Raw genomic sequence first — 288,358 nt, 5'->3', positions numbered from 1 at the left:
TATGGCCTGAATGGAGCATATTCCTTTCAAGTAGAGTTTTCACCTGATTTATATGGGAACTACACAATGCTGTTAGCTTTGTTTATGATTGGCTGTATGCATTCTTTTGTTTCGGATTTCAATTTCTGCTTCTTCTCTGATGTTCACAGATCCAAAAGGTCATCCGACATCACAGTGCTAAGCAATAGGTCAGACGCTCACCATTCTGCAAATCTAAGCTCATAACAACATAATACTTTCTCTGGAAGTGATGTAGCTTCTGAAGTTCCTATTCATATTTTGTGCAAGCTGAGAAATAAACACACTACTTTTATGCATTGTGTGGATGTTGTTAGTGTCACTGCAGACTAAGAACACCATTTCAGAATAAAGTCTTTCTTTCTAAGATATCATGATTTCCTATAGCAGAGTGCAGTATTCTCAGTTTTATGAAGTAAAACAGGCATATAGTCTCTTATAGTCTTACAGTTAGTAAACAGGCATATAGTCTTTCTTGGAGAATAAGAGAATTGAATAGCACAGATGCAAGACATTCTGTGCCAGTTGTTCTGAGTGCCAAAGAGTGGTCCCTAGGCACATTTAATTCACTAAAATAGGCAGAGTCACTGAAACCAACCTAAATGTTCCTCCATTATTTTAAGAAATTCAACGTGAGTTCCACGCACGCCTCTAATATCCAAACCTACAGATGAAACATGCCTGTACTTACATTTTCATGATATCAGAAATGACCCTGTACTTATTTCATATTTGATTCCAGGCTGGCAGATCTAAAGATTTAGTACAAATCTGATAAAAAATTAATAGTAGACCACTTCTATTTGTCAACCTCCTCTAACAATACCATGTACAACCCAAGCTATACTTGTTTATCATGCTTAGTAAAAGACATTTGCAAAATGTAGATGTACAGTCTTGCAAACTATTGAATGAGGCGATCATGATGTAACTATTCTTTCAGAGGTAAGAAAACTCTGTTGGAGTCAATATCTTTTGGCAGGTGCTATAGAGAAAAGGAGAAGGAAAAAGAAGAAGATTAGAGAGAAAGATTAAGCTATAATCAGTGCAAAAGTTTCTATAATAGAAAATCCAGCCACTGCTTTGCATGGTTCTATTCTATCTGAGTTGTTCAAGTCAACATTAAACAATATAAGATTAAGCACTTGTCAGGCGAACTAATGAGTTTTGGATTGATTTCTGTCTTCCGCAATGCTACTAGCATTTTTGACAGGTATGATTTATAGGGCATTCTTTGGGCCTGTTCATGAGAAGAGCTGTTTATTTTGGTTGATGGACAGGGTTTCTAATATTCCCAGTGGAGTGTGCAGATGGCAGGAAGGACAGTAATCTTTGAGACCATCTCTCAATGTCTAGGGTATGTCTCTTATAAATTTGTAATCAAGATCTCAAGAAACTAATGTGGGCAGGCTGCCTCTGAAATTGTTTTTGCGACCTTTGGCCAATGTAATGCTCCCTGAAAAATGTATGTCTGGTACTTTTGCTGTTTAGTAAATGGAGCTTGTATAGGCAATCAAGGAACTACACTTTCCTTTTTAACTGATGTGACATATATACACAGATGCAGAGTTTTACACATTTACAGTTCTATTCCCTCCGGCTTAGTAACAGAGTATTTTTGTACATTTTATGTCTATGGATATTTAGTGCACTAGTAGACGACAGAAAAAAGCAACCAGGCAGTCTGTGTTGGAAACTTAATGAAATCTCCAAGGCATGAACATAATCAATGAAAGTAACTGAACCACTGAATAATTTTCATTCTCGTCAGCTGTTCTTTCCATTGTTTGTTATTTTTTTCTATTTGTCTTGTTTATAAATAGATTGTACAGTCTTGGAGAGACTGGAATGTAGGCCAGGTCTAAACTGATATAGTTGCATTGACTGAAAAAGCTGATCCAAGATAGAGAGGATGTGAACCTTTATATTATCATTTTCTTAATTATAAATTCTAATTAATGAGTTCTAAAATGGTGTGAAATCACATGGAATAAAATTTATATGAATATTTCCTGAAAACATAAAGGACTGATTATGGTTAGAATTTAATCTTCCAACATAGACTACTTTCCTATCTTTCTGATGGTAAATGATAACATCATGCTAAGATGATTCCATGGTTAGAATTTAATGTCAGTCCTACACAGCTCATTTTTTTGAAGATTTGGCTTACTAACGTTAGGATCCTAATACCAGGTTTGATTTTCAGAGATGCCAAGAATTTAAAGTCATATTTAACCTTAGGCTTATAAGTTTGAAGCCTTTGATCTATTCTATTATTCAAGTCCTTTCAATCCCATTAAACCCAATGATAGGGCTTTCCTTGTTTATTTTCTTTTTTCTCAGCTGTGTGTACCTCTTAAAACAAATCCTAATTTTTCAAGAAGACCACTCTATCCTTGTACTATTTGGCATATAAGATGGTGATTTTTCCTCCAGAACAACTATAAACCTTGAACCCAGACTGAGCAACAAGAGTGATAGCAGAGCCAACAGCCAGGTCAGTGGAGGAAACCTCAGCAAAGGCAGTGAGGACTGCCAAAGCTGCAGAAGCAGCCACACTTGCATAAGTGACACACATAGCAGCAACATAACATTTTCCAAAACACGAAGCTAAGTGGGACTGATTTAATACAAAGACAACATCTTCTATCATGCAATAGATAGAGCATATAGAATAATCCAAGCTAAAGAGCACAGGACTGGAATAGACCTTGTTGACTTGTAGGCACTGACATCAAAACATCCCTTTTATACATTTTTTGTATATGCTTGACTTGGTGCCAGAGTTGTCACTTTGCTTAAATAGCATGCTTTACTTTTCTTATCCTCAATATCTGAAACAGTATAAGAGTAATTTTGCCTCCTCTTGGCCTCAGCTAAACAATGCAACCCTTTTTCACAGGATTTTACAACGTAAGAATCGCTTTGCTCTCACTCCAGGGAGATACTGGGTCTCTGCTGATGCTCCAAGCCATTGAATTAATTAGTGAGGCATCAAATCTGTGCTAATACATTCCTCCTTGCTGCCGCACAGATAATCTTAGAGTCGCTGCCTCATTATCTGTGAGCCTCTGGTTGGTTTGGAGCTAGGTACAGCAGGAGTTTAGCATTGCCTGTGAATACAGTGTACACATAAGTGTCAGTCTCCTCATTTGTGAATGATCCAATCTCCCTCCTCTAAAGGTTCATCCTTAAATGTGTTCCAACATTTTTTACTTCTTTTTTTAAAACCTGGATGGCAAAACTATATATACTATTCCTGCTGAGTTCTCATCGCAACTTTTTGTGGAGAAATTAATGAATCCTTACCTCTCCTGAAAATACCTCATCGAGCAATCTCATCTACTTTTCCCATGGCTGCATCCTGTTGAACACACTCCTCCTATGATTGACGAGGATATCCTGATCTTGCTTCCCTTAAGATGTTACTAAGTGATGGCCTAACAGTTTATACATGAATTTCTTGCTATGTTCCCTCAGCTCATGCCTTCCACTTTGAACTAAGGAATTTAACCAAGCTATTTCTTCCCATATTGTATCTACTTGGTCCTCTGTGCTATTCATGATTTTCTCCTTCATGCTATCAGTAAATTTCATAAGCATTCTCTCATTCTTTGTGCCAAAATTACTGGGGTTTTTTTTTGAAAAAAGAAGCATGCATGAACCCAGCCTCCATCAATAAGCTATTTCTAGCCTCATACTACCTCTCTTAATACAGCTAGTTTCCTCTTTAAAGTTCTTGAAGGTATCCCCATTTCTTGCTCTTTAATGACAAATATCCTATGTGGCAACAACTAAATATTTTGTTAACGTTTTGCTCAACTAGACTGACCAATATTTTTTAAGAAAAACATTCCTTTTATTGGAGAAAGATACCCCGTTTCACTCTGGAAAACATGTTTATTTTTTTCTCACCTTTCCCTTATTTTTATATTTTAATTTTCCCTTCCTTGGAAATTCCTGAAGTAGTGTATACTATTGAGATCAAACTGAAGAGACTGAAGTCTAGCAGATAATCTGTTTTCCCTTTGTAAAATATGGGTACTGTGTTTGTTATTTTCCAGTCATATGCGATAACACTTCACTTGATTCAAACCCTTGCTCCTAGCTCTGTAATTTTAGGTGAGTTCATTTAGAGCTATAAGAGACTGTGCATTACACCCACTATGAGCATTAAACTCATCGGACTTTGACTCTGTCTTGGTTTAGGTCAATTCATGGTGCATATCATTACTACCACTGGGAATTCTGACCTTACTATCAAAACAATTGAAAACAAAGGAAAATACACATCCAATTTTAGGGCGAGACCTGGGTGGACTATGGCCCTTCAGAGACAGATACAGGTAAGCACTGTGTAAACTGTATTTTTTAAAAAAAAACTATTTTATGAATAAAGACCACTCTGAGCTTTTCATCCGCACCTTGATTAAGCTGCATTGCCTAGGCAGAAAGTTACCCTTGCTTTTCTGCTCAGAGGTAAGGTGCTCATTGTAGCTTTTTCCCAGGTCCAGATTGCTTCAATTCCAATTTTTTGCAGTTCTTTTGGCTGGAACACTGGAAAATTAAAGGATTTAATTTTCCATGCACTCACCAGTGTCGTCACCCATGTGCTCACAGGAGGATACACCAGCTACCTAGAACTGCATTCCCTCTATGCCAGCAGCAGGATAAGGCAGATGTTTTTTGCCCCTTGCTCCCCTTGTGCCTGCATTGGCCTAGCCATAGCTTAAACCACAGTAAGCAAACTCCTTGGATATAACTTGTTTGCTGCAAGTTCCTGCCAAAGTTCAGAGAGTTACTTCAGGACTCAGAATGAAAACTCAGATTGCGCTGCAATTTTATTGACTCCTGCAGTCAATAAATCTCCCCTCCCTCAAATGAGTGAGTGAGCTCAGCACACAATCCATTTCTCACCACTGTTTTTCTTCAGTTTGATCTGTTAAGAGCAAAAGCTATTTTGCTTCATATTTGGCCCCCGCAGGTTAAAAGGACAGATGAATTTGGATGAAATAGTACAACTGTCACCTACTGGTTTCAAATGAGGGTCTTGGAAAGGATTACCTGAGACTTGAGGTGGCAGATGGCTTTTTTCTCATACTGCACATCAAAAATTAATTTGAGGAAGAAAAAAAAAAAGACCTCTTGAAGAAAAAATAACAACTTTGATGGGATATTGTAGGTAATCTAAAGTTCACTTTCTATCCTCAAAAACCTGCTATTCACACCCGATGGCAAATTAATCAATCCCTGACTATTATGGATTATTATTACTTCTGTGTATATGACAATAAAACCTTATGGGCACAGACTGTTGTCTTCTCATTTCCCATCTGTGGCTTGTGTCAGCTAGCTGTACTAGTGACCTATTCTATGATCATGGCCATTCTCTGTTTGTATTGCAATTTCCTAACTTGTGCACTGAAAATAATGACAACTTTCTTTCCAAGGACATATGAAGATCTGATGATGAATAATGGTCCCTGCATCTAATTCAAAGTCCACTGAAGTTGCTGAGAGTCTTTCCATTGAGTTCAACGCGCTTTCAATCAGGTGCTATAAAGGGCAAATCATTCTATTACGGAACAATTCTCACGATTAATTTAGCCTCATTTATGAGGCAGCAAATCATTTAGCAATCATCCTTAATTTCTGCAAACAGATTTGTTTATTCATTTATTCATCATTCATTTTTCATTCCATAATTTTCAGCCTTTGGCAGGTTCCCAGTAAAATTATTCAGTGCTTATTGCCCAGCATTCACTTCTGTGATTGCCCATCTGAATCATATGGAGAGGGTTTTGATCTGCATGGTGGAACAACTGACAGAGAAGAATAGTAAATTGGGGTGATTTTTTTTTTCTTTTCACTTTTTCCGAGTGATGAACCCCATAAAAGTTTTATGAGATGCAGACCCCTGGAGAAATTTCATTTACATAAATTACTCTGTGCAAAGTCCTCATGTGTTTTGCTTTGTGACCTTTCCTGAATGTTTTGGAATTAGACACTGGGCTACGTAGGCTATGTCTGTAATGGTAAATTCAATGTTTCTGGGACTGTTCTTTGACAGTGAGGCCAACCAGCAAGGAATAGCCCCCGTTCTCACTGCTAACATTTCTTACCATCCAAACTGGAGTGGCTGTATCCAAAATGTCTCCTGGGATTGGTGCCTTTCCCATGCTAACTTCCAAGCTATTCCCTGGAACTGTTGGGAAGAGTGGAAGTTGGTCTAGGCTAAAAATGACAGAAGGAACATCTACTACAAATAAACAGTTTAAACGATCAAATTCCAGGGTTTGGGAATATTCTTTGACAAACAGCCTCTGAGGCCAGCAGAGCACAGGCTTAAAGCCATGGCTTTAGATGAATAAACAGTTCTACTGAAAATCAGAAAGGGGTATTGGGTTTGTGTGACTTTACACATGTAATTTGGTCAGCTAATGTCATCTTCAGTCTCAGATTCTGGTTATATTTAGTGAAGAGAAACAAATGCCTCCAGAGATTCATTTGGAGAACTTTCACAATGTGAAAAAGTCTGGTGCATTTAAATAGTTGTAAACTGTGGATAATTTGATCATAAGTAACATGGAAAAAATTTGCAATTCCTTTAATATATTAAAATATCTCTCATTTGTGTTTTCTTTTTTTTTCTTTTTAATCTATCTATTTCTAATTGCTGATTTTATAAAATAAAGTGATTTTGAAAAGTTTGAAAATGACACCTTACGTGATTTGAGCACATAAAATGAAGACATAAGAAAAAAAGAAAATATTATGGCAAGGATAGGGAAGCATTGGAACAGTTTGCCTGGTGAAGCTATGAAATCTCCAGCAAGGGAGGATTTTAAGAACAGAATAAACAAAGATCTATCTGAAAGGCACAGCCTGAACTGATACAATTCTGAAGCAGAGGAATGGACTAGAAGACCTGTTGAGGCCCTGATTATCTTATTATCTGGAAGTCTAGGGTTTTATATTATAGATTCATGGTAGTTAAGAACTTGCAACAATTATATTCACCCTATTGGTGAATATATACTTAATCCTAGTTTGTCAAAATTCAAAATGTCACTGATTATTTTAGTAGCCATTTTGAAAAATGTAATTCTTTCAAATAGAATTGTTAAAAAATTATATGTCTATCTCCAGTTGTTTTATATTGAGATCTAAAAGCAGATGAAAGGAACATTTTGTCTACAGGTGCTATTATCATCTTATTTTACATATATAATATATATGTAGGGAAACAGAGGCAGTGAAAGTAAAAAGGCTATTTTTGATATCTCTATAAATCTCATAGAATCAAGGTTTAACCCATCATTTCAAGCACAATTACCTGTGTGTACTTGAGTTTGATACTGATAACTTGAGTCAGTAAGTTACTCTGGATACAGTTTGTGAACCTGGTTTTAACTATGTCCATGGATATATTGAAAATAAAATATTTGGACATCCTGATATCAACACTGGAAAATAAGACCTGTGGATCTAACAAATATATACAATGTGTATTTACTGCCATAAACGAAATCCCTTTCAAGGAGAGCTTAAATATCTACTCCTAGACTTTGTGATTCAGCATCAAAGGCTCAGAGCTTTGACCCTGATTATCTCACATTTTAACCAGAAGACACACTACCTCTCACATTTGATTAATTCAGTAACATGTCACCTCAGTCTTAGCTCCTATCTTCCAATTTAAACTCTCTGCAGTGTAATCTATTAAAACCATTATTTTCTACTGGAGTAAAAGCCTTCATTGTTATTAGTTTTTGGGGCTCTGCAGAGTGCAAAAGAAAAAGGCCTTCACGTGACCTCCAAGAGGCAAAGTCTCGTTGGATTTGCCACCTGCTCCATTGATGGCCAATGGTCCAACTTTTAAGGTGCTCAGAATATATTTTGGTAGTGAGTATAGTTTTAGCAGAAATTTAATCAACTTACCCCTGTTAAATATTTATCCAATTACGTGAGTGACAAGCGAAAAAATGAATGAATCCCTTTTAACGTAATATAAAATAGCACATAGCAGAAGAGAATTTTATCATTAAATATATAATGAGATCATGAACACCTCCAAAGGGGTGAGTTAATCAAATAAGGCCATAATATGACAAGCAGCCTGTCAGAAGAAATTCTACTTGCTCCTGTATGCGAGCTGCATTTGAGTTAATAATTGAGTCATGTAACCATTCCACCAACCTTGTTAGAGGATGTCACACTCAGGCTCGGTGATGAAGTAGGACAAAAGTAGATTTCATGAAAGGGGAATTCCAAGCGCTGATATTGATACTGGGTGTAATTACGGAAATTGCTGACAGTTACAGATACAGAGCCTTCCCCAGGCACATACTCTACGTTGTCCTCCATCCTCCAAAATAATTTAAAAAAAAACGGTATAGATATGCATATATTCGAAGAATTAGCCTTATAGAGAGAGTAGTCTGAAGCATGTGGCAGAGGAGACTCAAGATCTGTGTTTTTCTTTTGAAAAGGAAGAGTCTAAGGCCATATCCTTAGCTGGTCCAAAATATTACAGCTCCATTGACTTCAGCCGGGCTCTGATGATTTACACAGGCTAATGCTCTGTCTCACAGTATGCAATCTTTTCCCATTAATGTTTACCTGCTGTGCCATAATGACTACAAAACGCCTGACAATAGCTAGACAGTGGGTGTGCTGTGACTGCCACTTACTACACGAACCATAATCATGCTACTGGTACCTTGCGCTTCCTCCATTTATTTGTCATATCCATCTGTTGTCCCTCCTACATAGACTAAGAGTAGACGCTGTCTACAAATGCAGTTCTCATCCTACACTGGGGCTGGAGACAGTATTGCAACAGGAATAAATAAAACTTAACTCCTGATTTCAAATAGCAACAATACAATAACGTAGAAGCTCAGTCCCTGCAGGAGCTGAAGGGACTTGGAATAGCTTGTCTACAAATTATCACTTACGAAGTATAAGGTACTAAAAGATCAAAGGATTAGCTTGTGATTATACTATTGGCAGATCTTCCAGCTGTAAAGAAAAAAAATGATGAAGAAATTCATAGAATTTTTAAGCATTATTTCACCACAGGTACTAAATGATACCAAGTCTAAAGCTATAGAAAAGCTGTCATAATAAAACCTGAATCCTGGCAAAATTCATTAAAATTCATATTTTGAGGACTCCCTGAAAAGGAACCAAACAACTGCTGAAACAGTTTGCTAGCTTTGGATAAGTTTGTATTTTGACAAATTCAAGTATTCAAAACGCAGCTCACGTGGAAGGAACTCCCATGGATTAAAGTTTAAAACTGTGTTCACCTGCCTACAGTGACCTATTTTACTGACCACCACCTTGGTATCTTGGTATCTTGGTATAAGAGTAGAAAACATGAGATTGTCACCTTCTGAAACCTTACTCATTTGAAACACTGTTTTATCTAAAAACAATCATTTTCCAGGAACTGCAATGTAACAGCTGTGTTGTATCTGAATTGGCTTAAAGAAGAAAATACTATTGTAGCAGTAGGCTGAAATAACACCAGTGACCATAACATATATATATATAAATCAATGTTCTACATTGGATTTCAGGTGATCCGTATACAAGTGGACTGTCTTTACCACTTATCCTGTGATTCTACCACAGAGTCATAATTCACTATTTCCCTGGTTTACACTGAGCCTTGCAACATTTTATTTCTGAATCTGTCAATTCAGAACAGCTGTGCTTCAATCCCACCATCCTTTCTTTATATCTGGGCACAGTACCTTTGATATAAAGAGAGTCACTTTTATGGGCCACTGCTCTGCCTGGTGCAATGGGCCACTCACCTTGGGTAGAGAAGCAGGCGCTGCTCATCCCAAACAATATCGTAACGGCCCGACCTCCCTGGGTAGTTAACGAAGAGTGCTCGTAGGATGTCTGTAATGCTCTCCCCAAAGGGGACGGCTCATGCCATCAGTCATATGGAGCTAACAGCTGCTCAGCATTTCTGCTTCAACTCTTTGCTAATTTTGAATTGCGACACTTTGCTGATTTTATTTCATTAGCGGAATATACATTAAACCGACGTGGGGGGTTGTTTAAGTAGCTGCCATGTGCAAATAGGTCTTTTGTATCCTTCAGGAAAAGCAAACAGCTTTGCAGAGGAATATTAAGCAGCACCCAGCAAAATCATATAACAGATGAAATGATGGACTTGAGGGAGAAGCTGACGCATTTAAATGCATCTCCTGTGGCTTGGCATACAGGATGCTAAAAGACTGAACAGGCTTCTACAATTTCAGGCTAGAAAAGATCCCAGAAAGAAGCAGCAGTTTAAGCCTCAGAAACTGGCTGGGTTATCCTAGGGTCCTGAAAGCTTGGGTATGGGAGGTAGATGCAAACCATGTAGAAAAAAAAAAAACCTACAGAAAACCATAAACAATAACAAAAATATAGAAAATAATCTCTGTCTCAAAGACCTTGCAATCTAAAACAACAGTCTAAGAAAGCATTGCTGTCCCTGATTTTTAGACAGGGTTCTAAATTGCTGTGAAAAGTTGGATGGGTCTTGTATTAATTTTGGGGGTTCCTAAAACAGGACTTAAGAGTTTAAAGACAAGTCCAGACCAGCATTGCTTAGATTCTTCTAAGGCAGCTCCCATCAAATCTTTACCCAGTCTAAATCCCATCTCCCCAAGCTGCTGAGGCATTTCACATCCCACAGGCATTGGATAAAGACAGAAAACATGTTGAGCAGCAATCAGAAGCTGCCAGGGGGAGGCAGGGGGGAAACTCAGCATCCAGTTGCTCAGGCTGGTTCCCAGGTCTCGTTGTCCAAGCAACTCAGAATGCGATTTTTAGTCTCAGCTGAGTTCAATTCAGGCCTCCTGATGTAGGTATCTACATGTTGGTTATATTTCTAAGCTCTTATTTTAGTCAGTGAAGAGCGAAAAGACAGTACCAGTGTAATTTAGGGCTCAAATCAGCTGATTAGCTAATAGGTGATGGAAATTTTTGGTGGAGAATGGTTCAGCTGTATCAGTTGTCAGGCTCTGCTGACTGCACTGATGAGCTCTGTAACGGCATCTCCAACACCTAGCACAGAAGTGAGCCCTCTGTATGCAGACACCTAATTGGAGGCATTTCAACCAAAAATATGAATTCTACTGACTGTTTTTTTCTTTCTAAATGGAGGTAACTTTTGCATGTAGACTTCTCCAGGCTAAGTGGACCAGTGGAGCAGATTTTGGGAATGATTCTCTTAAAACCACTGGGCCCCCTTGGTTGTCTGAGCTGTGCCCACAGGAAAGTGTTAGCCTTAAGGCTAAAGTAGAAACACTGTTTGTTCACCACGAACGGGACCAAATCACACAGATTCTCCTACGAGGATACTCATCAGATTATTGCCCAAACCTCCCGTGGAACTGCTACAAGCACATCCTATTTCAGTCACACACGGAGACGTCGGTCGCTAGTGAAGCTGTCTGTGAACTTGCACATTCAGGAGGCGTTCTGGCAGAGTATGACAGCACGCAGACGCAGAGGTCTAAACAGCAGAGCTATAAATAAAGCAGGACCCTGTTTCCAAGAAACACTAACACCTACACAGCTCGCTGTCTGTAATTTAACATAGTAGTAAAAGACCAAAGTTTTCTGTACTCATGTCCAGACTAGGCGGGGACACAGAGAGAATACTACTGGAAGAATCAAAGTGAGAAGCAACTCCCATGACCAAATAAATAAATAAAAAGGGAATAGAAAGAAGAGAGAATATGTGGGTAAGGGAGATTTTAATTAATTATCATAGGACAGACCTGTAGAAGAGTCGCTGTCTATAACACAATAATTTCTAGTGTCACGCTCTAGAAATATAATTCAGTATTTTTAGCATTCTTCCTTTGCAGTCAACATATAAGAGACAAGACACTCCAGTCACGTTTTCTGAAAGTTCAGGTGGTGCCATATGTCAGAGCTCTGATTTTTTGCCTGAACTTTAGTTACGTGAACTGTAATTTTTGTACATGGTTTCTGTATTTCAACCCTTCTTAGCTTGCTTATTTGTTTATTTCCTTGCAAGCACAAACATCTTAAGAGGCAAACTTTTCAGAGAGATCTGAAAAGAGGACTTTGAAACTCACACTGTCTGAGCTGTTTTGGGCTGCGTGCTTCTACCTGATAGTTCTCAATGTTGTAAAGCTACAGCGATGGGGGAGATACGAGGATGCACCTTTTCTGTATCATTACCTTCTAGTTCCTGAGTGGCAACAGATCAGCTCTGTCGTTTCAATTATGTTGCTACCAGCAAAGAGATTTTTTTTTCACTGTGTCGTAAGTATTTGGAGAAGCAAGATCACAACTCTGGTCTTGATGTCGTCGTGTTGCTTTGAAGAGTTGTGGTAGGTAGTGCTACAGTAACAGAATTGCAGTGCCATAGGTATAATAGTGTCTGAATCATACCTCTGCGTAAGTATTTATCATCTTGCTCAGTAACTGATTGCAGAGACAGATTTTGCATAAATTCTTATCACCTATGGAGGAATTCATTTTGTTTTGTTTTTTATAAGTGTTTTTGTATGTTAATTACCAGTAAATTGGTGTATCCTGTTGCCTTCTGTAATTATTTCATAAGAGTAAAACAGCTGCCTGAGTTCTAGGAAAGGAAAATTCCAGGACTTTTCTGGGACTTTGGAGTTCTTTCATGGGAAGAGGAAATACAATGCCTATCTTTAAAAGGTTCAGAGAATTGGAACAGATTAGCTTAAGTCACATTCACAGAAAAATACTGGAATAAATAACTCAAAAATTTGCAAGCACCTAGAGGATAATAAGAGAAGAGTAACAGCCAGCTTAGATTCATCAAAAACAAATCATGTCAGACTAATCTAATTTCTACTGTGACAAGGTAACTGGCTTTGTGCATAAGGGAGAAACAGGAAATGTCATATACTTTGACTTTAGCAAAGCTTTGGCACTGTCTTACATGAAGGATTTTCTTACACAAAGGATTTATAAACAAGTTTGAGAAACATTATCTAGGTGAAACTCCACAGTGAGGGATTAGACAGCTACTGTCAAAGTGGAAGGCTATATCGAGTGGGTTTCTCAGGATTTTGTCCAAGGTCTGCTACTGTCCATAATTTCATTAAATGATTCGGATGAAAGAACAGGAAGCATGCTTATTAAAGCTGCAGATAGCACCAAGGTGAGAGCATCTGCAAACACGGTGGAGAGGATTAGAATTCAAAGCAAGTCTAGATAATGCCTTGAAAAAGCACAGCACAGTCAGTAAGGGCAAAAGTAAAGTAAACACTTAAAAATAGAGAACTTTACAAAATACCAAAGGAGATTGCTAGCCTGGCAGCAGAGTTGCAGATTAGGATTTGATAAATACAGTGGATCATAGCTGAACAAGAGTCAGAAATTTTGTGCTAATGCATAAAAGGCACAATAATTTGGAAGACTGGGGACTATTTGTAAAAGATTCTCAAAAGAGAATGCAACTGATTTGGTCAGATATAAAAAAAACACGAGCTATCTTAGTCTTGAGAAGAGAAGAGTGAGGGAAAATGTGAAAATCATCTTCAGAGGTAAAAGGCAACTATATAGGGAAAGGAATACAGCTCTGTTCTGTGTCTACTGTTATTAGGACAAGGAGTAATAAACCAAAGAAGATTAAGATCATCACAAAAGGTTTTCATCACTGGAGATTTTTGAGGAAAGATTGCACTAGCATCTGTCAAGAGTGACATAGTTGACCCTGACTTTATGAAAGGTGATGGACTACATGACCTCTTGATATCTCTTCCAGCCATGTTTTCTTTGATTTCTCCAAGGAAAATAGGGTTTCTTTCTTCAACAGATACACCTATCCCTTGCCAAAGTACAAATACACTGGAAGTCATAAATGCATCTCTTTAGGATTCACAAAAAACCCAGGAGCAACTGCTTTAAAGCGAAACACTCTATGAGAGAGGAACGTCATTACACACGTATCTGAGAATTGTGAATGGAAACAGAGTATCTCAAATTAAACATTTCTATGTGGAAACTGTTGCTTTTTATGACAAAAGTATTAGGCAAGTACATCATGTAAACCCGACCAATTTGATTTGATTAACCTCATAAAGTCACCAAATGTATCACATTTACGGATCTCTTTTTGCAAGACCCTGACATGTGAGAATAGGGCGAGGGAGAATTAGTGTTCTTCTCTCCAATAATCCTGACAGATGCAATAATGACTCAGAAGCGAAAGAGTTCATATATTACTTCTTAACTTTATATATTACTTCTTAACTGTAGTGTTCTCCCAGGGGAGTTACTCTGCTGTTATAAAGATCTTCTCTGTTCTCAAGCCCCTTGTTGGAATATATATACAAACTGTTAAAGCAAAATTGTTTTCTGTGTAGGACAAGCATATCAAACAAAACCTTCCAGGGAAACTTCCAGAGGACTTTTGCTATGCGGAGCTGATTTGCTTTCATGGTTTTCACTTTGAAATGAAGGAGGAGCAAATTGCTAGTGGCCTATCTGCCAGAAATCCTGTTCGGAAGAATGTAATACACAGCCACAGATCTGACTATAACTTCCCAAAGCATGCTCATTACCCCCCAACTAGTGAGAATTTTTCCAAACCTACTGCACCAACAGGGTCTGATGCCCCCCAACTCCTAGGGTCAAAGAATACCACTATAAAAGCAAGCACCTCTTGATCAACAATTTGGATGGATTGAAGAGTGGAAGGAAGAGACTGGGAAATTGTTCTTTTCTCTTACTACAGCTCACTTTTAGCCAAATTCCCAAGAGCAGACAAAGAAGCCCACAACAAGCTATATCCTCACAAAAGCGGTGGTAGTGCGGCAGTGTCAAGAAAGCCATTCAATTCCATTTTATGGCGTGTTTGTGTGATAGGGTAGATTGAGATGCACAGCTTTATCAAATCCAAATGATCCCATTCTTTGAATGTGCTGGAATATATTCTGGAGTATCCTGAAATATCACTATATTGCCCTGCACTTGCACTCCTGCCTAGGCATTGCTGTTGGCCATTGCTGCCCACAGTGAGGGGATCAGGCAATATAAGCAAAACTGAATGTCCTCCTCTGCTCCTTCCTTACCCCAAGTTGTTGAGTAGTGTTGGAAACAACTCATCCTTTTAATTCTAACCTGATAAGACCGTATCTTACGGACACTACCTCAACTACTAACATACCAGTATGTTCCTATGTAAAATTTCTGATTTCCACGTTGTGGTCATGTGGTAAATGGTAATACAGGATAGGATTCACCTGCCCTAACAACAGGCATTTACTAGTTACACACCTCACTCCAGCCTCTCACTAGGTTCCTCATATAGTCACTGGAAAAAAGAGGTACCTCCAGTGGCTGATTCATCTAGCCTGCCAAAGAGATCCATCTTAGGGGGAGATGAATCCCTCCCTGGAAATGTCTATTTATTTCTCTAAAGTACAGATGGAGTCTAGAGCAACTAGCTCAGACTCAGATACCTAACCTATGGCAATGTATCCTTCCAGGAGTTTGAGACATTCAAGGCAAAGAGAAGCTGAATCTGTATTGATTAATGTGTACAGCTCATTTCAGAGCATAAAGCAAAGAGTGCCTGATGGACATAGAATTGCATTTACAAAATTGAAAATATTGCAATTTAATGATAAATAAATAATCCTAAATAATTTGAGGAAATCACCTCACAGCCTTCTAGAAAATTAGTACACTTCCACTTTAAATATCCAGGACACATTCAAATACAAGAGAAGCTAGAGTAATCAAATAATAGCAGAAACAAAATTCCAATAAAATTATGCTTAAGAATCCCCATATCGCCTGCATTAAATATTTAAATATGTTGGTAGTTTTTCAGAATCCAAACAGTCCTTCAAAGAATTGGAATTTTATTGCTGCTACTTTTTAACCAGTGTGTCAGTTCAATAGAGAAGATTCCCCTAGATGCCCATTGCAGCTCTGTCCTGGGGATTAATTAAAATTTGATGAGGCATTCTTATGGCAATCAGGCTTTCAAAAATGAATTTTAAGGACGCGCTGGAACCATAATTGTATTTGGGCTAAATAGGTATATGAAATCTATGCAAAATGCAAAGATTACGCATATGATAGTTCCATATGGTCAGATTCACCTCTTGGTTGTGCCTGAGTGAATCTTTGACTCCACTGCAATGATTAACTAAACTCAGTATTCCATGGCATAAGTCAGGATAGGATTCTTCCTTGCCTTAAATCTCATCCTTTCACTTGCTTTAATATTGTGCTTAGGATATATGCAGCAGCAGAATTTGTCCCAGAGAGATTCAGTGTTCTGGGAAAAGATGTTAACAAATTTGGTGGGGTCTTTGGGGAGTTGTAAGATGGTTCCCACATGAGGGATTTACATGGGTTCATCGTCACAGCCAGCATAAGACCCTTCTGTGTTGCTATTGCCAGAGGACTATGATTCCCAATAACAGTGTTTTGGATGTGGTGAAACATGCTCAAGCTCGGTGTGAATGCAACTGCAGCAGCTTAAGTACAGTCACTTTAATTTAGTGCAGGTATGAGCACCTCCTTGCTGCTTTTATGGTAAAATGAACACCTTGGAGGTTAATTTTTGGTCAGGGAGATGATATTAATTCCTTTTGGTCCCAGAAGCATAAGACCCTGAAACAGCAGGGCTTGAGGGAGCCCAAGCTCTATTAAACATACTAGTTTTGTTCTTTTTTTTACTTCCATATGATATTGTTCCATCAAAGGAAATTGTTTCAGATAGAAGAGTGGTTCTGTTGGAAGTGCTGGTAGGATTTGAGGTGGAACTTCTGCTCGAGCCCGACCTCAGTATAGAAATGTCAATTGGTCACTAAATTTTACAACAACAACAAAGTGGTTTTAAAGAGTTGTTTCTTCATCTCCTCAGTTTAGCCACACAGACAGCTGAGTCTGCATGACGGGCAGGGCAGAAGCTTTCACCAAGGCAAAGAGGAGAAAGGAGAGGTGGAAATAGGTGACAAGGGGCAATACTAACCTCGTAAAGTGGATCAGCTATCAGTGGTGACAGCAGTCAGTACAGCAGGGCTGATGTGAGGAGTTTCCTACTCTGGCCTCTCCTGATGCTTCAGAGATGACAAATGTGATGTAACTTTCAGATAATTGTCCTCTAGTTAAAACAAGAAAACCTTCCTTGGGCAGGAAGGAAAATGAGTGGTGAGGCTAGGAAAGATACTGGACTTCCTTTAAATGGTGATTAAAGGGTAGCTTGATAATTGTAGTAGTAAGTGTATAAGAAAAGCTGCACTGGCTCAGGCCAAATGCCCATCTAGCATGCTACCTTGTTTCTGACAGCAGCCAAAAGTAGATGGACAGCAGAAATAAAGAATATATCTCCCCAAAATGCTCTTCCAGCTGCCTATGATTTGCTGCTCAGCTACTCCCTGAGCAAAGATGTTGTCTTGACAGTCCTAGAATGATACGGCTTCCATCACTAAATTTCCCCAATCACTTTTAAATGTATGTAAGCTTTAAACATCCACATCGTCCATGGCAAAAAGGTGCAAAGCTTAGCCACAGTAAACTAGATACTATTGAACAGCCCCATGCTATAGTACCTAATAATCAGAAAGTCAACATTTTAAATTGGGAGGCAGGATATATAAAGTCAGCTTCACATACCATTGGTTTTTGAACAGATATTAGAACAAAGATAATTCACTCTTCAGAAAATTCATTGAAAAAGCTCTGTGAATACCTAGCATTTTGTAATTGGTACTATTTTAAAGTACAGTACTTTGAAGGTCACCCTGAGCTTCACATCTAGGCTCTAGCTCTAACTACTTCAAAAGCTAGTAGGAGCTGGAGGAGAGGAACCAAGTGCAGGACAGACATATCTTTTGGAGGAGGAAACCAAGGTTAGATATGGGCCATCCCTCTTACATTGTAAACTCTGGTCTACTGACAACTGGAACTGAAAGCATCCATTTATTTCAGTTAAATCACCAAAAAGATATAAGAAAAGGTAATAACATACAGATACTGCTGACCCAAGACCCATTCATTTTGGCAACATAAAAGCAAGAGGCTTAAAATTTATTAGTCTTTGATTCCTGGCACTTTAAGAGTCCCTGAAACATTCACTCTTAGGAGCATGAAGTTGTCGATGGCTGATCTATGTCTCGTCAATTCTGAATCTGAAATAATGAGGTAAATCAGTTACACTTAGGTTGGCTGGAATTTTTTTTTTTTCTCCTCTCCTTTGGAATCAATTATCAAAGTAACTCTGAAACAGCTAATGTGATATACAGTCTTTCCAATCAGCAGATTTTCTAGGAGCATCAATCAGTCAAATGTCTCAAGCTCTGAGACAGAGCTTAACTCTCTCTAAATGAATAAAAAGAAACCATCTGGAAGACACTTTCCTCTTGAGTAAGAAGTAAAGACGTGCTGACTGTTAGCTGGTGTCATTGCAGAGCACTTGGGAAGTGCCAAGGGTGGTGGAGGCGGTTTTGTTTATTCACCTGTGTACCTGTACAGCTTAACTTGAACTTCCTTTGGAGTGCCATCTCCCAGGAATTTCTCCTTACTGGATTGCAATCCTGCCCAAGGAGCAGAGGAGGCATGGAGTGGAGGACTTGGTGTGGAGAGGTTGCTCCACAGCACATCCCAGCTCCATCCACCACTGAGCCGGAGCCTCGGGAAGCTGTTGCAGGAGCCTGCTTGCTTCCCTTACTGGAGCAGGGCAGGTCAAGCTGGCGTAGCGGGGACAAGACAGGAACCAGGAGGAAACACAGCAAGAAGTGACATGAATAACAACCACGCAGAAGGTAAAATCTAGCTTCTAGATATGAAAACGGCAGATGTAGGTAGACAGGTATGGGCTGTTCACTTGCCAGTTCATCAAGAAATAGAACCGCATCAATGAGAAAAACTTTCTGCAAAGCAGTTTCTCATGTCTCTCGACCGTGGAATGCAACAGCAGCTGAGAAACTGCCAGCATCCCCTCCCAAGGAAAACGGGGACTGAGCAAAAGCTTTTGCAGCAGGGTTCCCCGAAGAAAGTGAAAATGTACTGAACGTCCACCATGTATTACCATACTGTTTGGTTTTCTTTCCCTAATATGCATGTGCACGTTTTTGCAGACACTTTTCTCAGGCACTTTCTAGGATTAAAAAAAATTGTTCTCTATCAAAACATGCCAGAAATGAATTCTCACTCACACAGCTCTAGCAAGGAGCTAATTTTGCTTTGAGTGAGCATGTTAAACTAAAAATTAATCGCCACTGCATGCAAAGCAGGGGAAAAGAGGTGAGACTTTCACTGTAAAAGCTCCTGAAGGTAACATAAAATGGACAAATGTTCCTATTAGACTTACCACACTTGGAAGATTTCAGAGAGTCAGCATAGATTGATTTCCTCTTGGCACTTAGCCTGGACTTTTAGATGGACATTAAAAAGGAACTGCAATTGAGATGGTTTCTTAAAAAAAGAAAAAGAAAGAAAGAAAGAAAAAGTATATGATTGTAGGTGGCTCTCTTTCTAAATGAGTTGACTGAGCAGTTTTATCAGACTGTTGTCCGTATGCATAGAAGCTTCTCATATGAAATGTGACATTCCAGCTAGCTTTCCTTTGTATTTGATATTTTCCTCTTTTTTACGTGGACTACAGCAGGCATTATTTAACATCAGGTTCTATGTTTGACCTATCTTTTATTTTTCATTTATAATACTAACACAAAATCCACCCACAGTAGGAAGGACAGAATTAGTCCAAATTGCCTCCTTAAAAGTGAGAGTAATCAATGTTCTCTCTGAGTTCATCCCTATCTGGGGAGTACGATGTAGACAGGATGCTATAAAGTTCTATTTGAACATATTCCACTGGCCTAAATGACGCATAAGTTTTATAAAACCTCCCAAGTGTCAGTCAGGCTGGTGACTGAGGTCAGGAAGACCTGACTCATTGTGTTACAGCCCAGTCGAATCCAGGGAGACCCAGATTTCCAATTTGCCATTGAATCTCAGCAAACCCCAAAGGCTTTTGCTGATCCTCAGCTCCATCACAAACTGCAGTCAGAAGAACATGTACTTTTTTTCAAAATACATTCTTCCTATCCTCTTTTTCTTTTCTTCTTAGAGGAGTAACACAGGAGGTTGAAAAGTATATATACTTTTTTCCTAGATCACCGTTTAGCTAATTTTCTAGACATGAATCCCCAGTCATTAGAGAGCTTTTTCTGGGGGAGATACCTTGTTTTTCGTTGAAGGGTTTCCTCACTGCCACTACCACTCCCTGTAACCCAGGACTAAAGACTGAGTCTCCTTATACAGTTTCCAGCACATCGATGCACCATTAGAAACTCTGACCTAACCAAGATCCTTTTTGGTGTTTTAGAAGGGATGCCCACATTTGCTTATACCCATAGCTTCTTGATTATCACTATCATCGAACTTATTCTACCAAGAATTCAGCCATACTGCAACTTGCAGGCAGGATGTTTAACCAACATCCCTTTCTCTGGGGTTATAAATGAAACGTCATTTCTCCTCACACAAAACTATAACTAAAGTCAGCAAACTGTCAGCTGTGGCAGCTTGTGCTTGGTCTGTATAATTGAGTTTGATTAAGAGTTTTGTTGCTATCACTGGTTTTATTCTCTCCCCGTGTAAACATTTTACATCTTCTCATTGTTAAATATTGTTTTGCTTTGTTTATTTGGTAGAGCTGCCACAGAAGACAAACATTCAAATCTAGAATTAATGAACATTGATGTCATTGTATTCAAAGGAACATAAGGCTGGGAGGGGGGAAAAGAGACATTTTAATTATTGGAATGTTTGGTGGGAGTTTATTTTACAAACACTATCATTATGTTGACAGCAATTTGCCAGTATGTTCCACTAGGCTGTTGTTACTTCCTGGAATGGGAGAACGGAGCACAGAAGTTCTTATTTTTGTCATTGCTGGCATTCGTTCTTCAGGTCAAAAGCAGACTTAGCTGCATACAAACAACAGAAAAACTGAGTCACTGTTCCTGGTGTCTCAACACCATTTGGAGAATGCAACTTGAGTGGAAAGAGCCCAAATCATCAGAAGAGGGCTGTTTTATCAACAGTTCACTTACAAGCAAACTTACTGTCCCAGGAGCACAGAAAGGATCCCACACAAAATAGAAGCAGTTCTTAAAAAAAAAAAAAAAAAAAGAAATCTGAATTTTTATAATGGAAAAAAATGGCCATCTGCGGTTTTTTTTTTGGAAGAAGGCCATTTTCCCTAAGTGAAATCTTCAAAATAAGTTAAAATTTTTTCCAAGGGGGTACCCAGCTTACAAATTTTTTGTTTTTTTCCCCATCAGAAACTAAAAGGTCTCTAATAAATCTGGATGAAAAAGAAAAAAAAAATCCAGCCTTTATGTTTCCTGTCAAAAATCCTTGACAGTTGTTTTCAAATTAATTACTCTCCAGCAATGTCTGTGCCCGGGTCACCACAGTCTCTATTCCACCTTCCTGAATTCAGGCCAAGTCTTGCTGCTAAACACTGCACTGGAGCTACAGGAATTATTTGCATAAACTAAGAACTATCCAAAATCCCCATCTCTCTTTGTGCTTGATAAAAGCCAGGTATACTATCACGCCAAGGAAATAAACCTGTACGAATTAACTCACGTAGTATCATGGCTGAGTAAATGTCATGATTACCTTTGTGGCAGTTTTACTACACCCAAGTTGGGGTAATACCTTCTCCTTAATGAGGCACCCACTGCACAACCAAACCAGAGTAAATAGTGAAGGCGTCTTCAATCAGCTGAAGTTTGTTCTCATATCAGTACACTGCAGACACATCTGGTTAGCTCCCCATTAGCGTTAATCAAGCACGCTGCTTGTGCATCATCTGGGAGTTAGACCTTAGCCTGTACTTTTTGTACCGTTCAGAATCTGTGATCTAATTTCTTATGCTGAGTAACACTTCACAGACTGGTCTAAATTGATCTGCAGTTATAATGCTTAGACCACTGTAATTGATATATGATTAATCAATGGCTATGCGTAATTCATCAATGTCACATTTATGAACTGCATGCTAATTAATTTGTTCTAAGTCTTGACATCTGAAGCATTTTGAGAGTTCACTTCTTGCTTATTATTTGTTTTTTTAAACTAGTGCCAGGCAAATCCCGGCGAGTGTGGTCTGACTTAGGTGTGACAACTAAGATTGCACAAAAGGAAATCCCCACAGAACGGGTGATGACAGGGAAGAACGATTTGATGATGTTTTTTTCTTTGATACAGCTACTATTTGCATTAGTAACAAGCCAGATCTGGTGCTTTTTGAAGGGAAAGAGCTGCTCCGGGCACTGCCAGGGCCAAGCCAGCAGCCGGCAGCGGGATTCGGCACGGCAACGCCTGCTCTCCCGCCCCTCCGCCACCTCGCCAGCAGCAACCTGGGCAGATGTTTCCTTCCTTCCTTCCCTGCCTCCCGTAACTGTGACATCTATCTGATTTCATTCACTGAACTCCATGAAAAGCCATTGTTTCGCTAAAATAATAATCCTTCCCTTGGAGCTCTTGAGATATCATACCTGGCTGCTTATGCGTGCAGCTCCTCCGAGCCCAAGGATTGTCACCACCCAAATGCATGGGGCTTGCTGGGACGAGCCCGTTAACAGCATGCGGCAAAACCCCCAGCAAACTTGCTGTTATTGATCTGGGCACGCATGCAGCAGCTTTGCCAGCTCGCGCTCTGCTCCTGGAGCCAGCGGACTAAATCCCCTGTAAGGAGAGGAGGAAAAGTGACATCAGAGAGGGACAGGGACGAGATGATTTTCTTTTTTTTTTTTTTTTTGCAGTAGCATTGCTAGTGCTGCAAAAATGCCCCCCGCCTTCTGCCTCCTCGACTTGCAGCATGTAAGTGGAATAAATGGTACTGGGAAGAAGCTGCTACTTTTGCAGTATATTGCCTTGTTCCCTTCCCGCATTTATTTTAAAAGGAGCATACATCATCAGATAACATTTATTTGGAGTGGAAAATAAAGCCCAGTAGTAAATCCTGTTTGGACTCCAAAATCCTCCAAACAACAGCCTGAAAGAGCCAATTTTTTTTTTCTTTGCAAATGTTACATATCACAAACTCTTGCACATATGCACATGCTCATAGCATTTTTTTTAAACTGCTTGCACCTTCGATGAATTTAGTGCTCACCACACTTCTGTATTGTTCCTGAGACAACAATTCAGTGCCCTGGCATTGGATTTACAATAATGCATGAATACAATTTAATTGCTTTGTTGACTGTCTAGAAGGCAACAGGAAGGAAAATAATAATAAAAAAAGAGAATGTTTAGAGGGAAAAAAAAAAGAGCAGGGGTGGGAGAAAGAGAGCAAATTAATCTGGATTTCTCTCTGGAGAGGAGAAATTGATCTTATTTGTATCCTAATCACTATGCACTGCACTGTATGTCGCTGGGATAAATATTTAAAAAATACAGGTGTCAGCCTTTGCTGCGTGAGTGGGAAGTGCAATGTTTGCCACCCGCAGCACGCGGATGACATTGCCGGCCCCTCTCCACCACGTTTGGGTCCCCGAGCTGGGTATCAGGTTATGTTTGACCGTAGGATTGAGTTTCAAGCATAGAGGACTGGAAAGATAACGCTTCATCTCTCCGTATGGGTAAATGGGTGGTGTAAGCACCATGGACTCAAAACAGTTAGATGAAAAGACACTAATTGCATGGGACAAACTGGCCACTTAGGTCAGAAATTCAGCATTGTCAGAAGAGGCATTTTAAACGTGGGGAAGCCTAACGAATTGTAAAATGGAGCTTGATAAATGAAAATTGAGATCATAACACTCCTCTGCAATAGAGGAATCTGAATCACATGGCCCAGGAGGCTCTTTCCAACTCTGTGCTTCTAATAAGCTGCTCACACTGGTTGGAGTCTTTTACCATGCGCTTCCTCTCCGGGCTTTACTTTGTTCCTCTTATTCAGGCTTGCATTTTTTTCACTCTGCTGGTTGCCTAGACGATAAAAAGTGGTGGGGGGAGATTGTAACTCCATTTTAAAGAGCGGAGCTGGCGCAGGAGAAAATTAAGTGCCCTTGATTGTCAAAATTTACATAGACAGTTTACAGTAAAAGCCTAAAATAGAACCCAGATTTCCTGAAGCCAACTTCAGGTCTCTAACGAACAACACTTTGCATCCGAATAATGATTTTTATTCGTCTTTAATGAGCTGCTGGATTAACTTGGACAAATACTACAGTTAAATTCCGGTTGAGCATGTAGAAGCAAAGCATTTAGGTTACACTTACAGGACTAAGGATGGTGTCTCAGAAGAGTACCTCGACGATGAGTTTGAGGATAGCTAAAACACTGGAACATGAGCTCAGAGCATGACGTTGTAGCTAAGAGACTACTGGACATCCTGGGTGCTATATCAAGGACTATTGTCTCATTAAATCTGGGACACAAAGGCAATGTGATCCCATATTGCTTTCTATACAGCACAGGTTAGGATTAGTCCTCTACAGAATACACACAGAAATTTTGACAGATGAGAGGAAAATCCGGAAAAAATTGCAAGAGTGATCTGCAGCTGGGTAAGCATGCCCTATGGTGAGGGACCAAGGAAATTCCACTTCTTAGACTTACCCAAGGAAAGGTTAAGTTTTGGTTTGATCAGTCTGAAAGAACCTGCAAAAGGAAAAGATAACTGACAGTCAGCTCTTTAATCGAGGAAAGGGGAAACATAATGAGCTTCAATGGCTCACAGTCAAAGATGAATTCAAACTACAAATTGCTTCACTTTTTTAACACTGGAAGTTATAAACCACTGGGACGTTTTATCTTAGAGCATGATGGATTCGCTATTGCTTAAAGTCTTAAATCAAGACTAAATGCTTTTATAAATAGATATCTAGCAGCTTAACCAGATGTTATACACTTGACAAAGTAATAACTAGGTGAAATTGCTTTGTGTGTTCTCTGCGGGAAGCCGCACACTATCCTCACAATGGTCTCCTTCTGTATTAGTTTCATGTATTAGTATTATAAACGTGCTTTGGTAGCACCAAGACCTGCAGGCAAATATCCTACTTAGGTTTTGTGACAGGTGCGGGCCAGTAGCTTGTGCAGAGAGAAAAACTTTTCAGCCGTCTTCTTCTAGTTTACCCAACAGTGGGAAGTGGGCACTCGTCTTGCACTAGAGGTTACCTACCTACATACCTCAAATCCGATCAGGTCCCACCGCATCCACACACCATAGAAATCTTAGCTTAATTTAGTAAAATCAGGCTCTTACTGCTAAGCTGTTGGCTTGCAATCCTGTACAGTGATTGAGGGTAGAGGAGCATAACAGGAGCCCAGAGCAACAGTTAGACACATCTTTTGTCACTTAACTATAAACTTGAGAATTAAGATTACAATCCATTTGCTGGAGAGAGACTTTTATGTTTAACTAAAGTTTCAGCAAGGCTGCTTTCTTATGTTTAGATAACTGCACCAAGGGCTCTGCATTTCATTGAAAGGGTGATAAGTATTTTTCTCTCCATCTTAATTAAATTTAAATTCCAATTATAAGATGGCAGATACTACATTTTTTGTTCTGGCTGAGATCTCTCGTGATGTTTACATCCCACCTTTGGGGAGCCTGTTATGCCTGCTGGTTCCTCTCTGGGAAAGATATAAATAGCGTGCACATGTGGGATATTTCTGAATCTACTTTATCTGTATGGATAATGCTAGAAATGTATGGAGTACTTAGCCTGTGCACGGAGGTCTGAAGTGGGATTTCATTTCACGGAGAACTTCTGAGTGTCTTCCATGCTGTGCTGAATTTCTCTGTGAAGGTCTCATGGGCAAGAAGAACTGGCCAGAATCCTTTTGCTAATGCGGTTTTTATGAACTAGAGAAAATATGTTGAAAAAAGTGTGTGGAGGGATGGGGGGATACAGGTGAAATGGGTACCTATGTGGAGCAGGGGAGAGACATATATCACTCTAAAATCCAAATTGCCTCAGGAAATCTCAGTTCTAGCATGGACTCGCAGTGGCTATAGCTATTCCTGTTTAGGCCTCAGTTTCTCTTATTGTTCCCTCCTTATACTCCCCCCCAAAATCATTTTCCAGTAGATAACAAAACATATTTCACAGTGTTTCCTTTTTTTCTCCCCTTAAAAAATTAATCATTCCCTTGCTTGCCAGCTCCATGGCTAAAGGTAAGTGGGCCAAGAGCGTTTCACCGAGGCAGTTCCCACCACTGTACTATTTCTTTTTTCCGAAATATATTTGGTCTGTGTCAGATACAAATAGCATTTCTAACATTTGGAAAATCTCTACCAGCTGTACGTTTGAAGATGGAACAAGCAGGTTACTTGGCCATCTCCTTGTCACCTAGTGCCATCTCAGCCTTTCAGCCTGATAAGTCAATGAGGGCTACGCTGGGTCAATATAAAATTTTTCTGTCCTGCTGAATTCACTAGCAGCTATTCAGATGCTGTGAAGTTTTCTTGGAGAGGCCCATTTTCTCACTTCCACATCATGTTAGGTAGTTTAGATATTTAGGTAGATATTTAGCTATGTAGGTGGATATTTAGGTTAGGTAGTTAGATATTTATAGCACATTTTCTCGGCTGCTTTGTCATAAACATCCTCTCTCAGCTGAATGAAGTGATGACTTTGCAAGTCATGCAAGGTCTCAACAGACATTTCTTTTTTAAAACTCTTTAAAAAGTTCTTCGTAAGGAAATATCTTTGGATCCATGATAGTTTTTTGGCCTGTTCTCTGATTCTCTTTCAAAGATATCAACACCTTTTGAAGTGTCCAGAGGAAAACACATTTAATTGTTTTAATTTACCAAAAAGAGTATGCGTCTTTGTCTCTCTTCCTGACACACACTCATACCAACATCCATTTTATCGCTGCCTATGACTTCTTGGGCTCTGAGCTTCTGTTACCATGCAAAACACAGACTGATCTTGACTTCTTCTTCCAAAAAGAAGAGAAGCTCTGTAAAGAGGTGTATATTTCATTAGCCTAGCAGATATAAATGGAAAAATGGACAAACTTTCAGACATGCACCTCCTACATCCCCAGGAAGATAATATTGAAAAGAATATCTGTGATACCTCTCTGTCTACAGGAGTGCAAAACGTTTGATCTTGGTATGTTATTAAATGACTACTTAAAACAGAAAACAAGGAAATTGTGGCTTCTTTGAGTTCTCCATGGTCTGCATTTTTACACTTCGCTTCTTTTTATTCATCTTCCTTTTACATAAGCAAACTCAGCCTTTCTAATCACACCTCTTTATGAGACGATTTTTGCTTTATTTTGCTCTTCTCCATGAAGCTAATCATTTTGGTATGAGGAGACAGAGTTCCTAGCCTTAAGGCAAATTCTGTTTCCTCAGCATGCCTTACAAATTTTGCACATAAACATTTCCACAGCAGGAATTTATTTCACCTAAAAAAGCCCCTCAAATTGCTCAAAGATTAATGAAACGTGCAGTGAGCTTTATGTAGCCTTGTACACGTTGTTGATGAATTTATTTATTTATTGGGGAATACCATTTTAAAGGCTTTTAGAAGCCACAATATCTTTCTTCACGAAAGCGAACTTTCATTTTTCACAGATGCTTTGTTTTTATTGTCTTTATAGCAATTTAATTGGCAAAATAACAGCACCACAAACAGAATGAGTGAAATGCCCTCCTCTGGCTTTTTTCTGATTTCTTTTTTCCTTTCTTTTTTTCTTTCCTGTTATTGACCTTTAGAATCCAATTGCTATAGTGTTTTGCTTCAGATCTCTGGTAAAGATCATAAATTTGGGGGAAGGAGCAAAAGTTATATAGCAAGTCCCATAAAATGGTCTATAATCTCTGGAATTGGTGTTAACCTTACGAATCTATTTCAATTCATCACGTTGGATTGAGAAGTCTCTAATCATTGCCTTAAATATCTTGATGTCCCTCTTTACCACGTTCATTGTCTCCTGGCTTGGTGGCATGGGAACACTATTACATTGCCCTCTCATGCCTGGATAATTTAAAAATGTTAATGTTACAGAATATGTTGAACAAATAAGCTGTGCTAAATGGCACAGAGGAACAAATCTTCAAATGCTGCAGACGCTGCTTTGCCACTGACCGGCTGTGAAACATCACTAAATTTGGCAATGCCTTTGAATCCTGATATGGGTTTGGTTTGTGCCCTCAAAGCCTCAAGTATAAAAGCTGCAGCATAAGGATATCTATAAATAAATCTCCCTGGTTTGGTGAAAGGAAAGAAGATCTGGGAAGGGACAGAGCAGGGCATGTAGGTTCTGCAGCTTCTACTCCCCTCTAGGCGATCATCAGGGCTTGAATCAAAGAGCTTCAAACCAAATTTCTGACAAAAACACAAAAGATGTCCTTCTGGGGTCTGCTACGGTTGTGCTCCTTCTCCTGCTTTTAGTGAGCAAAATAAAATAAAAACATAAACAATTATAATTACAGGCCAGAGCTTTGGCCTGGAAGTGAAACCTAGAAATCTGGTTTCCAGCCTGCTCAGTCATTTCTGAATGGAAAAAAAACTCTCCCCCAAAAAGCAAAGAAACCCCACTCACTACCTTTGCTTTAATTCTTTGGCTTTCCAAAATATGCATTAGGCAGGAAGTCATCTGGAGCTATACAACAAAGGACCTGCAGCATTGAGGTGATCTAAATTCCCAGATGTCTACAGAGATTTGTTGTCCAGCCAAGCTCTGAATATCATTATTCCCCCTCAGAGGAGGTGTCTACAACCATTGGACATGCAACTAATGTAAAACATTTAGCAGGTTCATCCAGGAAAAGGTGGCAGAATACCTGATGCTTCAAACTGATGGGGAACAAAAAATGCTGCCCACCTTCTTGGACAGTGCTCTAGTTGCCCAATTAGGTGACAGCCTGAGCTAGGACATTTCCTACCCCTCCAGGGGAAAGTATGCTAATGTTACAAAAAAAGAGGGGAAAAGAGTGACAGTGTGTAGGATATAGTCATTAGAGCATCTGAGTGGCACTAAGCAGGAAAGGAAAAACCTGCCAAAAATGCAAGACTCCTGTATTTAGCTTATTTGGCCAGAAGGGCCTATGCTTATTCCAGTAAAAATATGATTCAAATGATGCAACACAAAGCTTTTGTTTGGTTCATATTTAACACAAGGCATATAAGACAATCAAGGGACCATATGCTGTGAAAAAGGGGATATGAACAGCAGCTGTGGATTTGTGGCACTGCCTGAAGGAACAGACTATGCAGAATTTCACTGTTTCACCCAAGGAAATGGCCGATGCCTTAGTTCCACCCCAAATTCCAGAGGGGAGAGGAGTGAAAGAAGCTTTGTCATTGATTTTTATGGTAACATGTTTGGTCGGTGAATGTGTTCATGCTTCTGGCTTCAATTTTCTGTGCTTTGCTGTTGACAAAAGGCAGCTCGGTGTTCAATGACCACCGAAGGTCAACAGAGACTGAGTGGATAACTCCCCCGAAAACCTCCCACTGCCACTTCCTCCTCACCACCGTTTAACCAAAGGAAATCTATGCACTCATAAATAAATACATGAAAAATATCTTCTAGATTTGTATTCGCTGATATCCCACAAAAAAAAAAAAAAGATTTTGAAAAATAATACATGCCATGAACTTGTGTCCAGTTTAGCACAGCTGTGCTTGTTTGAAGTGATCAACTTTTAGAGTAAGAATGGTCAAGGTCACTGCAGACTCAGCCACTTTCATTTTATGATGTAGATTAAGTGTTTTGCATCTCTGCTTCCATAGTAAATAAAAAATACTGTAGTTAAATATATGACTCTCATCTTTAGAGCCGAAGGTCATGTAGGACTCGGGACGAATACAGAGGCGATGGAAACCTGCTTTTCACAGCACTGGACTAAAATTAAGGATTCATCTTTAATATTTACTTGTCTATGCTTACTACATATATTTCTCTAAGCTTTGATAATTTCCTTTGATACTGAATCCTGAGAAACAGGCTTTGTTTCACACATCTGAATATTTCAGGTTTCAGGGTCAGAAAATTAAAGAATCTACAGTGTAAAATATTATGCTGTTTAACTAACTATGCCCTGTGAGCATTTTCCTCAGAAATAAAAAGGAGTTAGAAAGAAAGGCTCAAATAAATGCTAAGGTTTCACTTTACAGCAGCAAGAAGGAGTTTTATATTATGTTAAATTGTCTGTGCTGCTGATGCCAAGAAAAAGTACGTTAGGTTTTGAATGAAATTATTGGATTACTGGATATTTGGATAATTTTGTGTGGAAAAATGCAATGCAGTTGGCTTTATTAATAGTAATTACGGCTTTCATATAGCACCTTTTGTGCAAAATTTTCAAAGCATTTTGCAAGCACTAAGACTTCAGTTGTACCATTAAAGAACTGCACTAATTATTAAGCTTTGTAAAATTGCATCTTGGTGGGAAGTCCAGGATGAAGTGTACTTCAGAAAGGACTATCTTTCCTGAAAGATTTATGTGTGGCAGGGAAATTTTCAAATTGCTAGTGCCTGAAAGAGTAACAGGATATCACAGACTCCTTCACTAACCACTAGAAAAGTCCTTCAGACAAGAGAAAAATAAACAGTAAAAACCTAACCCTGTGAAAATAATTGAGTCTTAGTATTGGCTTTTTTTACTGGTTTATACAGTGATCTAATACAAAGTTTTAAGGCCTAAAGAGATCATTAGGATTTGTCTTGCCCTCTTGTGTAACACACAATTCTCCCTGCAGTTCTTGAACTCGGCCAAAGAAAAGTGACCTCCAGGAATTACATCAGTTTACTCCAACTAAGGAGCTGTCCCTGTGACTCCACATATCATGACTCTCATTTGATAGACAGTTACGCACTGAGCATTATGCCTGATCTCCTGTATAGGTCAAAGACCTTCATTCCATATTTTTTAACAGTAAGTCCAGTTTCTGGTTGAACCTGAGTTTTACTTTACAGAAAAACTCTTACTATACCTTATACACTTGTGGCCAGAGAATTCAACCAGGATTTGAGAAAGCAAGATTTAACTCCTGCTTTTGCCTGATTGCAGCAGGAATTTGAAATTGCATCTTCCATTTCCATGCAAATTTTATTCTGGAGTGTTAACAAGTGAGAGGAGGGTCAGAGTGTGTTTATATAGTCTGGTGATCAGGGCAGTCACCTGGGGATGTGAATTCCCCTTTCTACTAAGAATGTTTAGCTATTTTATACAAAATATTTTATATAAAATGCTTAGCTTTTTATACTATTTCACATAAAATGTAATATCTTTGACGGAATAATTCATTCAGCATGTCATATGCCAGCGATCTCAGCATGCAGCTGTGAGTTCAGATCTCTGGTTCAGATCAGATAGACAGCAACTTGATCTTAAGTAGTTTGTGTATAGGGCCAGTATCAAAAATGCAAGCTTCCTGGGGGATTTCCCAGCATATGCTTCTTATCTTCAGGCAGAATAGTGCAGAGTTTGAGGATGATGCATTTTTGAATTAGTAATCTGCATCCTTTTATACCCATTTCCTTATTGCTTAAGTCAAGAAGTAACTTCTGAAACCTGTTAAGAAATCCTAGAGAATAAAATGGTGGTTAGATGTTTGATACGTATTTTCTAAAAGAAAACCAGAGAGATTTACTGGCAGGAATTTAGTATCTCTTAACACATTCTCTTATTTGGGAGCTGTAAGTACTGAGTTACTCAAAGAACGAAAGAGGTTATACAGACCCTGAGCCAAGCGGGGAGTCCAGGCAAGCCACAGGATTTCACTATCCAGATCTCACCCATCCGCTAGTGGGGAGGGAGGGAAGAGAGGGGGAAGATTTGCTGTGACACAAGAAGTGAGTATATATAGTCTCCAGACTGTAAAGTGATCACTATTTAGTTTGTATCGCTTCCCATTCTCATTATGTTCTTTGTCAAGAGAATAGATTTATGTGCTGCCATTTTCTGCACTCATTACGGTGTTTGTCAAGTTAATGAATAGTCTGAGGATTCGGATTTCCAATACTCAGAGGTGAATTATGGCAGGTGCATTAAAATAACTCTTCCTCTTGCTGGGATTCTGCATCCCATACCAAGAGACACTTGCAGACATTTCGCATGCGAGATATCTGGGAGCGGTGGCAGGACAACCAGTTGCACCAAAAAGTCATGACTAGGTCAGACAGTAGAAACTCACGCTTCCTTGGTATGCTACACTTTAAACTTCCAGCACATTTTCATGACAAAGCAGGAAACAAAATGGCATGAAATTAATTGGCAACACTTTATTACAAGTGACAAATGGTTATTAATTTCTTTGATATTCCTTACAAAAACATTAATCATGGCAAGCTCTTTTGGTCTTCGTGTGATTGTTAATATGTGATTCCAGAGGAATTCTGGTGTAATTTAGCATTAATTAATGTCCACTTACTGCAAAGTGTTACCGTATTAATCTATTTTCTGTGACTAAGGAAACAAAAGAAATAAAACGGAGTTAAACCCGTTTTACTGAGCTCTGAACATTTTACTCATGTAGCCGGCAATGACCTACATTGCATAGTAAGCTAAAAGCAAAAATAAATATGTATCATACTCTTTCAGTGGTGTCAGAGGTCAAGGTTGAGTCAATAAAGAGAATACCAAGAGCAGAGCAGAAGCAAGACATGCAAACTTTGCTTTCTAGAGAAGTGGCTCATGCAAAGCTCAGATGTACACCAATAAAATTCTCACAATAAATACTTCCATCTGACTTTTTGTATAAAATACCTAAAACCAAGCCACTGGCACAGTTGGTGGAGATCTAAGATGTCCCCTGAAAAGATCATGCTCTCTCAACAGCAGCGATACGGCTGTCAGTCTCACAGTGACTGTTGCTGTTCCTGCGCAGGGCAATACAACAACGCTCGGTGAGAGGCGATCCACAGCTGTAGGCACCAGCAATGCAAAGCACAAGGCAAAACAGATAATATTAATTGTGTTTTATTCTCAGTAAATTGAAGAAAAGAGAACTGAATGATGGTTTCAAAAGCTCTTAAAGCTCTTTAGAAATTTTCAGTGTAGAATATTGTGGCCAGAGTTGCATAGGTTATTTCTGCATTTTCTGTGAAGAACACTCCACCAAACCAGACAGGTTTCCTATATCCTTCCATTGACCACTGCCTGCAAACACCACAACCTGGTTAGACTAGTCTAAACACTATCTGAGCTGGCAAAACTCAGGCTTGATGGATCCCAACACCAAACGACACTAGGTTAGTTTATGTGCTGCTTGCTTGAGAATTGGCTACCTATTTTAGTGGTCTTCTCTGAATCTATCCTTTCTTTCTGCTTTCAGCTGCAAGCAGATGAGGATATACCTGTGTCTCAGCATGTTTAAAGGTGCCCTCTTGCCTCTAGAGCAGATGGAAGAGACGCTGCTCTTCCACTGCACGGTAGCAATGGTCAAAAGGCTACCGCAAGCCAGGTCTTCAATAGGTGACTGTATCAAGTATAGAGCCTTCTTGTTTCTCCTTACGTAAAAAAATGTAAGTATCTACGGAATGCCATCAAGGAAATGTTGACAGTAGGGTAGTCCAAAAATGCTGTTAAATATGTGTGTCACCTAAATATGTGACTACCCATCACAGAGCTACTCTTGCTACTCTCTGCTTTCCAGGCACTTCCTTCTTGCATATATTTGAACATACATCTCCCAGAAACATTATTGTTATTACAGCCTGCTCCCTTAAACACCACCTCCAGCATTAAAGCAGATCATACTTCAGACAGTATTTTGGCATTTTCTAACAGAGAGAACAGAGAATGTATAAAAAATAACAGCATAATTAAGGGCTTTGGAGCTTTCTTGTGTTTGGTGAGACAACTGTTTTGCCTGATCTTAGTATATTTCTTGCTAATAATTAGTCTTCGCCTCCTCTTTCCCCAGCTACTAACTTCTGTGGGAGACAAGGCAGGCAGACCAAAAATAAAACTAAGATCTGATCACTAGAAAGGGAGCAGCTGAGCCAGTTGTAGGCACAGTCTGATGCTCTGAGCATCTCTGCCTGTAAAGAGCTCTACTAACCGGGCACACAGCCACCAGTTTAGAGTGCCTGCTGTTCGAATAGTGGATGACTTTTCATCAAGTGGTTTCCACCTCTCACCTGCCTGTTTCAGCACAGCCTTTTGGCTTTTTCTGCTCTTGCTGTTACGGGAAGGAGTGTGTGCATGTGTGTGTGCATGTGTGTGTGATCTTTTCTGCTCCTAGCTCACTCCCCACCCTCTTCTCTAGTGTCAGGAAAATCAGCCAGGCCAGATCTAGGGTTTCTTATTTCTGCTGATCATCCAAGATGAAACGCTTTGTCCTGATCCTCAAGGTACCCAAGTTTTATTTTGCCTGCATTGCTCAGAAGCCCTGGGAGGAAAAGGGAGATGCTAGTATTTAGGTTAGCCCCAGGGTGAATAATTACTACATGGAAAGAAATGAAAGATTATTTATTAATTCTTATCTCTTCAAACATTTATTGCCTTTTAATTCAGACTGAATGTCAGGATTTTTTTTTTCTTCTAGAGATGACAGTGACAAATGCACTCCTGAGATGTGATCTAGCAGACTGCAGGATTGTTATCAAAGTAAAAGCTTATTAAATGAGCCATTTCAAACCAGAGACACACTACCAGTGTAGGTCTGGGGGATAATCCATGACTGCTAGCATTTTTTCTTTGCTGGAACCCATAGCTGACCAAAAGGGCAAGAAATATTCAATAGCTACTGTGAATGGTCCCTTGCATTGAGAACCAGTCACTCTTAAGCGGTCCTGTACTTCCCTTTCTGGGACTGTTAAGGCACCAAGCACCCACAAGTAAGGAGATGTCAAGATTAGAGAGTATTGGGTCTTGTTTTAAAGAGGGACAGGAGCATCTCCGTCCTTTTCTGGTGCCTGAATGGTTTCTTATTTGAAAAGAAATGAAGGAAACTCTTGAAGGCCATCTCTGCAATGAAAATCAGAATGAGTTTAAACAGAAATGATAAGGCAAACTGTGGAGCCCATAAAGTGGAAGTGCATGCAGCTATGTGCCGTCCTACCAGATCTCCACCCCAAAGGCCACCTCTAGAAAAGTGTGAAGCACTCTGGATGTACTGGACTTACAGTTTGTGCACTGGGATGGATAAAGACTGCATTTATAATAAATCCAATGGTTTACTATTCTTATTCTGTGAGGTAAGTCTCTGTGTGCAGCAGGTCTGGAACACATCTGGAAAACATGAAGCTCAGTCAATTCAGTAAGGCAGTACACTTAGGCCATTTGATCAAGACAGTTGCACAGTTGGCAGCCACCAGAGTGATTCAGTCACCTGATATCCAGGCATTGTGAAAAAATTTCGCATTTTCCTCCTAAACAAAAGGAAAAATAAAAAAGATGCTCCCTTCTTTTTCCTTCATAAATCTATTCTATTTTATTCTATTCCCTATGCTGCTTTTGAGGTTTGGAACATTTTAGACTCACCGTGGAAGATATTAGAAGTAACTTATTAGCTCTTATGAGAAGTATCAAATCTTGGGGAAGGAGATCAGGACTAGGAAAGTTAGTATTCATATAACTAGTGGTATGCCAAAGAACTTGTGTGGGACTGACATTTTCTCAAAATTCAAAATTATTCTAATCCTTATATTTTGTTCTGTTGTTTTTTACAAGCAAGAATTAACAGTAAATTTCAAAATTTAGAACTATGTCTCTAGAATTGGAGGCTAGGAGCTCAGTTCTTATTTACTAATGGTAATGTATTCATTTTCAAGCAGAAAAAAAGATGTTTGTTTCTTGCAGACTGTTACGCAGTCTAACACTATTTTAGGGAGTATAAAAGATGGCAATGCGGTTGGATGATTTGGGAAAAAAAAACACATGTCGAACCCATATTATAAATAACCTTTTGCTTTTCAAATGGGAAAATAACTTGTCTTTACAAGACTGAAGTGACTAAGACCATTTATATGGTTTAATATCTGCTATACTGTTTAATATCTTCATTAATGACCTGGATGAAGAGACAGAGTGCACCCTCAGCAAGTTTGCTGATGATACAAAACTGGGAGGAGTGGCTGATACATCAGAGGGCTGTGCTGCCCTTCAGAGGGACCTCGACGAGCTGGAGAGATGAGCAGAGAGGAACCTCATGAAGTTCAACAAAGGAAAGTGCAGGGTCCTGCACCTAGAGAGGAATAACCCCATGCACCAGTACAGCCTCGGGGCTGACCTGCTGGAGAGCAGCTCTGAGCAGAAGGACCTGGGGGTCCTGGTGGACAACAGGTTGACTATGAGCCACCAATGTGCCCTTGTGGCCAAGAAGGCCAATGGCATTCTTGGGTGCATTAGGAAGAGCATTGCCAGCAGGTTGAGGGAGGCGATCCTTCCCCTCAACTCAGCCTGGTGAGGCCACACCTGGGGTGCTGGGTCCAGTTCTGCGCTCCCCAGTACAAGAGAGACATGGAGCTACTGGAGCAAGTCCAGCAAAGGGCCATAAAGATGGTCAAGAGACAGGGACATCTCTCATATAAGGAGAGGCTGAGAGAGCTGGGCGTGTTTAGCCTGGAGAAGAAAAGGCTCAGTGTGTGTATGTGTGTGTGGGGGGGGGAGGTGAAGAGAAGACAGAGCCAGACTCTTGTTAGTAGTGCCAAGTAACAAGACAAGAGGCAATGGGCACAAATTGAATCACAGGAATTTCTGTCTGGACATGAAAAAACAAAACAAAACAAAAAAACCCCACCTTCTTTACTGTGAGGGTGGCTGAGCACTGGAGCAGGTTACCCAGAGAGGCTGTGGTTTCTCCATCCTTGGAGGTATTCAAAAGCCATTTGGATAGGGTCCTGGGTAACCTTCTGTAGGTGGCCCTGCTCTGAGCAGGGTTGGACCACCAGATGACCTCCAGAAGTCCTTTCCAACCTCAACCATTCTGTGATTCTGTGAAGACTCAGCTTCACATCAAAGACAGACAGCTTCTGAGGTGAGATACAGGCAAGATGCTGAGGAGTGAGGGAGCAAGATGTGCAAATCGTCTAAATTGGGAATTTCTAAAGAAGCAAATAAACATATTATACCACAATGAGCAAGGGGAAAGAAGATGGAGTTGGTCCACTGTTGTAAACCTAGGGTAAAACTCTGGAAGATTTACCTCCAGAAAAACTGATGGCTACTCTTGCACTTTTGTTCCTTTTCAAAAGGTTAAAGAAAGAGACATTGCACACTTAAAAGAAAGTCATATGAAGATATATCACAAAAGTCAGATTTTTGTCAACTCTTTTCTAATTTTTTTTAATAAACTCCTTACAATGCTTTGTTAATGGAATTTGTTTCTCTGTGTGTGCAAGTATGCACACAAACACATGTGAGTATGCATACGTATCTGATTAATTCAGAACAAATGGAAGGATTTTAAAAAAAATGAAATAATTTCCTTTTCTGTCGACTTCCAAGTTGCATTTGTGCTTTGACATTGGCAAGCCTCTAAGGCTAGAGCTCAGAAACTGACAGAAATCTTTATCTTTAGTACACTTTTAAGGTGGATATATTACAGGAAGAATTTTTGTTTTATATGAAATAAAATATTAATCCCAGCTACAAGGCTCTTTCATCACTCAAGGGTCCCATTGTCAACTGGTGTACCCCAGCTAAATTGAAGAGCATTATATAATGACCTCAATAACCAACTCAATAAGAAATAAAGAATGAAAAATAATGTGAATGATGCCAAGACTAAGAGTTCACTTTCTAACCTCTGATGAGATTGTGTTACTATTTACTTCAAGTGCTTTACACTTCTACAGTGCCTTGCATTTGTCAGTGGGTGCAGACTGTATAATGATATCATTATTATATTTAGACAGTTGACTGGGTTTAAGACATTTATGTTTTTTTTCTTTAGCAGAGATGGAGATAGTATGCTTGGCTATGGATATCTCTCACCCTAATTCTGCCATCACATCATCTTTTCTCACTTCACTTCCCCACAACTACATGTATTCTCAACAGATGAGAGCTTTCATTTTACACAGCCATGAAGCAGAGTCTGCGAGACTGCATTTTATTTCTTTGTGTATCCCCAGCTCCTACACCACGGTTAAAGAGCGCCTTTCAGTCTTTAAAACATTTGTCCTCTTAACACCCCTGTTGGGCCAAGGAATTATATTATTTCCTTTAAACACAGGGGAAATGGTGGTATGGAGAGATAAAGTGACTTTTCCCAGAAAGTCTGCAACAGAGCAGAGAAATGAAGCAGAATTTTCAAATAATAATAATAATCACAAAAAGTTTTTCTATTCACTAAGCAATTATATGATAGATTAGGATCATTTGTTTGTTTTCTCCACTAAAATAATCTTCTATCTTTCAGATAATACTGGACATTATTCCTAATTATTTACTGTTTTCTATTTTTTAGAGTAACAAGTGCAATAGAGATCTTGTTTTACATCTAGTCAGAGGAGACATGATTTTGAATTATTTTCTAAAACTAGCCTCCTAATGCAATTAGGTGATGCTTCAGAGAGAAAGCTATCAACTCTGTAGTTGTGCGATTACTGCATATTAAAATTCCAATATCCAGACCTTTAGAAAAATACTAATGCCAATTAGGTAATATGCTGATGATCTTTGTGATGATATAAGGTAGCTGACTTATTTCCTTAGACTTCTAACACCATTTCATAAAGAACTTAGATCTAAATTACAGTTCAGGCTGATAGATAAAATTCATTCTCTTCCTCCTCTCCCTCCATTAAATGGCATTATACTGAGCCTAATTTGAAAGGATTTAACTAATTCAACCACTTGCTTCCCAAGACCCCTTCCAGAATCAAAAAAAAATCAAAAACCAAAAAAAGATACTAGAGCTGGATAGAATTAAAAATTTGGCCACAGTAAGTTAAAGGATCTCTGAACTGAATGAAAAAAAATATCCTATTGACTACATGGACTAGGTTTAAGAGATTCAGTGACATCAGACCATGTGAACAAGTGCCATCAGAATTGCTTGGGATTATACAGTCCTCCAGGACTGAAGTCCATGGCTCCCCAGAACCAGCATGCACACCCGAATTCTCAGCTGCAGCACTACAGCGCTGCAAGATTCTTCAACATGAAATTCCAATGACAAATTTCTCAAACTCCATTTTATATCCAGTAAGATATCCCGCCTCTTCTTCCACCTACTGAGAATCTTTCTACAATCTCCCTATTCAGGTGGCTAGAAAGTCTTCTCAGATGTTCAGCTCACATATTTACTCATCTCTCACTCATATCCTTGAGCCAACGTTATCTTCTAGCTTGATTAGCTCTTCTCCTTTCTTGATGTTTGGTCGCCCAGGAAAACCGTAACAGAAATCATATCCTCTCCCAGCTTTTGTTCTGGGGCGAAGCAAGCTCTTTTAGAAGGGGTTCATTCCTTATGAAATAGGTGAGTGGATTTTTCTGTTTCTCTCTCAAACATGTGGTCTCACCATTACCTTGTCCAACAGTGTTATCACTTGTCTATCTCTGATGAAAATACTTTGTGTCACCCATCCTGAAATAACATTCATCTTTTTCATGGTCTTATCATATCTGTGGCTCTCAATCACTTTATGGTCTGTTAAAACAGCCATAACTGAGTTTTTTCCAACTGATGACCCCATGTTCACAGCAAAAATTCTTATTATTCATCCTCTTGCACTTCAATAGTACATTCTCTATTTATCTCCTATCACTTGTTTCAGACTTATTTCATCTCTCTCAAATACAGATGGCCAAAATATACACATAACTCTTACTGAGGTGTCTTGCTGCCTTGTACAATATGTCCTTAATATTTCCCATCTCTACTTACACTGCAGGATTATACTGGCATTTTTCATGGTCCTTCCACATTGCTGGTTAATAATCTTCCCCTTTGTTCTCCCTGGTTGTCTCCAACTGAGACTTCAGGTTGCGGCAGAAGCTCTTGTTATCAATCTAGCAATTCATAACCTTCCTCTTTGTACCAGCACATGAACACTGCAATTGCATTTCTATTCCTCCTGTCCTCAATAACATCTTGTGTCTTTCCTGTGGGATATTCATGTCAGTCCTACTTCCCAGGTCAAGACTATCTAAGAAAATATTAATTACAATTTGTTGCAAGAGAAATCCCACTAGAAACATCTCCTTGATCATATCAGTACTGCCTATTGTTATCTGCCTATTTATCAGTTCTTTGTCAACAGAACAATTCTTATGCTTGCCCCCATGGTCTCCCACCTTAACCAAGAATTTCCTGTGATATATGGTATCAAAATGCTATAGCAAAATCCAGATCTGCTAAAGTTCTTTTCTGGAGAGACTGCATGGAATTCCTCTTTGCCATTTGCCACTTACTTCCAGAGCACGGATGATTCTCTCCTTCAAGTAAACATTACACCTTATTAAAATCAGACTAATTGGTCTCATTTCCTGGACTGCATTTCCTATTTCCTAAGTGTATTTTATAGGTTGACTGTCTTCTTCATACATACAGGAACATTCTCAAGTTTGATAGAATTTTAAACAAACCTTTTTACCTCCTTAAAGGTAAATTTCTTAAAGGAAAAAAATTTCTAAAGGCTTCTCAATATTTTTGCCCTTTATATTGCAGGGCACCCTTTTCTTTAGAGATTTCCGAGGTAAACTCACACCTTTAGGTGTCCATGTATATGAGCTGCTGTGTTCAAGAAGGACTGAACCAATAGAAATGTTTCTACGAATCTGGAAACCTAATATAAAAATTTATTGAAGAGAGACGACAATCCAGCCAGTTTCAAAGGGCTCTTTGAATGGAGATGGGGCAGCTAGTGCATCCATCACACAAGAGGGGTTGCTGCTAACATGCCCCTGGGATCTTCGATTTAGGCGGGCTGAATCCCAGCACATCCTACTGCAAGAACAGACCAGAACGTGCCTGCAAGAGTGATTCCTGGGGTATGTCGAGCTATGGAAATAAAATTTTATGCAGAAACTAACTCTAATGGGATGTGAATCATTAAGCAGCTGCTGGATGCATTTAAGGCAACCAGCCTGTTTTCTTATGTCAGAGAGGTCTCACTAACTCATCTGCATCCCAACAGGGCACAACCATAGGCATTAAACTAAAGCTTGGACCAGATATCGGACGAGGCACTTCCTTGTGGGCAACGTACCCTCCCCAGGGAACTGATAGATGCTCAGCTCCCTCCTGCAGCCCCTGTAATTTCTTCCTCAGTTTCACCATTTCCTGGCTTTATTCATTCCCTTTCCATGTTTGGCTAGTGTTTGTACAGATCTGGATTGCCCAGTCGTAAAAAGAGCCAGATATACTGTTATAGCAATCTCATGGGACTACAACTAATAAATAGGGTGAGCAAAGCCTAATTTAGACATGTCTCATTAAAATTAATAACACCATTGAATGCAGGAAAGATCATTCAGTGTGGCCAGGGAAATTGAGCGTAATTTTTATGCTAAACAACTGTAAGACAGAAATATTTTTCCTCTCTCAAGTAATATATAGTGTATAATACAAAGTACCTCTATAAAACCTCACATTATACCCTATGAATTACAGCAAACACGTTTGTGTTGTTCAAACTGGATTAAAGAGGGTTCTGGCAAAATCTTGTCTATCTCCAGCTAAATCATAAATTCAATTCCCACACAATTTTTTTTTCTCCTTTTCAGATCAGCCTTGTCTTGTTTAATTTTTGCTGTTGATTTACATAGAACACTCCTAGAGCACAGAGACTAAGTAAAGGAAATAAAGTAATTCATATTAAGGAAAAATACATAGAGTTACAGAGGAAAGTTGTGTTTTCTGGCTAGGGACTGGCAAAGTTCAACCCCTAGGATTTAGCATTTGGCAAAGTTGGGAAGATATTATTTTTTTGCCAGACAGCAGCTTTTACAGGTTAAATCACCCTTCCTGTCAATGCTGGTTATGCCTCCTGCTTCCCAAAGCAACAGGGAGACCATATTTCCCGGGTGGTGCTAATGCACATTTAGAAACCCAAACCACCAGACGGCTTCATTAAAAAAGTAAAAGACATAGATGTATGCCAAAAATATTCAAGGAGATATAGATATCCAACTAGAGGGGAGAAACCCCATTCATGCCCCATAGGAAGGGAAAGGTTTCCACATAAACTTTCCATATAATAGTCATCAGAGAATCCCCATATCTGCACCCTTCTGAGACTCAATACTGTAAGAAACAGGGATTTGATATTTTGTCCCCAGATTAATTACTACTCCTCATTTTCAGCCCAAACTACACCCAGGTACAGATCTCAGCTGAGAACAAACCTCCAGGAACCCCCTTCTCAAGGGTGAAGAAAAGACTGACCCTTATAGGAAAAGGGGATCAGGTGTTTCACTATGCAGCCAAACACTTTCATTCTCACAGCAGCAGTTCCTAGCCCAGCTGGGTTTAAATCCTCTTTTTGCTCTAAGCTTTGCCTTGGGGCTTCAACAGGTGAGGGCTGAATTGCAGTGAGGCAAGCAGAGATGTTACAGCTCAGGTGGGAGCAGAAAACAGAAGCAAATGCAGCTGTGCCTCAGCCACCCGGCTTGCAGACCTGCCTCCTACCATAAACCTGTCTGCAGCAATTATTTAAGATTTATGCCCAGGTAAGAGAGGCATGCTACGTGCACCAACTGTACTGCTGCACGAGAAGGGATTTTGCATGGTAAAGCAGGATATGGGGCTGGGAGGAATGATACTTTCCTCGTTCAGGAAGAATTTTGCAAAGCGTGTGCTGCCAGACCTCTGTCCGTCCCTCCTTTTCACCTCCATGAAAGCAGATGTGATCACTTCCTTCCTCACAAGGGGTAGCATGAATACAAGAAACCCCACGAATACTAGGATAGCACAGCAATGGGGGCCAGTCTAAGAGCATTAGATAAATACTATATGCTGGAGAACAGATGTTAACCTCATTTACTTGAGAAGTAACTTCCCCAGTAAAAACAAACTTCTGGCAAGGTTGAGTTTGGCCAACTCATTTTGATAGAGAGATGAGCTTATCCTGTGTCAACATGGCTTTGGGGGTATGACCTTCAAGGCGCAGGTAATCTCCAGCAGACTTTAGAGCAAATCTCAGGAGATTCTCTTTTTAAGATAGAAAACAAACATCTGTAGTTTTCCACTGCAGCTACTACAGGTCCTGGACTGAGCAGCAGCACAGCTAATCTCAGCTCTACTGCACAGGTATTAGGCTGCATTTAACACTGACAGTCTGTCTCTCTGCTGACAAAGGAGGATTGAAATATTTGTTCTAGTTGTCTATTCTCTTAAGGCTTGATTTTGAGGTCTGACAGATAGGACCTGGGGATAATTTTGCAGCAATTCATAGAGACGAAAGGAGTAGTGGCGGGGGGGAGACACAACTTTCTCTACCTCCAAAAATCAGGTGAAAGCCCAGGCAATTGTAAATACTCAGATCTATTTAGTTCTATTATTTAATGGCCGGTCAGAGCCACTAGGTCTCATTCTTTTTTCTAATGGGAAGATACCCACAGGGAAATTACTACTAACGAGTGGCAGACCCTTCACTAGTCCCCGAAAAATGTATTTGCAGCCAATCATAGCTTTAATTAAGGATCTGACCCTGCTCCTAATGCAGACAGTGGCAAAACACCTATTCGCTGCAGAGAACAGGAATACAGCCCATTTGAACCCAGAAGCAAGTTGCTTGCAAGCATACCACAATTTCCATCAGTCATTGAAGGCAAGGCTGCAAGGGACCTTGAGGGGTTGACTGGTCTGTCTCTCTACTCAAAAGCATGTAAACTATTCCTAAACTGCTCCTGACAGATGCTTGTCTAAGCTATCCTTATAACCCCCTACAGTGCCAGAGGTTCCTCTGTCTCCTGAGGCAATCTCGCGCCATGCTTATCCACCCTTAACCTTAAAAAAGTTTGGTTCTTACTTTTTTTCTTCCCCTGTTTGACCTAGATGTCCTCTGCTGCAGTTTTACCTATCAGCGGATCCTTGCTCTGGGCCTCGTTCTCTCAAGTCCCATGCTGCCACTTAAGCTAGCGCAAAGAAGATAGAAAGATAAACACTTCTGCGGTTTGGTGGTGTTTTAGACTCACACTGGACCAACTTAGACCTTCAGATGGGATGTGGGTCACCTTGGCTGGACCTTTTGCAAAGATTTGCAGAAAGCCTTTGAGTTCTCTGTCTCTGGTAACATGAAGCTGTTTTGATTTGACTCACCATGTCCCAGGAACATTGCTCGATGAAGATAATTGTAGCTTCAGGAGGGCTGACTTGCTGGTGTTAAACCTCCCAACGAGCTTTAAGAACAAAAAGCAGCTGGAATAATCTGCTCAAAAGAGGCACATTTTGAATACATTATTTATGCCAGCCTGCAGGGGGGAAATCGTTGTTATTCTCAGTTAAACACCATTTGGCGACCCAGGACTCCTCCCATTACCTGCTGAGCCAAGTTAGCATGTTGCAAAATGCAAAATAAAACTTAATTTATTATGATTAAGCACCATGTGACAAGTAAACAGTCCCAGCACAGCAGCGTCCAGAACGACTTTCTTCCTGAAAGCCCTGTCTTCCCTCATCTAATACTAACACTTGTTTGTCTCCTTGATGACTTTCTTCCCTTTACATTGTTTGACTCCATGTGGGAATAATTACATATGTTTTTTCCTCCTCTTAGACTTGCTTTCCCATGCTCTAGCCTTTGCTTGTTTAACTACTGAATACATTTTGTTACCTGAAAAATAATAAGAGGAATAAAATAAAAAAACAGAAAAATCCCACCACAAACCTAAAACTCCATGTGAGTTTATTACAAAAGTAAAGGAGCTTAACTTGATGGTGATAGGGCTAAAATTCAGCTATAAGGAGCTCTGGCTGCTGCTGCAGAGAGGTGTAGGGAGGAAGTCCACTCACGAGCCCTTATTCCTGAAGCAGCAGGGACTTGTATCACGAGGCCATCCTGCACTGCTCTCAGCCAGCGCTGCAGAGATGCCAATTTGCTCTTTCTAATTTATTCCTGGCTCACTGATACCCAAAGCGAATTTATAGACAATTGCATAAAGTTGAGTTCATTTCAGTTGATTAGAAACAACAGTTTGAATACACGTTTATTCTGTGTTTTACCCACACTCTCATTCTTTCTGGACCACGTCTGCCTCTTTATTGAACTCCAGTTTTCTCTCTGTTTCAATGTGGTTCATAAACTCCCACAACTAAACGATTCTTCTTGTATATGACTAGTAGAGATAGTTTTGAACTTGATCAAAAGCCCTGTAAGGGCAGTCAACAAGAGTCCTGTTGTTTTCAAGGGACTTCAGGTCAAACAAACCAAGTCATGATCCTGATCAAGGTTTAAGTATTCATCTTCATTAGATCTTAGCAAATTTCAAATGGCAATAAACAGTAAGTTTCTTTTAGTTGGGGCACAAGCAGATTTAACAGTTGTTCAAATCATTGCACAGTTCAAGGTGGAATAAGAGGTGGAATAAAACAAATGTTTTATTTAAAGTATAAGTCACATCTAATCTTAGACCTTCAAAGTAAACAGGAAACAATGTGACTATGCTTGTGTGCCACCCACATGGTAGACCCCCAACATGTTTTCCTTCTTTAAAGCCCCAGGTTATGCAAGAAGGAGAGCGAGAACCAGCTGCAATACTGTCTTCTGAAGTGACCTGCAAAGGGCTCACTTCTCTTCTAACTTTTTTCTTACTTTGATCCAGCAGATTTCCCAAGATCTAACTTCATAAAAGCTTGGCCTTTTCATTTTTAATAGTTTTTTTATTTCTTTGTTTTAAACAGCAAAACTGAAGATTAGAAAAAAATTATCGTTGACAAAGGAGCTATAAAACATCTTACCTTTCCTAGATGAAAACGTTTTTGATTGCTTGCTTATGTGTTTTCGCTTCTCTGTTCAACACACTATATGCTTAGCACATAATCCCTCTCAAATGTTGACCATGTAAGCCAACGGGATGCCTTTTACAACCTTAAGCTAACTGAGATATGATTAGGACTAGTATTTTTTAGGGTTGCCTCTGGAAGATCCTTGGGGCTTGTGTATCTGTGGGAGTGAGACACAGAGATTTATATAACACCAGTTGGTATGCTGCAGCACATGTATGCTTTACTACCGGGAGCACGAGAAGTTCCTTTCACTGAAAATAAATCAATCTGCTTTTAGATAGAGGTTGAAAATGGGTCAGAAAGGAAACCAAAATCTGTGGTTAAGGATTCACCGTTCAAGCCCTGTTTTTGTGCTGTATGGCCAAATTTCAGCTTTGAAACTGGGTACCACAGCTATGTTGTTAGCCATTCAGCAATTGCACAGGAAAATGTATTTGTCTGTCCACTAATAACTTACTCAAATTGTGCCAAAAGGGAAGGGGAGGCTGCAGGGAAGGAAGGGTGAAACAAGACTTTTTCTTTTTATGACTCCAATTCATATCAATCAAAGACAAAAGGAAACAATTCCAATATCTTATTTTAATGCTTTCGTTTATCTTGGAGTTTAGTCGCCATAAAAAAGCGTATGTTTAAAATGTCCTTTAGGGAGTTACAGTCCCATAAACTCTTGTAACCAAGTGACATGTGATAATGAAACTACCTCTAAAAGTACAGCAAAATGAGATTTTTTTTTTTTATTGTAATCATCAAATAGTTTGCCTCAAGGTATTGATTGAATTATACATATACCTGATGTGCTGTCTGAAGAGAAGGGAAGGGAAGGGAAGGGAAGGGAAGGAAAAAGAAAATCACTTGTGAAGATAAGTCTTAATGAGAGAGGATAATTCTAACAGTAGCTTGTTAGAGAGGTATTATAAAAAGGAAAGGGAAATGTTAATTTAACTCATTCTACAAAAATAATTACTGCATGCATATGGTTGTGTATTTATTACTTATCTTTCACAGATTAAATATTATAAAAAGGGTAATTTTAAAAATCATAAAATAAGATGCATGTTAACTTTAAAACTGCATTTCCAGTTGCACATTCATCCAAGCAGATAGAGCCATCCATCTAAGCAACAAAGTTATTTGTAAGCCCTTTGGGATGAGGCTTGTCACCAACTCAATGCTTTTGAAAAGTTTATTACAATGAAGACAGATTTAATAATTTCTTTTCTATTATCCAGACTCCTACTTGTGAATTAAAACTGAAATTTCAAAGACCACAAAGCTACTGAACTCACAGTAATCTGCAGTTTTTGCCCCAAACTTCATTGAACTCCTTCATACAAATTCATTTGTGTATGTTTTACTCTTTATTTCACTTGTCTGCATATTTATTCTTTCTCATGTTCAGACACCACAATTATCCATGGAAAAAGGGCATTTCTGCACATAATTGGCCAATCTGTTGTATGCAGATACTTTCTTTCCATATATAGCTACAGCAATTGTGGGGTTACCTCTATGATTATAGCTTGGAAAATGAGTTTAATAACAGTCTAATATAAACAGACAAAAACTTAGCCTACTTCGTTATAGTTAATTTTTTGTGGAATTTAATTATCATTGTCATCCAAAGGCAAGACCAACTGCCCTATTTTACTATGGAGCTGTGCAGTTTTCTCACCTCCTGTCCAAAACCAGAGGAAACTGGTTGCTGAACTTCTTACAAGCAACCACAAGAAAATCTAGGCTAATAACTACAGGTCATAGTATTTAATTGAAGTCATCTTTGACTTTGCTAGCTAAAGCATATCTATGGAAAGGCCCATGGGCTTGTTTGGGAGACACTGGTGAGGAAGGACTCTTCCCTTCTCAAAGTGCTTTGTGCCGGTGGTTAATTGTTTGAATTTGCCAGCACCTCATCCTCTCACCACTTCTTTAGTTTCATGTTAATCCTTCACTAATGAGTATTTGCCCCAAAACTCTTTGCAGCACTTCATGACTTTTTCATGGATGTCGTGAAGTTTTGATGGGCAATGACGGTACCAACCATGTGATGCAAAATGCATAAAAATGAGACACCTCACAACACCCTTGAGCTGTGAAAAGTTTTTCTTCATTAACCACTTTGAAGGGAAAAAAAAAAGGTTTCTTATGCTTAGCTATGTTTGCATGCTCTCCGCAACTTTCTATAGATCCTCTGCATAGCCGAATGCAGGGTCTGACAGCCATGAACAGGTTAAAGGCACCTGTTGAGCAGGGATTTTTTTCTGTTCATGTTCCAGCAGCGACATTTAGCAGGGCTTTACTATGCGTTCCAAGAACCTGGGACACAGCAAAGTGACAGCTTGCCTCAGGCACTCAGCACCTGTCACCAGCGCTGGGCTGATCAACATTACTCTTGCCCTTCATGTCAGAGAGGATTTTTTTTCTGTGATCAAGCGTGAAACTTTCCTCAAGTTCGAAAGCAGTTAATTCAACAGCACGGATTAAAGGAAGACACAGGTGATAGGAAAGGAGCGGAAGAGGAATGTCATTTGCTCTGAAAAACAGCCAGCAGCAGGAACAATTTCAAAGGCTTCGAGATCCCTCTTGCCCCATCATTGAGCTCCATGGTGATGGGAGGTGAGGGTTTTTGTTTTTTGTTTTTTTTCAGGATACCAGTTTGTATGTAGATGTGAGAGCAGTGAGGCTGCATGGGTAATCGCATCTCATCCTTGTGCTCATGCCCACTCCCTGCTGATGTCATCAATTTATTTTAATTTTCAAAGTGAGATAAAATAATGTTAAAAAAATTGGTAAATGAGTAAAAGAAGTGAAACAGCTGCTCTGAAGGACAAAGTCTGTACTTTCACTTGTGTTTACTTCACTGGCCTGTAGTTTTTGGTACATCTCCACTTACATCTACATTGATAAAATGAACAGGGCCAGGCAACAATTTCAGATGGCAGAACTTGATTATCTCTACAGTTAATCTTTTAATTAAAACTATTAATACAGTTGCCATGAGTTTGACCTGGATTAGCTAACTAATAACAGCTGAATGTGTTTCAGGAGACATCATGGCCGAGGACCATTCCTGGTAAGCAAGTTTGGATGTGGCCACTCTGTCTTGAGCAGTAAGACACTGTATTAATGCAAGTGCTGGCTGTCCCGTGATAGTTGTTGTCAGTCTCAGAGGATGGCTTGTGTATTAGTGCAGATGAGGTAGTTTTGAGACACAAGACCTCATACCTCAAAGTCTTCAGTGCCCATCAGATCTCCAGTGACAAATCTCACATGGACTGTGAAGACCTCATATCTACTTAAATAACTCTATGTAATTAATTTTCTTCTCTCAACCTAGATATCAAGTCCTTGTTCTGAGTTAAGGCCTGGGGGCTATAAGTAGCAGAAAAGCTGGATGCATGGGAGTGCAGGGTTGGTGGGTTTAGTTCCTGGGAACATGTGCCAAAATGGCAGAGTTCATCAGTACTCTCCCTGACATTTAGCGAAAAGGCATTGAACTGCATAGATTTTTAACAGAGTATTTTGGGCTCAGCCAACTGGTACGTGCCACCATTTTATCAGAACATCTTGACAGGCTTTATGCTGCATGTACCTCTTTTCATAGAAGTCACTTTCTCTTTTTACCGCTTTAATCAGCTTTGATGTTCTAGCCAAGCTGAGTGAATAGCTCAAACTGGACTGGCTATACATTGAACTGATTCACATCAGTTGGTTGTGGAATATCTGTCATGGCTTATAATACTCTTATATGCATCTATCTGCAGACTGTTCTGAGATAAATACATGTGCAGAGATGTACACACATGCGTGCGCATATAGTTTCTTTCATATTTTATAACCTTGGATTGACTGCAAATATTTTCCCATAGCTTCCAAAGATTCTTTTGCCCATAAAAAAATTATTTACAATACCAAAAAGACTGATGATAATCATACAGTATCAGTTTCTCAAACTGTCACAAATGTATTTCTACAGAAACACTTTTCTGTAAACTAGCTGAAAGACTGTCTAATAAGTATTGGGTATTTCTGGGTGAATTATTTTAAACTTCAAATGTGGGGAGGAAGGAGAGTAAAGAAAGAAAAATAGTGACCATTTTCTCTAATTGGATCCTTCACTGACTTATAATGAAAGAGTATTTCACATTTCACAGTGTTTGAAAGCTAGAAAAATGTAACTTGCGAATGTAACAGACTGTGATTTGCTATTCTTAAGCTTAAAATATTAAAGAACTATATATTATAGAGATCCATCTCAACTTAAATGAGTCAGAATGCCATTGACTAGCACTTTTCTTGAAGCAAGGACCGGTACACAAGAGAGCTAATTCAGTTCTTCCTTCTTTTTATCTAAGCAAAAAATTTCTTCCTTTTGGAGGGAAGATAGAATAAGCAGTTCCTAATCTGGAAGTCTTCTCCAGTGAGATGTTTCCGTGCCTGGAAGCTGTGAGATGAAGTCATTTCATACTAACACATGCTCCTAAGGTATGCTTGAGCCTCGGGTGTTGTGGAGCACCGCGTTGATGGTGCATCCAGCTCAAAGGCTGCATCCAAACATAACCATTAGGGCTAGGATATCCACAGGGTCCAGATGTCTAAGAAGATAAAGTTACCAGTGGACAACACAAAAGGGAAGGAATTAGTAAACTGAACCTGAAAAGTTTTTTGGTCTAACTGCTGGCACCTCTAGTCTGAGAGAATAAAGCCAATTCTTATTGTGTGAGGTTCAGAAATTATGGTGACAAGTACGACTTAAGCATTTATGCAATTTTTTCAGGGTAACAGCTAAGTTTACCGTGCCCAAAATTTTGATTATTGAGAGTGGAGAGGAAAACTCTTTTTCTGTGATGATGGACAGTAGCTTTCAAACCAAATTGCGGACTCCCTGTAAAACAAACTTTAGCTTCGCTAACTTTATTTTCCTGAGTGCAGAAAGAAAAAAAAAAGGCTTTAATTGCAGCCAATATGGCATTTTCCTTTATTGTGCACAAGTGACAAACCCAGAGAACACAGAGGGCTGTAAAGCAGGTAGTTATCTACTTTTCCCAGAGGGGTTAGAGAAAATATCTTACTCAGTACATGACTCTCTTGAGGCAGGAATACACTCACTTGCCAAAAGAACATAAGTTAAAGATTTTTAAGAGATTTTTATTTCAGTTTTTTAGTGCCTTGCTATTAGCCCAGGGATTTCAATGCAAAAACTCCAGCAGCTGCAAGAATCAGGAGCTGAATTCCTATTACTTTTCCATTTATTAAACAGTGGATTTGGAGGCACTACCAAACCGACAGCAAATGTATTTCTAGTTTATTATATAGACAGGAGTCCGGTATCTTCATTCCCTGCTTAAAAACAGGCAGATTTTGTTTATCTGACCAACCAGTGCAGTGCTGGGTGAGTGAAGAACAGAAAGCTGCATCAGCAGCTGGAAAACAGGAATTTCCTAAGAAAAAAGGTGGGCTAAGGTGGTCTTAACCCTTCAAGGACTGTCTTTAGCTGGTACTGCTGTGCTAGCCTGTATTTGGCTTTCGGGCCAAGCCAGCCTTGGAAGGTGCACCTCCACTTCACCTTCTGAGTTTGTGCCACTGAGGGGAAAGAAAAACAAGGGTTAAAGATCCAGAGAGAGAAACAGTAAGAAAAATATATGATGACCCTCTAAAAAAAAAAGCACCTGCAGATTGGGCTGTGGGTAAGATGCCCAAATTCCAGCTGCAACCTAAGCACAAGTCTGCTTTTTCTTATTGCACCCCATCTGAGCTATTCTGCTCCTCTCAGCTCAAGGAGCTCCTTTTATTTACCCGAAATATTAGTGGGTAAGGGTGATTTTCATTACTAAAGAAAATTCCAGCTGAAACAGCCATATGCTGGCTTGTAAGCAGTGCCCGGCACAAACTGGAAGAATACACCTAGCTATTGTGCTAAGGCATTGACATATGGAGTTGAGTGAGGCTCTTTACCCAAAACGGTATTTAAACTTTCAATCTTCAAGCAGAGACTCCAGGCTGCATCTCATTTTGCTTCTTTCTTTTCTAATTTGTAACCAATACTTGATTTAGTAAATGCCAGAATTCAACTCTGAGGATGAATAAAAAAGCCTCAGGAAACTAGTGACCTCCTTAAATAAAAGAATACAATAACTTTACTAGATTTAACATTTCAGGGATCTATAAAGATTGGATTGGAAAGATTTTTTTTTTTTTTTTCTCCTTTCTGGAGGGGAAAAAATGAAAGCACCTGGACCACACAGCTAATAGCTAGATATTATATGCAGTGATAGAAGGTATTGCCTCTTTCATTGAAAGTCAGAAATAGGCAGGTAGCACAAAGACTTTTGAAATATCTCTCATAGAGGGTGAAAGGAATATTTGCTTCCCTAGAGGAGGTTCCTCTTTAAACAGAGCTGAGAATTTTAAAGTAAATATAAAATCTGTCCCAGATGTTTTTCCTCCTGACTTATGCTCACTTTCAGCTCCCGCTTGCAGAAAGTTTTAAAGCATTACCAGTGCCAATTATCTTCTTGAATTGTTTTCTCTCAAGCTGACGTTACTTCCTTCCAAACGGCGAGTGGGGGGCGATTCTCCCAGCACAAATCAGTCCTTGGGAGCACACAGACTGAAACGGCTTTGAGGACAAAACGTGGCCCCACCTTATGAGGAATTTTTGCAAAACTTCCTACAGCCAATCAGTCAGGTCATTCAGTTGGCTAAATCCTCTATGTTCGGTCCTCCGATAAAACAAGATTATGGCAAAGCTCTAAAACAGGGAGTCTTTCAAAAGGATTTCGTCAGCCTAATTTAGATTACATCACTAAAAGGCCAGGATCTGTCCCAACTGAGTTTAACCATGTTAAAATGAAGTATCTCACATAGACAGTCCTCTCAGTTTCCTTTATAATTATCAGCAATTCATACGGATAATAGAAACTCCAGAGGGTAACGAATTCCTTCCCGGAATAATTCAGAAATAGGTGCAATGAATTGTCCTCTGGAGCAACTGGCTCTACCAACCATCAATAAAGGGAATCCACGTGATTAACATGACTCGTTGCTGTTACTTTTCAAGAAGGTGGTTAAATAAGCCAATTGCATTCTTTTGGCACGTTACTTAAAATATGCTTAAAATGCAGGTGGGACTAAATGCTTCTTCAGAAACTTACTGGTACTGAACATGAAAAAAATCGAGTTTGAGATTTTGAAATGATTTCCAAGCCTGACTGACAAGATGAAAGTACAAATCCTAAAAGCCATAAACTGACCATGCCAAATTTAATTTGGAACTTCTGAATGGGAATTTTTCTTTTTTTCTAAGTTTGAAATCACATATTTTACTTTGATTTTGATCACTTGATTTTAAACTTTTAAATTCTGATGAACAAAAGGTGATTTCAACACTAAAAATTGTACATTTTTCTTCCTTTCATGTTGTCAGAAATATATGTCAATTATTCAAAAAATATGACTGATAAAATCATTCAAAACAGAATAGTTTTATCAATTTATATTTCAAAGAATATTAACTTTCTGCTGAAAATGTTTTATTAAGAAGTTCCTGAAGATACCTACCTGGTACATCAATTTAAGTAATACAGTGCATTTGGAACAGATGAGATCTCATCAGTCTATTGAGGCTAACTCCTATTTGTAAGATTGTTTTAAAATTTGATGATGAGAAGTTTTTGTTTATCAAAGGACAGCTGGAGGGGACAGGTGATGATCATTCCTATTTTTGAACACCCCATTATCCTTGATCCATAATGCAGACCTCATTACACCATGCAGGCGATGGCAGGCTAGATTCCTCAAGAAATGCTATGAACGTAGCTAAGTGTTCTCATCACTGAAACATGGTTCGTAAAATCCAAAGACTAAAGAAAGAGTTTTTAAAAAGTAGCAAGGTAAAATGTTTTGCAGAAATGCTTCTTAATCCGGAAAGGTTCCCACTAAAGGCAATGGGAAAACATGTGCAGGACCATCAGCTCAGGCCCTAAAGCAAGGCCATTCTCAATAGCATTGCACATCTGAGTAAACTTACTCAGATGCTCTAAGCATCTGCAAGGTTGTTGTGCAGCCTTGTGCAAAGGTATCAGCCAAACTCCATGGAGAAGAAACTTCCCCTGGGGTGAAACATAGCAGTTGTTTAAAAACTACACGACAAAGTGAAGGGAAAAAAACCACAAACATACCAAACAAAACACCTGAGGGAGAGCAGGAAGTCACACCAGCATTAGAAGAGCTGGAATACAGCCAGACTATGAGTTTTTGTTCCTCATGCAAAGTGATCTGTTGCATGAAACGATGCAAATATGACTTACTTATGTTAATCCTACAGAAGCAAAATAGAACACCAAAGCACTTCAGTTTAAATAGTTCCCTACCTAATACCATTTAAAAATTCCTATGCAATACTGTGCATGCACGAGAGGTGCATTAGTAAAGAAGCTAGAGAAAAGAGAGAGCGAAAAAAAAAGGAAGTCTGAGCAATGACAAAGCTTTGAATTATCTTGGGAGCTACTCAGAAAAGAGATTTTTCTGCTGGGGACAGGAAATGAAAGCTGTCTCTCTTGGATTCACTTGAGACAGTGAAACGGTTTTGCCTCTAGTCTAAGGCAGAACCTGAAACCGGTTCATGACTCCACTTCAAAGTCCAACTTCACACATCCTTTGAGTCAATGAAATATTTTTCTCCCAAACCAAAAAAGCAATCCCATCTATTCAAGGAAAGCAAAACCGTGGTATTTATATTCTTACCCCCATATATCCCCATTCATTTCAAGGAAATCTGTAATTAATGATATGTAGTACTTTCCATCTTCAAAGCCAAATACTTGGCAGAAGAGGTCAGTATCAACAGTTCCACTTTACAAACAGGAAGAACTCCACTTTCATTGATGTTATGTTAATATGGCTCTACTGTACATTTATATTACTGCTATTCCCAAGATGTGAAGCACACCTTTGGACCAAGAACTCGCCTTGCTACAGACAAATCGCAAATTTCTAGCAGGGCATTGTTAGGAAAGGAAAAATGAAGTCTTACAGTGTGTTCAAAGCTATTACCTTTGGTGCTTAATTTTATGTAATATTACTATTGTCCATGAATTTGAGGAACACAAATCATCCAGAGCACCTACTTCCACGCCTACAAGAACTTTCATGGGCAACCAATAGAGAGGAGCTTTTGCAGTTTCTAATTTAGATGAAGCTCTCCCTGTGTGCTCAACAAGTAATAAACTACCCGTTCCTTGCTGCCTCACAGAAGCTGGCCTGCTTTTCACCTCTTTTCTTATTAACACCTTTCTCTGCTGAGAAGGCACCAGCTACCTTTTTTCCTTGGACTGACTGATGTTATAAAGTTAAACCCAGAGCACTTGCCCTTAACCTGCAGGCACCTTTGACACTTGCTGCTCTTTCAGGCTGTGTGAAAGGCTTGCAGACCTGAAAGCGTGCCTACCTTCTTTTTTTTTGTTTGCTTGTTTGAAATACAACATTTGCCCCAATAAAGCCTCCTCAGCAATGCACTGCTAACTCAGACCGAGGACGTCAGCACTGGAGAGCCCTTTCACCCTGAGAGCTTGCGGGGGTGACTGCGGATGTGCACGCAGACACATAGAGCCGGGCTGACACTGAACTAACTTCTGGCACTGTGGAACTGAAGATACAAAAATTACTCAGGGCCTTGATGGCAGATGGGTTTCCCACTCCTACCGCCACCATCAAAGAAGAACATCAAGAGCTGCGAGGAGGGGATTGAGCCCTGCAGCTGCAGCAGATGGATCAGTGAGACCCTCTCCACCTGGCTAGGTAGGCAAGAGGCAGAAACTGGCTTTTTGGGAACCTTTAGAAACAACATGCTGCCACCGTTATCCATAATCTGTGCATCAGTATACATTGTACCGGTTGCCTCTGCTGTTCTTTGGAGATGTAGCTTACATTGCAAAAGACACTATTGTTTACTGTGATTGCTTATTTAACCATATGTCATGCCCGTAAATTCACACTTTTTTGGCTCAAGCTGTGCAGCCAAGCCCTGATTCCTCTGCTTTGAAAATTGCACAAGGAGCATCCATTGCGAGACTTAAAACTTAGCTTACCTCTTTCAAGACATTGGTACCAAAGTTGATGAGTATAAACACATAAAAGTCGTGGTTTCTACAGCCAGCAAAGTTTTGACAAAACCCTAAAAAAGTATGGATTCTGGTTTTATCAAAATACACAACAGTTTATAACAGACTGTTTAAACTTTCTTTTTGATCACAAAATACATTTTTATTTAAAACTATTTAAATTTTTAAAAAGATACCAGCAGTCTGGTTATAATAATCTGGTTTATCCAAATTTTCCTCTATGAATGCTGCCTCTAAAGAAAGCTATTTTATTACTTTTTATTAGAATTTGTCATTATAAATCATCTATATTACCACAGTGCCCAAAGTTGTAAATGAAAATGATAATTAGTTTGACTACTATGCACCTTTGCATGTGCTTTACCCCTAACCCGAAGGGGTTTCCAAACAAGAAGACGCTTAATTCTTTATACTCATTCGTTGTTTTGTCTCTTTACTTTTATCTATGGTAGATAAGAACTGAACTGAGACTTTCCAGTTCATTACACATATGGGAATGAAAAATCCCCAAATCTCTCCGAAACTGGTTCAAGCGAAACAGTCATTACCATGAACACACAGACGGAGACTGCAATATGTGCGTGAGGATGTCAAGGGAATAGTTTTCCTCTGTCTTCCTTTGACCTTATAAATATCTCAATAAATATGACAACTCGGCAGCCATGTGAGCAGATACTGATGGATATCCCTAGCACTCAGACAATGTTTTCTCTTTTCTGAATCCCTCTATTATTTAGCATACAGCGCACAGCTCCAAGCAAGTGTTCTCATAGCAAATCAGAGTTGGTTTCGGTTGCCACCTCTTCAAAATCTCCCCAAAGGCAGGATGGTTATGGAAGAGGGAACAGGCAACAGGATGGGGTGGGATAAGGATAGCACCGTGACTCAGTTTCCCCACTGTGAAACTGGAATATTTCTTTTGAGAGCAGGCTCATTTTGCACTTCTTACTGATAGTTAAGAGGTGAAATTGGTATCTGGGCTCTGTGACCAATCCTTTGGGTGATCTTCAGCAAGTTATGTAGGCAAGCTGGAATGGGGAGCTCTGCAACATTTCGCCTAACTCAGCAAAGGGGTGGCCAGGCCTGGAGTTTCCCAGTGAGACAAAAACATATGCTAATTTTGAAATATGCTGAGGAATTAAATCCCCCCTCCTCCCCAATTTTCTGTCAACTGCATTGTGCATCCCAGTCTGCAGGGCAGGGGAGCCAGTGGGGCAGAAGAGCAGACAGAGCAACGCTAGGAAATTGGTTTAGGAGGCAGCTCCAGCTCATGACAGGTTGAACAAACAAGGAATGAACCTCAGAAAGCTGATGTCAAGGGGGCCCTAAGCTCCCTCTAACCACAGGATGTTTAAGGTTTTTGATATTCTTTGCCCTGTGCAGGAATACATTGCCTCTTAAGGCATTAGCAGGTAAATCTCTTCATTATACAACATTAGCAGGGAAATGATGTCTGTGTTGTCAGACTTACTGGAACATGGTGTGCACTGAATGCCTGCTCCTGCCTTCAAGATTTGCAGTCGCCTTCCCAGAAAAGCCATACAGGGAATACCAGAGGTAAGAAGGAGCTTACTAAAACACATGCTGAGACAGAGACCATCCTTTTGCTTTGTGCGTTTCCTGCAGACATACAGCTGTGCATTGGCAGCACATATATTGCACATACATTGGCAATCCTAGTAGGGGAGAGAAATATAATTTTTAGCTGTTTTGTCCAGCTAGTCTTACCTTATCAAGGAAATTTGTCTCATTCCAGGATATGTAATGCTCGGTTACGGGGCTAAATCACCCCAAACCATTAAGTGTCTACTATGTAGTTCTGATTGTTAGGCGCTGCATTTACTAGCCTAACCTTGACCTCTAATTTTTACACAACTGAAAATAGTTGATATTAATCCCATGAAGAGAGTTTACACTCTGAATAGACCTGACGGGCAAAGGAAGTATTATTTGCAGTGACTGATGGGAAACTGAGGAACTGGTGACGAAGGCCAGATCAGCCAAAGGTGCAAGCGTCTGGGTCTCAGCCTGAGCAGGGCTGGGCTCTCAGCTTTCAAGCCACTTTGGCGTCATTTGTAAGATGGAGGCAGTGCTAGCTAGTGTGTCTGAAACCTACAGATGAAAAGCAGGATCCGAAGATGAAATATTAGTATGAATGAGGAAGCAAGCTTTCTAACCCTCCTCCTGGGGGGAAAAAAAATCCAGAAAAGAAAATACTGCTTTATGATGCATTATTTTGCAGAAGGCAATATTCTTTCTTAGTCCTCACAGTTTATGTCCACATCAGCAAGTTGTGCAGACCGATAAAGTGTGGCAAACATACAGACCAGAAGAGGTGGTGCTGAGGACGTGACATTCACATTATATATATTTCAGGGTGAAGTCCCAAGTAAATTCAGAATAAAGAGCCAGGGAACATCCTTTAGGAAAAGCAGCATTTAAAACAGAGCTCAAGACATCCATACGCTTGCCAGCTATGGGCTTCGCTACCAATGGTGAGTGCTGCTATATCCTAACATATGAACACTCCCTACTGGGGTGTTTGCTCTGACACGTCAACACCTCTAGGCCATATAGATGCGACATATGGATGCACAGACATGCTAGACACAAAATGCTATCTTTGGACACTCTTCCTGTTTCCACAGTAACCTTACAGGAACAGCTAGCAGTCAATAGAGAAAATCAAAGGCAGAGATAAATCTTAATATTAGGTTAGGGAGGAACAGGCCTTGAATACTGAGCAACTGATACATGGCATAATACAATTTAGGGCGGCTATTATGCTAAGCCAAGGCAGGAGCGCATAGGCATATGATGCGGCATTTACAACACATATTTGCTGCTGGTTAAGCAGGAGTGCAGATGAGAGACCAGGTATAGAGATCTTTATGCTCACAGGCTGTTTAATGGCTTAAGCCCTGCTAAATAAAGTTGAGCTTTGCTTCACACATGGCACTTCCATACACCCATCCAAGAAGTAACACTGGGTCGGATATAAACAGATACCCCACTATTATCAGCAGATTTTGCAAGCTAAGGGTAGTTTGGGGAGGACAACGATAATGAGAAAAGACCAATCAAATATGTTAGTTCAAGACTGACAAACAGCATGAATTGACATAGTGCCACATGAATGACAAATGCCACACTAGTTGAGTCTTTTTTTCGGTGGCTGTCACTACGCTGCTGTGTATTTCACAAAGAGTTTGTTTCTCCCAAAACTGTTTCACTCCAGAGAGCGGCTTAAGAACAGTCAGATGAATCACCTAGTGAAAATTGAAAACTGCTTTTTCTATTAGTCACTCCAGGGATCGTGCTCCAAGTGAGGAGCCTCAGCAGCTCTAACCCATTCTCCTCCAGACCTCCAAACCGTTTTGGATCCACATTGCAGTGAGTACATGGTCTGTGGGTACTCGATGCTTGGTTTAAAACACTTGGTCTGAGAAGCACTAAAATTGCAGTTGCAGTAACCTGGAGAATCAGGTGTATGGCAACCCTGCTCCCAATATTTACCTCAATATTGTTCAGTACGGTTTTGAAACCAGCTAAGGTTTTATGCTGCTGGTATTAGCCTAAAGATCTAAATGTTAGCTTGTGTGTGCTAGCATGAATATAGGGGACAATAGCACAGACATAAGTGCCACTCTGTAAGAAAACTGGTGCTTTGTTAGAACATTAAAAAGTACTATTCCTGGGACAAAAGCCTATCTAACTTGACTCATAGTGACATGCCAAATTGGAAACCTAAGACTAAATATATATTCCTGCTGTTTGTTATTTTAAAATCCTATTTGTCTCTTTAATACTTTTTCTCCCTGACACCAAATAAAATAATGTTGTTTTAAGATGGATGTTGATCACTACATCACTGCTCTCAGTGGAGGAAATGCATGTTCCTGAAACCCAGTAGGACACAATGTCACTCAGCTGGACTCATTAGCATGGCAATAGTTTCACATTTACATGTCTGCTCAACTTCTAGACCAATGCTAGCTCCCATTTGCCAGTTCAGAGCACAGTATGTGTCTGTCTGCAGTTGGCAATGTAGACATGCCCTTAAAATCCAGACCGTTCTTCAAGGAGTAAGTGAAATGGGCAGCTGCAGAGAGGCAAAGGCACATTTGTCATACAAAGGACAAGTAACTCCATAGGAAATCTCTTGATCTGTTACAGATGGCCTTGGAAAGCTGCTATCAGCACCCAAACTGCAGAAACATGTAGGTGTCCAGGGTTCAGCTTCTGAACTTTTTTTCAACTAGAATTTAATTGCCTGAGTATGTATAGAATTCATGTCATTTAGTTCCTTCCTGTCATGACCACCCAAGGTAGGAAAAAGGCCAGCAAGAGACTCAAAAAAATAATATCTTCGTCTTTTCATGCTTAAATCCTCTGAAAAACCTTGCAGATGGACTCAGAACACACCTCCAGCATGCAGCAATCACCGAGCTGACCTGCTGGGGGAATTAATGTGTCTGATGGGAGTACCGTCTCCCAGACTGAGCCCCAAAGCCATGCTCTGCACGCTAGGAGGGAAGAGAACTGAGCTCCCACACCTTTCTCCGCTTGATGTTTGAGTTTATGAATTCTGCCGCGAAGCTGGGCACACAATGTCTATGTGTCTTTGTGGGATTTGCCCTTCATTTCCCATGTTTGCTGTGGGGATTACAGAATTGTTTTACTTCTGGAGTCTATTGTAGGAGTAGCATGTTACCAACTACAGGTCACTTGGACTGACAGCAAAAGGGCCAGGGAAACCACCAGATTCAGGAGAGCCCTTCAGAGTATGCAGAGGGGCTTTGCTGAATGAGTCAATACCATAGTCTCTGGTTTTAAAGAGAGGCTCCAAGCAAAATTTGGCCTTGTTTTACCCAGGAAAAATGAGCAACCCATAATTTTAGCAGCATTTTTACAGGTCTCCCTAGTCTTTCTAAGAAAATATGTGAAGGAGTAACTTCACAACTAAAGGGCACTCTCCAATAGACTACACAATGGTGAGTGGTGTTGCTAAATGACTGATGGCACGTCTGCTCTTTGCAACACAGATAAGTGGGGATGCAGTTGAAAGTACAGACGTTTTGCAATAAAAGAGTTGAATGGGCTTTCATCTTTTCAATCAATCCAAGGCTGCATTTTATGAAGGAATATACATTCCCTCTTTGACCTTATTAAAAGCAGGGAGGTCATTGTGTAAGAAGATAATTAATTTTCAAGGGTTTTTATTTAACTTTTCTTTTTTGGTAGAGGAAGTGTCCAAAGTGTGTAATTACCAAACATTAAAACAATAAAATATTGACCTTAATTTTTCCCTTTATCTATTTCTACCCAGTTCCAACACTTGAAGCAATAATTGTGGCTAACAATCAATGGGTTCCTAATGAGAGCAGCTCACACTACAACCACAATAATTATCTTCTGAAAAAATCAATAGGGAAGGAAATGTGAAAACAATTTGATATAAGGTGTGACTTCCTCTATTTCTGTTTATATGTATATACAAGATCCCCCTCCCCCTGCATCTTTTCCCACCTCAGAGGCAGGAAAGATGTCTCCATCTTGGAAGATAATCACATAATTAAGATGCATGAGATGTGCCTGCCTCTGACACGTGAAATAAAAATATAATGAAGGAAACAATACAAGAATGTATAAAGGGCCTTATTACCCTCAGCAATAACATTTTCTGCCATGAACAATATTCTTAATCAAAAAATAGTCCTTCATAATAATCATGCTGCATACAATGATATTCACAATAGAGCCAGGGTGGAATGGCTGAGGAGGTATCAAAAGAAAAAATAATTTTGCTGTGAAATATCTAGATTACATTCTGAACCTCTTACTGCTGTGGATATTTCTGCTGGGAATGGATCATCACTGTTGATCCAGTTTTCACTGGAAAATAATTTAATGAAAGTGGTGTGAATACAATATTTCAGCTTTCCTAGTTCCATGGATATAGATTATTTCCAGTGATTCCAAGGAGCTAGTGTATAGAATAGAGAAGCTTTGAGCCTGTTTCAATATGTCATGAACAAGTCCAGCAACAGAATACGTCCATGTTTTTGATTAGGGATAAAAGTGGCTTAACGCTACCTTTGCCATATGCATCCTGTTGACCTTTACTCATCCACCATCTCAGCAAAGAAGTTTGTTTTTTAATTTGAGGTTGAATGTACAAGATTTGCTGCAGTTAACACCCAAAATATTTAAAGTTTTAAAGATTTTGACTAGGCTGGGCTTGAGAAAACAACCCTGCTTTCTAAATGATGAGACTGCTGCATGCAAACTTCCAGGCTTGATGTGAAAGCTGTAGGTATAAGCAAAGACATCTTCACAAGCAGCTACATAAATAATGCAGGTTATGATGCCATCCAAAGCCAGCTCAGATTGGTCCCCTTCAACTTTGCCAGGCAAAAACTAACACACGAAGAAGTATCATTGGAAAAGAATTCAATCAGAGATTTCCATCGAGCTAAAATATAGGGTGATGGTGGGAAATTGCAACTCGTTCACCACCCAGACAGGTAAAGCAGGAATAGAAACATTCATTCAGCCAACCTGAATGCCCTCCCACTTTTACCACTCACACTCTGCTTTAGCGTCAGGATGTCTCAGGCTTTAAATGAAATGTCAAATATAATTTGGCTCTGGATACACAAGATATATGATTGCCCTTGGAGAAACCTGATAACTCAGCGCACTCTGTGTCAAATGTGTATCTACCTGATAGCTCACTCCATAAAAAACTCTAGCCTGCTTTCCCTCAACTGTATAAAATAGTGAGACTCCAAACAGGCTTGCCTGCAATTTACACAAATAGGTCCATTTTGAATAAAAACCTTCATATCAGAAAGGAGAAATGGCTTATTGAAAGTTGACTCCAAGTTAAATTTCCAAATGGCACCGACACACATTATATTAGCATTCAGTGACTCCAAGGCAGTTATCACACCAGCGCTGGACAGCTCAGCATCAGGTGAGGAATTAAGCGAAATGACACATTTGGATTTCTTCAAAGACTCAGTTTGGAAACTTTCATTGGGAAGCATGCTGTATTTTTAGAGAGGTTTTAAGTGCTTGGAAACCAAGCAGGGCAGAAAACACAGAGGGAATATTTATCATTATTTATGGCTTCAAAGTTCCTTACTACTTCTAATGCATCCAAATTTTTGCTGAGACAATGGAAAGATTAGCTGAACCCATTTGCAATCCCTTTGGTTTAGATGAACTTTTAAAATCAGGTATTTTCTATGCACACAAAAAAACAAATAGATGTGATTTAAAAATTGATTTTTTTTTTTAAAAAAAAAGAGTCTATTTAGCTATGCTGTGAGTCTGTACTTGCTATATTCACGTGGTACTAGAAAAGATTTATTACCAGTGAATCTTCTCTACACTTCTACCAGTTGGTTGCAATAATCACCCAGAAAATATGATTTCACTCTGATTATTTTGTATTTTATTGTGCTTGTGATCTTTTATGCAGCCTGTAGTCAAGACTGGAATGCATCATTCCTATTCCACTATTAGCATGCAAAATACACTAGGAAAGAAGCGCGATACTTTGCACATTGCCATTTAGACTTTGCCATTTTTGAAAAGCCACAGTGGTAAAATGTAGACACAGTGACAGATACTGCACAGAAGGACATAAATAGATATGCAATATACTTGTCAGTCACAGAACATGACAAATATCTCATATATCCAAATAAAAACTCGTAAGGTAAGCTGACTTACCTTTTCAGAGATAACATTACATCTGTGATATTTTGTGCTTTTTTCCCCAAGAGCAGTGGGTAATAAGTTTGACTCCAGTATCTAAAAAAATCCCTTATTCTCTCAGTTAATTCAGTAGCACCAAAACAGCATGGAGTCATGCTTGAGTCTACAAGGAGATTCAGTTAAAACAGCATTTTATTCTCATTTTCTTCCCTTTCTTGAACCAAGTAAGTATTTGCCACCTATTTGTCATCCTTGTTTCTAACAGGACTGACAAAGAACTAGAATGCCTCTCCTGAAATTCATCCATTTTACTTCAGCCTTGTATCTCTCTTTACTTCCAACGCATTCAATTGTCTTTAACTTCCTTGGTTCTCTCTTCCCGAATTCTTCCAGCTCCTCATCTCCAATCAAACATCTCATGAGCATCTTGTTTTGAAGAATGATATTCATCTTCTCAAAGGTCAATCTTCTGGGCTCCCTGGCCCACCTCATTCCTGCTCTTCCAGGCCTGTTGCATTCTTCAAAGTAGCAGCTACCAGAAGCTGAAAGGATTCAAACAGGGGATTTTAATCTCCATGTTTGACTTTAAACTTGGGGATGAAATATACTTCATCTACGTTCACCTAGATTCTTAGGTCTCAAAACACATCAGAAAAATTCAGTTCACCTCAAGACAGAGGGAATGACCAAAAAAATAGTAATAAAATCATAAATACCATGCATTATGCCAAATTTCTTTGAAAATTTAATAGCTAAAATCAGACTAAACATACACTTGTAGGAAAGAAACACCTCTAGATCCCTAAGGTCACTTGAGATCCCTTAATTTTGACTCTTTTGGCAGAAAAGTATAACGCAGAAAGTATAACACTCCAACTATGTGTGTTCCTAGGGCATTTACATTCACATCTCACTATAAAAGAATGATCAGTCACTTAAATGGAGAAGGTTTTTCTTTTCTCTGAATGTTGCACTATACTCAAAATCTGGGGTAAATCTGTGGCCAGTTTCCTTCAATATTGGCCTCTGAAGCTGTCATTCACAATAGCATGCATTTTTTAATTATTTGGATCTATCTGTTCATTTATTTTCAGGATAACCAGTGCTCTGTACACTTCTTCCATGAAATAACAGTATCAATACAGAGACAAACAAGAACAAGCTGGCACTGCAGAAGCTCAGTCTATGCCCTCCTCAAAATCTTTAACAGAAAAGATGGGAAGAAAAACAGATGGCTTTGCAACATGACCAGAAGGTTAACAAAGCCTGGCCTTTTCCAATGAGCTATAAGATTATTGTTGCTTTTCCCTCTAGACCAATATTGATCACATGTTCCAGTTTCATTCAGATATTGAATTTGTTTTATTGGGCAAACAGCTGCAGTCGCTATTTCCTGTCCCTTAGCAAATATTATTTCAAACTTCTTTTGAGCTCATATTACACAAATACCACTCTGCTGCACTCACAACAGTTTTGCCACCATGTGACATCGGTCCAGGATTATGTAACTGGTCCAAACACAAACCGACATACCAGTTGTACTAAAACATGCCTTTCCAGAGGCTTTCTTGATATGTTAATGGATAGCCCAGTGGTTCTCCACTTGTGGGCAGCATACCACTGGTGGTCCAGCAGGTCAGGTAAGCTACTGTCACTGGGTGAGATGTGCTGTCTTCATAATATTTTCAAATAAAAGTCAGGAGTTAAAGTATATGGTTGCCCCCAAAACCAGAACACAGTAACCATTGAAATGAGAGGGTTAATAGTCATCAATCACCTCAAAAGACTGGGGGAAATTGGAGTTGATGATTCTCTTTCATTAACAGCCTTAATCTGCTTTATTTTTTAAATTATAACTTTTCTCAGAAATATATGGTGTGTGAATACAGACCTTTTGAGCACAACTTCACTGGACTTCCTTTAGCTAGTCTTCTCCAGCCTGTTTCCTGGGGTGTTCTGTCAATCTTGTTTGAGGAAGCTGCAAAGAGCAGACACAGAAGAGAATGGGCATGAAGTCAGAAACACGTACAGTCCTAGGTAAACTAATGCGACAGAACTGAAGACATAGAACTCCAGTCATTTCCATTTACATAAAGAATAGTGTGGGAAGAAAGATCACTGGCATTTAGTGTGTGGTTGCTGCAGTACTTTGGAATTTGGAGATGAACAGGAAGCAGCTGAGAAGTGATACTATGCAGAAAGTACAGAGATCTTTTGAAAATCATATTTTTTAGTGGTTTGAGATGTTTAGATTTCAACTTTTGCTTTAAAATTGTAATATAAAGCAAGATGCATAATTTTGAACAGTTGCTTCAAAAACATGCTCAAAACATTTCATCCTACAAATGTCAAAAAAGGAGATGGATGCCAAAATATTTCCAGAGCCCCATCCCTTCACCCAGCTCTTTCCTCGGGTTTTCACCAAAACAATGTTCTCCTAATGTAAGGAAACATTTTGATTCTAGTGGACCTGTGTTTTTACGGCAGAAAATGTTCTGCTAATTTTTCAACTGTGATTACTAGGAAGAATGTTTCAGGAAGCTTTAATATCCCAAACAAACTAATAATCTTTTGAGGTTGGTTGATCAAAACTATTCTGCACAAATCTAGTCCCGTGAAATACCCAGACTATTTCAAAAATGTGAAAAGACAAAGCATATGGTTTACCGTCCGTTCCACTGATTGTGTTCTCATATTGATATAGTTGGATTTTTTTTTCCCCCAAACATGGAAGTTATTAAACTATTTTTAAAAAATATAAGGTGGGTTTTTTGAAATTAAAATATCCTTGGTATTTTAGAAAACAGAACCTTTTGGTTTTAAAATTAAACAAAAAATCTGATTTTCTTTTGTAGAAAATACTCCATATCAAAAGTTTCCATAGGAATTTATATCTATGTATTTAGATAGATACAAAAAAATCATTTCCCAACCAGCCCCAACTCTGTGATCATTTTGTGTGTCCACAAGGTAATTAAGCCCAACTCCACAGTCACTTTGGCTATTACTGACTATGCTTGGTTCTTCATGGTTATGTATACTAATCCTATAAATCTTCTTTAATTCCAGGTATGAGGTTTCTCCAAATGCCTCCTAATCTTACCTTGGCTGTGCAATTTGTCTGGGATGCATTTGATCAAACACAGGATATCCCCTAGCAAAAAATCCCACCTTTCTTTATCCTGATTTCTGGTATTTCTTAGCATTTTACCATCTGTAAGTAGAGACAAACTCTGAAGTCTCCCTCAGAATAGTTCCTAGAAGGATTACACTCTGCCAATAAGAAGCAGAAACTGAAAATTTTGTTAAACTGTATAATATAGGCTGAAAAAGCACATGAAAAGCTTATACTAACTGCATTGCTGGCAGAAAGCTATACTTACCAAAGGAGCCCAAAGGAAAATGAAACAAAGAACTACAGAAGTAATCAGCAGTTCTAATTTATTTGCAGATACATACTGAAATTACAAAGCTTTACGTCTTCGTATGCAAGAGGACAGACTTAAAGAAATCTCTGCTTTCCCATTTTCCTCCAGCTTCCTTGCATCTGTAGAAACGCACGTGCAGATGAACAAAGCTTTCATATTCAGAGCCACCCGCTCAATGTGAGACTCATAAAATCTGGCAGATATAAAAATGAAGGAACGATCCATTACACTGATACATGACTGAAGACATGCAAACAGGGAACAGACCAACTAGGTTAAGTATTGGTATAAATTAAACAGAAAGCACATTTGCTCTAGCACTGGCCTTTCAAATTGAGAGTGATGGCATGATTAAATAATTGAACTGTCTCACCTTGCACAGTCAGACAGAATTCCAATATGAATAATTATTCCAAAATGGATATTAACACAAATTAAGCTCTTCAGCAGCTACATAAAGCAGTCTGGAACCTGACTTTTTGCTGCCTTGTAGAGTACAGTGGGATCAAGATCAACAGGTTGTTTTTCTTTGGTGTTGCAAGTGTGTCAATTACTTTATTCACCTATTTTTTTGTATGCCTGGGGGACGGGGGGAGGGGGAAAGTGAGGACAAGGTTTGGTTATTGCTCATGTCAAGTAGTGCTGCAAATAAGATGCCATTAAATAGCTCTTCTCCTAAAGATTAATTTCCAGGCTCACCCAGCATATCATTTCAAGCCCAAGCATCAGCTCATTTGGGTTGAAGCCTCTTTCCCGAAGTCCCTGCCATGTGACAGACGAATGTCTGGGCATTGTGCATGACACATAAGCAACACCTGGACACACCATCCAAAGCCATCGCTTAGCTTGACACATCCCCATCTCGTAACCACACAGACTTCATGATGTTCACGTGCATATGTAGTCATAAGAGTCACAGCACAGGGCTTGACCTAAGGCAGTCTATGACTGAAATCTTACTTGGTGTAACTTGTCCTTAAAAACCTCCAGTGAAAGAACTTCTGTCAAGAATTCATTGCCTGAGGTTTCACCTCCCTCAGGTTTTGAAGTGCAGATCTTTTTTGCTGAGAATTAAGCTGACTTCCTCCTCTCCTACAGCATTTTGGTGTTCAAATGTGCACTTCAAAGAGTTTCAATCTGTGACTACAGGGAGGCAAGAGCTACTTTTCCATCTCCATTACCATCACTGTGTTTTTGACTTTCACTGGCCTTACTGAGCCCAGTTCTCCCAGTCTTCTGACCTTACTGGTCTACAGTTGTAACCCTTCTTCCTAATTTTTACGTTGACTGCTTTTCCTTCATAGCAAATAAAAGCATATTCAGCCATCCTTCCCTGCCTCATGGGCAAAGCAAAGAACCATCCTCCTCCTCTAGCTATCTCCTTACTTCTCTTCCTCTTTAAACTCAAAAACACTATTTACAGTCATTCAAGCTTCTCTCCATCAGGGAGCTCCTCTGATATTATTGCTATAGTTCTTTCTCTATAATGAATGCTTCTTTGCTGTTGCTTTAATGACCCCTGCCTGAACAAATACAAGTAACAATTTTCCCACTCCAATCTCTTTCTCAACTCTGCAGCTTGGTTTTCATTTAGATTTTTTTATTGTTTTCCTTTTTGGAGTTTTCTGGTAGTTTTTCTTCTAATCAGTCCATCAGAGGTTCTTCTTTCTCATCCCTCCCTCTCTCCAGATGGTCCAACAGAAATCTGGACTTGATCTTCCCTTGAACCAGGTTAATCCGATTTCTTACAATTTTAGCTCCTTTTCCATTTTTATATCCACCTGGGTCTTGGTCCCCAGAAATCTGAAAAAAAATGAATTCTATGTGACTTATTTGTTGAAGAGAAGTAACCTATGTTACTTTATGGTTAGTTTAGTTGTTTGTTTATACAAGTGGGGAATATGCTGGAAAGCTGTAGCTTTCTCTGAACTACCTTATAAATATTTCCAGGATAGTTCAGTACACTGAAAAAATAAAACACTGTGGAAGAACCACCTTTTCCTTCCTTATTTGAATTTCATTATTCCAAACCAAAGAAGTATACTTTCACTCAGTTTCCCCACAGCTAAATTTCTCCTAAAGAAGAAGAGGTGTAGACCCTCACGTTCATGTCTTTTGCACTTAGACCAGAGACTGTATCACTGGAAGCAATCTTGCATGAATAGAGGGATGGGGCTAGGTAGTCTCACAGTTATCTTTCATCTCTAATATCTTGGAATTTGGATGCTTTGTGTGTTCTTCCTTTCTTTGTGATATCTGTGCCACTTCCCTGGGGACATAGCTGTTAACAGTCCAGTCTGGTAGCAGTGCAAAGCAAAAACAAGATGTTTTGGGAGTGCCTTGGCAACAAGTCCACAAGAACAAAGATTTAGCTTACTGCAGCAGTGGCCTAATGTGGCAAATATCCACCTTTCTTTAAAGAAAAGGCATTTGAACTCCACAGAGGTGGTGACACTTGAAACTGGAATCACGCAGGCAACCACTGTTCCATGGCCCTGTCTTCATAAATGCCAATTATTTTCAAGGTTTGACATGGCAGTGAAAAAGCTTTTCACATTTTGATCAGAATTATTGTTAAGCAGAGAATCCTTTATGCTTTGTGTCATCTCTTACAGACCCAACGGGCAAGAACAACGCATTTGTCGCTGGCAGTGATGGTGAATATCCTACAAAAAGAAAACGTTTGGTAAGAGCTTCTTTATTTACCTTACAGTTAACTTAAGGGTTTACACTGGGGTAAGGAAGAAAGGAACAAGAGGGGACCTGAAAGATCTGGCATCATTTCCTTTCTCTCTATCTGCTGCTTAACTGGTATGGGAACAAATCCTCAAATGTGAGGATTTGAGGAACTAACCGCCTTTGATAACCTAGATCTTAGTTTTTGAAGCTCCATCTATGTTGCAGATAAGTGTACACTAGAGAACAGTCCAAATCAGCAGACAAATTTAAAATTTTCCCTCCATTTGCACCAGGTGGTCATCCAAAAACTAACACTAGCATCCATGTAGCAGTAGACATGGAGGACAGCTGGCAAATTAGGCCTCAGGGCTACTTTTGAAACAGTAAGGGTCTAACCTTCTGCATTAATTAATATTAAGAAGACAAGAGCAGTTCCTTATCGAGGATTTTTGCCAAGATTCCTCCTTAGAGGCTGAAATCCACCTAAGTACTACAGCTTGGTTTATGACACAAAGAAAAGTACATTCAATGTTTCAAAATCTTTTGTCTTTAACAATAAGATGCTAATGACTTCGCAGACTACTAATTATTTTTAATAGATTGATTCTAATCTCTATGAGATTCATTTCAAGATAAGACACCTATATACAGATGCTCACAGGTCAATGGAGGTCTAGTCAGTACAGTCAGTGGAATTTGATCTATTCAGCCAACTAGCCACTGGGGGCAGGGTTTAGTTATGTACATGTAGGCATCTGGTGTAATTTAAGAGACTCTAGCATGTGGGAAACATTCGTGGGAAACCTTTGGGTGGCCTTTCCCTTTTTGAGCAGCACTTGGAAGCCAGATGAGCAACACATGAAGACATCTCAGATAGCTCTGGACACCTATGTGTGAATAACTGAGCCCTAGATCTCCACTGACCATAAGAGTTACTACATGTGGAAACCTACACGTGCTTTAGCTTTTCTGAATCTGGAGCTAACTCTCATGCCACATGGCTCATTGAAGTTGATCAAGTAAAGACAGGACTATGGCTAAGCTACTAAGATTGCAGAAACTTGCCATCCGTTTCCCAGTTTATGGGATGTCTTATAAGATATAAAAACAGCTTAGTTTCTTTGGCTATGTCTGTGCGGTTTTGGGGAGCTGCGCTTGAGTTTGAATCAAAATCTCAGGGCTAGCTTTCTTAAGCTCACTGCATCCATGCTCTCTGCAGAGGCAGAGCAAAAGCACAAGCCAGTCTTCTCCTTTGTCTGAGGTTCCTTCTAGTTTACTCGCTCTCCGTTCAAAGCAGAACATGCATAAAACCGAGGGACTCCAGACAATCTGAGAGCTCATACTGAATTCAGGATCAAGCCTAAGAAAACACAGTTATCTAGGTATCACCACTGTTTTTCAGTTTCTCATCCATAAAGTAGAGATCCTGATGCCTTTTTTTTTTTTTCTTTAATTCTAACATTGTAATCTTTGTGAGGCTGTCTCAGCTTCTCACTATGTGTCCATATAACATCAAGTGAACGGAGCCACAAGGACTATTATAATTCTTCCTCCTCCTGTCTTATAGATCAATCAAGCTCACGAATGCTACTAGCTCCATAGTGAGCTTTTCTTTGTGCTTTGACATACAGTATCTTTAAATCCCTGCTTTTCTGGTTTATTACTTAGCTGATTCCTCCGTGGTGACTGCTGCCTCTTCTCAGGCCAAAGAGCAGTCTTTAACAGGCAGTCACCTTTTATGCAGCAGATGTGTCCAAACAGCTGGAACTCCCTTCTCATTTCCACATCAGTGACTCTCTTTCTCTTAATACGTTTTTTTGCTCATTGTCTCTTCTCTGATACACTTTTGCCAGCTGACCACATGAAGCTGATGGTAACATTTCATTTCAAAGGGCAGACATCTTTGTGTGCCAGTTTTTTCGAAGGTCTGTGTTTCTACCATATGCAATACAATGGGGTACATCCATATTTCAAGCTGCTTTGTATTTCTCTGCGTGCATGTGTGTATAGAAAGATCACCTTGTCTCTGTAGTGCAGAGACAAACAAAATACAGCAAATAAATAACAGTCTATAGATGTTATTCATATTGTGAGCTTGTTGCAGAAAAACACTTCTATTTTTCATATTTGTTAAAATCAGGAAAGAGAAGTAAGATAGCATAGTATTTCACACTTACCTAGTATCTCATTCTGTTACTAATGCTTCAGTTACTGAATTCGATTCAGTGCATAATCAGGTCCTATCCAAGTCAGGGTTGGGGCACCAGTCACTTAAGGAGGGCACAGCTGGTTAATTGTGCCTTCCAGCTGTATCTAAAATCACAGAAGGCGTTATCTATTTGCTTGTATTAGCACAGCAATGAACTCCTAGTTGTTCTTTGAAGAGTTCTGCAGACATCAGAATTAACTATCAGCTGTTTTAATAGGCTAGATGGAAGCTGACTGTGTTTCCTCCTAAAGAAAGCAATAACAAGAGTAGTATTTTTGCCCTTAGTAGCTTATGCATGCAGCAGAAATGAAATAGCTGGGCATATTAATTTGTCTGCACACTTCTTAACACACAGTAATGATATCCTGTGTAGAAAAAAAATAAGCCAAAGCTGTGCTAGCATTTGTTTCAGCTGAATAAACTCTAAGAATATTACAATATTCCCAACTAAAACATAAAAAAAGTCAAAACCCAAGGAACAAGGGGGGGAAAAAAAAAGCCCTTTCAACATAATAACAATATGAACAACATGACCAGTTACAGCAGGAGTTGAAGAAAGCCTAAAGCATAAAAAACGTAAGCATAATCCCTTGTATTTGTGGTACAATGGGACTTTTTGATGGGTTTTCACAGTAATGCCAAGTATATCAGAAATTGGTTGTATTGTAAAACTCTGGCCCTTCAGAAAACAACACTGATAGGCACCTTTAATCTACTAAGGCACGCTACAGCATTCTTCACTCACCGGTGCCTTGGTCTGAGTTAAACCTGCATTAGCAGCTATGCTTCCTCTGTGATCCTAGGTAGGGAAGTAATAACAAGTACAGTAGAATTTGGGCTTTTGCCTGTGCTTTTTGACTTTTTGTGCCATTAGCAGCTACACTTTCTGATTTTTTTGAGTTAATGTTAAATGAAAAATAGGATATTCAAGTCACTGCATTTTCCATGAACTTAGAGCATTTAAAAATAACCCAGCTTTGATATCCAAGATTAAAGTGTGAGTGCTGGCAACAAACTAGTTACGTAGATCACAGTTCAGAGCTTCAGTCTGCCATTAGGAGACCTTACTCATGCAAGTATTCTTAGAGATGTCAATATAATGGATCATCTTGTTTAAAGGTTACTGTACTGTCAGTGAAAAGATATTCATTTGGATAGTAGGAACACAAATATTATTTTGAATTATAATTTTAAGAGCCTCTTTTTGTTCCAGCTACAAATGAAACTGTAATAGTTCATGCAGAAGATAACAGAAATCTACTTAAACTCTTCGACTCCTCCATAATATTATTCAAAGGAAGTGTAAATGGGGACAGATCCTAAGCTTGTTAAAAAGAAAAAAGTTTCACTGAGTACTGAGTGGAATGCCATTTTGCACCCAAAATTAGCATCTAACCTATGCTGAGAAATAGCCATGTTGCTTCAGCCTGTTGGCTCTCTTCTTGCTAACCTATCTGCAAAGATAGGTCCAAGTCATAAATGAGAATCTGATTCAGAATATTCAACCACAAATACCATAGCCCTCTTCCCATTTACCCCTTCATTTTATGCTGTGGTAAGGATTACATAGCTCACCTGGGATGTCTTGTATCGATACAATAATGTGAAACAGGAATCTTTATCCTGTCCTTTACATGGAATTAAGCTAACTGAGTTTAATGTATAGCTTTTGCGGTGATAGGACTAGAAGGGAAGAATCCAACCCATTTAATGGAAATAGAGCATAAAGGTTAAATTCTTGCTAAGTGAAACCTCCCTTTTGCTTCAGAAAGGCTAAGATTTCACCCTATGTTGTTAAGGGACTGAGAGAAGAGAGATGAAAACATGCCATGACTTATGACATGGGAAGAACCTCACAGGTCACTTTTGTTCTCCTTCACATAGTGAAATCTCCATTCTCTTAAGATACTTTGATTCATTTTAGAGCTGCTTTTAGCTGCAGTCACAGCCTGAGAATGCTTCAGAAGATAACAAAGTTGGTAATGTTCAAAAACTGAATGTAGCATGTGAGAGACACCATTGTACACACAAGGACGCAAGGATGTATGGTATGGTCTTCTCAAAGGATCATCGTGCCCATCAAGTCAAGAGCATGCATTTTTGCTAAAAATCTCCAAGGACCTATTTTTAACTTAACTTGTCTACAAGCCCTGCTTCTTCTCTCCCACAGTCTCCTAGAGCTTCCTTCCTGTTTGAAGGTTTCCAAGTACTATTCTTCCTTCTGGTCTACCAGTTAGCAAACAACTGAGCAAATCTGAACTTGACATTTTTCCAAGGAGGTTTTTTAGTGAGATTTCCACTCACTGACTGCTTTAGCCTAACTCCAATTCCCTCAGGTCAAAACCATTGTTTACTCCAATGGTGTGAGATCACCTCTTGCTTCTGGCAGCCATCTACATTCTTCTGAGGATTGCAACAACATAGCTCCAGCTGTAGCCATTCCCCTTGAATTTATCAAGCCTGCAGAACATTATGTAGCATGCATCCCATTAAACCTGTAAGACTTTAGCCACTGACACTTGACAAATCATTAGGTCCTGTTCTATACAGAGAGTCAAAGGATGCTGGATGGTTAATCAGCTCTCTGTTTAAACATGCTGAATATATTTAAACAGCAGTTAATGGAGAGCCAGCTTTTCTCACAGTCAGATGGTGAGCTGTGTGGCTTAATATTACTCATGTCTCTGGGATGTGTGTTACATTGTCAGTGAAGGAACCATATTGACTTTAAACATTGAAAGTCATTACTCCCATTAATGTTGGTTTGCATTTTGATTCTTAATATGGAAATGTAACTTTAGCAATTTTCACATCTATTGTAACATTCTGATACAGAAGGTGCAGAAAAATAACAATTTTCTATTATTCATTATTACCTTCTCAGATCTTCACATACACATTCTTATCCTATATTTCTTTCAACTCTTAACTGCTTCAGTATGCACAACACTTAGTTAGTCCTTCCGTGCCAAACATATTCCCTCTTCTTTTTTTGTTATTGAATTTGTAGCCAATCTAGTCACTCCTCCTAGATTCTTCCCCTGCAAATACTCACATACACCTGAAAGCCCATTACTGAAATCAGCTGTAGTATCAGCCCAAACTGCTTCTTTCCTCATTTATATGCCTTAGAGTTTCAGCCTGTAAAATAAACCAGAGATCGACCATGGTATTAACTTATTTTTGACTCACAAAGTTCCACTGTTGTGAAAAAAGTATCTATTTGCTAGATCATTGCACTATGTTTTTTCCCTAGTGATTTGCAGATGAATGGAGAGTGAATTAATGTAAAACAAAACAGATAATCATGAGAAAAGGAAATCACACACACAGTAAAAACCCTCCTACAAGGCAAAAATTCTTATTGACATTAGCAGAAGTAGGTAAGGATTATGATTACAGTACAAAACTTTGGTAAATAATACTAATAATACCCTCTAAATAATTCAAAAACTTGGACTAAATGGTTAACCAATATCAGTGATAGTCTGTACTTCTGTAGTACATGTTAGCTCAGAAATGCACAATTCTCCTTTAAAATGTCTTGAAAAGTGTATTTGGATTAATGGAAGAACTATTAGATTCCTAAAAGTAAACAGCTTCCAGTTATAATTCTGAAATGTGAAATGATATCCTTCATTCAAGATGGAGTCTTTCATGCCTGTCATTTTGAGCTTATGCCTACTTGAATTCTCTTGTAGGAGTCCTAAAACAGAGAAACTCTACTTGGGCTTCCTACAGCAATAAATTACTATTAATTTTTTAAAGAAAACTTGGAACTAGAATTAAAACATTATTGAAAGAAAGTTTCAGAAACACACAGAGAGCTTGCTTATCAATTCCCCTGAATTAAGGAGAATTTTATTACTGATTGCAATGAAAGCACCCTGTCATCAGAGAGCTATTCTGAAGTTATTCAATTCAAGAAAAGTATTTCACATCTATGATGCACAGTAATCAGAAGCGTGTAAACACAGTAAATCAGAAGAGCGATACCCTGGAGCTGAATATCAATAAAATTATTAAGCAATTAACAAAATAAATATTGCACTTTTTTTTCAGCTCTGATATTTCTCTTTTTAAACTATAAACAAAAAATGATTGAGGGCAAATAAGATGGATGCTGTTCATAACATTTAGAGTATGCTTACAGCCTCAGGATATCCCCCAGTTGAGTTTGCAACTTGCAGTTTCTAAGTCTGCTGGTGCAATCCTTGGATCCAGCAGTGGATATTTTTTCCTATGGCAGGGCTGCCTTTTAATGCTGCGGACACAGTTTCCTAATCTGATGGGGTGGTAGGTGCCCTTGCGTTAGCCCTGTAATGAGCCACTCACATTACAGCAGCACCGCTGTTCAAAGCCCTGCAAATTGTGACCCAGATCATACTCATTTGGGGGTTAATTAGCTGTTACTGCCGCTTGCTTCTGTCACTCCTGCTGGTCCTCATCAGTTTTTCTAACTTTTGGTGACACCTGGAGTCATGCTTTGCCTAGGCTGCTTATAGAGGAGACCCGAGCTCACCTTCTGATGGTTCGGTAGATCTGGGCCATTTGGCTTTGAGCTGTATCAGATCTTTCCATTTGAGTCCCAAAGGTTCTGCAGTGGGAGAGAAAAGAAAAAAATGGTCACAGACAAAAGATTTTGTAATTAAGAATCTATTTTGAAGGTCTACTCATTTAGGCCCTGATCCTACCAACTGAATTATTCAAAGGACCCCTGTTATATTTGCTTTATCTATCTATCTATCTATCTATGTACCTATTTGCAGGCAAATCACAATTTTTCCAAGGTTAGTGCAGTCACAGCTAGAGCTGGTGAGGCAGGAGGAACTACTTTACATAGGTTATTACTAGTGTCTAACATGGTAGACTCTCCAGAAATCTCAGCCAACAAAAGATACTTTCTTCACTTAAATACAGTTTGAAGGATTCAAAGTTTGGGGATTACAGAACAGACCAGATGATTTAAATTCCTCTCCCTTCTTAAATTTAGGCTACCAAAATAAAATATTATAAATAAAGATTATATTAAAACATAAATGGCCAAAAGGTGCAAATAAGAATGAAGATGAGGAATGAGGAGGAAACTTTGCTGTTCACCTATCATTCACGAGCTTTATTTTTCCATTTCATTTCAGTATCAAAACTTAATAATCTGGGAAATCCCACTTTCTGTTTATAGCTGTTTTCCCTTCCACCTTGACTAACAATAAGTTCAGCTAACAATAAGGCCAGCAATATTTGTGTATTTGAATACACACGGAAATAAAAATTGGATCAAGAATTATACTATTTTTTGATTAATGTGTTCTTGTTTTTTCCTCCTGAATGAATATTAATTTCTCAGCATATGCCCTGTAAAATAACTGATGTTTGACTGGAAATTCTTATTTATATTCACATCTGTGAATGGAACTTAACTCTGCCCTCAGACATGTTGATAATTGCTCTAACTGGTGTTTTATTTTTCTGCTTTCTTCATAGCTATTAGCCTTTTCAGAGAATATTTAACTAAATTTTACCAAGGTAACTTTCTCTTAAAGGGTTCGCAAATGTGTAATCTGCGATCAGCATTGCTTCTGCAATGTGGTGGAGCATATGCATATATTCACAGAGAAGATTTGGATGTATAGGAATGATCCTGATGCATAGGAAGATCAGAGTCCAATGCCCTGAGACGGCTGGGGAGGGAGGAGGAAGCTGGGCAGGTCTAAGGACGATGTAAGACTCAGGAGGGTCTCTTCTGTCCCTTGATAAATCCACTCCTGCGAAAGGCTGTGGAAGAGAGAATAACAGGTAGGAAATAGTCACAAATAATGAGGAGTGGATAAAGAGGGAAAGAGTTATATAACTCCTGTTCGGTCAGATCAGACTGACAAATAAGAGGGACCTGTGCTGTCACTGAAATATGATGGGGCAAGTGAGTGTGCATGCATATCGACTGTTCTTCTTGCTTGCAGTGAGATGAGTGCGAGGCCTCCAAGAGTTCATGGCTCCTGTCAAGTCTGGCTTGGCAGCTTCTTCGGTGTGGCCTTATCAGAACAATCTCTCACTTAACACAGGAAAACTGGAGTTGAAAATCTCTCTCTGAAAATTGCCGATGTTTCTTCTCCACAACTGCAATAGAACCTCACAGTGGTCAACAGCTGCATTTTCAAAATTGATAGATATAGGGCATTTGGCAAGAGAATGAAAATGGATTTTTTTAAGCCTTTATTTTTTGCCATTAAAAATGTTTGGGTTTTTTTTTTTAAAGAAGGTTAATCCCCATTTCCCTGTCCTCCATCTGTACAGCACATAGTAAGCAGCAGGAAAGAAGTAAGTAGTTAAGGTGTTCACCACTGGGTTAGAAAACTTATCTGATCTTGGGTAAGCCACTGTGATCACACGGTGAAATGGATTATAGTGCAGAAATCCTTGAACTAGTAGAAAAAAATAAGTACATCCACACAACAGCTATGTAAGTATAAGGCTTAGCAGCTTGGGCATAGTGCCACAGAAGTATGGGTAGACTGTGGCTCAAGCAGTTCATATCCAGCAAGCCAAAATGTATCTGGCCTACACTGGGAACAATACACATACTATTTGTGCCTTCCTGGCACAAAAAAAAATAGGAAACATCAACTCTTTTCCGCTTTATATCCGTAGTGCAGAAGGAGCCATTCAGATATTATAGGTAGGGGTAAAGTATCTGTGTACTTTAGTCAAGGTTTAGTGTGATTAGCATTTATCAAAAGAACAAAGAAAAGTTAAAAGCACTTCCAAGGTTTTTAAAGGGACCCAAACATCGAAGTCAGTAACTCCAAAATGTGGCATGATTGGCTTCTTTCACTGGACTGGGCCACATATTTGGAGGAGGGGAATAACTGACAGAAGTAATAAGTTGTCCTCATATGGATATACCTAGATAAAAATGAGACATTTTTTTCTGACAGCAGATGACGAGGCTCAGGAACTTGAGCTTCCAGGCCCTGGAAATCAATATTGTCTGGGAGACACATACGATTCTCATGTTTCCTCCAAAGCTGAACGTTTAATCTCATTTCTTCAAGCTGTCTTTTCCCCGCCATTCCTCTCGGGTAGTTAACCTGATCTACCAGGGCTTCAGCTTCTCATCCCACCGCCGTAGCTTTGTGCAAACAGCTCCAGTTCCCTCTCAGCTGCACTCTAGATCCTCAGGAGATACGTTTCCTATCAAATTTCTTTTCCCAGACTTCCTAGTTCCCATTCTCCCAAGTGTAGGTGAACCAATTATTGTTCATTAAGTACAGGAGCAACCCTTACGATATTTCACTCCAACCTTTGTGCTGTATAGCTGCCCTGCCTATACTCAGTTTGGAGCAGATATGAGTGCAGATCTACAAGCACAGGCACCAAACTAAATCCACTGGCCTAATTAGTGATCTCATCAGGCTGTGGCTGCAAAGGGCGAAATAAGCTCTTCTTTCACCCAGCACTATTATTTGAGACAGCATGGAGAAATGCTACAGCTGACTGTGAAAAGCTTAAACTTTGGGATAAAGAACTGTGATCCAGAGGGCTGTTGAGCCCAGTCTTCCAGAAAGACAAATCAACCGCACAGTACATATTAAATCACTGAAGGATGCTCAGTTTTCAGGATGCTTACCCTTGTTCCTTGCCACACTCCACTGAATTTAATAAATACCACCCTCTGCATATCTCTCAAAGAACAAAATAAGATCTGAATACCAAAGTCCATTAGGCAAGGCCAAATGGATGGGGTCCGAAACACAAAGCAGCTGCTTTGCTTTATTCTTCTACCACCAGGTGCAACAAAGAAAGCATAAGAAAAAAAGTCTGTGCAGAAGATTATTTGCCAGAGGACAGACTAAAAAGTTGTTACTGAAACCTATGTTATTACCTGGCCTTCTGATATTAAAGGCCTGGTTTTGCTATGACTTCTGCTTCCCAGCTAAATGAAGCTAACTCTGCTGCCACCCCAAACCAAGTCCCTGCAATAGAGCAATTTCTCAGTCTCCTGCTAGGAAGGGACTTTTGATGGAAACTCTCTGGACTGTCATGTCTACTAGCATGTAAGTTCTGAGTTTCCTAATGCTCCTTGCATAAAGTTTTCCCCCAACATCTCTTACCCTTAAATTTCACCTGTTAGGAGTAATGGATTTGCACAGTGGGTTTCCAAAGAAAATCTTATAATGCTACAGACAATGGAGGACATTTTAATTCCTAGACAAGTTCAAAAAGAAGATATCAGTCTAGACAAGCAGTCACTCCTTGTGGATACAGACTTTTCCTCAGGACTATTTCTTTTTCCTTTTTCTTTTAATCAATAAATAGACTTTGAAATTTTCTACAAGACGTCATATTGAAAGTTAGAGAGGTGTTTTCTGGCTGTCAGCTACAGCACCGCGAGGGAAGACAGAGTGGCTCACGTGCAACCAGAAATGACTGAGTGGTAGGCTGAGAGACACTGATGTGGCCACCTTTTCCAGATACACAATTCACGGAACAGAAATAATACCCAACTCGGTCATCAATATCCCTGGCAATGGATATTGACCCTGTATCAACCCCATTATAGTTTTATTCTTCCATGAAAACAACAGAAAATGAAGTTAGTGAAATGACATAAATGGAAAGGCTCATAAAATTGAATCCGAATGAAACTTGTGCTTCTTGCACCGGATCCCCATGCTGTCATAGTAAATGGAGCATGGAAAACCAGGCGGTGATGAAAACTTTGTCCTTTTATTTCAACATGTGAAGAAAGGAGTGTTTTACTATTGACACTTTAGTTAATTAACTTTTTGTAGGATGACATCCAAACATTTTTTAAGTCTTTGTACGTACTGTTATTCCCATGCTGTAGTGGACTGAAGAGAGACAAGTCTCAGACCTCTCTGAAGTCATGCCATAAATTCTACAGAAAAGGCATCCAACACAGCCCAACATCAGATGTGTACAGATTGAATTGCACGACTGGATCTATATTAATCTCCCTAATCTCCTTAGTAAGCTCCCCCAGCATCCTGCAAGGTACTCACTGTGCAGCATGGACTCACACAGACCTGTGGTTTAGCATGCTCAGATTGACTGAGGCTTTCATGTGCTTACAGAGTGCTACCTGTTGAACCTTGATTTAAAGGGGTGGCAAAGAAAAAGTAAATAAGCCATGAATAACATTTCCAGTGTTCTGGGAGATGCTACCACTTTAATGATCCAGCAGCTGGAACAAATGATTGCTCACTCATAACATACATATTGCAGTTGTCATAGAAACGCACTTAGCAACAAAGAATCCTTGACCTTTTCCCCATCTGTTTTGAATCTTCACAAAGGCACATTAATTTCTATATATTGATTTTTCCTTTCTTTTTTTTTTTCTTTTTTCTTTTTTTTTTTTTTTGTTCCCAAGAGGGAAATGCCACATTTTGTGTGGCTCCTGGATACCAGCAGAAGTATTCCAGCCGTCCAACCGGCGTATTGCAGTGGTGCTACCCCTCCTCACTCCTGCTGGGAGTGGGGCACCAGCTATTTCCTGACAGTAAGATAACAGGAAATTAGGCCACACAATTGGGAACTCCACCTCAACCTGTCAGCTTCAAAAACAATTTGTTTCAGTTTGGGGCAAGCAAGGGAAGCTCGCAGTGCTCTGTGCTTTTGAACATAACCATACAGGGAATGCACAGTTGCAGTCTTTAATTAAATCAGGACATCCCCTTCAAATGGATGCAGACCATGGAAACAAGATTGCATTATCAAAGGCCAACTCGTATACAACAACACCATTGTGAGATGAAAAAAGCCCTGCTATAAAGGGCATTGCTAAATTCCCAAAAGAAACAGAAAAGGATTAATTTAATCCAGAGGCAGAGTAATGATGAAATCACTGCATGTTCTGAAAGAACATAGTTTTTAGATAAAGCTCAGCTGATCTAATCTAGGATTAGATCCTTGGGGTTTGAGTTTTTTTAAACTTGTATGACACCATATTTACCACCTGGGATAAGTAGAATAAACTTAAACACAAATAAATTTAAGCTAAAGATAAGAAAAGAGGAAAATAAAATTTTTAGGAAATATTTCAGTCATTTTTAAAAGATTCTGGTTTTTGTATTACATTTTCTTATTTTGCACCTTCAAATGGATGATGTTTACAGTTGGATATTTTTTTCTTTGCTTCATTCTCTTCTCTTCTCTTCTCTTCTCTTCTCTTCTCTCTCTTTTCTCTTCTCTAGATATAAAGGAGATACATAGCTTGTGATAAGAGCTCTGAAGACCTGACATGAGATCAAGGAACAACAAACTGTGTTTTTAGAACTGAAATTCCTTAATTCTAAGCTTAATGTTGTTTGACTGCAGTTTAGCTAAAAGCAGATATTGGTGTGTGTTTGGGTCTAATGATCCTCAATATCTACCATTGAATTGTCAATTGCAAACTTCTTAAAGAGAAGAGCCAAAGATGGCAACAAGAAGTGCAAGACAAAAAGAGAAGCAAGAAAAAAAGAGACAAAACACACACTCAACCGAGGTGCCTTCAATAGTGCCAACAAAATGGTGCTTGAACTTTCCAGGAAAGATAGAGACATGGAGGGGCAAGTCCATATTTGTCAAATACCTGGAAACGTTGCATACCTGTTTTTTCCAAAGTTCTTAGTGACATCGGAAATTCGGTTGGCGAAGGAAGGATCAGGAGGGACTGGCCAGGGCATGTTACATTCTAAATCTTGTTTATGGGCAAACAGGAAACACACCATATATATAGCAACAAGAATTTACTGTTAGGATAACTGAAATCTTAGCACTATAAACCAAGAAAGATTATTAGTTCAGATTTAATTATTACAGAAAGAGAAATAAAATCCTATGCAGAAGTTTCAATAACAATAATAATATAGTTAAGATTGCTATACACACACCTCTCAGTTTTTACCCTTTATCCTGCTCTCATGCTCATCCTTCTTCTGCTCCTCAGGGTCCCAAGGTTGGCGTATTTTTCTGGCAGTGGAAATGCGGGGTGTCGTGACGAGTTGTCAGCATCTGGAGTCCTTCACTGGGAGGAATAAGATGTTCATCTTGATGGTGTCTTCCTCAATCTAGGATCCACTTGGGGTCATTTTTATACATTTGCTTACATGCTTTTACACCTTGCTCTTTCTTCATTGGTCTTCAGCTCCATAGCACATCTGAATTTGCTATGTATGGTGCCTTTTACAAATGTTAGATACAATTTCTTTCTTCAGTTTGTTACACCTGAAACAAGTTTTGTCCAGCTCTAGGTGTGCATTTCTTTAACTGACCATTGGTGAGCTGTTTATAGCTGTGGGGTCTGAAGTGCCAGCCTGTGCCCCATCTATTATCACTCCATGCCTGTACTCCTTTATGCCGCATCTGGTGTCTCTGCTTCTCAAGGCCTCTGCTGTCTTATCTGGCCCGTATTTCTCTATAGTGCATTATCATCTTTGAGTCATAAAACGTGGTGGTACCATACAAAGACAAACAAAAGTAAAACAAATTAGCCATAGCTACTTGGTCAGTTGGAAAAATTGCTGTTACAGCTAAACCAACTAAAACAAAGCTGCAGGCAGATCAGGAAAACTTCAGACAGACAAACCTCAGTCCTGAGGCCTTGCAAACTCAGTATAAAGCCTGTGGCCTGCTATTGGCAATGGCAATACGGTATTAGAGGACTACAGGGTTTCAGATGCTCGTTACATTCAGATCTTTCAGGTGGCTGCTTGGTGTGTCTTCCTCATGCACTCAGAGATAAACTGGTCACCAGATTTATAGCACAAAATAAAGTTTTCTTACAGCAGAAAGTTTTCTTGGAGCTATATATATATATATGTATATATATATGTAAAGTCTTTCCTATAAACTTTCTTTTCCTTAGAAATTTTTTCTTTCCTAAAGAAATTAAAGTTTGTCCTTTGCTAAAACTGGCAACAAATCCTTTCCCCTTTCCTCCCCTCCTTCCCTTTTTCTTTCCTTTCTTCTTTCCCTTGGGATATGTTCCACTCCCTGTTATCAGCTAAGAATTTAAACTGGAAAACTCCATAGTGTTACAGCCTCCTGACATGCTATCTTATAGCTGGAGTAAGGTTTCTGAGATTTTTACTATAAATCCCAAGTGTGCTGAGAATTATCTGCATGCATGCATGCGTGAGGTATGTGAGAAGAGATGTTCAGTAGATAACTCTGGACTACCCTTCCACTGCATGATTGCTTGAAATTTTGTGTTCCCTCCTTCTGTTCCTATAGTCTATGTTTATAGGCTTACATGAGCTACATATGGGATGGTATCCTAATAATTGCAATCTACCTTTTCCAACTGGAAAGCAAGCAAAACAGTGGAAAGAATATTGTGACCGTGTAGAGAGAAAAGTGATGGATTTCCAGAGCTGCTGATTGCTGATTTTTATACAAGTTGGTTTGTGTTCAGCATTCTTTAAATATTTATTTTTGTGTCTAAATGGAGACTTAGGAATCATAATTTACGTTCCCATTTAAAGATAATCTTAGCTGTATATCTATAAATCAGTACCTAGATGTTGACTTAGGGCAGCGTTTTCTAAAGAACATTGAACTTGCAATCAGAATCCCGAAAAATACCTACATCATTTGCTTTGTGTAGAGCTGGCTTCAGGCTTAATTCCTTTTGGGAATACAGGTCTGAGTCCTCTTGAATATTTTCTTTCCCAAAGAGTGACAAAGAGTCTATATGTAAGGTATTGTGTTAAACAGCACCCTTGCTAGAGAGTTATGAGTTATTTTTCTTAGAAACGTTAATAAAAACAAAATCAAACAAAGCCCTTTCCCATCTAGGAGTCTCACAGACATTTCCTAAATTTTGGCAAAAATATGATTAGGGAAACATTTCATCCAAACCCCAAATATTTGTACTGGGAAATGCAATTTTTCTAGTACGTCACGATGCCCAGAGTCAGGTCAGGTCATGTCGAGAAGGAGTCCAAATCATTCTTTAAATATTATTTAAGTGCCCAGTATACTGTCTAGTATCCTGAGATATATAGAGAAGTTGCAGACAACCATCACCCGTGACTCCTGACGCAGCTTGGTCTGTGATAGATACCACATTCCTCACTCCTGAACAGGGCAAGAGAAAAACTTCAGGCACCAAGGAACTAGTGAAAACTTAAGTTCTTAGGGAGATGGAGCATCTCCAGACTTAAGCAGCTGCCACACATGACTGTTAAGTGCACAAAGCTTTCTGTACAACTAGCACTTATGATTTTGCCCAACATTACACAAAAAGTCAGCATCAAAAGGGACTTCAGCTGAATTATCCAAGTCCTAGCCTAGTCCGTGCTTTCTTGAAGCTCAGATCAGTCCAGACAATTAAACAAGATGACATGGATTTTTGTATTTCTTCAGTTTTACAGGGCTTTTAATCTTGTTGGTATTTCCACTGATGACAAGAAAGACAGATAGAGTGACTGCACATACTCCTGTTTATAAGGATTTAATAGAAACCCTCAGCATAAAAATCACTGAGCAGCATCTTGATATTGGAACAGTAATATTTTAAACTCCATTAAACTTGACTGAAATCACAGCACACATCCTCACATAAACCTTCCAGTAAACTCCAAATGGTGAGGCAAATTCCTCTCAAGAATGGCTGGGACATAGCGGCATGGTTTTGGAGAGGCCGTCTCACAGTTAATAAAGCCGTTCAGCCTGAAAGACGTAGTTTTTCTGGGAGTGACTTGCCTCTATAATTCTTCTTCCTTAACAAAGCAGGGATGGGACTAGTGCTGAGAGAAATTAAGTCATCAAACAATCCATCACCTTTCTCTGCCTTAGACTCACGAGAAGCAACAATCCCCTTAAAATATGTCACTGTTTTACTCAATCCCCAAATTTTCTTCCCCCTACCTCCCTTAATAGGTCCTATGCCCCTGTAGGCAATAATCCCTTTTAGTTTGGAGAGCATTCAGGGAAAGTTGCTCTCGTTGTCTTCTCCTGGTGGGGTTCACAGCAGGGTCAATGGGCTAATCCTTCTTCCTTGATGGCCTTAGGAGTAACCAGCTCAGTGTGCTCCAGTTTCACTGATCACTGGGGTTCCTTCACTCACTGTTTCTCTGATCCTCTGCAGATTGGTGTTTACCATCACTATTCAAATACCGTCACAGTGTTCGCCCCATTGCAGATAACGTATGGAAAGTGTCTGGGGCGGAAGGAGAATATACATAGCATGGGCAGTGAATTCATTCATTTTGCAAATATGAAAGGCCAGCCTAGTGTTCAGAGACAGGAGCGAGTCATATCTACTGTCTGCCACCCTCCCATGCACTATTCAACCTAATAGCCCCCCAGCCCCACACTCCCAGTGGGGTCAGCAGAGATACCTCAGAACAAAGGTTTTTGTTCTGTTCATCAAAATTTGGTCCAGGCTTGAGCGGCAAAAGGTAATTCATTCATTTGAGATCTCAGTATCAAATAATTGCATTTAAAATGCTTGCTATAATCCTCAGGGAATGAAACATGTGCCTTGGACGAATGGTCCTAGAGCTCTTGTGTGTTTCTAAGTGCTAGTGGGGGTTTAGGGAAAGGTAATATATTTTTTTAAACTCGCCTATAACGAACTGGCCTATCTATAACAATGGAAAAATAGTCAAGCTTCCCAACACACAAGCTCTGCTTTTGGTTTGAAAGAGAAGCAGCAACTGTCAGTGGTAAATTCATGTTGAGAGCAATTGCTCTGAGTTGAACTTGGTGTGTTAATTAGTTAAATTATACGAGAGGAAAAAGTTGCTGGTATCTGTAAAGCAAAAGTAAGTGTTTGCAGGGAAAAAGGTGATGAGGTGATTATCTCCTATGGGGAAAGCAGAACAAGGTGATTTATCACCTCTGGGAAAGGTAGGAGGCAGCAAGGGAAAGGAGGAGGAAACTGTAGCATACCTTAAGCCAGTCTCTGTCCTGAGTCCATGATTTTTAGTAACAAGTGCAGTTATGAATTCCAGTTCACAGGCTCATCTCTTGAGGGATTCAGGGTGTCTTTTTGGAGGGGTGAGGGGACGAGTAGCTTTCCTTTGAAATTCAGGACCGAGAGGCCAGAGTGAGAAATCCTCTGTTCCTGGTGAACTGGTATTTCTGTCCTTTTTCAACCACCCTTAGAAGCCTGTGCTGGTGTGTAATGGCTATCTAGTTCTGCGTGCACAGTTTCCAGACGTGCTTTGCATGGGAGGACGTACACTTATGAAAGTGTAATACAAGTAAAACTTACAAGTTTCAAAGGCTGTTTGCGGATATCATTTATCATGATGGCTGTGAAAATATGTTGGCAAACTTTTACTTCCACTACTCAGGAACAGCCTGGCTTCATCCAGCATCTGACGATTCATGAAGAATTTGCTTTTGATACAGAGCTTTGAGAAGCTGGTGAATACTTTGTAAAGACTACAGAAATCTAGGAAAATACATGGCAAAACATTTATTTCTTCTCTGTGTGTATTGGAGACAGTTACCACACTAAGCACAATAGATCAGAGAATAGACTGTTGTTGATCCTAAGAAATGATCTATACCATCTATGTATATTATCAACGCATGCAAACACATACGGGTGTACATACCATTTTGTTATGCTAATGACTGCCATCAAGTGGCTTTGAGAGGCAAACACAATCAAGCCAAAACTTCCTGTAAGCACTCTTCCTACCCAAACAGATGAGGTGATCAAGTGTCTTTATGGAGTTAAACTGGATACAGATAGCGGTGCAATTGTCCTAGGCACAAAGCCCTGAAGGCTGGAATCCCACTGACTGCTTGAAAACATGGAGGCTACATCAATAGCTTCCAAAATTTTTGTTCAGTACCCCCTCCCTAATTCAGACCATACTTCTCCCTGTTTACACTTCCAACAATAACTTCAGTCACTGCACTTGTATTGGGACTCCCGTGCTAGAAAACAAGTCAAAAGCTGCACATTTTGCAGTCAGAATATGGAGAAGATCGCATGCAAGTGAACCTGGCAGAAGATCAGAGGTGGAAACTCCCAAGTAGGGATGGTGCTTATCTGGGAGTCTCTGGCTAGTGACACTATCTGCTGTTGTCCATTTGCCCTGCATTTGGTGAAATGGGATGCTGAGTACACTTTTTGTGAGCAGACTAAATCTCTCCATAAATACATACAACTCCTCCTAGGGATTTCTTATCCAAATAGAAACGAACTACTCCAAAGTGTATTTAGTAGCACACAGAAGGCACACTAACTGCAAACAGAATCAGAAATTGCTAGTAAATGAAGTAGCATCCATGGTAGTAGATCCAAAAGCACAAAGTCCTGAAGAGACTCCTTTGGAAATCCGTTCAGTGCTGCTGATGGGTGAAAGAGAGGCGGAGACATCGCAGGTTTTCCCCGATGCTACTGTAATACTCATGCACATAAATCAGAGGAGACATTGATTTCAGGGCACACTCAGGCTGCTGCAAATAAACCCATCAGAAGAGAGACAGGACTTGCACCCCTTTGCACCCTCCTGACTAAAGACAGCAACCTATGATACGCTAACGATGTCAGACAAAAATGCAGCTTTTTCTATTAGCAGAGATGCTGTCTCACTGAACCTTGTCATGGCTCTGCACTAAATTGCCCTCCTAATGCTGTTACACTAAAGCTGACCAGCAGCACCCTCTAATCCCAATGACTGCTGCAAGGGCAAGTGGCTACCTCTGTGTCCCACAGGGCTCCCAGTCCAGGAACACTGCCAAGGGGAACCTCACTTCTTGTTCTCAATGGAACAGGCCAGAGGAAGGTTTAATTTCTCAGCCCTAATCAGATGTTGGTGTGAGATGCCAAGTGTGGGGTGGTTGTGGACACCTGCAGAAGCAAACTCAAGATGTCTGGAGAACCCCACGGTCCAATAGACAGAGATCAGGGCATTTGTGGCATTTCCAGGTGGAAGAATAGGTGTAAAAGGCTCGGTTTTGGCCTTGAGTGCTTTACTTCTGTCTATATCCTCCTGTTTCAGACCCCTGAGTACTCTGCTGGATCTATTCCTGCCTGCCTAGTGGGAGACGCAGTGTTAGATATCAATGTGGTCCCCAGATTTTGTGGTGAAGGCCCTCAACTTTTGATCTTATTTTCCACAGGGTCTGGCCTTGAGAAGCTTTGGGGCACAATGCAAGAAAAACCTGCTGGTTTAGGCCTGTAACTGATCATAGCATCGATACCAAAGCAGAGAAAAGGTGAAGTCTCAGTGGTATCATTAGCTGGCGCCACCATGTTTATTCGGTCTGTGTTTCCTGCACTGAGGTTATTTGGTCTGCATTCCCTGTATGGCTTTCCTGGGTGCAAGATAGGCTACAGAGGTTACAGTTCATCTTATTGTTAATGTTCATTGTGGCATCTAATCTACTTCATTCAAGAGGGAAATTGCCTGCTTAGGTCCTTCCCACCTTCCTAAACACAACTGCACCTTGACCCATGTTACATGTGATGAAAAACAAGGCCAAACCATGAAAGAAGTTCAACATGAATGTTTTTTTCTGTTTTTTAACACTTTGAAGAGTGAAAATGTTTCTAAATTCTATTATAAAACTGCTTTACTAGATGTGGATGAGTGGGAGAAGCCTTACAACCACTTGAGACTACATCAACAGTTTTTTTCTGAACGAGCTAGAAAACCACAAGGTTCAAACTTCGATAGACGCTTTCCTTTTCATGCAATAAAATCATAATATATTGAGCATAATTCTGATTTCATCTTAGCAATGTACTCCTCCATTGACTGTGTTAGAATTACTTCTGTTGACACTAGTACAAAAAGATATACTGACAGATCCAAGCAAACCCAGAGTTATTAAAAGCAATAAATAATTGTTATGATCCCAGAGAAGCAGTGTCTAGTACTCGATTTGTTTTGGGTATGACTTCAGAGATTATGGGACCCTGCTACTTAACTGCTCAGAGGGACACTAATCTTATAAAACTCTTCTCATAGCAGAAGCTATCAAATAGAAACTGGTCTCCTTAATAAAGTTCTAGTTGCTAAATTCTGTCTTGCTGGGAAGTTTCTATGTCTAGAAACAATCAACAAAAACAGTCTTAGAAGAAAAACCAGGCTTCAGTATCAAGATCCGAAAATTTTAGATAAGCTGGCACAGAGGTTTTACTTCACAATCTTTTCTGTATGCTTTAGTTATCTGGTCATGCATGGTATTTCTTTCCCTCAAACTAAATCTTAACACCAAGCAACAGTAATGGTGGAGAAAATTCCTTCTCAGCCTCTGCCACCCTGGGAAGGAACAGGCAAACTCTCTCTGAAGGGCAGCACAGAAGGAGATAGCCAGCGATGGGATGCACTCTAAACAGATAGTGGTTTTCAGAAATGCATGTGTGAGACTTTTCAGAGATTTTTCTACATCGTGAGGAAATGTCAGAGATCAAGTCAACAAAAACAGTTCCAATACCACAAGTACTTGCCATTGAAGCTTCAACCTTTCTTGGAGAAATGTTGAGTGGCTAAGGTTTTTTCAGTGAAACAGTGGTAAGAATCTGTTTTGTTTGTGTAAAAAATGAAGTATTTAGGAGTAGTTCTCCCTGAGTTCATTCTAAGACATGACTGTAGATGTCTGGCCTATGAGGCTGAATAAACATCGGACAAGTCATAGGAAGCTTAAAACAGTGTTATAATATGTAAGAATGCAAAAACAGCCATTCTGGCTTGCATCAAATGTTCAGCTAGCCCTGCAGCACCATCTCCAAGAGTGGCCATTTGCAGATAACTAGAGACAAGTGAGATATTTATGATATACCCTCAAAAAACTTTCTCTTAGCCTCCAATCAAATGGCCAGTAGAGGTAGCCTTAACTGCAGAAGAGTCCACTTGTACCACTAGTAATAGTAACAGAAATTAGGGAAGGTAGTTCCCTGATCAGGTTTTGGGTTGTGTTTGGCAGGGAACTTTCTCTGTGTCTGTTTGTCTAATACTCAGCAATTGATGCTTTTGGGATATATGGGACACATCAGCTGGAGTTATCTGCCCAGCTCCTCTCAGATCAATGCAATTCACACTACCTTCGGTCTCTCTGTCAAACCTAGCTGGAAATGAACCACCTGACTGATCCAATGGAGTTCGCTGTGGAAAACAGGGGTCCTTGAGGCTTCTTCTTATTAACAATAATAGCATAATAAAAATTCTACAGCTAATTGGTGATCCTCTGCTATAAACTGTTAGATTAATAGAAGCAGTTCTTTATTATCAGGAGAGCAGGCTCACTTTTACATTACAAAAATAATTAAAATGTAATGTGCTGAGATGTCACCCAGGAGGTCTATGCATACGTATGCGTATGCCCATGCATACGTTTTGCCTTTTGTGCCAAAGTCACCCACAAAGGACCAGATCTGTTCTGCCATCAAGTACTGATTCCTCTCTCGTGTATGAAAACGGAGCAGATAGACCACAACACAACAGCTCCGCACTTTCACATGGGGTCTAACCTCACTGTCAGACCTCCATCTGCGGCACTGTCTGTCTTGAACCATACCCAGTTTCACCTGGTCAGTTAAATGGAAAAACTTCCTGTGTTAATCTATATCACTGCATAACACTGTTTTGCTTTCAGGTTTATAGCTTAGGAAAAGGTTGCGACACGAGGCTTCACGGCAACTACTACTACAATCAGTCTTACTCAGGAAGACCAGGAATGGGAGAGACAAAGACAACACACTTCGGGGAGGGAACCCTAGAAAACTCACCCGCCTGAGTCCAGCGACGTGGTGCAGTGCAGATAAGCACAGGCGCTTGCACGTGCCCTTAGCACGTTCCTCCCTCTCCTGCATCACTTCAGCACTACCTGCACGTTCAGTACAGTTGTTAAAGATTCCCTCCCAGCACTAATATAAACCAAAAGGCTGCTGCAGCTCTAACGAAAGCAGCACAAACCTGCAGCTCTAGACACACTGGCCAATAAATCTTCCCGTGGCATTTCTTTTTTAATTACTCTTTTAATCTCAGGAGTAATTTGAAGAGGGAAGATCAGAGGAAAATTTCCACTCACACACACTTACTTTCACTCTCCATAACCAATTTGCAGCTCCCTTCCACTCCAGGGGAAAAATGGAATGAAATGCCTATGGTTTCTCTTCTCTGCAGTTGTGTGTGGAGGCAAAACTCCCCTGCAGGCACCACAATGTATTCACAGGTTTTGGGCTGAAGATCTTCATATTTCAAGCATCAATCATGAAACACTTGTTCACACACAGGTCTTCTTAAAAACAAACAAACAAACAAAAAAAACAGAAAACATATCTAAAAGTTAATTATTATCATTAAAATTAGAATGGGAAAATAACTTTCCCCCTCCTGACTTTTGATGTCCCATCCCAATTTTGGGACAAAGACACAAATATTATGAACACATTAATTCACCAAAAGACCAAAGCACTCAAATTGAGTTTCACAGATATTAAAGGGAAAAAAAAGAAACATTACAGTATCTTATCTGACCTTATGCATCATAAAGGACCAACATATGCCTGTTCCATGTTATGTTGACCCTACACCCTAGTTAAAGTCGGGCATTTCTGTCCTTGGAAATCTAAACTATTGTGTATCACAGACAGAGAAGAAGAGAGACTGAAATAGCACTAATGCTCCAGGACCCTGGGTCACAGAACTGAGATCTGTTCTGTCTGTGAGCCATACTGTAAGGAAAGGGAGGAGAAAAGGGAAAGGGGAAGGGGGAGGGGAAGGAGCCCATTCTCCTTCCAAAATTCCAATTCAAAACGCAGTGGTCCCCAACAGTAGAGCCTAGGGAAGACCTGTTTCTGGAAACAAATCCCGCAGGAGTTGGATTCTAGGTATGCGGACAACAAACCAGCCAAAAATCTGAAGAAAGAGGATTTCCCCTTTCCGTTCTTCAGTACTAATCCAACCTGGCCAATGTCCTGGGTCTCCCACTATGACCACTAAGGTGGTCTTCATACTATCAATACTTCTTCACTATTAATTTGGTGTCCAGACTCCCTCTTGTGTGTAGCTGCTTTGCTTTGCGTCTTAACAGACCCTTTATCTTTGACTTCTTTTAAATGCATCCATGCAATGCATTCAGGACCTCACTTCTGGAATTAGCACTTAGTCTTCGTTACAGTAGGCATCTTGTCTCCACTTGTCTCAAGGATGTCATTTCAATGAGTGGTCTCACTGAATATGCCTATTGGGCCAGGTTCTGTGGCAAGAGGGGATAAAGAATGGTGCCCAGTCTGAGAATCCCACTTGGATGCCATTAGGAATTTCTTATGAGGCAGAGCTTTGAGCAGGTCATTGATTTTGGCTTGGGTCAACACCCAGAATGATATTGCCACTCTTACTAGTGGAAATTCATGCACTCATGAAAGCTCCTTCAGAAATATCTGAAGGAAAAATGCAGCTTTTATGTTTCTGAGATTATCAGTGGGACATAAAGAGTGGATATACACAATGAAAGATGCAGACACCTACCTGGGCCTACTTGCCTCAAATTTCACAGACATTAGATCTGATTTTTGTCTCTCATATCTGGAGTAAAACAGGAGTGCCACACTTGTAAAACTGACAAAAGAAGAATCATGGACTATGTGGGGATTTTTCTATTATCGTTTTGATGTGGATAACACGCTGACTTTCACATCTATTTTTTTTTTTTTTTAGTTACTGACTTGTTGATGATTATTTATACAAGATAAAGAATGTTTTAAGGGTTCTACAGTAATTAAGTTTCATCTTTTTAGAATATTCTTTACTTGTAAAGGTAATTGCTTTTAGTTGTTATAAATCTTGTGCAAAATTCCTCAAGCAATGAACTCAAGCTGCATCTTAGTAATTGTCTATTGACTGCACTTTCCAGTATGAATTAATTTTCAATTACAAACTTCCTTTCTAACTGTATCAGGTTAAAAGTCTGCATTTTGGACACATAAATATTCTTGTCTTGTGTAGATTTGTCTCACATTATACTGGAAAAATAGATTCATTGTGCAACCATTAGTCTGAATATTAACGCAGTATGACAATAACGGTATATGTCAAACTCAATTTTCCTGTGGAAATGCCCAGACAGCAACAAAGACGCATTACCAGGCCTAATTATTTTTATTGCTGCTGTATTGTACTCTTCTCTACTGTTTCGTTAAAAGTTAATGGCTTGATTAAGAAGGTGACTTAAACTCAGTGAAACTTCCACAGCAACTACAATCAAAATCTGTCCCTACTAAGTTAAGTATTTTAGCTCATGGCTTAAGAGGGGTAGAAGGGTAGTCCTGGGCTGATCTATCACGTAACTTTTTGAAAAAGAAGTTGGAGACTATAGCAGGATTTTCACGAGTGTTCATTTGAAGTTAGGTCCCCAGTTTGCTGTTGGTTTGAAAAATGCCTGAAGGTATCTCTCATTTCTAGGTGTGGAATACTTTTCTATTTAGATTGGCTAAGTCTCATTTCCAAGAGCCACATAAGTCACTCAGCACCACAGACTTAGGTACCAGGCTCCACAGGTGAAATACACAATGCTGAGTGCCAAATTTCCTCCCACATCATATTTGGGGGAGAGCTGCTGGCTTTGGGCCTGAAAACAGGCAGCATGCCTAGTGAACACATTGCCAAAGCCCTCCAACGGCAGGGTACCGTTTCCAGTGCAGGTAAAACACCATAATGGGTTTCTGCTGCCAGAAGAAGAGGTCTCAGTCCTTCTTTCTTGTCCCTCTCTCACGGCCATAAATTCCTAACCCTCCCTCGAGGGCTTGTGCAACACCCGGTGCTGAACCAATTTCATTAATTAAAATAGCAGAAAAATACCTACTATTCCTTCCCCCGAGGTACTGTCTACCATTTTAACGAGGTAAATTAGCTGATGCAAGGTTCCTAAGAATGCCAAAGCCAGTATCAAACAAATAACGGGACAAGGCACCCAGGAAAGGAAGGTGGAAGGAGCTCTAACTCAAGACTCTGATGTGAACAGGCAGGATTTTAAACATCTCCCCTTCACTGCACCCTGGCCCCTTGTATTGAATGCAACCCTTTGGCATTCCTTACCTAGGTGACTGTGGTGTCCTGAGTTTATGAAGGTCTTATAACACTCAGGGGGAGATTCAGATCCCTATAAAAGGTCTAGTGCCATTTTGAATCCCATAGGGTTTCCCACGTGGTGTCCACATGCTCTCCAATGGGACGTGGGTGTTCCAGAGTTCCTGTGTCACATCTGCCAGTATAGAGGAGATGTCTTGGAGATCCTACAACATCTATAATGGCTCCAGACACCTGTCACCATCAGTGGCCCCTATTCTCAGTTGCTCTGCAGAGCTGACCTTTACTCTCTCTGTCTTGGTGGTTTAGTTGATATCTTCTAGGCTAAATCTGACCCGCAGAAGGATCCTTTTTTCCTGATGATTTTGGGCAGCACTTGCCGGATCTCAGGAAAATTAACTGGGATGGGGAAAGAGTCTCTCACTGTGCCCACACAGTCCTTGGAGCTAACAGACGCCATTCATCCCCATGATGCCTTTAATGGGACACAAAAACTAAAACCCAGCTTCCGCCACTAAAAATTCAGTAATCTTAGTGACTTCAAAGGGGTGTATTTAGCCCAAGAAAATGGGATATATTAACTCTTCATTAACACATGAAGTATGAAACAGCAAGGGTGTCTTTACAAGCAATTTCAACTAGGAGCATATGGAATAGATTTAAAGTATAAAATAAGCACTAATAAATAAAAGTTTTCCTGCACATACCCATGCACTCTGTATACCTGCATTGCTAATTCCTGAATTTCTATTTATGAATGTTAGTAATTTTACCAGGCTCAGTATTACTAATTTTCTGACACTAAAGGGGGAAAAAAATAGACACACACACACACACACACACACACACACACATATATCTGTAAATGATTGCACATTTGGGCATTTATTTAACAAGAGACATTTTTCTATTCTCTGGTATTTGTTGTAACTGAAAAAAAAAGAAAAGAAGCAAAAAATCTGATCTCCCCCGCCCCCGCAGGAATCCTGAGAATGAAACTGAAAAGACTGTAATATTACAGGCACATAAAATGACCATTTTGCTTGACCACTGCAATATGAATAGCTCCATTAAAGCAAATTGTCCTTTTCCTTCCCTTTTTCTTGTCCTTCTGTTTGCGAAATAAAGCATTCAGGTAACAGTGCCACCAGATGGGCCCTCCGTGGTACTGTATTCTGTGGCGGACAGATGAGTGAACTTTTGCCTTGAACATTTCTTGGTACATAAGGTGCAAGCGAACCATAACCCCGAACAAGCCATCTGTTCCCAGCGGAAACAGGACTGAGCTGCTGCGACCCCTGAAAAGGTCTCCCTGCGACCACCCGGGACACACCGAGCCTGCACTGAACGAGACCGCAATCGGGCAGAGACTTTGGGATCTGGACTGTAAATTATTGTCCGTTTTTAGAACAACTTCTATAAAACCTGCTTGGCATGAGTGGCTAAATTTGCTGAAGCCTTAGGCTGCACTCCCTAGTACAGTGAGAAAGGGCCCAGAGCTGCTGCAGGCGGGAATGATAAGGGCGTTACCAGCAATTTGCATTCCTGTGCACTGCTGAAACAGTGCTAATTGCTGGAGTTATCACCTTCTTTGTCAGGACCTTGAGAGCTAATGGCTGGACCCAAGAATGGAGACACACCTGTCAGCAGAAACGGCAACAGTAAACGGCCTACCTAGGGACAGTGATGAGACCCAATAAGGAGCAGGAGACCCCAGACCCAAATATTACTATTGGTCTGAACTACCACGTGAGGGGTGGGAAAACTTAATTTGAAAAAGCTATAATTGCCGAGGGATTTCTTTGTTCGGCCCCCCCATCTCTTTCTCACTCCCTCTCTCGGCCCTCGCTCCTCGTCCCTCGTCGGAGGCACCCAGCTTGAGCTGTGATTCGAGCGGAGTCAGCGGAACATCATCGGCCTCGGAGTGGTGGTAGCTAGCTTCCTCTCTCCTTTTCCAACTTTTCTCTGTCTTTTCCCCTTACCCTTGTTCCCTTTTTCCCTTCGCCTCCCCCCCCCCCCCACAAGCCTTTTCTCCCCACTTCGTGGAAAATAAAGGTAAAAGGTTGTACGATATTTGACCGGTTTTAGCGTCTTAATCTCGTCCTTGGGATCGTAACGAAACCCTCCCGATACTGGATCGGGACATATTCCCCGAGTGATATCATAATGGAAAACAAGGTAAAAAGAAAACCCCGAACTTCAGCATTTCTGTTCATGTCATCCTATCTTTCCATCTGTGCTCTGGAATTCTCTCTCCAGCAAGAAACTGAAGGCTTTGCAGTGTCTTATATAATAAGGTGAAAAGACCTTGGCTTTACTTTTCAATGCAATAACTTAGTGGCTTGCAAATTTCTCACTTGAGGTTAATTGTATCTTCAGAATGCGTGACCCACATTGCGGGCAGACGGAATAAAACAGTTCTGTATATTTTAATGGATTTATTTAAAAGGATGAGCAGGCAAATGTTCACTTAAGAGTGCCTATTAGTGAGCTAATATACTACAGTTTTACTAGGATAATTAAAGACTGAACAATGCAATGGTAAAATTGAGGTCACAATTAAAATTAAATCAGTAAATCAATAGACTCAGAATGACCAAACCACTGCATTAATACAATACATGATGAAATCGAATTATGAGGTTGATAGTAGATAAAATGAATATGTTGTAGTCTTTACCTTTGCTTGCATTTAACGAAGAGATGGTTTCCTTCCAGTAAGACCCTGTGGGTGTTCTAGCTGACATGGTCTTGACCCAGCAGGTGAGAGAAGCAAATATCCACATATGTGGTGCTGCTGATCTCCAGGCAGTTTTTCCTAGAAGAGGTCTAACAGGTAATAATGGAGTCTTGGCTTAGACTAAAAAAGAATAGCTCCTAGCAAGTGATTTTAATGGTATCTCCTTGAGTCTCAGCACTATCAATACATTACTGTTGTTGTTTTTAATTACTACCCTCTGTTTTTGCACCATAATGCAGAATCTCCCTAAGGACTTGGAACAAGATTGCTGATTTAGATGTATGTAATTGTGGCTTTGGAATAAGAGTCTTTTTCAACGCAGAAGGATTCACTGATTAAACCAATAAAAGTTTTCTATTTATTTTGGGGAATTATTGAGGTATCATCAAAATTAGTCTCATAATAATATTTAAAATATTTCTGAATATGGCCTTTCTTTTAATGAAGAAAAAATAAGGAAACTGTACTTTAAAAAATTCATTTGTTTGGACTTATAACTTAGGTGTATGTGTTATCTAGAAAAAGGTAAAAGCTGGAAGAAAGCTTTCATGTGCTGAAATCCACCACCTGTCCTTCCTCTGGATGGCCCATCAGGCAAGGATAAGCATGTAGTTTCAGCCATTTACAATATGTAAGAACATGAGAACCATGCTTCTTTTAAAAACATAGATTTCACAAGGATTATTTTCTTTTGCTCCACTTTTGGAGGTAACAAATACATGAGTTCAAGTATTCTGAATATTCAACACAGTCCAGTACTGAAGTCAATACACATTAATTTTTTAGGTTTTAGGTCATGGAGAAAAATTCAAGAATCAACTTATCCTTTTCTGCCACATCGGCTGCAGCACACATAATACTCCACAAGAAGTGAAAGCTCTTTGTCAGAAAGGTATAGGGTCAATATTTCAGCTAATATAACAGATACAAGACCTTTGATACACATATGAAAATTAAACGGGTATTTACCAACAAGAGTAATATATTATCTCCATATCTGCTTTATTTTCATGGCTGTTCTCTCAGTGTTTTTCAGCAATTTTAAAATTTTATGGATTTTTTTCTGAGATAGAAATTCAGAAGCTAATGACTAATTCCAATGTATTTTTGGTCTCAAAACACTCAAAAAAAACTTTTGAATTTTATCAGCATACATTCTATATGTGATTATAAAGTGTGGAGCATATTCTATTCCCCCCAGTCCAACTCAGATTCCCATAGTCTGACTTGGTTGTCTCCATTAGGTAAACCTAAATTATCTACCCAAGAGGACAAGGCCAATCTGAATCAAAACTGAGCAGCTCAGTCCTTCAAATATCACCCCTATTATCTTAAAAAGAATGCCATTCTTTCCATCATTCACCTCTCTAAAGCTCTAGTCCTAACCTCCAGAGCCCCTTGACAAGGTAGCCTTCTCTCTTCACCCAGTGAGAAAGCCTCCACAAAGAATTCATCTCGGAAGAGATGAAACGGGATTGCATCTAGCAGCCAGCTTTCCCTAGGAGATCTGACTACTTTGTGATCACCTCACCAGAACTATTTATTTGCATTGTCTTCTATTACAAAAGCTTTAAGTCATCATTACTAAATAGTTCCAAATTGTTGTTCCATCAGCTGACTGAAGATATATGTCCTATTTTAGAAGAATTTATGGAAATAGCTTTGGGGGAAAAAAAACCACTTATAAATATTTTAAATGTTATTTTCCCCAAACTTTTGTTATTCCAACCTGATTACTTTGGCAGAGGAATTTAACCTGTGTTTTAGACCATCACAATTTAATGTAATCTGATACTGATCCCATTAATGATCCACTTAATTTCTTTGAACAGTTATTTCCTATTAATACCTATTAATTTCCTACTAATAGGTATTTTCTATTAATAGGTATTTCCTATTAAAACACTTTCAGAAAAAAGAAAAGGTAAATATAATACTTATGTTACAACAGCACAGGAATAATGCTTGGATTTGATTTTGATTGTTAAGCAACAAGCTTAGAAAACCAAGCTGCTAAAGACTGAAAACACATAAACTTCTTTGCACCATGGTATTATGGGACTGAGTCGACAGATTATGGTCTTGAAATGGGACTACTGAGGATCCCAAAGTAGAGAGCATCTGCTGTTTTTTCTGGGCCTATCTCTAGTGGCAACACGGCCCTTTCCGATATTCCAGTAAAAAAAAGAAAACACAATTACCTATTATTTGTTTTACAGTGGCTGCAGTGATTTGATTTGGAGCTGTAGCATGATTTTGAGACAAATTCCCTGGTGGTCTCCATTTAGTGTATATTTGTTCCACTATCAGAGTAGTTTGGTTGTGTGTCAGCTAGATTTCTTTTGCAGCACACAGAAGTAGAATCCGCTCCAAATGCATGAGAAAGCCCAGTGGGGACACACCAGCGGAAGGTTGTCCGGAAGGTACCTAACACTTTTTCCCTTCAGAGAGCTTCCAAACACATGTAGCAGAGATGTTTGGTTCAGGGGACCATGCTAAAGTCTACCAAAAGTAAATTTTCCCAAATTTATATACTAGAGATTTGAGGTGAATGAGCACCGACCATTTTCCTCTACCTATCGGCTTCTACTACGTAAAATTATCTGCTAAAGATAACACAACCAATATGGCAAAAGGCTCTGAAACAGGGCTGAGAAGTTCTTAGCTGTGAGTTGGACAACCCTACAAGACTAAATCCATAAGGGTATTCCTGCATCAACTGTCCCACTGATTTCAGTCAGACAGAGACGGAGACAATAGCCTTCTGCCTTGGTAAAGCATTGACAGGGAACTTTAGATTTCTCCAGTATGACATGCATTTACTTTGTGGTTACTAGTTACTGTGTAACTTGGGTAGGTCATGTATGTTGCAACTCATCTCACCTAATTTATGTGCGTGAGTATCCAGTGTAAACTAGTCAAATGGGCTCCTTGGGCTCCTGCTTGACGTCTTTTTCAAGAAACGCATACCTGTTTCTCCACTGAATGACTAACTGACTAAATTCCTAGCTTTTAGATAGTTAACATGCACCTCAGTTCCCTGCCCATTTCCCTGCAAAACAGGGAATCTACCCTATCTTTCAGTGAGAAGTTACACACCAGACTCGTGGTGGTTTTGTTTCAGAGAGATCACAGCCTAACAAACATGCCAAAAAGATAGCTCTTCCCAGACCAAACTGTGGATTGCATTATAGAATTGCTACGGCCTTGCTGTGTTTCATAGGCTCAGTGTGAAGCTGTCGAAGAGATTGTCCTTTATCTCCAGCGGGAGATAGGAAGGTGGGAACCTGAGCTTAAGCAACAGCACAAGCTTAGTTTAGTACCAATGGCCACATGCACTTCAGATGGCCGTGGGGGCCATGGACGGACAACCAGCAGGTCCTAAGCCCTACATGGCTTGAGTGGGTGGGGGGAGGGAGACAATAACTCATAAACTTTTTAAACAAAATCAGAACAGATCTGAATCTAAGAAGGTTTTGTACTATCATATTAAATAAAATCCCTGACAGATAGCTAAGTCACAGGAGGCCAGTAGCAAGCTTTTGCTGCTGTCAAATGATTAATTTCCATAAAAACATCGAAGAGAGGAAACAAAGAAAATGGATGAGATGCTTGCTTCTTAGTAGGGTACAGCAGTAGGGGATTTTGCCTGCATTACAACTGCAGCTGTATGCCCAGAGCTGACATAACACATTGTAATTTCTGTAGCATTGGATTTGCATAATCTCAACAAGTAGTAAAATTTACTTCTCTCCAGAGCAGCAGGAAATACCAGGAGGTATGTGCATTTGAAAAGGCAGGATAACACTACTAGTCTGCCCTTCCCAGCCCCAGAAATCATGAGATCAAGTTTAAGAATCACAATATTTAAAAATAAAACAAATTCCTTGTGCCGTGATTTAGAGCCTTCAGTTCTCCCTCACTTGAAGATTGTAAACTGTTCTCTGTAACTGGGAGGGATAGAGGCAGAAAGCCTGCTGTCAGGGCTTTGTAAACAAAGAGACTAAAGGGCATGGGAGCCTGTAACACTCCTGTCACACTTCTGTGGACAATACAATGTCCAGAAGACCCATCAATGTTACTAATGTTCATAGGAAGCTATAACTATGGTCTAGAGAGACAAAAAGAGAAATGTATTATTTAGGTTGCAACATGCCTCTGACTTATTATTTCTGTCCATGGGCTAGTGAAGATTGGGAACAATTGCAGCAGAATCAACCTAAAAGGCAGAGCATATAATTGCCAGAAGAATTTTTGAACCCTGATCCTAGCTTTGTATTGAACATTTGATGAGGCTTTGGGAAGTGCATAGATGTCAATGAAGAGTAAAGATGCTGGAGAGGATCATTTTATAATGGAGAGGATTGTGGTTTTTGTCTGTGGCACAGTGATAGACCTTCTGCAGAAAGGATGAATGCCATTTTGTGGTTTGATCAGCCTTGTGGAGAGTCTGGTGCTTAGGATGAACTCTACCAGCCTAGTTGGGTGGAGTTTGAACTTCCATTCCTGACTGAGTAACCTAACACAGAGTATCAGCAAAAAGGTGGGAAATGCCTTGGGAGGGGAGAGTGGAAGGTGGTGCCTGTTCTCTAGAGAGTATTCCAGAATTGGACTTTGTATGGACTTCCTGCTTTCAGACACCTCTCACCTCAGTGTTCCCTGCTACCTACTGTGGATTCCTCTCTGCTCAGTTCATACTCCTGTTCAAACCACCTTTTTTAATCATTGGATTCTCCCCAGAGGGAAATCCAGGCTCCCTAATTCTGAGCCTGTGGAGTCCATTTGGGTGAAGGGGGACAAAAGCCTAAACTTGAAAGTGCCTGGGTCCAATTTCCACTGCCTTCTTGGAAATAGGCCATAACACATAGATGCTATAATCCAAATTCTAGGGCTCTAGCAACCTGGAAATGCTTAGACAACACCTCAAGTTGTTACTGTTGGTACTGAGGGCAATGCGTTCAAAGGCTAGATAATTTTTGAGAGATTAATACAACTCCAACCAATTTAACATACAGGATGTCCAGGACTTCCCTTCACATACTCGCAAAAACACATAGCAAATGGCAACCTTAAAATACCTACCAGCAGAGACTCATAGATCTCAAAAGAGAATTGATCATAGCCCTCTGAAAGTATGACCTTCTGTTTAACACAGGCCACAGAATTTCACCCACTGCAGTGGAGAGAATTATTCTTTCTTTCTCCCTAGCTGAACACTATCAAGCCCAATCACTTGCAGGTAGTTGAACTATAGCTTATCGTCAAGTAAGACATCCAGTCTCAGAATAAAAATTCCACTGTGAATTTACCACCTTCTTTGGTATGCTTACAATGTGCTTAAACGCCTTGACAGAATTCATTCTTTTCCATTTGAATTTATTCGACCTAAACTTCCTGCTATCCAATCCTATTATGCTTTAGTGCACTGGATTGAATACCCCTTAACATCATTTCCCTAGTTAAGGATGTTATGCATCCCACCATATGCCGGACACCAGGGACAGAGCTACTCACTTTCAGTGCTAAAATCTTCTGTATCAACCGTTTGAGATAGTTCAAAGGGGTTGCTCCACAGCAGGTTAAGCTGATCTAAATTGGGACTGTCACAATCAGACACCCTGCCCAATTGCACCAGCCCTCATGTTCCTGGCCTTGCTCAGTAAATCAGTTCAGCACGTTTGGCTGTAAGAAATCTAATGCTATAGAAGAGACAAGATCAGTTTTCAGTTGGCTTGCTCCCTGAACTGTGCAGACACACAACTACCGAGCGCTGGTGCAGGGAAAGGCAGCTCTGACAGACTGAGTTACACTATGATGAACTCACACTTGGGGAGAACTGCAGAAGATTTGCACTGCCTATGGAGCATGGTCACACAACACGCAATGACTGGTAGGTTACAGTGGATCTAAAGCAGATATGAAGTAGAGGCAACCCTGAACTTGATGTGGAGCTTCACAAAAAACCCTCATTGCCCCAGCTGGAGATTCTTAAATTAATATTCAGAACTAGCCAAGGCATTCACCATCGTGTGCAGGTACTCCTGGTACCAAAAGATCATGGGAGGAGTGTCACTTTATGAGATGGAGTTTGAAATCCAAGATGGAAGACTAGACTCCGCATCCTTCTCGCAGACTGCATATCCTGAACAAGCAACCACAGAAAGGGCTCCAGTGTCCAAAGTGAATCAAGGCAAAGACAGGTTGATGGACTGGCCTGAATAAATTCACATTCTTTTAAAATATTATCTTTTCCTCTTCCTAAATAAAAGGTTGGAATCTTAAATCAGCTAAGTGCATCACTTTGATAAAAGCTATGCAAATCTTTACATATATACAGGCACCATCTATAACACTGACAGTTCAGATAAAGGCTTTAGTTTCAGTTTTAAATATAAGTTCCCAGTATGGAATGTAAATGCAAACATTTGTTTTATTTTCTTAAATAATTTGAATTTTGTACTCTGACAGTTACAAATTGCATATATAATTTACTGAACTCCCCCTTCCCCACAAACCCACTCCCTACTGTCCTGAAAAGACTTCCTAATATTGTAAAAGCCTGGCTAGAAATACAAAACTTGAGGAGCACTGAGAAGGAAGATAAAAAGTACAGAGAAATGATACAGATTAAAGTAAAATAAATAGCAGGCAGCAGTTCAAATTACAAAGCATTGGGGGCATTAAAAAGGAATCCATCATATGTGCCAGGAAAATGTATGCGGTCTATAGTATTCTTGTGCTGGTTCTTCCCTTCTAATTTGGGGTCACAGCCCATCCTTTTCCCCTTGAGAAAGGGGAATTGGCTTTTTCTCATATACCCAGCTATACCCAGCCTATCAAGAAGGCAAACAGCACAGCAAGGAAGAATAAAACTACACACATTTCTTTACTTCCCTTGTCCAAAGACTTTCCTACTGCCTCCATCCCTCCTTCCCTCCCCAGCCATGGTTTCATGCCCTCGTGCCTCCCTGCCCCTCTGCTGTACCAGGGCAATGGAGTTCACGGTGCTGCTCTGCAAGCCAAAACGTCGGAACGACAGGTTTGCAAAAATGATTTTAAAAAATAGAGAAAAGGTTTCACTGTTTGTTTTAACCCAGCTAATTTCAGTGACCTGGTTTATGCTGTAACCCCACATGCAGTTGTGTCAACACAGCTGAAGGGACAGTGGGGAACTTCTTAAGCTGGCTGCACTGCCAAAGAAAATGTAGCATATAACTACTCCCAGAGAAGCCATTCAGTCAAATGGTTTGCCGTGCCAGTTCTGCCTGGGGAGAACAAACTCCAGGAAGGATTCAGTTCAATGTGATTGCACTGCAGTTAGGACCTTGCTCAATGCCAAAGTGGTTTCTTCCCCCCACACCCCCCCCAAGTTAATGTACATAAATGATCTCCTAAAACTAAGGCTCTAACCTAATTTTGATTTTACAGACATTTTTACAGCCTCTAAATGAGGCTAAGAGAAAATTACAAGGGAAAAAGGAAATCCAAAGAGTCAGCTAAAGATCTGAGACACCTTGTCATGAAAATTACCGTGAATTAAATATATACTCAATTTCTAACACACTAGAAGCAGCTGAAACAATTTCATCTCTCCCTGAACGACAAAGAATTAGAAGGCAGCTTAGAAATCCTAGCTTCTAAAGATCGTTCATGTATAAAACACTACAAAATTCACCTTCAGGGTCTTCTGTGAAACAAAAAATACTGAGCCCAGAGCACTTCCCAGGCCTGCAGTTGTTCCTGCAACATCGGATGTCTAAAATGAACGAGAAGTTCAGTGTGTTCCTTGGCATGTAGGTGACAGAAATCACTTTAAGTCCCCATTCAAAAAGAGAGCCCCGTAATACCCTCTACAGACTCTTTTTTAAAAACAAACCACTGTTCAAGAGAAATAAAGTATTCCTCCCCGTGCTTTCTGGATCTTTTTATTTATTTATTTATTTATTTATTTTGGCTCCTAGAAGATAAAGAGCCATACAAGAGGCACCTCACAGAGGTCTAAAACACTTAACTTTTGCTAGGGTATCGCAGGATAGTTATTATTTGATTACTTTAGACCTTGCTCTATGCCTCTAAAAGACATGAATAGAATTCAATACATGTGTTTTCATCAGTTTGCTTGAAAAAAGCTAAACACCAGAGAGGTGGCTTGATAAACACATCGGTCTTTATCTCCCAGACTCCAGTTTTGAAGGTCGGTAGTACAGATAGGTGGTGACAAAACAAGCCAAATTCCACGAGAAGTTCAGAATTAACATCCTTTCCACACCACTCTTATGTAACGTCAGTAAGAACAAGCATTAATTTAGTTCAATAAGCACAAAACTGACAATCTGAAAACAGACTAAAATTACAGTGGGTGACCCATGGATTGCAAACAAGGTTCTCCAGGCAGATGTTACATTTTCCAATAGCAATGATACCCTGATGCAGCAAAGCTTTGTGATTGCTACTGGAATAGGAGTAGAAACAGGTATCACTCCTGGATCCGGCTTTACCTTACTGAGGCTTACACACACAGCAAAGTACCCTCAAAACTGGGGCATAAGGAACATATAAGAAACCTGCCTCTATCAGAGTGGTAGGATGGTCACTGCTGCTGTTGCTGCCTGTCTTCTCATGAGGGACTTCAGCTGGGAGCGGGGAGAATTACGGAGCAATTGACAAGGATCAGGCCACGAATGAACGCGCACATCCTCAGTCCTCCCCAGACTGTCCCTCCCCTCCACGACTACTCCATCACAAGCCTAGGCTCTGCTGGATCAAAGTCACTTGAAACGCTGCCAGCCTGCACTGACACCAAATGCAAGCCTGGGAAGCACTGACGGCAGCAGCAAGCCTCAGTGAAGAACAGCCCTCCCTGCATGTCACCACGGGACTGTCATCAAATCCTAGCCACTCTCGCAAAGCCCCACACTGTGCATTTTCTTCAGCGCTATTCCCCCCCCTTGCTGTACCAAACCCCTTAATTTAATTATTCCTTTCTTTTGTTTTTTCCTCCCTCCCAAGCCTCCTGCCTCCCCTGTCAAAGCCTCGTCTCGCCTTCGCTCCCTGATCTAATTAGTTCCCACAGAACACCTGGGTTCTCCGTGCAGGACTGACATCTTCTGCGATGCACCAATCTTTTGCTCGATTGCCTCAATTAGCTTCCATTGTACACCTGGGTAAGGCATTAATGTGACATCTGTACAGTTCAGGGAATGTCTGCTCCATTACGGAGCTTTTCCATCACTTCTCAGAAAGAAAGATTATTGTGCCCCTAACTGTATCCCTGCTTTAGCCAGAAGGATCATTCTCTGCCTCCCTGTATCACATACAGCCACTCAGCCACCTTGTAGATGTTGAATCTTGGAAAAAATTGGTCCTCTGTGAGATGCATGAAATCACAAACCACCAAGGCTTTGGAAATAGTAGTTTATTGGAACGCTCAGAGCCAGATTTGCAAAGCTGGGTAGAGCTGTTATAACTGTTACACCTTGACTGAACTCTGCTATAGTCCCAGCAAATTTGGCTTTGGCTTGTTTGGGCTGGCTATGAACTTGAGGGCTCCTCAAGTTGTGTAGCACGACTTTAAGGCCTTCATTAGGCTCAGACTGCTCAAGCTGCTTGCAATAAACTGCAGGCCAGACCATGCAGAGCTGGATCCAGACTTCCTGACTTTATCACATAACAGATATCTTGTGTTTATATCCATGGAACTGCTGGCTAAACTGGCCCCCTTCTCTTCAAAAGGACATTTAAGGACAATTAAAAGGGCATCCTCGGAAGGTGAAATTGCCAAATAAACATAATGTTCATGATTTTAAATTTAACACTAATGAAAGGTGTAACAAGACTAGTTGGTTTTTTCTGTATAGAAGAGAAGGGAGGGCTAACACTTCGTAGTAAAGACGAAGGCTTTCTTTCTAGATCCTAAATGATAAAATAGCATTTTTCAGAGAGTCACCAAACTGGGTTCATAAATTAGATTTTTATAAAATGTAAGCTCTTAATAGGCCTTATTTGGAGGATTTGTAGGGAAGAGATTGGCTAATACAATTCTATCTAACAGACATCAAAGCTAGGAAAACTATTTTTAGTGGTGTTATGCTGAAGGCAGGAGGAACATATTATCACTTTCCGTCTGTCTGTCTATCCTTCCCAGTATAACTGTTGAAGCTGTTGGCCAGTTTCAGCCAAATGCGGTGGACTGGTAAGGTCTCAAGGACATGCACACGTTTCATGGTGCAACGAGAGCACAATGGTGGTGGTGTTGGATTCAGTTTAAATTTAGAAGAAAGGAAAGGAACTATTTCACTGTATTACACCAAACCCCAGTTGTCCCAGTCCAGCCATCCAAGATGAGAAATGATGGAACTTGCCATGAATTATACATCTTGGGAACTCAGCAAGCGAATCACCAAGAAACAGCATTACACACATTGGAACCTAGTTTCTAGACCGTGCCCCTTTTCCGACTTGGCCAAACTTTGGGTCCTCAGCATATTTCTCCTATCCTTAGGAGAGAAAGATGATGCTGCTAGAATAAGACTTTAGGGTTCTTTTGTTGCTGATTTATTTTTCTTGTTATTGCCATTTGCTTTTGTTCTGGCTGTTTTATTGCCTCCAATTCACAACAGACACATCAAAACCCTCCTCCTTCCACAAAAGAGAAACTGAACAGTAGCATGGCTGCTTACCATAAACCTCCTACAGCCAGAATTTAACAAAACAGCTGTCTTCGCCTTCTTCTTGGATGCCCATTTTTATGGCTTTTTTTCTCCTTCTTTGTGACTGACTCTGTGGTGTTTTGCTTACTTTTCTGTCACGTGTGCATCTCTCCTAGAAAACAGCTTTAGCTCACCCTATTCAAACCCCAGAGCTGTCTCATGCATAACTTTGCTGGCATGCTTGAAACAAATATAGAAGCCTAACAGCTTTTAACAGCTCTTAAACCTCTTGTTTCAAAGAAGTTTAATTCATCTCATTAAAGGACTCTATGCCTCTGAGTTGTCCCACTGGATTATTTAATTATTGAAATTAAATGACGAGGTATCAAGCTGAATGAGAGCCAATCTTCTAAACCACCTTCGGCCCATGATGAGATTTCTGCAAAGCATTTAACCCATTGCCAGAAAGTCCTTAGAAGGCAGCAGGATAATGGAGAAAGGACTGGACCTATTTGGAAAGACAGCTCGGCTGTCTTTAGAGGAAGGAAGCACCGCATTGCTGCCTTCAATTATGTTTGCACTAACAGGGAGAACTCAAGCAATCGTGCTCTTTGGGGACTGTGCAGAATGGACAGCAGATGTTTGCAGTCTGCTGTGTGGGAAAAGCAGACACCTCCTGGGTTCTGAATTGCAGTATCGTTATTATTGCTAAGAAGCATTGTGGGACTGGAAATAGCTATGTGCTTTCAAAGCAGAGAGACGTTCCCCAAGAGCTGGGGAAGAAGGAGCTCTCCCTTTCCTCTGATAGTACTGCTCAGTGGGTACACTCATTCCCTGTCACGTCGGGAGCCGTCTCCGCTCATCCTGCAGTACTTTAAGCAGTGCACAGAAATTTATTTACATATGTCCGAATGCCAGCAAGGCATATCCTTCTTTCCTCTGTATGTACCCTTGACTGCATACATCACCTGAGTTAAGCTCTGCTCTCCTCCCATTTCTTTATACATTCTGCTGTCACCATTTCTTTATTTAAGAGTGTCCTGCGTTTTTTGTTGGTTTTATTGCTAACTCAGATCATTTCATCAGCGCTTTTACAGGACTACCCCACAAAATCTTACAGTGGCCCAGCCGAAGGGCAGCACAGTATCATGCACAGGCGAGACTGAGACTTTGGGACGAAGGAAAGAAAAGACTTCCTCAAATTTGTTTTGCTGCTAGAGAAAATGTCACATGGAAGAACATACTTATAACTAGCTGGGCCCATATGACTCACTCATATGACTCCTGAACAATTTCAAAGCTTCTCTTTGATTTTGCAACCACTTAAGCTGTTTTTCTGTATAACATGGGACCTAGATTAACCTAAGCTCAAACAACAGGACACTGACAGAGCTAGGAAAGAACCTCTCTACCTGAACTTACCATCCTTTAATTTAAGTATGCCTTCACTCCTAATATATATTTCTTACTCATGTACACTGAAGCCTGTAATTACTTGCTCATGCTCCTCTTCCACTCCCCTTTCGCCGAAAGTCACTATGAGTAAGATTTGAACTCTCTGTCCTGAGCCATAGCACAGATGTCCTTTCCTCATCCTTTAGGAAGCAACAGAATTAAATGAGACTTTTTTCTTTGGCCACTGTACTGAACCACTAAATCATTCCCATGGGAAGTGGTGCATCATTTTTCACGTCTCTCTGGCCATGTGACCTATACACAGTAATCCCCTTTTGACTGGGGTCTTTTTTACACGCTGACAGTTTCTTGGAGGCAATAGCATATGGCTTAGAACAGAATCCCAGAACAAACTCTACAGAACTTCAGGGGGAAACTGTTCCTTCCAGAGCAGGCTCTCCTACACTGCTATCTCACTCTGGAATTTTTATTTAGCCAATAGTATTTCCATACACTATGGTTAATCTGCTGAACAGGATAGCTCTACCACTTGAGAACACAGCTCTGAAAACATCAACCAAAAGGCAAATATCCTTGGCTAATGAAAAAACTTATAGTTATGGAGAAGGAAAGTTTCAAACCATGGGAAGAGAAACCAAGAAACAGAGAAATCAGGTAGCAGAGTATTTTTTATCAGGACTCAGTTTTCCATTGCACATGCACAAAGCTGAAGAAAGCAAACATGTACAAATATACTTATAAGTTGTTTAGGGAAAGCGAGAAAAACCAACACCCTCAAAGTTTCATTTGTCAGAATAGCCAGGTTCTGCTTTCATAGCAAGTCACTACATAGAAGGATGACTGAACAGAACAAAAGGAGTATATGCTGAGTTTTTGCAAAGTCAGTCCAAATTGTATGAGAGTGCCTTGAGTCACTAGAGTGTAGGCTAAGACTACAGACTGTGTTATGGGCTAAAAGTAGCTTTTCGGAGATCTTTGTGTTCATAAATGCTATATATAAGATCTTTCACTAGCCAACATTCACGGTGTCTTTTCTGCAATATACGAAAATGTGAGCTCACATACAGTTGACTGCAGCCTATGGACTAAGAAAAAAGGATATGGAAATACTTTTCAAGGGGGTACTTTTCCTCTTTTGTCTCTTTACTTTTCAGTCATTGATAGTAGCTGCTTTGGGGAGCTCCAACAGTTTGATCATGCCACAACGGTCACCTTCTTACTCTAGCCTCCAGAGTAATGCTGGACTTTCATTTAGTCACCTCATACAAAACCAGAGTTCTCACAGGGAAGTCACAGAACAGTCTACAGAAATAAGCAGGGCTCAGGAAAAGGAGTTCAGCCTCTGGTTTGCAGCCTGGAACCCAGAAAGAGCACTGACTTTGGCCCTCCTTTTTTGGGAAGAGTTTTGAAACTACCAGACAACTGGTGCGATGCAGCTGGTGTGACTCTGTGCAATGTCTGAGTTTCCTGAGGGTTATAATACCTCCTCAGAGCAAACCCATCAAACTGAGTCTGTCACAGACTGAGAGGATCACCTGCTTTCAGAGTCCTCGTTTAAGTTTTTAAGTTGTCTAACCCTAGCAAAACAGGGATAATATTGTGCTCATCCTGAGGCACAAACTTTAAGGTCAAAGAGAACAGGTGAGAAATCTGTCAAAGCCCTGTCTGACTCAGTGAGTGGTGTCAGCATCGCAGGCACTCAAATTGTGCTTAAAAGCCATTTCGAGCACTCAGGTTCCTCCTGAAATTTCCCTTTCCCTAACTATGACCTTACTGTGAAATACTGAAAACATTTTTCTGCATCCAGCACCTTTCCTTCCTGTTTCTTTTGTGTCTGATGCTTTAAATGTTATTTAATTGTCATTGCACATGATGGAAGAATACTATCAAAGCAATCAACTATAGGCAAGGGAACTTACAGCATTTACAACTGTGTTCAGCTCTCCAGATGAAGCTCATGACAGCTTGAAGGCACTGAAAGCACCAAGCACCGGGCTCAGCTGTCAGCCACAGCAGGTCAGTAGTCACTCATGGCAGATGGAGGGGGGAGAAAAAGGAAAAAAGAAAAACAGCTGGACCATCCTGAATGAACTCGGAGGAAGAAATAGGTGTGATATTCCATGGGGCTCCTCTTACCCAAACAAAACAAATGGCTCTTCCAGGTCAGTAACCTGGAGTTCCTTCTTTTTACTATCTCGTTCCAAAGCCTTGCAACGCGGACAACTGCAGGAAAAAAGCAGCCTTAAACTCATACCGACATATAATTGATCTGGGTTCCTAATCACGGCTCCACAGGGACCAGCAGGGCTTTAAAAACAAGATGTATTTAATCACAGTGTCCCACTGACTTCAGTTCAAAGGCAGCTTCAACTGCTCTCATCTTCAAGAGAGAACTTTCTTGCTCAGACTTCAATTAATCCCCACGCTGTCTAATTTTTCAATATTTTCAACCTTGTACAGATTTTTCGCACAAAATCCTGTCACTTCAACTCGTTCTTTCTTCTCAGTTTGAACATACAGGTCTCCAGCCAAAAAGGAAAGAAGAAGAAAAAATCTATTATCCAGATTTTTCCTTCCCCACACTAGGATAAGACTACAGTTGCTTTTTGATTTGCTTTATTTGTCATAGTCAAAACCAAAAATAACCCCCAAGGCTCAATCTCCTCAATTTCACTCTGTTACAGAGATCATCAGTTTTCTGTCTTGTGTAAAATAAGTTCTTCAATATTTTGCCTAAGAATAAACCATGATTGAACCCTTTCTTCAGCATATGCTCTAGATTTTCTTAAAATTGTCAGATTTTCTTTTTAAAACAGGAAACTTCCCAATCACCTAATATGCAGCTATACCCCATTGCCTTGGAAGAGGAATGGATTTCCTAATTTCCATTTAACTCTATTGTCATTTTATTTATACTTTCATACTTTGGAGTTACACAAAGCCCCTGAAGATAACATTACATTTTCACTTGTGCTTGAATAGTTTTCAATATGGAATTTTCTGCATTATGTATTAAACAATCTGTATTTTAAAAGTCTTAAAATACATGAGAACAGGATCTTCTTGCTCAAGAAATCTGCCCTCTGTGCAAACAATTTCTTTTTCTGTTCAATGCATATTTTCTTTTCTTAAGATAAACATCCATTCCTCTCTTATGCTAACATCTTTTTACAGAGTATTTGCAGTGAAAAGGGACCATAAAGTGCATATGCATTATATTTTCAAACATACGACTATCTACACAAGGTCAGCTGTATTGCATCATGTCTTCAACAGTGGCATGCCAGAAGTCTAAGGAAGGACGAGGAAAAGAGTAAAAATATATTAATATACCTCTGGTGTATTCTCTCAATTTCCAATGACTAGTGGGTTCAGGAAATTCAAGAACTGCAGGTAATATTGTGTTTAACTGATCTTAATGTATTTTTCCTCCATTCATGTCACTGCTTTTTAGCATCCACAAAACACTATAACAAGGAGTCCATACGTCAACTAAGCACTGTGTGAAAAGCACTTACTTGGATTTGTTTAAAACAAATAAATGTTTGAATTGTTCATTTCCTTTTGATACCATCTGTTTATTAAGAAAGAGATCAAACAATCCCTTCCGGTTCATTTTTTTCCATATTACTCAGCATTCTAAAGACTTCTGTCATATCCTTCTTCAGCCATCCCTTTCTCGACTGAAGCTTCCTGGTCCAACCATCAATCCAGGGTTGGGAGCCATCTCCTGCCCTTGCTTATCTTTTTACTCTTCTTTATATTCTCTAGTTCTACTGTATCTATTTTGGGAAGGGATGGCCATTCAGTGTGTGGATGCACGCACACACCTACCGTGGCATGCAGATGTTTTTTGTATGTTCTCTATTCTTTTTTTAATTATTCCTAACATTCAGTTGCTTTTTGACTGCTACTGAGCATGAAAAAATATTTTCATAAAACTATTTCAACTCTGTGATCATTTTCCTGAATGAACCTTTAACAGATGGGGTCGTAATAATGCCAATTTTTCCTTGTGGTATTGTTATTATTATTAGAATCACTTTCTAATGCTTCTCCATATTCTTTCTTCAATTTTTGCTTTGATTTTTCAAGCAAAAACTGAAAAAGGTTTTTATTCTGCATTTGTATTTTTGCTCCTTTTCAATTGTTTTCCTGTGGCAAAATAGGAAAGCAAAAGAAAGGGGTGAAAAGACAGGACAAAAAGGGAAAGAAATGTATGTGCTAAAGATGCAATATTGAAGTAATATATTAATACTACAGATGATGTGTTTTTTGAGACGATTACAGCATAGCTTATTGGAATGCCTTCCACACTCACATGCTGGTTTAGTCAATGACAGAGGAGTTAGGACACCTCTACAAAAGTCGTGGGGATAATGTTAGCCATATGTAAAGTAAACAGTACAAAAGCTGAAAACTTCTGCCTTGTGAAATGGAGGAGGAAGCAGAACAGCCATGCCTTCACTAACTACTTTTACTATGTAACTTTTACCTACTTTTGCTATGCAACTTCCCTTTTAAAGTCCACTTGTCTACTGCTAAGACACACAGGGAGGGCAGCTCCTGCTGCAGAGACACAAGAAGTGAGAACAAGAGAGGATGAGGTAGCTCTAAGGTGGCAGCAATTGTTAACCATCTTTCACCCCAGAAAAAAAACAAACCAAAACCAAAACAAAAAAAAAAAAAAAAAAAAAAAAAAAACAAAAAAAAAAACAAGGAACAGCTCTTTCCAAGGCTCTCCTTTTACTGGCCTTCTGCCACTCCTGGCTGGAGTGATTGAGACCCAAGTTCTTACTTCCAGGGCAGAAAAATTCAATTTTGGCTACGCTGTCAAGAACTTGTAAGATAGCCTTGTAAAGTAAACACTAGCTCAACATAACAGAAATCACAATCAATTCACACTTGAGTCATGTACCTGGGATGATAGTGCTTTAGCAAAGTACCTTCCCTTAACAAAGTTACAAGGCTTGGTTCTAAATTATGGCAAAAGAGAAGGGGACAGAAAAAAGGAATTGTCTCTAGAACTGTGTAGATATTTTGTAGAGCTGTGTCTAGACAGAGAGAGAGCTCACAAGGGAAAACCTGATCTACAACTCAACCCTTGCAGGCATCTGAAGTAGCTGGATCTCCTTGTACAAGACAAACATCCACAGAAACTGCTTTATTTTAAATCTTTTCGTGGTTTGCTTTGTTTTCACTTTTCCAGAAAGTCTTACGCAATTCCTGACATGAAGATTAGTAGATGCAAAATTGTGAGAGATCTGATCACAAATGGTTTTTGTGTAGGAACAGAAGTCTGCCATGAGGTAGGAAGATGTCTACCATGAATGAGGTAGGAATTGGTATATTTTAGGATTTCATTCCAAAAGGCCGTGAAGCACTCAAAAAACACTTAGGGCCAAAGGCATGACTATTCTCTATACAAACAAGTCTTGGCTATTTGATTTTGTAAACCAAAACACAGCCTTTTGGCGTGGAGTTAGAAGTGCAAAGCAACACATTACTGCCATCTTGACAATAACGTTTTTCTAACTGAAATTTGTTTTAGATGAGGCATTTCTTTCTAGCACTAACAGGTTGGCAAAGGGTGAATAGAGGTCTGAATATAGTAACTGTTTCCTTCCCAAAAATAGGTATTGGACACAGGCCAGCAGGCATCCTTGAAGGATTTCACTGGGTGTTTAATACAGTTTGATTTAACAACAATGGTTCAGTTTTATAATTGTTCTCAGTTTGATTTAGAAAACTAAAAACCCCCTCTTTTTTCCTCATATTTTCAGATAGATCAAAGTGAAGGGGCAGGGTATATTATCTCTAAGAAAAGAAAAATATTTGCTTCAGATCCTGTCTTCTTTGTAGGTATCTAGTGTCCTTTCTTATTTTGTAGTACATGTGCTTTTTCAGTTAGGCTTGTCATGATGATTCTTTCCGTAATTATTTGTATTATAGGAGTGCTTAGAGATTCCAGACTTATGGCAAGAATCATTTTACAAACCTAATGATGTGGTCCTTGCTCAGAAGAGCTTATAAATGTAAAAGGTCAAGAGAAGATAACACAGATGGATGCAACAGACGAAATAACAACCACTTGGATCCCTGACGCAAGATATATGGGATTTCGAGAAGACTGGATAAACTGTTCATACATATGAAATGGCAAACAGCTGGCATCATATCCATGGAGTGCTGGGATCAAGTCCTTTCTGCATTGTGCCAGCAGAAATTCACTATAATGATTCCAAATTCTTTTCAAGTAAAGATCATTTCTTAATTTATTTTGATTGAAAACCCAAATCAAAAATAAAGTAGCCTCCTTCCCTTCCTCAATCATGCTGGATTATAAGGAATTAAACAAATAGGAGGGAAATAATCAATAAAAGCCTCAAGAGACATTCATAAAGCACAGCATCAGTACAAATCCATTTATAACTTCATATAATTCAAGCAAATCTCTAGCTCATAAAAGTAAATAATTTATGCCTCACCTGGCATCTTTCCACTACCAATATCCGAACACATTTGTTATTCTAAGCTTCACAAAACACCTGAGAGCAGGTAAAGAATAGAGATCATAGCAAGCACAGCTGAAGCCTAGCTACCATGGCAGCTGGATACCACATGGTGATTTAGAGCCCAAAGCTGGGCGTAAGAGAACAGCTTGTTGATCTCCTAGGGCAATGTGATTATCCAAGCTGTGATTTAAGCTTGGTTAATGTGCCTAGTGTGAAATACATTTGACTCTGCTCCAGTTTCTCAGAAGATGGCATTTCCAGAAACCTCGTACCCTCTGCTGCAGCATCACTGGTACTAACTTCAAGTAAAAGCAGTCTTTCTTGTTGGGACACCACCATCTCCTACAATTCTGGGAGGAAGACCTCTCATCCACATGATTCTAGCTAAGTTTACTGACATTTGTAGGTGTGAAAGGTATATCAGTGCTTGGTGATGGGGCTGTACTCCTAATACTTTATTATAGGTGGAGCTCTGAAGTTCTGCAGAAGAAACTTGGTGCATGGAAACAAAGACCTTTTCAAGGTTAACAGCTACATGAAAACATGATGAGATTAACCCTTTCTCTGAACATTCCTGTACCTACAGCTCCTGTCAGAAAACAAGTCTGTAACCATATAAACAAATTAAAGCCTAAATGTGAACTGGAGGCACCCTTAATCCACATCCCAGGCTAATTCCACTGCTCACAGACTTACATACCCTGGTTAGCCAAGCACAGAAAACTGTGAAGGAGTATCCCCAGAGTGCTATTTAGCCTGTTCTGAATTATTTGAGACCCACCAGGCACACTATGATCTCCAATAAAATTTCACGGATGATGTTTAGTCCCTAGTGTTGAACACATTTTGGGACATGGTATTCTTAGTCCATTCATATTGAGTCACAGAGATTTCACGCAATCTCTTTAAGTCAGGTGATTTGTCCACCACCCAGAATCCTAATCTGTGTGCCAGTGACTGTGATCTTCTGTTAGAGGAGGAGATGGCCTAGTGCAGAAGTGCCTGGGGCTTAGGGAGGGGTGCGGGGCAGAGAAACAGAACCTCAGACTTCCTTAAAATGATACGAACTTCCAACCTCCCAGCATTGGGACTGTAAGATCCAGCTAGGGATGCCTTTTGTTTTATCCTTGCAAGGAACATGCCAGTACTAGAAAACATAGGTGCCATGGGGAATTCAGCTTCACATAAATACCCGCACACTATGGTCCATGGAAATCTATTCAGAACAGTCAGTAGAGTCTAATAACTAGGGAGTCAGCTCATCCTAAAGTAGGTATATGGCTCTTCGTTCAATCTTGCCAAAAGTAAGCACACAATGTCCTTTGAAACGGCTGGGGTTATCCAAGACCTCTATGGTGGGCTGGCAGATATAACATGGGACCTGTAGGATATCCATGCTCTTCCGGAGCAGCAGCTAAAGACCAAATGGAATATTGGATAGATGTGGGATGTAGCTTAGACAAAGACACCAAGATAGAGACACCTTGATTTAGAAATACTAATCTGTGATCCAGTTGTCACAATGTAAATCTAAGGTTGATGATCCCTATCTGTTTCCTTGGCAAGACAAATGGGAAGGGATAGATTACTCCATAAGTTTTCCAAGGGCAGGAAAGAATTGAACAGGATCCTGTAGATCCTCTTATCTACAGGATTAGAGCATGCATAACTCTAGCAGCTCTAACCTAGTAGGGTTACTGCCCCAAATCTGTGTTTGTAAGGCATGGGCTGCAATGCTCCTAGATTCTTCTTTCCTGGGCTTATAAAGTACACTGCTCAAATATTTGACTACAGCTCACCTAGTGATTTCACCGGGCTTCAGGCAATCTTCAGACACATTGTAGTCCAAGGTCAACACTATGCAGCTGCAAAAATAAGCATAGTTGGTACCCATACCACCACACCTGTGCCTGCCTTTGTATTAGTACCAACAACGTGCCTGAAAATGGCAAGTTACAATAATAACACACCAGAAATCAATATGGGAAAAACTGAGGAACAAAGAGAGCAATTTTTATGACTAAACAAAGGGAAGGATCAAATCTAAAACTGCTGTTGAGGAAGATTAGTAGATACATGACTAGCAATTTTAACATGGGCTATGTAAAATAATGAAATAATGGGAAAACATATGGTCTGTCATTCACAGAATGACAGAACAGTTGAAATTGGCAGGGACCTGTGGAGATTATCTGATCCAGTTCACCTGCTCACACAGGATCACCTGCAGCATATTGCCCAGGACAACGTCCAGTTAGGTTTTGAATGTCTCCAAGGATAGAAAGTCTCCGGGCAACCAGTCCAGTCCAGTGTTCAAACGCCCTCACAGTGAAAAAGCTTTTTCTTAGGTATACATGGAATTTCCTGTGTTTCAATTCATACCCATTGCCTCTTGTCCTGTCACTGGGCACCACAAGAAGAGTCGGGCTCCATCTTCTTTATTCTCTCCAATCAGATATTTATATACACTGATAACATTCCCCCCCCCCCCCCCGAGCCTTCTCTTTCCAGGCTAAACAATCCTAGCCCTCTCAGATTGTCCTCATATGACAGATGACAATCATCTCTGTGGCCCTCCACTGGACTCGCTTCAGTAGATCCATGTCTTTCTTGTACTATGAAGAACTTTGTACTTTTGTACACATGCATAATGGAGATTTAAGAAGGAACTGTGGGTGTGGTAATTTATGCTGGTTTACAAGTCTTAAATGAGTTGGTTTTCTAGCTTATTATATAGCTTATTATATAGCTTTAACTGTACATGAGAAAATTATCCTTGGAACTCCTAGTTCTCAGTTATACATCTACAAAGCTATTTACACTCCATATAGTGCTAAACCAGAAAAAATGTACAGCTTTAAGCTACCTTTCTGGCTATACATCTTCACTGAAGAAAGGACATACCCGCTGCTGTAAATCAGTATCAGGTACCCATTAAGCTGGATGCATAAGCAGAAAACTTGGATCCTGATAAAAAGACTTGGCAATGTGTCTTTTGGCTATGGCTTGCTTCAGCTGAGAAAATAATCATCTTACTTCGCTATATTTCAGTTAATTCTGTATGTACAAAAAAGAAAGCTTAAGGATTAATTAATGAAAACAAAGAAACAAAGAAAGTCTTTTAATTCTCCCTTTTTATACTACATCTTCTTAAGACAGGATCCAGATCCCCAGATTCCCAGATCCAGCTGAAATTAGAGCCCCAAGCTATGGTGCTTCTTGTGTGAAACAAGTTAAAAACGAGTTCTGTGCCACAGAGTTTATAGAACCAGGAGGAAAAGGAAATTCAAATAGTGAAAAATCTTCAAGGCCAATGGCAGAAGGGAGCCATAGCCAGCACTGTAATACAGAGTCTCTCGATTCCCATTTCAAAACAGTGTCTCTCAGATCCTGTCAAGTTTGAAGCCGGATGAGAGCTAAGACCTGTCATCTCCTCACTTCATAGTGAGATACCATTCAGAGCTTTGTCAGTGACTTCTTGCTTGTAACTTGGAAAAGAAAAATGTAATATTGTCCAATATCCTTGAAAGTTTACCGTCTACACATTTAAGCACTGGATTGTGTAGACTAGCCTCACAAAACACCTCCTAAGTATATAACCACATTTTTCTGCCCATTCAGGGTCTCAACAAGCACAGCTCTTGTGATAGCCATTTCTCTGGCATTTATTCCATATCTGAAAAGATCTCATTCTTTTTCTCAAGGTCTGCATTGTTGCTGTGCTTTTAGGAAAAGAAAATGAATTAACTTCAATGTAATGCTGCCTTGGCATAATCTGGTCAGAGACCTCAGCTGAATCACCCCTTTAAAGAAAGAGGTTCCTCCCATGCATGCTGTAGTCCTCACCCCTGAAGTTGGTGAATGAATCAGATGATCATTACAGCATCAGCTGTCTCCCCCTTCACCTCAGCTAGGTCAGAAAACTTGGTATCTAAGTCAGCCACTGCATGATCAAACCTGAAGCATCAGAAGTGAAACAATTATCCACACAAGAATGGCTCTCAGCGGGGACAGCCACCGGAAAAACAGCCCAAGTTTAAGCTAAAATGGAAGCTGCCTACCTCAGGGAATAGAAGCTGCTACATGACCTGTTGTGCTTTCATCAGAAATCCTTCCCTGATGTGTCAGTTGACGAGGATATGGCATTAGAAAGGTGACAGACGGCTTACTGGACTGAATTAGTACGGTTGACATCACTAGACAAGGAAAAGAAAACCAATCCAGTGTTTACTGGAAGAAGAAAAACAAAAATAAAATAATTAAAAAAAAAAGCAAAACCAAAGCCTGTCCATGTACTGGGGACACTGTCATGGGGCACTGCAACATCAACTAGGCAAGATAAGTAGGCATCCTTCTATACATCCACACAGATACAGAGCTTGTTATTCCACCTAAAGTTCAAGGGGAAGCAGTTTGTGAATGGTTTAAGAGCAGAGAATTTCCCTAATTACCTCAAATAATCTCAGCTACAAAGCTGTTTATACATGACTGTGCCAGGAAGATGCCTATAAAAAAAAAAAAAAGGACATTTTACATTTTTCTGTGGCAAGGTGGGGTTATTCAGACTCTAGTCAATGAGAGATGTTATATTAAATATACATGAGAGATAAAAGCCTTTGGTTACAATTAACTTCACAGTCTGATTCCTAGTGAAAGAAGATGCACTGAAGAAAGGACTGCGCAAAAGATGGTCTTCCTATTTTATAGATCAGGGGCAGAAGCAGTAGTCTGACACCGTGGAATATGTCTGTATGATTTACCTATTACATATACCAATTAATGTCTAAGCACCTAATGAGATGGGGAAAGTGCCATTACTTGGCTGTGAGGAATACAGGCTGGAAAAAGCTGAATGACTTGTCCATGAAAGAATTGTTCCCAGAGCTCTCTAGAGTCTCCACATTGGCTCAACTCTCTTATTTTCTGTGCACTGTAGTTTATAAATAGAACTTTCTCCCCTGAACGAGTCTGCAGATTTGCCATCTTCTGATCCTCCACCATTGCTGAAGGTGACAGGGGAAAAGAAAACCAAACACAAAACAAAAAAAACCCACACCACATTTCTGTCAAGGAAACTGATTCAAAGTGCTTTTGTTACATTTTGTACAACCTCTAATTTTGGAGAGCTTTTATTCAGAATTTAAGTATCTTATTGTGGTTTAGCTTAATCCACTTTGGAAAGGACCATCTCACACATCAGGTGAAATGACTGATGTCTGCATGTGGATGAGCCTTTGCAAGCAGTGCTTCTGCAGTTGCAGGTTAGCATCCAGGCAGATAAAGTACATCACTGCTTGATATTCTAGAAGCAACTGGGGTTCAGTATTTTCCCCTCCAAAGTGAAACCTGCACACCCTCCTCCTCCCCCCAACAGAGTCCTTTCTAAATCATGGATGCTTAGAAGGACAGGAGGGCACCAGTATTGTGCTTGAAGGACCTTCACTATTACAAAGAATTGCCACATCAGCTGAAGAGGTTACAAAAATCTATTTTAACACAATCTACCTGCAATCTGTTTTCAATGACTCCCTTAAGACGCCTTAAATGTACATGCTTGAGATACTTCATAATAACCACTATATTTTACCAGCCACTGATGATACCAGGCTCTGTGAGTAAAACCTCTGCGGACTACAAAAGGGAGACCGTTTAGCAATACTGCCTCTCTTTGCTGCTACCATGAATCTGCGAAGAAGTGTTAGATTCCCCTTCCCTCCTCCTCCTTCCCCTATCCAGAGCCATTATCCCCCAAAAGCCTTTCAGAAATGCTTTTTATTTCCGATTACAAATAAGGACAACAAAGCCAGGTAACGGTCTCTAAGAACAGGGACATTTCTTGCTAAAAGGATATATGCCTTTTCATTAAAACAAAGAACCCATCCCTCTCAGGTTTTCACAAAATACCTTTTTGCAATCACTGCCTCTTCCAAAACAAGGAAAATTAGAAGGCTCTGTGCCACCTGAAGCACTGGCAGTTGAAGATGACCAATAATAGATGGGACAGTTTATTCCTCCTTCACCCCCTCCCCCCATCCCAAGAGAAATAAAGAGTAGGGTTTCCAAGAAAAAATAAAATCAGGATGAGACCAAAGTGAATGTAGCAAGGAGAACAAAGTACCCACAAGCTGGCTTTATAGTACATTGTAACTCTATTTACACAAAACACAGCTGCCAGGGAAAACAAGGCTGTGGCAAAACTATTGTTTGATGGTACTGTTTCTTTTTCTTTTTCTCCTTCCTGGTGAGGTTTAACAGGATGGCTGTTGAGAAGTTATTCTGTGAGCACCAAAACTGCTAAAGTCTGGTTTCCTACGAAGTGCTGCATCGTGCTTAGACGCATGTGATGGTGCTCATAGTCTCACTCTATGCAGATTCTCCTGTGTATATACATGTGGAAGCTGAAACCACTGTCTGACATCCCCCTTGGGGACATTCCTCTGACTAGGAAATCTACCTTTATGAAACATGCAGGAACTTTATCCATCTTTAAGACTTCTACCCCTCAAGTCAAAATTTTTAGTAGTTGTTCAAGGGATTCAGAAGTTATTAGAGACAGACACCTAATATACACACAGTATTAATTACATGGAGATATAAAGCCAAGATAGATATACTATTAAATCTAAAGTTCTTGCTGCTGCTAATCAAGGCTTTACACAACTGAACGAGGAGGAAAAAAACACTTTCTTTTTAAAAATAGCTTATTTTCCCCTGGTTTTGCTCTTTTGTTTTGCTCTGCATAGATAATGATACTGTGCTAAGCACTAATACATATTTGATTTTACAAAAAAACAGTATTCTGTAAGTCAGGTATATATGTATGTGTATGTATACATACATACATATATATTTATATATAAAAATACATAAAATGAAAACAATTCCATTAGTATGTGAACTTTTAAGAAGCATTTTCAAAAGTATTTGTATTTACCCCACGCATTTACTTGCATCCAGTACATTGTAGAGGTCCCAGTGCTGTTCTGTTCTTTATGTTGTAAGAGTTCATGGGAGCTGGGAACAGCAAATGCAGATCAGCCTGAAGAGAGGCACTTGTTGGATCAGAGACATATCCAGACAGTTTGTCAGCACTCAGCTGCTTCATCTTCTACAAAAATCCTTGGAAAATATGTTGAAAAAATATGCAAGGTCACAAAATACAGCTCAGCAAGTAGGAAAAACAGACGAATGTACTGGCTAGATTCTATTCTACTGACTCAGACAAGTCTTAAACAACCCTTTCATTTCTGTACCTCAGGATCTTCACTTGTAAAGTAGTCAGTGATTTACAATGAAGTCAGTGTCTTTCTAAGCCTTACATATCAGATCTTATTTTGGGTTCACATGCTAACACTTCAAATTGCCATAATATACAGTTTTCATAGATTGTTGTATGGTCCAAAACATGAACAGGTTATTATATTCAAACACCATGCTAGTGACCTAGTGAACAACCATGCTTTCATTTGTAATGTGTTGATAAAAGTTACATTTAACACTTTTTAAACCTATTTGCAAAGTGGAATCTGAGAATGAATTTTGATTAACTTGTTTCTCTAACTTATGCTACAAGCTGTAGGATCAGGTTTATGCTGCCTTTTGGCTTTATTATAAGGGGTTATCCTTGTCTCCTTTGGCCTACTGGTGCAGAGTGGCTCGTGCCTGTATTGTTCATAAATAGTCTTGGGTAGGGGAAAGAGAAGGATACTGAAAAAGGCTTATAATACAGCCTGCCCTCAGTAGGTAGCTCACATAACTTTGAGGATTGTGTCTCTAGTGTGACACAAACACTGTCTTCAACAGTCCATTGATCGGTGGATCAGAGCCTTACAAGATCAGACTTCCACTGGCAAGTGGAGCATAAGTTTGAAAACAGGAAGTCCACTATAGCTATGCTGCTAAGATGCTATTCCAAAGGTCTTTCAAAGGTGTATGGTCTGCACTAGCCACATCCTCAAGGTTGTGAAGGACTCCACATAGATTCCCAAACCTAGCAGGCAGATAAGGGGTGCTGTCTCAGACATTGTTCGGACAACCCCAAGACACCTTTCATGAAGCCATCTGTTGTATAGGCTGTTATTCTCTTAGCCTACAGATCTCTGAATCACTGTAAGATAATCATAGGCCAGTTTCACCAGTGAAACTCAAGATACCAGTGAAAAGGAATTCAGAAGCCCAGGGATATGGCCATCAGAGGGGTCAGGATGCCAGAGGGCATCATGGCTGATGCTGCCTACTATTTTCTACAACTAGACTGAAGCCTGTATTTAAACACCCAGAGGATATTTTCTCACATATGTTCAAGGCCTGGGTGCAGCAGGGTGATGGCTGAGTTCTTTTAAATACATACAACAAACTAGAAATGTTAACCTTCTTCCTCATATGAAATAATAAAAGTTGATTAATTCTCTCAAACCCCTTCTCTAATGAACATGTTGTTCTCATCAATCCAAAAAGCAATCCACCCAGCCAGCTCCTTGCATCCTACCAAACCTCACTTTCCTTCCCCCCACAAGCCAGACTCCCAGCTTTCTTACCTTACTTTGCCTTTTGCCCTCCATATGCCTTTTCCTTCCCTTTTGATACCTGCAAGATTACTAGTCAGCCACCTATAATGGAACATATATCTCTGTTTCCACTCCGTTCCCTTCTCTGACTCCTGTTCTCCTACAGGTCTGTGTAAAAGTCAACCCGTCATTTAAACTACAAAAGTACACTTACTGCGAAGTATCTAAAGAGTGAATGTGCAGTGAGAAAATAAAAGAACACCCTACCAGCCCAGTCCCCACAGTGCCTCCAATGAGCTGACTACTGGAAGAATAGAGAGGAGTCAAACTAGGGCCTCAGCTCCTTTGGGGAGTACCGACAAGAGTAAGATAGTGGGGAATGATAGGGATTCTGCCACTGATGGGGCAATTGACACCTCTTGTAATACAGAGGCTCCAGCAGCAGCACAAAACCCCAAGGACAACTACTTCCACAGCACATCTTGCTTCTCCTCCTCCTTGGGAGCAGAGCCGGTAATTCTTACCTTGCTTTCAGGTTTCAAGGTACCTTGCTTACCTTCCATCTACATGTCTTGCTAGAGAATTCAGAGTCTCCTAGCAGTAACTCATCTTGGGTCTCTTTCAGGATGTATTGCCTTGATGTCTTCAGCTATGCTGTCCATGAACCTAGCCAAAGGTGAAGAGGCCTCCTGAAAATTATGGCTAACATATGAAGAATAATCCACACAGAGCATTTGATTACAAAGTGCATCTTCATCCTCTATTTATGGCTAAATACATGTGACATGCAGGATTCCAGGAAAGCCAAAAGTTCTGAGGAATCTCACGAAAGAATTAGTGGAGAGGTCCCATAGTCTGTTCCATGTCACCCTCTTTCCAGTGCTACATTCAGACATTGTCCTGCATGAGGAGGAAGAACTGCTTCATCCATCAGGAAGAAGGTGGATACTCCACCATCTGGAGTGCTGGAGTTAGCATATACACCAGCATACTGACGTGTAATTTTCAATGACCTGCCAGGACAGCCTGAGGACAGTTGGGTATTTCTCAGTACTGACAGTAAAAGATAGAAGGGGGAAGGAATAATAAAAGTCATTACTTCATCAAAACAACATAAGCTCAATGACCTGTTACCTGTTTGAAGGTGGAGGAAAGAGTAGATGAACTGGTTGGTTTTCCTAGCGCATATGCTTCTGTTCTGAAAGCGTCAACATACTGTTCATGAACCTGCCCTCCTCTTGGGTACTGCAACACAGTATTCTCTAGCTACTTCAGGACTGTCAACAAGACAAAACACTCATGTGCAGTGCGGACAAGAGCAGTAATGTGTTCCAGGAGCCTCTCCTACCTCCACCATCTTTTAAGCACAACATGTGCTCCCCACCTCCCAGTCCACACCTTCTAGAAAACAAACTTCTCACATAAGTTAGCCTTTCATCCCTGTGACAAAGGTGATCCTGAGCGCCATTATTTCCGAAATGGAAAAGGCACACATAGGTTCCCAAAACCTTTTAGTCTGAATTGCTTCTTTGATTCTCTTCATAAAGGTCACAGAGCCCATACAGCTCAACTGAGACCCTTGACCAGAAATCTGGCACTGTTTTGACAAACTGAAAAATGTATACATCACCATGCATCAGAGCACCAGTCAGTATCATGGGCCTTCGTGAGAAGTGCCTGTAAAATTAAAAAAGCAAAGGGTAGTACTCAGTGCTGTGAATAAATCTCTTCATAGGTAGCCAGACAAATTCATCATAGGACAGAGAAGGAAAAAGCCTCTGTGACAGAGATGGGAAATTGTCCTGGATTTAAGCATTGACCGCTGGTGCAGCGCATACGAGTACTGCAGAGCTAAGCCCAGAGGAAACATCTCTCAACTGCCAGATATCTCCTTCTGGAGTTTCCTTCAAGAAAGCTGGAGAAAAAAAAAAAAGAAAAAAAAAAGCAACTAACACATATAGTGGAGAGGGCCGGGGACCTGAGCTGAATTAAATGTGGCTATATCATATAAATCAACAAGTTCTATGAGCAGGTAGGATACCCCTTCAAAACACAGGGGAAAAAAGGCAAGCAAAGTCCATGCCCTCAAAAATATCCCAGGAAGATATCACAAAGCACTGTATGCAGAAATAATTAATGGGAAATGGAGGCAGTAGAGAAATGTATTTCTGCCAGATGAAGCAAGACGGAGAAAAACCCATACAAGGAAAGGGTAATTACTACTTCTTCAGAGAGAAGCAAACTGAAGACAGCAAGTACTATTGTGGTTCCTCCAGGCTGCTGTGTTTTGCCAGCTAACACAAGCAGTAAGTAACCAGGATAGTATACATCCTCTAAGCAGCAAATAATCAGAGGGGCTGAACCCAGTGTTGTGCTTAACTAACAGCTTTGGGTAACATACTGAAATAACTTTCAGGGTCCATTATAGCCCTAGTGGATTTTCTTCCATCAAAGCCCTTTGGGAGTTTGTCAGCAGAAGCACAAAGCAAGCCTGCCTCAGGAATATCAATGAGATTCAGATCAGTCCTTATCTTTATAATTGGGAGGGCTCTCCTCCTGACTTAAATTATTGTTATTAAAAAAACCCAGGAATATAAGAACACCCTTTGAAGAGATCCACACATTTATAAAGAGCTAATTACATTGCTGATCATTCAAAACAGATTCATTATGAACTCAATGTGTGGCACAAAAGTCATTTTTAGTGGCCTTATTCTTGCATCAAGCAAACTGAGTACTTAAAATCCGTGCAGAAAATCCAAGAGTTATGAACATAACCTTCTAGCATGCTCGGTCTCAGCAGGTAAGATTACAAAGACAAAACAAAAGACCTCAAGACTGCAACAACAAAGAGTTTATTAGAGTCAAGAATATATAATCGCTGTACAGAAAACATTCAGAGTTAAAGTGTGAAATACTGAACTGCTCACTGTGCATTCTCGTTGCTGAGCCTGTTAAGTGATGATTTAATTGGCTGCCTACAGCTGGCTAACTTATCAGCACTTAAAAACATTTTTGTAAGCAGGGAAGAAATGATTGTCCTTTCTAGACAATAACATTGCCCAAGGTAGGAAATAGAGGATCATATGAATTATATTTAAAACTTTCAAGGTACAAAGTTGGTGGGAGGGGAGGAGAGGAGACTGCCAGAGTTCTGTGTTTTTCTGCACTGAGGAACTGTAGCCTTTCTGCTGTACTCTGTACACAGCCATGTTTGGTGTAGCAATAATTTCCTTTTTTAAATAAGAAAATATATTAACAGGTATAAGAATTGACCATCTAATGCCAGCCTCTTCCAGTTACCTTTGGCTTGGGAGGAAGTTGATTACTTCGACCTTTATGGCTCAATTATTTTCACTAGAAAGAAATACAGTAATATCTGAGCCTAAAGGATGGTATAAACATTTTCCTTTAAAATGTGGTTATTTTTAAGCTTTCAAATAATGCAGACTCAAAAAGCTGCTCTGTCTCCCGAGTTCGCAACTCTCCACGCTACCAAACGCGCAGCTTTTGCCTTCTAAAGCTGTTTGGGAAAGTCCACAAGGTGCTTGAGAAATCCCCTTCTTCATCATGTGTTGAGGCTCCTTTCCACCCTCAGGCAGACAAAAAGCTTATTTTCTCCAATACTAAAAGAAAAAAAACACAGCAGGACTTTTATTCAACCTGGTTTACTCTCAGAGAACAAAAGTTATGTGTAAATTGAACTTTGGGTTTAAAAACATTGTGAAGTGCCTAAAGGCAAGTGATTTTCACACCCCTTCAGCAGAACCAACAGCTGGGAAATCAACTCTATCTACACAACCCTGCTGGTACATTTACCCTATTTTATTTGGCATGCAAGATCTGCTCCTCCAGCAGGAGAAACAGCACAGAAGCTCAGTACTGAGGGAAAGAAACCATAGCTGCATTCTGGATTGCAGCAGCACTGGGAGAGGAATTCTTAGAGATACCTAAAGCCAGTTCACCATTACAGCTTCATCTGAGTTTACTCCTAAACAGAGAGCAACAAACCATTAGTATAATCCTAAATCAAGCACCTACATTTTAGCCCTGCCCCCAGGTTTCACTTTTATATCACTACTTAACCCCAGCCCAGGATGCAACTGGCTCAACTTGCAAGTTTACAAGGAAAATAAAATGGGAAATTAGTCACTTCAACTGGAGATTGCTTCTTTCCTCTGCAGGGGTGGTGGTGGTGGGGATATTAAGATGAAAATGACTCTCTAAGGAGAAATGGCTATTCAGTCTTCATCAATATGAACTGAAATTAGTATGCTTTTTCTCCTCTTCAGAAGTCCTGTACAGTACCATCAACTTATATTCTACATGTTGAATTTATTTACTTTGAGACATCAGGTTTTTTCGATATCCACTAAGAGGGAAAGAAATAAATACTATATAAAAAGGTCTGTAAAATATGTGATTAGACAACAGATTAAAGATACATTAAAAACTAAATTAAAGGCTTCATAACATAGCTTTGAACTGAATCCAATTTACAATATTGTTACAGAAGAAAAGTACCAACTGGATGCCAAAATATACTAACTGCTTTATACAAGAGCTTTACTTACTCTAGAGCAATATATTGAACACTGATACACAATGCTTACTAAAACAACCAACCTTACTGAAAAGCCCTTAACTGGTGCAGCAGACAGCATAGACTGCTTGCTAGCGCTTGCAGGCCTATTTTGGAGGCAGTAAGAATAAATATCTATAGACAAATAGCAAACCACATACTGAAGGGTATTTCAAAAGAAAAACTGCATGACTTAAGGCGAATCTGCTGTTTAAGCATGCATCATAATACCTGTGTAAAAGCTTTTTTTTTTTTTAAGACAATTTTTATTACTTTTTAGAGCAAGGCCATTGGCAATTCAATGCAGCATTATATATGAAAAAAATTGAAAGCTTCAATTGGCCATTGTGTAAGATGACCACTTTATTGCAAATTCAATTATACATTAATTGTTCATTTGTTCAACGATTTACAGACTCTGTAAAGACTCCAGCAGCAAGTTCTTAAAAAGAAGGCTGCCTTCTACAAAGAGTAAAGATAATGATTTTGACTAATGAAGCACTAAATATCACTGAAGTGCCCTACCTTGCTTGCAATATGTACAGAACAGGCATTTATTACATTTAATTCTGATGGATTTTTTTGGTAAGGTTTTTCTTTTTTGATGTATATAGTCCTCAGATTCTTGTCAACTGATGATTCACTTCTGACTATTCTTCTATCTTCACTTCCATAAGCATTAAATACTATTGCAGGAAGGAGCCTGCAAGTGTAGTTATTTACAGAACATGAATAAAGGCAATAATCTCAGCTCTGAAACTAGCAGAAGAATCCTGCATCATGTGGAGCCAAGAAATGCCTTAGGTACTTACAAAGCAACACATTACATTTTTAGGCACCTGATCCCAAGAGTAGAATAGGAAAGCTTGAAGGACCTAAGTGCCAAATTCTATAGCTCACACAGAGGTTTAGCACATCAGAAAAAACAGTCCCCAAAGCCTCCATGCTGGAGTCCAATGTCAGCCAAGTGGAAGGGTGAAAAACCCAAAGTGAGGCAATCCGAGCAGGCCTACATTGGAGGCTGTCACATCTGCTGAGTTGTTATGCAAAGTGCAACACTCCTGTGAGCAAAGCTTGCTTTTTTAACTCCCCAAATACAAGTGGAAGATGTGATGTGTGCCTGCTGTTATATATAATAGCCTATGGCTTAGAACACACTTACTTGGAGCTACAAGCCTTGGGTTTAAGTTCTTGGGTATCTTCAAATATTCTGAACAAATGCATCCTGTGATTTTTAAAAGCAGTCTTAAGTGCTGGAAAAGAGTCCAGCAAGACCAAGTCTGACTGGAAAAAGAAAAGGTCACCTGAATCAAACCTGTAAACTCTGACTTACTACTACAGCTTCACAAATGCAATAACGATTATCTGGGAGAGTCTGGCAGTCACCTAAAAACAATGAAGTAAAAAGATTGTGTCTAAAAGAAAAGAAAATAGGTGAGTGTCAGGATGCAATTAAAAGAAAGGTCTATGCACCTAATGGCTGTGCTTCAAAATTTAATCTTGTATCTTTGCAATGACACAAGCGTTGTTCTTTTTAAGCCTCAAGGTAGATGCTAGATATTTTTCACTTTGCTTATGATACTACTGCCCTACATCCTGCAATCAAAGCAATGCACCATGACTGACAACACATATGCAACATTTCCACATAATTAAACTTTTTCATGTGAAAAAAGATCTATTAAATATATATGCAGATAGAAATGACATTTTTACTGCTTATTCTGCACTGTAATGCTGTTCTTGAAAGAAAATTTTAGTTTACAGCAAACAATAAATTAGGTGGAAGATCTTTAGCTCAATGGATAGCCATAAAAACTGTTCTCATCAGTTTGTATCAGATTTTGATCAGCCTTTTGAAAAAGGAATTGATTAAAAAATACTGACACTAACTGGCTTCTGAGATCAAAGTTTCATTTTTCCTCTGAATTCTATGTCTTGTCATGAGAGTAATACTTAAGGCAAACAGACAGTGTAATATCTTAAATCCCTGATAAACACAAACTAAAAATGTCAGAGAGCTTTAAGGAAAAAAGCATTATAAATTCAGAGATGAAATGAAATGCTTTTATGAACACAGTTTTATTGAACAGGGGAATTAAACATTTTATTCTCTTACAGTGGTCTATGGTAGGGACAGCACATACATGTGGCTGAACATTTCATTCTTCACACTACAGCAGGGATTTTAATACTAGAAGTAGTGGAGACAATATTCTTCCACTGACACCTCAGAGCATTACCAGGAATCAGAGAACAAATGAGGTTGGAAGGCACCTCCAGAGATTGCCTACTCCAGGTCCCCCTGCTCAAAGCAGGGTCAGCTGGAGCAGGTAGCTCAGGACTCTGACCAGTTGGGTTTTGATCATCTTCAAGGATGCTCCACAACCTCTCTGGGCAACCTGCTCCAGCATTCAAACACCCTCACAGTAAAAAAGATTTTTCTGGTGTTTAAATGGAATTTCCTCTGTTTCAATTTGCACCATTGCCTCTTGTCCTGTCACAGGGCACCACTAAGAAGAGTTGAGATTCATCTTTTTGATCCCCTCTTCCTGCCCCAAATCAGGTATTTTTACAGGAGTAAGATGCTCCCCCCAAGCCTTCTCTTCTCTAGGCTAAAGAGTCCCAGCTCTCTCAGACTCTCCTCATATGTCAGACATGCCAAGCCCTTAAATCTTCTTGTTGGCCCTTTGCTGGACTTGCTCTAATAGGTCCTTGCCTCTCTTGCAATGGGGAGCCCAGAATGCAACACAGTACCCCAGGTAGCACCTCACCAGTACTGATTAGAGGGGAAGGATCATCTCCTTCGACTTGCTGGCAACACTCTTCCTAGTGTGGCCCAGGACAGCGTTCACCTTCTTTTCTCCAAGGGCACACTGCTGGTTCATGTGCACTGTCACGCTCACCAGGATCCCCAGGGCTTTTTTCAGCCACATTTCTCCCAGCCTGTCCTGGTGCATGAGGTTACTCCTTCTCAGGAGCTTTTTGTTGAGCTTCACAAGACACTCTTTGGTGCATTTCTCCAGCCTGTCAAGGTTCCTCTGAATGGCAGCACAAACATCTGGTCTATCAATCACTCTCCCAGTTTTTTATGGTATCCGAACCCATTGAGGGTACACTCCATCCTATCATCCAGGTCATTAATGAAGATGATAAACAATATTCACCCCAGTATCGACCCTGGGATCCACCTCTAGTGACTGGCATCCAGTGGACTTTGTGCCGCTGATCACAGCTCTGAGCTGGCAGATTAAAAAGTTTTCAATCCAGTGTCCCCTTATCTAGTCCATATTTCACCAGTTAGCATATCAGGATGTTACGGAAGTCACTGTGGAAAGCCTTGCTAAAGTCCAGATAAATAATATCCACTGCGCTAGTTATTTTATCATAGAAGGCTATCAAGTTGGTCAGGCATGATTTCCCCTTCATAAATACACGCTGACTACTCCCAATCACCTGCTTGTCCTTCATACGTTTGGAAAAAATTTCCAGGGTAATTTGCTGCATCACTTTCTCAGGGACTGAAATGAAGCTGACAGTCTTGCAGCTCGCCCGACCCATCTTCTTGCCCTTCTTGAAGACAGCAGTGACATTTACTTCCTTCCAGTCCTCAGGAACCTCCCCCAATGGCCATGACCTTTCAAAGATAATCAAGAGTGGCCTTGCAATGAATCCTGATCAGGCAGTCTGTAGCAGACAAACAAAATGTTGCCCATCTTGGTCTGCCAGCTAATCCTGACCCATAAGCTCTCAGCTGACTCACTGTTCATCCCCAGGCAGAACTCCATGCATTACTGCTGCTCTCTCACAGAAAAGGCAACTCTCCCTCCAGTCTGTCCTTCCTAAGGAGACTGTATCCATCCATGCCAGCTCTCTAGTCATGTGAGATGTCCCACCACATCTCTGTGATCTCAGTGAGATTGTAGCCCTACAACTGCACAGAGACCTTTAACTCCTCCTGTTTGCTGCCTATGCTGCATGCGTTAGTGTACGAGTACTTCAGCGACACATCCAGTCAGGCTGATCTCCCAGAAAAGGTATGAGGAGCTTTCCCATAATGCTGTCCTGCAGGCACCTCCTTATTTATTTCTGTATGCTTCAAGTGGGCCCCCTTCAGCCCTGTTTTGTTGATTAGGTCTCTCTTGTCCACATCATCCTGCACCCTTTGCTTGCCAAACAGATCCACCACGTCCTCGACAGATCACAGGTCATCTCCCTCCCCTCCTCAGTTGCTCTTCGTTTAAAGGGGCAGCTCCTCACCATGCTGGCCAGCCTGCTGGCAAAGTTACTTTTGCCTCACTTAGGTGGATTCTGTCTCTTCCTAGCAGTCCTTGATCATCAAAGAGGGTCCTATGGTCATGAAGACCAAATCTTTGCTGCTGACACCAGCTGTGCTACCAGCTGTTGATCCACAGGGTCCATCCATTCCTCCTTAAGGCCTTTCACCCTCACTGGCAGGATTACAGAGAAAACCACCTGGTTTTGACACAAGCAGTCAACACTTGACATGCTCTAGATCTCCCCCAAAGAGCGTCGGGGGTAATAGTCTAAGGGCTGGACAAGCTGTAGCAGTCTTTCCACAACATGTCTGATCCAAGTCCCCAGCAAACAGCAAACCTCCATAGGCAGCAGGTCAGGTCAGCAGATGGGGGCTCCAGCCCCTAAAGCAGGGAATGTGTGGGAATCTCTCTCTACAGTCATTCACTGCTGCCTTCCTGGTGCTGTTGCATGGCTCAGGGTCTGCTGGCTCAAATGCTTTGTTGGACAGAGTTCCCAGCCCCTCATCTGCTATCAGTGCATTGGATCTATATCTGCAGGTGGATCAGGAGCCATCATCCTGATTCCAAAAATCACAAACCTCCAGCCTTCGCCATCCTGGGAGTCTCCATTTCCCAAATTGATAAGCACAGACTCTGCCTGCTCTTCCTTCAGCACAGTTGGGGGTTTAGGTTCTTGTATTTGCAAGGTCTTGGAGAAGATCCAGTCAATCTCTTTGTCAGCCCTGATTCTGTGTAGTCTGCTGACCTCGTCCTACAGCTCCTTGGTGACACAGATGACACCACCACACATCTCCTGCAAGCGAGCTGAGGCCCCAGACACTCCCTGCAGCCCCGGACCTGCAGACCTGTCTCCTCCTTCAGGAACTCCATCTGGGTTGAGGCCTCCAATATTACAGTGGCTCCTGGGGACTGTGTGCCTTGTGGAGCATTGCCACCATTGCAGAGGACATAGGTGAAGAGTTCCTGGCCTCCTCCTGTGTGCCCTGCTGAGCAAGCTGCTGTGTCTGTTAGTTATCAAGACAGCCAGCTGGAATGCACAATTCAGAACACTGCACAATGTCACACAGTAGATGTTTCTGCAGGAAGTCTACCAAAGGTAGGAAAAAAGGGCAATTCATCCTTACTCATTTACTTCAAGACCAGAAGTCAAAGAGTTCTGGATCCTTCTCTCACAGAACTCAGGCTTTCCAATTCTCAGTTCCTACCCTTAGGAATATAATGAGTAATATTCCACCAAAATGAAGTAATTATATGCAATAAAAAAAAGTTAACCTCAAAACTTAAGAGCTCAACTCCCCAATTTTCCTCCAAAAAGAGAATTCAAGGGAACATTTTAAAAAACTCTCTCACATTGTACTGGGTAACCCTGTTCCATGGCTTCAGAAGCAAACAAGTCTGGAGCCAATGATGAATGAAGAACATGCTCAATCTCAGTTAATCAGTTAAAACCTTATTAAATCCTAGATGAACATGCAAAAACATGGCCCCCTTTAAACTATTTTTAACAGCCCTACTTGACAAAATACAATCACTGCAGAAATACTTGGTTAACACACAAAAATATCTGCTTTTCTTTAAAAGAAAAACACCCGAATGACGTATATTTTGAAGCAAAACCTGTTATGAAATCCATGAAAAGCTTAGATCTGGTTCAAATTTTTAGATTTCTCTCCTACTAGGCACAGCTATTAATCGAAACATATCTATTCAAAATACTTTAGAGAGCATGTTTGCTAAGGTACTTCATAGAATTTTCTGGCACCACTGAGGACTTGCTCCCCGGTCTTGGCAAAAAGAACAGTTTGAACTTGCTGAATATGAACTAAAGCATTGTAAACAATGAAGGTAAGTATTGAAGTTTGCCACCTCTCACCTTATCAGTTTTCAGAGAGACCACCAACTGAGAAGCTACCTCACCTGTGCAAACTTGTGTATCTGCTCCACCACAGCTGCAAAGAGGGCATGGACACTTTCATCAATCAGACTCTGCATATAATGTACAGCTTCTTCATCAGATAGGTCTAAACGGAACTTGTCTTGCACCTGGGGCAGGGGGGAGAGATGAGAGAAATTCATTTATGCAGAAAAAACTCCCACCAGTTACAATATGTACTATTATACATCATCTGTTTAGTAACTGGTATCACGACTTCAGTTGTGGAAATTTAGTAGAGAATTAACTTCTTTCTAAATTACAACACATTTTTGGAAATTCACAACTTTATATGAAATGTCTATGTTTAAATCTAAACTGTCAGGAAAATGAATAAGATATTAAAAATTCTGGTGCTACCTCCTGCCCCCCCCCCCCCCCCCACCATCCTCAGCTAATCATTTCAAAGCCCCAAGCCAGAACGTCAGAGAAATACCTGGACATTAGAGTCTAAACAGAACTAAAATGTTATTTTAAAGCCTTAAAAGGTGAGAAGGAGAAAAGACTCAAAAGTCACTCTGTGAGAGTGAATGCCATCTTAGAAGGAAAACAAACACACCCTCAAAACCCCACACTTTGACATATACAAACTTGAAAGACTCTGGATGAGCCTAAAGTTTCTGAAAGCCTTTATTCTAAACTTAATTTTGGATAAAACTGACTTTTGCAAAATTGCAAGGCAATTACGTAGAGAATATGGAATCAGAGGAAATCAGTCCTGTCAAAACTGATCTTTATATCACAGGTGAGAACTTGATCAACTCTGATTACATCTGCCATCCATGAACAGTTGGTGGGAGATACTGCTACCCCTTACATTATTTATTCTTTTGACAGCAACATATTTTAACTATTGTACCAATATTTTAGATGAGTTTGCCTGGTACTTGCAATTTGTATATGAATTAAAAACTGAAAGCACTATAATTAGGAATAAAGCAACATCTAAATTTCCTTGTTTCAGCCTCAGGCAAAGCCTTGATCCATGAATATTTACAAAAGTACAGTGAATGCCTCTTTGAATTCCAACCTACTCCATGGCAATTGTTCAGGATGACTCCACCTTTACCACATACAATCAGCAAGAGCTTAAACGCATCTACAGTAGACCACCTTGCTTTTCAGGAACTACCTTATTTTTAAATGGGAGGAACCCAAGTAATTTTGGCAGATATGCCTTATCCCTCACATCACTTATGACAGGTAGATTCATAAACACACACTTTGGATGAGTTCTAATAATCTGAAGTTCAGATCTGAGGAAATGCTACAAATACCATAGCAGTGTCATTTTTTTAAGTTTTCAGAAGAGCTGGCTGTGGAGCAAGGTCTGTGCATCAGGAATGGCAGACATTCAGATTCCTTCTGAAAAAAGTTAGGTTTCTTGCATAACACTGATAGCTTTGGGTGCTCAATCTGGAAAGCCATTTGTGCTATTCAAGAACTCACAATGAGTCCATGACTTCTCAGAATAAAATTAAGGAATCTAAAATCCCAGTGTCCTCTAATCAATTCTAACCCAATACTTTAAAATTCCTAGCCACCTCGCAAAGTAGTGCTGATCACAATTGAAAAATTACCCAGCAATCTTGCATTAATTGCAGAAAATGAATCATAGCTAACTAACCACTTACTTTATGCTCATAAGATAAAGTTAGAAGGATGTGAGCTCTTGTGGAGACCATCATGTCCATCTAGTTCAGCCTCTTGCATAATGAGGTATAGGTATAACCATATGATTTTTTTTTTTTTTTTTTTTTTTTTTTTTTTTTTGCATCAAGTCTCTAACTTCTGGCTTTATCCATAAAAATCTCTTTCAGAGTTTTTATAACAAGAGAGAATCCATCACATCCTAGGTAAGTTGTTCCAATGATTAATTGCCCTATTTAAAAACCTTGACTTATTTCCTATCTGAATTTGTTCAGCTTCCATCCCAAACAGTTGAATCCATTAAAACATTTTACAATAAAGAACTGTCTATGAAAAATTTTTCCCATGTGACAACTATCAAATGATCTAAGTCATTTTTTTAAAACTTTCTCTTAATTAAACAGACTGACTGTAAGACAGAATCAAGTCTTTCCTGAACACTTTCCATTTATTTACTTTTTCCAAGTATTGGTAAAAATGCTGGACAAATTATTTCAGCAATGTTCTTAATAAGGTTGTATTACTGAGATAATACAAACTGCTCTTCTCATTTTTATCCCTTCTATGCACCAAGGATAATGCACATGCAACCACCCTCTATGACAGCAAAATACTTGAGAGATTTCAGTTTATCATTACTCGGCATCCTTTTCAAATGAAATGTATTCCAGAATAGTGCCCTTCAGTGCTACAATAAAAAGCGTAAGTTAGCCTGCCAGGTATGGAAAGATAACACTGCTTCATTCAAAATACAGTTATAACTCTGTTGATGTGCTTTAGGTTAAGTATAAATTGAGTTTTTCCTCAACTTCCTCTCAAAAAGAATTTTGATCAATATGAAAGAATAGAATAAACTGCAAAGTTCAAACTCCCAAGAATTAGAAATCAGAATTAGAAAATATTTCAGCCTAATATTATAGATCTTTCATCTTCATAACAAACATGATTAGAAGAGAAAGTTTATTTTCTCCCAAAGACACGCTTAGAGGATTGACAGCCAGTAAGGCACGCAGCAGAATGCAACTGAATTTAATTACACTTAAATTTATGTACAAGCTTAATACCTTCCCAAATCAGAGTATAATCATCTATCATGTTTATCTTCATGCTCATGGAAAAGGTGATGCAATGAACATTCAGCAAAATTGCTAATTGCAGTTACCAAAAAAAAAAAAAAAAAAAAAAAAAAAAAAACACCCAAACAACCCAACCCCCCACTATAATGACAAATTCTTTTAGACAACTCAGGTAATCAAGCGCTTAAGCCATCTTCTAATCTGTCCACAGATGAACAACATATCTGAAACTCTAGGAGTTACTAACATTAAGATGCTGCCTTAGTCATATGGAATTAAGGGCTATTTAAATTATTTACCACCTTCCCCTGGAACAGACTAGCACACTGATAATGTGTGGAAAGAGATTTACCCACAGTTTGATCTTAAAATAAGTGTGCAATTTAACAGCAGGATCAGATGGTGCTGACAACTACATCTTTGCATGAAAGTTTCAGCAATTAAAAGCAACTGCTGCTACCTGAGAAGAAATATGGCAAGATGAGAAATTACTTCTTGAGCTGCAACAGCAGCAGCAAGATTAACACACACAGAACTATGGTTCTTGTAACAAAACCAACAGTAATTGTTATTTGAAATCTTTCAGTTGCAAAGCAAACCATATATTCTGAAAGCCAATAGTTTCTCACAGAGCAGGTGCTACTTAGCAAGATTTCTGTACGGTGTTTAAAAAAAGGAGGCAAATTTTGGGGTCATGTTCTGATGAGCTACACAATTATCTCATTATAAAAGACTTAAGAAGAATGGCCACCATGAAGGCATTTATTTATAAGTTTATATGAATTATTTATACAGAATTCTCACTTTAGCATAAGTAACTCTTCTTTGTTTGCTATTAGTGTCATTTCTCATCGTTAGTCAAAGAACAGAAACATACTGGATCAATATATTTGAACTTTTGCTTTGTCTCCAGAAGGGAAGGTTTTAAACCTCACAGCATATACACACAGTAATTTTAAACATGTATTCCATCAGGTTTCAATAGCAGAATTTGAATGTTTAAGGGCGAAAAAGACCAGACAAAGAACTATATCAATGCAAAATCAAGACATTCCACCTTAAGGCTTAGAGCTGTCCGCTTCTTATCTACCTGCATAGTGTCTGATTTAGCAATAAATAGAAGGTAAAAAAACCCAGCAACTCAGTTGTATGAATTTCTATGTCTAGGAATTTTGTTATACCTCAGTTAATCTGAGGTGTCCTGTAAGAAAGCCATTGATAGTCATCATGATACAACTAAAGTTTTCCAAGGGGGAAAAAAAAAAGTCAGAATGAGAAGGGGAAGAGGCCATGAAGATTAACCAGAAGAGACAGATCAGAAGAAAATATTCAGGATAATGGGGTAAGAGGGAAGTACTGAAGTATTAATTACTTTGGGCTGAATTGATAAATGAAGAATATAAAAAGTAAATACTAAAAAGTAGTAGATCCTTACTTTCCGCAGTCATTTTGAGAAGGGGAATTCAGCAAGGTAAGAAGCCAAGAAAAGGAATATTAAAAAAAGAGCATTCTACAATATAACCAGGAAGAAATAGAACTTTGCACCATGATTATCACATCTAAAATTAAAGGCTTCTCAACACACAGTGAAATCAAATTCCAGAAAAAGCATTACAAGATCAACTGAAGATTTAGTAGCTCCCCCACCTTCCCCAAGTTAAAGGCCCAACACAGGGTGCAAACACACTACAGTAACGTGTGTGTGCACGTGTGTTTTTTAAATGTAACTGATACATAAGGGTCTTCATGCATTGCATTACTGCTACCCCCAAGACATGGATTTTCCAGTATCTAGAGAGATCACACATTCAAGCATTAACTAGGAGATCTTGTGTTGCACCAAGGTGAAAAAGCACCTACAACAGCAGCAGTCATTTTTAATATGGGCTAAAGCTGTTTTTACACATTTTATTTATAATCAGAGTTTGCAGCTACATTATTATGCTTTCTCAAATAGTCTAGGCGCAAGTTTTAAGGTGTTAGCATATCAGGAAAAAAGAACAAAAAGCAGATGTTGGTTTTATCTACATTTTTGCTGTAAAAGGAAACCCTCTTCTAGCCCTCCAAAAGCAGCGTCAAATGGTTATGTTGTTCCTATTTTGCAGAAAACCCAGGATCCTATTGTAACACAGTCTGATCAAAGTAAACACTTACTTGTATCCCATATCCTCATTTCCAGGCTAGATAAAAGAAGTCCCAGACCATTTGTTTATACAAAAATAGAACACAAACACTGAGCAAACTTTTTTGATTAGGGCATGAGGCTGCAGCAAAAATTCGGCTATTTCACAGAAAACACTAATACTTCCCATAACCTCCCCACCACCTGTTTTAAAAATAGCAAATTTCAGAAAACAAGCTATTTGGTCTATTTGCATTTCACATGATGATTCATGAGAAACAAGGAACCTGCAAAGTTAATTCAGAAGCAAAAAGACTGTAACATCAACCGGAACACTGCAGAGCATTAACTGCACATAAATTCATACTTGATTTTTGCTAGAAATGTCTCCAAGAACTCAAAAGACTACAATTTTTGAACAAAACATCAAGTGTGTTGTACGAAGTTCGTTTCACGGAAAACTCCATGCCCCCCAAACTCTGTACATTATAAAAAGCAGACAGCAATAATAAGGAGAGAAAAGCCTCAAAAAACATCCAACCATCATATTAAAAATTGCAGTCAAGCATCTAAAGTAATAGAAGGTTTATGTTCTTCCTTCAGGTGAGCTTATGTCCAGATTATCCTTCTCCCTTTTGGTAATTTTACTAGCACAGTTAAGTGCACTTCATTGCAAGTTTTGAGATTTTTCACTTACATGTTGCTCCTTACCCACAACCTCTCCCATCTCCCTCACCAAACAGTGGAGTCATTCCCCCCCCCCCCCCAAGTTTTTTACTGTATAATACAAACCATAGCTATCCTTGTTTTTGATGAGCAAGCATCTTCTAAAATGGAGTCAAATGTGAAGCATTCCCAAGATCATTGCTGAAATGGTACCTAAACTTATTAGGTACTTATGGTTCAACATTAAGACAAATATTTTCAGGAATTCTCATGAAGCTTTTTTTATACTTCTCAGGGCAGTATCTGTACCCACACTTCAGGGACATCTGCAGCCAAGCTTTATACAATTACTGAAGAAGATAGCAATATGTTTTGAGCAAGGAGATCTCATATACATGACAATCATTTCTCAAACAATCCTACTGATATTTCATTCTCAGCTTAATTGTGAGTCAGTTATTCTGAAGAAGACTGCTGGCTGCTCTAGTATTTCTGCTCCCAGCAAGATTAACCAGCACTGCTGGTGTTTACTGTAACTACTAGCTACATAATTTTAATCACTAGAATAAAGGATTGCTCCTTGCAAAGTCAGCTACTTAAATTTAAAGAGAAACTTCAGTATTGCTTTTGATTGGGTCATAACATGCACTGAACATAAGCATCCCGACCATTGCTAAAATGTGAGGTAAATCATTTAATAGCAGAACAACAATGTTTAGTGAGGTTTTCATGATTATTTTTACTGCTTTGCCCTAAAATTGTTATCAGGAGTCAGCATTCAATGTTCAAGCAGCAGAAATAGGCTTTAAATTCTTAGCTTAACCTGTATCACATTTCATCTTTTTCAGCAAAGGATTTTCTTGCTTTCTCCATTGCTCAATTGCAACATGTTCCAAACAACACATTATACAAACTACTCACATGCTCTATTTGCATGAATAATTTTATTTATAAGGCTATTCCGACATCAGCTGTTGTTTTCAAGACTTTCATTTGAACAAACTGCAGTTTCTAAACAAGCCTGTGTAGGCTTTTGTAACACTTTTTTTTTTTTTTTCTTAAATGCAAGTCAGTAAAGACATCAGTGAACATCTCTAAACTTCCACAAAAAACAAGGGTTTCAGTCTCTGTAGTACGCAAACATGACACTGTTCCAGCTCAGAATTTCATCATTTTGGCCAAAAACTTATAGTAAAATAGATGGCGTGATATAAAGTAACAGAAGTAAAGGTGTGTTCTCACACACAATTCACTTTGAGGTTTATTCCATATTTTTAGAGTTTGAAATTAATACACATGCAAAAAAATCAGCAGCCTAGAAACAGAAAAGCTGGGTGTGCAGCTGCAGCATCATTACCCAAATGAACAAAAAGATGAACGCCTGTTGATGCAAAATAAGCTCAATGTTAATGTGATGCTTTTACAAAGAATAAACCTGTCTCACTTCCTCACAGCAGGGAGTAAATACAAATACAGAAGCAGAACAGACTCTGACCAAGCAAAGTTGAGTTTATTTCTCTTACACAGGAATAAAACTAAATCTCCCCTCAGCATTAATAAATCTCAGAAATGTTTCATAGCTCCACCTTTATAAACATCGCTGTCTTCAGTCAGGTGAAGAGGGACAGATACCTAGTCCTGCCTAGGAAAGCATGTCAAGCATTAGAAGTCTTTTCCGTTTTCCTAAATTGTGAACTCAGCATTTAAATCATCCATTTACTGCCCTCCCCTGGAGTCAGAGAAAGGAGAAAGATGACAGGGAGTTTTACTACAACCCAGATGAAGGGACTGGCAAAATTCCTCATAAATTAGCTCAGGCTTCGGAACAAGGTAGCTCAGAAACTCTTTGTGAGCCTCAAGTCAAATCATATCCCTGCTCCAGCTTCTCTGCCTCTAGAACAGGAATCATTTTACATTGATATGTTCAACATTAAAGAAACAGAACAAAACATGCCTCCTCTCCCTTCTTGCCAGTTTCCAATCATTTCTACCATTCATTTCTCACCAAGTGTGGCAAGACCTAGTTAGTGTTTGCATTGACCCGAAAACACAGAGGGTGCTCCACTTCGCGGGAAGAAAATTCTCTACCTTGCAGGATCATTTGAAATTAGCTTTTTCCTGCCTATACCCAAAGGTGCTATCAAAACTGCAAAGGGCTCCTTTCACAAACAGCAGTTACCCACCGCTTGCGGGAAGCCAGGTATTTGTGCCATATAGCTTCACAATAACCTCGCGGATAAATGAAATGTTTGCATCATCTCCGCAGCACCTTCTTTAATCAATGGGCATTTGAAAGAGTTCAGTCAATTAGAACACTGTCCTTTAATGCCTGCCGAGTTCTTTGTGTGCCAATGAATCACTGGTCCCCGATGTTTTCTAATTTAAAGGTCAAATTCACTATGAAGGACAGATACAAGCCATCTGGCTTTCCTATAGAAAAATCAAAAGCTTTTTTTTTTTTTTTTTTTGGTTCACAGGTGACAAGGCTGAATACATCCATGACATCTGAAGAGCAATGGTCTACCTCTTCCTCATGCAAAATTGGTTCTATAATTGACTGCAGATTTGAGTCACTACTACTTAAAATTATAGCACTGGCTAAATTAAAAAAGCAACAATTTGCAATTAGTATTGCAGCTGCACAGAAAAAAAAAAAAGAAAAAAACAAGCAGAACTGGCAGAAAAAAAAGTGGGAGATTTGCACTGTATTATCAATTATGCATTGACAAGTCGGTATATATAGATTTTTTGCCCAATCCTTTTCCTGAAAAATCTGAGAAGTATGAAAAGATAAGTGAATAGTGGAAACTTTAAAAGCAATTATCTCAGAGGCCAGAGAAAGGGAGAAGCAAACTGTGGAGAATATTCTGCTACTTTTCAATTTAATTCCATTTTGTGACATTTTTGAGCCAAAGTGGGTTTTCAGAAAAGGCCTAAATCAGAGGGTGGCAGCAGGAGACGGTGTCATGAACCATAAGGTGAAGCACACTAGACCAAGTGACAGTTTTCTTTATAAATAGTACGAGAGGACAAAAGCAGGAGATGAAAAGAACCAAGAAACCCAACAATTAGTTTCAAGCCCTGCAGCTATTTTTTTTCAAAAAAAAAAAAAAAAAAAAAAAAAAAAAAAAAAAGGCAGCAAATGCATTACCATTAAACAAAACACCAAGAATTTTAACAGGGTTCCTAAGGTTCAGGGCAGGGGCTGAAAGGAGAAGGGGCAATTTTTGTGCAGCTGGTAATCACTTTTTCCTGTTTTTCTTCTATTGGGAAAAACAGATTGAAACTGGACTGAGGGAAGTGAGTCATTAAAAAAAGCTTTTCTCACTATTAAAGGGTTCTAGCTAATCTAGTGAGATCGGGAACACACATGGCCAATGGATATTTGGTTGAAATTAACTTTTCTATATACACTGAAAGAGTAACTGAAATGTGAAAAATCAGAGTTTTAATTAAATTTTTCAGGCCAATGCTGACAGCTCATTTTTAGTCCAATTTTAGGTGTGAGAATGCATCATTAAGGTCAGCACTGATTTAATTTCTGAACATAAATAATATGCAAAACAAGAAAGAACGTACTGTCAGATTTTAATAATTTCTAAATCTATATCTTCAGTTAAAATCACTGGGAGTTTCTGGTACTTTAAAACTAACCGGAAGAAAATGCACACTGTTTTCTTTCCCCGATAAGTAAAATCAGTTTTTGTAAAGCTTACAACAAAACAGAATATAAGAAACAAAGCCATACCAAGTTACAAGCAGTATTTATTTAAAATTATTTTACTCTATCCATCATTAGCATACAGCCTGACTAGAGATGCAATTTGCAAATTTTGTTATTTAGAATATGCACACTCTTGGAAAAATTAAACTTCATTTACGCTTTAAAAATTAAGTGTATTATTTTCTGAAAGCTGAGGAAAGAGAAACACCATAAATATGTCCAATACAAGGCCTTACTTGGTAGCCTGCTGTTGCGTCTTACCATAGTCTTCATCATCAAGCAGGTATTTCTCATCACATAAAATACCTCCCTGACTATCAGAAGTAAGAGGGAGGCATTAGGGCACTTTGCAAAGCTGAAAATTAAACTGGAACCCAAGTTAATATCCAACAGCAAAATGTTCTTACTTTGAGGTATCAAACTGGTTGTAGAAGAAAAATAATTTTTAATTCATATTAAAGAAGTCCATAAAATTCATAGATCTAGTTCAAAGGAAACGGTTCAGCCAAGGAATGAGTTAACTTAGAAATTCACTGATCTTAAGCATGTTATTATGTGACTCTTTTTCTTGTATATGGTTAGGACAAACCCACATAAATGTAGTTAGAATAATTTATACCTGCTCCTAACACCACTATAGGTACAACTACTGAAAAATTCCAAAACTGAGGAACACTTTACTGAAGAAATTGTTCATTAAAGTAACTGATGTATAATACTCCCTTCAATAAACCTTTCTTGCTTTAAAAACAAAAAAAGTACATATTTCTACCATACACATTTCCTTGCAGTTTAATCACAAAGCAGTAAAGCAGTATTCTGATTTATTGTCAAGCTTCAATAAAAGTAACCTGTCTTGTTTCCCCAGGGACTTGCCATCAGCTGCCTTGGAGGCTACAGCCTCACTAGCTCACCAGCCCACAGAAACAAAAAAGTGGGCTTTACAAAACAAAGAATGAGTATTGCTACAGCACCCATAAGGAAAATGCCGGCTATGAATTTCCACCTACACCGATAAGCAGGATGCCTTCTTAGATTAAAAAGTTTGTAAATCTCCGCCTTTGTCCTCCATGAAAGTGATATCATGGTCGAAATGGCTATTGACTTGACTCGGACATCAAAAGTAATTTAATTTTACAGATCAGTCCAAAATGGATCTTTAGCTAATTTGAGTCTGTTGCAATATATATAGATTTTTTGTTCAAAGCTTGTGAGGAGGAAAAAAAAATCAATTGAGATGCTGAAAACATTTATTTAATTTTCCAACACAAGGTATGCTATTACCTTGTTAAATGACTGAACAAACTTGTCACTCAGCCCAATGGATGCAAGACACCTAGTTACCTTTTTATTACTACTAACAAAGCTCGTAACTGATTTGAGACAAGCTATTGGGCATTTAATATCCAAAACAGTTTTCTAATAAACACATTGTCTGAAACTCAGCAATGACATATTCATCTTTCTGCAATGGATTAAGATGATTCTGACGCTGGACCATTTTACAGTTGACTAGCTAAAAAGCAACTGTTTTTCTTTAGAGTAAAAAAGAAATCAAAAAACCAAAAGCAGAGAACTAAAAAAAAAAAAAAAATTACTGTCATCGGTGCTTTGAACATAGTTACATGCATCCGGCAGGTCATAATGCCAACTGTATAGAAGGGTCCTCTGTTCACATACCTACTCTTTAGAGACCCCGTTATAAGGTATAATTTTTGCACAAATTGTGTATTCAAAGTACTATTAAACTACAGTACTAAACCTGAACAGACTATTCTTTGGAGTTATAAACAGCAGAACTGTCAAAAAACATGAAAGCTTATTTAAAATAACACTTTGGAAAAGGTTGGGGAGGACTGTTGAAAAGTGTATAAGATACATGCAAAACCAACATTTATAACAAGCTAAAAAAAATTAGTTATCTTTCTGGTAATATCCTACTGTTCATTTTAAAGGAACAAACACACTGTAAACAGAATGTGAGAATGTAAAATCTTCAGTATAGTTACTATATCCTTTTATAATACTTATTTTGCACCAAATTATTTTAAGATCTTTGCTTTTCCCTAGTGGAACAACGTTTGAAAACGCTGAAGCTATCTGGAATTTTTTAGCAGAAATACGTGCCTTAATGGTTCAATTCTAGCTCTTCTAACATTTTAAAACTTCTAAGAGAATAAATGAATCTGAACTAGTCAAGAGGTTAAAAGTCACAATTCTTCAAGCTGCAGCATTGTCAGAGGTTCAGTATCACAATAAAAAATTATTACATTTGATCTAATATTGAATTGTCATACAGCAAATATATCCATATATCCATTTCTTGCAGAGAAGGCACTATTATTTATACTTTATAAGGGAATCTAGAAACAACCATATTGATTTAATTCACAGCTGTCAGAACTTCCTTTTAGGTTTTGCTTCCTCCCATGTTCTCCAATCTGATACAGCAGAATCCTGCTTTACATCACTGGGGTTTTCACTACTGCATATCACTGAACTTTAATATACTTAACTAGCTGTAGAAAAGAATTCTTGGCTCAATTTTGTATCTTGATTTGCTATTTCAAAAAGCTTAGATGGGAAACAAAGTAAGGGAATTTTATAAGTGCCTGAAATACTCAAATGTTGCTACATTAAAAAAAAAAAAAAACCCTTTACAAATATTTTACGGAATTTGACATGCTACTATCACTCATAGAAAACAAGTAGGGGAAAACCCCTGGACAATGCTTCTATGAATTTTACCAACATAAAAGATGATGCTAAGATATTAATAAGAAGCAAGGATATTGCATCTTAATTGGCAGTGAACACTAAGAGACTCGGTGATACAAACGTCAGAGAGCTCACAAGAGAGTATTCAAGGCAAGAATGAACAGTATCATGGCAAGCAACAGTGAACTCTTGACAGAGACAAATGAGATTAAAGTAAGCAGCAAGTTTCAAACTCGATCCTGCAAACATGAAAGGACCAACACTTTTGGAATCCAATGAAACTGACAGTTTGATCTCTCGATGACTATTTCAGTCAATGACAAACTTTCCAAAATTAGCCCCTGCAATAGCTGTGGACTGCCTCTGAAGCTAAGTTTTTTGTATTTACTGAAAACTCTTATACTTAAAATAAACTGACTTCTGATAAAACAAGCACATACTTTAATCTCTCCCACAATTCGCCATATATCTCTTCAGACTTTGAAATCTAAGAGGTTTTTTCCTCCCCATACTTTGTCACTGAAGTAGAAAATGTACTGTTATCCATTTTTGCAATAGGAAGCCAGAGGCAAACACATCATCTTTATAAGGAAGAAATTTATAGAAAGGTGTTGCATGTATACTATTGTTAAGACTGTCTCTTGAGTCAACATGGGATTTCAGTATTATTCTTAGGGAATTCAAGAACAAATGTAGTTATTTCCCCTCACCTACAACATGGGAAAGAGTGTTTCAGTTTTCTAATTCAAGTCTGTATTTCCCATGTTCTAAGTAAGTAATCTATTCAGAACTAACAGGGTACTTAGGGATGGAGATACATTGTTCAAACACTGTTTTTCATATGGAAAAGAATTAGTTTTCATTTCACAAGGAAACAATTTGGGGTGGGAGGGCTGTTGTCTTTTCCACAAAATACAGCAGGTTCTGGCTAGCCTTTCTGGAAATGAAACTGAATGACTACATGATCTCTTAATATTAATTTGGAACTATGAAATTCTGAACAGAAATGCTTCTTACAGGACAGAAGAACAGAAGAAAGATTCTGTTAGAGTCGGTCATGATTCATTTTTCTTAAATTCAGAGAACTGCATTAGAATATGAAATATTAATTTAATGATTCTGAATCTTTGCTTTCATAGCATACTGAAAGCACTGAATACCAGCCTATTTTAGAGAAATTACACTGCTCTTGAATAAAAAATTGCACTGAGCTGATTTGCATTGGATAGACAGGCTCCAAAGAGTCTTCTGCAGAATTAAAACAGATAGCCTGCACAGTAAATCAGGTTATAAAAAAGCCAAGATTTGCCTAAAATGCAAGCATAATGAAATCAATATGAACATTTATCTAGTACTTTTAATGTCAACTATTGTTAAGGCATCAAACAAAAGAATGATTCAGCCTTGTGCAGAGGGACAAAACTAAAATTAAGGGACATGTTTCACAGAAAATAAGAGTTTGTGTTCACAAACCGACTTCTTGGTGATAAAGACATAAAACAACTGCGAAAAAGCATCTGTGACTTGCACAATTCTAGACTAGCTAGAACAATCTTTTACAACATAGTCAATGTTGACTGCTTCACCTCTTTAAACAGTTTTGTTAGGTAGGGATTGCTATTCTCAGGAGAACATTAAAATACCACTTGGAACACAATACTAGAACAGACTGTGCACAGTCAAAAAAGATTTATTTTTCTGCATATTCTACTGCATAGACAAAAAAAGATTTATTCTGTATGGATGGGTACATGTACTTGCTGATCTCAAGAGTATATTCGTTAAATTTTGATGAGTCCAGAAATTGTTCAGACTCCAAAAAATACGAACAAACACTTTCAGGTCGCAGTTAATTGTAAGTCATCCTAATTGACTGAAAAAGTCACAATATGAAGATTTTGGTTATTGAAAGACAAAAGAAGTTTTCCAGTTACCTTTTTTACAGTCTTGTCAGGTTCAAGAGCGATATCTGGAATGTTGGCATCCACCATAAGGGAAAATAAGTTCAAGATCAAGTTGGAATACCTAAGTGAAGGAGCAGATTAGGTAAAACACTTTGCAAAGTGTACAAAAGATAGTATTTTGTTAACAACTTCCTTTAAGAAAGGAACACACTGCCTTAGATAATGTGGGTTGGTAATGTTTAAGAGGAGAGTCATACATAACACAATAGCTGGACATATTTATGTTAAAAGTGTAAGATACCTGAAAATAGCAATGAAAGTTTTACCATTGTCTCAAACTGCCAAAACTGAATACATTCTACTCTGGTTTTGTTCTAATCTTCTAAACATTGTCATAACATTTATCTAGAGACATACAATACAAATAATAACTATAAATACTCTAAGAGTTAATGACAAAGTTTCTACTTCTACTAGGAAGACATATGATAGAATATGGTTTTAAAAGTTACTTATTAAAATGGATGTGTGATATATCAGTATCACCTAAGCTAGAATTCAAACAATTAAATCTTCATAATTATTAAAAAATGATTTTTCAAGTTGCTGCATAAGCATTTGCTAAAACAGGTTTAACACATCCCTTTACCACTGAGTTTAACCGGAATTAAGCCTGTAGTTGCTCAGTGAAACTGCGATAGCTCAGGTAGGCATGTTGTATGTTTGAAGTATAAAGGTAAGCATAAAAAGAAAATAAAAGAAAATAAAAGAAAAAAGGAGAAACAGTGCCATTTTTGGAGTTTTCAGTTTTAATGTGCTGGTGTTGGAAGTACTTGTGAATCTTTTAAAGAACGTTGTTTTGCCCTTGCAGGAAATTAGCTGCAAGTTGCTCTTTGAAAGGATAATTTTCAAGCTGTTCAACATAAACTGAAGCTTCCCTTACTCTGCAAGAGGATCTAGTCCTTCAGAAAAGAAGTATGTACTGACTTCAAATCTGGAATATTGCTTTCACAAGATCATGAGGTGCTTTGTAGATGATGGAAAAGTAGTTCTTAGCAGCAACATTTGCTTATTAGTAAGCTTCTGAATATAAATAAGTTGGAAATTACAAGGAATACAAAGTATTTTAACTATCCAAAAGGACAGCTTCTTAGCCATATTTTACAAAGCAAATACAGCTCAATAAAAATCTCTCCAGAAAAGCACAATTCCATTAAAAACAGTTGACAGTTAACTAACTGGAACTAGCACTACCTAATCCTTTCCAGTATAAAATTTTAAAAGACAAGAATTAGAAAAGAGTTGCTCATTACACTGTAGTATCCACATGTCTTTCTCTGCCCTGCATGCCAAGATTTCTACAATTCAGTGCTCAACCAGATGGTGCCCTAGGGATATAAAAAGCATACCAAGTAAATTAATTAGCTGCCTCTAGTATTGCTGTCACATGTTTTGCAAAATTTAGAAAAAAATTAGGATTTGAAAAAAGAGATAAGAGCTGTCTATGTTAGACAGTTGATTCTCTAAGCTGATCCCTCCCATAGACAACATCCTTGGCAAATAAGCCAGGATGTTCACAGTTGGTCCACTGAAGGCTGAGATTCATTCTGTCTAACATTAGCCGTTCACACCATCCAGTGCCTAGCAAACCTTTCCAAAGGAAAGCTTTGAAGTGCTGCTCCACTTGCTACCTGGAGTTTCTGCATTCATATCCACTCTTATAGTGCTACTACCCTTTCTCTGTCCACTACACCCCTGTGAACAGACTAGGGAAAAACAACCCAGTCCAGCCAGCTGGCTGTCACCATGCATCCTGAACAAATCTCAGTCCAACCCACAGCTGCTGCAACTAGTTACTTTCTCCTTCCTTATCCCTACCTATGCCCACTAACTCAGACTGAACATCAAACCTGATTACAACAAGGGAAACTCTTATTTGGGAAGGACTAATACAATCTAGAACCTCATCCTGGAAGGACTCTCAAATGTTGATGATGATGATAATCTCTGTTAGAGCCTGTTGAGAATTTGTAAACTGAGAATTCGCTAGAGAAGGGAAAAGAGAAAGATGACACACAACAGAACTTAAACGTGTGCATAATTGAGGTGTACCAAGCTGCTGTTCCCAAATGAGGATGCAAGTTTTTCCCTGCAGCACATTCGGAACGCCTGCATAGGCTGCTCCTTCATTACACCACTGCTGACAAACACAAGCCATCATTGTTGACCAAACAAGTGGAAAGCATCTTTCCCCGGTGGGGGTGGAAATCAATGATCATGTAGCAAACTACTACCTACCTACGACAAAGAACAAAAATGTCTTTTTCCACTTAAATAAAAATAATTGAAAATTTTATGTTTTCACTACCCAACAGTCATTCCTCCAGGAACACTGAACCGCTCTGAAATACACCACTTAAAATATGCAGAGCACTGTCTACATCTCAGGGAAACGCAGGAGAAAGAATACAAGACAATTTGATGGAGATGACAAATAGAAAATTTGCATTTTGTCTTAGTAATTAGAGGTTAAGATTCCTCACTTTACAGCTGGAAGCATCTTTGAAGTGATTTGTGTCAACATGCAGAACTGTAAGAGTTGAGCCATTTCCCCTCTAATTACTCTTTTTTCAATAAGCAAATAATCTTGATTTTTAATTCTAGCTGCTTATATACAGTAATAGTTATGCTAATACCAATATCACCCTCTGCCTCCTTTGCTAAAAGCCTTAAAGATATTATCCACAACCACTTAAAAATACTTCCTATTAAACTGAACAAATATTGGAGAGACTATTGGATAATTATAGCTATAGTTCCAGTCACTACAAATGAAACCATCTTGATTTACAGTTTAGTTTCATACCAAAATTACCATTATACTCCACAACTAACTACCATCTGAGCAAATTACTACATAAACTAGTTAATGCAACATAATCCTTTATTGATATAAGAGACCTCTCCTTTGAAATAGTTAGGTTTAAACGCTACTGAGAAAAAAAAACAACTCTGAAGTGTCTATAAAAACTCACCACACATAACAACATGTAATAATTCTATATGAGAAATTCAATATTACAAAATAGTTCTGAACAAAATTTAAAATGCAGAATAGCTAGCCTTCCTGATTGTTCTAAGTCATGAACACTGTTTGCTGATAAGATGCTTTTTCATTCTGCTGAATTACTCTTAATCCATTATCAATGTCAGTACATAAAAATAGTTTCTTATTCCTTTTCATCTTGTTAAAGGCGGTTTTGTCTTGTTTAAAGTTTCTTTGACATGATTTCGTATCATTTACTTTCTACTTTTCATATCACATCACTTTTCAAATACACTTTTCATATCACTAATTTTTCTCCCAAATTTGGAGGTTATATTATGTGATCTAGGAAAGTGAAATCCTTCCCTCTCCATGGAAGATGTGCTAAATCAATCACTCGACAGACCAAGAGCATTTACCTGTGTTCTGTTCAAACAGAACAAAACAGAGCTACTCAGCCATCCAAAAGACAAATAAAGCAAGAAAGCTGACACTGAATGGTACAGTCATTACAAAAGAATGAAGTTGCTTCCAAATCTAATGGTGAGTTCTGTTGCTCCGTAAGTGAGTACAGCCTAAAGAAGTTTTAGGTATTGTTTTGGGTAGCTAGAGAAGTTAATAACATACTTAACTGTCATCATAAGCAGCTGATATTTGTCCAGCAGAATCTATATTCAACTAAGCTTACATACACCACTATCATGGCAAAGAATAATAGATTTTAATCATCACTAAAGTGAAGGAGGGAAGGAAAGCAGCAAATGAGTAATGATTTAGAGTTAAACAGATAGTTACTTATCATCAATAACCAGAGAAAAGAAAGGCAAAATAAATCCAAAATGAAAGCTACAATTTAATAGCCTACAAGAGTTATGAAAGCTATTTACGGTTATTAGAAAAGCAAAACTGAGACCCTTAATTTGAAGGAGAGGATTGTATTCAAGCTCATTGTCATATATGTTTTGTTGTGTTGTTCTCATCCCTTTGTTTTGTACAGATTCTTACTCAAATTTTGAACACAGACGTAGGCTTTGAGCTTTGAACAGAAGTGTTTTCCCAATTCATTCACTCCTCCCTGACCTCACGGCAGATTTAATAACTTTTTGTATCAAAACAGTATTGCTACCTGCGGAGGTGGAGGAAGGCTGTGTAGCACTGCTTACGGAACTCCTGGTACTGCTCACTCTGGGTGCCTCCCATGCCTTCCACCATTTCCTTATTCAGCTTCATTGGGGGAGGCAGAGGCTTAGGGTCACGACCCAAAATGTAACCGAAGTCAATGTGAAATAGTTTACCTGTATAAGAAGCAAACATAAAGTAATTATTCCAGTGTTTCACACAGTATCAAACCTTGATACAACAACTAAGAAAAAAACAAAACAAAAAAACAACACTCCATCTGTGCAATCTTTGGAAGATGCTAACCATCTCCCCAAGAAATCCAATTTACTGTTTTCTTTAAGGCTTGTAACTGTGTATTTTATATCTTCAGTTTCTGACTTCAAATTATGGGCTTAAGCAAAAAGTTGATCTCAAATTCATTCAGAGTACAAACAAGCAAGCTGTCCCCCCCACCCCTCCCAAATATATGCAGCATAGCCAAAAAGACTCAGCCAATGTCAAAACTGGCCAGCAGACGCTAAATACAAAGTTATGCAACTGTGACTTATTCTTTGTTGCTTCTTTAGAATTTGTTAGCAAATTAAATATATTAACACATATTCTATTGCTTTTAATGTCATATTTGGTTATGCTTGCAGCGGATATGTTATTTCAGTTGTATGTTAGGTTCACCAAAGGGAAAATAAGACCCACAATCCCAAGTAAAACAGGAAACTTGGATTCCTTTTGAAGCCACTAAATATCAAAAAATATTTCAAAGTTATTCAAATCTTAAATAATTTTGAAACAATGATAAATGTTACTAAGTTTTCAAATACTTTGAAAAAGCATCACATTTTACACTATCATTCCAAATCTGAAATTATATTTCAAATGCTCTGAAGTCTGTTTTGAACTTTGAGTACTAAAATGCAAGGCTTTTATCACCTTGACCACAATCTTTCTCTTTTTAAATCGACTGCAGGCTAACCACACGTTCGAAGTGTTTCTGCAGCATCAACTTGACAAAGACATGTAAAAGTCTCCAGCTTCAAATGCACAATTCCCTTTCCTATCCACCCCCAAGAGCATATTTGCAATCTGGAATCATCCTCATGCTATTTACAAAATTGTTTATATATTTACTGGGTAGTATTCAATACATCTCCTTTCAATAGCGCTGAACCATACATGAGATGCAAAATGTTGTGAAATAAACAACTGAAATACCAGCATCTTAAAAAAAAAAACACCCCAAGACATTCAGATATTCCAAAGATTAAATATTATATAATTTGTGAACAAAAATACAGTCAATGAAAATCGTAGTAGTACAATTCATAATTCCTAGGAAGCCAATTCCTAGGAATATTTTTGACTCGTTTCTTAAATGGAAAATATTGACCACACAAAACAAGAAAAAAAATTCCTGTGAAAGTGTTATGCAAGCAAATTTTCACTTTGGTACTAGCTTTTAAGATGCATAAGTTTAAACAAAAAAATGACTTAGGTCATTACTGATTTCCTCAGGACACAGAAACCATCTTTCTGAAGTCAGCAGTAATGAGGAATTGGGAAATAATTAAGGTCAAAAAGGTGATGCATGTTTGAACTACTATGATGAATGTGACTATTAAGTCCTGCATCTAAAGCAAAGCTGCCTAATGATATTAACAAATTTTGCTTTAATAATGCCTAATTTAGAGAAAAGAATAAAATGTGGAAACAAGATGAAAGATCTTAGATTAGCATGACTGTTATACAGATAGTCACAAATAACACGATATACAAGTACAAAGTCTTGCTTCAGAATTATAAAAGCGAACAGCATTAAGGCCTGACATGTACTTTCTAGTGGGTATTTTAACCTGTAGAGTCTGTATTCATTTTAATATTTTGATAGGCTTAGGTGCTTAGCACTCATGAAAAATCGGAACAGCTAATATTTTTCAATTAATCATCCCTCTTTGTCCATTTCACTGAATAACAAACGTTCTGTCATCAGAGAAGAAGGCTTGAAGTCTGTCACAAGCACTCTTCTTCAACCCAAGATACGTGAATCCCATCATGGTCAATTTTCTAAGGGGGATCACAAGGATGCTTAATGAGCAGGCCAAGTATTCGCTAGCTGATAAATGTCACAATCATTACATTCTGCATATCTAATTGTCTGTGCTCAGAAACTTCCTTCAATAGCTTTTTCAAACTGTCACATGAGTTACTTTTAGAGCACATTTTTGTACACCAAGTTTTTGAAGCAGGCACTTTGATATATATACACACACAGCCTCATTCAGTTACAAAAAATGTTTAATTAAGACGTTTGGAGCAGGGGGAAGGGGAATCTATTTTCTGTTCACTTGTTCAAACCTGTCACCTTGAAGAGTCAAGAGATAACGTTTGAATAAAACAATAATTCGTGGGGCAGTAATTAAATCTTTTTTAGTTTGCTCTGGAGATAGGGAATAAGAGGTGCTAATTAATAATTTAAATTCATAACAAAGATGCATCTAAAACATTCAAAAACATTCTTAATAGCTGACTGACACACATTTATAAATTACTTATCAAATAGTTTACTTAAGTACTCATTTTTAGGATCGAAGCATAGAAGAAAGTATAACATGAGGCCAGCCTCCATTATCATTAGAATTTCCTCAACTGTACTTCAAATTTTAGCAGATTTTAGGCTACAACTCTAAATAACATGTCAAAAGCTTTCACTTTAATATATTAAACATATATAGTATCTTTCAAACCCACACACTAAACACAGACTTTACTCATTTTCATTCATGCAGCTCTTTCAGGGTTGATTAAGTCAACGTAAGAGACTACAATAACAGGACATAAGGCTCCCTTTGGCATTTGCTTCAAGTCCCTACCCCACTGAAGAAAAGACTGACCAGCCAGCCTGCGGCAGAATTGCAGTTTCAGAACTTTCCAAAGAAAAGCCTGACTTGCATTCTCCTTGAAGACTTAGTTTATTTGGAACAAATGATGAAGATGGACAGTCTATTTTGACTGAGCAAAATTATTTGCATATTACATTACTGAAAATTAGGTGGAGCTTTTATTATTATTTATATATTAATGATGTGAAGTCTTTTAATAAGATAAAAAGTAGGATAAAAAGGTCACAAGCATCTCAAGTGATCATCCAAAGCCAAAGTCATATCAGGGTACGTCTCTCAGCATCCCACTTTCAAGATATTAATGATGGAGATGGCTCGGGTGGTTCTTGGATCTTTCAGCAGATTTTACTCCAAACTTAGTGACCCTGAAGATAGTGTTCTCCCATGTCACCCCAGGGAGAGTATCACCTACTAAATCTCATTAAGTTGATCAATTAAAAAAAAGTGATATGATAACGCAATGTTGGAAGATGCTACTTCCTTGTATTAGGCTGACAGTGGGGAATGTATCAGGTAAGAGAAAAAACAAGAACAGAACAAAAAATCCAAAACAAAAACAAAACCCCAAACAAACCACGAACCAAGTCAAAAAAAGACCTGGAACAGACTGATAACCAGAACTTCTCATTCAGAAAGACAACTCTGACATGCTCCCTGACAGTCTTTCTAGAGGCTTATATTCACCTCCGTGATTTTTTCTTGTCTTGGACCATGTTATTTTTCTCAACTCTCACCAGCTGTTTTCACTGCAACTCCACTGCCCTGTCTACCTGCAAGTCCCCCTTCCATGCCTTTAGATTATAGTGCAGTGCAAGTTCTATTACAAAAATAAGGCTAGAGAAAGTTTCTGGGACCTACTTGACAATGTGAGCTGCCAGAAAATACTGAACAGTAGCAGAAACAGAGCAGGATAAAAATAGGAACTTGAACACTGGCTCTGCATAAAACAGCTCTTCCAGATCATATGAACTTCAAACAAAAATACTGGTTTAGTATAGCAATTTTTGCACAAAAGGCACAATTCTGAAAGGGCAGCAAATATAAATTATGACTTCTGTTCTGTCAGAATTTATCTTCCACTGCAAAAAGCATATTGTCTCCTAACATAGCCATCACCTGTGATAGGCACCGGTAAGGGAGGAGGAGGTAAAAAGCCATCAGTAAAAACTTAGGAATTTCTTTTTGTCAGCTTAATCATCTGTTTTTGCTCCAAAAGTACTGCTCCTCAAAACACTACTGATTTGAATTTTGTCAGTCTCAGGTATGACAAAAACAAACAAACAAAAAACCCATCCATCCACAACTAATAATCAGAGCTGAAAAACAGTCTACAGGGGAACACATAGCATCGTATTTTGGCAGCTGTCAAGGTTTTGTTCTTTCTGGATATTTTGGATTTTTTTTTCTTTTGGAATGTCACATTCCAATTTATGTAGTCTTTATTTGAAATGTTCCTGAAAGCTACGTAATTTGCTTAGGAAGAAATACTCCTTTACAGTTGAATTTAAAAAATGTCTCTTTTAAACTCTTAGTTCATACTCAAACAGTATGGTACTTACAAATGATTATCATTTATCTGCCCAGTAGAGTGGTTGTGAACTCGTGTAACACATTTCCTTCCTTCACTATATAGTGTTGCTGCCATGATATTTATATCTTGATCTCTTAGACCATCACGTTTTCACCTCAGCTTCTAATCCAGCTTCCAACTATTGCATCTTTATCTGAAAAGCACCTTAATTATTGGTGTATGCTTATCAATTAAAGACACAACTGGACTGCAAGTGTTGGTTTATTCCTGTTCCTAAATGACTGCTAAATCCCAGTCCTCCAGCTATCGTATGGATGAGGGAGTTTTGCTTTGTTTTAAAAACATCAAGAGAAGTTACTCAAGACAACAGATGAAACTTATTTGATATTCTGAGCTATTTATATTCTTGCAGGGCTAGACCTATACAGGCCTCAGATGTCTGTATTTAGACACCAAAACTTTAGATAGCCAGCTCACTCCAAGTCTATAGGTGACACCAGCATTCTTTCATGAAGTGGGGAAAATCTCTGCTGGAGACTTCAAGCAGAGTCTCTCGCCTGAAAAAGCAATGCCCTAATCACCACTGCCCATTCCCATTCAAGCTATTTTACTGCAGAAATTCACCTGGTCAGAAATAAAAAGCAAGATACAAGGCATCTACTAACTGGAAGAAGGTGAGATGCTTCCAGGAATATGCAATTGTGCAGCACACATGCCCACAAAACTATTTATCTCACAACCTAAAAGCTGGTATTTTTATATAGTTAAAAAAACCCACCACACATTTGACTACATTTTCCTACTGAGCAGTTGGTTTTATTAACATACAGAGTAAAGTGGGCAAGCACTTGGGGAGGTCAAAGAGATGGCATCAAACATGGAAAATTCTGCTGACTAGCAGCCAGGACATGAAGGATGTGAAGCTCCACCTGAGCTCCTTTCAGCCTCGAGACTGAAGTGAGCTTTGATTAAGCGAAACACAGACTTGAAAAGATTAAAAATTGATATCTGTTGCCTCAAATAACCAGTGAAACCCGACTGAAACTGGAGAGGCCGATTTGTCCATCACTTTTACTGCTAATGCCTCGATTCTAGTTCCGGATAAAATTCTTGTATTGCAGCATAGAAATTGCTTTATCTCACTAGAGTACCATTAGGAGTAGCTACTGAAAACCTGCATAGAACTCTGACATTCTTAGATGAAGGTAGGAGACAAAGCGAGTTAGATGCTATTACTGAACAAGACTGCCAAGACTCATTCAACAAGAAAACCAAAAAAACAATAATCAAGGTCTAAATTGCAATATGCTTTCTGTAAACCACAACTCCCACTATTATTTTAATCTAGCTTGTATAGAAAAAGTATTATTTACTGAATATAACTAAGTCAATATTTTAAAATTTGAATCAAGAGGATAAAAATTCCTCTGATGAAAACAGGGTGAAAGGTTCCCAGCTTTCCCAGCTATTTCTGATGCCACTATTAAAATCTCTCTTTTGCTAATAGAGCAATGCCACAGTTGGGAGAGGAGAGGGGAAAAAAAGGGGTGGGGGGGAGCAGAATGCATAGTTCACTATCATTAGTAATCAGCAACATGTTCTAATTTTTCTGAAAACTATGCAAATACGGACAGTGTATGAATTATTAAGGTCTTACTCAGGATACAGAGCTGCACAGAGAAATCTAAAGGATAACAATACATTGGTGTTTTGCCTTTTTTTCCCCCCTAAAAAAAGGATGTTTCTCTGTGAAGACAGGTAGCATTTAAAAACTTATTTAAAAGTTCCACTGTTTTTACATTCAATAGTAGTTAGGAACATTAATAAATGTATTTATGCATGCATTATTCTAGAGGGAGTGGCTGAATCCTAAAGTTTTTCCTTTCATGTCATGTTCAAACCTGCTTTAGGATATATGGTTTTAACTGAGAAGCACAGAAACTAGAGCGCATCTTGCATGTAGAACTGTTCAGATCTTTGCTGTCTTACCTGACAACTATTTCTAACTGAGACTGAAAAAGAAAATAAATCAGTTGTCCATTTTTGCACTTCATACTGAAGATGCCAGCCCTACATCTTAGCATAAGATAAGAAAGCAATCCAGTTTTTACACTTTACTAAAAATGATGCTAAAAGCGAACATAGTTTAAGTTCTCAGCCTCCATTCTCTGATGGATCCTCAGATCTCAATAACCTTATTTTACCCATGTAGCAACTTGTTCTACTGCTACAGACAGTCCAATTTCAGGCATAGGATCCAGACTAAGGCACCTATTTTTATTGAACCTATAATGGGTATGTACAGAGAAGTCCTCAAAGACCTAGTGAATATTGAAAGATTAAGCTCACCATCTACTAGGGTGAGATTTAGCTGCTTATACATATGCATGCAGGGCCACTCGAGAATGTCAACTGAATGTCGCAAATACGACAAGATCTTTGTGAAACCTGTACCTGTCTGTAATGGAAGTTGAAGGTACAAAGACAACTCAAATTGGACAACAGACTTCACGTGTTCATCATAGCTAAAACACTATCTAAGCTCTAATGATGACTGTATTGACTGCTCCGGAGTTTAAATGCCTAGCATACATGAAGACATCCATCTTTGGGCATCTACATCAGGAGCTAGATCCCAACTCCAACATTAAAAACAGGGAAAGGTTAAAAAAAGGAGAAGAAAGGGTCTTCAAGAGAACAGATGAAAAAATGGAACATTACCATTTGGTATTTCTATAGTATATTCCATGAAATTTAACTAAACACATTGCATCTAGTATATTACATTCTAAATTCACAACCAGCCACTCCTTCCACGGCAACAAAGGGCATACCTACTGATAAGTCAAACATTGGCTTTCTTGTACACATCAATTTGTGACCCTATAATGATGGGCTGGCCTTTCAAATGCTGGCATTAATATATAAATCAGTTTGTAATCCTACAAGGGGCTGATGTTACTTAAAGCCAAGTACTCTATTGCAATACAGAGCGTCTATTTACAAGGCACTAACATCTGTCATTATAGATTTTGAAAAAAGAAATTTAAGCATACAGGAACTGGTAACACATTTCATCTTGAGGAGAAGTAAGAAGTTGAATGCTCTTAGAGAAAATGAATACTCTTGTAAGACAACGCTGACTAATGTAATGTGACCTTCAGAGTAGTAAGTTAATGCACATTTTATAAAACTGATGCAAGTATTTGTATAAGCTTTTCACATTACTGATGAGGTTTGTTTTTTTTGACTGAAAGTACCTTATATGGGAAGCATCTTTTTCTAAGCAAACTCTTATAGCTGCCATTGAAGTATCATCATACAGCAATTATATCTGCAAATCTAGATCTCTTGTTTATGATTACTAAAACAAACAACCCCCCCCCAAAAAAAACCCATCTCTCTATAATTAGAGGGGTCAAACAGTGAGAAAACAAGATATAAGTGATTTCAACTAGGTGACAGGCATTCTGATCCTACAGCACAATATATGTTCCTAAAGTTGGGGAACAATTTTTTTTTCATGAACTTTAATATGAACTGCTTAATATTTAATTCATACCATATCTATTAAAAGCAGAGCCATGTATATGTTAGAAGATGATGCAATAATTCTATTGGAAAGAATCCAACACAGATATTGTTATGGATGGATGGAAGGACCGATAGAAGGGCAGGAAGGTAAGATATATATTTCCATATACATCTGAAACCAAAACATGCAAACCCACAAATGGATTCAGTGTCTTTTATCCTACTGTAAACAAGAGCTTCAGTTGTTTAAATAAAGCTCATTAAGAAAGGACGTATATATGACCATGTTAACTAAATTACTAAGAAAGGTACTTTTAGCTTCCAGTCTTCAAGAGAAGACTAAAGTTAGTCTTCTTATCTTGAGTCAATGTTATTCTCAGTAGCAAGTAATGGAGGTCTTGGTAGCAAGTCTTCATTGTATTCGGGATTCAAGAATTTCTCTTAGCAGTTAAAAAAAACACTTCTTAAACATGACCATCAGTGTAAGCCCACAGTGTCCTGGTATATAACAGAGCATAGGCAGCAGCTGAATTTCAGACTCTGAATTTATTGTGGATGTGTGCTGCCCTCTGCTGTACTGCTTAAATTTTTCCACTAAGCCAAACTGCGATTTTGCTGTTATCTTCCAGCAGGGGAAAGATGCACATTATCCAAAATCAAAATACTGAGATATTGCTACCCTGAGGTAGCAAACTATGCATATACTTGTGCAAACCCAAGCAGATAAGGAAAAATATTCACTTAAACTGTTCCCCCATGTGTTTAGAGCAAGACCTTTTATGTTAATTGTGACCCGGTGCCTAATATTCCACGCTTTCATACAGAGTATGTTGACTCAAATTCAGGCTAATTTGTAAACTAACAAACCTTCCACATGATAAATATCCCTTTTTACCCCCCCCTCCCCATTCATTAGGCAACAGGAAATGCTTATGTCAGTCTTGCTCTGTGGTCTTCTGTGGCATTCCCAGTTTTGAAATGTATCATGTTAGCTGTCTCAGGACAGACTTAGAAAGCTCACAGACCACTTTGGTTAAAAGACACTCAAATAGCAGACAAGAATTTGCATGGATATCTCAGTAAAAACATCAAGTTTATATCTAATATCCATATGACTATTGATAATACATGTCTAAACTTCCTCTGTATTTGGGAACGTACAGCAGTTGCTGAGTCATTCTGCACAAATCATCCAGTTAATAGATCTTGAAATTTCTATCTGATAGCATGTGAAAGAGCCTATAATATATGACTATAATAATTGAATGAAAAATTAAATTAATGGAAAACAATCAGAATACTTGGAATTGGAGTTACTTTCCAAATAATCATTATTTCATCCTTGTTTTCAGCTCTGGACCAAGAGGTCTGAGAAACATCACAAATGGTTTTAAGCCTGCCTTAAGATAAAGAACACTGTATTTCCTGATCTTAGGGAAAGGTAGGCAAGTTTTACTGTACGCTATGCCCATTTTACTTCCCAAAAAAGGTCAGCTTGACTCAAGATAATTGTTATACAAAAAAATGAACCACCCATTCTTAGTTGGGAACATGCATCTTCCTGTTGCATAATTTGCTTATAAGAGCAAAAACAGAAGTCCAGCTTTCATCAATGTAGAAAATGTTACAATAGAATACAAGACTGTAAAATAAGCAATCTGAAAAGCAGCGAATTTCTTTCTAGTTATAAACATGGCGGTATTTAGGTGAATTTAGACTTCCATTATCTACGAATGTGCAAATGGATCTTAAACAGATATCAATACCACATACCAGATACATGTTATATTTTATCTAATGTGATTTTTGTTGAAAATACATTTCATCACAGAACGAAGTTACTTTACAGTTAATTACAAAGGGAAGCTTTCATGGACTGCAAATGTAATACTAATATTTTAATCAGCACTTAAATAACCTACTTGCTTTCTTAAGCTTCAGCTGCCACTTAACACTACTAATAATTTCTATCAAAAGTTTGATTTACTTGATCATTTGTCACCTTAGATCTGACTATATACCTTTACATAATAAAGTCTCGAGTACTCGGTCGTTGTTATATCCAAGAAAAATTGAGCAAAACATTACCAAGAGATCAAAAATTCAACAACTGCCGTTATAAAGTTATTCTACTAAAAATATTACCTGTTTTTGTTAGCAGAAGATTATCCAGATGTCTGTCTCCAACTCCAAGGATATAAGTAATTACACAATAGCCAGCTGTAACAATAAATGGTATCAATACATATATCCTTCTTGAAAAGATAGACATTTCACATCATTAACAGAGGCATATCGTAATTCTTGTTCACAGATAATCACATACCAAAGGAACTGGAGGAAGTGTGGGCACAAATAGTAAGAATTATCAGCAATATGAAGAACATTTAAAGTAATAAAATAAATTTACAAAAGGTATCCAGTACTACTCAAGATTTTCCTTTCTTACTACACAAATATATGCCCAAAAATTTAGTGTTTAATTATTCCAATATTGGCATTAAAATATTTTATCTTACTTTATCCTAAAGTATTTTGAACAAAATGAATGTAGACATTTTGAACTTCAAGATATTTAGAAGCTGTGCAAGGAGGCATTACACATTCGGATTTGTGTTGTTTTATGTCAACACTATGTAAGAGCTAAGCAGCAAGCAAGGTGGTGACAAATAAATTGCAACTAATGAAAAGTGTTCTTATTAGTTTTACCCACTAGCCAGAATAGTCCAAAATAATCCTAAGGGATGAGCCACCAGAAAGAATGGGAAAGGAACAGATACAGCAGAATAATAACAAAATATATATAGTCATTGAAAATAACAGTTCATCATAGAATATTATTTTTAAGTTAACTTCAATGAGAAGCTTCATGGACTGCAAATGTAACACTAACATTTTTATTGGTTTACTGAATAAAACTACACAATTTCTCCTTGTTATCCAAATGGAATGAGATGTAGAAAACAGCCTAACTCGAGAAATAAATCAGTTGTTTCGAAAGCAAATATTTGCTAAAATTTGCTAAAATTCTGATCATTTCTGGAAAGAAGGGAATACTTAATTTCTTAACTTACCACAGCTTTTAACATATGTATCCATCACCTCTGCACTTATTCCATGAGGCCCAGTCTCACTAGGTGCATGTTTTCTGAAGAAGTTCTAGGGAGAAGAACAAAAATAAAGCAAAACCAAAAATGTGTATTTATTTATTCTACAAGATCTCAAACAAAATCTTTAGGACCAATTGAAAAAGTAGATTTAAACTAAGACCACAAATGGCTGTTACTATAAACCATAAATTTTTTTCAGTTATCAATCTTACTGCTTAGACCACAGAAGCCAAACACGGGAGTGTACTGCTCTCAGAACTATTAAATTTCCTTTAACAAACTAACAACCACTCCCAACTAACCAAATTATACCTAATTTAATTTTAGATTGCTAAATTTACTTTCTATCCTAATCGCCATATTCTTGCACTTAACAGAAAAAGATCTGAAAGTCTAAAGTGAACAACACTTTCCTCATAACAAGCTCATAAAACTAAGAATGCATTGAAGAGTTACTAATTAATAAATGTGAAGGTGAAATACTTCCACAGGAAACAGTTTACAGCAGATTAGCAAAAGCTGAACAGGACTAACAGTTCAGATCAGTAACTACAGCTGGGACATATACACCTCTTATTTAAAGGCTTCACATCATTGTATCTCTCCATATTCCTCAAAACAAGCTACTGCTATTGACTTTAAAAAGATGTCTTCAAATGGAAATTTCACATGCAATAGGCCAAAACAGTCCTCCTCTCTAATCAAAAAAGACAGGGTTTGACTTGACCAAGGTAGAAGATGTGTACATTATATTTCAAGACTAAGCACAATTTTTTTCAGTAAGCAAACTTAAAGGTGAGCAAGTACTAAGAGGAGTTTTCTAGGCACCAAGTCACATTTAAATGATTAAAATCCTAATGAAAAATTGAACAGAATCTTACAAAAGAAAAAGAGGTACTCAAGAAAGGTAACTGCAGGCTATTTAAGAAAGTTTTGCATGAAAAGCAGTCCTGTTCTACCATGTACTAGAATTTAGTGACTGGAGAAAGCTTTAATTATCCTTGCCCACAGATGAAGAGGTCCTATTGAGATTTGTTCAAGAAGCTGACAGTTCTTGGTGCCATATCTTAATTCAAGAGCAGAAAGATTCTCTTAAATCAAATTCCTAAAAGAAATGAGGAAAGAAATTTTCAACTGATTTTAACAGTGTGCTGAATAGCTCTCCATGAGTAGTTCAGTACTCCAAAATTTTATATGCAGTATGTAAAATTAGACTTCAGACCATTGAAACGCTAAAGACTGGAGAGTCGAAGACAAAACTTACGGAACCTACACGACGCTTAAAAGCATTTTTTTAGTTTTTATTTCCTTGTTCTACACTGCCTGAATATTTTATTGTGGTCAGTAGCATAGGAAATCTAGGTTCTGTAATGTATTTTGCCATTCATCTGTGAAGTAACTTTAGATAACATTCTTTGTGTCTTGTCTATTTAAATTAACAATTCTTTTAAGGCAGGACTGCTCCTTAGGTCTGCACAGCAGCTAAAACAGTGGGTCATCTATTTTAAATATGCATGATTCATAAATAACTGCAAAATGAAAATTTTGCATGCATTTCTAAAAAGTCGTTATTTTATGAAAATATATACTAGACTAGAACATAAATAGTACAACTGCAAGATCATAAAGGATTGCGGAGGAAATACTTTATAAACTGCAGGATGACGAAATGTCTTTGTAGTTGGGGATTATCACAATACGTAAGCAACCGAGAGCTGAAGAAATATGTGTAACCTGATGCTGGTCACTGTCTGATTGGACTGATCAGGATTTGCTACCTCCATGGTTTTATGCATGTAGGTTATAATAGCTAGGAGCTATTTATTTCAGCCTGCAGTTATTGAGCTATGACCAGATGCACACTTCAGTATCCACCAAGCCACACCACTCTGACAGACTCAATCCAACAAAAACGCACTGTTTTCTCATTAAAAAGTACTAAACTGCCAACTGATATATACTATCATGTATGTATCTATACTATATAAAATATATAATATATCAGCTGGCTGTTTGATATATATGTTAACTACAAATATATAAAATAGACACACATATATGAATATTCATATATATATATATTCATATATTTTTATATATATATATATATATATATATGAATATAAAATAAAAAAAACTACCAAGAATTTTGAGTGTCACTAATTGTGTGTCTCTATTCAATTCCATGACTGTTACTGAAAGCTTGCACTTAACTAATAAGAGTATCCATATATTCACCTTGGCAGGGAAATGGATTTCAGAACCATTAGCTAGTGGAGCAAAAAAGCATTAAAACATGTTTTGACAAGGTGCCACAGCCAAAACTACTGAACAACATAGGTACTTTCAAATAAAACATTGTGGATGAGGAAATCTTTCATTCATCAGTACAGCAGAGTCAGAATTTCAGTACCACAACTGAATTATAACCTAGTTGTTTAAATGGCACTATTTTTAGGTCCCGAGATACTGATGTGGTGATTTAAGTGTATTTTTCTAAAACAATCTGCTGTACGTATACTTAGGTTTTAATTTGGAATTCTTGGTCTAAACAGAGTATGCGGAACTCAGTTAAGGGCCTGAAAAGACTGAGGCACAAGACCTAATGCATATTCTCTGATGAGTAGAAGACTCCGAAGCCCCACAATACATACCTGTATACTCTCTTCAGTAGCAAGAACTTCTGCAACTGGGACTGACTGAATAAACTGCATGAAACCTGTGACAGAAAACAACCAACAAATCTCCAATGCAAAAAACTGAAACAAAACTACTCTATAATGCCCTTTTATTAAAGGGCAACACTCATGCATACTTTCGCTCAACTGCTTATTGGCAAAGAAAAAAGTTCTCTCCAATTTTCAGCCTTCAGCGAACTTTAAAGCTACTTTTCATGAATCCAGATTAGTTTAAAAAGGTCTGCTCTTCCAAATATTCCTGAAAACTGGAAAATAAATCAATGGTTTTCTAAGTATTTATCCAGCACCACAATGTATTTAAAAATGTAGCCAAGTCTTCTTTTTTCTCTATTTAATGGAGGAACTGATAAATAGGAGTACTACATATGCTTTGCCCAAGATTAAACTGCAAGCTAGTAAGCAAAGATAATGCTGTACATATTCTATCGACTGTTTCAAAAATAAGATCTGGTTTCTTTTATGAAGACATTTGAGTCTCATATGGACTACTGTAGTCACTCAATTTTTTTTTTTTTTTTTTAATTTCCACAAGACTTATACTGAAACAAGATTATCTTACACATTTGCACTTTTTAGAATGCTGTATTACACAAAGTATCTCTTATGAGAACATTATATCATGACAGTCTACGAATAGACAGAGGAGAAAATTCCTCCTGTTACTGTCTTTTTAAAAAAACAAGGTACTCATACCATGTTTTGTACTAGTTGCCAGCACTTTATAGGGTGTCAGCTTCAAATCCAGATTCTCTTTTCTTAACAGCTGGAAAGAAAATGCAAACATGAATACAGCAAGAAACAACTAAAGCTCCTATAATCAGAATGATCTCCATTGTTCTTCATTCAAATCAGTGACAAGCAAAAGTCATTTTGACAATCTTTTTCTTATCTATAGATGATCTTTGCCTATATCTAGAGAAAAAAAAAAAAAAAAAGAGTAAGCCATTTGAGAGATCTGAAAACCATGGAATGTATTATCAACAACTGAAGAACTGAATTAAGCTGCATTAATAGTTTTCCCCATTCTTGCTCTTCATGAGGAGAATTGGTAACTTAGAAAAATAAGGATACTGGTTAGTAATTCTCACCTTATCCATGAGTGAAATAATCTGAAGTATAAGTTGATCTTGACGTAAATCATCACCATGTTTAAATATCACAGGATATTTGCCTCCATCTTCTGTCTTGAAGAATAACTGAGCAGGCATTAAGGCACTCTGAAAAAGGAAAATTACTCTACTGAATTTGTTCATAGCAATGTTCACATTCACATCTTGCTACACTGAAATTCTAAAATAGAAATCCTTATTTATAGTACTGTAAATTAAAAATGCACCAAACAAGTATCAGATTATGTGCTTCCGATATCAAATTAAGTTACGAAAAGATATGGAATAGTCCTATTTGGTTACCTATGGCACAGCACTGAGGAACAGGAGTTCCTTAACATTCCTTAAGTTTGGCAGAAGAGAACTGATTCTAAAAACCTTCTAAACCAGCTACACACTACCTAGGACTCAGAACATACCATTTCTAGTTATTGAGTACACGATCTAGGCACGTTTTTGAAAACTCTGCAGGCTTTCCATTGTTGAGAGAAGAAAGAAAGTTAGCAGCGGCAGAGGAAAAGAGAGAAGGATGCAAATTGTTTGCATGCATGTAATCCAAATTAACATAGAAACGCTATGCAAAAGGTCAGAACAAAACAAATCTAAACTGACCAGAAGAGAGAGAGAACTAAACAAAGAAATGCTAGGGGCAAGACATCTCAAACAATTAAGTGCTCTTTTAATCTACTTAGTAAAAGCAAGCATGTCTTTTCACATTGTTGTTTGAGAAAGCTAATTTAATTGTTTGCAGTTTTGCTGTACAAAATGGATCGAAGGGGATCAATTACCTACATGAATAATTTCATATATTGCAATTGACCAAGTCACTTCTCTCAAAATCAAAATAATTAAAAAAATCAAAGAAAAAGACTTTAATATTTGAGCAGTTTCATTAAAGATTTTCACATGCAATGAATATTTTGATCCCACATTTTCTGATACATACATACATATATGTATGTATTTTTTTCCCTCAATTTGCTTGTATTTTTGGTCCTAAGTTTTCTACCATGCTAAAAAAAAGGCCATTGAATAGAAGACTGACTTGATTTTTTACCAGACAAGTTAAGTTGTTGTTCCTGATCGGGAATATTTGGTTGCTGTTCTAGGAACACAGTGGAATTAACTGCATTTAGTTTTTGTTTGGTTGTTTTTTTAAAAATTCCTCTCACATTAAAAGCTGACTCTCAAGCTTGCAAAACCTTGCTTTTCTGACAAGGCCTGACAAATTCTTTCCAATGCTGACTCCAACTCAAAGTGCAAGAGCATGGAATAGAATAAGTGCCCTCTTCAAAGAGGGTAACAGATACATAAAGAAGCCCACGCAAGCTAAAAGATTGGGTGGTAGAGACCCATGGAAAAAGGTTCACCTTTGATTTCAGTAGACACACGTTATATCATGTTCAACAAGGAATCTGTCAAAAATGTTTCAGACTACTGAGCGTACATTTATGACCTAGTAGAGGCGATGAATTAACAGTGGTCGCAATGGCAGCTTGAATGCTTTGTAAGCATTGCGCATCACCTCCTGCTCCTCAGCTTGGCCAGTAGAGTACATTTTGGTCACCTTAAAATTAGATCGCAGTAGCCTATATGAGTTGAAGGTAAATTTCATAAAGATGTCCTACATCACCAGACATAAGCAATAACCTAGATTCTGAGTATCGCAGGATGCAAAGTAATCCCAGCCTTTTTAACAAAGTATTTCAGTTCAGTTATGTTCAGTAACCAGATCAGGGTATGGCCATACAGCCACAAGCAATCGAATTAGAATGGTTCTGTCTGAACATGAGGAAAAACTTCTTTACTGTGAAGGTGACTGATCACCAGAAGAGGCTGCCCAAAGAGGCTGTGGAGTCTCCTTCCTTGGAGATATTCAAAAGCTGTCTGGACACAGTCCTGGGCAACATGCTCTAGGTGACCCTGCTTGAGCAGGGGGGGTTGGACTAGCTGATCTCCAGAGGTCTCTTCCAATCTCAACCGTTCTGTGATTCTGTGAAGGAATCACTAACCCTGGGGTAACAAAGGATCTACCTGTCATTCCACTTCAATAAAACTAAATGGATCACGTTATTACTTTCTGATCTCTAATAATTTAACAATTTTACTTTGCAACAGAACAGATTCATATATACAGCTGAGATGCAGCACTTCTGACTAAGCAGCACCACATGACTTTGATCACAAACGATATTCCCATTGAACACCAGCAAGCTACAGTCCAGGGAATCCTGAAATAGCAATGTTTCCACCTTGGAAACCACCTTCGCTAATGAACACTTGCGCATAAAAACTTATCTTTTCAAAAGCAGAATTTCGTTAATCTATACACTACATCGATCTTACAAAAGCAGAAAGACACTGCTTTGAAATTGGCACTTTAACTTGAAAACATGGGAAATCACAAAGAAAATAAAGAGCAATCTTTCTGATAGGCTATTTAACCACTGTAAGGGCACTTTACAGCTAGATTTTGCCTTCATTGTGTCAGCCTCTTGCTTGAAATCTGCAAGGTGATGTTTCTAACTTTGGTGATCATAAGATTGGGTTATATTTCAACTATCCAGAAGATTTCATTTACCTTGAAGAGCGTGGCTTTTTCAGGGATTATCCCTTTAATTTTCACCTGAGGTTCCAGTGGAAGTGGAATAAGCTCCATATCTGCTAAATTCATCTTTTCATTATCCGCTAACAATGCCTGTAGCCTCTCATTCTAAAAGAATTTTTTTTAAAGAACAGACAGTAAGTATATATATTAACAATTAAAAAAAGTATTTTAACAAATAATATATTAAGAAATATTCCGTTTATTCAACTTTCTACTCTTCTGAAGAATGAAAAGTTTTCACTCTTAAAGTCCAGCAAAATAAAAATTCTCCCTTTGCAGTAATTTGAATAAGCAAGGAGATATTCCATCTAGTCTAAACCTGGTTGAGCCATTTTGCAAGTGTCAGATACAATAGCCTTGCAATAATTTATTTTTAATTTGCTTGCAAGAGTAGCAAGATGGTTTATTTTTTATACCAGTTCAGTATTAGTTCTACTTTAGAAGCTTGTCTCAAGTCATCAGGTCTGATCTTGTAAATCCTCAAACTCGAGGAGATTCCCTATCACCAGTGAACCAGAAGTTCAACACCACTCAATTTTCTTAGTACTTGGTGTCCTGCATAATAAAGGTCATATACATAAAAGTCTCTAGTCTTTTCCCCTACTGAATAAAGCAGGTATAAACACAGAGACACAGCCAGGTAGCCCAATACTGTTGGGAATACTTGCAATGGTTATTGGCTGCTGTCTTGATTTTAATCCAGAATCAAAGCCTTGTGTTTCTTAGTTTCATGGGAATGTCTGGCAATTATAAAAGTGCATCTGACAGAATGCTACCAATATATTTAATAAGCAAGAAATACATTCTTATGGACTAAAAACCCCTCCAAGAATATAATCATTTTCTTTTAGTGATTACACCTTTATTACTGATGCATAACACACAAAAATTCGCAAGAATTATACAAAGCTCGTGTTCCATTTTCCTGCAAAAACATACCTCACAGATTTAAAGAAATAAAGAAGGTGACTGAAATTGATATTACACTGAAAAAGCAATGTTTAAAAAAAACTCAGCTGTGTGTCATATAGAGAAAAAGAAAATGCACAAATAGAAATCTCTTTGGCATTCCTGCTTTCTTCCCATACCAATGGGTAAAGTATATTCTTAAAATACCTTAGGTGAGGCAAAGCATCTTAACGCATCTATGATGGAAAGCTTTTTCTTTGAGATGCAACCTCTCAACAGCACCTGCCCCTTAAAAGAATAGTTTTGCTCCTCTTGGAACAAATGAAACCTTGTAACAAATGAAACTTTCTTTCATGGAATTTCTCTATCCTTGCATAACTCTCACCCCACAATAACCTCCACTCACTTCCCACATCCCCTATAACATCTCACTGACATCTCATTACTACTTCTATGTTTTCTACATCTTCCATTTGCCAAAGGTGTTTCTCCTAAACCCAAACCCTATAACATCCAGCTCTTTTACTTGGCCTTTAGTTTGGGCAAGAGACAGCACCATGCAGATGAGTTAGATAGATATGTATGGGGATTAGTCAGCTGATCACTGCCCCTCAGTTGCGGCCTCACCAAATATAGTAAATGAAAGTGCCAGTCTCAATGTGCTTTTACCCTCAATGGTATCACTACACAGAAGGCCTCATCTCTGTTCCTATGCCAACTTTCAGAACACGTAGGAACTTCAGGTCATCTAATCCTCTCCTAAGTTTAACACTGGCTAAAATTGTTAAGAGGAAAGATGGACAATAAGCACATCTCCGTGCTAAGAGTTATCAGTGAAAAGTTAGTATTCCTGTCCTCAAATTCTAGCCAGAGATAAGTTCTCCAATCCCGTACTTACCTTTTTCTTACGATTCCCACTTTCACGCTGTACTGCTTTCATTAGATGAACCAGCCGATCTACAAATGTCTGCTGGGCTGCCAACAATGAGCGCATAACCCTGACAGATTTATCACCCTAAGTGAATTAAGAGAAACAAAATTAGTTCTTTGTTCCATAATTATTTTACCCGGAATTTGTTTCTTTAATCCTAGACCTATGGGCTTTTAAAAGTAAGTGACTAAAGATCAATTTCCTTTCAATTCAAAAGATATTTTCTGTAAAACATAATTTTTTGCTAGCTACAGTGATTCTGATTATCTGACCTACAAGTGCACTTCAATTTGCATGAACAATAATTAGTTGTGAACATCCATGCATGACAAGCTTATTCACACAACCAAAATAAGTTAGTAAGGATAAGCATGACAGCACACAGAATATTCTTATGTATCCTAAGAGTTAGAGATATTTGAATAACATTGCTAAAATGGGAATTAAATGTAAAGTGCAAGATACACTAAAACCAGCAAAGACTGCACATCTGCTATAAATTACAGGCTGTAGTTTGGAAGACTTTTTTTCTGCTTTCTTCCTCATTGCTCCAGCACCCTCTGCTGCTGATATACCAAATGTTGTTCCTAAATTCAAAAGATAGGACTATCTTCTCTTGTCCTTGCACTTCGCAAGTTCGCAGTGCAAGGACAAGTGCTTCCAATAAAGAAACATTTATTAAAACAGACTTATTACAAAAGGAAGAGGGTTTTAGAATCAATACGTTTACTCAGGAGAACAAGCAATAACAAAGTTTTCAAAAATTCTTTGCATTTTTCAGTAAAGTTATTGTTTTACCACAGTGAATATTCAAAGAAAACTGGAAGCTTTGTAAATTTTAATGCATGACTGTCCTGCTCCTAGGCATGTGTGCCTTTTTGAAGGATGACTATCCCAAGCCATTAAGTATTTCCTTACACAAAAGCATTACCTTTAGCAAAGCCTGACTAAATCTTCTCATCACATTTAAGTACATTTCATGAGTCTTTGGGTCCCTCTGCTGAGTATCTTGGTCTTCACACTCCACTATTACATACCTGCAGCATAAAAACAATCCAAGTTACGCTGTACTCCTGTGCTACACAATTTGTGTGTGAAATACAGTAGCCTTCTACTATAGGTCTGGAGCTAAAAATAAAGTCAGTCTTCACTTTAATCTACCTCAACCAACACATGAAGGCTTCAAAATTGCATAGTCAGCCAAGTTCCCGCTTAGGTATGGAGAACATAACAGTCTGAAGTCTTTCACTTACAATGAAGTGGCGTCATTCACACAGCACAAGTCAGATGTCCAAGTCAACACCCCAACCAAGCAGTGGGAGTGGGGGGAGTGAGCATTCCACTAATCTATCCTGTACAGTCCAGGCATAATATAGTGGCTACAAACTGGCAATAAAACTAAGTATACCTGCAAAAGCAAAATCACACACTACCTGTGTGAGATTCTGGCATTATTCTACCATCAGTAACAGTGGAAGAGACCTTACTGATCCCAATGCACCTCTAAAATGTCTACATTCTGAAATAAGTTATCATTTCTAAAATTATGATTCAGCTACAAAAGTTAAATAAGTCAATTTAAGATGAATATACTGACAATTTATTTCGATAAGTTGATAAAAACTTGTTTGAAAAGCCTTTATGTTTATTTCTATCCACAACACCAGAAAGCAAAATGCAGTTGTGCTCAGATCTTCCTTCTGTTGCCCAGCATCTCATCACATTGTCCATGAAAAAAGTATAACCATACTATTTTTCAAGAAAAGAAATTAGTGAGTCAGTCTATTTTCAAACACTGCATTTGGATTCACAAGTGGCTACACATAAAATTAACATACTCTGACTTTCCACCAATAGCTAGAATTATTCTTCTCTTACATGTTTACATAGCATTTCTTTCCAGATGATTATGGTACAGTATTAGAGGTCAGTCATTTGCAGCCGACATATAAAAATGAAGTCTGCTTTCCCATACTGCTGGTATTTGAAGGGGTAAGATGACTTGCTGCGAAAACACAGTACTGGGATATTTGGACTCTTCTAAAACTTCCGCAAACGCTCAAGAATGACGACAGCCCAAGACTGAACCAAATGAACAATACAGAGTTTTGCTGACCTTCTTTTTAGCTATCTGTATTAATTTTACACCGATTTCAGTTCAACTATACTATGGTAAAAGATATATGTGAAAATGTCCTGGATTCCTATTTTAAATTATTAAAGTTGGAAACTGCTGTCAGATATTTAGAAAGAAAATGAAAGAAAGTCACTTGTCAACAGTTTACATCAAAAACAGCCCCCCTTCTCCACAATCCAATCCTCCTTCCTCCTCAAAACAAAGAGAAAATTCAGAAGGGAAAGTCAGTTTGACAGCTAACTGAAAGAGCTACATACACACACATTTCTGGACTGTATGGAAATGTTACAGATACATAGCCAGACAGAATTGACTGTCACTTTGGTTTCTCCCCCCTTTCCCCCCCCCCCCAAAAAAAAAAGCTTTGTCTGCATAAAGAATTTTGGATTTTATTTTTCATACTCACCTAAGAGCTCTACTAGAAGTGGTTAAAACATTAACTTTATGCATGTCAATTTTTACTACACTCACTTCTGAATACAAATAACACATTCAATACACATTAAAACATGGCATAAGTATCTTACTTCATGAGTACTATTATCTCAGTGAAATCTGTAACTAGAGATTACTTCTGAAACTTCACTGAACATTGTCTTGCATTATTGCCTAACTAAAACGACACATTAGATTGCAGAAACATAAGTATAAAAAACAAAGTGTGTATTTGCAAAGCCTATGCACCAAAGGTTCAAGAAAAACAGCAAGTAATGAATTGAAGCCTGCTACTCTCATCTTTATTCCAAAAAAAAAAAAAAAAAAAAAAAAAAAAAAAAAAAAAAAAAAAAAAAAAAAAAAAAAGACTTTAAATAATTCCTCAAAGCTATCTTGAAACAAGGAGCAAGAATGATGCTTCACATTTTAGGGAGCGTCTCATACATCCAAAGTGGAGACAGAGAAATAAGTGGCAGTACTGACTTCTGTAGACACTGTGAAAGTATAAGGTTAGGATAGCTTTAGAATGGTAAGTGAATCAGGCTTGATTTTCCAAGGGTTACTGTACTTTTTCCATTGATTATTTTAGGTGCATGCTGTGTCTGGATAGTTGAAACAAGCAATTGATCACAGCCAAGAGGATTTATGGCTACGTCACCTCTGAAAGTGGCTGCAACATTTGTATTTTGTCACTGAGAAATTGAGATGTCTGGAAAGAAAACAAAGAATGAATTGACTGATTTTTTTGCAGTCAAAAGACAAAAACTTTAGAATTATGGATACTTTCAAACTTTCTGTAGACTAAATGCCTGAGATGATCTCAAAATAAAAGTGTGTTGTTTATATCAGTGTGCTACATGAGAAAAACTCTTAATAAACAGAAGTGGATTCATTCACAGCAACTTCAACTTCGCTCATCATGTCACAGAAATAAGCTAATCTAGCAACATTTACCTTAATAAAGAATATTTGATTAGGTCAAACATTTGGCTTTTATCTACATCAATCCAGCTGCAATTATTTTAATGATTTAAATTTAACAGCATTTTTATTCTGAAGCCAAACATTATGTTTGGCCACTAGAAAAAAAAAAAAATATGCGTACTAAGAAACTGTAATTAAATCATGCACTTAAATATCTTCAATTTTAATTACTGAAAAAGCAATCAAAAAAATAAAAAATAAAACAGGAAAAGATGGATTTACAAATGGACCCACTCTCAGGGTAGATTAGGATTCTTACAAAATTTTTATAGGAGCAATTTAAGTTTATTTTGTCATATCACAACCAATTTCCAACTCACAGCATATCCGTGGTTAATATAACACATTTACGTATGCTGAAGTGTATGAATATTAATTATTAGAGGCATCTAAAAGGATACAAATGAGAATCATTTGACTTCATTCTAGCCATGTAAAAGGCACCTATGTCCTTTGAGATACATATATGTATACATACATACGTGTGTGTGCACACATGTGTGTGTCCCAGAGAATAGCTGTATTCATCCCACTTTCTTAAGATGAGATAATTCAGTTCTGGACATACCTACTCCATTAAGTAAAGAAGGCATGAAGGCAACCAGTTTAGGCATCTAACTTAACTCTTAAATAGCAGAAGACAGACAGGATTCTTGAGTTATCTTACCTTTTCACTATCTAGATGAACTACTCACAACTAAAGTTCTCCCTTAAGAATGCACACACCTGCAGTGACATTTTGTTTGTGCTCATAACATAACTTTAAGATTCCATTTGTAGGTATCACAAAAGGCTTAGAGTGCTTTATGATCCTTCATAAAATACACTCTTGATATACTAAACTAACTTTAATACTCTAGCCAAAATTATGAGAAACTATAAACACAAACCAAACAGAAAAGCAGAGCTGAAGACAAGCTTATTTACTCCCCCCCACCACAAACTAATTGAATGATAATTCAAACCATACAGTGTGCAGGGTTTTTCTTCTTTTTCTTTTTGACCACTGTGTAATTAATGCCTTGCTAAAGACCAGTGTGTGTACTTGAAAGAGTGAGTGCCCTCCTTTTACTAATTATTCTGTTTGACTGTATGGTGTTGTTTTAAACCTACAACTTCATCTTGCCAGAAATTAAAATTTTCAAGTTCTCAAGACAGAACTTAGCCTTTTTTGGACATCCTTCTGGGCATTATAGCCTTGATTTCAATGAGACATTCATATATTATGAATAAATAGTTTCAAACATACCAGTATAAGTAGTTTGCCAACGTGGAATTTTTGCACGCTCGTGATATCAAGAAAGTGCAAAGATCTTGCTGGAAGGGATTTAAGACAGACAAAATTAAGTTACATAAGAAATCTGAGCACTTGAGAGAGGTACAAAATAAAGGAAAAATCCCCCCGAATTGCAGAGAGTTTTAAGAATTTCATTTCCTTTTAAAGGCTGAATCCAGTCTGACCTAATTTAACATTAAGTCATATTATTTTTAATATTATTCCCAAAATAATCCAGCAGCAATACTACAGATAAAATCTGCCTCTACAGTAATATATTTACAAACACAGTAAAAGTATGTGATAATCTCCAATTATAAACCTTTAATGTAAAAGGTCTATCTATAACATATTACATTTTCCTCCTACACAATTATCATCCAAGTGTACAACTCAGCCCTGGAAGCGATTTGCTACACCTTCCTGCATCCAGAAGATCTGAATATTGTTAAGATGTTGTGTCTTAACATAAGCAATGAATGTGTAGAGTACACATAGGACTTGCCTGCTTTTTCAGGGTCTGACAGTCCAACTGAAGAAATCTATGTATCACTACTGATATGCTCCATTTGAGGTTTATTTTCTACATAATATTGAGACCCAAAAAGCAAGATTGGCAACATCTAAGGGATTAAGGACCAATTAACTGCACATGAGATTAAAATCAAATTCCCCAACTGTCTTTACCTCATCTTTCCATCCCTCTAGTCCCATTTTTATTACCCAATTTCTACTAAAAGCAGAAAATAAAGTCCCTAGCAGCTGTAAATCAACAGTGTCACTTAGGTCCACTAAGATATGACACATGCCAAAGAATCAGGCTCTAGAAAGAACAGACTGCAGAGATTAATATAGCTGGGTAACTGTTTTCCTCACAAATCTCTGTCTTAAAGATACTTCAGCTACATGCAACTATTAGTATCTAATGCGTGTGTGACAGCCTTTGCAATAATTTTCTCCTTTAAAAGGGAGTACTTTGTTATTATGAAAAATACAATGCCCAATCTCAATTCTGGATAATGTGACCATGTTCATGAATACATGGCCTATAAAAAACCCTCAGATAAGGTATTGCTATTTCCTTAGCATTAATTCACATTTATACTCTTGGAGCACTTTCTTCCAAGTATTCAGCAAGATAGAGTAGGAAGATACATATATTCACAAACAAAAAAATAAAAACAGCACTAGTTCACCAGAAAACCCTCAAATACCATGAATATAATTTACATTAAGTTTCCGTTTTGATACGCCTCAAGGTAACAAAGTGTTTGACTTACGTCAAGGTTTTCATTGTCTGCAAGCTCCTTTGTCTTAGAAGTAAGAGGTGGTGAAGAAACAGGAGGAACAGGACTCATGATCTGGGAACTACAAATAAAGAAGAACATATAATTAATGTGATGCAAAGTTCTTGCTTGGGCAGCAAGACAGCAATGCATTTCACTTCCCACGGCATATTAAATTCAGAAAACTTTAAGAGAAGTATCTTCTAAGAAATCATCTCGTCCCCATTTCAAGACAAACTGCATGAACAGCAGCTACGAAAGCTGCGGCTCCTCTCTGGAAAACAGCAAAGAAATCATCTGTTTGTATTGCCTGGATAACTACACTGTTCATTTATAGCTGTGAAGAACATTCACTCATATTGAACTTAATATTTTGCTTTCAGCTTCTGTAGAAAATAAGCATACACTCACAGAAATTTAACAAACCAAGTGTTCAGTATAAGCTTTTTTTTTTTAAAATGATGAAATTGTTAATATATAATGTCTACAAGCACTCAAGTCTGGAATGGAACTGTATGTATCAGATTAGACAAACTCAGTGCTTGCTAGGTAAAATTCTTGCATAGTAAATTTACCTGAAAGTAAGTAATCAAGCAGGTCTACTAACGTCTAAGTGGCACTGCAACCTCAAAAAGAGACCATGCACCCCAGGACACCTACTCTGCAATAGGATCAACGCGGAGCAGTATACTTGCAATAGGAAGAGCACGTACTAGTGATTTAAGTGATTAGATACTGAACCTTAAGACTAGAAGCCTTCAAAATTTGTACTAAGTATTCCCAGGGAGTTCGAACAGAGAATTCTGTTAATCAAGTTTGTTTGCACCTTACTTAATATGGCATTACTCAGACAGTTCAGGCTTTCTTTCATATTCCTGCAGGAAATAAAGAGTGTGCTCCCTGGTTCCTTTATGTTCACAGGACTCTCCTCCTCTGAAGCAGCAGGAAGAAATTCCTTCCCAGTTTAGACTGATCAAGGCTTTTACATCCAGATTCTTATATAAGAATCCAATTTCCAGTTTCATCTAACAGCTTCACTGAAGATATCCCATCTATTGCAAGGACAGAAGGAAGCAATGCCATTGCTCTTCTGAAGGTTGCCTTCTTTAGACACAATTAGGTCAAAGGCCACAGCTTTAAGATTTAGAGTTTTAAGAGTTTTATGAACCTTCTGTACTGAGAAAATACATTCTGCGAAAGCTCAAAGGTTAAATATTTTTTTATGTCACTGCTACAGATTCTGAGGCCTCAATGTCAAATATGCAATTGTCCCTACAAGAGAAAAAGAATTTGAGGGCTAACGACATTACTTATTACTGCTTTTCCACCCAAAATTCTAGCTTTTTACCTGTCTATTTCTGCACTACTGGTTCCAGATGTAGTCATGCTCTCAGACATGGAACCCTGACTGTCCCTTTTGCTTGGTTCCAGTCCATTCTTTATGTCATCAAAGTTTTCGTACTTCAATGCCTGGACTAGCTGTAACAGGTACATCAGCAAATCCTCAGGGAGAGAAAAAAAGAAAAGAAATTGAAAAGTCAGTCAAAATTGCTTGTGACTCATCTTTTCAGAACTCTATCTGCAGAATAACTTTGAGTGACCTATAAGGAAGCAGAAAGTAGGGTCTCACTAGCAAGCGACGTACAATTGAAAAACTAGTCCAAGATGAAGTTTGACTCACAGAAGATACTCAGTTCCCATTTCAATAACTCTTCGTTACTGAAAGGCTGTAAATGCTAATTAAGTATATATTTCAATGCAGTCACTCCCTTAGAATGCTCTTTAGTTAAGTTGCCCTACTTGCTTCCAGCACCTGTAAAACAAACTATTCAGTTTGTGACTCCTGAGAATGGAATTCAAGCACAAAATCTGGACAAGGATAATAAGAATTCAGTCTCTCCTCTTCTTCTATGCACCATCATATATTTCTTTTGATCACTGGTAATGAATCTCAATATCTGATCTACTTCAGACTGAAAAATAAGATTTTGATCATTTGCCATTTTTAATGAATATGCTCCCTCTGCTATTCCACTTGGCCAGTTTAGTTGCCTTCAAGTGTCTTGCAAAAGACATTTACATCAGTGAATTATCACCCCGGCTACTGAAGAGGGTTTGCTAAAATTAGAAATATTTATATTACCTATTTTCATCCCTATTGGTTGAAGAGTTACAGTGATAACTTCCAACTATTTATTTTTTACTGTCAAAAGAAAATAAAATAGATGGTAATTAAAACTTATGAATTAGCTTCTGTTGAAGTGGGCTACAATCGCAAATCACAGCTCATCACATTCTAATCAGTATACCATTAGAGATACCTTATTTCCACAGATACTTCTCTACTCACTTTCTTTAACAAGAGTAGCATAATGATACACTACTTCAATTTACCAGGCAAATTTGTAGACTGTTCAAAATTTATCACTGGTAGAACATACGGTCATTTCAGCTTTTTTGGCAAAAGCCAGCTATCACTGAATGCCACTTTACATTGGGAAGACTTTGCTCCATGTAGTAAAGAGCTTTTAGTAAACAGCATCACATTGAACTTTTTTTCGTTTGTTTATTTGCCATTACTATTATATTCACTTAAATGCCTTAAAAAGTAGCAATTTAAAGTACTTGATGAGACTACAAAAACTCTGCACCAAGGCCTAAGACCAGCTGACTTTCCCAGGCACTCATAGAACAATGAATACCTCATCATCAGCCTGCTGAAGCCGAGCGACAGCGTATCGCCGAACTGTTGGATTGGTGAAGTGAGATGACAGAAGTTCTAGAGAGTCTTCCACATCCATGGGCTTCCATTTCCCCAGTAGCTCCAATGCTTGCTTTGCCTCCTGTGGTAGGTCCCAGTTGACACATTTTAAGAATTTTGTCAAGGCCTAAAAAGAGAGGAACTGGATAATTCATCTACGAAAACCCACGATTAACAATCAATTTGAGAAATTAATGTTTCGAGTCAAGGCAAAATTAGATTCAGGCTGTATTTACACAAGTTTAAACCCAAGAATACTACTGACATAAATGACATCACTCTAGAAAAACTAAACAGCATGAACAAAGGGCTTCACAACCTTTATAAGTTTTTTTCCTACTAACTTACTGGATAAGTTATCAAACTTTCTGTGATCTTGTGAGCAGCAAAAACAGCTTACTATTAAGAAAAATTATATTCAACTTCACAAAGTGACATTTTATTCCAAAACATTTGAACTGCAGCATCATATCATAAATATTTACCATCATGGCTGATCTACAGGAAGCTGAATAAGTGGAAGTTAAATCTCTGATCCATTTCCAACTGTGCAGTTAAATAGCTAATTATCTTAAGTATGCCACCATGAATTTTAAAGCTACATGGTAACATTCACCTAGCTTAGGGGAGGTGAAAGAAGAGGGAACCATGGTATGTCACTGCTTGATTGTAACAATCTGAAATTTCAGCTAGAAGTGCAAGTTTTACCCTTCATCATTATACAGCAGCATATCATACAAAGCATTATATATCATTTCATTATATTATACATGTGTCATATACACATCATATTACACATATATATATAAATGTCATATCTATCATATTTTGTATATATATGCAATGATATTATATATGATGTATATATTATTATATACATGTGTCATTACACAGGGGTACTTTTAACATCATTGTTTTCTTCTAATTTCCTACTAAAAAGAGATTTATTGAAATACCCAAGTTAAAAGTGATACTGCCTTGTATTAGTTCTGGAAGAAAAACAGGAAGGCTAGCACAATAACTACCCATCCTGAACTTACCTGATCCATTTTGAACATATTTACAGTTTTAGTCAGGTCTTTCATGATGCAATTATAACTGGTCTAAAAGACTGCCTCTTATTTTATTCCTGCTGCTAAACAGTTTCATAGTCAATAACCTACTTGCTTTTGAGTTTTTCCAAATAATTCATGAAACCCTTAGCGTGTTTCCCCAGTTCCACTGTCTTCTCCCAACCCTGAAGTATTCCACCCTTTTCAGAAGCTATTCTATACCTCTGTGCAGCTCTGTCACTGTTCTCTGCTGCTTCCTGAAAAAGGGTGACCAGAACTCCATACAACATTCACGACACAGGAAGATCAAGGACCTAGGCAATACTGTGCTTTCTATTTTGATCTATTTTATTTGTTTTACTAGCCATTACAGAGAATGAAACTGAGGTTTTCCTCAAATTTTCTTGCAGACTTACTCACCAATGCAACCCAGTCTACTTAAGGGAGAATTTCAGAGTTACAGAGCAGAAATCATGCATTTTTCTATAAAAGGGAAAAAGCGTGTTACCATTTAATTTTGTTCACGTTTCACAGGGACTACCTCACTAAGAAAAGAAAAAAAGGCTTCCTACCAGAGATAGACTACTTGTTATTACCAATTTTAACAAGTATTTTAACAAATATGACACATTTAAACAGATCTTCCAACACATTAGACTATGGAGCATTTACTAGAAAGATAATGCCTACTTGAAGTATAACTCCTGCTCAGGTATCTTCCAAATTAATTTGATGCTGTCTAGAACACTTCTCACATAAACCTATGGAAATTAATTAATAAAATTCACCAACACTCAGCTACCACAACGTTCTTCCAGTATTAAGATAATGGTTGACAGCAATCAGCAAGCAAGCAGTAAACCAAACATCACACTAAAAGTCTTTTCCAATCCCATTCCCTCTAGTGCAAGCCACAGGAGTCAATTCTAAGATGCCACTGGTAGACACAGTGATTACTTAGTGTTGCCAGCTGTTTTAGTACCTTATGTTGTGGGAAAAAAGGTGAGAAGAGATGCACACACAGCAGAAATGGCTTGCTAATTTACTCCAATTAGCAAGGCACATATTAAATGCTTTGAAAAAAATCAAGAACTTAGATTCTCAATTGGTAAGCATCACAGTAGTAGTATAAACACAGACTTTCAGTTTTGTTAATTGACAAGCATTAACTATGGAACAGCTGGTCATTTTAACATATGCTACTTGATTGTTTTAATACATTTTGAAAAGTGGCAGCTGGATTATCACACAAGTAAAATGTAAAACTCAATGGTTATTGTTATACCACCATTACCTAAAAAGCGTTGACTGCTGTGTGATTAAGTTGGGGTTTTGGTGTGCTAGTACATACTCTGGTAATGCAAACCCTTGTCTAAAAGGGATGAAAGAAATTACATTTTATCATCTTTCTCTGCTGAAGAAAAACTGGAAACACTAGCATTTTAAGCAGTCACTCAGGGTTTGTAAGAAGATTGCTGCAAGAACAGCCTGTTAGTAGGACTTTTGAGGAACGAGAGTCACTAATTGTGAATCAATAAAATTGTACGAAAAAAATAACTTTGATTAGAGAGCTCTGATGTCTCAGAAGCTATCTCTGCAAGGACTGAACATTATAAAAATCAGTACCAGATAAAGCAGGATGCAACACAGTTGCATTAATACATCCCCCCGAAGTGATTCAACTTACCTTCTCCTGATTAGTAAGGTAGTATCTGAATTTCCAAACTAGATCCTGTTCCTCATATGTTAGCTGCTTTGTTGGTGGATAACTCACTATGATCTATTAAAAACATAGTCAGAAAATGAACATGAACAGGTGTATTCACTAAGTTAACAGACTATACTGTGATGAAGCACAATACTGACAATGCAAAAAAATGGTTAGGAAAAGGCTTTCCAACACCACACACTTCTCTCAAGTTGTCATGCTGAGGCTCCCCAGCTGAGGTTGAATAAACTGGCAGTGTAGGCAAACATATACATTTCTAAGGCTATCAGTAATGCCAACGTGATAGTGTGTGCATAGTATGTATTCCTATTCCCTCCACCTTCCCCCAAACTGCAGCAATACAATTCATTTATTTTGCAAAAATGAGCAAGTACCTTCTGGTCATTTCTGAGTTGGGCCACATTTGACTAACCACTTTAATAAGAAACACCTGATGACATTTCTTAATTAACAATTTCCTTTGAGCTGAGATGAACTGTCTTTTCTTCAAATTGTCACAATACATTAATACTGAGAAGTTCCTAATAGAATTGTAGTTATCACGTGACACTGACTTACATTAAGCTGATCTCGCGTAGCTGCATTAGGCTTGAGATCATGATCGGAAGGTCCACTTCTTAAACTTCGAGCAAGCTTGTGATGTTTGCTTTCTACTAAGTTCTCCTGAATGCAGAGGATAAGTTAGTACTTATAAATATTTCTACTCCAGAGAAAATTATTACTGAAATGAAACTGTCTAGCAAAGACAATTAAATTTCACATCCAGAACTACAGCATCTTCTGGATTTAAGTTTTTTGAAGAAACTCTTTCAAGAATATGCTCTCTTACACCGTAAAACTATACATATACATATCTATCTATCTATCTATATATATATATATATTTTTAAACGTCACACAATTTGCAAGCCCTACCTTGCCTTTGGGTGAATCGCTGCAAAATGCAAGTGTTTCAGTCAACACATCTGTGATTTAGACAGCACTCAAGCGTGCTAGTCGCTTTGCAAACATTTTTAGGATGATGTTTGCAGTCCAAAGCTTTGTATGCAAGAAAAACGTTTTCAAAAAAATTCCCACTGTTAATACCATGTTAGCAACAGTAGGAGCAACAATAGGAGCCACAGTGTCAACAAGATTTCAGCAGCCAAGGCAGTTTTCAGCATTGTCAGACTTGCTCTTGCAGTGTTAGATTACACAGTGCTCAAAACAGTGTTGCCAGTAGAAGCCCACTTACATTAAGGTTCCCAAAGCTGCCAATACCAGTCCCACTGAATTGGCATCCACAATAATGGAAATCTTTTCTAGAACTGTACTTAGGCACTGTCTACATGAAAGACAACACACAAGAGAGCGTAGGGAGAAAATATTTTAACAAATTAAGTGACCAAGAGTTACGGCACATTCTAAGTTTCATTTCTCTTCTTCAGCTCCCTCTTACCTTATATTCCCACCCTCTGACCTCTTTTGCTAACAATTTGCCTTCTCTGCTTTCCTACACCTCAGAAACAAGTATATTAGGTATGGAAAGAAGGAGAGAGAATATTAAGTCAATTACCACATATTAACCTAGCAGGAAAAAAAAAAAAAAAGTTGAACCCACTGATATTTTTCAAATGGTGAAATACATCTTTCCACTGCAATTTTAGACTATTCAAGACAATAACATAGTCAAACTTTCATCTCCATTTATGAAAAATTTTCAGTAGAAGTACAACAATACGGATTTCATTACATGCAGCATTGCTTACCATAGACATCTGGGGGTCTGGAATCTTAACAATTTCAGAACTTGTTAAAATTGGAGATGACTCATCACCATCCTGAATAACAACAAGTTAAAGACATATTAAACATCTTGCATTTTAGGAAAAAACACAACATGCCATATCCATGTATTGTGTACTATACTAAAGTGAGAAAACAAAACAGGTACACGCTGTTGTCTTTTCATGGCTATAAAGGGGAAAAAAACATAAGAAATGGACTGTCTTCATGTTAGTTTTTGCCAGATGACAGACGGGTGGAAAGGCAGATGAAAGGGCATCTGAGGAGATGCTGCTTGGCAATTCATTACCATGCTAGCAAAGAGGGAAGTGAGTGGGGAATTTTACCATTATCATTACATATGTGTTCGGGAAGCACAAAGAAAAATCAGGGTCCGATTTTTGCTGAATTCAAATCATTTTCAAGAAACAGCAGCCACATCACAAAACTGAAAATTTCTTAAAATGGCATAACATACAGGCTCTCCAAAATGCAGCTGAATTTGAGAAGATAATATGCGCGCCTAGTGACTGCAGGTTCAACAAGGGATGTGACACAATCGCTTCTGGGAATTCATGCTGTCCAGATCTGCAACACTAAGACAGAAGCCTGATAGGTTTTCTACAGGTAGTCTAGCCCTGCTGTTGAATAACTGGTGGGAGAAGCTACAGGTTTCCTGTTTGAATCAGGCAGAAGGGGGGAAAACAAAACAAAACAAGCACCAAATCTACAATGTACACCACCACAAGACAAAAAACAGCAAGACTGCTCCCCTTCTTTTCCAGTCACATCAGTTTTTGTCTTACTCTAGAAGTGTAATCAAGCATTACTTGACATGAGCTACAGGATGGTTCATTTAAAAAAAAGCAAAATCAAAAAAGAAAAACACAGTATAGTATGTCCTGTGGAAGTCTTAAGTTTGTTGTCATTTATTTTGGAATAATTTTCAGGAGTGCATCCTAATAAAAAGATTCAATGCCAGCACAGTCAAATAGGACATATGGCAGAAATTCCAAAGATTAAACTGAGCATTGAGCCCAATTTTCAAAGGCAAGTAGGCACTAAAGATACAAACCAGGTGCCTGCTGGAATTATTTTCTGAAGCACCTAATCTACATTTTCATCTTTGAAAATTCAGCCCAGAGAATTTAATCAAAAGAATACTGTCAACATTGAATCTTCCTACTGACTTCAACAGGCTTAGATCAGATCTTTAATCTTCAATGTGTCAGCTCTTTGTACAGTTTCCAGAGAAATCAGGAATGTGTATGGAGAGGAAAAAACTGGTAGAACTGGCACAGATATGCAGCTTTAACTGACAAATTCTTGAAAAACATAAAAGTTACCTAGTCAAGAGATGCTCAATAGTCCACTCGAATGAGAAAAATACTAATAGAGTATCTTTAAAACACACTACCACCACCACAAAAGCAGAGTGATTCTACCAAACATTTACTTTATAGGAATCTATCTTCATTTAAAGCGAAATATACATTAGTAAAGTAAGAGTTAAGTGCTTCAGTGAGATAGGTTCTGAAGTTTCATTTCAAGAGAAACTGGTATTTCAGCTTAAGTAGGAACACAAGTTCTTAAAATATCAAGATGTCCCTCTAAAACAGAAATTTTGAGCTAAATTACTCTGATTTGCTAGATTTATTTGCCCCTACTCTCCTCCCCCCCCCCCCTTTTTTCCTCCTTTGCTTTTGCAATTGTGTGTCAGTCAGGGTGCCTTTGCTTTTATACTTTTCAGACCTAACTTTCAAAGAAGCAAGGAGCTATATTAAGAAAAAAAAAAAAAAAAAGAAAACAGAACAAAGAAAAATCAATCACCAACAATGAGGCACAGGAATTAAAGTTACCATCACCCTTTTAGGGGAAAGGCCCATTTCTTCAGCTATATAAATTCTGCATTGCTGACTACAGTAAAAGAGCTCACGCTATACAAGAGCATGATCAGGAAGACACTTTTACTCCATTTTTTAGTGTCCTATACCCTTCCAAAGAGCATTTTTTACAGTCATAATAATGACAACAAATATACAAACACACATCCCCTTTCCACTTAAAGGCAATATGTATATATGTACACACATGGCTGATGATGGTCCCAGAATTTAAACAAAGGTATTGCTCTTCACATTAGCCATTAATAGAGAGTACACATACAAACAGTGAAGAGGACAAAGACAACGTTTACAGTTTTTCTGATTTAAAACCACACCACCTAAATAAGGAATTTGGCTTTAAGCTAATCATATGGAAGCACTACTAATTCTAAGACACTTCTATTAGAACAGAACACTATCACTTCAATGCTGTAGTAGACCAGGTAGGAGCTACACTGACAGATCAGCACTCACACTGTACTAAAACCTGTGCCAAATCATTAGACAGAACTTTCATATCACAATATATTAGTATTACACAGTCAAATTATGGAAAAAAGAAACAATGACATATTAAGGAATGATGTTTGGCAAGGGGGAGCCCCTTCCTGCAGAATAAACTAATTTGATGACAAGAAATGACAGACTGATTTCTACCAGATTTTTTATCTACAAATGGATTATTTTCTTAATTGAGCCGTAATAAGGCTACAATCTGACCTTTATAAAACAACAAACAAATACAAGAGCCCCAGCGACAAGGTTCCACTTGGAGCTTGGGCCCTTGACATAAAAGCTCTGCACAAAAACCTTGACAAGAGTGGATTCACCAGGAACTAATGAATGTTCAAACCCCTACTGAAGCATTTAAGACATGCATATCCCATGTGGATTCTCTTATAAACAATAATGCCCATTCTACTGCACTTTTCCCTCAGCGAAAACATTCAGATAGAACAGGCAGCTGAAGACAGAAGAGCGTCTGACAAAGCTTTTAAGCCTGTAAAAATAGGGTACCTATCACGCAAGCAGAAGCACATGACCATGCTTACTAATTCAGAACTTATTAGGATTAGAATGACAAAGCGCAATTGCCTAAGCTTTGGTGACTTACAAAACTGAACTAAACAAGGGACATAGCTTTCCAGTGTATGTATACAACACCCTCTAAAACCAAGATTGCGGAATTTTTTTTCCAAGATTAATGTTAAAAGAATGAATTCTAAACTAATGGTGTGTCTCTTTCTTAACCTTTCACAAGGAGTATTATAATGAATGTTCTTTAAACTCCCCTCCTTAAATGCAGTCACACTATGTTGAAGCATCAAACTGAAAAGCCCCAGTCATTCAGCTGAGATACTGGGAAAACTTTGTTCCTATTTCATCGTGTTTTAGAACAAAGCCTTAAGCTTCATCCAAAATTTGCCATGAAACCCAGTTGTGCCAAAATGTTCACAGGTCAAATTATGTGGGGAGTTAACAGCATTTTCAGAATATGCTATTTTGTGAAATCCTGAGCAAGACAGCATGTCACTAGTTTGCCAGTGAAGAGAATCAATTGTTTTACTTACCTTCTAATTAGATAAACATGCAACTAACTCTGCCATACTTCAAGAACATCATGTGTATCACTGTGACCCTGAACATACAAACTTACTAAATCATAGCAACGCCTGAAGGTGTATTTAAATTAGCACCTGAATTTGACTAGGTATATGCTTTAGTGCCACAGAAGTCTTGGAGACACGTAATATGCTCCAACTGCTAGCAGTTATTCAGCCCATGGGACCTGATTAGAGCTAGTCCGAAGTACACACACAGCACAGATATTGGACCTTCGGCAACAACTTTCTCACTCTGCAAATCTGCTCCTCTTCGCTGCATGTTTTTGATAAAATAGACACAGCCAGAGATGACCTGCTCTTTTGCCAGAGGGAAACAATGTCAAGAATATACATACAACATTAACTTGCTTTAAAACAGTCTGTCACAGAGCTTTAGAGGGATTGCACTATACTAAATTCAGAGTGTGTGAATTATATAAATATTAGTCACATCAAAAAAGTCAAGAAAATTTGCAGAATTTTCTGGATCAGCAAGGTTCTGATGTACTTTCCTGAAAACCAGTTTCATTAATGCTATTAAAAAGAAGATTCTACTTATCTCATTCTTTAGTCAAAACAACATTTCAGGTAACACCAATAGGATCCAACTTCTCACATTCAAAACCTTAATGGACATCCAATCCTGTTGACATCACTTTTTTTTTCTCCTCCTTTTCTTGAGGTCGTGAAAAGGATATCTCTGATAATGAGATCTCTTTTAAAACTAGATGCAGTAGTGCAATCACTTTACTCAAACAATACTACTTTTCATCTGAAACCCACACAGAACGAAAAATGAAAAACGTTGGTGATATTCGTACTTGGAAGTTCACAGCAATTTTTTGCCTAAATGAAGAATCAGAAGTGATGCTCTTGCTACATGACAATTACTATCCTTCAAATCATGAATGCTGTATTAAAACTAAGTTAACAGAGAACATGGAAAGAGCCACTACCACTTTACATTACTGAAATTGAGAACTGAGTCCAAGAATCTCCAATTTTATCGGCTACTGTTTAACATGGTAGCTCTTTGTAAACACTAGAAACAAATTTATCAACAGAACAAGCTGACAAGTAATCTTCACTTCAACTATCGGTCACAGACAGGTGACAACAGAATGTAGTTTCATTAGATTCAATGTACTGGATTGGTGATGCTGGATACGTATACTGTATACTGTAATTGGAAGTATGACAAAACTGAGAAGACAGGCACTAATTTATGTACTGTTTTCTACTGCTGCCAGAAAAGGGTCAAGAACTTGTTGAAAAGCTACTTTACATCAACAAATCCCTCAAGCTGCAGTTACTTACTGTTTTAGTATGTGCTATTAGACATTCCATTATTTTATTTCCACACAAGAGCACCCTATAGTTTTTTGTTCCATGTACTTTTAATGAGCTTCAGTAACAGTTGTCAAGAAATACATGTATTTGAAGTCTGAATCTTTCCCTCACCTTCTATATCTGGAAAATCATACTGACAACTAGAAAAAAAAAAAGTGTTCACATCAGGACTTATTCATCTCTATTGGCAGGTTTCTGGAGGTGAGGGAGAGAAACCATTTTTAGGCATGTCATGTTCAGATATGAAGAGAGCCAAGAGAACTCAAGCTACATATTAGCCACACTCAACAGTTTGTACCTGTGAGAAATAAAGCACACTCTAAATTAAAGCTATTACTCCAATACAGCAACAATGGTTAGTAAAGTGTTTCGATACTTTGATTACATTCCATTTCATTCTCCGGAAAAAAAAAAAAAAATACTTCCCTGATTTCCACAGAAATAAATAAATTTTAAGCGATCTTACTATTACAAAATTCCACCACATTATAAATCTGGATGAAACCTGTAACATCAAATTCCTCAAGAAAACAATATAATTAGCTGATTCCAGGATAAGTCTATAGAAATACTATGAAATAAGCTATTCTACAGGTAAAAAAAACTTGCAAAGGTTTGGAGAAGCCCCCTGTTCAAGTACAGTCCATCAAAGAAAACACTGAAGAGTTGCAGGAAACTAAGCAGGTTTTTAGCCCAGGCACCTGCCTAAGGAACAGAGTTTCATTTCTTCTTAAACTCCACCAGCTGATTTAATTTAAAAGATTTTAAACAAGGTCTGTTCACTTAACACATCAGTCTTCAAGCTCTTCTGGGATGATGTGGAGAAAGAGACAGACAGACACAACTAAGCAACTAAGTTTTCTCTACAATAAATGCTAGGAAAAACACACATCCTTTTGACAACATGCACTCACTTATCCAGAAGTGGTCCATTCAAGTAGGACAGCAGCACTTCAAAACTTCAAGATGTAACCAGAGACTGGAGTACTCAATACAAAAATGTATTCATTTTCCTCTGCTTAAAGGAAAGGATGGATAATTTATGCCTTAAAACGTCAACACTGTCAGGATGAACATGGAGATCTCTTAAGACTGAAGTTCAACTTCTAGCTCTCTGATAGGAAATAAAATGCTGCAACAAGTTGCTAAAAGGTACCTCTTACAGGACCACAGCACCTAATGTTTAGAAGACATCCTCATCCAGAATCCAGGACATCTTGGCATATAAAACAGATGTAAAATAGAAACAGAAATAGTCATGAAATGGAGAATTCAGCCCAAAATCCAATCATCCTCTCTCTTATTTGAATGTCCCAAATAAGCTAAGTAGCTACTGATCCTCCCACTCTCTTTGGCCCTACAGCCTTACAGCTCTTCCCTGCAAAGTGACTAGCTTCAACAGGAAGGCCGGAAGAGCCCATAGCCTGGTCATCATAGATTTGCCTTTGACTGTGGAAGGAGATGCTAAGTGGAACAACTACTACTAGATGCATTACAAAGGCAGCTATCACTATATGGGTTATGCAGATAGAGTCTGGACATCCACACATATTATTTCTGCATGTCTACAAGACAGAACTTTTCCAAGGGCTTGGAAAATTTCTCAAATCAGCTGCTTGTTTTTGGCACGACTATAACAATTTGAAGCACAACTTGAAAAGCTTCTTTTATAGTGGCATCTCTTAAAACAAAAATAAGTTAAGACTACTAATAGCTTCAGATATTCAATAACATCCTAGTTCAAAGGACTAGTTTAATTGCAGTTTCTTCTTTAACACTCCTACACTTCTCCTAGTTCCTTTTTTTAAACACTCACAAACTAGAGTTTGTAACAGAGCATACAGAACTTGAGGCAATCACTCATCTCTTGATCTACCCCTTCTCAGGCACGTATTCTGGTGAAATCCTGCTTTTTGCAATTCAGTACTACATTCTTCATCTTCTTAAATCTTAAATGTGATTACAGTCTTGTATTTTTATACATATGACAGCATTACGGGTTGATCTAGAAAACTTTTAATCTGTTTTCCATTATATTAACTTCTTCTGTATTGAATTACATTTCTTTTTTAAATTCTTAGAATAGATACTGCCTAAAGTTAGTGCCTTTGATCTCAACGGGACTCCAGCCTATCATCATCACCTACCTTCTTTCTCTTGCCCATATTACCCAGCTGTATTACTCAGCAACTTTCTGAATTCTTATGAATCTAAATATGCTGGAAATTCTAAGAGGTAATTTCTGACAAATGTTTTTTTGAAACTGAGTTATAGACATACTGCTTTTTCTATTTCGGCGGATCTTTCTATGAGGCGCAGGTCCATTAAAATATTGATTATGTCTTCCAAAGTCACCTCAATGTCTGTTAAGCCCATTATCAATCTTTCTTTCTGTTAGATTTGAAGTCTTAAAAACACTGAAGGCACTCAGTATATACATCATACTTGTATTCTATTCTTTCAGGGGACTGGAAAGTATAACAAGAAATCCTGTAGCATTCTTCTTGTATGAACTGCATCTTCCCTAAACTCCAAGGATTTCTCAACTGCTAAATAATTCAACCATTCTGCTGGTACTACATGACAGCCTGATGCCACCCCTTTAATGTTTCACTGCAACTGTATCACCTGACCTAAAGAACCTGTAGCATCTTTTTCATTTTCAAAGTTTGCTTTTTCAAGCCCATAGTTTTCTTGATACCTCAGAATAACACAGTTAAAAGCAAGTAGTGAATGAAGCTTCCATTTTGATGGAGAAAGCATTAAGCTACAGAGGAAGAAGGTGGTGTTCTGAAACTGTAATTCTGTATGCAAACAAACTGACAAAGTCCTACTACACACACTGAAAAAAAACACACTTGAATTTCCCCCTTGGCATCTATGCTTGTATGCGCATTTTGCATGTGAGAATATTAAAATAGTCACCAATTTCAGAGACTGCTGTGTACAAAACAGCAAGAGAAAAGAAACAAGACATCCCAATTCAAAAGTTTGCCTGTTTTTTACTGAAATGATTTTTAAAATATTTTCAGCATGAAAAAGTAAACTTTTGTATTTGTGCATGTTAGAAAAAAACCATTCACCAGCACAGCTCCCCTGCAAAGTCTTAGTAAGTTATCTTTTATAATGTTACCAATGAATACAGGTACATTTCTTCCTGATACAAGACATAATTTCACATAAAGCTACTCTGAAAGTACTGCTGGATGACTGAAGGAACAATAAATCAAAAAGTTTTTTTAATCACTCACCCTTATTAAATTCTGTAATCTCAAACCATATTACATGAATGATTGACTTCTGTAATCTTTTTGCATCTATACCATTTGATTTGTGTGTACATAAACTGCTGCCACTGACAGCTGTCTGCTGCTATCCTGCAGCAGAGTATTTCACCTGAGGGGAAAAACCTGTCACTTCCAGGTGCAAATGTTGCTTTTTAAAGACAACCATAAAATCATGAAGGCACATACCTTTTCATAGTAAACTATTCCATATTCTTTGTCATCACACTTGACACAGCGAAACTCAATCATCAGGTACATAAAATTAGAACTTCGCTTTTCCCTCTGAAAAGAGAACCACCACAGATGTGTATCATATATTAAAGAGCAGCAATCGTCAGAATTCTCAGTACGGTAATTATTCTATTTCCTTTGTGGTATAATCAATAAATTAGATTATCAATTGTTGTAGTCGTTATTCAGATAATCATCTGAAAACGCTACTTCAAACTAACACCTTTTCCTCACATTCTTATGTTAATTCACATTTCATGATAAACACCTCTATGTAACAGATAAAAGCTTCTTCATCAGTGTCTTTCAAGTTGTAGACCTGAAGGTCTGAGAAAAATGTACGGAAGACTAACGAGCTGACAAACAGTTTTCTTTTTTTTTTTCTTCCTTTTTTTTTTTAATCATTACACACAACTATGGATCCCACTGGAGAATATTCAGGAGTCAAAAAAAGACAAAAAAATCACTATTTTAGATAAAACAGTGAAAGAGAAAAATTTAACTTAGACTATGAGGCATTAGATTTGCAGCTCATTGACTTGCAGAGGAAGATTTGCTCTATGTATGCATTTTTAATTGCTTAAATAGAAAAAGTGTTTAGAAATGTAAAAGCAAGGAATTATACATATTCACAACCAGTAATATATATTTACTAAAAAGTTAATATGCATGCCCTTTAATGATAAGCAACTCAAGTTCATTCTGTGCAATGATGGATCAGACTGTCCAAAATGGGCAAAATGGTTCTGCATTTAAACTACATTTCTAGGAATCAGAAGCACTGCATTTCATATGCAGCTAGTCTGGGATACAACCAAGAGCTTGGAAAAAACAGCTTCTTACAAAAAGGGAAAAGGATTAGAAAAAAAAATCATAAGGAATAGGTTGAATTAAAATATATATCACACACATGCTTCATAAGGGGTTATAAAAAGACCTATGTAGGTGCAAAAGGCTCTGATTCCTGGAGGTCTAAGTATAAATAAAAAAATAAAATCTGAGAATATCGAGCAGAAAACAAAGGAGTTCTGTTAAGCAAGACAATCGGTTAATAATTTGAGGATGGTTTTGCTCAATGAGGGTAACACTTCATTCAGGAATAAAATTCCAGATTTTCTTTTTTTCTTTTTAATATAAGTAAACACATTCTGTAAGCATTTTCTTCCCAATATCCAAAAGAACATCAATTGAAACAAAGTTCTACCTTAGTGAATATGTCTAAATCTATGGCACAATCTGTATGAGTGGAAGGCTTCCCATCACAACCTAAATCCTACAGTTCAATTAGTCAAACACAACAGCATTTGTTCCAAACTACCCCAGTTCATTAATTAATTCTCTCTTCTGATCAAGTTCACTGAAATACTGAAGTTGACAACTGATAAGACAGCTGTCTATTCTCCTTTTTGCCCAAGTCCAGTCAACTTTGGAAACTTAAAAGAATTATTTGTCCTTTTAATGTAGACACTAAAGGTTGAAGAAGAAATGGGACAAGTGCTTTGAGTTACAGTCTTCTAAACAAGCCAAGGTTTCCACATTAGCAAGATCCAAAAACCCATTACAAATCTGACATATGATGACCTACCTCATTGATCATTTCTATTTCTCTAAAGGTTAGTCTGTCCAGCCAATCCACTTTTACCATGTGACCTTGTCGATGAGACTTGGTGAGCTGCCATGGAAATATACAGTGATAATATTTAGATTGCTGCGATTAAGAGAAAGGATATCGAAGTCATAATTTTACAGAGACATTAACATATAAAGTCTGGCAAAAAAGTGAATTGGAAAAACTGCTTTTACGTTACACAAGGTAGACCCTCAAACAGCTAAGCCATGCCATAAATATACTTTTAATATCTAAAACATCAATCAGGGCAAAGAATAAAACTACATATTCCAGACACTTCATTTTTGAATCTGCAACATACTAAAATAGGATCCTATATTTTAAGAAGAGTCACACATGGAAAATTTATTTTTTTTTCCCAAGTTATTATATTTCATATAGTAAAACTTGAAATACCTTCCTTTTATTTTTGACTTTGTAAAAAACACACAAAGGCATACTGCTGTTCCAAGTGCAACTTGTTGTCCACCATGACCCTCAGGTCCTCTGCAAAGTTGCTTTCCAGCCTGTCAACTCCCAGCCTGTACTGGCATAGAGTTATTCCTCCCCAGGAGCAAACCTGGCATTTCCCTTTGTTGAATTCCATGAGGTTACTGTTGGTCCACTTCTCCTGCCTGTTGAGGTCCCTCTGAATGGCACCACAACCACCTGGTCTTATATACTGCTCCTCCCAGCTTTGCACATTGCTGAGTGTGCACTCCATCCCATTGTCCAGGTCATTAACAAAGATGTTAAACAATATTGGCCCCAATATCAACCCTTGGGGCATACCACTAGTGACAGGCCTCCATCTGGACTTCATGCTGCTGAACACAACCCCTTGAACTTGCCAGGTCACCTGGTTTTCAGTCCAGTTACTTACCTCCTTGTATTTCTCATTTTGCTTTACTGCTGTAAGTTACCCTTCCTAGTACAACAGGTCTGTTCCCCACTGTCTTTCAGTTGCAAACACATTCTTCCTCCCTACTCCCCTTACCACATGAATATCCATAATTTACTATGTCCACTCAATTCACATAGAACCACCAACTAGCTACCATTTTCCTCAAGATGAACACAGTTTCATCTTTTATTAGCTCCAGAACTATCACTATGAGTTAGAAAAGGTTGTTCAGCAGCATAAAGGAAGTCTATAGCTTCAATGCACAATGATGGAGTCATCTTGAAGAAGGGCATAACCTCAAGAACAATAGCAATCAGATGGTGAGAAGAGCTACAATAAAGATTCAGGAAGATAACAAATCTTTCAAGGAGAGACCTTAAAAGTGAAACATCACAGGGAAAAGAGTAGAGTGATGAACAACGAACATAAACTCACTTCTGTAGAGGTGTTGAACACTTCCACTCAAACATATTAATATATAATAAAAACAAATGCAAGTAACTGATGATAGGAAACAGTTTTTTCCTCCTCAAAAACCTCTAAGATTTGCCAGGTAGGCTTGCACTGCTCAGTGAACACTTAGACCAAATACTCTCATTTTCATCTGCTCTAAAAAGAGCTAAGCATGCCAAAGGAAGATACACACTTACTAAACGTATCTAAGAGAACGGCAAAGTCAAAACATGGTGAAGTCACATAAAGCTGAAGTTGATTCTCTTTGCATACACAGGAATCCTGGATCTAGTTGGTAGAAAGTCTGTACTGTGTATGAAAAGAAGTTGTTTTTGTGTGAAGTTTTCACTTCAGCTGGTCTAGATGTCTGCATCAAAGGCAAAATAGAGTTAAATCTTAATTACAGTAGTAGGTATTGAACTGAAAGAGGAGCTAGCAAACTATCTACAGTTCTTTACTCCTTTTCTGACTTAAGACTCTGGAATTGTATTACAAACATACATCTTTGTTGATTTACTTCTGATTTACCTGTTGTTCTTCCATCTCACTTGCTAGAAAATAAACGTTTGCATTTACACTAATCTTTAAAGAAAACAAGCAAACAAAAAACCCTTTGTCATGAGAAAATCCTTCTGCATGTTTCCCAAACATATAAGCCAAACATTTTAAGGGAAGTATTTATGTTACCCTAGCTTTTACTATATAGTCAATAACTCAGTGTTAAGATACTATGACACAATAATAAAAATAATAAAATTATCTCAGCTTCCTCAAAAGACTGAAAAAAAACAAAAAAAGCAAACAAAAAACCCAACTATCTTTGTCCTCTTCTGTAGCCTCTAAGGATAGAAAACGCTCAGATCATTTTCACAGGTTAAAAAAAGAAATCCAGTATTACATGTGATTTCATTTTCACATGATTTAAAGATCCCCCTCACTCCCACCTTGGGCAAGCAGATTATTGGTTGCTTCTTACTGATTTCTTCCAGGCCAGCTTTATAAACATCTGAAGAGATAAGAAAAGCTGAAGTATACAAGATGTTCTTTGATATCACAAAGTGTTAAAAAAGAAGAAAAAAGTCATTGTGAGAAAATAAATTAACACACTGCACCAGCAGTACTGTTTCATCATTCTCACTCAAATTGCCAGTGAACTGGTGTCTTAGCAATCAGGGTCCAGGCACCAAAGTACAGGCATCCTATAGCAGTTTCTGCCTACCAAGAATGACCCGGACCAAACAAATCCCTTAGTGATATACTTTGAAAAGAGCACAAATGCATGTCCAGATCTGGATCCTGACAGATCTGGGGAGTACATACAGGACATAAATCCACAGGCAGCTAAGCTTCAGAAGTTGGGAGCTGTGGAATCATATAGGTTCTTACATCCCCTGGATGCAACAGCAGCATAACAGACAAATACTTCCAAGAGACTCCAAACAACCATTAAAACCACTAATTAAATTAAATGTCAGTGTTCTACAGCCTCTCTGCAGGTGTTCTTGTATCAGTAGTGGGCAATGGGAAATAACAATGAAGTGTGTGTCATTCCCTGTAATACTATGGAAGCTATTAAAGCCCAATCAGTCTGTCAAAGATAAACTGGCAAGCATTTGTCCTTTAATGCCTTAATCAACTGCCCCTTAATGTTTAACAGCAGACAGTCTTGCTCGTTCCCCATTCACAAAGCGACTTTTTGTTATTTCAAAAGACAAGGAAAATAAGGCGAATTTTCACTCTAACTAGGGAAGCAAATGGGTTCTGTCTATGGTCCAACAGCATTTCAGAAGTAGGTTCCTAATCTCCAAGTCCCAAACAAGAATCCCAATCCATTTAATATTCTTGGAAACATAGCTTAAGATAGAAAGAGCTGGAATACAATATGACCCTTGTGGTGGCCTCTCCCTTCAAGATCTAAATTAAATTTTAAATCACATTACTTATGAAACGAGCATGGCATTCAGCTCTCAGTATCAGTAGTTGTTCACAAGTATGTTACATAATTCAGCTTTTTTGTTTCTAGGTTCCCGCTATAGTTTAAATTCTGCAAATAAGGATCAATATTCAGTGGAAATCTTTACAGTTTGTCTTTAGTTAGTGGCTCTACCAGTCAAAGTAAAGAATCAATCACAAGCAGTCACAATTTGAAAAGCAGTTATAGAGCTATCCAGTTGAGAGGAAAAATCCTGCTTTTTTTATTATTATTTCCAGATATCCAAGAAACTGGCCATTTTAAGAAGCACTAAGTAGTAAACTGGCCATGAACATCAGAGGCCCTTTGTTCTGAACTCTTTCCACGAATCACAGAAACATCACCTCATAATGACTATGAGATCATTTGCCTAAGGCAGCTGATTCGCCTAACATTTTTTTCAAGCTCTAGACCCCAGTACGCTTTATGGAAGTAATAAGATGTGATGTATCATAAACTTTCAAAGGCCATTGAAGCTTGTAAGAATTACCTAATTCCGTTCCATATATAGTTCTTTTCTGATAAAGCCTGAACTAGTAATTTTCTATAGTATTTATCTGCTAAATAGAATATTGGAACAGAAAATCCCATATGGAAGAGCTAATCTTCAGATTAGCTTCAGAGACTTAAACACTACAAAATGAAAAGGAAGAAAAAAATGTATAATCCTGACTAACATTTCAGTATGCTGGATGCAACCAAAGCACAGAAACCAAAACAGTTTTCAGGTTTTAATTTACTGGTAGGATTGTAAACAGGACCAGAATAGAGTTCTGTAATCTTGCGTTATATTATATGGATAGTTTGACAAATTCTATCTCAGTAGTGTTACTGAAGTGCGTATTTTGTACTAACAGGATCACACAAGACTTGCCCTTTACCTCATGTATTAGTTCATAATATATTCTAATTCTAAAGAATCAGCAACATGCATAACCTGAAACTTTGTTTCAGGCAGTGCGGATTCCACCATTTTGGTCTTTGCATATATCCTACCTAGCTTATGAGGCCTTTCTGTCCTCAGCAACAAAAGAGTTCCTCACCCTCATGTGTGCATCATTTCAGCCACATCTAGATTACTTCCTACAGTTGTTTTTTTTTTTTTTTTTTTTTTTTTTTTTTTTTTTTTTTTTTTTTTTTTTTTTTAAACCTAACACCAAACACTTTGTCTCTTACTCAAAGTAACTCTCTTACTTTCACTATCTGGAACCAATGCAACAAAATTTTCAGAATACCAAACATAAACGTCGAGCATTCATACAAAGACTTAGGGTCAAGCCTATCAAAGCCTTGGCAAAAAAAAAACCCAATATATTTAAATTTTGTCACAAATTATTAATTTTCTTTTTCACTGCACCAGAGAATAAAGGAAAGTCATTCCGTGTTTTAAAGGAAAATTACTAGTCTCTTAAACCTGGTTATAAGGAGGACAAAAGGTCACAATACATCAACTAGTTGTGCCTGCATACAAGGCTCTGATCTGTAAGCGTATACATACACATGAAGAACTGTTCTGTTAGATTAGTATTTAAAGCTTAAAATAAGAAAAAAATTGGTGTCTAAAGGGATGCCTTATTTAGTAGCAGAAGCTGAATGCCTCTTTTCCTGAAGAAATATCATCATTGCTCACCACTGTTATTATCTAATTTCATTCAGCTAGCAGAAGGGGTGAAGGAAATGAATGGATTAAAAAAGAACTTAGCAGAGTACCTTTTGTTTAAGAGAGATAAATTACTGCACCGCTTAGGAGAGCAAGTCATTTTGCAATAAAATCCTGATGTCGTCAATATTTGAGTGAATTAAGATATTCCACACACACTCCATTCAACCTCCTTAGTAAGGGGAAAAAGAATTAGCATTCGTAATGACCATAAGGATGCAAAGTCATGGCTTTCACGAGTAGCAAGTTTACAAGCAAGTTTTATGTGTTTTGTAATAGCATAACCATATGGCACTTCAACATGAAATGGAAAATTTGCCACGGTTTCAATTACTTAGGAAGGTCACGGATTCTATTCTTTTGGCAACTAGTCATTAATTTTATCTGAATTCCCCATAATAATAAATACCATACAAAAACATTTTTTTTCCCTTGACATGCTTCTGAGTTATCTTTCACATGGAAAAAAGGTTAGCAAGCTCTTCTCATAAGATTTATTATCTGGAGGACTCTAATTTGGCCTCTGGTATCAGACATCGGTCAGTATCATGACACTTTTACAAATCATAAGTCTGTCCAAAACATAAATAGGAAAAAATCCTACAAAAAAAAAAAAAACACCAAGATAAAGTCCACCCAAATTAATCTGGTATTTAATTAACTCCTCTACATCTACATATACCTTCCCATACAGTAGCATCAGTAAGCATTTAGCAACTGATGAGTAATTTATAGGAAAAACTGAAGCTGACTGTACTCGAACAATAGCTACTTATGAATGGCACACCACAGAAACTCATCTGCTGTGGAAAGAGCTGTGCAAATGAAAGCTGCCATACACACACTACCCAGAAACCCTATTCAATTTCTTTACCAGCAGCATCTGCGAGTAAAATGCTTTTATACAAGAACACAACAAAATGAGACTTCCATATTTCAGAAATTAATTTTTCCCAAGACCCATATTTCAGAACAGAAGATGGTGACAGTGATGCTATTAGCCTCTAATAGTCATTAGCTAGAACTTGCACTTGGGATGTAAAAAAAAAAGGAGAATACCTTGCTCTTCCTCAGGGGATCTGAGCAGTCATCTCCCGCCTACCAAAAGGACAGGCTAGAATGGACCTAGGTATTCTGAGACTAAAATACAAGTAACTTACGTAAGTGGTGTATTTCTTGAGTTAGGGAGCAAAAAGGAGTGAAGGGAAGAGAAGGAATAGTACCAGCAGGGTACACTTATGTTTGCATTATGGAACTTGCAGGACAGGGAAGGTCTGCAATCCAACACTTTTGCTCAAAGACCCACCTTCCCATTCACATAACCATTTGATAAAATATAAGCAAGCCTTGGTAGCTGGCACCCCTCTACAGAGCTTTCTTAATGCCAGAGGGCATTTTTTTCCACTATGATCAAGAAATGGGGCAATATGATTGGCAGAAGGCTTTAGGCAGATGCAAGTGCATAAAAGCTCTATGCTTCCCCTCCTAAGATCTTTTCCCTCCCCTTCTCCAACGCAAAGCCTCCATTGTTTCTTTCCAGTAAAACCAAGAAACATATGCAAACTAAAGTGGGTGTCAGCATTCATTAACGTAAGTTTGCACCAATAATGCAAAACTACAAAGAGCTAAGTCAAACACTTCCACGGTTTCATTTCTTTAGAATGTTGTTGGAAAAAAACTATTAGTCTGAACTCTCAACAAAATCAGTATTAAGTTAGGCAATTATACTACTTCTCTGCCTAACAAAGAAAGCTATTGGGTTGCACCTCAATGTTCTTCTGCATCAAAGCTGCCTGTGCTGATCTTCATTTTATAGTGATTTACCAGCTACAAGTCAGAAGATTAAAGTGAGTTTCCCATTATAAACTCAAGGTGAACTAGCCTTACAAAAGACGGACCTTAAATGAAAGTTAGTTTATTGCCATGATAAATGTCTGGATGAGAAAATGGACGTATTTATGGCCTGGTGCTTTCTTTCACTTCAATCTGCACAAAGGCAAGGAAGAACTAGGAGACAAAAGTTAAGATGAAAGCACACCAAGAGGGTTGAGCCATTCAGAAAGATTAGGTAAGCTCACTTGAAGAATCAGGGAGATCTGCTAGTCAAACAAGCAGTTCAGAGTAGTAGCATTTATTGATCAATTCCAGAAATTGTGTTTATGGCCAAAATATGGTCTGTCACCAAGCTGCAGAATAGAAGATATATACATATATATATATACACATACATACATACAAATATATATATATATATATATATATATATGTAAAAAAAACAGACATTCATGATTGTGAATGACTGAATTCTGCTCCAGTTCTTTCTAATATAGATATACTTCATACATGTCTGAAGACTACAATAGACAGTTTTAAACCTAGAGGATGACTACCAAAGGAAACTAGACTATCTTACCCGTGATTTCTTCACAATTTATTAAGAACTCTTACTGAACAAGATAGCATTTTGGCTTCAAGTGTCTTCAAGACACGATCACATTTTTCATTCTCTACAAAGGATTAGGATTTTAAGTAGTTACAATGGAATGCTGCAAGTATTAAAAAATTCCTTATGCTGTTAATGATATTCACATCCCCTTTTAAGCAATACTTAAATAGCAAATGAGAACGATCTAGTTTATTCATTTCTTCGTATGAATCCTGTGAAATATTTAACAGCCAAAGGAAGATAATTTTCACATCAGAAAACAATATGAAGCATATCTTCATTAAGTGGACTTCTTCATTAAAAGTGCAAGCAACCTTTGAGATGTATGCAAAAAGCTTTTCCAGTACCTTTGCCAGTCGGCTCATTTGATCTTCAGAGACTGTGCTGCTGGTTCTCCCAGGAGTTTTGGTGGGCTCTGAGCCATCAGCTTCTACATTGGGCCAGACTTTCAAATCATGCATTCCTTGACGAAACATACTGTAGGGAAAAAAAATGCAGAATCACTTCAGTAAATTGAAAATAATACAGCTGTCAGGAATCAAAGTACAGCACCAGCTGCAAGAAAATGAATTAGCGTCTTTTGCCAAACCTACGGACACACATTGCGATGCATAATTTAACTGAACTGCAAAAGTGCCTGGCACCTCATGCTCTATACAGCCTTCATTTTTAATGGCACATGGACTTTAAAAGAAAATGAGTAAATCTGAGATAAGTTATTTGGCAAGCGGAAGAAAAGTGGATTATTCCCAAAGTCAATGGGATGGTACAAATGTAAACTGAGGACAGAGCTTAACCTTCATAGTTTATTTGTAATGAGTCATAAAGAACTCCTCTTGACTTGCAGATTACATTGGCTTTATGTCTACCATTCTGCAAAAAAATTCAGTTAAAAAAAAAAAACTATGCAAGTTTCATTTGAAGGTCAACTGATAAAAAGCAGCCTCCTGAACTTCAAAAAATAGGGGAAAAACAAAACAAACAAACAAAAAAAACCACAAAAAACCACTCCATCAACACACCATCAAATTGAACTAAAACCATGCAATGAACAGAACTTCATAGGGTAACTTACCACACCTCTTCTCTACAAAACCCTGCTCCCCTTGCATGTGTGCACTGATACACTTTTAAAAGATATCCCAAGGAATCAACTGCATCACTTTCACCAATGAGAGCTGATCATTTAACTCCCTGACAATTTTAGACAAATAAAATTGAAAGGAACACTTTTAAAAAAAAATCAGCCATTAAAAATGATTAACTAGTACTGGACTAGAAGGACCATCTAACCTTGAATTCATGGAATCCTTTTGTGGAATATTGCTACTACGACTTCCATGTATATAAACAAAAAGCAAAAATTCAAAATATGTGTTAGTTGATTTCTGCCAATCTCTTTCCCCCATTCCACACTGGAAATAAAAGTAAACTTCATTTACAAATTAGAACTTTCTCCAGGAATTATGCTCTAATATTTTAAAAAACACCTGCAGCCTTCGGACTACAGTCCAAATGATCCAGTCCAGTTTTCTGCCCTAAGATAATGATGATTTGACAAAAAGTTGTTCTTAAGAGATCTTCAGAGATACAATCTACCTCTACAATCATTTCCTGCATTCAGTGACCACTAGAACAGCTTTCCTAATGCTAACTTAAAATTTCTCCTGCTTTAATTTAGCCTTATTACTTCTTATCCACTGACAAGACACAAAGAAAGGCCATTTTCCAACATACTCTACTACTAGAAAAAATATCGCCGCAGTCTTGTCTTCTTCAGCCTCACTAGTCCTTACTCTTTCTTCATTACTCCTATTTTCTAGATGTTCAATAACACGGACTCCCCCAGACTCCCAGTTATCAGTAACTTTCTTGAGATGGAGTACATAGAATCGGATACATCTCACCTGAATGGATGAGTTGAGCAGAAAGATACAACCTTGCCCCTGATGTACATACTTGTGTTTACATATTTAATGTGTTTGCACATTTCACAAAAGCATCATGATATTTAAACATGCACAACTTAAGATTCACTATTATACTTGAATCTTTTCCAGTGTCTTCCTGGGCAGCGGGTCCCATCCGATATTGACTACAATCAACTACACAAAATACCAACGCCTCACGCTTATCCTTAAACTGCATCCTGTATTTTTTCAGTCTACTTTGCATTTAGTCAAAATTTTTTTCAAGTGTATTATCAATTTTCAAAATATTTGTAATTGCTTCCAGCTTACTATTATCAAGTTAAGTGAGCCCACTGTCTATTTATCATATAAGTTAATAATCCTAAGTATTGTGATTTCCTGAATTACATTTTGTTATTTATAAATAACACCACATTAACAGCCCAACTGCAGGCCAATCAGTCAAACATACCTTAATGTATCAATACTAGAGTGCACACATTACAAAAGCATACAACATGAAGTAATTACAGTACTTGCTACCTTAAACCCCAAGTTTTCAGACATCTAAAAGTAAGTCTAAACTTTGGTTTTCCAATACAGGTAACTCTCCCCCCCGCCGCCCCAAACTGTAGCATGTATGAAGCTCTATTAGAGAAAATTAAAAAAACAAACAAACAACAACAACAAAAAAAGAGTAAATCACCTACACGTCTGATTTTTTAACATGGCACCATTAACCTGGTACCAAAAAAAAAAAAAAAAAAAAAAAAGTTCAAATTTGTATCACAAAAGAAAAAGCAGTATACCCATATTTCCCAAAGAGTGAGACTGTTGTTCCTCCCACAGGAACTGCTTTACCCGGTCCATACACATCCCAGATGGTCAGAGCCACTTGTGCATTGCGAGGCAAATCTGGATACTTCACAGGCAGTTTCAGCCATTCATTCCAGCTGCAGAGAAACATTTTTTTTATTAAACAAAACTTAAATTCTAAAGTTACTCTATATTAGTTTATACAATCCAGGTTCTCCCAAGAAAATGAATTTCTAAATATTTTCCTTCAAGCTTTAACCATTTAAATACTTAAGCGTAATTTTGAGTTAAGTTAAATGCATGTATGATTAGAAGGCCAGAGGCCTTCACCAGTAGTCCCCAAGAGCAGTCTGTCCCATAACAGCACCCAAACATGCTAATCCAGGCCCAAAAAGTTATCAGCAAGCCATACCCAAACACACAAATTACTATATTGCTGTTCACCCATTATACAAAAAAGACTGCTTTCTGTGCTATCAGAGATAACTTAATCTTTCTTCAAGTCTATTTATGTTTATTAAGTGTATGTGAAGAAGATGACAGAAAACAAATCTTTCTGACATGCACAAAAAACATATATAGATTTATTTATATAACCTGATGCCCCAGTAACTAAGAGTTATATAAAATAAATGGCAGTCACTTACTTCCACCTAGTGCTAAAAGCTTTGTAAGAAGTTCTAACTGGAAGAGCAAGAGGCTTCCCTTCTGCAAACACCTGACAAGTTACATACAAGTCAGAGCAAGTCTCTTGATAGAGTCCAGAGAACTTCAGCATTGGGTCTTCCAAAAGAGCTTTGTAACTCTTCTGTTCTCTTTTCCCTTCCAGACTTCCTCTATGAAGAACGAAGAAAAAAAAGAAAAAAAAAAAAAGAGAGAGAGAGAGAAAGAAAGAAATAAGAAACTTGGATTTAGCTACTTACTATCACTTAAAATATTAATAATAAATGACACTGTTAATTTTCAATTAGTGCTCTGGATACATACATCTCCATATCCAAAACCTTATTCTGTTTTCATAGCTTATATATAGTTTGCCAAGTATTAAGACTATCTTTTGATTACGAGCAGGCAGTGCAATCAAAATATCTGAGAGAAACTCAGGTTGTGAAGTGATGAGCAAATATAGATGGCTTTTTTTTTTTTTTTTGGGGGGGGGGGGGAAGAAGGAAGAGCAGGGAGGGGAAGGATTACTGCTTTGTCTTTCAAACAGAGATAATGTCTTCCAGTAGAACCTGTACATTCTTAGACAGCACGGAATGAGGTGCCCTAAGCAGGGCAACAACAATGTACTGTCATTATTTGTATTTAAAAATAAAACAACAAACACCAGCATATACTTGCTCTGAATACTATTTAGAGGGAAAAAAAAAAAAAAGCTGATGAGAAAACCTTATTTTTAAATTTTAAGAAACACAAAAACATATAACTGGCTTTGGATGACAGTCATCTCTCAAATCATCAATGTATCAGAGCTAAACTTAAGTAAACTATACAAGTCAAGCACGTTTTCATTAAAGCTTTGCAACACTTTGCAGAATTTTAGTGTTACATTAAGTAGATGGAATTTCCTCAGACCTCAGCTATACCATGACGCATATACCTGCAAAATATAATCATGAATATTAAATAACTGACTGTGAATGCACATGTAAAAAGAAAAAAGAAACTGCAAGGGAAAAAAAAAGAAAACTCAAAACAACAATCTATCTACCAGCAAGGCAAAATTTAACATTACCACAAAAACACTTCAGAAAAGGTTAGCAAGTTCCTTGCAAGAGAAGTACAGCACACTTAGGAGGACATTCACCACCCTGTGCACACTCCAATGCACAGGTAATTGCCAGCAATATTTTAGCTAGGCAGAACACATTAGCCAAGAGGACACGTGCATCTGACCCCCAATTCAAACACCATTCTCTCTCCAGATGAAGGTAAACAAACCCAAAACAAACCTCCCCGAGTTACATTTCCAAAACCAGCTTAAGCTACCTAACTGTAATAACATTAGACCTGTAACATCTTAGAGCTGTGTTCCTCCCACAAAAATGTAAACATCCCATTGCGGTGACGCAGAAAAATCCCAACTTTAAGAGAACTGAACTTCAGCTTGGGCGAAATACTGGCTTTGAGATCACCCCCCTCCTCTGTCCCTGAAGGGCGAGCCGTAACGCCCGCCGGTGAAAGGCTAACAGGGGCATCAGCGCCTAACACTGGATCCATCTTTGCCCTAAAGCACTACCCTACACTTAAGGCCACAAGTTTTTTAATGTGTTTAGAGCAAAGTTTGCTGCCCCCCGCCCACCCCGGCCAGGCCGGCAGGGGCGGGCCCCGGCCCCGGCTCCTGCCCACACGCCGCCCGCCGCCCCCAGCCGCCCGCAGCGGGGCGCACCGCAGCCCCCGCCCCGCGCCCACTCACATCTTCAGCTGCACGTTGATGTCCAGGTCGCAGCTATAAACATAATAAAGCTTCTCGGCCTCGCCCATGGCTGCCGCCGTCCCCCGCCCGCCGCCTCAGCGGCCCCCGCAACACCCCACCGACATGAGCAGCGCCGCCGCCGCCGCCGCCGCCGCCGCTGCCGCCGCCTGGGCCCCACGCACCGCCCCACTCTGAGCATGCGCCGCCACCGCCATGTTGGCTAAGGGAGGAAGGAGCGGAGACGCCTCCACCTCCCTCGGTAACAGCCCTTTACCAAAATGGCTGCCATCCGACATCCGGTGGGTGGGCGGCCCAAGATGGCTGCGCCCAAGGCTCTCTCACCAACATGGCTGCCCCGGCCTGTACGGCATGCAAGATGGCCGCGCTCATGAGAGGCATGGCAAGATGGCCGTGCCCACAATGCTGCGTGCGAGATGGCGGCGTGTCCCCTCTGAGCGCCAAGATGGTTGGGCCGCGTCGTGTCTGCTTGTGATGTGATGCTTGTGAGGGTGCTGAGGCTCAGGTTCCCGGCTGCTTCATCTGAGGGAGGCTGAGCACCACCATCCTTCTTCTCCTGCTCTGATCCTGGCTGTGGTGAGGCCGCAGCGGCTGGAGTGCACCGCCCTGAGCCCTCGAAGGACCCTGGACGTGCCCCGCTCCAGGGGGAGAGGAGGGACCTTCCCAGCTAGAGAAAACACCTCATTACTTCACTGTTTTTCCATACTTGCCAGCTCTGCTGCCACCAACAACAGTGACCCCTTTCCACCTCGCTCTCCTTGCTGTGCTTTTCTGTTTTTCTCTTGGCCCAGCCGGCGCAGGAAAATGCGGGATAGCAGCATGGCGTGCGTGCGCTGAGCGGGCCGTGAGCGAAAATCCGTTGCGGAACATATGTATTGCTGCAGAATGGAAAAACACAACGTAAAATGAGTGGATGGTGCCCGTTTATCTGATAAAGATGCTCACGCGTTATCAAATCAGACATCCAGGCTGCGTACCTCGTATTTTTTTTCAGAGATAGTCACAGATACCATGTAATTTCAGGCTCAGTGACTGTTACATTGCGTGCACCTATAGAAAAGGCCAAACAGAAATGACAACTGTCTTCTCCCACAAATAGCAATACCGTACAGCAAACACTCCTTAGCTTGCTGAAAATGCAGGTTAATTGTTGAATTCACCATAGTGATTTTACTGTGAGTCTCACTATACTTAATTTGGAGGTAGGGGTTTTTTTTTTATTATTTGTTATGTTTCTCCTAAAGCCTCAGCTGTCAGAATCAGTAGATGGACTGTGATCATCATTTCACATGAAAAAATAATAAAATATATATGCAGAATGACACCTGAGACTCGGAGGCAACTGAAAATCACCCACAACTTAAGTTTTGAAAGTAATCTTCTGTTTTTAAACAATTCGTAGTATTCTGAGGATTAATAAGGGTTGCAGGTACTTCAAGTAATAAAAATATGCATATTGTTACTCTCATGCACCAATTCTCTCTGTCTTTGCAATGCAGCAAGGGTCTGACAAAAAAAAGGAGATTCGTGTTGTATCAATCATATCTACCATGATAGCTGAACTTTTCAGGACTGCTGAATATAAATATAAAAAGAGCCATTTTGGTGTAGCTCTCTGTAATGAATGATGTGCACCAGCATGACTCTTGAGGGAGTGTCACGAGAGGCGTGATCTCTCCCGGTGCGGTCTACTTGTATCACAAAAAAAATAGTTTATATTGTGGAACTAGCACGTTCCCCTCCATTTTCATGTGAACAGCAAGAACTGTTAATGGGCTGGTACGAGAGGACGTCTTCAGCCAGACCTCTCCTGTTCTGGAGAGTTAGCTGCAATGGGGGAAGAGGCTGAAGTAGGGGATGAACTCTTTAATGAAAGAAGGACCATTTCACCTCAACACTTTTTTTATTATTTTTTTCTCTTCTCAGATGCCTTGACAGGGAGGTCGTCTTCTTCCTTCTTCTCCACAATGACTAGCAGATTAGAAAAGTTCATGATCTAGGACCATATATCACTAAAATGAAGCCTTTGCTCTCCAGCATTGCGAAGTGAGAGTGTGTCATGAGTGCAAAATGTAATTTAAATTCAATTAAATGAACAAATTCCTTTACACAGATGATGTTAAAATAACTTTCAAAAAAGGTGATAATCTTTTATCCTAGAGTTTTCTCTATCTTCATTTGCCACTTTTCGATCACATTTACAATTTCTACAGATTGGATACGTTTTCAATTACTGGGATTAGTATTATCGGTTAAATAATCACACCATCGATTTTACCATTACAGGGAAACTTTTTAGGCTATTATTCAAGTTCTGTTTAGTTCTCAGGAAAATGTTAAGGGAAAAAAGGACTGAAGACTTCTGAAATTGGCATTTGTTTTTATAAAAGTTTTCAAGTGGTATATTTCCCAACTTTCTCAGATTCTGATGTGTCTAACTAAATAGGTAAATTAGGTCTGTGGGAGGCAAAAGAGGAGAAAAATGTTTAGGAAAGACATTTTTGACAATAAAATTGTAGAGAGATGCAATTTCAATCAAAAATGTCATTTTGTACTACCTTCTCGTACTAATAACCTTTCATTTATAAGTTCTCAGATACTGCTGTTATGAGGATCATATTGTACAGGCAGACAGCAAGACCCTATTTTTCACCCAGAAGGATCCTAAACTACTTAAGAACACAGTAACAAACCATATGGTTCATATATGATATATACCATATATGTCTGTGAATCATTGCCTATACTACTGAAACAGGGTCTTGCCTGAGGTATCTGTAGTGTCTAGTATATAACTGGTATAGTGTGGCATATAGTATAGACACTACACACAGTAGAGTAGCATGGGTTCCCAGGGTCAGGTGTTAGGGAGGGTTGATGCAGCCAGTCTGTGCACTTTATTTCAGAGCCAGAGAACTGTCCTTGGCCTCATTTTATTTATCAGTAGAGACATACCCAGAAGTAAGTAGCTTAGGCATATTCACACTATATTCCAGTGAAAGCATAGTCCTTTAACTCAACTGCAGTGACTACAGCAGAGACATATTTAAAGAAAAAACACAAGCTGGCTGGCTCAAAATCAGTACTATTTTTTATTATTTCTCCCATAAAATTCTATTTTACTCTCTGCTGCTACTGTATGGATCCTTCAGCGCACTCAGGAGTCGGGGTCTATGTCTATATAGCTAAAAACATCCACCACAGGCGGTTGCCCTGAGGTCAAGCAGTGCAAATGGCTCACGTCTACGCTATCTTGACTTGGCCCCTGCAGATGGGACCATCTGTATCTACACCACAATAGTGTTTGGCCTGGATCCCCTCTAGATGCCAATGGCCACTGTTCTGGCCAGAAGACATAACTATTTATGTGTGTGTTTGTCAGCTCAAAGTGCCTAATATAATGTAAAGGTTGTTTTGCAGTCTGCAAGAGGATTATTTTTACAGCATGGCAGCTAGTGCACGGCAGGAAGGCGTATTGTGGTATTGCCTGTTTGTGGCCTACTGAAGGATTATTCCAAGCACAGGGTGTCAAAGGTGGCACAGTTTGTTCCCATGCTGCAAATGCAGGAGCAAGCTATCCTAGCAACTCTACTTGGGTGTCCTCTCCAAAGGGATTAATAAGTTTAGTCCAGGAAGGAATCCAGGAGTGAATTAGCAAATATACTGAATAGAAAACTGCATATATGTGATAACAGGGACAAGTTCTGGAAGCAAACCAGAAAGCCTGGGTTTTTGGTGCTGTAAGTACATCGTGAAGCAAACTTCAGTCTTCACCTTAACAACAGAAAACGTACATCTGGCCCTTCCAGACATGCGATGAAGCTGTCAGGCCCTGAAGGCACTGAGAGGCTTCAAGTCCCTGCCCACCCGTGGCCTCCCCGCCCCACCTGGCCCCAGCTCCATCTCAGCCCAGCCTGGCGCCACCAGCCCCTGCCCCGCCAGGCCACAGCGGTGCCACCTCTAGCCCTGCCATGGCTCTGTCCCTGCCCTGCTTTGTCTTGAAACACCAATTTAACTCAACACATGGAAGCAGTTGCGAACTTTCTGAATTAAGATACACAGAGAAAAATCCAATCTATTTTTCTCATGAAGAGTATGAGAAACGAACTAGCTATACCTAGATTTAGATACTTACTGATAGTGCCTTTCTTACCACTGGAAAAACTGTGCAAGCAATGCAAGCAATGTGAAACCATGGCAGTGCCACTCTTGATTGCTTCACTCATGTTAAAATCTCTCCCATCACTTTTCTATTTCTCAGTTTGATAATTTGTCAGGTCCCTGGAGCATGATGAGGTTACATCATGCATTAAGAATACAGTGGGTACAGTACAGAATACTATTTCTAGCATGGTTTTCTTAGCTATTCTCCGTGTTTTGAAGCAAAAGTATCACTTGCGGTCCATGTTCTATTGATAGGCACAGAAAAAAATACAATCTCTCTTTCCTAATAAGAAGTATATACCATCTGCCAGAGCACAGCATGCTTTCTCATACGTTCCTGCCAATGTACCGTCTATTTTCTGCTAGTAGGACTATTGCAATAAGCAAGAGGACTGATCAGTTCATATGTTTAGCCACATCTCTCATTCTTTGCCGAGACTTTCAGCAAAGTTGCTGAAAGTAGCTATGTTGTCTGACTTACTTTCCACCCTCCTTCCCTCCCTTCCTTTCTTTTTCTGTCTTTTTCTTTCTCTTTCTTTCTTTTTCTGTCTTTTTCTTTTTCTGTCTTTCTTTTTGTCTTTCCATCATTCTGTCTGTCTTTCTGTCTTTCTGTCGTCTTTTCTGGATGTGGACATCTGTCCTCTAGAAACCAGACTGAGACAACTAAAAACTGTACATAACCCTTAGTACATCTGTCGGATGGTAATGACTTTCAGTCACTAATGAACTGGAACTAAAACTGAATTGGCAACAGCCTTTTTCCCTCTAGTAATATCCTGAGGAAAACTTTACGTGCTGAATATGCAGCAGAGAGTTTCTGCTGTTCAGATACCACAATGATGGGCAGGTCTTCAGAACCACAATAGAATAAAATAGAATTCTACACAGTTGTTGTTCCATTTCCTTAAAAATGAGTAATAATACAATTTAAGAAAAGAACACACCTTCTGCTTTCCTCAAATGTATGTTTTAAATTTATTTATAGATGCATTAAAAGGTCACTGATTCATATACTGTAGGTATGGAATAATTTCTAATATCTATGCAGAACAATAGTTAGGTGTAAGAAGAGCATTCATTCTGAGTTAAAATCAAACTTAGGGGTATTGTTTTGCTCAACAAATTCACTTTTCTCTCACTTCAAGCCTTGGAGCAAAGCTGTGCTTGTATTGTGCTCTGAAGACCATCAGATCTAGACCATATGGAGAGGGAACAAACGTCCAAAGTCTAACAGACAGTGTCCAGCCAGCAGCTTATCCCCCTGGAGAGACTTGAGGCTCTCACAAAGGTGGTCGTATGGATTCAGTTTCTCATCCAGACAACATAAATAGAGTAAAGCACTATTTGAAAACTCAGAGCACCAATAACTTGAGCTTATGGAATGATATTTTACTCAAAAAAGCCTCAGTATTCTTCAGGTTCAGTTCCCTGCTGATTTTATATATCTCCTCAATTTAAGACTGTTAGATTTAGACTAGAGTTCTAGACTAGAATTCTTTGAGGACAGTCACATACCCTTATGCATTTCTACTGTGCTTCACAGGGCTTGGACCCTAAACATTACTGTAAAAAGCACAATAATTTCTACCTGTTTATTCTGTTCCAGGCTTCTTCTCAGTAAGTTACGCTGCCACAGAATCAGCTTTCAGTTCTGGGTCCTCATTTTCCCAATCTTCTGCCCAAGCACAATGGCATCACTCTTTGTGCTGAGAGGAAAACAGGACTAGCAGGGATCTCTTCACACATACAGTCCCGTCTTTCACTGTTGCCAGCACCAGCTGATTTAATCTGTTTCGAGTACCATTTTACAAGCAAGAAGGACTTTGGATCCACTAAACCCATGAGAAGGTTGTCGCAGAACATTGCCAGTTAGAAACCTTCTGTTTTTTATCCCATCCCTAAGAATCTGTATTCACTGGGCTTTATCCAGACTGATGCTGCTTTTCTGCGGTTTTAAGGAACGAGATCTTCACAGTGTCTCCTTGCTCCTGGAATGGATGTCAGTTCTCATTGGTACAGATACAGTGGAGAAGATGAGATCTGTCAGCAGGCCATTCTGGTTGGCCATACAGTTCAGAGTACTGTAGGGAATAGGTAGGCCGTGAACAGGAGTATTATTAAATGCACTCTTTGTATTATTAAAGGATTTTTTCTAAAGCATTAAAATGAGGTATGATTTTACTTTTTTCTTGTCAGTACCCTCAGGTCTCATGGCATTGGCTGGAGCTGAAAGCATTGGGCTTCTTGCAACATTTAATTTCCACTGAAATGACAACAAAGCTGTGGACTTTCCATTTGTCATAGAATCCGCCTCTGCAGTAACCCTCCTTGGAGGAGTCCCTGAACTCATTCATCCCTATATAACTTGAACTCAATAAAGTTACAATGAGGAAGAGTTTTGGCCCATTAAGTTTAGTTTTCTAACGCTGTTTAGTCAATAAGCCATATAATTCTCAAAACAAAGAAAGGGAAGAAATAATAATAGGAAACATGAAAAGTCAACACAGCCTGTTCAGAAGGAAAAAAACTCTAAAGCAAAATGTAATTACTGAGTCAGGTCATCAGCTAGAGTAAATCTGTGTAACTTCAATGAAATCAATTAAATGACGTTGGATTACACCAGATGAGGAGCTGGTATATAGTTTTCAGGTTTTCCATTTTTTTCCCCTTATTTCACAAGATTTGTTTAAAAAAAAAAAGTCTGCCAGATTTTGCAAGTTCGGTAGTCTGTTAACTGACTAAGTAAAGATATAATGAAAGCAGTAAGTGCTGAAACATCATACATGCAGTACATATCTCCAGCCAGTCCAATTTTATGCCTAAGGAGACTGGCAGAGTTCCTGCTGCGATTCAAATCTTATGTCAAATTTATAAACTTGTTTTCTCCAGTTTCCTCTCCTATCCCCATGTCCCATCAATCAGAGCTTATACCTGCACAAAAGGCTGATCCATCATTAAGGAGGCAGGTTGCAGCCAAATGTAAATTTGCACTTGGAAAAAAAAAAAAAAAGGGAGTAATACTAATGCTGCAGGGCAGGGTCACCCTCTGACCCTAGGCAATCTGCCTCTCAATCTGCAGAACACAGGCTAAAATAACATGTCCGCCGAACAAGCAGTAAACTTTTCTGCTTCTGCCTTTTTGAAGATTCTTGGAGTTGCTGCGTCTGCCGGCTGACACTCTGTCTGTCTTTTAAAATATGAAAATCTCCTCCATATGCATTGAGCTCGGTTTTCTACTTAGCATTTCAAGAGCCCTAAGGACCTTCAGGGGAAAAAAAAAAACATATTCTGAATTTTCAATTTTGATGACAATTTGCTTTCCCTACAGGATGTGCAGAAACACCTTGAAAAACTTGTCAGCTGCACTAAAGGAAATGTTCCTTGCTATGGGAATGAGGGCACATCACTTTCAACTAAGAGAAAACAAGCTTGAATCTTTTATAAAAGTGGGTTCATATTTTCACCTGCACCCCTTGTTCCCCCCAAATACCTGAACATCTCTTTTAGGTTGTTCTGAATAAGAACCAAGAAGAATAGTAATAATAATAATAATAATAAAAAGCTGTGAGTTTTGACCATGCATCTGAAGGCAAAATTTAGCCCATCTATCCATCCTCTTACAGAGAAGTCTATTTTCATAGCATCTGAATCCAAATAAAACTTCAAGCCATAATCAAAAGATTGTTAATTCCTTTACAATTAAACTGTTATAGTGGGATACATCATTTCAAGTGTCTCATTTAAGCTGGCCTGGTAGCCTCACCTTGCTTTAGAGTCAATGTAAGGAGAGAGTAACAATTAAAGAGTGATATAATGAGGCTTACCTTTGGTCATTATGCGAGGGTGGGATGTACCACTATTTGCAAGCCTGTTTTTTCTCCCAAAACAGCAGAGAGAGTCTAAATGACCAACTTGTATTAAATACTGGTTTCATAAGCTAATATTAGATGGTGTGAAACCCACCATGAGGTTGAGATTTACATATTTTCCCTGTGAAAATCAGATCACTACCGAGCCCATTGCAAGTGTTAGATCTCAAAGCATGAGACAGATCTGTAGGACCCAGGGTGGAAGGGGTTTCGCTGCTTCCATTGCACAGATGGGAGATGCTGGGGTACAGAGGGCGTGATGTTTGATTTTTTTCTCCAACTAAAATTAAAGACAACCCCATAATTGACTCTAAAGGGAGCAGGAGCGAGTTGTACAGGCTGACTTCTCACAAAACCCAAGGTTACCGAATTCCAGATGAAATCACTGGATTTCAGTATTCTGGATGCTCAGTATTCAACCTTCATTAGCTTGTGACAGATGAACCACGAGCTGAGTTAGGAACAGGGGAGATAAGCCTTGATTTCTAGGCTTGTTTTCCAGCCATTACACAGCACTTATCTTTAATGTGAAACTCCTAGTTTTGGAGATTGCACTGATGACAATCATTTGTTTTGGTTTGTTTTTTTGATATTACCAATATCTCCATGTTCTACATGGAATAGGCAAAACTGCATGAATACTAACAGCATTTAGTATTTCTGCTGCTAATCCTGGTTTAGCCTTGACACAGAAAAATCTGATATTAAGCAAAGGAAGATGTGGCATGAACACACTAAATACTGCCTCTCTTCCCATCAGTGGACTCAGAAATTCACAACAGAGCAGTCAGTTGGCATATGCAGTTTACACTACTCAAAAGACTTTTTAAATGCTTTTAAGTGTAAGGGATCATTAGAAATGCCTTTGCTAGCCTTCTGTTCAGGGTAAGATGCAAATACAACAGTGACTGATAAAGAAAGTCATGTAAACGAATATCAGGACGTTTGCACAAACTGCATGCCTGTTCTGTTGTGGAGCAAATTCTGCTCTTAGTTATATTTAATCATCTGCTATTGATTTCAGTGCAGTTATGAGTGTGTGACTGAGGACAGGATAAATCCATCCATCTGTCTATTGACTGATCCATCCACATTTTTTGTCTTGGATCCCCTTTCCATAACGAAGTGCAGCAGGCCTCAATCTCATGGGCAGGCTATGCAGCATCACAGCTACAACCCCATGATACAATGTGGGTCTGTGCCTCTCTCCTGTGGGTGTTCATTTTGGGTACAGAGGGACTGGAATCTCCCAGCCTCCCTGCAAAATACTGAGTGCCAGACAGACGCTCATAATTAGAAGTTTGTTATTTTTCTTTAAAAAGATATTTAATAAATAGTCTAAGCTCAAAAATCAAGTCAAAAACTCATAATCAATTTTGTCATTCTTGCTTTTCTTTCTTATTTGTAGAAAAAAATTAATCACTTTTCTCCCACCCTCTGATAAGACTAGGCTTTTGCACTCTATTAACCCCAGGGGCTAAAAGATAGACTGTTTTCTAACAGGTGAATTAGTGCTAGATAGCATTAGCACAAATGCCAAGTCATTAAACATGTAATTGGAAAATTTTTTTGCTATCTTAACTTTTCTACATTATAAAGGATCTTTACAAATTAATGACAGAATATGAAGCTGCCCTGAGAGCTATTTGCCTATTAAAAATGGGCATGAAAAACTCCCATCCCCATCACATGAAGAACTATCCCACCAATTTCCAATTACTTCTGCCACTGACAGTTCACTGGAGTGTTAAGTTATATTCTGCACCATGCTGCTTAATGTGGTTAAGTCAGGCAGGTATTTGCTACTATTTTTTTTTCTTCTTCTTCTTCTTTCTAATTTTTTTTCCCTGATTGTGAAGCAATTAAGCTATGTCACTAATGAAAAAGGAAAATTTTAGTACTATAAAGGCACAGTTAATTTAAAGATGAATCCCTGGCAATAACTAAATAAATCCTCATGGCACCATGGTCCCAAAATGTTTCTGGAAGTTTATTCAGGAGTTCCAAGAAGAACCTTTTCTATGGTACTCACAAATATCCTGAGGTAAGCAGCCTTAGTAAAAAGAGCTAAGCAACTTACATCTGAGTCTGGTAGTGACAATGATAATATTAGTGATAACAGTAATAAGAGGGAGAAGGTTTCACTGTAGATTTTTTTTTCTTCAATTTAATGAAAACTTTCAATTGAAAATGCAAGAAAAGATTGACAAATATGATCAGTTATGTCAAGAACTGAAAACAAAAAATCTAAGGCTTTAGAAGTGTGCGCATAATATCAGTTATTCACAGTGCCTGGCAACTCCGTGATGGGGAAATCATAGTGGCAGTGTGAACTAGCTATATTATTAGATGATGGACCCTTTTAATGGCAATATTAATGGTAACACTGAGTATTGAATGAGGCAATAAAGCATCCTAAGCCCATGGATGCATCAGTCTGAGTTAGAGCTACTGGAACAGTTGTGTTCTTTGTGTCCTGTGTACTTTTACTTCTCATTTACAGCCTGTTTGAAGTGCTTATGAATAAGGTATCTGCTTAGGTATCTGCTCACAATCTCCATAGACTGGTGAATTTTACCTCTTAAGCAATGCCTAATTCAGCAAGTATTTTTATTCAATCTCTATGATTTAAGTGTTTTTTTTAAAAAAATAAATAAATAATCTATCTCAGTGTAGGCAAGAGTAAGATAATCAAACTGTAAATGAACCTTAGCAAAACATTGTGTCAAATGTGGGTCTTTTCTTCAGAGCTGTTGATATGATCTCTATTGAACCAGCTCGGTGATATCATCCATAAGCCTTGGAGAAGTTCTAACCCAGCCACTTCTGACTTTAAAAAAGAGCTCATTAATTATTAGCAAGAAAGGAGAAAGATCTGGATCTTCTAGAAGCTGCATGGTGTCTACAAACCATTAAAGTGATGCAACTATAAGAAAGACAAACAAAAAAGTTCTAACAGGCACTTGGAGGCACTAAGGCCACAAAAGGACAAATCCAAAATGGAGCACTTTCAGAGAAGGAGTATTAAGATGATCAAGGGAATAGAGAACCAATTTTATGAGAAGGAATTAAAAGAGAAGGGGTTTCTAAGCCAAAGGAGGGCTGGGGGAAAGGCAAGGAAGTAATATTATTACTGTATAATTACCTTTCCTCATGGGGGAAAATCCCTGGAAGGAGGAAAAGTTATTTAAGTTAAAGAAAAACAATGAAAAATGAAGACAAATGAATATAAATTGCATAGCTGAATGCAGCTGTGCCCTGGATTGAGAGCTGGGTGGGAACAGCGCTGTGCTGCAAGCATTCGCATTCCACCTTGAAGCATCCAGTGTAACAGTGCTATATGTTGAGGAGTATCTCCTTATCACATATTCTCCACATATGTACTTCAGTGTGCCGTAATAGGTGTCTCTAGAAGTCCCAGCTTCAGTAAGTCTCTCCCTAGAAAGAGTACCACTTGATATTGCTGGATGAGACAGTGTTCGTACTGGAAACGGCAACTCATTCCACGCTGACCACCCAACATCTTGACAGTCCTTGTGCGTTTCACTGGGACTGCTATTTCTGTAGCCTAGTTCATTTGCAAGACTTTTCCTTTTGCCGTCTTCAGACATCTCACTGAAATCCATTTTGATGTTTTCAAAATTTACCTTGGCTCTCTGGCTCTCGGGATGTACTTTGGCTTACCCAATTAAATAGAAAGATTTAACTAACATGTTAATGTAGTAAAATGCATTTTCTCCTCTTCTTCCCTTTCCTCCCAATGTATGCTGCTTTTACTCCTTTGTCTTCCAAGATCCCTTCCAAGATCCTTAAGGCAGGAATTTTGGACCTTATGCTTATTTACACCGGTGTGATTACGAGGTGGAATATACTGCTAAATGAAAAGGACATTATTTAACACCCATTTTCAGTGGCTGAAATGGTTAACCAAGGCCAATCATTTCAGAGATGAAATGAAGAACCATTGTTTCAAATGTCCATGTTTGGTTCAAGTGTCCCATCAGTGTTCTATAGAGCCATATAAATATAATATAATTTATTAATGAGTGGAAAACCTCCTGCTTCAACCTGTAAATTAGTGGCTGAAATTTACCCTTGTGCAGACAGCCAATGTCTGGGACAATTCACACATGGCGTCACACCAGGGTCTATGTGAAATTCAAGTTGGCCATAGTCTTTGTGCTGGATTTTTGAGCAGGGCTATTTTCACTCTGCAGTGAGCAAGTGCAGTCATGTCTTGCAATAAGGGACTTATCCGTTAGCATCTGAAAATGTTACTGCTAATTTTACACCTTCAAAACAAATCAGGTTTTCACAGTTCGGAAGCAGAAATCAACCAGCTATAAACCGTCAGATTGACTGTGATCTCAGAATTGAATAGGTCTATTTGTTCTAACAAACAGTTAGGCCATTAAATTGCAAAGCCTTCCAGTGTTTGTCCAGGTAAAAAAGGACACATCCAAATTGATTATCTGTTGTTTGGAGGTAATGATACGTAATAAACTATTCGCTCTGGGTAACATAACAAAAATGTGCTGTAATGCACAGATGTACAATATCTTCCAGAGTAAGTGCAGAATCTCCTCACTAGTTTAGCTTGCATCCAGGCCTGCATCGTGCCTTCATGCTCCCATTTCCAATGGCAATGCCCATTCGTTTCCATCTGCCCTTTCCCCAGGGTTGGAGGGAGCAGATACAGAGCTGTGCTGAAGTGGTGCCTACATGAAGCTCTGTGGTGCCATGAATATTTAAGTCACAGCTAGTAGAGGGGCATCAAAGTTGTCCTTCTCTGAATGTCTCCCCTGAATTCAGGGGAGTTTGGCCATAAGACGTGGAGCTGATGGGCATCCCTCAGGTTCAGGTTCCTGCCACAGCAGCCAAACACTCCTGCACTTCCTAAGCTCCATCTCAAGACTGCTGAGGTTTGGGGGGGTTACTTGTGAGGAAAGGCCCTGCCTGGCCAGGGCAGAGGCTCCGGGAGGCTGCGCCTCACGCTGCAGGAGCGGTCCATCCCTGGGGAAGCAGAAGGCAAGGCTGATGGGAAGGCCGCGCTTCTTAATGCATCCTGATAAAATCATGCCTAACTCCTCCTGAAAGGCTGTTTAAGGGCCTGTTTTGTCTGATAATTAGAAACCCCATGGGATTCAAGCTAAATGGATTCCTAGACACCCCAGGTGTGTATCTGCCTGATAATACAGACATGTACATTCTTCTTGCTTGGTAACCCTGCTTCATGCTGATGGGGTTTCCTTGGAAATCTGCATGTGGGTCCACCTGTAACCCACAGAAAAAGTCTTCAGTGACTTTGAGGCTGGTCCTGTTCCTTTCAGTGTCATTAGGCTCATTTGAAAAAGAATGACTGTCATCAGGGACTTCAAGTCCACTAGTTTCCCAGCAATAAACCTTGAGTCCATGTCAAAATGCACCCTCCCCAGGATGAAACTTCATGGCTCAAAATTAGGCAGCAGTTTATGATATATGCTATAAGCAGCATGAGCAGTATTTTAACAGGAACAGGGGTAATCTCTAAATTTTATTAAATGGTAACTAGTTAAATGATTCTTGCTTTTCCCAATTAGAATTTAATTCACTTTTTTTAGCTATCATATAAGAGTTCCCTTCATACACAAATTTGTGGTATCTTCAGACTTAGACTGACTACATGCAGATCTAGCTGGAAATCTCCAGTGTGGGTGAGCAGAAATGAGCCACTGGGAAGGAGAACTGAGACAGAAACATTTTCCATCATCAGCAGGACCCTCTTTATGGGATCCTGCTCCATCACTTGTGACAAACACCAAATTGAATGTTTGTGGGTACAAACTCTGAGAGGGTAATAACCCGTGCTGAGGCAGTGTGAGAATGATAAATGTTTTATTGTCTTTATTTTTCTCACATCACTTGCCAGTTAGACTTACAAGGTGAAATTAGCAACCTTCCGTGATGGAATTCGTCTTGCAAAATTCTAGCGGACAAAACCTTGAGTGGGATGCTGTTCACAAATAATGCATTTAAATCAAGACAGCTAAAAATTTCTGTACCCAGGTAGGTTTTTAAGAGCCATGTCCCTAGAGCCATGGAAGTGCTAGGCAGTGCTGTCCGTGTCCGAGCAGTGCCAGTTCCTGCTCCAGGGTGAGCAGCGTCATTCCCCAGGCTTCTTGGCTGCACTGATGGATTGCCCTGGACCTTAAGGAGAATCTAGGCACACAGCACACTTGCATTTAGGTCATCTAAGCTGCAAGCTGGAGGGACTCAATTCAGACTGTCTAGTTTTAGTCACCTTGTGTCATCTGAGCTGCTGTCAGGTCCCCCTGGGCCTTGGCAGGTCTTCTGCAGGTCCCTGGGCCAGTGTCTCCCAAAGCCTCAGGACCTCAGAGTGCGTTAGATGTCTGCGGTGAGAAACTGCACTGAGGTCTCAGGGCCTGATCTAACCTGCGCAGATAAGCTTCTTTTATAATCAGTGGAGAAGACGGGTATCTGAAGCAGCATTTTCACTGAATCTGACTTAAATGTCTGTTGTAAGATGATAAAAAACCTAATTTCTCCCAAATGATTATTTAAAGGTGACTAGCTCAGACTTACATAACTAACATTTGGAGCATTATGTTAGAAAAGAATCACACAGATTTTGTGGAAAGGCTACATCTACCTATGGCTGAACTTTACTGATATCAGGAGAATGGCACCATGGATACATTTAACCAATGTCCACTGAAATAGAAAGCAAGATGACTAATCAAACAACTGAATCTGGCATTATCTCTTAGTGATCATATAACAGATGTGAGAAAATACAGAAAGGGGAACACACAAAGAGTGATATTAATTTAAGGCAGACAGATAGATGGAGCAGTACTCTCAAAAAGTAATAAATGTCTCAAATTGGAAGGCCAATTCTCAAATGCATGTTCAAAGACTAATGGGTTCAGTTCTCAGTGAATAAATCAGGATTTTGAAAAGTATAAGAAAAATAAGACTCATGCATTGACAATTTTTTTTCTATCTGTAAAAGAAAAATAAACAAAGGACATCTACAGTTTTCCTGAACCCTCTTTTCTGAAGTTGCTAAATGCTGCCATTCTCCAGGTGAAACTGAGGCAAGGTCGTTTAAATGAATGAAGTGTTTTCTTTTCTTGATTGCACAGAAAAAAGGGAAGAATAATAAAAGGAAGAGCATTTTTTAAATTTTATTTCATTTCATAATATGATGCGAGTTGTCCATCTCTCAATGATACAGGAATCAGAGTCCAATCCAAGATGCTCCAGCAGCAATGCAAATATATTTCTAACCACTAGATGGTACTTAAAGCACAGAGTTGAAACGAATGATTGTACTGTGAAAAGTATAGTCAGGATACCTATGTCAGAGGCTTAGCGAAGTTGAGGTTGGTTTTATTTTCCCCATATCCAGTAAAGAAAAAAAAAAGAAAAAAGACTAAATCTCCTCTGTGCCTTTTTTGACTTAAAAAGAAAAATGGACATGGCAAAAGTGTTCCTGATTAGATTGGTACAAAAAGATGATGCATTCTTTCTGGATGAATCAGGAGATATGAGGTTCTGTCACTCTTTAGATATAGACCTGAAATACTAAGCTTAAATTTATAGCCTCTTGAATGAGCCACAGGACTCTGTTTACTCATACAGTAGAATTGGGTGCAATTCCAGCAGTTCTTCTGTGTGATCAGTTACTTTATCACCTTGATCAGTTCAGAAGATACAATAACTCTCTTTTTTAATATATCCTACTACAGTAGATCCTTTATCAACCCTCTTTGGTTTTAATCATAGTTCTGGTGTGAGAATCCCCTCCCCATCTCTCTCTTTCACATGCATGCAAACACATGCATGCACACACATAAATTCACATATCACTTTCTGACCTTTTGTGATTTTTATATTTTCTGAGGGGAAAGGGTGGAAGAGACAGGCAGCAGGATCTAGAGAAAAGCGAGCTCAATTTCAGCTGCTCCCTTCTTCCAACTTTAATTTCCTGAAAGGATAATCTATTTCAAATAGAGACTAGGGGAGATATTTCCACCTATAGGAAAGGTACTGCAATGGATTCCTGGAAATTTGAAAAAGTACCTTAGCTGCAAATCTTGGACTTTCAGCCCAACTTGGAAGAGTAAGAACTCAAAACTGTTATTCACTCCATGCAGGATGACCTCTCCCATTCCTTCACTGGCTCAATATTTTAATCTGATGTTCTGGTTTGGGTTCATTCCTCATGTAAGGTTTTCCAGCAAGGAAGAACACTGGGGGATCTCACTCAGGGAGATTTTCCAGGAAATAGCAAGTATTTCAGTGGAACTCCTCCCATTGAGTGCCCAGCCATGCAACTGGGAATGTTTCTTCCTGATCTCTTCTTCCAGTAAACTGTGCCTTGAGGTATGCAGATCAATACAACTGCTTAATGTACATGAAAGGGTTACTCTTATTATTAAAAAAAAAAAAAAAAGCCAGATCTTTTCTAAAAGTATCTCTAGTTATTTGTCTCTGAGATATTCTGTGGCACTGAGTTCTAAAATCTTCAATTAGTTTGGTATCTCTGATTATCCAGAGAAAGGAACACACAAGCATCTGATATATCTGTATACAACCAACCATGAATGACATTAAGATTGGAAAGGAGCCTCTAAAATAGAGTGTCAGATCTCTGACATTATAGAGTGTCAGATCATCCAGAGAGTTAGTAGGGAATGGCTTTGTTACCAAGACCTAACCTTTTAGAAAAAGATGAAGCTCTGTCTGCTTATTGATAATCCTTTGCTTTTCCATGACAAGCCTTACCAAGGAATACCAACAGCTTTGGGCCTGATCCAAAGCTTCTGAATATGGGACAAGTTGTTCCTGGGGACGAAATACATATATTAGCTTCGTGGCAGCCCCTGTGAGCAGGAACTTTTTTCACAACAACAAAATTTCAGGAATAGCAGTAGCATCATCTCATCACTGACACTTAACTCTCCCATAATGGTTTTGCACCTAGGGACTTGGATTGGGCAACAAGTCATTGTTTGAAGCCTTTGAATGTGTGTTTGCCTGCAGTTCTCGAGTGTGACTCGCTGGTGAACCAGAGATACTTACTTTCTAGGATCAAAGTTGGTCAGAAGTAAACTTCTAGGCAGTTTTCATTTTGCTCTGTGATGTTTTATAATGATGCAGTCACCCGTTGGTTATATCCATTGCCTGGGTGTGTCCTATGACATGAAAGAGGTTAAGGTATAGGGCCCAGCTTATGAATGCTTGCAAATGCTTTGCTCTTTCTTCCACTTGGTAACTTCCAGTTGCTATTTCATTAGTTACAATCTGTCTCCAAGCCTTACCAAAATGTTGTCCTGAACGGGGGGAGCTCTTAACTCAACCGTAAAAGTATTGGCTTTTTTTTTCTTCTCAGAATGAATATTATCTGTTTCTCTCTGTCTGTTGCTCCACCTGTCTAGATAATCTGCCACTTCACAGTATGGAAGGGGCTGCCTTTTCGGCTGTTTTCATATACCTCTTATAACCACTGCAAAGCTTTGCTTGAAGGGGCCAAACTTAGCCGTGATGGTAAAACTTCAGTGACTTCAAGGAAGTTACATAAGGGATGAATTTGATCAATGGTCTTCCCTGGGGACCATTCCTGATACAAAATGTGTATCTGTGCATATGAGTAATTGTAGGTGGGGAGTGGAATCAAAGGTAGGGTTTTGAAGAGATTGTTCCAGGACAATAGTAAATCATACACTCATTGCTGTACTGCACAGAATACACTAAAGGAGAGCAAGAAAAATGAAGGAACCTGCAATTCTGCCCACTTCAGCAGTTATGCTTTTGTTAGAATACTCTTAAGCAATTACAAAGCTGCCAGGACTGTATTTAATTAAATATATAAATATAAGTATAGAAATAAAACCCAAGCAACACTTACATCATGCATATAAAGTGTTATTGTTCTGTTTATTTATTACAGATGGACATTTTGTCAGGGAAATGCTTGCCAAGTGCTATAAGAGACAGAGAGAGAGAGGAAGAGAAAAAGAAGGAGGTGGAGGGATGTAGTGAAAAGAAATGTTGGTGCTACAGGAAAAATGGCAGCTCTTATATTTCAGAGAAGCAAACATAGTACAGTGCACAAGTGATAAGAAAGTGTGACTTGAGTTCCCTACTTAAGGCTTCACTGAAATTGCCCAGTACTTACGGGAAAACAGATGACAGAGTAATTAGAGATGGTGCATATAATTTATCATCCATGGTCTTGAACTTCCTGTAGCTCATTTGAATGACCAGATGATTTTAACTAGTAGACTAAGTATTCAGGGGGGAAAAACAGAGCTGAGTATATAAAATAACTCTTATTTGCCTAAGATGCTGCATCTTTAACCCCAAGAAGAAAAAGGCTTGTCTGCAGATGTTCAGGTGAGGGGAAATACAGCCAGTCTGCACCCAGGGTTGGTGTTAGCTCTGCTGCTCTTTCTGAGACAGTTTTTGCACACGAAGAAGCACGCACCTGCACAGGTAGCCCCCAGGGAAGTATGGGACTACTTGCACTGCTAAGGGAAGGAGAGTCCAGCCATCGACACAGGCTGGACTCACGAACACACTAAGGTTTCGCCTACACACCATTTTGTCAGGACAGGATAACGTGGATAGGATGATAGGGTCTTGGGACTTATATCCTCTTGGTTAAATAAACTCAGAAGTATGAATGCATTCACACTGAATGATATTTTATAAAATGTTACTGTACTACATGGAGGCAGCAGAGACATGTTTCCTTTTCATTTACCAGTAATACAGAGTAAAGTAGCTGTCCATTGTACAAAACAATTTTTAATAGCACTAAAACCCATCAGGTACTGTCTGGAAACCACATAATCTACCTCAGCCTCCTCTTAATAGTGTTAGTGCTATGACAGTTTAATTTTTCCCTAAGAGGTGGACCAAGTCAACTACTGCAACCCACAGCTCGATCTGTGCTAAATGATGTCTTGGGAGCTGCACCTGAAGATGACACGAGTCTACTCTGACCTCCAGATACAAGACTTGCTCCCTAGCTTGAGCAAGAAAGGTATTTTGGTCTAAATGCTGGAGTCCTGGCTTCAGTGATATTACAAAAGAGGATCACCCAAACTGATATGGCCTGTAAGTGAGGCTTTCCCACCATTCACCTTATGTGTGCTTCCTGTCCCCTGCCTACAATGACCCGCAAGAAAATGTGAGCCTGCAAAGAAAGAGGTTTTTTAGGACAGGGAAAAAAAATCCACACTTTTACCTCTGGATGTGCCTTTCTCAGTCCCCAGAAGGGGACAAGAAACTGTGGTTAAGGTGAAATGTCAGTTGGATTTTTTCTTTCAGTCTCTAAAATCTGAGGCTGTGGTTTTCAGAGAGCCTGAAGGAATTAGATATCCATTTCTTTGCCAAGGAAAACATCCAAATCTCTGACCTAAATGTATAAGGTAAATGTTTTGCCTGCTGTATGTTAGCCTCAAAGCTGATCGTGTGTTGGCTTATGCATGCTCTGGTATTACCTTATCCATCTCACAGTATTCCTTATCATTGTAACAGCCTCTATGTTCATGTGCAAAGAGAAAAACTCAGGGAGCTCCATAAGCTCCCACCCAGCAGCACTGATGAGGAAACAGCTTAGCCCTGGTTGTGCTCTCTGAATTTTTCTCGGAGTATCTCAGGTGGTGGCTGCAGAATGAAAATGCTCAACTGATAAACGCTGGTGAGTGGTAGGCAAAAGGAGCTCTCACTTCAGGTGCAAATCCGAGAGCTTCCCCCGTGGCTGGCAGGAGAGGATTAGGTCCCCTCGCCACACACTTTTCGTACCTCTGCCCAGGCCCCCACCTTCAGGATCTGGATCCGAACCTTCCATCTGAACCAAAATGCTGTATCTGTCCCTTAATAAAGCATCTTTTATTTGCCAACTTGTTTTTCCCACAGACTCCCGCTCCCTTTTGTGTTTGCGCTAATGTTCCGAATGTCTACACCACGTAGCCGATGATTATTTGTGAGACAGAGTGAGTTAATGCAGATTTGCAAGCTGTTCCCATTTGTTAAATGTCAGAAAAACACATGCAAGTCACTGGCTTTAGCACTTAGCTGCCAGCTGGCTCTTCTGAAAGGAGGGGACAAATGACAGTCTATCAAACAGCATGCTTTCAAAGAAAGAGGAGACCTGTTCCAGAACTGCAGCTTCAGAGTCGCTTTTAACAACATAAGCAAAACTGGGAGCCAACCTCATTTTTTCCCCTTGGCTGTAATGAACATGTAGCTGAGCTACAGCATTTCCCCTCCCCAGTAAAACGAACTGGAATTGCAAAGCTTATGTAGAAAACAAGTGTCATTTTTTTTTCTCTCTCTCTCTCTCTTTTTTTTTTGTTTTTTGTTTTTGAGTTTTCTCGTTTGGCTCAAAAGGAAGACCAAAAATGTCAAAAGGGAAAAGAGTGGGGTTCTGAGATCAGTTTCAAATCTCAGAAGAAGACTGCAGGAAATTGTGCCAAATGAAAGTGTTTAACCATGGGTAAGTGCCCAGTGTAGATTAACATATTTTAATTATGGTCTCTGGGTTTGCTGTGCTCCCTGAAGGATAGATGGTTTAGACCTCACTGGTGAGCCAAAGTTGTTGGTTTTTTTGTTTTTAACAGCCATCCTCATGGAGATTTGAGTCCTCAGGACAGGTTATGCCGCCTGGAGAGTGGAGCCTTGTGTTTTTTCATGAGCAGGTGCCGAGTGAGTGGCAGCAGCACAGGTTTCTTTATGCAACCCAACATGCTTCAACCCTGACCTGCAGGCCAGCGCTCCTCTGCCGCGGCTGCCGGCAGGGAGGCCCGAGCACAGTGCTGCTTTCCCGTGTGATGTCCACCAGGACCTCCAACATCACCCGCTCATTAGGATGTCTCTGAACAGCTGTCATGTGGTGCTGACTTTTTGTCACGGCTGACAGCGGTGAGATTAAAGCAGGTAACCGGAGGCTGAAAAACCCTGTGTTTTGTTACAAAGCCCTGAGTCATCTCGTCCCCTGCTATAAATATTAGGTGTCAGGTCTGGATTCACACTGAGTCGCTCTTAGCCTTGGGTAGATCCTATTGCACAAATAGCCCAATTCATTGCATCAGGACTGTATGCGAGATTCCCATCATTGTCGAAATATCAATATCTGGTGCCATATGTCTCATGTTCCTCAATTAACAAGCTGTATTGCTCTAGTGAGCACCTTCAGGTTGTACATTATGATTTTGAAATGAGTGGTCAGTTCCCAGATTTTTCCCCAGTTTAAACGCAGTGCCAGCTAGAACAGGGCTTTGGGAAGAAGTGTTGTGAAGGGGAAGATTTGTCTTTTCTGCTTCCTCGCATCTGAAGTGAAGCACTGAGTCGAAGCTAAGCATCGGGGTTCCTTCTTAGAGGCAATAGCGAGAGATAAGACTATGAAGAAGGTAATTCATGCCACGTACTTTAAAGAGGAAGGACTACCCTATCGCTTATCTCTGTCACTACGGAGGGAGCCCAGATGACTCTAGGTTCAGGGCTACTCAGTTAAATGGGAGAAAATAGATGAGATGAATCCTTTCTGATTGCAGATGCAACCAGCAAAGCTCATTGCTCTGTAGCTCACCAAGGTGTCTCAGGAGCAGTCCCCGAGAAGGACCTTGGTGCCAAAAGTAGAGTCTCAATTTGTGATCCAAACCGTACCTCCTTTTAGTTGTTTAACACAAAGGAAGCATAAAGTCTCTGGGTCTCTATGTTTTTACGCTGAAAATGTACACTAGGCACCCATAAATTTGAACAGCTAGGGGGTTAACTACTGCCTGAATCTCAGTGAGACCCGGGAATTAGACAAAGTTAGGCTTCCAAATAGCCCAGTCTGATAGGTACACTCAGAGCAGTCACTGAGACCAAGTTCAGCACAAGGCCTTACTTCAGTAAAGACCCCTTTCATAGATAAAATAGGTCTAGCTATTTAACCATAAAGTGAGATATCCCAGGTTGCATGGTGTCCTCATTCAGAGGAATACAAAATAACAGACTTCAGTTGCTCTATATGTTTCATTATAGTCTCAAACACTAGACTTTGAGACTGTCTGGGGAAAAGGGCTATAAAAGTTATTGTTCTGCACTTGGAGGAATATAACCCCATTTTGAATTTTCAGTTTTCAGTGTTTTCATAGCTAGATCCACTAGGATATTTAGACCCACAGATACTTAGGCATCCAGCTGCTGTTCGTCTCAGTGCCTTCATCAAGGGAGATCACAGTCAGCTTGGGTGTAAAGAGTATCAGAAAGTGAAAGTGCCAAGCAATATCATCCTGTGGAGAGAAGACAGTTGTTATCTGAAAATTTCTTCCACTTTAGGTTCTTATTATCTTTCCTTTTGCACCATGAACTGTTGAGTGCAACTGTGCTTCGAACCGTTCTACTGAAAAGAAAGGCTCTTCCTGGCAGACCTGTCCAAAGGTACCTCCTTTTGTAGTGTTGCCCCTTGAATCTGGCTGGTGAAGATTGCCTAACAGAGCGTTACAGTATCGTAGTCTCTCCACATCTCCAAAGTCTGACCCTGAATACTGAGATCACTGGATTTGTCACAGGTTGACATCTGACACTCCTGCATTTTGCAGTGGCTTGCAAATATTGTTGCGGGAAGGATGAACCTGGTAACTGGGTGGAGCTGAGGCTGCTGCAGCTCCATGTCCCCAGCCGCTGGCACAGTCCCCTGGTGAGCAACATACATGCACACACACACTTATGCACATGCACATGCACATGCACAGGCACACACACACAGCTCCCAGGCCCCTTCACCCACTTGCCGGCCTGTCTGGTGGGTGTTTGCTGGTGCTGTGCTTGTGCACCCTCTCTTGCTTTGGTCGCTGGCACCGTGGACATGTGGCCCCTGTGACCAGTGCTGCCACCCCAGCCTCTGGTAGGCAGACCTCCATGCATGGAGCAGAGAGACCCTCACCCAGGAAAATGGAAATTTAATTTAATGAGAAGACAGGGCAGACTGCAGTGATCAGGCACAGGGCATGGCCAAGCAAGTGCGTTGACTCACAATTAACACTCAACCAGCCCTTCTTATCCCCTTATTCCTCTAGTTTCCCACACCTGTTCCTCCCCACATCACCTCTCGTGATCCCACCTTTGGTTCTTCCCCTAAACATCCCATAATAAGGCTTATGCAATCCTCAGATGCCCACCCCGCATGCCATAACGAGTCCTGCACTCCCAGCAGTGCCCCTTCGGTCTGTGCAGTGATGGGGAGCCATTCCCATTGACTTGTGGTAATGAGTGTCCCCTGGCCCATGGGCTGATGCTCCCTCAGGACCAGGGCCTTTTTCTCCAGTTAGGTTATTTGTGTTCCCCCGCCTGCCTCTGTGCTCCTTGGCGCGTGTGCAGATGAACCTTTTATCATGCTGCCTGGCAAATATCTGCTTTCTGTGAGATTTTTTGTTACATGGGTAGATCTTCCTCTCTCTCCTAGGCATATGAGCTCTGTCATACCCATTACATTGAAAAAAGCACTGGGGTGAGTAAGCTCTTTCTCTTCATTTTCTTCAGGAATGTCAGACTCGGACTAAGCAGTAAATGCTGGTGATAGCAGAGATGTGGCTCATGTTAGAAGATGGTGAGACTGGAACCATCTAGTAATTAGACTGGGATGTATCTAGAGAGGCTCTGTGAGTCCTGTCATCAGCTCATGGATTTCTAACTGTCTGAAAGTCAGCATCCCCATTTGACAAAAGGGGACATTAGCACTAGCTTTCTCTGAGGGCATTATAGGTTGGAAGTAATGTTAGCAAAATACTTCAATAACTGGAGAGTCAGACGTGCAAGGCACTGTTAATGTTGGGATCTCATTTTTAAGTGCATACAAGGCTCAGATTTTCCAGGGTGCTTAGATTAAAGTTCAGCAGATGCTAAAGGGGATTTTCAAAAGTTGTTATGAATTTCATGCCCATTAACTTCAGCAGAAGATAAGCATCTTTTAGTAACTTCAGTTATCACCTATTAGTATCCTAAAGTGTCTAGGTATCTTTAAAAAACTTCCCTAAGTGCTTTAGATAGAAAGTTTTAAGAAATGGGCACTAAGGAACATTTCTACTGAAGCAGTAAGGTGTTATACTGTTGGGTATCATAAAGCAATCCCAACCCTTCTTCTAAGAAATGGTTAGTCACTTAAACAATTACTGGATAAACTGGATTCTTGGACACTATGAAGGACATACTAAACATGGCTGAAGACTTGAGAAGACACAAAAGCTAAAACTAAGTCTTGCTTTTGGATCCATCCTGAATCCTATTTTATCTGCATGGCAGATGTACTTAAAGACTGGACAGTGGTAATGGTAGGGCCTGTGGATGGACATATCATTTTCTTGTTCTGCTATATACTTCCTGGGTGATTTTAAGGTTATTCTGGGCGTCTCTGGTCATATCCCATCAATGCACCTTGAAGCGCTATAAACTGAGCCAGCTTTGCACGAGGCAGTTCCGAGATTACCAGCACCACGCTAAAATGGTCATCCTGCTTCTGCAGCCAGAGCGAGCATCTCTTCAGGCCACCATGCTGCAGTGCAGACACCCAGCTGTTTTGGAGCCACTTCAAATTTTTCTTGCATTGCGACAAGTTATGCAGAACAGGCTGATGTTGAGAGATGGATCTGGAGCCCACAGAAACAGGTTTTCCACTGTGCTTCAGAAAACTGTCTAAAACATGAAATTCTCCCCACTGCTCTTCCCTCTTTTGAAACAGGGTTAGCAGCCTTTTCTTGCCGCAGTGCCCATCTTGCTTAGCACAATAGATCCCTAATCATGAAGGAAAGGAGAGAGGATGGGGAGGGAAGGGCAGATGGCAGTTCATCCTAATGCAAATAATAAATAATCAGAGTAATCCCTGCATGATGACAGGAGTTACATTAGGTGCAGAACTGGGGAAAAACACTGCTGCATTCCCAGGAGGCGAGCCAGAATGGGATGTGTTATAAAGTGCTCCCAAGCCTTTTCTATGTGTTTGCGTTATACTGAGGGCAGAGCAATGTGGGAAGGGAGAGGTAGAAAATGAGAGTGCTGGAAATAAGCTTCTGTGTTTAAAAGATTTTTGTCAGCATCTTGTGATCGGGATGACCAAATGCTCACATTGTAGGGGTCTTGTTTTCATGATCTGCATCCATATGTCACACACTTATTTAGACAGGCATAATTGTGGACTAAAGCAGGCAGATTTGAAATGTCAGTACTGAAGGCAGGAAGACAGCCCTCTCTCCCCTGACTTTTTTAGCTGAAATGTTGAGCACTGCACTCCTATTGCTACTTCTTGGTTGGACTGTTTCTATTTCCGCAGTGTCCTCATGCTTGTCATTGCCTGGACCTGGTTCAGTAAACACATTAGCCACATCTGAGAGTACAAATATTTCTTCAGAGGCTTAAATGTCTATTTGAACATGTGATTGCAATAACTGCATGTGCAGTCAGAGTCAGCCCTATATACAACATCAGTGCTGGCATGTCCAAATTCAGGCATATCGTGGATGAGAGGATGAGCTATGCTGCTGCCAAATGAGAGGAAATGCTAGCTGTCCACATCGGCAGGTCTCCTGTCAGGTGCAGTCCTGTAAATAACATCAACGGTTGGGTGGGATTGCCAGTCTCTTGGAAATCCTCCGTGCGGAGGATGCACACGACCATGCGGCACGCGGCTCCTGAGCACGGCTCTCTGCCCACTTGCTGTCAGCCGCAGGCGGGGGGTGTTGCTTCTTGCCGTGGTGACTCTGGGATGCCATGCAGAGAAGTTGGCATTTGTGTGATATTGCAACCTAAAAAGACATTGTGGAAAATCTCCATAGCGCCGTGCTGCTGATATAGACCCAGAGACAAGGCATCAGGTTATCCACAGACAGGTGTGTTATTCTGAAAATCCCCCCTGTTTGGGAACACCCACAAGGGCAAATTTAGCTGCACTGCTGAAAGAGGGGATTGTTTCTAATGCAGCTGCTGCTAGTGGATACAAGCCTTCACAACCAGCATGAGTTGTGAGCAAAGTGAGTAGTTAATATGTGAAGAATGATTTATAATGTGCTTTACAGAAAAGTTTTCTGCAAGTCTGAATTCTCTATTAAAAGCTGCTTGCTTCATTACAGAGTTACCAAAATAGGCAAAGAAAATATTCCTTGCTTATCCCAAGACTCCTTAACTCCTGACAATTTTAATAAATCAAGGAACATTTGTAAGTACTAAATGTTAAATGTGTATTCACAGTTAATTTTTAATCAACTAACAACGGTGATGTGTTAATTGAATGCCATTAAGAAACCATAACTTGATGCATTAGCTATTTTCCTATGCAGGGGAACTTTTCCCAAGGCTTTTGGTTGTTGCCCAGGCTCTTTATGAAAAAAATATTTTAAATGTGTTTACACCTGAGCTGTTCAAACCCTAAAATTGAGCCAAGTTCACAAGGTTCACTGAGGTTTGTAGTTTTACGAACCTGAGCTGAATTTTAAATAAGCCTGGGCTAAGTTTCAAGTTATCTTATGCCTTAAGGTATGACTTGCAACCTGCAAAGTGATCGTGTAGGCTCAACATGTAGGCTTCTGGCTTCAATATGAATTGTTTAATTTTTGGCATGTCAACCAAAAGATCAAAGAGAAACTCAGAGGGGTGACATTTACCCATCTCTTTGAGACTTCTGCAACTTGCTATTTTCACATCTGCTTTTTCAGCCTGCTCCTCGTCGGTGTAAAGTCAATACAGCTATACCAGTCTTATTCCAAATGAACACTTGTAGTAAGGCCCTGATCACAGAATTTCTGTGGCTATAGCACAACTAGCCAAAGAAGTTACTGTTCCCTGTCCAGACCCATCAATTCACTACTGCCCTTGCTGGCCTGCCAGATGGGCTGTTTCTGTAATCTGCTCCTATCTCTCTCCAGTGAAAATGAACTGGATTAGTTCAACCAGTCTAATTAGGGAGTTTTTGCTAGTCTGGCTGATTTTGAGTGATGATGGGCAGTGCTCAAAGGAGCAGCTGAGAGAGCAAGTCTCACAGCACGAGAACCCCTGGCCGAGCAACTGGGAAAGGACTGAGGCTACTCCTCTGGCCAGCGTGGGTATAGATAGAAGAGAAGGTGGTAAGGCCCCCAGATTTCACGTGGTATGTAGTCCTTGCATGGGTGCTTCACGCAGCAGTGTGTTTCACCAGGGTGTGAAATAACTCTGATCAGAAATGCAAGGAGGAAAGGGGGAGGAGAGATGTGAGACAAAAACAGCCAAGTTATAAATATCTCTATTTTTAGATACTCAGATGAAATTTGCTATGGGGGTTTTTAGTGATGGTAATCAGGAGAAGAATGAAGGGCATCAGTAAAGATGATTGAAACCTATCCAACAAAAATAATCTACTGCAGTTGGCTCATTTTCTTTCTGATGTTGTGCTCAATGAAATGAATTTAAACTGTTTATTTTACAATTAACATGCAATGTGAATTTCTGAAGTAATTTATGAGAAACAATTTTCTTTTTATATGGGGCTGCAGCAAACAGAGAGCAGAGCTTCAGTTCGTAACTGCAAGGTGAAGTTCCAGGAAGGGGGAAGGTGTTTTCTCATATGTGAAATTTGCCACTTTCCATAAAAGCTGTGTGTCTGTTCCTGGTGCTTTGCTGCAAGAACTCAGGGTCCCAAGTGCCGAAGCTGAAGGAGGAAGGAAGCTGGGCTGTGGGCACCTGGGGCTTGCAGCATTTCAGGTAACATCAAGCCCACAAAAGTCGAGAGACAAACATGGCAGGGCTTTGCTATTACATTAGCAATGGTTTGAGGCAGAACTGGAGAAAATAGTCTTCTGCCTGAGAGGCCAGGGCCATGCAGAGCTGAATTCCTGAGCTCTTTGTGCCGTATAAAACTATGCCTCACCCAAAACCTCAGACTCTTTCCCTCAGCAGCAACACACTGGCCTGAGCGTGATGGGAAGAGGCAGAGGCAAACCTATCCTTTCTCTTATTCTCAACTGTATAGCTCCTTCTGCACTCTGCATTAATAACCATTATCCAACCCCATTCTCCAAAGTGCTACCAACAGCAAGGATGAGATTTCGGAGTCTAAGGTTTGGTTCCTTGCTCTGTTATATATTTCCTTTGTGACCAAGTGCAAGTTGCCTCCTAAGGGAAATATACTGGGTAGTAAAGGGATCTTGAATCTTGAAGATAAAGTCTTAACAAGATTCAGTGGCTGGAAGCCAGACAAATTCAAATGGGGAAAAAAGGTGCACATTTATAGTGGAAAAGGGAATTAACTCTCAGAACAAAATACAGAGAGATGGTCAGGGAGTATTCTCTCTCTTTTGATGTCTTCAATTCAGGACTGAAAAGCAAATGTAGCCAAATACAGATTATGTTTTAGAAAAAAACAAGTAACTGGGTTTAGTGCAGGTCTGATTGTGTGACAGTAAATAGCTGATGATACCCAGGTGGTTAGACTAGGTGAGCTAATACTCTTTTTCTAGACCTTACATTCTCTGAGCCTATCCAGTGGAAGGATTTGTGAAAGACTGTGGGCAGTTCCCAACTGAAGAGTTAAATTAAGCAAGTATAACTCCATAGGAAATATCTGGTGTGGAATTCATCTCACCTCGCTTAAGCTGTCTAGAAGTTGTGCATCCAGTAATCAGTCATCAAGGTTTTTGCTAAAGTTGTTGGCAAGAACTGGCATATGCCGTGGGTATTTCAGCCTTCCATTGTGGGATACCAGGTAGATAGAGAGACGATCCCCTGGTTATGCTGTCTCTCTCCGTCCACTAGAAAGAAATAAATAATATCATAAATTGGACCTGATGATGATCTTTGAAGTGGATAAAGTTGGATGAGATGAATTCCAGCCTGTACTCTCCTAGCTCAGATGTTTAGCAGCTGTACTGTTATCTTCACTCCTCTTGTCTCATAACGCCTCTCCTTATATTTATCACCGTTGCAACACAGTCCTACATTTCATATCCACCCCAAAATGACTTTCGCTTTACCAAAAGCAAGACTGAGCCTGTGAATTAATTGCCCTCTGAAGATGTTTACCTCTTTTTATTATCTATGGTGAAGCCTAGGTGTCTAGCTCAGACCTAAATCATTTTCTGTCCTGAACTGTACAGTCTTGTTAGCGATTGATAGAAACCGACTGTGTTTCATCCTAGCTGTGCTTGAATTTTAAGAGATGATTTTGCAAGGAAATTTGGGATTCTCCCAGATGAGCGGAAACATACATATAATGAAAAGGACAGAAAGAGGAGCATCTCATGTGACTTCAGATGTCTAAAAGTTAAACATTAAAGTCTGAGCTAGTCACATTAGGCTGACACCTCTAGAATTCATGTCTCCAGTCTCAGATGCTTGTCCTAAGATGAGATTAACCACTGTGCAAATCAGCCTAAATTCACTAACTTCAACGCTCTTGTGCTATCTGCACCAGATAAGGGTAGACGTTGCTTTATGTGGCTGATCAAGGAATTTGGAACTAGGGACTGAATTCCATTCAACTTCTGGCTTTTAGCCAGCTTGCTAAATGAGAAGTAATCCTATGTTGGCTGCTTAGGCAGGGAATAAAATAGGCACCTCCAGAGGGTGATTCAACCCAAAAAAGATCAGAGTCACCTTCTCAAAGAGTCTCTCTCTGAACTGCAGAGAAAATCAGAGGTGACCAAGTCCTAACTTACAGCTATCAACTAAATATGTGAAGTTAGAGAGGATGAATCTATGCTTACAAATCTTAGAAAACAAGCCAGCTAAAATTTTGGTCTGCAACCTGCTTATTTTGTTAACTTACTGGATCCAGGATGTATTTTAATGCTTATTCAAATCTCTCTATATAAAGATGTTTATATATTAATCTGTAGATATTTATGTGTTTATTTATATGAATATTTATATATTCATATAGATACTCATATAGATCTCTCCACCAAGCAATTCTCTAATTAGACACTGTCAAAGAAGAGCCGTATTTCAAAAAGAATAATTTGGGATTTGGGAAAAGCTTGCATGAGGTAGCAGTTTAGGCCTCAGTCCTGCAAACGCTTGCTGTATATAAATAGTATTATAGTGTCATTCATGGTAGCAATTATGTAATTAACATTATCTATATTACACTGTAGACCCCATCATGATACCTAATGTACACATATATCATAGTTGGCTATAAGTCAACTATAAGTAATATGGAGGAAAAGCAAAAACCATGTACCACCAGATGGAGTCCTTTCATGATATGAAAGTTTCCAGTGGCATTTTGTTGTGGTTGGGCACGGTATTTTTGTTGTATTTATTGGCTGGTCATCCTATTGCTATCTGAGGCAGCAAATGATAACCCAGTGTATCTGCTGACAGAGATATTTAAACATTGTTTATGAGCCTCCATGATGTTTTCTATTTCAGAATTTTAATTAATTCTCTCTCCTCCAGGCAATTGTCTCTTTGAAAGTCTCCACAGTTGCAGCCATAAGTTCACAGACTTCCCCTAGGAATGGATATGTTCCTCCACATAGGTGACCTCTGTGAGAAGAAACAAAGCAGACTTCCAGACCAGTTCTCTCATCTTATCTGACATCTCACTTCAGCTCCTCCTTGGTCTACGAAAGAAGGGGCAAAACTCCTTATTCCAGTCCCTGAGATGTGGTTGATTGAATGTTCATTGGTTTTGGTTTTCCTCCAGTGTCTCTCTGCTCCTCTGAGTCTGATCTTTTCTCATTGTAGAGTACGCTTTCATGGCAGCCACATGTGCTTAGAGCTCATGCAGCTCCTTGAGCATTGAGTGGTCTGCTTTGATTTCCTCACTCAACAGGAAGAGCCATGTGGCTCTACAACGGGGGGAAAAAAAAGTCAGGCAAACACTTTTTGAAACGTCAAGAAGAAGTGATTTCAGCTGGTTTGTATTTCATCCCAAACTAGTTATTTTGGCCTCAGATATAATCTTCACTGACAATATAATGCCTGTGTTGATGTAAATCCAAATCACACCATGTTTTTACAAAGGGTTATTTTCTGCCCCCAAAATGAAAAGAATCAGTGCAGCTTGGTGGATGTCAGAGGGGAGATGGAGCACTGAGTCCAAGAATTCAAGATCAAAGCGTATTTGGCTCTATATGATGGGTAGGATATTAGTCTGATCTGTATGATAGTTTCACTGTAACACAGCATGGATTGCAATTTTTCCATCTACAAAAGCAAGATTTACTACTGATAGGATTTAAAACCTGTGGTCCTAGTATGCCTGAGCATTTCAAAGCATGTGTTAAGGACCCATAATAGGTAAATAGACCCCCACCTAACAGTGTCAGCATTTTCCGTGAAGCTCAAGGTCTTTCATTTGTAGAATAATACAGGTATGCTGATGACAAACTTTGATTATACCTAATCCTCTTTTGTCTGCAGGGGAATAAAACAGGAGGAACAGGAAGAAAACAGCACGGGAATATCTGTTTTTCTAAGAAGCATTGTGCTGTGTATTCCTTACTCCGGCAGAGCCACAGATGAGCTGATTTTGCCCTGGTTTGCATCTCCACCAGGAAAACTGTGGCTAAACTTAAACTGCCAGGTCTCACTGCCCCTGATGGGAAGAAGGAAAAATGTCTTCTTTGTATTAGATTTTCTAATATCCCTTGTCTGACAAAAGTTATTTTATCCTGGCTTTGTTCCAGCGAGATGAAGCTTGGGTTCATTACGAACTCTTTCCCTGTGTCCCTTATTCTTTGGCAGTGATATTAACAGATACAAAATACTGTGGTTTGGATTTAAAAATAGCCTTCTGTTTTCATCCACCTTTCATGCTTGAAAGGAAATTTGTAAATTGTCAAGTTGACTTAATTTTTCCTCTGGACTTGCACCTATTTGCTGTAATAAGAATTTCCCCCTTGGGTTTCACTCATCTGCAGTGTGTGGCAGGAAAAGGGGATTAGGATTGTATTTGTCTTCTTTCTGAAGCCAATACCCTTTCAGCAAGTCTGCTATCAGTTCTGGCTGCCAAAACAGCATCTTAATGCCTTACCTGAGGGTCAAGTATTTTATATTAAGTTAACTTTTGCCTCTGCTGACTTTCAGTATTCTATTTACTTTGGAATCCTCACTCCTTATGGAGCTTACTATTGTTTTATGTGCACGCAAACCTGTATTATGCTCTTTGGTTCCTCCTGCTAACCCTGCAAAGAAATGGGCAAGGAGTCTTGGGGCTGCTTCTTCCTCCAGTAATGGCCCATTTTAATGAGTTTATCCTCAGATTTGGGAGAGACTCTTAACCCTTTGGCACCAACAGATGGGATTTCTTGACACTAAGTGCTCTGCAAATGCATTTTAGTCAGAGCTATGGACCATTGGTACCTGGGGGGATTTACACAGTACTTAGCAGACCCATTTATTTGCAATACAAAATAATGTTTTGTTTACAGCATCCTCCTCACAGGGCATTAATCATAAGGCACCTCATTCCAGCTGCAAATTGTCAATAATCCAGGGCTTTTTTTGTTCATTTTTTTTGTGATAGTATAGAAGATCTTTTATGTCTTGTGTTAAGAAGAAGGATGTGCCTGTGGTGAGATCATGTGAAGTTCTATAGGGAGTTTTTTCCAAGGTGACTTGCCAGGTTTGAGAGGTTTGTAAGTTTTAGCTCACAGATCGCTAGGTGGATATAACTGCTCGGGATAACCTAGGTGGGCACTGAAGCCACTGTTGGCTATCTCAAACCATATAGTGCTGTCATAGGTTGTCCATATAATACCTGTCACAGTAATTTAGAACTTCACCATCAAAAGAGCAAAACCTTATATCTGTAAATTACTCACTTCTATAATTTTAGCTGAAAGAAATAACTATAAACTACTATCTACCCCAGCAATTATCTGTTGTCCTAAAGGACATATGACACAGCAGAGCAGTCATTCCTATTCCCAGGAGAAGTCAGAGTTTTACAGTCATCCTGACCACTTCATTGGAATATTTTCCTGGTGTCTAGCATCACTTTATCTACCGATCTAAAATATATCAATACATTAGATACATAGGTCAATGTATTATAATATTGTGTATCTAAAACATTATCAGTGGATTAAATAGAATTTTCCAAGTGATGCACAAGAGATAGTATTCCTTTCTGATGGTGAATGAATTGATACAAAGGGAATCTATGTAATTTTACCTAAGAGGATACCGTCTGAGTCATATCCAAGGGAGACATTCAGTTATCTAAATGTAGGTGTCATTTTAGACTGTCATTGATATTAAGACATCCACATATTTGATATAGGCCTTACAGGAGACCTGTGCCTGTCTGAAGCAGCAAATGGAAGAAAGAAAATATTTTATTTTTATTGAAGTTTCTGACTTTCTAAGTCAGATTAATTCTTCCTGCTTTAAAAAAGACTTTTTTCATTTATTTGAGATCTGATCATGGAAGATTTTTTCAAAGTGTTCAACTGTCATTTTGTTTTCTCAATTTTCTTTCCCTTTTCTTCTATTGAAAAGTGGGAAAGAAGAAGGACGAACGACAGAAAGAAAAGAATACCAAAAAATGAAGTTGTGAGGAAATTCCCACTTAAAAAGGAAATGTTCTGAGGTGAGACAAATCATTTTAGGGGAAAAATACTTTGGTTTTGAAGAATAGGACAGTTTTATTAAAAGCATCTTTTGTTTGAAAATTTTTCTCCAGTTTTACTTTTCTTTCACTGTTGGCTTCAGCTACATCTCAAAATCTTCCCCTTGTATTATCTGTTGATGCAGTCCTGCTGTACTGTGAAGATAAGTTGGCTTGGATAGACGCTGTTTACTCTTGCTCATCATTTCTAGTCTTCTGTATATTTATTGCATCAGTCCTTATATAGGTCCCAATCCTGCAGACTGCTGTTTACTCTAGGAGGATCAGCATATGCTGGATTAGGATGATAGTGTATCAAAAACTGCCCTTTCCTTAGTGCTTAAATCATGGCAGGCTCTACTGTAAAATAACAAGAATAGTAAGAGTCATTGCCTAAATCAGTAGTGCTTTTAAGCTGAGATACCCAGTTTTGGGGATTAACACTACTCCTTGTGGGTCTGGAAAGAGCAATAGCTTCCACTTTTGGGCCTCTACTTTATCCAGCTTCCCTAAGCAGGATCAATCCCTGTGTGTCAGCATTTCCACAGCCTGACAGTAATCAATGTACATTTTAATTGGATCAGATAGCTGCCTTTCTCTCAATTTATGAATGACAATTTCCCTTTCTACGAGATTGAGTTTTACATTCACCTGTTTGGGAAGCATGATATCTGCTACCGGCATGTCATGTAGCATCAGAATTGTCTACTGTCTTGCGTGAGGTTATTATGACAGGTTCCTGTGTTTTTGTGGCCTGGCTCCATGAAGCATGTCACATTTGATGAATGTCTGACAAACGTGAATTGCTATTTGTAGGCTTGATTTAGATGGGAAGGAAGTTTTGCTGGGGGAGCTGTTCCCCCTGGATGTGATCTGATTCCAACCCTTTCAGTTCAGGACAGTCAGTTTGCAACCCTGACTGAATGATGGGTCGATATCCAATAACTCATGATCAAAAGCTGAAGTCTTCTTAGTCAGCATAGCTTGGGTTTCCTTCAGGGGATGAGAACACTGCAACCACTCTGACAGAGATGCTATTTCCATTTCCCTCTAATCTGAGGACGCTACAGGCAAAGCTAACTTGGCATGAAACATTTCTTACATTAATTACCACTGCAAGATAAAAAATAATAGAATATATATTTTGGTGCCCAGCCAGTTAAGATCAAGCCTGATTCATTGTAGGTCAAAGCTATGCAATTAGGGTTGGGCTTTCTTTGAGATGTGTGTTTTCCACTTAATTGAGCTATACTATCTGCAAGTTAACTTTTTCCTCCAACTACATGCGGGAATATTAATAAGACATCACAGAGCTTGTATTTTTCATGAATAGATTGCTAAGTGTCACATTCCTTTAACGCAGTGACTCAGAGAGGAATGACAAATGGATCTAATCTATCGCCATTCACCGTGTTATCCAGGTACAGAGCATGAAAATTTATGATGGTCAAAAGATTTCACCATAAAAAACCCTGCTGTCTGCTGCCTAGTTGAGCCAGCATTGGAGATTTCTCTGTCTTTCCTGTTGATATGAGTCAGGTGTCAGACCTGACTTCAGTTTTGCTTTAGGGACAGGATCTTTCGAAGGTATATGACACACTATCTTAACATTTGGCCAGCATCTACCTGACCTATTCAGGCCATTTTAATCTTAAATAGCCGGTTGGCTTTCTCCTTTCAATATTTGTTTATTTTACAGAAGACATCTTCTACTGTGTAATGATCAAATGACTTTTCAGGCATATCATTTGCAGTATTCAGCATTATTTATGGAAATTTGTCATTTATCTTATACCGTGTTGTTAAGCTCATCTTGGAGAATTAGTTCACGTGCCTGCCAGTTGAGGACAGGAGAAAATAATTTTGCAGAACTTTTGTGCTTCTGGTTCCGGGGCGCTAAAAGGGAAAACAACACCACAATACCATGCAGAACTTACATGATGCAAAAAACCTTGAGAAAGACAGTACTAGCCAAAGCTAATCACAATGCAGGTCAATATTTAATGGGTGGCCAGTAGGCATGCTGCTTTTTGACAGTCTTCTCCTGGCCTGCAACAGTCATGTTTTTTTAGACCACTGTTTCTGCTAACTCAGAGGAAAGTGCCAAATCACATCCTTAGTTAGCCAAACACTGAACTTTCAATTTAAAATGTCCCCGTTGACCAAAGCCATTCTCTCTTTTTAACAGATGGAAGGGGACTCTTTTAAGAGCAACATTTTGGATCACCAAGTTTCCAGTACGTGTTTGGGATAAAGACAATTCTCCCATGAGAAACAGAGCTCATTTTGTTTGCACCTGTAAACAGCCCATGGTCTGGCATTGTGGAACAGCTAATGCCAAAAGCCATCTAGCTTTGCCCCTCGTCCTTTACATTTCTTCCTGTTTTTAACTGTTACTCATTTTTACAACACCTCAGGTGTGTAAGGTTTTCTGAGCTATCATAAAAGCCAAGCGGTCCCAGTCCATTAGTGACGCGTAAAAGCTGTTTGCAGTTTTATGTCTGCTAGTTTAATCGACTTTTCTGCAGACTACCACATGGCATTCCTTCCATTATATCACACCAAGGTATAGCAAGAGAGCATTCAGCGTCAATAGGATCAAAGCACAATGAGCAAGAGCCATATGAAAACCAAAGACGTGCTATCTAAAAAGCATTTCCCTTTTAAGCTGGTTAAGGGACCTCTCCTGCCTCTTGTTGTTAAAGGTGGATCCAAGTGGGACACTGCAGTCTAGCATAAAAACCAGAAAACCTCCCAAAAGAACCACAGATATCATATTTATAGAAAGAAGCCTACAGTTTGCTCCACAGCCATTTTGACAGCATAAAAATGCTACTGGATAACTGAAATGGATGTGTTAGACCTAAATCTGATGATAGAAAATTGAGCCGCTGACAGCGTCTTCTCATATCAGAGCTTCAATTCCCCAGCCGGGAAAAGCAGAGTTGGGAGGCAACTCTCAAGCGGGGAGAGGAGGATGACACTCAGCCTGATGACTGCAACACAAGACTGTAGGTCCTCCACTTATCTTTTGCTTGGAGAAAACTGAAGTCAACCCTGGTCATAACAAGCATTAAATTCTCAATCTTGAAAACCCTAATGTGCCTGAGAAATATTAGAAATCATACACAGAGGTCAGTGGTGATATATGGTCACTCTGCAATTATGGGGATCCAACCTAGTAAACAGTGAAGATATTTTTCTTTTCTTATACTAATTATAAAGCTCAAAAAGGGATTTAAAGGAGTACTCAACAATCAGGTCTTGGCATCATTTTAGGTAGTTTTCTGAAAACATCAGCTCAATGCTCAGCAGTAGCTGAAATGGTTAATAGCATGTTAGTAATGAGTAGGAAAGGAAATAGTAACTGAATGGAAAAATCCTGTGCTTGCAGGATGTTAATAGATCTCCCTGATAAGTTCTGGGCAGGAGGGGAAATTGTAGGCTACTAGTCTAAAATGCTGCATGCTGTTATGCTGTTTTACTTAATGCACTTAGCTGAGAGCACACTCTGCCATTCCAATTCAGCAGTGCAGTCCTGGGAGTAAAAATTTGCCCGATCAGACTCAGTTCAGTGACAGCCTCGGACATAAAGGCTGCCTACAAATATCAGCAAAGTAAGAAAAAAACAAGAGAGAGGAATCATTTGGGTCACGTGTTGCATAACAGAATTAGCAGAATGGAAGTCAGCTGTGGAAAATGTGAGATGAATATTTTGCATTTCAGCACTGCTGAGAGAGGCAGAGTAGACATTTGAAAGAGAAATACTGAGAAAAATACTGTCTTGATACAGAGAGGATGGAGAGTTTTCTTGTCATGTACGTAGACAGTAGGAGCTCCGAGTCTGGTTCTCAATCTGTTATGACAGTTTGCATCACTGTTTCTCCATTTACTCCAGATTTACGCTTGGGTTAGCCTAGGCAAGCATGAGGGTTCCCAAAGTCCTATCTGTGTTGCTAAATGTTCTCAGCATTTCTGCATTCACCCATGTGAGTCTGGTGCATATCCTGTGGTTCTGAGGGCTGAGATGCTTTAGCGTTATCTCCCATTGAGTTGTTTCATTATTTATCTGTCCCTGGAGGAGGATCTGTGAAAATGGCATTGGAGAACTGTCAGCACTTATATGTTCTTGTCTACATCCTCTTGGCAAAGTGAGTTCCAGATCAAACAAAGCACAGCTCAGGCTTGAATTCTTATCCTGTGTAAGTGCATTTCCAAAGAGCAAAGAACTACATGCTTTAGGGTTTTACATGCATTTGGAGGGTGGAAGGAGAAAAGTTGTGTAGATAGGCCGCATATATATGTGTGTGTGTATATATAGATATAGATATATATCTATATATAATAGTTTGTTTGAAAGCACAGTGCAATACTACAGTGTAGACTTTCCTGGAGAAAATGAGCAGGTGACATATATTCTGTGCACATCTTTGCAGTAAGGATAAAGAAAATGGATTGTCTTTCTCCTGGTTCATTTTGTGTTGCATCTCATTCTGACTTCTGAAAGTCCAGAAGAAACCTCAGAAACATTAAAGCTGTCTAATCAGTCTGGACAAAGAGTAGGAGAATCACCTCTAGTGATAAGTACTGAAATAGAAAGGCTAGATGAACATATCCTTTTCATATTTTATCTTGTGGAAAGAACACATAGTACAAGCTAAGAGATCCCTGATCCATGTTTCATTCTCCCCTTGACCCATCCTATAACTTTGGCCAGGTGCCTTTGTGGCCATTTCCTTTCTCATCTTTTGCCTTACTTGTCTATTTAGCACTTCAAGGATGCTCTGACTCACTGCAGGCACAGCATTTACCACAGTACCTCTCCTGGAGTATGGGATACTAGCCTCACTATCCCTTAACAGCAGACAAACTCCCTTAATATCCTCTCCACACAGCAAATATCTGCAGAACCGCAAACAAACAAAACAAGTAAAGCAACAAACATTTTGCATATGCTGTAATTTTGGCATTTATCAAGAAATTTACTTTGTAACCAGGATGAGCAAAGACTGACCTTTGTAATGATTATGAAATAAAAAATAGAATTTACCCCTGAGTACTGTCTGATCCTAAATATGACTTAAACTCCAGATTTTTAGAAAATGACTGATTGGTTCATGTATTTCCAGGGGAATGTGGTGTATCTATAATCTCCTATGGTTTCGTAACCATCCACACATAGTATTAAACAGAGAGAAACTAACAAAGTTGAAAGGTAAGCATTCTCCAATATGACATGACCTCCCTGAGCCAAAAAGATGCACAGACTATGCAAGTGCACAGGGCAAGACTCAGACTGCTCTAGCTTTGGCATGGCAGTGCTCCCAAAACAGGTGCCTGCCCCAGAAGGGCAATCCAGGATGGGATTCAGCTCTAGATGCAGACCCCTAGAGATAAATGGTTCCATATGTACTATGGGTCTATATGACTGTTACAGTCAGCAGAGTACAGTCAATGGAGTCTGCAGAGCTATTCTTTGGACTAGTTAATACTGGTGGTCAGCTACAGCTCGCTAAATGTCGGTGTCCACTTTCGGATGGGTTTGATAGTGCTTCAGACTCTACTGACTGAATCATCACTAAATATAATAAGAGCTCAGACTGCTCAGCTGTAGACACTTCCAGCTACACACCAAATATGAAAGTCTAAATCTGGACTGAATTCCATCCCAGGTCCTATTAGCCACTCAGTGACTAAAAGGAGATAGTCATCTCTGAGTTATGGTCCAGAAAGGCACCTTACTACGTGGACCATCAAGAACTAGTGAGAAGGAAAACCGAGACACAGAGGGTGTCTCTGATGGTTTCATTCAGCAGACTCTCTACTCAGTATATTTCCCCATTGGCAGAGAACTGAGGGTAACTTCCTACTTCTAATTCATGATAAGCTCTCCCATGAGACGAGCTTACTCCCTGATAGGCAGTGGAGGACCTCAAATTCCATCACTTAATTCCTGGCTCGAGTGAAGCTGATGATAAGCATCTCTTGATTTCTGTGGGACAACAATTCCACTCTATGAATTAACTTAATGGGAGTACTAGCAACATTCACTCAGTTGGTGTTAGGAGCCCTAATCTATCTAGTGTGGCTGTCAGCGTGTTATGTATCATGTAATCTATCTTGGCTGAGAACAAACAATCAATACACTGCTCCCAAATTTGCTTAAAACTTGCAGAGTTGAACCAGTCATAGCAAGAGTGGAAAACATTTGCAAAACCTCCCCTTAAGGTATATAAAGTTGAGGTACTTCCCCACCTTCATGGCAAGGCAATGAAGATAATGGCTAGATTCCTGTCTCAAAGGTGTTTAATGAGGTTAATGGCTCCTTTATAAGCCACTTTGAGATCCTTGAATAGAAAATGATACTGCAGTCCTAGGCATTGAATTATTATTTTTTGCTCTTACTTTTTGAAAGGGGAGAGTATCCTTCAGAGTGTTCTGTTTTGCGACTGCATTGTTATGGTTGTTGGTGTATAAAATTGGTGCTTGGTGTGTATAATTTATAACCTCTAAAAATGATAAATAGCCGCGAGTAAGAGGAGTGATTTGTGTGTTCAAGTCCTAGGAGTTTCAAGAGGAAAGTGATTTTTTGGGGGAAATTGTCTATAACTTTCTGGGAACTATTATTTAACCTGGTTCCTAGCAACCACTGCAGTGACGTTACCTATTTACACTGATGGAATTTAATACTGAAGGCACCCCAGCTCTGATCAGGCTGGTGGAGTTTGTCCAGGACAATAGAAACACCTCCTAGAAGAGGTACAAAACTCTACAAGTTCAGATCATAGGCAGTACTGGTATCTTCAAGATATTTTTGAAAGGGATAAACTAGAAATGAATAAATTTATCTTGGAAGCGGCGATAAGGATTGTAACCATCAGAGGAACAAGGCTCTGGAACTTGCCTCCTTTTAGAGGAAACCAAATTAGATTTTAAACAGTGTTCAATATATTTATACGTGGAGCTATATTATAAGCTTCCCCGAGAAAACAGGAAACTGGACTGGATTCTTTCCAGGCTAGTTTTCTGATTTGATTCATCTACATTGGATACTGGCCCTTACATTCATGTTTAATGGGCTGGCTGTATTATGTTGTACTTAATAAAAACCAGAGCTGCTTGAGTAATTATTGGCACATAATATATTTGATGATTTTTGGAGAACAGTGTCAAAAATGTATTAAGTCATGAATCAAGTTAGCTTTACTAGGTTCTCTAAGAGGTATTCCGCAGTAAAAGGACGGCAAGGCAAAACAAGGCTAGGCAAGAATTTAACTAGAAATTGCAGTTGGTAATAAGTAAAAATGCTGTAGGTTTTGTTTCTGTTATTTTTTCAGTGTCTTTAAATTCCTGTGCATTTTCATTGTTATTACTGTAACTAAAATATTATCTTCAGACTTCAGATTTCATTGATATTGATCCTATAAAATGCTGAGCATGTCTGTAATGTTAATGGGAGCTGAGACTACTCAGCAGCTCACAAGTTCAGGCCCAAAATGGTTGCATTTGGTTATATAAAATGCATCAACCTCCTAACCTCATTTTACAAAAGTTTTGCATTGTTATAGAATCAGCTTAAATGATTCTGTCTTAATGGAGCTCTTGAGTAGTGGTTACCAGAAGCTCTTTCACAGGTCAGCTAAACACTGTTATGTTGATGGCTCCTGCTGACAGAGACTAGCAAGAAACAAGTCTTCATGGAAGATAAAAGGCATGCTTTATTAGGAGAAGTAGAAATGTTACTCTGCATTTCAACTTGCCCAGACCTACACTGCAACATTTAACCTCATGGTAACTCTGCTCTTCCCTCTATAAAAGCCTGAAGCATTCACACAAAAAGCACTTGTTTTGTAATGAAAATGGGATGAATGTATGAATCCAAAAGAAGGTTTCTAAACTTGCCAACATCACTATTTGCAGAACTCAGACAATCCCAATTATAAGAAAAAAATATAGGGGCAGCTGTATCAGCTTGTCAGCTGCAATTGATATAAAAAGAATTTCCTATAGCATCCTGTCAGACTTGGTACATCCCAGTCTTGTATAAAACCAACCATCAATGTTGAAGTCCGTTAACAATTTTTTGATAAAATAGTTCAGTTCATATAAATCAACACTTCTGTGGGAATCTACCAGTTTCAAGTGGCTTCTGGATCATGAGAGGAGACTGAGCAGATGCCCCTAGTTTGTGAGGTCCATGGCTGGAAGGGGACTGGATGCTATACCTCACCTAAGAGAGATGCAAGTGCTGATGGAGGTGGGGACCAAAGCAGTCTGCCAGGCACCTTCCTCTATGAGATGTTACAGGTTGACAGAGCAACCATCTTCCATCTCACAGACATGTCAGGGCACAAACAGCTTCTAGCACCCTTCCGAGCTGGCAACCTCCTTCTCAACATCCAAAGGTGACAAAAAGTGTTTTGCTATCTCAGCACTTGGTGGTTCCTAAAAAAGACGGAGGCTCTGTTAGCAGCAACACAGAGCAATCTGGCCTTGCAGGCAGAATAGTTTAAATATACCAAACATGTACAAGAGCGAGTGAAAGCAGAGGTGTGCAATGGATCAAGGTTCACTCAGCCGGTCAACAGCAGCCCCCAGTCCCAGCTCTCAGGACAGTGCTCTGAACAGCAGCAAAGCTGCCTCAGGAGAAAGGTTCCTACAGTCAGATCCATGGAAGCATTTAAGTGTCAACCATTACCTGAAGCCAGCAGAGGTCAAGGGTCAATTAAATGCCTGGTCTGCAGGCAGGTGCCTGCAGGACTTGGGAAGTTTTGGCTTTCAGAATTCATTTCAATTTCCCTCCCCTGGATGGTTCGTACCATCTGAGATGACCTTAGGTGATCAAGACATCTGCATAGCAGTGACAGAAATGATCCAGCATATAGTGCCCGTGGTTTTCTGAGATGGCAAAGAGAGGCTGGGGTGATGTCCTGGGGCGTTTCAAATGGAACCAAATTTCTATGTGTGAACAAATGAGCTTGTGCCCTAACTCTTCTCTACCTCTGCTAAAGTGCAACCGGTGTGTTTTGTTGCTTTAACAAGGACCATATTTCAAATATCACTCTCTCTATTTTTGTACTGAAGGTTTAAAAGGTAGAATGGAGCTTTCCTACCCAATTGGTTAGGTTTAATATTTGCTTGCAAACACAGGATGTGATTCTTTTCTCTCTGACTACAGGTTCACACCAGTATATGACCACTAATTTAGCTGTATAAGGAATAGCTGTTCTTATTGTCATCTGTATAAATATAAAAGGAAAGAAAAACAGACCTCCTGCTTCTGGGTCTTGTTTCCATTCATTCCTTGGTCTCATCTGCCTTAGAAGGCATCACTAAACAACACTAACTCATTTGTTCCTAAACTTTAGGTGACCGTAAGCAGAGTAATAAAAGGGAACTTTTATAAAATGACTGTATTCCAGAACCTGCGGGGGAGAGGGAATTAACACTCTTATGCCACTGACCCATTTATTTTAATGGTTGTATGTAGGTAACATCAAAAAGTCAACAAAGGCTCAGGAAACAAAAAGGGGTAAGAAAAAACAATTTGTTCCTCATTAAGGTGCTAGAAAAGTCCAAGATAAACCTATTTAAAATTGATCTGATAAGCCGGGGAGCTCTGATTCACTGATGTGTTTTTCTCTGCTAATGGTCCTTTGCTAATATTTATCCATTGCTTTGAGTAACTATTAATCTCCAAAGTTGAGAAACTCTACAAATGCAATTTCTAGAGCATTTAACCTTTCATGTTTGCTGCCTCCAGAGTTTAGGTTGACTCGGATACCAAGCACTACATTTTACTTAGTTTCCATGAGCTCAAAATTGCTAAACTGATGGCACAAGGACTATTTAAAACTAGCTTTTCTTCTTTTTTGTCCTCCGCAAAAATATATTTTTCCAAAATATAATGAAGTTGAATTCATTTTTGCTTTCCCACTTGCTCACTTCTGTCCATTACTGCAGCTCCTTCAATTGCAATGTGCTTGCAAGTGTCATTTTTTTCCTCTATAATTTGACACCAGAAATGGCCACAGAGGTAACAGCTCAGCAGCATGAATGTCTTTCTAATGATCTCTTGGAGAAAAAGAAAGAAAGAAAAAAATCTCACTACAAGCTTAATAATTCTAATATCTGGCAATAAATCCTGATTTTAAAAAATTGAAAAACTTCCATAAACTTCCTTATATATGCAACCACTCACGTTTATCTTTTCACATCAGAGCTTTAGATCCTTCTCTTTTTTTCTCTCTCTCTTTCTTTTTTTCCTTTTTTTTTTCCTACCCCATTCTGGCCATGACAACTAAAGGCTTTTGAAAAAATGGCCAGGGCTCTGAACAAAGCCTGTTGTTGCAGGTAATTGTTGAAATATCAAGGGTATTCCGTCCTCCATTACTTAAGCTTTCATTTGTGGCTTTCATGGTTTTGAGGAATGTTTATGGCTGACAATCCTTTCTTTACGGCTCTATCCTTCAAGCTCTGGCTGATACCGCTGAGAATGACCGCATGAGTGACTGATAAAATGTCAAGATGCCATTATTTCCAGGAGAGTGTTTGGGAGCAATAAGATCCGTTTCAATTTATCTCATCCACCTGACTTTAAGGCTCCAGGTTTTACTTCTTGGACCGCTACAAAGAAAAACAAAACAAACCTCCCCCCTGCAACCAACCACAAACTTATAGCTTCCGAGAGCTCCAATCTAATATTATGCAGATGGGTTATAATGGCAGCAGTGCTGTGACGTTTGCGCTGTATTTCACAAAGCACATCAGTTCAATATTTTGGACTTAATTAATAATCTCTGTGAAAGCCAGTTTATGGATTGTAATAACCATATTTTTAAACTTGTGAAATACCGCAACAAAAATGCAATTCACAAGGCAGATGGTGAAGCGGGGTCTGTAGAGCAACAGAATGGATAGATTTACAGAGAGCTGCAGTGAGTCTTCTGCTAGAATTTAGCCCTTGCCAGAACTGTACCACTTCACAAACAGTCTTCGAGGGTCGCCAGACTTCTGATAAATCTGGGTCAAGGAAAGAAGACAAAACAAACAACCAAAGGAAATAAATAAAAATGTGAATTGACATTAATATTTTGCATGTAGAATTTACTAGTGCAGTTACTCCAAAATCATTTTACCTGTTTTAAATTCAATAGCAATCATTTGATCTACTTCAGCTGGAAACTTTCTTAAGTTGAAGCTTTCTAGGATAGGGGTTGGAGATTGATTCTGTGTTTGCACAGGGCCTAGGACAATTCTGTTTTTTTTTTCTTCCTGTCTGGCACTTCTGCAAAGCATTGGCATAATCCTAATAGAGTGAATAACATTAGTAACAAAAGCTGCTTGTTTAATGTAGTAATGTTATTTTCACAACTTTAGGGCTCCACTCCTATATTTCATGAGGCAGTTCTTTACTCCCTTATCTCTACTGGGTTCTCTGTGGTGGTGGTGATAGGCTCAGAAAACCAAAGCCAGCAAAAAAGAGGGTTGTGAGATAGTAGCAGAAGGAGAGGACCTGTCCAGCTGCAGATGACCACCATCAGTGAGTCTGTCTTCTTTGGGCACAAGGAATTTGCTTGCAGGTTTGCCCTGATCTTCATTTCCCCTCAGACCTCCTCTGCAGCTCATCTCTGCCACAAGTCCTGTGTCAGCTTAGTCTCTTTGACCATATGCATGGTAAAAGCTCAACCAACAGGGAGCTCTCAAAGAGCACCCTACCAAGATGCCCCTCTCCCGGAGACCTGGTCTCCTGGGGAGGCAACGGGAGGCAGAGCAGGTCCCATGTGTCCACTTGCCTCACCCAGGACGGTACCATGTGGCTCATGGGTGTCCAAGTGGTAGATTTGCCCTTTCTAGGGCAAAAGCGTGGTTTCATCCCGAAGAGAAAACCTGCTGCTCTGACTCAGCTTTTCCAGAGTCATTTCAGATACATCCTGTCCGACGTGTAAGGCACATATGCTAAAGCGATTAATCTGAGCTACAAGAATGTAATTAACTGTCATTTAACTAACAACTGCAGTTATGCTAGCATTTAAATTTGCTGAGGCATAGATTTGATAAAAGGTCCTGAGGTGTGGCAGAACTGCTGAAGCTGGCAAAAAGCTGGTCCCACTGTTTTGAATTAACCGTTCTGGTTTTAAAACCTCAATCTAGTTTAAAAAGAAACTTAATCCGTGGGAGGTTGTGTTTCAGACTAGTTTCAAACTCAGCCCATCTTATTAAATAGTTGAAAAACTAGTCTGAAGACTGAATATGGGCATATTTTCTGGGAATGCATGTTTCTTTGCAGCATCCATGCAAAGATAGCCTGGGCTGGCTGTTGTCTGAAGACAAAAGAAAAATCAGAAATGAAACTGGGAAGGACGGAGGTTCCCACTAATCTCTTTTTCACAAAAAATACTTAGTTTTCATGAAGCTGTTAAGCTTTTTTATGAAAGAGGTGCTTCGTAACAGCAGGATTCCTGGCCACCAAAACTGAGATGATTAAGAAGCATCAGCTTTTCCCAGGAGTATACATTTATCCAGAGAAATCAGCAAGGCTGATTCTGTAATCAGAGTCCATATTGCCCTAAATAATGAAAAGGAGGTACAAAACACACCTAATCAAATTGTTTATACCCACTCTGAATTCCCTGCAACAGTGTAAATGTCTGCAGCGCTGGCATCACAGGGCGATGGAAAGTCAGCACTAACCAGCCTATCCCATCACTTTTCTTTTGCCTTTATAAAGATAAGGTGACCTGAATCAGATTTAATATTTCAAGTGAGGTTACAGGATTGCCTTAAAGATTAAAACAGCTTTGCTTTTTTCTCTCTCCTGGTTTATGCATACTTATGTGGTGGAAGTACAACCATATATGTAGCTACATCTCTGGTGGAAGAATAATTCAGTAGCCCAACTTCTCTTTCCTTCCAAAGAGCAGCATTTCCTTCACCAATTCTGAATTTCATCTGCTATCGTCGCCCGGACTGCTTTGTCTCTCTGAAGACCCTCTCAGTTTCCTTGGATCTTGACTTGCTTCTCGGTTAAGTAAGGCTTATTTCTGTGGGAAGGGTAAGATTTCACACTTCCTCGCTGTAATTCTCAGAAGGTGATTTTTCTCCATGCCTAGCCTAGGCACTCCAAAAGAGTTTGTTATTATTTTTGTCCTATTTAGAATGCTAAAGCATCAGTTTTATGGCTCAAGAACATGCTAGGTGATCAAGTTCACTTACTAGATACCATTTTTACCTTCTAATGATGTTCTTGCAAGTAACTAGAATTCTTAGAGAATCTGTTCATAGGAGATTTCTTATCTAGTATTGCAAACTGTAGCAACTTGGATAAACACTCAACCAGAAGACTTCCCTGAATCTAAAATGGAGTCCTAATGGTTATTCCCCAGAGTATAATTGCATCAGACAGTCCTCTCTGATATCGGGGCCTTGCCTGTTTTAACAGACAAGTCTGATGAAAGCTGGTAAGGGAAGCAAAATCAGTCAAAAAACAGATTAATGACAGAAACAAGATTCCTGATTTCTAATCCTGTAATTTGGTCAGTGTAGCATTACTTATCTTCTAAGACCAAAAGCCTATGCTCATGATAAGTCCTACTTTACTGATACAAAGGTTTCACTCAGGCTTGACCTATACTGGGGTTATTTGTGAAAAAGAAGTTATAGATTAAAATGGAGCTTCGGACTTTCTAAGGATCATCTATTGCTGCAGCTGCTGGGTTTGATTCTGCCATATGTGTCCATGCAAGTCATTCCAGAGAGCGAGGATGGCAGAATCAGGTCCAGGAACATTTAGCCTTATGCCAGACAATAACTTATTTCTTGGGCATGTGTCATCTCTCTAACCAGATGCACTTTAAAATAGAGTAGTCCCTTATACTACAAAAAAGGTTGTTTTTTTTTATGTGAATAAAAAAATAATAATTGAAAACCACTTACCTGTTCAACATTATTTCATAGGGTGCTGAAGTATAAATCAGACATTGTGCGACCTTCATAGAAATTTCAGATTTATTTACAGTGGTTTGCACTGATCGCTTTATCTACAAGGAGCTCAGTTTCCCCTTGGTGACTCATAAGTAATGTGGTCCACGCAAACCCGTGTAAATAGATCCAATATTTCAAGGAAGGTCATGCTATATACTCTCTTTGTTTCTCAAGAATAGATGATGGCTTACTGCAGGGCTGATACGACATTTATCTTCATGAGTGAGGAGGTTGATTGTGTGGCCCAAAGGGCAGTAGTCATGGCTGGTGGGCACCCAACGGGAATGAAACACACCCCATAAAACTCTCTCTATTTTTGTGTCTACGTGATGAAAGCTCCTTATTCTCTGGATAGTCTGCAGAATACACTTAATGCTAAAGAACAGTTTTCTTTGAACATCAGCAAGAGAAAGGAGATAAATCCTTATACTTTCTGGCATAAGACGATCTCACCCTACTGTGGGAAAGGAAGAAAATTCCCTCATGAGAGAAATTTCTTGAATCTTTTGATTTCTCCTTGGTTCCTGCCAGAGACAGCATCCTGAATTGGGTCGGCCTTTAATTTCATACAGTCTGGCACTGCTCGTATTCCCCCTCTTCTGCAAAAGAATTTTGGCCTACAGGTAGGACATATCCCCTGGAAAAGTCCAAATTGATAGAAATGTACACAGTGCTATATTCTTGTGCTTTTTGTCTTCAGTTTCATACATGTTTCTTTTTAAAACTTCACCTTCTAAAATGGTATGACATCATGAGCCACGTAGCTTACACAACATCAACGTACCAAAGAGTTTCCAGCTCAGTGACACATCACCTCCAGGCTGAGAATGTGGCCCGGGCAGAGCATCTCCTAACGCAATGATGAACATAAACATCCACCATCTTCCTCTGCTGTGCCTTTGAATGGACAGGGCACTGTCAGACTCCTTGCTGTTGGAAAACTCTAGGTATGCACCGAACGTGTCCTCTGCATATTGAAACAGAATTGTTTCAGTAGCAGCCTTGGATGGTTTTTAACTGCCCTGACAAAGCAGTTTATTCTTTCACAGGGAACCATCTAAATAGACTGTTTCCCCATACAAAAACTGGATCCGTACTATATATCTATCAAAGGATATATATATATAGTATACATGTATATGTATAGTATAATGATTTGGTCTAGGATATCTGGATGGCATCACATTTCATCATCTGGATAGTATCATATTTATCCAACTGTCTGTAATCCAAATTTTATATCTAGTGTTTTTCTTAGGTTTGCTTTCCGTATAAAGAAATAGAATTATTTGTCGTTGAAGTAGCAGTCTGGGACTCTGGAAATCAGGATTAAATTCTTTGTTTTGCAACAGATTTTCCATTTGAACTTCATGGAATTCTTCAAATTAGTTTGTCAGAACATTTTACAGTGGTGAATACACAACTGATTGCTCTGTTCCTCAGTTTCTCATTTGAAAAATAGGGATAATGTTATTTCCTTTCCTTTATTTCCATTCCTACTTAAAATCTTAGTGTTGCCTGTTAGACCTTATTTGTGCAGCTCCTAGTATAATGGAAGCTAGTAATAAAAATACCTTCCTCCCAAAAGAGAGATTTCAAAATGAGTAGTGGTATACAATAACAAGAACTTAAATCTGCATCATGTTAACAATTTAATGGCTATAAATAAAAGATTATCACCATGTTCTCAGGCCTTTCATAGCATTCTTTTAGGACTATATCTGTGAGGAAATAAGGATAATATCTTTGGCCCACTTTATTTATCAGTCCTTGCTCTGTGTGTTTTCCAATCACTGCTGCAACATAGACTCAAAGCGTATGAATTTTTGTCACTTGGTCTATGTTTATTTTTAAGAGATAGAAAAAAAAAAAGAAAAAGAAACCGCACAAGGCAATAATTCCATTGTTCAAGAACCTCAGCCAGGTCTGACAGCTGGTGAGGAGAAAGGTCAGCTCTTTCTGACTTTTGCAGTGGGCAGGAGGGAAGTACGGAGAACGTGAAGATCAGAAAGTGAATGAGGTGTCCCCTGGGACAAAATAGATTACTTTAGGGTGAGGGAATGTAGAGAGAATTTCTTTTTTTTTAAAGTGCTGTCCAGGAGGAACCTGAGTGACCTCCGAAATGTCAACGAGAAGAACAGAAGCAGCCGAAGTAGGCAGCTACTTGCTGGAGAATTTTTGCAGATGCAGATGATGGTGCACAGAGCTATGGCAGGTCTGTTAGGTGGTAAGACTGTTGGGACTGACCTTGCATGCATTGCATCTGCTGGGAACTCTGCTTTGATTTCACCTGGGAAGCTGGGTCTTATTTGGATTACTTTGCAAAGTAAATGGAGCTTTATAAATTCTGCAGAATGTTTTCAGTGCACAGTCATTCAAAAGCCTAATGAATCCACTGCAGCATCGCTCAGCACCCCTCAGAGCTTGTTGTCTACAAAAAATCTGAAAAATTGAGTTTCACAGGCACGAACATTTGCAGTTTTTTTTTCAAAGTGGGCAGGTGACTTTTCTAGTTGACAGGTTTGTGGACAAAACATCATCTATGGACAGGTTTTTGCAAATGTGCCATTACAGAGTTTCTTAAATCCTCTTCTGAAGTATCTAGTACCGGCCACTGTTAAAGAAGAGATGCCGGAGCAGATAGACAGCCGTCGGGTATAACAATCCATGTGTTCGGTGGAGGAAACTGCATCAATATTGATGCCTTACAATATGGCATCCATTGGCAAGACTTTTGGTCACTATGACAACATGTAAAATACACGTGGATAGTTCTGAATTAGGGACAACCAGCTTAAACTAGCTTATTAAGAGGAAGGATGGTCTTGTGGAAAGACACGCTGACCACAGCTCTAAGGGTGCAGATACTGGGCCTGGCACTGGCTGGCCTCCTCCTCCTCCTCACACCATTCCTTGTAGTTAGCGGCTGCAGCAGTGCTGCAGTCTCTTGGCCACCCTGTGACCCATGCTGGGCTGTAGGGTCAGGCTGGCAGAAAGAGGCTTAGATGTCAGGAGGCCAACTACCAGGGATGCTCCCAATTCACTAAGCGCCCTGCTACCTGGCCACCTGGTTATTTCTGTGAGACATGGTCTCCCTTGCTGGAAGAAGAATAAACTTGAAATCGAGAGCAAGGCTAGTTAGCACGAGTGCTGCCCTACTGTGGCTGCTTCTGGATGGGTGTCAGCTCCCTGTCTCTGCACGGCACTGCTTTATGTCCTGTGAGGCTCAAGAGCATGGTCAGGAGGTTGAGTGGGTGCATCGGTGCTCCAGCTGTCTGCACCTGTAAAAAAACACCAACAAGAACCTTGCCAATCTGTGCAGTCTCACAGTAGCCTTATAGCTATCAGACAGGTTTACCTGCCATGGAGACTGGAGTTGATGTCTGAGGAACATGGAGATGGCAAAACACAAATTTGTCCCAGTCCATCTTGGTGGCCATGGCCAGTACAAGCCCAACCTTACAGACTAGAGCAGGTGGAAAAAACACTCTCCAGAGGAAAAGAAAAAGGACATGCAGTCAGAGCATAGGGAAGACTGGGCAGTACAGCCCATACAGACATCATGCATGTGCTGTGTAGCAGATAACTACATACAAGTAAGGATTATTTCACCACACAGAGATGCTTTTCTGACTGTGGAGCATTCAGCAGCATGTGGGTTAATTTAGCAATGTCTCACTCAGAGCATAACCAAATGTTCCACTGGTTGCTCTTGAGTTACTCTGTGTCTCAGGTGTACTCTTCAAGTATTTTAAGAGGGGTAATGATTTTTTTTCCTGGTAGTGAGTACATCCAGGCAGATATAATTTTAATATAAAAGGGAAGTTTACTAGAATAGAATTTAAGAATATTAAAAAGGGATTTGGTTCCGAGAGAAATATTAGCAGTAAAGGCAAGGATAAGGATTTTGGAGAAATTTAATTAAAATTTAATCTTCTTTCTAATTAAATTTCCTTTTAATTAAACTTAAAATTAAATTCGCTTTGTTTAATTGGAAGAATTTAAAAAGTATTACCTTAGACTGTCAATCATTTTTTGGTACTATAAAAAAATAGTTTACCCTGGTTTGTCTTGTTTAAAAGATGAGATTTCACACTGAGTAAAAAAAAAAAAAAAAAAAGTAAGTAATAAAAACATAACATTTAAATGTAAATCAATTTACTCCTCAGTTATCTTCTTCCTTGCCTCCTTCCCCTCTCCCTGTCTCCCATCCCTCTCACCTGCCATACTGTAAATGAGGACAAAATGTTTTTTTCCCTTGGGAACCTATCTAGGTAGGCAGGGAATGCCCTAACCTTTTTGACATCTGGGCCACACACTCATTACAGACTGGAGCTCTGAGCCGTGACAGTGCTTTGCTCTGCTAGATGCAATTAACCATTTTCCTGCTTTGCCCATCATAATTTCTCCCCCTTTTGTTTTTTTTGGGGAGGGAGGGGAGGGTTGGAGGTGGGGGAAAAAAAAAACAAAGGACTAAAAGATTCTTCTGAGTTAGCGATGTAGCAGAGCTGCTCTGCCCCAGCGGCACTCGATGATGGAGAAGCATTCACTAAATGCCCTACATGTTCCAGTTGTCTCTCAAACTCCCTCATCTTCCTCCCTTCCCTTCTTAGTCTCCCAAATGCTGGAACATGCCTTAACTCATCTTAAATTCTGCTCTTCCCACTCGACCTTTGATCCCCTCTAATCTAACTTTCAACTCCTCCCCTCAGCTGAAAGCTGTCTGACTATGGGCATTAGTACCTCCTACCCAGGGCTAAACCAAAAAGTGATTTTTCTGGTCTCCGTTTCCTTGATCTGTCTTGCTGTGTTCGTTCACAACCTCTTGCTCCTCTGCTTCCTCCTCCTCTGCTTCTGCTGCTTTATGGATGTGAATGACTCTCAATCTAGATCACTGGCTACCTCATAAGGGCTCCTCACACCTAGCTCTTCTGCTTATTTGTTGGCATCTTGCAGGTTTTTGCTGGTTGCTCTCTTTTTGCACCCTCATCCTTCCTCTTAGCAGCCTCATCCATGTTCACGGTTACAGCGCTGTGACAACTCCCACCATCTCTGCCTTTTCCAGTTCCCCAGATACAGCCCCTCTTGCTCTCAGACCTCTCTCCTACATTTCTTCTGCTGCCATTGTTTTCCTCATTTGTTCTTGAATTTGTTCATTTTTGCCTTATTCTCTACTCTTTTTTTATGGGATGTATGACAGTATCACTGCAATCAAAGACAACAGTATGTAGCGAAGGTGCAGATCATGGACCAAACTTGGGGAATACAAGCTTGGGTAATAAAGCAGAAAAGTAACTTGCACCAAAGGCTATGCCGCTACTTCTCATACCATGCCATTATGCGACCTTGCCATTGCTGTATAGGCAAACCACTGGACATCAGTAATACCTTCCTGTCTACCACACTTGCTAGCTTGAGAAACCCATGAAGTATTCTCCATGCTTTGATGAAGAATGATCTCTTTCATACCATCAGAACTGCCTTTTGCTTGGTATCTCAGTTGTCCTGGATATAAGCTGAAGCTGATTTAAAGAATCTGAAGCCAAATCTTTGGAAATGGTGTGGTAGACAAGGAGAAAAGGAGATAGGACCAAAGAGAGAAATGCTGCCACTAAACTAATGGGCACTCATTTCTTTGCTTTGCTTTTTGTGCTTTGAATGACTGATATCATGTAAATATGAACCAAGGTAAGGTGAGCAGGATGTCACAGTAATCAAGATGGGAGATTGTAGGATTGGAGAGTGTCTGAGCCTGAATTTGCCAAATCAATTGATAAAAATCAGTTTTCTCCATAATAATATAATCAAACTCCTCCAGATATTTCAGGTGCTGAAATTGCCTTCTGTACTTGAGTTTATAATAATAAGAAATAATAAAAAGCTCAAGCAAAAGGATTAAGTAAGAATGAGCTGCATGTACATGCTCTATGCAAATTGGTGACACCTCTGTATTCATAATTCACTGCAAGTGGTTGAAAGTAAATAGATTTTTATTTTTATTCCCTGTGAATTTCTCACATAAGCAGGAACTATGTCTTCAGAACACTTCCCCCCTCTTGTTTTGTTGAAGTTGAGAAAAAAGTAAACAAACAGATGACTGTAGCAGCTCCTGCTCTTGCATTGTGTAAGATGCTGGCTGACACTGAGGCTGTGAGACTAAGGCTGCTCGCTTGAATCCTTTCCCCCAGGCTCAGTTCAGCCTGAAAGCAGAGCCAGGGGTGGGAACCTGAGGACAGGGCAGGTAAGAGGGGAGCATCCCCCCCAAAAAAGCATTGGTTAGAAAGATCACAAAGGGAAAGTTATGAGAAAATGATGTTTGAAATGTACGCTATCCTCACTGTTTTTTCTATATTAGGACCTAACATTTTTTCGTAACATAATTAGGCAAACCCATAGTGGCAGAGCAGAAGACACAGTTAGGGGACCACAGAGCATTCTTAGTAGGTACATTATGTACAGAAAGACCGGGAGCAAGAAAGAGGGGGAAAAAATCAAATAAATAAACACTTTTATCTTGATGAACCTTAAATGAAAGGACGAGAAAACAGTATGATCAGCTAGCAAAACATTGGGAAGATAAAAGCCCCTTGCCAGCATGGAGGGCCTGATTCTCTTCCTTTGTCATTTGCATCTGTGCAAGGAGAATGACAAATTGCAGCAAAGATGCTACCAAATCAGAGCAGTTTAAACCAGCTGTAAGAGTTGCTGGCTTTACACGTGCTTTAATGACAATACAAGGTGAATAGAGTTAGATCCATCCCAAAAGCAATCAGTTGATCTGAAACCTGAACTATGGTAGCATTAAGTATTAAAATATAATTTTTCATATTGTCAGAACAGAAGCAAACCCCCAGTACTCCAATATAATGATAAAGGGAATATCGAAATATTATTCGATACTTTAATAAATAGTTGCTCAAAAGTACATATTTAATTTTCAGACTTCTGTTTCCTTTTCAGTATCTTAGGATGGTAAGATATTTCTACCATGAATTGCTTTCTTTTTTATACATGTACAATTTTATCTCAATTATCCACCAAGTAAAAACAAAAAAACAAAAAGCCCCCCAAAGCCCTTTATAGTATTTCCACAAGACTAATATAAAGCAGATGTATCCTGCTGAGTTCACAATATATTTTAAACAAAATGACCCCACTGTTGTTCTGGATCCTACAAATGCTGATATATATGAATACCTTTACATGGGGGAGCATTCTCAAAGGTATCCAATGGGTCAGGCTTTCCCTGTTTGAAATGATAATCATATGCATGGGGTTGTTTTTCAGTTTCATTTAGTTCCTTTTTAAGTGCTTATTTTTGCAGCATGTTGTCCTATATTTTGGTATTTTTCCTGTACATTTCTCAAGGCAACTAAAAATACTCCATGGCAATATTTAACTCTTGTATGACATTGACTGTGACAGTCCTCAGAAATATAGGTGCATATTCGCTGCTGCCATGTGGTAAGTCTCTAGAAGTAAATCATCAGGTCTATATAAGCGACTGAGAAACACCTGCCCAATTTTCAAAAGTAACGTTAGATCTGATTCTAAAAAGTATATGAAGTGCAATTTGGGGAAAATTTAAATGCCACGAGGGAAAAATCCAGAAATCCTTCCTTCCTCCCCTGCCAGTCTTTCTTCAAGGTCCTTAAGGATGGGATTTGGCCAGATTCAAACACCTGAATTTAGACATCTACAGTGCATGTGTGAGCAGCATGCAGCTGTGTGAATCTAGCTGAGTTGTGCCCAGAATGCCTCAATGAGGGTAGGTGAGGTGGACATCTCAGCTTCTGCCTCACCACTGTTATGCCTTAGAGGCAGCTGAACTCCACCTCCACCTGCTTCTGAATGCACTTAACACTCAAGAGGAAGAGGAAAAGGTTGGCCTTCCCACCAACTGCAAATCAGCTGGAGAGAAGGAAGGACAGGACTTGGCCTCCAGTCCTTGTTTCCTCAATTTGTTTTCTATCCATCCACTCATCCCATTCAGATACATTTAAGTCTCCCTACGTACTGGAGTTTAGGACCTAAATAATCATTCAGACCACATAAATGCCCTCAACTTCTTCTGCAGTAAGTGACGTCCAGCTTCCAGCTGGTGTCTAGCTGGTGTCCCAGTTGACCCAGTGTCTAATCCTCACAGGGAAAACCTAAGGTGACTTGGATCCTGATTTATATGCCTAAATGTATGAGAGAGAAATCCAGGCCCAAGAACAGAACGCCTATTTGTTGCAGTACACAATAGTTGCCTAAATCCTATATTGGACCTAACTGTAGGCCTTTAGGGAACTTAACCCTGTAAGATTTATAAAAAGAGTGCATTGACTTTGTGGTCCTTTCCAGGGAGCAGGCAATTAGTGTGAACCGGCTTGTGTCCGTATCTTTCAAACTGTCACTCCACTCAGTGCAATTCAGATACACTGTATATATCGCGTTTCGGGTATGGATGCTTAATCTAACTATCTTTTCAAATATATCCGTTTATCCTCTTGAAAGAAGGTCTTTGTTTGCCTCCCAAATAATAACCTCGGTATCAGGGCCTAGGTGTGAATCAGGCTGGCAATAGGAAAAAAAAAAAAAACCCTTACGCTTCCTCAGTATTTCATTTACTTTGGAGAGAGGGTTTAAGTCACCAAATTCATTTGAGCATTTTGAAGAATACTACTTTTCCTCTTGCTGATCCGTATCCATACCCACATCCGTTGGGATAGGAGGAAGGGTAGACATTTAACCTTACATGTCCCAGTTTGTGCCTTAACTGCAAACCTAGATGCACCCCTCCCTCCTGGCAGCATACACAGAGGTGCAGTTTTCACAGTGGCCTTTAATAGACTTTCAGAAAGCACAGCTAGAAAAGACCTACGAGGTCATCCAGTCTAGTTCATACCCAGAGCGATAATTCAGGCTGTTCCCTCCAACAGAGGTGATGGTACTCAGTGGCAAGTCAGACATAAATTCTGAGCCAAAGATCCCTAAATTTTGCTGCACCAGATTCAAGAAGATAGAAAGTCTGTGGTAGCTTCAGTTATTTTTAATAGAGGTTTTTATTAATTTATTCATATAAGCATGAATAAGAGAGTACAAAAGCAGCTGAGTATTTAACGTTATTTAGTTACACATTTAGGTATAAGAAGTTTTGTTTATTTGTTTGTTTTATTTAATAATTTCTAGTCACATGTAAATATTGTCAAGGCGGAAGATGGAGAAGTTGGCTTTCTTTAAGGGATCATGGCACTTTTAGAGGTTTGCAAGGGACCTGGGGACTGGGGTCCAGGGATCATAACAATATTGGTTGGATATTGCTGCTTCATTAAACTGAAAAGTTTAATATAGGTTATATTTCTGATGTTATTAGGTTTCAGAGCTGTCTACCATTGTGGACATTCCTAATTCCCACTTACTGAAGCTGATGTATGAGACCGCTGAAGATTCAGGCGGGTGTTACTACATCTGATACCATTCATCTTTCATTTTATGATTTTTTTTCCCCCATGGTTATGAGCTTTGAAACATTTTCTTTGTAAAACCAAACTGTGGATTGTGGAGCACAACTTCACAGCAAATGGCAGAGTCTCAGCACACTCTGGATAGCTATTCCAAGGCCTTTTGTATTACCATGCACTCGGGTATATCCGTCAAGTCCTTATCCCCTCAGAGCTTAGCTGTCCCAAAAAGCTATATATATGTATGTATATGTATATGTTCTTTTTTTCACACATGGACAAGAAATGAATTGCCAAGTCTGCAGCAGCACGAAATGAAACCTTTCCAAAGTGAAAAAGTGCAGGGGAGTAGAATCAGAGGGAAGAGCAACTTCTCCGCCTCCAGGCGAGGAGGGACCGAAGGTGGCGCACGGTGAAGTCTGCTGATTTTGGCTGGCTCCCCAGGACACAGCCAGCATACCCACGCCCAGGCTGTTCAGGGCTGAGTGGGTGTGAAGCACTCTTGCTTTGGCTGGAAATTTCACATTTGTTGAAATGAGCATGCATATTTTAAAAAAAAAAAGGTGTGTGTGGGGGCTGATGAATCACGTCTTCTGTCAAAGACTCCAAACACTGAACTGGAGCATTGCTGAGTATCTGTAGCTCTTTACTCATCTTTAATCTTTCATGGGTTTTAATCTCTCACAGAATTTTCCAAAATGCCATACCAAATGCTCCTTTTGTTAGCTGTTTCCCTGGCTCTTTCTCCTTCACCCACCGAGCCCAGCTCCTCTCCCCACCTCTCCACGCTGTGCTCTTCAAGGCGCTTCCTGATGATCATCATCCCCTCCTTATTTGCCATCCCAGCTACTCACTTCATTATTCTTCCACAGAAATGCGACAATTAGGGCCTTATTCAAAGCTTTGCTCGGTGAAACAATATTCCTGATTTACAAGTGTGTCTCCCCGGAGCCTGTTGAGGTGACTGGTGTCTGCTTGCCGTGTGCTGCACCTGCCACGTCAGGAAGGATGCGGGGACAGGAGAGAAGAGGCACGAGTCAACAAGAGACCAATTAAAGCCTAACCTCACCAGCCGCTGCTCTTCTGCCTGCTCTGACTCATGGACGGAGATAGCCCCTAACTACTGCACCACACGTGCTGGCAGATCTCTTAAGTTTTGCCATGCTCTGAAGATGAATAGCTGCTAAGCAGGAGGCGAGTGAAGAGGAATGATTTTTTCTACTTTCTCCTTGCCCCCCTCCATAAAGTAGGCACGTATTATAGTGGGAAACGTGAGTCCAGGATGCTGGAAGAAGATTATTAATAGTGGGAAGACTGTGGGGGTTTTTACTGGCTTTACAGCAACAGAATTTGTGCAGACAGCAAAACACATTGCTAAGGAAGAAAAAGGAAAAATGGATGCGATTTTCTTTAAGGGTCTTGTTCCAGACCTGACTTCATCTACATTCATCTCTGTCTCTCATAAACTATCAAAAGTTGCCTGGAGAAAGGAAGTCTTCTGACAGGGCAAAACCAAAATAGTAGACCCATGACCATTTTGACAAACTGAGGCTAATCTAAAAGCAATACTAAACTCCCCCATCCCAAGCTGAGTGAGGGATGTGTGTCACCATCCATCCCCAAAAGCTCAGTCAGACTCCAGAGCTGACTCTGCTCTGGACAAGGTCTGATTTAAAACCCTGTGACAAGACGGGGCTCCAGATCTGCATCAGCCGCATCTATCCTGCTCCTTGAAGCACCGTGAAAAGGCCATTGCTGGCCCCAGCAGGGCTGGGAGAGTCACCCGTTGAGAGATACAAGCATTAACTGGCTAAATTTATATTATTAAATTAATCAGAGTTGAGCACTGCAACTGTGCTGTCTACACTGATAAGATGATGGGATGTTTATGGTGCATTTCTGGAACTACCAAAGTATCTAGGCACCCTTTGGACATTAGTATGGGGCAAGGTTTGCTCCTAAAAGGCAGCTTGGATGCAGCCACCTGCTTTTGAAGGTTTGGAGAGTTTAATAGTGCAGACGTGAGCTGTTCCATGCCAGCTGGCCTCAGTGTCAGAGTGCGGACTGAGGTGCATTTAATTTAGTAGCATGGGCAAATCCACAAAATCCAGCCTTTCAGCCTTTCAGCAATTTGGGTGCAGGACTGCTCTCGCGTGGACATATTGACTCCAGTTAGGAAGATGGCTTAGTTGGTCCTGTCTCGGATCTCTCTTCAGACTCCAGTGTTGTACAGACATGACTTTAAAGCTTTCTCTCTCCAGAACTAAACTTGAAAGTCAATGACAATTTTATTCAAAGGGTTGGGATATGCCCTTTGCCTTTTGCCATTGGCTTATTTATTAAATTCTTGAAAACTTTTTACAAATTGTGGGAAGATGTGATTCAACTTACAGTCCCAGGGACATCAAATACCAACCCTCCTGAAAGGGAAGAAAGAGCTTTTTCACAGCAACCTGTAAAGGAGAAACTGTCTCCCAGTAGACATAGAATAAGTGCTGTTTTAATGGCTTTGACTTTTGGAGCAAAGGCTCAGCGAGTTGTAATTAGAGCTGGTCATTTGTTTTTAATGAAATCACTTTCCAGGGTAAAAAAAAAAAAAAAAGCAGCTTTGCCCAAATCAAAACATGTTGTGAAAATGTGCTGATTTCAGTGACATTTTTATGGGAGAAAGTCCAAATGAATCATTTCAATCTTCTCCTTGCATTTTGATAATGTCAGAATGTTTCATTTCAAGAATATTGAGACATTTCATTTTAGCAATGCGGTAGAAGAGGGCTGTGGAGTGCCAAGTAATCTTATCTTCAGGATTTGTAAAGCAGAGAATTTAAAGTAGCAAAAGACTGTAGGGCCCAAACCTCAATAATTGCTTCTCCAAAGCCAACTCAGACATGATTCTCGCTGTATTAGGTAGATAGGAGCCTTTGATATGCCTTGAGAAAGCTACAAAAAATGAACACAAGAAATTACCAGAATTTACAAAGACAATTCATTTTTTTTTGAAGAAAAATAACGAAAAGCAAAGTACAATAGAGAACAGGCACCTAAGAAAAGTTTCATTTTTCAAGGCTTGTTCTGTCCATACAAATGCCTTTTTTGGCCTAGTGAACCTCACTCCGAAAGAGGATAAAGCCAAGCAGACTCATTTATTCCAGAAGACACAGAGTTACTCAGAAGTGGCCACTGAACTTTAACCTCATGTTTTACCTTAATTTGAATTCACTTTCTAGGAAAAACGGTGTTTTCTAGCCTCTTCGGCAGGCCTCTCTGCCAAGCTGTTTCGTGAAGTTTGACACTGTATGGTGCCTGGCGATGTTTTTATCTAGGCTGCTGTCAATGTATAGCGCTTCCCAGATCAGTAAAGTTTCAATGTGTTACATGTAACTAAGATAGTTCATCAATTATCAGGAGTCACATAAAAGATCTGGCCATGAAAATTCTGAACAATTAGAAATGAATGGAGATGGGTGGCCTAAGCCCAGTCCTATAAAACCAAAGGAAATATTTAAACTCTGTAATTTAAAGGAGGTTGTTCAAGGGTTGCTTTTGAAAGAAGTAATCAATGAACATTAGGACACTTAAATCACAATTAAATTCCATTATTTGTCAATATTAACCCAAATGAGCCTGTTTTCTTGTTAGCAGCCATACTTAAAATCATTTGGAGTCTAACAGAAAAGGCTGGAAACAAATGAAATTACAGTATTACATTAATCACATCATGCAGGAAAGAAAAAAAGAGGTTCAAATAGACTTTGCCAACAGTGTTTGGCAAGCTTCCTAATATCCATGAAGTTGATGACTTGGAATATGGCTATAGTTGCACATATCAAGTATATATATATATGTGTGTGTGTGTGTGTGTATGTGTGTGATGTATAGGTACATGTATGTCTGTGTGTGTGTATATATATATATATTTAAATAAGCTTCCTCTTGCCAGAATACATGGAGAACATGTAGCTCAACCTGGGCTTATTTCAGCATCTCAGATGGTTTTAGTGAACCATATTAAATTTAGTGCTGCCACAGCAATGTAACTGGAGCCATCCAAGCTAGTGAGCTGAACACTGGTTTAGGCATGAGTTTATGAATTACAGCCATGACTGTGACTGCAGGGCAGAGCTGGCCTTGGACATCTCCTAGAACACCACCACGCGAGAAAGTTGCTCTTCCTTGGTGCTTTATCAAGCCTTCTTCATCTCCTTGCTCTTTTTTTTTTAACTGGTCAGACAAATCAAAGAAAAGGTGTGAGATGAGACAAAAGTGTTGACTGAGAGACATCATGACATTGGAAACATGGCAGTAGAGTTTGTTGTTGGCTTAAATCAGACAGGTTTATAGTCTCCTCTTTTATAGTTTCACTGGTGGGGTGACATATCTCTTTTCAGGTATAGTGGGATTTAAATATGAGCTGCTGTCATAGCTGATTGGTTTGGCAACTTGATGGGATAGTCCTCTCTGAGTTGTCAATTAATGAATACATAATCCTTTAAGACAAGGGTAATAGGGAATTAATTGCTTTAGCTCTTTGGGAGGAAACATTCAGCATATCTTTAGAATTTTAACACTTTCATCTATTCTTTCCATTTTCTTTTCTGTCTATTTAATTTCATCAGTTTTTAACATGAATGGAAATTCTATTTGAAATAGGTCAAAATATTCTCATGCCATTTTTTTTTTGAAAATAGTCTTTCTAAAGGTGGATAATTGTTAGAAAATTTTGAACATTAATAGTCACTAATGTTATTGTTCATCTTTAGCAATTGACAGAACAGAGATTTTTTACTCTGCTAAGTTTTTTAAGGAAGTTATTACTTACACACCAAGTACATAATGAATTCTGCTATGAATAACAATAAGTTAATGATCAAATGACTTCTTATATTAGTAACTAATGATCACCTCTAACAGCACTGCTATATTTGTGTGTAAACCACCTTCCTATTTATATAGCAATTACATCATGTGTCAGTTATTTGAATCTTGCATTTGAATACAACACATTTCCAAATAAGTGACTATATTTATGTAGCCAGGTGCAAGCAGATGCAAGCTTTTTCCGTGGACCAGCTGAGCTGGGCAGATGCTGGGCCATGAGGCACTGGGCTGTATCGTCTGGTCTGAGCCAATGGCTTGGGGATGACCCTGTGCCAACATGGATGCATGGCTTGCAGGTCGGTTTCGCTTGCTTCTGGCCACCTGAGAAAGTCAAAGTGTCTTTTTGTTTACGTCTGTCTACAAGGAACAAAAAACCCTGCAACGTGAATGCAAGGACAGGTGTGATATATGGTGGTGGTGTGACCAGAAGCTGCGGCTGCAATAGCAGCTGTGTTGCAGTGAAGAGCAGTGTCGTGGGAGCGGTTTGCACCAGAGCATCACTCATGCCGCGGGGCCCTGTCTGTGGTGAAGATGCAGTTGTTTGGTGACTAACCAGCATATGACAGTGGGGAGCCAGAAAGAAACCATACTGCTGCAAAGACACTGTGGAGCAAAAAAGACTCAGAGGGTGATGGAGGACAAGATCAATTACCCATATTTTCCTTTCTACTACAGGAATGCATTTGAATATCTTCAATCCCTTTTAATGAGAACCTTCATAGACCTTTTCTAGAAATTTTACAATTGTTTTCCTTGTGGATTTCCTGAGGACAGATACAGGATAAAGAAGAAAACTCAGTCAGTCCTGTGGCCTTGGAAACCAGATGCTACACATTTTCTGTCTAAGAGATCCTAGGAAAAATCATTTTATGACATTCCTTAACAAAATTAGATTTCTCCTTTCTTTTTTTCATCTCTATCGAAGGAAACAGAAATTGTCTGTGAATTTCTGTAATTACCCCAACCACTCATTCAATAGAACGTGTAATAAAATAATAGCAGTTCTTCTAAGCCTAGAATTACCTATTTATTATTCTTTAAGTGTCATGTATATAAACATATTTATAAACATTTCTTCAAATTTAGCAAAGGGCCATGCGGCTTTGTCTCAGCCTACAAATAAATCATTGTAATTGTGTTAAGACACATTGTCATATCAGCACTGAGGGTTAGGCCTCCTAACAAAGCCATTGCTTTTTTGACTTTACCAATTTGAATCATTCAGTTTTGACTTTCAGGTTATACTAAAATACATCTTTGATATGCTAGACAGAATGAGCTGCTTAAATCTCTGACTGCAAGGCATTTCTCTAAACTCTCTAATATTTTTTTCTGGCTCTTCACTGCATCCCTGACAATTTTTCAGTATCTTTTGAAATGTATTCTGATATCAATCTCAACAATGCTGTAAACAGAGGCAAAAAACACGTCTCGATCGTTCTGATTTTGCATGCTGCAGAGGTTTATGCACCCACCTGTTGTTTCCTATTTTCATTTTGCAGAGTGGCTTCACAGATACCCTAACACCCCCAAAGAGCAGTGCTTTGTCACCCAGAAATAAGGAGAAAGAGCACGAAGAAGGAACTTCATAAGTGGGCTTTTTCACCAAACCCAGCATCTTGAGAAACTAGAGCATGAGGCAACTAATTTCAAGGTGCAGTTCCTGATGGCCTAAATCTAGCACCATATGAAATGCTTCAGGTTACCCAGCTGTCCTCCAGCTGCTACTCCAGGGAGGTACCACTCTTCTATTGGTCTTGTGTCTTATATGCCAGTCCCACGTGGATGTCCCAGATGCCTCAGTCCATCTCTGATGTCATAACCTCCTCTATTTAGGTGATGCAACTGAGACCTTAAGTTCCCTTTGCAGTCAGCGGGAGAGACGTAAGCAGCTCCGAGGCTGGCTTAGCCTTAGACTTAGAAATCCATCTTAGAGAGAGGGAATCGCTATCAGGATGTGTCATTCCACAATAATTACTGAAGAAACCTGGGAGAATTAAATGTTGTTAGTAGTTACAGCAAACAACGCATTGCGCAGTATGTGCTGGGACCAAAACCAATAATCTACACTGTTTCAGAAAACAGTAGTAGCACTGAGTCCTGGTCTCCTTTCCTGTTCCTTTCATAGGAGTTATTTCATAATTTTGAACATTCTTGTCATCCTTAAGCATTACTTGTCATCAAACTAATAATCCTCCTGAAATCTAGCCATGACAATGAATTTCAGATATCTCTCAGGTTAAAAAAAAAAAAAAAAAAATCCAATAGTACCTTCACTTTTTGAAGGGAAGACTTTTCAAGACTCCCCTGAAATCATCAGGAGTGCTTCCCTTGACTTCAGTCTATGAGCTCAGAACAAAAGCTGTACAGTCCTGGTCCCAGAGTTAAAAACTACACTTCAGAAGTGGAAAGAAAGTAAAATCTGAGACTTTCCCATTATGGGTTTAATCCAGATCCTTTGACATTAATAATATAATTTATTTTTACATCAGAGAGCATTGGGCTGGACCCAGGCTGTCCGTAAAATTGCTGAGCATGTCTTTTATTAAACATTTTGTTATTTAATATGCCATGTTCTGATATATATTTGATAAACAAATTTGTTACCAGAAGTGTTCTTGTTAACAGTGACATTTAAACACAAATGTAGATTTATATATGAGTAATTGTGTTTCAAGAGTAACTGAGTGCGTAAGTCAGCATTTTGCAAATGTTACAAAAATGTACAAGCCCAAGTAGAAAAATCTACTTGCCCATCTTTTGCCACGTTTGATGTAATGAACGATAATTATATCCTATTCACACATTAAAAGAAAGTACTTGTCTTGGATAATGCCCGGGTAGAAAATCTGTTGAAATTAATGGAAGTCTTTCAATAGGTTTTGGCGGAATGTGGATCAGGCTTTTGAGAAGAAAGTAAAGTTTCACAGAGATGCTAAGAGATCTTTTGGGACTACAAATGAGGAATTGTCACCATGCTGTTCAGGTGCTGCAGAAACATCTCTTCTGAAAATCTTGCCTGCGGCACTCATCTTGTTGTGCTAACATAAAGAAAGAGTTGTTGACTTATATCTACCAGAGGTGAAAATCCAATCTCATATATGTCCTTGCAAAATGAGAACATTTGGAAAAGAAATACATGTCCTTAAAATTATATCAATTCACCTAACATGACTAAGAAAGAGGCCATTTCTAAAGGATATTGATTAAAATGGAAATACATTCAAATAAATGGATTCTTAGCTTGAAATAACCTTTACAGTAAGTGAATGGTCTATTTTGAAAGTATGATAGGTGTTCTGTGGGGCACTACTGTATCTTAATTTTATTTCATTGCTATAGAGATTTTTCTCTGTTTATGAAAATGTTATGCAAAGTGAGATCTGTGGATTTCAGAATGGGGAGGAGCAAGGAAATTTTGTTTTAAAAAGACATTTGGCATTCTATTTCTTATCATTCTTCATTATCAGCAAAGGCCACAGCCAAGGGCTCAAGGGAAGATGCAGTTTCATAGACCCTGTATCACATATGAAGTAAGAAACAGTTCCTTCCGAAGACAGCTTGTATTTTAAAAAGTGAGACAAAGGATGGGACCAAGAAAGTAGTAAAATCCCTACTGTACTGACAGGTGCCAAGAAATCTTTATCTGGTCAAACTCAGAAAAGAAATTAAGGAACTGAACTGGGCAAATCGCAGCTGTACATGCAATGAAGTGCTTTCACAACAGCTGGCTTCATAAGCAGGAAAGTATCTAATGAAGCTGCTAGAAAACCACAGAGGGATGGGTCTGACTGAAATCTCACCTCTTCTACGACTAGAGCGCAGAGCCTCTGGAAGGCTGGTCACCACACCAGCATAATCCCCTTTGAGACGAACGGCTCACTGTCATCTTTTAAAGCATGGCTGGTAGTGGTGCCCGCTTTGTATGGCAGCATTAAGAAATGAGATCAATTGTCATGTGTCCAGGTTCATCTCTCTTGCATCCTTAGGTGGTGGGTTTCAGTCTCTTCCTCCAAGACTACTTGGACTCAGTCCTACCTGTTTATTATTACTAATAGAAGAGCAAGGTATAGGGCTTTTTGTTACACATGAAAACATAGCAATTTTTATTCATATTTATTTATGAGCTCATAAACTATTTCTAGGGAGATCCTAAATCAGTGCACAGATTAGGAGAAAAACTAAAAGCCAGTTCTCCCAGGAAAACAAAATACAAATCTGGCTTTAGTTCGAATGCACACAGTGAGCAAATACACTGTCCACTACATGATGCATCTGTGATCATAACATATTTATCCTAAAGCGAATTTGTGTACCTATTATGGTCTAGTTTTTTTCTGAATTTGATCTTATTTGACAGGTGAGTTTCTGTGCCAAATAGCAACACTGCTTAGTATCTGGAGGTGCTTCCAGGCAAAGATCTTGAGACACTTCACCAAAATAGAAACTATCATTCTGGGTTTCTGAGTCTGCAAGCCCTAGTATCACCATTTCAGAAAGAGACATGGAAAAATTAAACAGAGGCATGGAAAAGTTAAGCATCATTCCCAAGCACATAGAGCATTAATGACCTGATAAGGAGCATAAACCCTCATTTCTAATTGTGTGCTCTAAAATCTTGATTGCATTTTGTCAAGGGGGAGGAAAGGTGGGTGCTGCAGTTTTATCAGATGAGTTTGCTAGAAACAAAAGATTGAAATAATGTTTCATAAGAGCCAGGAAGAAAGTGAGAAGCACCCTTGTTAAATTTATGAAGTCTCCCATATGAATCCCTGGCAAGTGGCTTGTGGGCAGGCAGATATTAATCAGCACACAGCCTTTGAAGTAAATGCACCTATGATTGAAGGTGCTCAAAGTTGTTCTCTGCACTTCTTAGTGGAGGGGAAAAAAGATACACAGATAAAAAAAAAAAAAAAAAAAAGGTGTTTGGACACATCTCCTGGGGCTATACACTAGGGATTTTACCTTGTTCTTAAAACACAATTTAGAGAAGATATATACTTTTAGCTCTGCTTTATTTTCACTCATAACTCAACTCCTCCAGCCCTCTGCTCTTCTCTGAACTCTCTCTAGTTTTCCAATATCTTTTTGATAGCCCCTGCCCAAGACTGAACATAGTATTTCAGTTGTGGCTGTACCTGACTTGTATATATACATATAGAAGATGCAGGTGTATATCTTCTTCCTGATACAATACCTCTGTGCAGCAATTGCCATCTTGGTCATGACAAAGGATTGAACCGGCGTCTTTCAGTCCTAGTAACATGAACTTGCAGCATAAAAGGTTCAGTGCCACAACATTCAGCATTGCAGCATCTCACAAAGATGTGAGTGAAGTCCACAGTGCTCTTGCTTGGGTGCCTGAACTTCCTATACAAACCAAGGGTAGTGACAAAGAAGTGCTGAAACAAGAGATTGGGCCTAAATGCAAACCAGTCTGGAAAACAGCCAAAGACATTCTTCTGGGTCTGGACAACCAGGGCAGGACAGTCCTTTCCAATACAATGCAGCAAAAAGGAAGGACCTTGATCGTCTTATGAATTAAGATATCAATTAAGGTATTCCCCTTGGAAGGAGTTACCAAGTTCCCTTTCTTCCCAAGGGTGGCTGCTTTAATTACTGGGCTATGAGAGTAACCTTGGTTTGGTCTTTCCAAGTCAGGAGCAGAGAAGGAAGGTTTTGGGAAATGGGGTGGAGGAAAGATGAAAGTAAATATGTTAGTCAGCTGAGGGTTGTGTTTTCTGGTATGGCAGCACTCAGGATTTCATGAAATTTAAACATGGAACAATGAAAGAGACTTGCAAAGTTTCCCTCCCAGAGTGTTATTTGCCCAGCGGTTAAGGTACTTTCCTTAGAGCTGAGGGCTCAAACCCTGTCGGGTATTGAAGAAACCATTGAATCTGTGTCCTTCTCTTTCCATGCAAACCTTTTACTCATCACTCTGGGACACACACATCAGCTGTCTTTTGTTCTTGCTGTGATCCCTCAGATTTATGCCTTTCAGACGAGGGAGTCCAGCGTATAAAATTAAAGAGGGTTAGACACTTGCTGAGGACCTCGTAGTTCAGCATGGTCGTGAGGGACAGCACCCTTGGAGGCCTGGTGACCTTCAGGTGCCTCAAAGGTTAGGCAACAGCTGGACACAAGTTCTGATGATCTAAATCACATGCTCCAGTGCCTAAAGACGCCGTTAAGTACGTCAGTACTTCAGTAGCTCAGCCCCAAACTGCTTAGCTTGGAGCTGTAACAGATTCATATATTCTGTGGCTTGGAAGGGGGATAGATAAGGTGAACTGAACTGGGGGCTAGATTCCCACATATGCCACTGTTTTCATAGCCACATCACATTGCAAACAGTGTTTATTTCCTCATCCATTATCCCCTCTAGACTTATTTCAACATTACTGCTTGCTTTCAGTTTTTCCTTCCAGCTGCCTTTGTGTTTCAAATTGTCTTCCCTAAGATTGATCTAATTTTGTTATTTTCTTCTCTTATTTCTAATTTCTCTAAATCTGCCGGTATTATTGCTCTACCCTGACGGGGCTCACTGCTCCTCCCAATTGAACATCATCTGTAAGCTTCATTAGCATGCTGTTCGCTGTCTCGAGCAAGGGGCTGCTTATTTTGTTTTTTACCAAGCGCTCCAATTTACCCAATCATTCCTCGCTGAGCCATAACCCACCCTTCACATCTGCAAGAGCTGGAACCAAGGAGTGAAATGCCTCCCTGCCACTCCTTTAGCAGGACATCTGTACCTTGTCAAAGCCCCTGACGCTATCATGCAGCAAGGGAAAGCAATGCAAGTCAAGAGTGAGCCTTGTCAAGTCTGGACATGTAACTTGGGGCTGTACCAGAATTAATTATGCCTTCTGCTGCTTTACACACTCATGTCATCAATAAATTCTAATAAACAGGAGTAGAATGTTCTTATTCATGTCATTCTGGAGGAATTAGAACACAGTAGTGTTATTTAGCAATGCAGATGTTTTATTATTGTGTTGTTTATGTGAAAGTGGATATGACATGAAGAGGTATATCAAATGAGCAATAGAGAGAAGCGAGCTGTGCTCCCTTTTTGATTATGCATATTTATTCATACTGCAGAAGTTACTGCACATAGCAGACTCTTCTAAGATGGATTGCTCAGTTCTGGAAACCTGGCCTCCTCCCTCTTTTTTTCACTTTTTTTATAAAGTTTAGATATGTCAATACTACCTTTGTACACTATTTATGAGTGCCTTCTTTAAATTGCACCTTAATTGGTTTAGTCACCACAATTGCAAAACAGGAACCTAATCACCAGAAGCTAAGTAAGCAGAAAAAAAATAATGATTTGGAGCTGTCTGTCTGCTGCTGCCGAACAGACACACTGGGCACAGTTTAAAGCTATAATTGCATTGTGGCACTGGCGTGCTGTTCCCAACACATGCATAATGTAGCTCCCAGTTGTAGACTGCCACATATCCTGCCGTATTTACCCTCAAATGCCAGCAGAGCACATGCCACCCACAACTGCTGTTTCCCAACAGTGTAAAACTGTCACACTTTCAATTAGATGCCCCAAAGCACTTTATTGCCCACTGGAGGGTATAGTCATATCTTGATGGAGGAAGATTATGGGCTAAATGCATCCCTAGTAGTTCTCCGCAGGCTGCGACAGAATTACTCAGGGAATGAATTTGGATGAATTACCCAGTTCATTCTCTCTATCATAAAACAGGGCTATGCACTGCTTATCTCTGAGGGCACAAATTCTTGACCACAAACAGCTGGGGCAGTATATGGCCTTATTATTTCCCTGAAGATCTCCACAGCCTGAGCAGACATAAAGACACAGGTAACAGGACATCCTTCTGCCCTGTCTGTACCCATCTGCAGCTGCGTCTATTTGCAGCCATGTAAATAGCCACCACAGAGACAAGCTCTGCCTCTGCAGACCCTACACAAATCCTCCCCTCCACTTAATTTTCCTTCACCCCTCAGGTTTGTGCCTTTGTGCACTGCTGCCTGTGCACTTACAGAATAGAGACACTCCATAGCAAACTTCCATGGTAATCATGTAGGCTTAGAAAAACGATTGTGTTTGGGGGGATTAGAGATGTACTGCACTCCAGTAACCACTCCAGAGGCAATGTTAAGCAGTGTTAAGTCATCTCACATAATCTCATGACTGGAGAAGGCTAAGAGCATGCATGTGGATAGGTAGCTGTTAGCATGTGCACAGCCACATCAGCAGATGGGTAGCAACTTGTTAAGCCAATTCAACCTGATCATATGTCTAAGTCTGTAGATGCAAAAATTTAAAGGAGAAAGTAAATGGTGTATATCGTGATGCTGGAATTTTTGGCAGCATCTAACCAAAAAAGGAGACAATAATTAGGCACAGTGTTAGGAGGAGGACTGATCATCTAGAAGTTTTAGTCATAATGAAGTGAAAGCCACCAGGCCCCAATTCAGCAACTCATTTAAGCACATGTGTAGCTTTAGGAATCTGCAGAGGCTCTTCAGATATAATACTTCCAAGGGAAGGCTTAAGATTTTCACATATGGAAGTATCTCAAGTTCCTCAGAGAGAATTGCCTGGAATCCTTCTCTAACAGCAGAAGATTTTCACATATGGAAGTATCTCAAGTTCCTCAGAGAGAATTGCCTGGAATCCTTCTCTAACAGCAGGCGGGGCACAGCTCCCAGTTCAGACACCTATATGAAGCTAAGTGTCTACATGTAGGAGTCTGCATGTGAGCTTGGTGTCTGAGCTCTCATCACGGTCAATAGAGATCTAAGCAGTGAAATCCAGCTCAACAACTGGTAAGTGTCCACTTTGGATTGAGCTGAATCACTCCTGGGGTTGCATTGACTCTATCAACTAGATGTCCCTTGAGTAGAAACCCGAAGATAGACACCTATCCTGTAGACGTGTACATCTGGTGGTCTGAATCTGGAGCTGCTGGAAGAATTTGTGAAAGCTTTTTCATTTTACTTTGCTTTCTTTCTTTGTCTTTTTTTTCTGTGATGGCATTTATTTATGTAGCTTCTCTGTGGTGCCACTTCAAAATTGATCCAGTGAATAACTTAGGCAGTTGAACTATGTCTCATTGAGTTTATATTGCTGATGCACTTAGGAACTTTGCTAAGCAAGAGCCCCAAATACTTGTTTTAGTCCTTTACAAGATCAGGGCCTTGCTTAAATAAATGTGTGTGTTAATTTGAGCCTAATTGACTTAATATTAACACCACATGACTATTAAGAATCAATTGATTTAGTTTTAACACTGAGAACTACATACATATCTAATTTAGCAAGCTCAGAGAAATTGAATGCAAACAAGTCTGAGAGTGCAACAGTGAAGTTACAAATTTAAGCACACAAAAGCGAGGGTACAGAAACAGTGTGGTTCTTCCAGCGTAGCAATAATAATTCAAACATATTGTATCTATATAATATTTTTATTACCAGTCAGACTATTAAATGCATACTTAAATCTATGCACGATATGCAATGTGGGCAAGTCTATTGTTACTCTGAAAACTATAGCTTTTTCATTTCCTAATTGCAGTTTCATGGCACTGCCAAGGTTTTGCGTTTAATTTATATAGGGATTTCTATGGTCCTTAGAGCTGTTAATAGAATGGATTCACAAAGACCCCTACTATATGGAAGGCAAAACTGGTAAGAATGCTATTCATCATACCACCTTTCATCAGCAGGATTAAAAGAGTTTTTATCTACATTTTGCAAAAGGGAACAGAGTCACAAAGTGATGACCTCATTTACCTACTGCTGAGCAGCAGGCCAGTGGAAGCACTAATAATAAAATCAAGGCCACACAGGTCCTAAACCAATGCCTCCAGTGAGGCGAGGAACAGATTATGAATCAGATATCTATATATACTTAAATCTGACTCTACAAGGACGATATAAATGTGCAGGGCTAAGTCCAAGCCAGGTCTGCTCCTAGGACCTACCAGCTTTAGTAAATATAGATGTAACCTCTCAGTCTGACTAGTTCTTTACATGCAGAGCCATTGATTATAGAGTAGATCAGAAGTGTCAAACATATACCTGCGTGAGTCTCCATATAATACATAATCAGCAGAATCTCAGTTTTCTTTAAAGCCCACCTTTTTATTTTTTGTTGGAAAATAAACAAAAAGCAAGCAAGCAAGCAAGCAAGCAAGCAAAGTCCTTTTCAAGCATGACATAAATGAAACTTGTGCATTGTTTAATCTGAGGTTTCAGGCTGTCTGAATATCAAAGAATTATCTCAGTTAGCAGTATAGTTTCCTGCCCTGGCACCCTTTAACAAATCCAGATCTGGCTCCCTGGAGCCCTTTTGACCCATGGCCTCTCTCTGCAGTGCGTGCTAGGACCTCTCATCCTACTTATGGGCTAGTTTTGTTGGAAGTTCACTACTGAATCATGCATATGCACAAACATACACAGGAAAATGGTTAGGAATAGGATTTGGTTAGAAGAAAAGATGGACTGCAGTGGACTATGTGGACTGCGGTGGTCAGGTGCCAGGCTCAGCCAGCACTGACCAGCAGCAACCTGCCCCTTTTATCTCTCCTCCTTTCTTACACTTTTTTCCTCCCTGATCCACCTTGATCCCTTCCTTTCCCCATCTGTGGCCCTTCCTCTAAATATCCCACTAGAAGTTTTGCACATTCCCACAATCCTCTTCAAACAGCCCACAATCCCACAAGTTGCCTCAAATAAGTTTGCACTGTCTCATAAGACTCATGATAATCTTGTCTCCCCCTTCTTATCAGTTACAAAGTTCTGGCTGATGCTCCCTGAGGCCTTGAGCAGGCCCTTCAATATCACATCAATCAGTGATCTGAGAGCTTGAGTTTTTGGCATTGTTCCTGTTATCTTCTGTTCCCTTAGAGTCTGTGTATCTGGATGTTTAATTTATTGCTTCTCCTGTCTGTTGTCCCAGTCTTTGATGCTGAAGAGCCATGAACCAGATACTCTCACAGACCTGGTATGATTGAATTCCACACATCCTTACTGTGCACTGCAAATTAAGACTCGGGTATGTGGGGCAGGGCTGGAATTTCACCTTCTCCATGCTTTGCACTGCCTTCGGAGAATGACACGCAGCTACACAGATGGGTTCAAACATGTAGGAGATCCCCTGCCATCCAGACCAGACAGAAGTGTTCTAAAAAAATCACAATGTCAAGTCCACACTAATACGGCCACTTCAGGTCTCAGGCTTACTGCCATACTAACACTATGATATGCTTTCCAGACTGGAGCTTGGTTGCGCAGTTTAGGTTAAACACAGGAAAACAGAGTGTACCTCATTCAGATGCAGACAAGATAACACACATCTCCCTGAGGTGACCAAGACCACCTGGTAAGGAGTTAACTAGCTTGCCTGTTGGATGTCACCAGCATGGGCAAGTGGCGGGCCAAGAGCTCACCAGAGAAGCTCCCACCTGGTCAATGTATAACCACATAGGTAGGTGTGCAGACTCAAGGAGAGAAGAGATGGCAGCATCTCCGAAGACAGAGTAGCCCATCTGTCATCCTGCTTGAGCTTTGGTGCGGTGCCGCTCTGATGAGGAGTGGCTGAGTGCTGCCGTGCTCTGCAGGCAGCCTTTCTTTAGCAAAGCTGTGGCACGTGCTGATGGTTAGTTCAATGCTCAGAGTAGATTAGGTCAGCTAGCAACGGTGACAATTCCTGGGTTTGCTGCAACCAAGAATCAACATGTGGGATTCATGTCACCAGGCCTTTACAGTATGAAATATAGGCATTTAGTCTAGGACTGTCGTTTGAATGTCCTCCATAGGTTCCTTCTCTCATAGAGAGGAGAAAGGTACCTTCTGGTGACTCAGCGCAGTCCTGAGGGAGATGTCAATGGTAGGTGACATGAATCACCCTCTGGAAATGACACTCCCTTGATGATAGGAAGAGCTGAAGTAGCTGGGAGTAGATGCCCCATTTTGTAGTGGGTAGCAAAGTGAGATGAATTCCATTTTATTCAGGAATCAGATTTGAAATCTTGGGGAGCCCATGGCAGTCTCCAAACCCTGCCCTTTGTCTATTAATAAAAAGAAGCACACTGCTGCATTCCCCTTTAGCCAATGGTTAATTTCTTGTTTTGCATTTGCTTTGGCTTAGTAGCTTAAAATAAGCTGTTACATCTCACAGTCAGTGTTGCAACATGCTCCTATTTTGGTCAGATTTTCAGACATTTCCAGCCAAACAGGTTATAGCTTTAAGATATGAACACGATCCCTCAGTTCTGGCTTCAAAATAGGCAGAAAGTAAGAAATAATAGGTTGTCAGCTCTCCTTAAAAAGGTGCATGCATCAGGAGAGAAAATAAAGACACTATTGCTGTGCATAGGAGACTTCAGAAGCATTCAGATAATACTTACATCTGCTTTAATGATTCCATTTAAGCTGTCATTTTCAGCATTTACCTTGCAGCATTCAAAAGCAACTACACTTACATGTTCTCAACAGACTCAGTGCCAGTCTCAGATAGAAGAAAAAAAAGAAAAAAAGGAAAAGAGAGAAAAATGAAAAGTACCATCCAGTATGTTTCAAAGAGCAAATCCCTTACAGGAAATTAGCAGTAATTTTGGGGCCACCGCTGTTGAAGAGAAATAAGTTTCAAGAGAAAAGTAAGCATGCTTTCTTTTTTTGCAAGCAGTTACAAAAGGCAGGAGTAAAGACAGGGTCTTTACAAAGCTTAAAGGGGCACAGGCAAATATTTTGGAGAAGGGAGTATGGGAAAGAGGGTTCTCCTTTCTGTAAGACCCCGGGTAAGTCATGTCACCTTCTTTGCCCTGGTGTTTCTGTATGGTTTGTAATAACTAAACAGTGAAGTTGGGCTCAATTGGGTGCTGCCTGGCTCAGATTTGCTGCCCTGGACAGACCCTTGTGGATGAAGCTTTTGGGCTGGGATCTGCATTCAGTTCCCGGTGCTGACACAGCCTCCCTCCGCGGCCTTGGGCAAGCTGCTTAATCTGCCTGCCCTGTGCAGCTCTGACAGAGGCTCTCTGACAAATGCTCTGCTGTGATTTAAGCCCTTCCGCCCTCCTCTCAGCTACAGATTTCCTTTCCATGCTGTGCAGAGCCACCCTGGCTTCAGCCTCTCTAGTTCACATGGCAGCATCTCAACTTAATCCCTCATGAAGGGGGGTTTTGCAACACCAGAAGATGGACTGTAGGCATGCATCATCTCCTGCTGACTCTGCTGCAAGAGGAGTAAGGTCTAGCGTAAGAGCAGCACAGCCAGCTGGTAGCCAGGAGTATGTGAGTTGGATAATACCTTGAATAGTCCCAATAGGAGTCACCAGATCTGCCTGGACTTGAGTCTCCCATCTCCAAAAGAGCATTAAGAATAACATCCCATTTGACAGCCTTCTCTTCATACACTGTAAGACTTTAGGGGTCTGACTGCCTCAGCCCATGTGCTCTGTGCAATATGAAGCCCAAAGGACTCCTGGACTTTAAGGGACAGCTCTTTGAGGTGGTGTCTTCCTAACTTGTCCCACACTATGCGTGAAACAGCCTGGAACGGAGGCTCAGCCTCTTTAGCTGATTTCTATGGTGTCTTGAATCTGTTCATGGAAATGTTTGTTTTGCTTTTAGGGAGTAGCTCTTCACTTGCTGGTTGCTAAGTAGGGAATGCTGGAGATAAAAGTGTGTCCTCATTTTAAAACCAGGGAAATAGGGGCTCCAATGCTCTAAGACATTTTTCTGCATCTAAATAATTTAACAGATGAACAAGGTAGATGTTACATTTTTCTTGAAATGCTTCCCTACCCTGCATCTCTTCAAAGAATATATTTATAACCAGTCATTCTGGAAATTGAAGTCTTGTGTTTATGGAATAAGTGGGATAGCTAAGGTTAAATGCCAAGGGATCCATCTAGGCTATGGGGACATTAATGGCATCCTATTGCTTGCTAGAGAGATACACACTTCCCTTATAGAAATGTATGAAATTAACATCACTACTTTCTTTCTTTTCCCTTTTTTTTTTTTTTTTTTTTGAATCCCTTCCAAATTCACCTCCGCCTTCTCTCTCTGGATGCAAACCAAAGACAGTAGATGCTAGAGTGTATCCTCAGGAGCACCTCTGCAGATTAAATGCCTGCAGCTATTGTGCATCCAAAGTCTCTGCTGAAAAATCCTCTCTGTGACAGAGGAAAATTAAAAATCTAAATTCAGAATGGAGCCAAATTACCTACTCTTGCTACGGGAAGTCCGACATATCATTACAAACTGGTTTACTTGTCCGTGTCCAATTTAATGTGCCGGGATTTTATTATGAAAAGAAAAAAAAACAAAAATCCCCAAACCTGAAAACAAAATAAAAGCAGGTAATGATTTGTTATCTCTGTAGCAGGTGTGAAGTGGACATCATAATGCAAAGTGTAGGGGTTTCTGTTAAGGCAGAATCTTATAGGGACTGTGGGATCCAGAAGTGCATATTCAATCAGATAAGCAGGCTAATCCTCTGTCCAGCTCTTCCCCCGGAATAGCCTGTGGTAGCTGCTTCGAAGGAAAATACAATAAACCCTGCAGAAGGCAGATATGGAATAACTGGCCTACAGGGAAGTTCCTTCCTCAACTTGGTTAATTAGAGGCTAGCTCAAGCCCTGAAGCATAAAGGTTTATATCCTGAGTGTAAGAAGTGATGAGAAAGGGTTGCTGGTCTCTGTTTGGATCAGGAAGAGACTTCCCAAACAAGAAATTTCTCTAAAAGCCTGTTCCGTGTCAGAAAGTTTCCAAGAAAGGCTGTTCTCCCAGCCTGGTATGGACAGGTCCGGAGCGTGCATGCTCCTCCAAAGCAATTCGGCCCCTCCAGAGGGGCAGCCCGCACCTTGGTTTTGGGTCTCCCCATTGTGGCTCCACAGAAGGGGCTACCATAGCTCTCAGCTGGCTGCTCCAAGAGGCATAAAACGGGTATCTGGCTGGTAATTACCCTACACATCACTCCAAGGGCTGTTAATCCCCTTCCCAAAAGGAGGCAAGGGTGGCTGGCAAGTAGAATAATGTTGCAATGGTAAAACGTGCCCCTCTCTGTGCTTCTTCGGCTCCTTTTCATTCACTCTGAGAGCAGCAGCACAGGATGGACTTGTTTTCTTGCAGCTTTTCCTACCACCCAGAGTCTGGCATCCTGACATCGCAGGTGAGACATTGAACACCCCCTATCATTTCCCTCTCCTTCATATCTTTGTAGGTACATCACGCACTATGCATGGATAAAGTCATCAGGGATTCATTATAACTCAAATGCCATATACTACCAGGCAAGTGACCATTGCAAAGCTGTTGAGGCCATTGTCTACAGCAAACAAGGACAATCTGCCCCTGTTCAGCTTCATCTTGTCATTAACGGTGCGCTATGCATTGTGGGTCCTACAGTATCTTGACTCTGAAAAGTTTCCGAGGAAGGAATTGTAGTCTTGGATGTGATAAGTAGAGCTGGTCAGACAAAAATGCTGTTTTTCATTGGAAAGCTTCAGGTCAATGTAATGACACGCTGATGAAGTGTTTAAAACATGAAATACAGCTCTTCAATGATGTGCTGACATCCTAGTCTCAATTTTTCAGGAAGTTTTTTATTATTCCTTCAAAGTAGCTTTTCATAATGAAACTGACTGTTATCATATAGCAGCTTTTAAAAATGTCTAAACATTTTTAAAGGAAACTGAAATATTTCCATTTATTGACATTAAATGTCTTGATTGACCAAAAATTAACTTTTGTTAATGACCTTCATTTCCAAATTATGTTTTATTGGAAAATTAAATTTGCAGAGAGGAAAAGGGTCTAGCTGCACTTTGGAGCAGAAAAACAACTGCTGCAGATTTGTGATGTGTTTAATGGAGGAGGACATCTGGTTTCCATGTAAGGCTAATTGAAGGTATTCGGCACGTTGGCAGGTAGGGCTTGAAATGGGACCTAGATGCTGAGGGGCGTGGGGAGCACTGAAGATACAGAGGGGTTGTTAAGATGGGCCAGCTCATTTAAAGTAATTATTTTAGTTCAAATTTTATTAAAAAGAAAAAAAAAAGATTTTCCAAATCTAATTGTGGTTGACATTTTGGACAGCTTGGTATACAGCTATCTAAATATTTAAAAAAATTTTGGTTTTCATCTTTTCATTGTTTAAACAACTAAAAGTAGACCTTTTTAACAAACCATTTTCTCTCTGCCTGCTTTTCACAAGACAAGACAGCAGAAAACAAAAGGACAAAACAGAGGATGCAAGCAACCTCCTTTAACCCCCAGAATTACCCTCAAAATCCACTGTTTCAGTACAACATAAAAAAAATCTGAAAATACTTTTATTTTAGCTAAAAAGCCATTTTTTCCTTGAGAAAACATGTTTAGACAAAAATACACAAGCCACCAAACTGATAAATACAATTGGCCTGCTGTGATATTAACTTAGAGCTCATCGATTTCATTTGGGACATGCCAAAGGAGCACTCATTTGCACCGACTGCTAGCTCCGACCTTTTCATTAGTGTGGCAGTGGCTGGATTGTGGCTTTGGGCTGCTCAGTGCAGATGGGCAAAGGTTGAACCAGACTCTTCTGCTCTTGTTTTTGTCTGGCCAGATGTGAGCTCATTAGCTAGTGGCAATGGGATGTTAGTGTGAGAGGTAGGGCACGTTAACCCAGGAACAGTGCTAGAGTAAGTAGGAGGCTTCTGGGCTCAAGGTCTATGTTGTTAGTGGATACCAAAAAAAAAACAAAAAACAAAAAAAACCCCAATGATGTAATTTGAGTTAAACTTGCTTATTTACTCAAAATAGGCTTTTATAAAATATTTTTCAAGATTTTATCCAAACATCTTTCAGTAATGGATTATGCAATTCAGTGAATGGCTTCTTGTCACCTCCATGACTGTTAACATGGGATCTGGGCTACAAAACTGAGTGCAGCCCATTGGGAGTCACTAACTTTGGCAAATCCAGCCATATTGGGACTTTTCTTCATTCAAAAGCCAGGAGATAAAGGGGTTGAGCCAGATGCTGCTCTAGCTGAAATGAACAATTCATCCCACACAGGGCTTCATGAAAATGATGAATCCGTACCTCCTACATCTCTGCATTGGGAGGTGGTTGGATCTAAGTATGGGCTCAGCCCTTCCTCCCCCCCCCCCCAAGATAAAACTCTCAATCTGCAAAATGACACATTTGAATTTTGGTTGGCTTTTCAAGTTTTCCAGAATGGAGTGGCTGCGTGTTTGCTCTTTGTCCTCTCTCTAATTGTGTTAATCAGGAGACTGCCTGCACCATGCAGTTCATAAATGCCTGGGAGAGCTGTGACAAGTAAATTTCAATCTCTCAGTGGAGCTGATATTCTTAGAGCTGCAGGAGCAGTCATCATGAAGGGGAAAGCTGTGAACGC

The 288,358-nt window shown here is 39.2% G+C and overlaps 1 protein-coding gene and 2 long non-coding RNA genes across 3 annotated transcripts; all 3 read right to left on the bottom strand.

The window, feature by feature from the left end:
* Positions 1 to 67,085: 67,085 nt before the first annotated feature.
* On the bottom strand, positions 67,086 to 72,387 carry LOC135324919 (uncharacterized). Its single transcript, XR_010386152.1, has 3 exons — positions 72,039 to 72,387; positions 69,560 to 69,848; positions 67,086 to 68,985 (listed from the first exon to the last, which is right to left on the bottom strand). It is a non-coding gene; the product is annotated as an uncharacterized LOC135324919 (long non-coding RNA).
* Positions 72,388 to 80,347: 7,960 nt separating this feature from the next.
* LOC135324886 (uncharacterized) lies at positions 80,348 to 126,579 on the bottom strand. The gene is made up of 7 exons (XR_010386117.1): positions 126,041 to 126,579; positions 125,463 to 125,572; positions 123,334 to 123,518; positions 97,760 to 97,897; positions 92,091 to 92,290; positions 82,969 to 83,509; positions 80,348 to 82,283 (listed from the first exon to the last, which is right to left on the bottom strand). It is a non-coding gene; the product is annotated as an uncharacterized LOC135324886 (long non-coding RNA).
* Positions 126,580 to 127,745: 1,166 nt separating this feature from the next.
* LOC135325161 (phosphatidylinositol 3-kinase catalytic subunit type 3) lies at positions 127,746 to 209,283 on the bottom strand. Its single transcript, XM_064502873.1, has 25 exons — positions 209,026 to 209,283; positions 207,254 to 207,442; positions 206,600 to 206,743; positions 204,228 to 204,357; positions 196,422 to 196,508; positions 194,792 to 194,887; positions 186,463 to 186,534; positions 185,273 to 185,377; positions 184,673 to 184,765; positions 181,875 to 182,060; positions 180,521 to 180,675; positions 179,167 to 179,254; positions 177,860 to 177,927; positions 173,986 to 174,091; positions 173,022 to 173,138; positions 171,188 to 171,319; positions 168,586 to 168,714; positions 168,191 to 168,260; positions 167,453 to 167,517; positions 164,763 to 164,847; positions 163,834 to 163,908; positions 153,734 to 153,902; positions 149,592 to 149,682; positions 135,686 to 135,811; positions 127,746 to 128,532 (listed from the first exon to the last, which is right to left on the bottom strand). Exons 1-25 carry the CDS (start codon positions 209,091 to 209,093, stop codon positions 128,518 to 128,520), a joined length of 2,661 nt encoding a protein of 886 aa, XP_064358943.1. The 5' UTR covers positions 209,094 to 209,283; the 3' UTR covers positions 127,746 to 128,517.
* Positions 209,284 to 288,358: the final 79,075 nt, after the last annotated feature.

The sequence above is a fragment of the Dromaius novaehollandiae genome, chromosome Z (genome assembly GCF_036370855.1).
Source record: "Dromaius novaehollandiae isolate bDroNov1 chromosome Z, bDroNov1.hap1, whole genome shotgun sequence".
Classification (NCBI taxonomy): domain Eukaryota; kingdom Metazoa; phylum Chordata; class Aves; order Casuariiformes; family Dromaiidae; genus Dromaius; species Dromaius novaehollandiae.
This window is presented reverse-complemented; position numbering and strand designations above follow the sequence as displayed.

Bases quoted from the DNA above. Each gene is read 5' to 3' on its own strand.
- LOC135325161 (XM_064502873.1), bottom strand. From the start codon at position 209,093: ATGGGCGAGGCCGAGAAGCTTTATTATGTTTATAGCTGCGACCTGGAC. The intron at 184,766-185,272 runs GTAAGTCAGTGT...TGTTTTTAATAG, and splicing joins CTACGCGAGATCAGCTTAAT to ATCATAGTGAGTTATCCACC. The intron at 163,909-164,762 runs GTAAGTTAAGAA...TTATTGTTACAG, and splicing joins TACATATGTTAAAAGCTGTG to CTGGCTATTGTGTAATTACT.